Raw genomic sequence first — 287,505 nt, forward strand, 5'->3', positions numbered from 1 at the left:
CTATCAAAAGGAATTCAGTACATTACAAGGAGTGGAAAATGTAAAGGGGAAAAAAAAGGAGTCATAATGGTAGAAAATCATGAGGGATGCAACTTTGACATCAGGTGAAGTGTTGAGTACATCCTGTGCAAGTGTTTATGGGAATGAGGATATTTCTGGGCCTGGGTGTGCTCAGAAGCATCTCTTGGTCTGGGTGAGCTCAGGAAATCACTCTATCCTTCAGGTCTCCAGTGAGCTCTTGGGCTTCCCCTGGCCCTTTCCTAGCAAAGCCTTGGTGCTGCAGAGAATCTGTACTTACAGTGGCTGCTGTGAGACCCAGTGAGGAAGGGCTCAGCAAGGAGAATCACAACACCCTGGGACTGGTTAAAACCTCTCCTGCTGTTTTCTACTTCCCAAAGTAGATTGCAGCAACACAAGTTCAGTGACACTGGTGCACCAAGGGGAGTTTTGTAGTGATGACTCTGCAGTCTCACTAGCTCACAAACACAAAATTGATGAATAGCACTGCTGATCTTTATCCTGAGCACCTCTCCTTCACACTATCCCTGGTGTGGGATGCAACACTAGGACATGTCTGGAATGACAATCAGCAATCTGCACAGTGCTTTAGCTGCTCGGAGTGGGATATACAAACATTTGTTTCTTCTTGGCCACCTTCCAACTAATCAATGCATTAGGGCTTCAGAGGGAAAAAAACGCTTCTGATTTCATTAATGACGTGTTAACCTGGTGGTCTGAAGCAACCAAAGGAAAACTGAATTTCAAAAGTGCAAAACCAAAGTGTGGAAAGTGATGGAACAGGTAAGATTTGTGCCACTTGACTTTCTGTCAAATATGGTAGAAATTATTCCTGCACAGGAAGAACAGCAATGTATTTATTCTTACCTTGTCCTGCCCAAGCAGAGTTACTCTGGCACATTCTGGTATGGACAATCAAATGTTGAAGCAGAATGTCTCTTGCTGGCATCTTTCAGCAGCAACTAAGCAAGTTTAGTGCCAATTCCTCAGGTAAGTTTTATCAGTATAACATGTAGTTGGATCCCAAGAACAAATTCATGACTCTTTCATACTCACATCCAGGCCCATGTCAGTAGGGCTTACCACTTTTAGAATCATAGACCAGGTCAGGAAGGAACCTTGAAAGATCACTTGGAGCAACCTTTTGTGGAAAGGGAAGCCTGGATGAAATTACCATATCCTATCACACTTTGAAAATCTCGATGGATAGGGACTTTGTCACATCCCTGAGGAGGTTGTTTCAGTGACTGACTGTTGTCACAAAAAAATTCTTTCTTATACTAGGATAGAATGATGTCCTATGATACTTGTTGACTTACCCATCAGAAACCCACTCCATTTTTCTATTCATTTTTCCAGTGCACTGCTCCTTCTGGCTTCTAGCACAGTATATCATGACACTTGACACAGATTTGAGTTGTTGAGTGCAGCTGATACTTGCAACTCCTGCAGCAAACAACTGGCTTCTCTCTGCCACCACAGGACACGTGATGAAAAACCTTTACAGTGCTCAACACCAGTGCAAGGTTTCTACAGCCACTTTAGCATGTTTTTTTTTTTTTTTTTCTTTTTTCCCATTTCATTTGCAGACATAAATGCTTTTGTTCATAGAAGGATCCGGATTGTCATTAATCTGCCCAGGGAAAAACAGGAAAAAGCCTGTATATTTACAGGCATTTCACCTCAGTTCCTTCCTAAACCTCTTCCTGCTGTGATGCTTCACCATCTGCATTATGATGTTAATGCTCTGCACAAGGAGGGAGTGGAAGAGCTCCCTTAGGAAGGACAGCACCTGAGGCACCAGGTGCTTGGTCATATCAGTGTTGTGCTTGGGCTCCCTCACTGTGTCACATCCCCTTTGTACAGATGACAATTCCTGCCTTCTGCTATTCCTATTTCAAGCAGAGCAGCTGTGGCTTGTCAGATTGCTCTGCTGCCCCAGCACTGACAAGGGCACAAATCTATTTAGGTTACAGATGTGAATTGTCACCATCACATTAATAAGGCTAATTGATGATTTTTCATCAAGTGAGCAATCAGGTGAGCCATACATTAATTAGTTTCCTTCACCTGTCTCAGTTGTACTAGTGGCTGGTTCCTGGTGCTGAACTGACAAGTTCTGGCAGCCCATGTTTATGAAAAGGCAAAGGCTCTATCCTCCATCCAGGGTAAGCATTTCCAACTTACCCAGAGGGATATAGGGTTCACATCCTTGCCGAGCAAATCAGATCCTAAAGCAGATCATTAGTGGGTTAAGTATTAGTTTTAATTATTTTCAGAGCCTCCTAGAAGGATTCACTGATATGTATTTCCCAATCTGAGCAACTGGATTTATGTTACTAAGCAAACTAATTTCACAGCAAAAGTATACATGAGAAAAGTACCGGTTTGGTGTTTTAAAGTCCATCAATTTTCCTGTGAAAGTCTGACAGAAATAAAATGGAGACATTTCTTAAAGGGAGCCCATATGATTTAAGTCAATAAAATATTTATGCCAGATACACACCTGAAAAAAGAAAACCTAGACTTCTGAAATTTAGCCGAAATCTAATGATAACTGAATCCATTTGAAGAGGGCATCAGTAAAATGCTTTTCTATGTGATTCTAAACATTTAGCCATTCCAAAAGACAAGGACAAGCCCATCCTAACACGGATTTGTGCGGCTGTAATAGCTCATCTCTAGAGAGGTCTCCCTTCCTCCTCTAAATATGGAGATCAGGGGTTTTGATGTGGCTAGACACCACACATCTAATTCTACCCTCAATTTTTAAAAATCTTCCAACAGAAAGGCAAACACTTTTTAGTAACAGTAAAATGAGCTTGAAAAGCATCTTCCTTGAAAAAGCAAAAAGCACTGATCAAAGGTGTTACTGGCCCATTTATTGCTTTGTCTGCCAGTCCTGTAGCTTTGACAAATTTAATAGGTCAGCGTGGCTTCCAGTGTAAAATAGCAGAAATTACAATTGTTCTCAAGTTTTAAATTATAGGCAGTATTACTCTGCTGTCATTACTACTGATGTAATGATGATTCATACCCAAAAGACATTCTGACTCACTACTGTTCACCTCAACCAGCCAGATAACTTTTATTTAACAGGCTAGGGAATTTAAAAGTGAAATTTAAGGAAATAATTTATAACAGACATGGTTCAAGCATTAATTCAGTTGATTAGATCACCAGCAAGGATGGTTTCTACTTATAGAAGTTATGCAGAGTGAACTACCAAAAGCAAAAGGCTAAACCAAAGCAAATGTGACCTTTCAGGATGATAGGCTTAATTGCTTTGACAAGTAAAATGCTGGACATCCAGACTCAGACCTAGAAATTAAAGCTGAAGATAAGATGTTCAAGAGTACTTTGTTTTTTCCCAAGTAACTGCTACCAGCCTAACAAAAATATGCCATGACAATATGTTACGTTAAGATAGAAGAAGAACTTAGTATTTAGAGAAGCTGTCCTGGGAGTCCATCAAGCAAACTTTGCCTTTGAAACATTGAGGTGATTAAATTTAATGTTTGCTGGTAATTTTAATGACATAATAATAAGTCATAATAGAAAAAATTATATTATTTAATCTGAAAGGGTTGGAAAGAGAGATAAATCAGGCAACTTAATAGGAATTCTTATCTGTACAGGCAACCACAGAAAAGCCAGATTACAATGGATTCAATTTATCCTTATTTAGTTTGGAAGTTTCATTTGTGAGATGTTTTTAACCTGCATTTAACCTATAGGCATAAAAATAGTTTTTGCTTTGCTATTTAATGGCCAGTTTAGAACCCATGTGACAAAGCAAGCCAGGGAAACTTATAATGAAATAGAGAAAATTATTCTGGCTATTTGGGATGGGTTTAGGGTATAATGCACTTAGCTCAGAGCTGAAGATTTGAATCAATGAATATAAGGGCATTTAAGGTCACCTTCACCAGAGAGAAAATAAAATTATGAAATTATAGGTCCTTTTGAGAAGGTCTTCCCAAAACAGCCAAGGTCCTACTGGGCAAGAGGCCCCTGAAAAGCTGAGCAATGAGATCCCTAAATCAATGTCCAAGAGCTGTCATGTGGATGTGAGCAATATGCTGAGGAGCTCTGAAAGATGGCTGTTGACAGAGTCATTGGAGAGTCAGTTAAAAAGTACAGACTTAACACTGTTCATTCAGACCATGCCAGAGATAAGTGCACCACCTTATCAGTGTGAGAAAGGCCAATTACCTGTGCTGGTCTCAGCCCAGCTGACAGTGACACAGAGATCCCTGGGGACTTCTGCAGGCACAGGAGTCTTCCCGAATTTATTCAGACTTTTGGTATGGCTTTTTTTAGCAAGCTGGATGGCACCATTAATAGTAGGGTGGGCTTCACTCTGGGAAGCAGAACTAGTAAAGCCAGAAGTCTGTAGTACTACGACTGTATCATACAGAGGGGAAAAGCGAAAAAAGATCAAAAGGGTGCTTTTATTTCCCTGTTCAGTTAAATTATTAAGATAAAATGTTTTGTCTTGTTCTACAAATGATATTTTCTCAGCCAGCAGTGATTTTCCCAAAGAAACCTTTTACGTCTGACCACCTCACCATCTCTCTTCCCACTAGTTCCATGTCCAAGTTTGACAGCTTGCACTCTAATGCCTCTAAATATTGGGAAAGGCAGTACCTTCTACATGAACCACCAGTTCAAACAGCCAGAAACCTGACCTAAGGTTGTGGATTTAAGCAGTTAGAGAACCAATGCCAAGGCTTCTGAGAAAGCAGATACCCATTTTAACCTGTTTTCATTATTTATGTTGTCTTCTACCCAATGTTGTGTGCATAACTGGCCAGTTACCTTCCCCCCTTGCAAGAAAATCCTTGCATTGAGAAAAACAAGCAAATGTTTTTACAATGGATTTTAGGAAATTACATTAAAAGTCAGATGCTCACCTGGCAAAAGGCCAGTGTATGCTTCATATTAATTGCACAATATTTATGCCAGATGAAAATGTAACCCACTCTCTAAGGAAAGCTTTAAAAATTCAGTAACCCTGAAAATAACACATAAAATCCTTTTCCCCACCAAAGGCATAGAGTTTCTCTTTAAAATTCTATAAATCTCATTTGCAAGATAAATAATGTTCAGCCTTTAACAAACACCAGACCTATCTTACAGTCTCTGGAAATGAGAGTTCCTTACTGTTCTGCAGCAATACCTGCATCTGCTGGCAGCAGCCACTGGGCTCACTCTGTCCAGGATGCAAAGAGGAGGGAGCATCATGTGTGTGAGCATGAAGATTGCCCTGGTGTCTTAGCCTTCCCAGGAGGAGAGGATTGAGATATTTTTTCCTCCTCAAATATACTGAACAGCCAGAACAGGGTGGTCCTTCTGCCATCTCAGCTACCAGCACCACTTTGAGACATCCTCTCCAAGCTGCTGGAAACATGCAAACAAGCTGCAATACATTATCATGAAGCCATTGATCAAGAAAAGCCATTGATGTCTCATATGCACCAAATATTTGTTTTACCCTACTAAGCCTGTAGAGAAAGAGCTGCAACAACTGGAGGGTCCTAGCTTTGCAGACTGTAGTATAATTAAAGAAAAAAACCACTTAAGTTAGTGTGGTGTTGCTGGTTTTCAACACTTGTTCAGCAAGCCCTGAATAATTCAGTGGTACCTTTGCCTCTTATGAATAATGTACTCAGTCTTGAATTTGAGCCAGTAAAAACTTGCATTGCATCACTGAATTTTCTGCCAGGCACATCACCAGCAGTGATGCTTACAGATAAATGTCTAATGGGTATAGGGTATAAATTTGTTTCACCTGTACTCCAATACAGCCATACCTTTATGAATAACACCTCCTTACCACTACTTAAACGCTCCCATGATATATTTGACTGGAGTTTTCCATATTCTGAGATGGTTGTTAACTTGATTGCCTGAGATTGCTCAAGAGTCACAGGATTTGCTGCTCTGTCCTCTTCCTACTAATTCCTGGGCACCTTGACTTATTCTTTTGACCACTGTTGAGCAACCAAGACAATGTCTTCACTACACAAGCTATCACAGCCCAGATAAATCACTCCTGAATGGCAATGGTCAGCTCAGAGCCAAATATTTTGCACATGATGTTACGGCTGGTTGTCACCACACATATCCCTGTATAATTATAAATAGTGAAATCTCATGGTTGTCTGCCCAGTCACCATGTCTCCAAAGATCCTTCTTGAATTCTTCACACATAGTCTGATTTTTTTTACTGTTCCCAGAAGCTTTTTATGAATATATTAAACAAGGCACTCAGCTGCCTTGGTCATAAAATCATTCCATCCTTCCTCAGGTTATTCATTCCTGTGCTCCATTCAAGTCAGAAGAACTCAATTTTGGAGAAAGATGAAAGACAGAAATTGCTAAATCAAAGTGTAGAAAAAGTATGAACAGAAAGAAGATTGCATGCAAATAGATACAGCTGTGAAAGGAGGCAGCAGCTTTTGTCCCAGCCTTACACTGTCTACCTGGGACACAACTGGGGCTGGACACATCCCTCATGTAGCCCTTGTGCTGTGGTGGGACAGGACAGGGCCACCTCTCTGCAACCAGTCTCTACACAGGTGTTCACATGTGCCTGCCAAGGGGAGGGCAGCACCTCAGGGTGTGAGAGGTTGGAAGCGTTGCTGGCTCAAAACATCTCAGGCTAGAAATGTTTTGGGGAAGTGGGAGGTCTGGCCTTGGCTCTGGTGAGGTGAAGTCCTGCCCTGCACACCCCAAGCCTGTTTCCCAGCACTGCAGTGGCTGCCAATCCCTGGCACACCAGAGGCAACACTCCACACCCATCTCTAGAGCTCCCAGCCCAGCTCCTGAGCTGCCAAATGACTGAGAGTTCCATGCAGGGGAAGGGCCCAGGAAAGCCAAAGGTTATTTAATCTGAGATATGAGGCAAACACGTGTCTGGACCCTACCTTCTCTTACAATTTCTATCAGCTGAACACTGCTGGAAACAGTAGTGGTAGTTATGTTTGTTCTTTTCTGTATCTTTTCTGTCTTTCTCACTTTCCTCTTCTAATTCCCTCTTCTTGGGATTTTGAGAAACTTAAAATCAAACAGGTTTAGAGTTTGTTAGTTGAATGGGCTAAGTTAATGCTTTGAGAAGTGTTTTATGTTATTGAATGCTGCTGTAAATCTTTTGTTGAAGTTCTTTGATTTTCTAAAATTGTCAGTAAAGTTCTTTTTGTTGAACTCTTGAGAATATGATCAGTATTTCACCCATGTGTCTAACTCAGAGTACATGAACAACTAAGTCCTTTCAAATGTTTCATCGAGTGAGATTTTTGGGCCTTACACAAACCTTGAAGAGGTTTGGTTTACCTTAGTGCTGAGCAGCAGCACCTGGAAAGAGAATTCTCCTGCTTGCCAGCAAGTGAATTAATCTGAATAAATAAACCCACATCCTGACTCCACCCAGGGCCTGGCATCTTTACAAAATAACAGTGTCTCTTCAAACCTAATGGCTTGGGGCTGATTGCAGAATATTGTCCCTTTGACATGTCAGGTCCCACGCACCCAGGCCATGCCTGCTGGTGGTTCAGAGAAATGCTGCCTGGCCTCAGAGCTGGAGGCTGTGGGAAGACAGTCAACCAGCAATGACACCTTCTGCACCACAACTCCATGGCAGGAAGTCTGGGGCCCTCCACTCACCCCCTCTACAACATGGAAAGGAAGAAGGAGGTAGATGGAGCTCTGGGATGTGGGCCAGATTCCTCCTCCATGCCTCAGGAAAGCACCAGTCTCCAAATGCAACACCTTTCTCACCTCTGGCATTCATTCATTCTCTGCCTCTGTGCCCAGGGTTTATCTGACATTAAAGTCTGCCTCTATTCAAGCTCCAACACAATGCATCAAGTGCCAGTTTAAGGGAATAAGATACAGAATTCAGAAAAGAACAGTAAAACAAAATTCCAGGAGTCTATGAGATCAGACTAAGTAATCTCACAACTGCTCCAAATCCTTATTGCTAAAGTCCCTAAGTACATCATACCTTAAGATCAAACATTATCACAGCTGAGGTACACTTTATTTATAATAAATTCTTCTAACAAACATATTAATAATCAGCACAAACACTGCCAGTAGTGCTTTTAACAAGAAACTTCAGTACCTTTCTTACAGAACAAAGTCTGTCTCTGCTCCTTCTGGCACTTTTCATTTGCATCTTTTCCACTCACTCAAGTTTGAATATTGTATTACACCAACGGGAATACAATAAGCTCTTTGCAGACCTAAAGAGGAAAGTTTCCTAAATGAAACCATTAGGCATTTAAATGGAAGAGAAGAAAATCTTCCAGTTAAGGACCCATAAAAATCAGCAGATATCAGGCAAACATTTCCATTTTGATGAAACGATAGTTTTTGCTGGGAAAATATTCCACCTGATGATTGAATTTATTCTAGCTAATGTGAAATACTGCAATCCAAAACATTTCGAATGCCTACATGCAGGTGATGACCATTTAGTTCTGGTCACTCACCTGTGAGGAATGACTGCTTTGCCACACAAATGCAGGAAACACCTGGATCATACCAATGCAACCAGCCCATTATTTTCAAAAACATGGAAGCAACCCTCCACATCAGATGTGCAGGTGCACTGTGGGTGTGTCGCAAGAGCTCAGCTGCTGAGCAGCCCTGGTGCTAATAGCCTTGTACTCCAGGAGAACCTGCTAGTGAGACCCAGGAGACAGCTCTCTCTTCTGAAACCATAATAATGGTTCACAAATTTTCATTTTGCCCTCGTTTACTATTCATTTATTCATGTTTATACCAAAAACTCCAAGGCAATACCCAAGATTTTACAGCAGTCCTTTACAGAGGTTTCAAAAAATAGAAATAAAATTTAATTGCTCACTAAGCTGCATAGTCCTCATCCTGCCTCCAAGTTACCTTTGTTTTCATGTCCATGTTATGTAAAAAGCAAATGATGTCATGGGCATCTCTGCTGCAGGTTTAACTCAGCAGCATGTCTGTGCTTGGTCTTACAGTGCACTAAAGACATTCTCTTTGCCAAAGACAGGCTGCTCTGAAGCAATCTCTGAAAGTCTCCCTTGACCTGGCTCCTTTTCCTCTTCCCAGATTTCAAGCCCAGGCTGTACCCCAGCCCCAGCAGACAAGTACCAGCACACTTCTCTGCCCTGGCTGCCCATCTTCTCTCAAATGGCAATTAAGCCTCACTATTTTCTTTTCTAATTACCACAGAGAGTTAAATACTTTTTCTATCAGCATCCTTATTAGAGAGAGAGAGAGAGGGTCTAAATGCATGAATCCTGCTTGTGGTTTCTCTGTAATGCTGCTGGTCTCATAGGCTCACTTCTGGTGATCTGCTCATTTCTGGTCTTTGCATTTTCTTGGTCTTTAACAGTGTTAGGGTCAGCTTCAACCTGAAAAGCCTCTGTACAAAGGCACAGCAAATTATTACCCCAAACAGGAAAGCCTCATGAAATGGTAGGCACCAACAGCCTGGAGAACTGATTGCAACACAATTCTGGTTCTCTCTAAGCTTAATTACATTTACTTTTACAACCACAAAAATATAACCACAGACAGATTCCTTGCTCCCTATCATCTCTCGTTTGTTTACACATTGTCACAAACACTTGTCAGCAACAACTTTCCTGCATTTAAAAAGCCCAGCCTCATTTCATGCTGAATTTCAAGTGCTCAGAGTCCAAGGCACCCTCAGACACCAAAGGAAAGGAGCACACTCCAGCAGTTCAGCTCCCATAAGACAGGCTCAAAATCACCCAACAGCAAGCACCAGCTCTTGCTGTGGCTGCTGAAGGAGGCAACCACTGATGCAGCTGGCCCCTGGGAAACTCTAAGGATAAACACAAAAGGATTTGTTAGCTGCAGTTCCTTTGAGTTTCAGAATTTCCGAAATCTTCAGTTTTCCTCTAAATTTTAAGCTTAGGTCCTTGCACGTGTCCATAAGCATTCCAGATCCAACCCTTACCCATCCTAAGAGGGCCTTCCACCAGGCCAACTAGGATTCATAGCAATCACTGACTGTCTCACCATCCTCTGTTCTTGTCTAACTTCTGAAAGCCTCCTCCAGTGTCCAGACTTGAGTCCAGAGACAACAACTCTCACCAGCTCTGCACCAGCCTCAATGTTATCTGAGTACTGAGATGGTACCATAGGGCTGAGCATCAGCACAGTTTGAGGAAGCAGTCTGAGGGAAATGAGCCCATCCTGACCTGTTTTCTGTTCCACTGGAAATGCCTCCTCATTACTCACCCCTAGTGCTGGTGGGCAGGGAACAGCCAAGAGCCTGACTCTGCCATGACTGCTGAGAAAGGCAGGGAAAAAGGGTAAAAAAAAAAAGGTCCTACCTAACTTTTGTACATGCAGGAGTAGCAGGATTTCTTTCTTGATGGAGAAATCCAACCCTGCATCCCCAGAGACAGGGATCAGCATAAAGTTTCTATTACTTGCCCAGGAAATCCTGCAGAACAAGCATCACTTTATATACTCCCAAGGTACAGGGTTACTGCAGGATCTCTGTCTGGATGCAGGCTTTGGTAGAGTGAATTCACACAACTTCCAGGTGGGCCCAAAAGTCTTGACTGTAAAAGAAACCTGAGATCCAGGAGTCTAACACAGACACCTGGAAGAAACATGTTTTCATTATGTCAGACTCATGCATTGCCCAAGGTCACCCTCTGGCTCAGGGTACAATAGTTTAACCAGAATTTTTCAGCAAAGCTGTCTGAAGGCCACTGCACAAAAATACAAACCAGAAAAGGAATGAAACAGGGAAAACGAGGGTTGACTAGTTGTTTTTATGCCTTTATGTTTTCCAAGTTTTATTGCAGCAGCTTTTACATCTCATTGTGCACAGACACGTCTCTTATTTAGTATTTGCACAAAGCTGACGATGTGCAACAGTTTTTATTAATAAAAAAAACTCCACCTCCTCTCCACTCTTTTAATTCACAATGATAAATACATAGAGAAGAAAATTCTCTATTCCAGCTGCAGCCCCACAGCTCACTCATGCACTAACTACTAATTACACTGCCAGTAACCAGGATTACTATTCAGCAGATAGTACTTCAGAAGCTCTTGTTGTCAACATCTTTTTCACCTACACTAGAACCAGTCTTTTCCTCATGCCCACCACCAGTCAACTGCAGATTAAATCCCCTCCCCAGCCACGGCTTAAACCACACTAAAATTCTTCAGTTTTGTTCTCTCCCTTACAGACAAAAAGAAATGCCCACTACCACTGCTGCCATCTCCAGTTCAAATAGAGCCCTCAAAACCCACCAAGTTATTCTCTTCCCATGATCAATACTCTCCAGGCTTGATTACAAAATAATGGCTTTCAGGAGGAGAACGGCTCAGGGGGTATGGATAATGCTCAGTGATTGCACAAAGATAAACCTGGCCCACAAGGGAATCACAGAATACCTCGGGTTGGAAGGGACCCACAAGAGCAATTTCATGCCAAGCCTGCAAGCTACTGAAGGTTTAGACTGCATTTCTCACATGTGTTCCAAGAAACTCATTCCAGAGAGATCAGACCCTGCAGCTGTTATACTCCCAGCTTTCTCAGAGCCAATCAGCTTAGAAAGCCAACACCTTCGGGAATAAGCACACAAAAAGGGAGGTGAGCAACAAATCAGATGCATCTAAAAAGCAATAGAGAGATCCTGGTCCTGTTTACTGCTGGCAGGGAGACACAGAAGCCAACAAGCTCTTCTAGGAGCTATCCCCAGCAGTAGTACATCACACACAAAGGTAGCACCATGTACTTGATATGCTGCCTGCAGGAGCTCATCCTGCTAGGAAATTCAAAGTCACTTTTTCCAAGCCAGGCTTCCACCACCAAAACTCTCTTAGTGTATTCAAAATAAGTGCCCTTCATTCTCTTCCAAGGCCAGGCTGGATGAGGTCCTGAGCACCCTGACTTAGTGGGTAGCATCTCCTGCCCATGCTGGCAGGGGTGGAATTAGAGGATTTTTAAAATTTCCTTCCAACCAAAACCATTTCTGATTCTGTGATCCCCTGACAAGAAATGACAATCCTGTAAAAGGTAAAACATTGCTTGAGCACAGCAATGTTTTCAAGTTTTAACCACCAGTGAACTTTTAGCTACACAGTGCTTTTAACTCCTATTTTTTCCTGAAACTGTCTGAACAATTGCAGTCTCATTCCAGTGAAGATTTTTTTTTTCATGTGATAACAAAAGTATATACTACCCACAGAATCATACCATGACTAGGGTGGGAAAAGACCTCTACAAATGGCTTAGTCCAACCTCTTGCTCAAAACAGGTCACCTACAGCATGTTGCTCAGAGCTATGTCCAGGCAAGTTTTCAGTATCTCCAAGAATGGAGACTCCACAACCTCTTTGGACAGCTCAATCCAGTGTCCAATCACTCTAACAATAAAATGTTGGGTGTTTTGTTATGCCTAAATAGAATTTCCTGTCCCAACATTGGGAACTGAGAACTAGATCTGTCTGCTTTACCCTCCCCCCCCCGCCCCCATCAAGTATTCACACATGGGTAAGGTCCCCTTGAACCTTCCCTTCTCCAGACTAAATAATCCCAGCTCTCTGAAGCCTTCTCATATGACATATGCTCCATTCCTTAACCATCTTTGTGGCTCTTTAATGGGTTTGCTACAGTATGTCCATGTCTCTCCTGTAACAAGGAGCCCACCTATATTGACACAGGTCCCATATGTGGGTGGTCACCTCTGCCACAAGGGCAATTGATGGCTTATGGTCATCTTGGGGTCCACCCGGATCCCAAGGGCCTTTCTGGGGTCAGCCCCAGCCTGTAGCAGTGCATGGGGCTGCTCCTGCCCAAGGCCAGCACTTGCCATATCCCTTGGCTAGACATCATGAGGACCCGGTCAGGTTCCTCCAGCCTGTCCAGGCCCCTCTGGATGGCATCACCCCTCCGGTGCATCAGCCACTCCTCCCAGTTCCATATCATCTGCAAATGTGCTGACACAGCAGCACAATCAACCAGGTTCATTAACAATGAGGTTAAACAGTTCTGGCCCCAGTATCAACCCCTGGGCCACCAGCAGTGACTGTACTCTGCTGGACATGGCTCGGTGCCCAGACATTCAGGGAGTTTTCACTGTCCATGCACTAAAGGCAGGACAAGCAACATCCATCCAAGCAACATCCAACTCTCCGCTTGACCACTCTGCCCACCATCCCTGTAGAAGGGCACCTAAATTCAATTAGAACTAGAGAGAAGTGACACACAGGACAAATGACCTTATTTTAAAGTTTAAATAATGATGATCCTTGAATTGTGATTCAGTTTTATGCTTATCTAGAACAATACATATTTCTGTTTTTGTTTAAGAATATCCAATTTATAACATCAGTGTATTACAGTCAGACAGCAAAGTAGCTATTTCTTCCCATATCTGCCCAAGAAAAGCACATTTGCTAGAGCTCCAGCAGAGATGTCATCAAGATAAATGTGTTCTTGAGTGAAAAGAATATGCCACAGCCATTCATATGCTGACTTGTTCTTGTTGCCTCTTGAGTTAAATTCATGATCTATATTAAGATTAATGATAAAAACTAAGTATGTGTTCTGAAATATTTATGGTAATGAAGATGGCTTCGTTTGAAGCCAGTTGAGAGGGAAATATCTTGACTTTTATCTGCCACTAAGCTACACAATTACGCACCTCCCTGTACTCAATTTCTATTTTGAAATGCAAAAAACTGCACATCTCTGCCAAATTGCAACAAAACCTAAATATTTCTAAAACAACCCTGAGATCACAAGGAAAACCACGCGGAGGCCACCCTTCAAGCAGGTTAGTCAGAGCAACAAAATGCAGTCTCTCAAGCTCTTCAACCAAAGCATCTCTGATTTTCAACACCCACTATCTGAGCCCAAAAAATTCTGGCAAGGTGTATTCCTGCTGCCTGCTTTAATATCCCCAACAGTCCACACATCCCCATGAGGTTTTAATATGTTGGTTAATTTGATAACATTTTGAAGCATTTTTTCCTTATTTCTAATAATTTCTTACAAATGAATTATCATCCCTTTCACTTATCTGCCTTCTGTCCTACTGACACATCACTTCCCCCTCCCCATCAGCCCAATTTTTAACACCCAAATACTGTTTTCTCTCACACCTCCCTATGTGATCCATCCATTCTGTGCACTCTAAGTAAAGCTCCACAGCAGCAGGCATCCCTCACATGTATGTCACATGTCAAATAAGCTTATATCCCATTTAAACTACCATGACTTCCGTGCTACTTTTCCTCCTATCTCTCCTTCCTCACTGACTCCACAGTTTTTGTGAGTTTGCCCAGTTATGAGCTTCTAATAATCTTTTAGGCCTCTCTTCCACAGCACCTAGCATTCAGTATTAGCTGGACTTAGCACTGTGCTGCTATGACAGCTGGTTTTGCATCCAATGCCAAATTGTCTTTTAAATGCAACATCTCCCTGTTGCTGGTACAAACCCAATCTCTCCTGGTGCCAGACTTGGCTGGAACCCTTTGCTGTTACTGATGCTGTCTGTCAGCAACTCTTCCTTTAGCAGATTTCTTCATCCACATGACTAGAGGCCAAACATCAGGTCAGCAAGGGGGGCTGAAGCTATGACGGCAGTGTCTCAGGCAAAGACAACAGGGATAGAAAACCTCTCTGAATGTCATGACAAAATCTGCCACACTTGTGACCAAAAAAAAAACCCCAAATTTTCCACATTCTAAGGAGAAATCTTTATTATCACTTGGTCAAAATAATCCTGTGCCCAGTTAGTTCTCATCTTCTAGACTGAAGGGACACTCATACACCTTTCTTGCTGTTGGTGCTGTACCTCAGATGCTATGAACCTTTTACCCAGAACAGTCTGCAGGGAGACACTGATCTGTAACTTTCCACACCTGAGTGACTCCAGCTCCACCAGACTGGATCCTTAATAGTTATATATGTACTTTAGTGTTAAAAGCCCAATTAAATTGATAAATAATACATCTACAGGATTGCAGAGGGCAGGAATGCACCAAATCTATGGCTAGATGCCCTGTACCTACACACAGATCTTATAGGCCCAACTAAACTTTAACTGAAGGGCCCATCACAAGAAGTAAACTGGAGTGGCCTCAGCACAGCACAAGTTTACCCCAGGTCTTGTGCATATGTGCTCATCCTGTAGCAGCTGCTCAAATTTAACTGGAGCTTATGCTCCTGGAAAAGGAGCCTCCCCAGTTTCCCAGACAACCATCATGCACCTTATACAGACAAACAATGCCCACAGTGATCTGTGCATCTCACTTGCTGGAGAACAAGACCAGCAGCCACTGGACAGAGGCCAGTCTGCCTATTCACTGAATTTCACAGAACTCTTTGCACATTTTCCACTTACTATTGTGTTCTGGATACAGCCCTGTCAAATCTGCTTCAAACTGTCTAGAAGACCTGGTATACCACTGCCATAATCTGCTCTGCCAAGTTTCCAGAGCTGAATAGGGAACTAGAGGCTGTGAATGCAGTTTAGCAAAGAATTCGAGCTGCTTTTCTAAAAGTCACTTAAGACATTAAGGCAAGTCTCCAACAGGGATGAGGCACTACATTTCTTTCAGGCCAAGAATGTAACAGCCTCCCTCTTCATCCAGTGAAGGACAGCAGCCCTTTTGTTATCTGCCAACAGAAGTGCCACTCTGCCAATCCCACACCACAACCAAAACCAATGCCTTTACTTTGAATTTAGTAGTGTTTAGTCCTGAGGGTGAAAGACTTCTTTATAGCTTTGAGTTTACTCCAAGTATGGAGGGCAGTCGTTAAGTTCTCATCCACCACTACTATCTTCTCTACACTTACACTGACTGCAAAAGTCACTCACCCTCTAGACCCTACAAGCCATGTATCAAAATCATCATACAGTCAGGAGTCCCAGAAGTCAGGGAAATTAACGTGGAACAGCCTCAGGAGGTTTCCAGCACATCTGCAAATGCCCATTTCACTGGCCTGGGTCACCTCCATGATTCAGATGTGCAGTAGACTTTGCTGATTCATCTTCTCCCAGGATTCAGACTGGGCAGCAAATCTTCCAACTCAGTCCCACAATCTGATATGCCATGAGCACAGGATCTGTTCCTGTACCTGAGCAGCCAGAAACTACACACAGTTCAAAGCCATAAAATGCTGACACTGGATTTACTTCAGCTTACCCACCAAATCTAGAGGGTAACTGGGTATAACTTACAATTAGTCAGCTATTCTTTCTCTTCAAAAGCAAAGGGATGCAACACCCTGCAGAGGGCCCTCTCTGACTCCCTGCATGGCTCAGAGGGATGTGTAACTTCTAGGCAGCCACAGTTAAGTGAGACGAATACTACCCTGCAAAAAGAATGACAAGCTGACATGCTATAGATTCCCCCAGCAGTATTATTAAGTGATAAAACTGCCAGTTTCTATAAATTGATTCATTAAGATCAGCAAAACCAGAGTTTGCTCTTGTAGGCTGAAAATTTAATAGTTCTTCAAAATTGGGAGGAAAAAAAAAGAAAGGAAAAAGAGACACAGATTGTGGAGAAAACCAGCAAAAAGTATCGGTTTTGCATGGTTGGAAGTAATGTTGAGAATAAGCACAGTTTGACACAACTGGCATTTAGAAGACAGGAAGTAAAATATTCATGTTAATAACTAAATACATTTTCCCCTTAACTACTGCTTACACTCTCCTTGTGGCAGGATACTGTCAGAAGGATTCAAAGAGGTTAGGAAAAAATTCAAACATTTTAAATACCAAATAGCAGAAATTGGGAACAAGCAGTGAGTGTTAGGAGTCATCAGGGTTGGAAAGCCAAAGGTGAGTAAAAATGAAGGACATTTCCTCTGTGCACTCATAAAGGCTGACACAGTTTTTACTGCACAGACAAGAGTATTAGGAGGAAGGGAAATTCCAACAGATTTTCCTATTTGTAATAGCTTTCTTGTGACAATCCCTGATGTACTTCATGCTGTGTTTTAAAGCAGTGGAAAATGGAGCTTATTTATTTTCAGAAATAATAGTGCTACAGGGGATTAATGGGATATACAGAAAAGAGTAGTTATGTTCCAACAGTGACTAAGAGTAGTTAAAAGTATGGATATATTTCCAATAGATGAATATTTTTCAATATGCATATACACTTACCATAGGGGGGAATGGCACACTGAGGAGTACTAATTCAAAGCAGCAAACTGAGAACAGTTAAAAATGAAGTTTAAGAGGAAACCCACACAACTGAAAGCAAAATGTATTAAAGCTGTAGACCACGTTTTTTAAAAAAGCTATAGCATCACCATGCCTGCAACATCTGATACATTCCTGCCGGGTGTAGGCAGAACAGTCATTTATGGACAGCAACAGCTATAGATGCTTAATTTTTTTCTAACATTCACACATCTCTGGAGCATCCATGCAAAGAAAAAAACATGTTTAGGAAATGCAGAAACTCCCCCACCTTTTGTTCTAAGCATCTGTGGCACTACCACTCCCTCTGCACTTTCTTACAATGTGGAGGTAATAAAAGAAATCACCACACCACCAACTAGGCCACTACCTGCAAACTTTACCCAGACTAGATAAGGATGTGAGATAAAATCTGCAAAAACCACAGTGCATACTGAGAGTTTATCAGAGGACATCCATGGTATGTTAGAAGACACCTATGACTTGTCCTGCAGCACACTGTTTCTTTCTCAACAGGTGCCCCTGGCAGCAGGAGCTTTCCAGCCACTGAGTTGCTGCCCTTGCCCTCTGGTCTCTGGTTTTACAGGCATAAAGTGTGGGAGCTGCCTCATGTATGCTTGAAGTTCCTTTTCGGTGGACAATCTGTTTAATTTAGTGGACTGTGTTTTTCATGCAAAGTAATTTACAACAGGCATCCCCACTGCTGTGCAACACAGAACACTGGCATCACTTGTCACAGCAGCTGAAATGAAAACCAAAACAAACTCTGTAATTTGCTGCTGACACGGAGTGTCAGAGAGAACAGCCAACAAGAAAAGAGCAGCTCTTCCCTGCTGGAAAGTTTTAACAAAGTTATTTGTTTCCCTGTCATCCCTCTTTGCTACCAAGCTGCTCCACTCACACAGTCAGTTTGCTTTACAACAGTCAGCAGTTTCCACCCAATGAGTCAGTTATTTCATGGGGAAATAAACTCTTCCAATTCACAGAACAAGCTATCTTGCACAATTTGCAATTTCATTGAGCAAAAGCAACATGGCACAGGGCAGGTCAACCAAAATCTGCGCAAACTCTGGGCGAAAGACTGAAGGAGGGATGAAACTCCATTACACTCTAAATATTCACCATGGCCTAGAGAATATTAGAAGATTGTATGAATTAACATCAGCACAGTATTTTTGGTGCAGAGGATGTAAACCAGCACCCTCCTGCCTGCAGCATGTGAGCAATCCTACCCTGGACTGCAACATCTACAACAGACAAAATACACTCTGCAGGACTGGTTCTGCCATATACAAAGGGATCATGATATATACAACACAGACGGAGTAGCCCAGTTACAACATGGAAAACCTACATTTAAGCAGGGAAATCCCATTTCAAGAATCCCCTCAAAACATGAAAACTGACCCTTGAAGCCAGAAAGATATCCACACGTGATGGAGTTCACAAGTACCCAAACCCCTCACAAGTCATCTTGGTGACCTATAGAAATATGACATGCAACTGCCTTTTGGCTTTCCTAGGACTTCATAATCTGCCAAATCCTACAGCCAGGCTATTCATCTACTACAGAGATAAGGAGAGGACTATCCTATGAGATGTTAAGGTTTCTAGTGGAGGAAGAACCTCTTCTTTCTTTAATAATCACATGAAGGACTGCTCTGCTCCTCAGCTTGTCAGCACAATAACCCTTGCCATAAATGAATACAATCCAAAAATATAATTTCTTTTCCCAGAGAAACTGTCCCAGTGCCCGCTTCCCTTTCGAATGCAATGGAGGACTATAAATGAAAATGAGACTGCCTATCACAGCATGGGCTCTTCTTGGGATGTTTTCCTACAAACAGCGGCTCTGTTTGCAGACTCTTCCCCAGTCCTGACATTCCCGAGAGATTGTGGAGCTCTCAGGGAGCAAAGTGTGTAGAAGGAAAATGATACCCTTCAGTGTTCCTACCAAAAAAGAGGCAAGTAACTAATAGCAGAAACCATGCAGAGGAAAAAAAAAAAAAAATCAGTCACAGATCTTCATCAACGCCTACCTGAAACTTCACCAAAAGAGGCTGTTCCCCTTTTCATATCCAACTGGCTTTCGGTGTGGTCTTTGGTAGCTTGGTACTTGTATTGCAAAGGTAAATCACCTCTACATATTCTTCTCTTCCTGTTCAAGGACCCCTGTCCTTTTGTATCCCTTTTCCTTTGATGGGTCCTTCTATGATTCAATAGCTGAGATGTGCAGAAAAGCCAGTCTGGGGGAGGGAAACCTCACCAGCCCCATGGAAACTTCCAATGTTCCGGCCCGTCAAAAGCACTCTCAAGGCACAGAGAAGAGCAGGGAAGTACCATGAATGAAAATCATAGGATTTTTTTCCTCTTTAAATAAGGCCCCTATGCATCCCTATATAGGAAAAATGACTGAAAAGAATCTCATTCTCCTCACTTTCCTTCTTATTACTAGCTGGAAGTAACAGACAAGTCATTTTCAGCAAAACTATAAAGAAACATCACAGGGCAAATAGACCACGCTGCCAAACCCAAGCAGCAGTGCTGTGCAAAGACAAGGTAGCACTCTGTTACTGTTCTACCAATCCATGGTACTGCTCAGTGGAACCCTCTGCTCAACAGGAATGGCAGCAGTAGGTCCCATACGGCAAATCTTACCCTTTGGATCCATGTCTTCTGAACAGTGAATGGTCCCATTCAGGACACTTCCTATTCCATAACAAGATACTCTATTTTCTAACAGATAAATCAATACTGACATGTTTGGAAGTGCTTAAGCTTTCCAGGCAAAAGCATAAAGTCCTTTTCATACCAACAGACAAAACTGAGATACTCTGATAAGCACAGAACACCAAATAGACACAAAATACATTAATTTAAGGTCTCAAATAATTTTGGTATTTCACAGCAGCTTAATCCTTGCACACATACACAGAAGGAGTAACTCATGACTGTGAAGCAGCATCTAGTTGTTTAAGGCATTTGTTCACATACTCTCCATTACAAAGTTGAAGACTGTTAAGTCACAACTGTTTCCTGCCTGCAAAAGGCCTTACCTTGGCATCATCTACTTACAGGAGAAGCATTACATCAGCACTCCAACACACACGTCTTCCAACACAAAATAAAAAAATTCCTTTCGCATTTATCTTGCCTGGCTTCAAAATTTCAAGTTTGCCCAAACCTTTGGCCCACAGCTCCTGCCCTGCTCCAACACTATTTTGAATCAACAATCTGGATGCCAAAGGTCCTGAACACTGAGACAAGAGAAAAGCCCTAACAAATATCTAATAAAGACTTTTAAATGAGAGCTTGAATTTGCATTACGAGGTCTAGCTATTTTCTTAATATTTTAGATCAAAAAATTCCAGAGGCATAAGACTGCCAGAGCAGGGTGATAATTCCTCCATACTTTATTAAGGCCTTCAGTTTATACACTGCTGCTCTGACAGCTTGTCATTACACCATGTAAAACACCAAACCAAGAAAAGGGAAATGTTGAGTAGAAGTGTGACAGACTCTCTGAACAGCATGAATGAAGTTCAACTACACAATGGAACCACAATGGAACAAAACAACAGTCAGCCTGTACAGGTTCTCAAAATTAAATGACACCATCCTTCCAGTACAGATGTTTTACTTGCAGCACTTCTTCTTGCACAGACATCCACAAAAGGGACTGATCAATGAGTTAAAAAAAATAAAATTGAGGAGCTCCAAAGTCCAGGAAAGTTCAAAAAGGTTTAGTTTACATACAAAACCCCTCAATTAATTCCAAAAGTTCAAGTACAAGTGAACTTCTGATTAATAGTAATCACAAACACCACCAGTTTACCATGCAAACATTTTAATTATTTAAATTGCTCTCTTCCGAGCATGAAGAGACAGAAGTACCACTCCATGGTGGTATTTCCTATGACAGTGACAAAGGACCACTTGCTTATAACGTAAATATAATAAATTCCTGTTTTGCATAACTGAGGCTGAATACCCACAGGATATTTTTAGCATTTCTCCTCCAGCATCTGGTCTAATAAAGAAACACAGAACAGCTTTGCTGTAGTACAAAAGTTTACAGAAAGTTCAACAATTTAATTAAAGACAATACAAAATATGTTGTCTGAATTCAAATAATTTATGTAAAAGTACATGCATGAGAAAACACTGGCAAGAAGATTTTGGTAACCCTATTATCAGATGCATGTTCTTTGTTCCTAGAGATAACATACAGTCAAAAATACATTTATAATTTAAGTTACAATAGAAGACAGTATTTCAAACACAATTTTGGGTCTACCAGCCCTTCAAGGCAAAAAAAAAAATTCCTGTTAACACAGGACGAATTGATAGAATAAAAAAAATAGAGCAATACTGGAGTCTCTGAACAAGCCTGCAGTGTTTTGTTTTTCCTTTTATCAAGGAGGGAGAAGATACCAGAAAATAAAGGGACTCTTGTCTTTTCAGTTAAGTTTTTAGTAAGTGTGATCAGAGCATAAGGGATTACTTTCATCCATACACCCCAGAAAACCCACTCTCCTTGTGGAGAGACAGGGCACAGATCAGGCACAGATCTTCCCTTTCACACAGAGCAGTGCCACATCTATATAAGCGTGGATCCCACAGCCAAAGGAAACTACCTGCTTCTCAGGGGGGCAGATTGGCCCCAACAAGCACCTTCTCTGAGCCTCCAGCAGCACCACTAAATCCTCTCACATCACAAGTTATTCTTCACCTTTACCAAATACTGAAATGCCAGAAGTCACCTTCTTCATGATATCAGACTGAAATACCCAATATTTCTTACCATGTGTCACTTGCCCTCCACATTTTTGTGGTCAACTAAATAGTTTAACAAGACAACACATGATTAACTTCTTTCAAGATATTTTAGTTCATTGATTCTCAATAAAAGCACTGGTTGCAGTACAATAGTTTGACATACAGCAACAAAAGGTATTCAATTTACATGCACAAGCTCTTTAACATTAGTACACAGTCTTTCCTATCTCCATTATAAAACAAATACTACTCTGACAGCTGGCACAATCTTCCAATTGTTCTCATGAGTTGTAATGGAGTGATGAAAACAGTGTTCTGATGGTACAATGCCAAAGAACAGAGATTTGGCCACTGCTGGAAGATTCTAATCAGGATGCCAGTAACGGGAAACAGTGTTGAAATAATTGTAAAAACAGTGACAAAAGAAGCTACGCAAAACTGCTTTAACTTGTACTTCAGTTTAAGAAAAACATGGAAAATACATACAGTTTTGTATAGAAATAAAAGTGCATGCAAAGGCAGAAAAGTTGAAAGTTTAAGGCAAGACAAATGTGTGGATGAGTAAAAAAACTTTTGAACACTGAAGTACTGTAAACCAGCAGCAATCTGTTGGTGAAAGAGTGCATCGTGCCTTTCTGGATTGTTTCTGTGGGTTGGGGTTTTTTGCGTATTTTTGGTTGGGGTGGGTTTTTTTTTTGTTTGGTTTGGTTTGGTTTTGTTGGAGTTGTGGGGTTTGTTGCTGTTTGTTGTTTTATTTAAGTTTATTTTAATAAAGCTTCCATATTTGAAGCACAAGCCAAAACTCCTCTCCATTTGTGTTTGATGCTTGGCTGAGGTTTCGTTGAGTTTTACAGCTTGGTCCAGATTTTCATGGTTTAATGTGCAAAGTACAGCACATACTATTAGGACTGCTCACACCAAGCTTTCAACATCTGCTTTTCAAGAAACAGATACAAGTGTCACCTTCATTAAAGTCAGTTTCAGTATTGCTGTTAAAGGGCTTCTAGAAATGAGAACACAGAAGTCAGATTTATTACAATGAGATAAGCAACAAGCTTTGTAAAACACACACGTTACAATAAGACTTTTCCTACAGCAAATAAAAATCATCAGGGGACTTAATTTTTTTTAACATTTCTTTCAAGGTTTCAGAAGTGCTAGCAATTTCAGCAATAAAATTTTCAAACTGCCCTGGCTGTGCCACTTTTCCATGGCTTCTCCAAATGTCATTCAAACAAGTAAGAAATCTTCTCCTATAAGGGACAATTAGCAGTTTAGCATTATGCTAGTGGCAAGTAAGATCCTGATATAGTATGAATATTCAATAGTTGTTATAATTCTATTTATAACCATATAAAAAAGTACAGTTACATGATATTGCACTGTCAGGTCTATAATACGCCATGTAAGACTGCAAAAATAAAAGTAAAAAAAAGTAAAAAGACCTCAATTCTCCTATTTTTGTTACTTGGTTTTTTTAACTAATTGTCTCAAAAAAAAAAAAGTAGCAAAGGCTTTAGTCTTTGATGATGAACACAAAGGTATTATCATCAAATCAGATTATCTAATCCAGACTAATGGTACACTTAACATTTCAACTGAACCACTCATTACAAACTTGCAATGCCACCACTCATTCATACCCTAAACTGTTCCCTGGCCTCATCTACCCAATCAACTATTCACACCTTATTTTAAGCAGAACAATTTAAGAAGTTGTTTGGGGTTTTGCAACAGTTGGTCTGAATTCTTTAATACCACACTCAAACCAGAGGAAGACAAATTTAAGGATATTTCAACTCAATTTTCAAAACACTATTTAGAAAGGAAAAAAGAGGCATGAATATGGAAGTACAGAAGGTGCTCAAACACCACTTTAAAAATGGACTTGGTAGAGAGCCTACACTGGAAACACTTACCTTGTCAAAGCATCAACATGATCATCTCAGAAGACAATTCAGAGACACTTAAGTCAGAATTATGAAAAAAAGGAAACTACACTGTCAAAGATCACTGAAATATCTAATCTAAGGCAGTGAAAAATGATGGCTGGTGAGGGGCAACCAGTCACCTTGCAAAGTGAGGGACTTCAAATTACTCATCACTGATCTTCTTAATAATCTGCACTGAAGGACCTGATGAACACCAGTGATATTTCTGTCATGCAATGACAACTGTTAAGCAACCAATATGCAACTCAAGAGTGACACTGTCATCCATGGTGGATTATTGAAGTAATAATCCATTAAAGAATAAGTTCAAAGGGGAAAGTGGTAAACATCTTGCTATAAGTGAAAACACTCCAAAAATTTACAATTAAATAAAAAGTTAGATGATATTTTATAAAAAGAAGTACTGAACACAACAAGGCCACAATAAATTAGTGTTTCCATAAAATGACATGCTGAAGGTTTTGTTCCCAAGTCTATACATTTTTTTACTGTCTGTTAATTCCTAAATATTGACAGCATAATTGAATAATTGAGGTACAGTAGTTTACATTTGTATATGTCTTGTAAAAAGATTATTATTTTTCTTCCAGTTTTTCTTCCTCCTCGCCAAAGAACAACAAAGGAAACATTCCTAAAATGCAGCCAATGGTCACTCCAATAGCTTTACCCTAAAGAAAGGGGGAAAAAAATTAAGTTTTTCACTGATCAGTTGTTACTCATTTCCCATGCACCACCACAACCAGGAACACACACCCCTTGTTCTAGTTTTCAGCTGGGAGTCACATCTTTCTTAGCATGCAGACTAGAAACACAGTCTATGAGAGAGAGACAGGTATGACAAGGTTAGAAATAGTGTTTGCTACGATAAAAGACAATTCTGATAAAAGAGGAGGGCAATGATCATGAAGAGCTGCACAAGGGGTAAGGGAGGAAATAGGGATTCAAAGAATTCACAGAATGGCTAGAAAGATAGAAAAGGGAAAAAAAAAAACCACAACAGAACAACACCTACACACATTTTAGGTGCAATTATAAATATATCTGCTTGTATCTGGTACTGCAAATCATCAAAGGAATGAGTGGCTCCTTGCAAAAATGATGGGTTTCAAAGGCACAAGGCAAAACCAACAAAAACTGGAAAATATTTCAGATGACCTGAACGTATAAGTCAAAAGGAGAGGAAATACAGTAAGACAAGCAGCCTCCAAACCACATCAATAGCAGTAGGTAGACAGTGTTGAAAAACTTGATACAGCAGGTAAAAAAAAAAAAAAAAAAGCTACCATACAGGCAAAGGTGCACGGAAGTCTTTTCACAGAAAAGGAATATGAACAAACTGAGTACAATGACAGGGTTTTGCCACAGGCTCAGCTTTTACTGAGAAGACTTTTAGACTATGGGGCAGTCCCCTGACAACATTCCAACTCTTCACTGCTCTGCACTTTGATCTATCACTGCTAAAACCTGTCTTTTTCTACCATAACTTTTGCTCAGTAAGTGCCATTTCTGTTCCCTTAAACATGCAAAAGTATTGTTCCTAATGAAGGCTCATTCTGGCAAAGGGAACTATCTGTTTCTTTACTCAGTTTCTGATAACCTTTTTCTTTAATCATTGCTCTGACTGCTGAAGTGGGACCACTTCAAATGTTTAAATGTTAAGTAAGTAATCACCCTGAAAATGCATCTGCAAGATGAGTGTCCTGTAACTGTAAACACAGGCAGTGAATATTACTCAAATGCTAAAAGTCTGGTCAGATAAAAAGCTAATTTCATATCCAAGCTAATTATAGAATATTAGAAATTAGTACAAACCAGCACAGGTCTATGATTAGCAAGCACTTGACAAAGAATGTATAGGAGTAATCTAGTAACGGGTCATAACTTCCAAGTAAATTATCTTATCACCATGGCCAGAGCTCAACCCAGATATCTGCACAGCATACACAGAGTCACTGCAGAGACTATCCACGTCACTTGGGGTTTGCTGCATACAAAAAAAACCACTCAAGCTCAAAAAAATCCGATCTCTTGATTCTTCCTGAAATGGTCTCAAGACTAAACTCTCCGGGGACCATGCACAATGTTGGTGGTCATTAAGGAATAAATGGAAAACGTGACGAAAAGCATTTATCAGCTAGTTTAAACACAAAAAGCTCCACACCAGCAATGCTGTCCACAGGATACTCACCAAGTGTGCACTGAGACGGGTCTGCCACATGTCAGCTTGTTTGGGTGTCAGGTCAGGGATTGACAGACCCAGTCGCGAAGCCAAAGCTTCTACATAACCTGCAAGACTGGAAGGACAAGAAAACAAGAAGAAACAATTTTGAAACTCACAGTATCTTCTAGTGCACGTTTTGAAATACTTGAACATAAAATCAAAAGCTTTTCTTTCAGCATACCAATAAGGTAATTGAGAGAAAGCTGTGAGTAAGAGTTCAGACTTCTAAAGGTCACACTTTGCAATGTAAGTTAATTATCTCACTGATTTACTATAGTATTTCCAAAAAACTGTATGCAGTACAACACAACTGGTGTGAATGTTAATGCATTTTTGCAGAGCTTTTTAAGTAACCTTTACCAGAGGAAAGGTCACAGCCAGACTAGCTAGTGGCAAGCCTTGTAATTTGCAGAAAACAAAACAGAGGAAAAGCGGGAAAAAACAGACATAACAAACAGCTTTACTTTCAGCAGTTATGCAGAAATTTCCTTTTAAAATAATTTTAAATAAGGTGTATCTGTTTTTATCAACAAGAGGTGTGCCTAGACCTGAAGACATTTGCAGCGATACTGTTTTAGCTGAGAAGAAGGAAATCTCTTCAGATCTGGGAATAACAACCTGAGAAGGTACATTAGGCAGAGCCATATTATATTACAAAAAAATATTTTTCCACTTTGCATCTCAATGAATGCACTCAATATTCTTAATACAAGTTCATACATACCCCAGTCCAGCTAAATCTGAAACAAGGTTTCCCAAAGCTGCAGCTGGAGGGATGAAGAGGGAAGAGAAAAAGGTATTATTTTAGCTTTGAACAAAACCAACCAGCTCCCACCCTCCAGTGACCCTCGCTTACTCTCAGTTTATATAGAATTAAAGACTAGACCTAAGCTCCTTATATTTTAGTGTTTTTATTCTGACCTTATTACAGTGTAATAACAGCAGCAGACTAGAATTAGTAAGAGATGCAACTATTTTTCTCAAATTACATGGAGAAATCTTGACAAATACAAAAAGACAGCACTAACACCTGGAAATCAATGTAACTATTGAGGTCAGAGTTAAGAAGAGCTGTGCATGGTTGTCAGCTCCATGAAGCTAATGCTGGACACCAAGCAAGGCCTTCCAATGCCTGAAGAGGCACAGGAGCACTGGAAATAGGAGCTGTCACTCAGCTATGCAGCTTTGATAAACATGTCAACATATCCATGAACTGTGTCAAATTCAGAAGAAATATTGTACACAACTGAACAAAAGTTACACACAAAATACATGATTTCACAGCAGACGTTACTAAGATAAGCTAGCTTGTGACTGTCTCACATTGAACCAAGGCCTGCAAATTTCCAAATCTTTAACTGCTGTAACATATTCAGTTAAGCTCTTCCTCCTCATGCTTTTGAGCAAAGCTGCACCTGCAGCTGGTGGATCCATGGGCACCCTCTGAAACTGCAGAGGCGCCAAAGCTGTTGAGCAGAGCTTATCAGTTTTGGCCAGTGCAGGAGCAGGGTGGCTGCTTGGCCTTACTGTGGTATCTCACCAAGGCAGAGGAGCCACCAAGAACTGCAGTAAAAAAGACACCAACACTGACCTCCACTTAGCACTGCAAGCGAACAGCAACATACAAACACATATATCCACATTCACTGATACTGGGCCCTGTGGAATTTAGAGCAGTTCCATTAGAGAAATGCAAATACACTTTCCCAACTGACCCAGGATTTGAATATTTATGTTGAAATCAACAAGAAGCATTTCAAAAAGCTATTCGAACTGAAATTCCATTTCTGCAAATGGAATATGTCCTTGCTTCACCCAGAGGTTGTTTCTTTATTAGGAAAGGCAGCTGCAAGAGTGAGGAAGAGAGATTTCCAGCCCTGTGTGCTACTTTCAGCCTAAAATATAGGCATGTGCCATACTAGTCTAAATGTGCTGCAATTTTAATACTTGCCTGCCATAGTTGAAATTCCTAAGACAACTCCAATTGACAATTCTATTTGGGTTCCCTGAAAAAGAAACAGTTTTCTCATTATTTGAGGGATTTGGAGTTAAATTATATTGATACAACTGACAGAAGTATTGTTTATTGCTTATCTATGTTAAAAGTGAAAGGATAAACAGACATTTCTCCTGTTAGATCAAAGAGATCCTATCTTCCTGGCATATCTATTTCCCCCTAAGGCAAGAGCCTACTTCTGAAAGTCTTTTATTATTTCATACTCTCATAGCAGGCAGCTGGTGGACAAAATCTGCAACCCTTATCCCTGCATACCACCTTCCCCACTGCAATTCTTAGCTGAATATACAGTTCTGAACAGAAACTACTACAGATACCAAGCAAACAAATAAAACACAGTATCACAGCTCCTTATGTTTTTGGCTGAAGAAACAAAACCACACGGTCTGCATTATGAAACAGCAGTACATGGTCGAGAGATGAGAGACAATATGCATGAACTAAAACAAGACGTGTTCCAGTTGGATAGAGCAAAACATTTTGTAACGTGAGGACAGCTGAGCACTGGAACAGGTTGCTCACACAGGCTGCCCTTGGATTTCTCAAGTCCCTCAGGATACAACCATGAACAGCTTGGTCTCATCTTACAGCTGGCTCTGCTTTGAGCAGGAGGTTAGACCAGAAACCCTGAGAAGGTTCTGAGCAGGGGGACTTTCTAGACTAGACCTCACAGGTCATTCTATTCTGTTCTCTTGGAAAATATGAATCTTGCAGACTTGATCAAGGAATTAAACAGTGAACTTACCGCAGCAATCATAATTGCGTTATCCAAAAATCCAAACCCTACAAAAGGTAATGCGTTGTGGAAGAACACTAAAAGAAATAAGTAACAAAGAAAAAAAGATATTTATAAGGGAATTCACTAATGCACAGGAATAACTGAAAAGTCTAATACTGGTTTTTTAAGAGAAAGACAAAATGCATAAAATTCCTTTCCTACTGGTCACCTTTTTGGTGCTGGCAGGTGTGGTAAAACTCTTTGCCACACAGAAATGTTACTGATGCCTTGTGAAGAGCCAGGTAAACAACCTACTCTGCAAATAGTTGTACAGTTTCAGGTGGAAGTCACTTATGCTGACTACTGCCTAAGAGAAATACTTTAAACTACATGAACTCTGCTATTATTTACAGACTTTAGAGCAATGTTGCAGCATCACTGAAGATCACCAAACTGTCTCACCAGACTCCCTGTCTTCTCTTGCTTGAAATAAAGGCCCTTTCTCTGCAAGTCCCTCAGTATTTCTGTGCAAGAGCTCCATCTTCTTCACACATTTCTAAAATTTCCTATTTTAAAAGCATTGTCTGGAGCTAGACAATTCTTGTCAAAACTCCTTCAGCCAAATCTGCAAATGCTGAGGTGGGTTTCACTAGTGTGTCATACATTAATTATCTCACCGTTTCAACCAAAACTTCTGCATCTTCATTTTGTTTGTGCACTATCCTCAGTGCAAGTCAGATTTGTAGCTGCTCCTTAACACACTGCTTAAGAAACCAAGTTCCACCATTTGATTCATGCATTTTCTTCTTTTTTACTTCTGAAACCCATTATACCCTTTCTGAAAAAATTTTCTGTTGCAGAAGCTTGGAACATGCTGGTCTGAGTAATTTCTAAGAATGAGCACGGTGCTATTGTATCATTCCTTTTTGTCCTGCTTTACTTTCTCTCAGGTTTTAGCCTGTAAACTTTTGATGGGGGTAGGATTGAATTTGCATAGCATTGTCTCCAGCTGAGTTTCAAGGTGCTCACTTCGTAAGACTAAATACAGCATGAGGACAGAAATTTTTCATTTTTTTAACACTTAAAATACAGCAGATATTCAGTCTGGATTTGGTTGGAGTTTGGGTTTGCTTTTTTTTTTTAAATTCATGTTGGACTATAATAACTACGTTTTATTAACTTAAAGAGATGCAAACCTAGGAAGAGCAATGAAAGAAGAGTGTGCAAACCTCACAGTCATGTGGAAAGAAATTGGTACCAGCAACTTTTGGGTTTCCTTTCTGCAGACAGCATGAATCCATGACCACACAAAAAAACAAAGCCACATTCAAGATGTTTCATGCTTATGTACTAGAACATGAATGGACATCTGTAGCTAATTTGTGAGACAACACCTATCTTCTAAACTGCACAGATAAAAGACTACAGCACAAAATGCATGAAACTTGCCAATTATTTTTAAACTATCACAGGACAAACCCACCAAAACAAAAAAAGTAGATCGATATGACCACTATTTTCAAAATGTGTGCACTGAAGCTAAACTGGGACCTCAAGTTCTTAGTGAAAGGGACAGAGTTTTTGAATTCATGAAGCAAACAGAACCCCAGGGACAACGGGGGAGGAGCAAATTAGAAAAAACGGTAGGTAACTGTAGAGAACTAGAAAAGGAAAATGTTTGCCAAAATAAATTTGCTCACTCTAGAGTACAAAACCACAAAAATACACTAATTGGGAAACTAGATCTAAATTTGAATCATGGTATTATAAATACACAATCTGTTTCCAATTTCTCTGCAATTTCATACCACTTCTCAGTCCTTTTAAAATACAAAACCTCCACAAGGTACTGCAGCACCAACACTGCTTGGCTTAGAAAAACAATGTTTGCTGCTGGCTTTGAACAGTGTGCTCTCATTTGGGCTTTCTGTCCTACTTTCACTAAGTGCTGCACATTCTCCAGCCGAGGTGTTATGAAACAAAGGCAGCAGTGTGAGTGTTGGTGCTTGCTTTGGTTTTCTCTTACTCCATACAACAGGGATGAGGACAGACCATCACTTGTGGAACAAAGATGAAGCCAATTCAAAGAGAGACTGCACAAATACTGAACCACATTCAACAAACATTCTTCTTTTACCATGTCTCAGTTGTCCTGGAGATGGTGGTGCAACCTCCAACTTCTCTAGAGAAGTCAAAATGAAATGAGAAAGTTAGCTGCTTCATCACAAATTCGGTTTATTATCAAGTCTTTACCAAATTACTAGCAGGCAAAAAGCAGTTACGTTATTTAACAGCTTTCAAAAGAGAAAGAAAAATACTTCACACCCACATTTTTATTATTTTTACAAAAGATAACAGGGTATTAAAAGCCAAAAAGTCTTAGAATATTACAAGCTTACAGTAGTATAAGTGATTATACTGCAAAGTAGCAGAATACTTCAGAAGCAGTCCAACAGCCATCTTCATTAGAAAATTACAAAACCACACTAAAATTTTAAAAAATCAAATCTTCTAGAGATAATTGTATGGGGTTTTTTAGAGGTCCTCTAAACATGCAGCAGACAACCTTCTTTCCCCCAGAGAGTCTGCAAAACAAACCCTACCATTTATATTCTCACAAAAGGTATTTTTCAGAGCAATATAAGATTAAAAGAAAAATACAGACAACTGATTTCAGTAACAATACATTAAGTTTGGTAATTAGGTGTATGTTTCAGGTATCCTGGACTCAAATCACTAAGAATTAGCAAGGACCAGGACATCACTCCTGAACCTGAGAGAGTACTTTCTCTACAGGAAACTAATGCAGTTGTGATCAGAGATGCTGTGCACAATGCAGCAGCAAGTTACTTGTTTAACAGCAGCAAGGGAAAAAAAAAACCTAGCTACTTCTTTTTGGCGTTTCTTGCGTATTTTTTAATGTAGATATTGAGCATAATACCTCCTTTTTAAAACAGAAAAAAAATTATTCCCCCAATATTTTCCAATATTATGAACCCAGAGGTTTTAACAAGTTGCTTCCATACTTCTCCTAAGGTGTCTTGTATAGACACAGGTTAAAAATGGTAAAACGTGGAACCTACAACACTCCAGTATTCAAACTTTACTTGGCGCAGCCAAATAAATGGAAAGACAATGTTGCAAACTCAGACTGTGATTAATTTTAGCCTATGTCTGAGCACTGCAGACTAGAGTGAGTATTCTTGCATCCAAGTCACTCATATTCAAAGCTATTGTAAAGAGGAAATTAAAATATTCACTTAAAGTACCTTTGAAGAATAAAAGTTAGATCATAATATCAGTATTCAGTCAACCAGGCCACTAACTTCAAAATAATTTCACTAATTGAAGGTCTTTAACAACTTTCAAGCTCTAGCAGTTACAGAAGAGGTGCTTCCTCCCTCTGCCCAATACAAACACTACCTAAGCTCCACCAACCCCATATGTACTCACCATGCAAATGGGACAGCTATAGGCCAAATCCTACAGAAATAAAGATTATTTTGCTCTTCTCTAAAAAGTGCCTTGGAATTCACAGATTCAAAACTCAGGCTGGAAGAAGAACATGGTAAACAGAGGGAGTCCCTGTGAGAGTCAATCTTCTGAAGCCTCGAGTATCGACAGCAAGAAAACCTTACACCAAAATTTTCAGCTTGTGTTCAGGAAGGCTGGGACTGGGGAGGGGACTCATTTTCATATTGTCTCCTTCTGTTCTCACAGGTTAAGCAATTCTTTTACAGAAGTGCAGACAAAGAAAGGACTACCTATATTCACCAGGACTGCTCCTTGGGCAGCTTTTCTCAGGGACAGTAAATTTCCACAGCACTGGGGAAAATCAGAGGCACCTTGAAACAAAGAGATTAGCTGAGCCCACTGTTTCCAAAAGCTCCAGATGCCCTGAGGGGGGCCAGTCAACCTAAGTCAATACCCAACACCATCACATTTCTGATGAAGCTTCCCTAAACTCATTTGCTCCATCCTGCTGAATGCCAGAGAGAGAATAAAAACCACAAACCAAATGCAAGCGCAGGAGGTCACAGAGTGCTGCCCTCCATGGCTTTCTGCTCTGATGGGAAGCCCTTACACCAAACCACTGGGTTCCTGGGCTTCCTGTGGCACTGCCACTGAAACCACCCCTGCTGCAGTGCCCATCTAGTTTTTAGATCTAGGTCTCCATATAAAGGACTTTGTGATAAGAAACTGTAACAACATAAACAAATTTCGAGGAAACACTACTTGTGAGGGAGACATCTTTTCACATTTTTTCCCTGATTATGACAGCCAGTTAGATTAGATAATTTCCATCTACTTTGGGCATCAATACAGAATACAAAAGACTGTTCAGCTTGTCACAAAATACTACAAAGCTGTAGAACATCAGTTCTCTGGATTTAACTACAACTGAGTTTGATAGCACCTGTCAATCTATACAATTACATTCTATTCAGTCTAGCCAGACAGCTACTTAAAAAAGCTAAAAAAAAAACTCCAGTGCATAATTGATTTTAGAAATTTAGTACCAAAAGGAAGAATTAAGGGTGTCTGGTAGAAGGAAAAAGAAATAAAAATGTCTTACATCTAGGAATAACAGGAGTTCCAAGTTACAACAACTAAAAAGAACATCAGCTCCTCCTTCAGAACACCAAGGACTACCTTGGGATGTTTCTAAAAGAAGGGAGACTGAGTGACACTACTTTGAGGTTAGAGGAAAGACAAGTTAGTGTAAGATAGAGGGAAATACCAGAGGATCAGAAATAAACAGAAATTACTTAATCATTGACAATCTGTTTCAGTAGCATGGGATTCCTGCTAAATAGGCATTTTATCAAGCAGTCCTTCACCTCTATCAGGGCAGAAGTTACAGGAAGGTCACTGGGGACAGCATCGTGGCACCACGCTCTGGAGACCAGACTGCTCCTGATCAGCCACAGGGAGCTCCTGCCAGTAATGGCACCTTCCTGCTCCACGTGCAAGAACTTTACTTTATAAATGCAAGTCTTGTAAACTCACATGGAAGCATGCTTACTTTACAAGCATTACAGCTTACCTCATCATCAAGACAAAAATTAATCTGTGAAAAAAAATCTGTAATTACACATATTAATGAGACAGGGATAGGAGAAGTCTGCCAGATGAAGTTCAGATAACTGGTGCTGGTGAACCCCGCATATGCTCTGGACTGGGCAGCTCCCTCTCTGCCTGGGGCAGGACAGAGCCCAAGAGAGTATCTCATCCAAACCCAGCACAAAGCAGGGCCAAGTCAGACCAGGGGGCTCAGGACCTTGTCACACAGGACCTGCAGGACCAGGCTCACGGGAAAAGCTGTCCCCTCTGGAGGACAAAAACAAGGCTCTAAAGCACAAATGCAACTTCCCTGAGAACTGATGCTCTGCCTCTGCCTGGTACAGAGCACTGCCTGCTGCAGGAAAGGGCTGCTCCAGCTCAGGCCTACTTGCAGAGGCCAAAGATTGGTTTAAAGCTGAGACAGGGGGAAGGAAAAAAATTAAAGCAGAAAAAAAACCCCAACCACTGTGCCATGAAAGCCAAAAACAATTTTACAGAATCACTTCCAATACCACCTCTTTTAAGCATAACATACTTTAAAACTCTGCAAGATATGAAAGCACTGAGAGCAAAAAAAATTTTAAAGAGATTTTTTTAAAACTCTAGATAGCAAAATATATTTCAGAATAGGGTATTTATTCACAGGAAGTTGTTCTGACTATTTGAATTTTCAAGACTCAGCTAAAAAACAAGAATAAAAATGTTAAGAGAGTACAGCAAAGGAAATGTGCTCTTTGTTTGTTTTACCAGAGGGAAAACAAAAATCAGAAATGCAAAATCCTATTTAAAGAGCTCAATTTAGTCAGAATCAAACAATTCAGAGTTTAAATGTCTGGGGGGAAAAGAAAACAACTCTAAAGTACTCCAGAACTGGATTTCATGATGGCCATTCACCAGTTCACCCTGCATCACAGCACTCAATAAGACACAGAATTCATCTCATTGCAGAAGGAATAAAATGAAATGGTGGAGTGAGGAATTGCTATTTTCTAACTGACACTCATTACCATAAATTAGGTTATAAACCAAGGTTCAAGTGCAGTACATGTCATGAGCCCTGAATTGGCAAAGTCTGGGAAGCAGAAAAACATTTACTGCTTCTTAAAGCTGTTCTTGATATTTTTTAAATTTATAGTATCATCCTTTTCACTAACTATTAAAAATACATAGAACTTGGGGGGAGCATGGGGGTGAGGAGTGAAATATAAAACCATCAACATAAATAATACCATCATCCACAACTTGGTCCAAACCCAGCAAGCAGCAAATTAAAATCACTATGCCAATTGTAGCCAAGTACTTGCAAATTACTTTTAGAATTATTACTCTTAGCTGACAAACTAAGAGCAGCTGACTAACAGGTAATGCGTGTGCACTTGTTTAAAACAAACCTAATACCCAAAAAACCTCCCCCCAAAAAAACCCCAAAAAACTTCAACCAAAACCCAGCAAGTTGTCATCGCTAGTTCTGAATTATCAATTTTTTAAGAACTTGCATAAAAGAGAACTTGCAAGCCTAGAGGCACGTATTATGTTTTATTCAAATTGCAGCTAACAGTACCATAAAATTTTATAGCTGAATTTGTTGCTGTCACCCAGGGGCAGGAAACAATAAGACTGAATGCAGGTACTACTGCCAGAGCTACCCTAGGAAAATACTTGTTACTGCTGAGTATTGCCATATCTGAGACAAAAATATGAGCAGCATTTTATAGATTTTTATATAGTGACTAAATTGTTCAAATTAATTTTTAAACAAGAATATGAGTATCAGGAAGAGGAATATAAAAGGTATTATTAATCTAGACCTATTTTAACATAATTTTAGGCTTTGAAGGCATCTAACCTAGAAGTTACAGAGGGTTTTGTCTTGAATTCATCAATCTATTCCCTCCAAAAAGCCTGTCCAGATCATTTCAGCCAATCATTCAGATACACATCACTGAAACAGCAAAAAAATTACTTACACGGAACAAGAAATCAAAGCAATTGGCCTGTCTACTAAAAAGAGGTACTCCTTTGCACATGAGTTCATGAGAGGATCTTTACAACCAAAATTCTAGATTAGAGCCTAAAAATGAGATGTGTTATTGCTTTGTTCAGAGGTGGATCCTCAAAAGCAATTTCTGACTCTGATATATGAGTTCATTCATGGAATAAGCTCATAAGACACCTCTGCATCATCCTTTTTTCCTCCCCTGCTCATCCTCAATGTTTTTACCAAACTGCAATCTAACAAAATTGAAAAACCTTGTCCCATTGATCTTCAGTTGGGTTCCCTTAGTATTCCAGATGGGGAAACAACAATCCGTGAGTTGCCATTAAAGAAAAGTTCTGCATCATTTGTTATAACTCACAAGTGGTTTCCTGTTACTACAGCAATTAAGGCACTAAAGGATGCTGACTTGTGCAGTGCTAAATATAAACCTGGCTGTCAGCCCCTTCAGTCACATGCCCAGCAGAGGGAAAGCTGGGAGGAGCTCTGGTACAAATAGATGGAGGAGGTGATAGAAAATTCCTCTACTACACTGGAGAAGGTAACTATGTCCAAATAAATATTCTGCATAAATACAAATAGGATAGTATTTTTTTAATACTCCCTGTTACATTGTAGAGAATTACACAGTGATCATGTTGCACCACTCTCCCTGAAAATCCTTGAAGTAGCGGGAGATTATCATCCTAATTTGAAATTTTTGTTACATCCGCTGGACAAAGAGCTGAACAAGCTTTGCAGGAATGCAGTGTGCTCTCAGGCCAATCAACTCCCTTCAGAACAAGCCCGAGTACTGACTTAAGGCTTAGTTCACTCCTGTGATTCCCTGAAGTGAGTATACAATACACTTAACCTATCATCCCTTCCAAAAATGTGGCACAGCATTCATATCCTCTTAAAGACGCTTGACAAAACAGAGAGACCTAAGGTGGAAACCCCGACTGGAAATGTAGAAAGCAGCATAAAATGCAAACAGGTATCCAGAGGCTCAAATCACTTTCCTCATAATTAAGAGGTTTCTATCCTTGATCTAATCCCAATCTCCATCAGTGCTTTATAAATGTGAAAATCAGTATTTCCACTCAAGCATAATCATGCCAAAATAGTATTTACAGTGGTTTGCTGAAAAAGGTTTCAAACCACAGCTGGAAAAAAAAAAAAAAGAAAAAAAGTTAAGAGTTTAAGATGCTTGCCTCGGGATTCAAGGGGGTTAATCAGCTGAAATGATGACAACACAGAAAGGACTTGCAGCTTGTAATAATGATGCAGCATAAGGACAGAAATAGAGAGTTTGAGCTGTCTCCTTCAGAGAGAAATGAAAAATGTCAGAAAAACAGCTGAAGTGTTTGCATGAAAGTGCCAGCAACATAGATAGGAGAGCAAACAGGAACAAGAATGAGGTATCTGTGTTCCAGAAGTAAATGGTTATATCATCGTTTAAAAATAAAAAAGATAAGACAGCAGCCAAGAAAAAAAACTTAGTTGTTTTAACAAACTGACAAACAAACCAATTGCTATAGCAATTCCCTGACTGGAAAAAAAAATCTTTGGGGTAAAAATTCCCTGCCTCAAAAAACTAAATACTCATCTTCCCAGGAGGAGGCTGGCTCTGCCTTCCCTCCTCACCCTCTCTATTTCAATGCCTGAGGACTGCAAGGAGTTCCTGGGAGACAGAGGAAGGACACTTCCCAGTGGCATAGCAAACTCTTCCATCTTTGAAGGAATGAATCTTTGCCTGAGATTATTAACAACCTCTTCACTAGATCTGGAAAAAGACAGGATGATCCCTTCTGACTAACAGAGTGGAATTAATTTCATCCTAATATATTCATTTAACTGTTTCAGCAAGGTGAGGTTTTGGCATATCTCTGTCAGCATGGTTTTTTCTTGGACCCCTCTTGTTCGAGGCAGGGACTTATCCATCATTTAATGCGTTTGCAGTTGAAAGGAGCAGCAACACAGCAGCAATGCTGAACTGGAAACAAGACCATGGTATCTGTGCATTATCAGAGTGCAATATATTCTTATGAAAAAAAACCAAAAAAACAAGCAAAGCAATTCTGTGGGACACCACAGAAGATTTGTTAACAAAAATTATCAGCATGCTGTGCAAATCAGAGATCTGATCTGTTAGAGGACTTTCATCACCTTTAAATAGAGTTGTGTTAGGCAACACTGATGTCTAAATATGAGAGCTCATGAAATATCTAGGGAGTTATACGTACAATTATAATATCCTTTATTCATTTATGTTCCCTCCCAGGCCCTGTTTTAACAAGAAATCTGAAAAGCTAGTGAGAGAAAAGTTTGTTTGTTCCTGTCCCTCCTCCCCCTTATGCCCTTTCCCCTTTCTTCACAGAAATACACTTGTTTCCCCAGGAAAGAAAGTGAGTGGGAAAATGGTTTTAAGAACAGTGAGCAGCATTGGCCAGGTCTGGTACCTGCAGCCAGCAGCAGAATCCCTTAGAGAAGACAGCTCACTGACAACAACAATGCAGAACACAGGGGAACACAGGGCTCCTCCACTGCCCTGGCACAAAACTGCGAGTGTAACAACAGAGGGGTTTGTGCCTCAGCTACAGCAACAGCTGTGCTTGCCACAGCCCCTGGCACCAGCAGTACCTGCACTCAGAGAGAATAGCCCTTCCCAAAGCCACCACCACAGGCGGCTGCAGCAGCACAGGAGCACCAGGCAAGGGGCTGGCACATTAAATGTGTTTGGTGGGATTGTTCTTTTCCTTTAAGAGAACTTGACTACAATCTTTACAGAAGCTAAAGACAAACTGCCATTAAATCACACACCACTGAGTACCAGCCCTCTTGTAAGCACAAAGTCCCATTCCCTGCCGGAGGATGACCTTGGAAGCAAGTACAACTGCAGAAATAAGCTTCTGTTTATTGCTTTTCATCTGTCTCAGACTTAATAGAGCTACCTAAAATAAGAGAGACAAAGAGGACAGATAAACCGAATGATCATCAAACATTCTGTTACAGACTCATATTAAATGTAGTGACATTCCTCCTAATTTTTCATTGCATTGGGCATTAAAGTCAAAGTATGAACTGCCTTCAAGTCCTTAAGAATCTAATAATTTCTGTCAGTGAAAGGAACACCATAAGAAACCACTAACAATTTAAGTTCCAATCATAAATTACACTTAAGTAATTTGTGCCTCTCTACATAAATGCCTAATGAATACAGAATGCAGCAGCAATGATGTTATTCCTAACTCTTCACCTGCTCCTAGAGGTAGTGCAGTAGATTCATCACTTTGATACCATCTCCCCTTCACCATGTAACTTAGCAAAGCTTCATTTGTGAAACCAGTCTGACTCACCCATCTGACTCCCTGCATAGTCAAATTCAAGCTGCAATGGCTGCTTCCTCTGGCAAACAGCTGAAGGAATGACTCTAATATAAAAACAAATAAAATCACTTCACATGGAACTTGACCTTGAAATAATTTTCTTTTATCTTTTATAAGAGTATGGAATATATACTGGGTTGTTATGGAGCTGCAATATGCAATATTTTACTCTGCACATGAATTTTAAGTTCTAATAAAAAACTCACTCTGTTCACAAAAATTATCCAAAATATTAAGATTGCTGCCTTGTAAATAAAGTCATACAGAAGGAAGAAGCAGAAGTCAAAGGCTACTGAGCTCTACTTTTCCTAGAAGTGAACAGTTCTGACTAAGCTCACTTTTTATTCTTTCAATCAATGGCCTTTATTCTGGGAAACAAAAAAGGAACATCCTGGTCAGTGTTTCTCCAGCCTCTGGCAAGCATGAGGCCTCTCTCAGGAGGATTCAGTTGCAAGTGCATCCCTGCAGCTTCCAGCTGCAGAGCCAACACAAGCTTCAGTTCCCATCACATCCCTGCAAGTGCCAGCTGTGCACACACTCCCTCTAAAGCTGCTTCAGGACCTCTGCTCTATGAAGAGCTGCACAAGTGGTCCATCTATTTAATTACAAGGCTTCTTAACTTTCCCAGAAACTACCCAGTGTCAGTTTATGAAACACACAGTTGTACTACTTAGGACAATTTTTGTTTTCAACTTTATGCAGTTCCCCCTTTTCCACCGACAGGTTTTTTAAACCTGTTATTTTGTCCCAGCTTCACTGTAAGCAGGGAGCAGAACCCTGTGAGTGCTGAACTTACACCCTCACCTCCAGTTCTGCTAATCAGCTTGAGAATTAGTGAAGTACAAACACAAATCCTCAGCTCAGAGTTTTCAGCATGTTTTGTTTTCCACAGGAGAGGAAATATGGAATCTAATGTATTTAACACTCCTCCTCATGGCAATGGGAAGCATGCTGTGGCACTGACCCCATCAGTGACATACTGCAACGCCACTATTTACTGGAGATCTTAATGAGAAATGCACCCCTATAGTTTTCCACGCTGTGCAGTGGAGACTGATCACAGTGTGCCTCCAGCATCCTTCCCTCCCTTATTCTCTCCTCCTTCTGCTTCTGCAAAATCTGTGCAATGTTTACACAGCTCCTTTTTCAGCAGCAAGGAAGGTGATGGATTCAGGCTGAGGTTGCTTTTTGCAGTGCTAAAGCAAAGTACCGTGTGATGTGGGGGGCAGCCACTCAGACTATGATGAATAATCCTGAATAGAGAGTCAGAGGAAGGAAGAGGAGAGACAGCGCCTTTCCTAGTCACAAGACAAACGTTGAAGTAAAAGATAACGTTGCAAGTAGTTGCCAAAACTGCAAAGGTAACCTGGGAGATGAAACTGGTACTGCTCACTAGTGCAAGTCACCACGTGCTGTTAGTGACACAGAGATCCCAGAAGAGACTCCTGCCTGAGGCACAAAAACCCTCCTGGGACTTCCCATGAGAAAACAGAAAGGCAGAACCTTAGGTCAAATACAAAAGTGCACCTTGAAGTGATCTAAAGTCACGTTGTTACTGCAAGGGGTGATTTGATACTTTTCCTCCTGTTTCTAAATTCCCTCCTCATCAGGTATTTGGGACTTCTCCCTTATTCTGGCACTTGTTCTTAGTCAGGCACACAGCCAGGCCCAGAGAAGAACAGAAGTACTAGCATGGAAAGCAGAACTGAGACTCTCATACCCAGAGGTTTTTGGGACAGGGAAAGAACAGAACACTCTTTACAACAACACAGGTGAAGGCAGCAGTAAATCCACACCCATATAGCCAAGTCACATCTACACACAGGATCAGACATGAATCACAGTAAAACTCAGCCATAGTAATGTGCAACTGCAAAAACTGATGTAAGCATGGAAACGAGGTAGATACAATAGGTTCCTAGCACTCAACCCTGAGACGTAATCCCACAGTCAAAACAAATACAAAGCCTCTTTTTTTTTTTTTTTTTGCTTTTGTTTTGGTAAACCAGATACAATAAATGAATAAAAAACTTATAAAAGGTCACATATTCCCAATGAGAACAGTCTTTTTCAGCCTGGGCCATTTGTGATTTATCAGAACTCAGCTGCACATTGGTACATTTCTTCTGTTCAGGGAAAGCGACACTGAATCAGAAGTCTGTCAGATATCTGCAAGATGAAAAGGCCACCAGGCTGATTATTTATAACAAAACTGTCACTTTTGCAGCTACCTATTTACATGATTTATTTTACTCCATAAAATAATATAAACAGTTAATGAAATTGGGGAAGGAGTGGTGGATTTCAAGCTATTCTCCCATCTCTTCTTTATGGCAAAAATCTTTATTAGACAAGATGGCTGTAAATCTAGTTGGAAATTCTTAAATCTCAATCTTGAGCAAACCAGTTAATTTTACATTTGTAACATCACAGCTTTACTTGCACTTTGTGAAAATTAGCCTGTTGCCAGAACTGAAGCATAGAAACAACTGGATTAAGAGGTTATCTATCATCTGAAAATACAAGCTGATGGTATTTCAAAGGGCAGCTGGCTAAAGAAATTGGTTTGTTACACACACATTTTTCTCCAGTCTTCCACAAAATTAAATAAAGCAAATAAAACAGTTTCTACCAATGCAGATTGTTATGAAAGATGGGATAATACCCCCACGGAGACTGACGATTCACACCCTTAGTGTAAGATAAGTCACAGCAAAGCAGCCAGCACTAATGGGTAGATCACTGCACCAAGTCAAATGCTATCAAGTGCAAATAATTTTATAAGTTACTGTAACAGTACAATAACCAGAAACCGATAATGCCTGAAAGAAAAATGTAGCAGGTCAAAGTACAGCAATTACTTGTTTGTTCCCAGTAAGCATTTGGACCCCAGCTTTGTGGCAATACAACTTTCCATAGGACAACACAACCCAAAGCACAGACCGGTGTCCATGACACGGACAAGACTCACATTCCAGGGACTGTCTCCTAACCATCTCTTCTCAAGGCTTCCCACAATGGTTTGAAAGTGCTCATGCCCAGACAACAGGTCTCAGACTATCTCCAATATGTGAGCTTTGGGAACCTAAGGCCAGACCACTGCAGATATTGTATCTGGCATCTCTCAGTTGAAGTTGGTCTCACTGTAGAAACCTTTTTGTCTCAAACTTTTCCATTTTTCTTGAAGTTAGAAAGGTTTTTCAAAGCCGTGTCTTTCCCCCAGGTCATGCAGGAGCCTTTCACCAGGATCACTGCCAAATGGTAAGGCATGTTTTGATTCTGGAAATGCCTAAAACCCCTGAAGCATTTAAGAGCATTGAGGAAAGGTTTTATCCCTACACATAAGCAGTAGGAGATAATAAAACAAACCACCCGCTTCTTATGACTGCTTTAAGCCAATAGAAGAGTAGATACAGAATATGATTAATCTCAAAGAGTCTTAAATATGTTCCTAGTTTCCCTTTTTATTATCTAGAGAAAATAATTGTGATTTTAAAAAAACAATGACCTGGGGGTATTTGCCAAATGTATCTCAGTCTAAATTAAATTTAGACTCAAAAGATACCCAGAAATTTGATGAGCCCACCATATACAAAAGGCAACTGGCAACAGGAAAAAAACACAGCAAGTAGAAAGTATCACTATGTACTATGGCTACAAGAGAAGGTATTTTATTAACAATTAGCACATAAATATCTAAGAATTCTAAGTAAATCCACACTGGAAAAAAAAGCTATGGTTTTATATTCCATAGTTTTGAATGAAACATGCACTCTGCTGGGTTGAAAAAAGTATTTTGAGGGCTTTGCCTTAAAATGCTCCCCATATTTCAGAGGAAGTACGTGTTTCAGGCATGAGTTAGTCACATCCCAAAAAATTCCATGTTCATTCACTGTTAAAGGAAGTTCTCACACACAGCAACAAAACAGAAACAAAAAGGCATGCTTTCAGCATATTTGAAATATCACTGTGCTAATTTAAGGATAAAGTAGGAGGAGGGTACAAGGCAGCACACATATTCATGTCCAGCTTTCCCCAAAACGAGCATTTTTGTAAAAAAATCTAGACAACAGCACAGAATCCCAAGACAGCTTCTTTAAGTACTCTGTTTGCACAATATGCTTATTTTTCCATTTACTTGTTGTTTTTAGAAAGTTTTGGTTTTTTTTTTTTTTCTGGAGACAACAGATGCCTCTGTAGTTTCATATTTGGATCAATTAAATAATAAATAAGGCTGACGAAAGCTAAGAGTTTTCAGTTGAATGAGTCAGCTTTAAATAATTTCTTTCTTAGAGAAACTGGAAGATTTCCTTTTCTTTTAATTGATGTTACACTGAAACCTCTGTTCACAGAATAAACATGATGTATTTCATTCATGCCTGCTGCAGGGAGATCTAAATGTTTTGAATCTATCACTCTCAAATGTTTAAGCTGCAGTCTAAGTAAAAGCTGCATTTCAAGTGATCTTCTGTAAAAAGTCCTCAACCAAAAGCAGCTTTTGTACTGGACAAGATTGGGAGACAGATTTTCCTTTTAGCTCTAAAATGTACTATTTTACAAAAGACCCAGCTGAAGAACAATGGCTAAGATTCAGATATTTTTTTCTGGCTTGTGATTTAAAAGATATTTGTGCATGACACCTATTTTGTATTCATCACATGCTTAAACACATGCAAAAGACAAAACAAATTTTAACTGGAGCAATCTTTTAATTGAAGAAATTAAATTAATTATTTTATGTTTGGCAGGAAAGGGCAAAGGCAGCTAACTAAATAACATTTTTTAATACTAGTATTATTTCTGCATTATATTTGGACCTCATAATTTAATGCACATCACTTTCCAAGAAAAAAAACATAAGGTAGCTGACACTGAGCTGCTTCAAAAAAATGAAGTTGTTTCATCATCTGAAATCTCTGAAGTATTAACTATAAACTATAGCATAGTGCAGCAGTTTCCAAAAGACCTATGCTTGAAACACCTTGGTCAAATTAAACAAAGTAAATGAAGATATCGAATTGCTGAAATTCTTGAGACTGAAGGCTTTATATGAATATAAACAAAAACTGTGTACTTTTATTTCTTGCAGCAATACATGCCAAATGCATCAAAACAAGCATGCAGGAAGTCTGTCAAACCAGCAGCCTGCTGGTCTTATGCAATGCACATGTCAGCAAACACACTTTTCCATTTGGGTTTTTTCTACTGTACCAAATGCACTGGTCGTCTCTGGTGACTCTACCTCCTCTGCTGGCTTCTCAAGTGGTAACAGTGGTTTGGGATACCTGTGTGCTACAACGAGTTTTCAAAAGCAAAACAGCAGTCATTATTTAAAATCTTCCAATCAATACCGGAGCATCTGCCAGCAAGAAAAGATCCTTTATAAATATTAAGACTGGATTTCTGTGGGTTTTAGACCAATTCCACTTGATTGTTTGCAGGGTTTTCTCTTCAAAAAATATGACAGTTTCTGCATTTTAGCAGACTAGAACCTGCTTTAAGTTATGTGAGCAAGTAAAATTTCAGAATATGGAAGCAAACCAAACCACAACAGCAAAAGCACGAACTTCATAAAACATTACCTAGCTGCAGGTGGTACAAAGGCAGACAGTTACAGCTGACATTTTCAGAGAGCAGTTTCAGAATAGTTTTACCATGAGTGACCATGCACCAATTTTCTTTTTTATGACATTAAACCTCAGCCCCTAAATTACCTAATAATCTGTGTTTGAAGAGATTTAATGATCATCTAGTTCCAGCCCCATGAGACACCTTCCACCAGACCCAGCTGCTTCAAGCTCCATCCAGCCTGGACTTGTAGGGAAGGGGCACTCACAGCTCCTCTAGACAACTTATGTCAGTGTCTCACCACCCTCATACTAAAGAATTTCTTCCTAATAGCTAATTTAAACTTACCCTCCTCCACTTCAAAGCTATTCTCTCGTCCTATCACTATTTCTTTGTGAAAAGTCCTCTCCAGGACACTTGTAAACGCCACTTATGTGCTGGAATGTGCTACAAAGTGTCCCCAGAACCTTCTCCAGGCTGAACAGCCTGAACTTACTTAGCCCACAGAAGGAGAGGGGCAGACACTGATCTCTTGCATGTGGCAGACTCAAGAGAAAGGCCTGAAGTTGTCAGGGGAGGTTGAAACTGGATATTAGGAAAAGGTTCCACGTCCAGAAAGTGGCTGTGTCCTGGAAGAGGCTCCCCAGGGAAGTGGTCACAGCACCAAGCCTCACAGAGCTCAAGAAGCATTTGGACAGTGCTCTCAGGCACATGGCGTGACTCTTGACTGTGTCCAGCCAAGGCTAGGACCTGGATTGGTGAGTCTTGTGGGTCCCTTTAAACTCAGGACATTCTATGATTCTGTGATTCCTAAGATTTGGATGTTAATGAAAATGATCAGTAGAGCCTCAATAGCGCTTTTCCTTCTGCACTCCACCTTGTGCAGGAGGTAGGGGGTATATGAAAAAAAGTTTCAAAAGCAAAATGTAGCACATGCTTCCATCTGAGACACAGTACTTCTTTCACCACCTAGTATTTTTGACTCAGCAGTGAGATTAGTAACAGTCCTGATGTAGGCTGCAATGGTCCTATAAAGGAACTCACACAGCAGGCTGGCAAGAGTTTGTCATTATACCAGCTTGACAGGACACTTCAAACTTGTGAATTAGACACTTGCCAGCAGTCTGCCAGAAGACCTTTCCCTAGAATAGCAATCAAACACTAGAGTTAAAAAAAATTATTGACCTAGGTCTCAGCAAGGGAGAGAGAAGTGGATGACATTGCTCCACACACAGCATGGCATTCACCTGCATATGCTGGGTCTGTGAGGGTGTGAGGAAGAACTGTCCCCACCAGGTGCCACGGTACCTGTCAAAGCACAACAGCATCAACTGTTCCTCTTCTCCCAGCTCACTGGGCTCAGAGCAGTCCTCACCACAAACTTCACACTTGCATTGTGAAACCACTCTTCAAACAAGACAAGTACTTCCAAAGGATGGAATTATGCTTTGTTGTGTTAACAGAGATTCAGTTCTAGGAAAAAGAGGCACTGAAATCCAAGTGGTTCTAAACCACCACGGCAGATGAACCAGTTTGTTAATATTAGCAAGAAGCATCTGATACACACAACAGAATCTTTTTCACAGGAGATTTGTTTAAAGTGTCTAAAAACCTCAGTGAAATCCATTTGTCTTTGATGACATTGCATCTCTTCAATTACCTTTTCTTTGTAAAGCTGTGGAAGTAGAGGCACATAGGCTCAAATACTCCCTAAGCTATTCCAGTAAACTGGGGAGCTCATAAATTTACCACCAGAACATAAGCCAGTGAGGTTTCTTCTGACACCAAAGTAAGATTTCACTCAACAAAAGCTAAGACCTTGCAAATTCCCTGAGAGATTCTGCATCAGCTATCAGCCCAACTGAATGCAAGGAGGTGGAGCCCTTAGCACACTATACTTTTTTGGGTTTTTTTAACAAAAAATTGCAATAACTTGAACTTATAAACAGTTTTCTATCAGAATGCACTGTTTTATTCAGATTATTTATGTATCTCAGATTATTGTGTATGGTATGACATCCCAGGGCCCACAGACAGAATCTGGCTAGAAACTGCATTCTCCAAAACCTGCAAACTAAATGACAAAACCAGCCGCCAAGACTGGTTGCTATGGTGTATCTTCATGTTTTCCAGGTAATATACAACCTCAACAGGCAGAGGAAGAAGAAATTCCACTTCAAAAACTCTTTTATTTAGTGATCATATCACAAAAGTCTTCCACTAAAAATATAAAATGCAACTGGGTGCTTTCAAGGAATTGTCCTCAACGTACAAACATTATATACTAAAAACCTCTATTTTATGTATTATATACACACATACGTATTTTTTGTGTATGTACACAAAGACAGGAAAACAGGATTTGTTTTCCCATCTTTGCAACAGAAGATGGACAAATAAAGGATTCTCTCACTGTCAAGACCTGAGATCTCTTAGAGGCCCTAGATAATCACTGTGTTAGTAATATTAATGAAAAGTAGTTAGATCTGGGCTGAAGAATATTGCAAAGCAGCACATAAAAGGCCAACAGTACCCTAGGAGGCAATAAAGACAGTAAAAATGCCAAGTTTAGGATTTCTTACTTGAAAAAGTCAAACCCTTTAGTATTCTCCCTCCTCATTACCAGGCTTGCTGCACTGCTTACAAGTGCATCTTTCATCAATCATCTCATATCATACACTGGAAACTAAAGGTAAAAAGCCTAAATATAAGCTCCTTAAGAAAGAAGTTCCATCTTCTTCCTAACATCGCTTTTGTCAATGGAATATTACTATAGAAGGTCTGAAGTATTAAATAATTCTCCATATTTTCTGAAAGATTTTACACTTTTGTCTCCACCATGCAAGAAAGAAACAACAGAAATCTGACTATCTGAAGCCAACAAAACCAAACCTTGATTACAGGGCACCACTTCTAGAAACAGAAAGCAAGACTATTACATTTGAAATCAATCAGCCTACTTGCTACTTCAGTGCTCCTGTAACTATGAAAATAGAAATATACAAATTACTTGTGTTCAATTCCACATGTATCATCTCCACCTAGTGTAGCTGGGTGTGACCAACATTACAAGAAACACAAGCTAAAATTTAGGAACTTTGTTTCAAAGTTCTTCCTGGGGAAATGGGACACCTTATTCATCTTTCCAAGGTTCAAAAGAGAAAAAAATAAAAATACTTCAATGCAGAAGGAAAACTAAATCTAGATGAGAAAGGATTTGGGATTTGCAGCTGTATTCAGAAACAACAGCTCAGTGATGTTTTGACTAAATTTTAAGATAGTAAGATACAGATTATAGTCTAAACCAGGACAGTTTTCAAAATATTTTCTGAGAACTACTGTATCAAGACTCAGTTTCACAGTCTTCCCCCCAGCTTCTACTATGCAAAACACATCTATGAATTTAAACTCAGGCTTTCAGCTCTCAGCCATCACAAGCTCACAGATAAGAGCTCTGCCTACCGAAGCACTAAAACAAACAGCAAAATTTCAGTCGGTATTTATCCATAAGCTAGACTGCTCAACCAAGCTCTGGTGCCCAGTATCTGGAAGCTCCTTAAACCTCCATGTAATACAGGTGACAAGGTGACGGCAGGAAGGAATGTATTCATAAACCTCTCCCCACCTGCATTTTTTGTGACTACAGCACAAACAGACGTTTTAAGTAACAAAAATGCTTCAGAGACTCATCTAACTTACAGGTAACAGCTACAACTCACCTACCTGAGGACCGTCCTTCAGCGCAGCAGCCGCAGCAAAGGATGGGTTTCCCCGCAGCCTCTGCCATTAGCGGAGGCCACAGATAGTGTGTCCTGTCATATTTCGTGCTAGGGCAATTAGCTGGTGGAACTGCATCCTTCTGGTGGTAGGCCTGGGAATGGGCTGAGGAACTTGCCCCATTTGGTTCTTGATGTGCCCAGGTCTCCCCATATTGCTGACAGCCTCCCCTAGCTGATATGGGGTCTGTTAGGGCACAGAAGAGGTAGTGAAGGAAGAAGGTCAAAACTTCACCCAATAAGGACTGTGTTAAGAAGGGTATGGACTAACACCTCCCTTTCCATAAAGAATTATGGAAAGATCACAGGCACAAAACAAGCTTAAGCACAGTAGCAAAACTGCATAGACATTTCATGATCGAGGAGAAACTGATTTTTCAGACTCAAACAGAATATGGGAATTTACGCAAGCAGTAAAGAAGAGAATTTGAAGGCTGCATTTGGATCACTTTCATTGGAAATCAACACAAAAGTACAAGCAGTGACCTCAGCTAAAGAATCAGTTGCTGGGAGCTACAGCATGCTGCCAGCGAATGAGAAGATTGATAAGAAACCCAGCATCTCTAAAACAATTTTGTCTTGACAGAACTCATGATTTATGAAGATCAAAAGTGACACTAGTCAATCGGAGAAAGTACCTAGAAAGCAAGGCACAAACAGCTCTGCCCTCATCTGCTACTAACAACCTGTGTACCTATTCAGGTCATTGCTACGCAGTCACCATTTCAACAGCAAAGAAAAGAGCAATCATACAGAATATTTTTTAACCATTATAAAGCATTTTAAATACAGAATGCAAACGTCTAAGCTCAGAAAATTAGCTCTCTAATTTTCTTTCAAGTGTAGCCCTTTGAGCCACCTTGTCTTCTTTTGGCACTCTACTGTGCTGAGAGCGATGATACATATCCTACACCTCTCTGCCCTTCTTCCTGCAAAATCTGAATTCTTTCAATATCAATCCTCTAGAAAACAGCTATGGGCAATAAATTCAAGATAGGTTTTTTTCTCCAATTTCTATTTAACAGACTTACTAGAAGCCCTTTTCAGTAATGATTTTTCTTTTTTCGTAACACATGAAGAAACAGAATTTCTCACAGGTAAAAGCTGACAGCTGTTACCATGCTGCAGTCTGCTGCTGGCTAAAGGAAAAGGTTATCTACAAAAAAAAATTTTATCAAGTTAGATGAGCAGATTAAGAATCTGACTCCAAGGATGAGGTCAGATGGCACTACAATCCTTTATGCAGCCCTTACCTATGAGATTACTAAGCCCACAATTGAGATTTTGCTGAAACAATGTCTCCAGCAAGATTAATTATTATAGTTTCAGGCACAAGTGAATTGCAATTCCCACTAGTGCAATAAACTTAAAACCAGCTAATAATCTCCCATGCAGTAAAATGTCTAAATTCAAACTAATGCTTTTGTTACTTTGCTTCTAAATCCTGAATCACCAGAAAATCACAGCATTTTACACAACAGACTTTCATATTATAACTAACAACATCTGAGCAACAAGATATTAAATACGACCATCTGTTGATTTATAGCTGTATAAACACTGAGACGCTATACTGAAATTTTAAAGTCTCATTCCGATATATACCACACGATCCTCCAGGTACACAGTTCCGTTCTCTTTAACCTGAGCAGTAACCGATGACACAGAAACTCACTCAAAAACCTCACGGCAAGAACCCTTCAGAAGCTGAGAAGAATTTATTTGGAAAGACTATTAGTTGTTAGTATTCAAAAGTTAGTGTCAACTTACAGTTCAAAGCATTCTACCCTCTGTGTTGTGAAACAAACAAAACTGATTCACTATCTGCAAAACAGAAGCACTGCTGCTCCCAAAATGAGGCGTCTAAGTGAACTACTCTTACTATGACTAGAAATTAGTGTTTATATGCAAGTGTGCTACAAACAAAACCAAAGAGATACCTGAAAGGGTTCTGTCTCTTCACAAAAGCAACACTTTTACAGCTGGCCCCCAGACCTGTTCTCTGCCCACCCAAAAATTTTTTTCCAGACATCTACAGAGGAGCCACAGGGCACAGAAATGCCCTTTCCAAGGGCACGCTACTATCAAAGTCACAAAGAGGCCTAGATCAAATGCACACTGATCTCTTAAGTACCCACTATCATCTTCGCTGCAATAGGGATTGTAAATTACAGCTGAGGATCAGAACTAGAAGTAAGGAGGTTGTAATTAAGAGGATTTGGTTTTGTCAGGTTTTGATTTGTTTAAGGAACAGTGTCAAGTTGGCAAGAACAGTTGGATCAGACGAGAAAAATCACTGTGAATTATTGTAACTGGCATTGCATAGCCCTGTATTCAGAGACATCTGTAAACTTCCCCAGCACACACACACACCTTCCCGAATGAGAACCGACACTTCCGAGCAGCAGCGCCGGCAGCTCCCCGTGCAGGTGAGTGTAACTCATGAATGAGCTCCCAGAGCAGCAGCAGCAGCCCGGCGTCGCTTAAGAGGTCTGAAATCAATTTACTGCTGCCCTGGTGTCAGGAGGATTTTATGAGACACACTTTCCTATTCCCATTCCGAAAAATGGCCACCCGTGGTTCTCTGAAACACCCGGTGAGTGACATACCCACCGAGGATTTGGCACACTGGACCGATTTAAGTTCCAAAGGGGCTGCGGATGCTTCTGGAAACTAAATTTCAGGTCGTGTGCATCATTTATACCCAATTACGCGAACAGGGGCGAGCGCCTCTCGATGCCTCCTCCTGCTGGAGTTTCCTACTCGCCCGAAGGAGTCTCTTGGGCGAGGGCGGGAGGACCCCCAAACTTGGGAGGCTCAGCCCCTGCTCCGGCCCTGCCCTGCCGCCCCCAGCCGGGCTCGGGGTGGGTCGCGGCTCACCTTGGGCGATGGCGATGGACTCGAAGCGGTGGAGCTCCCGCAGCAGGCAGCTCCGCTCGGTGGAGTGCAGGCTGTAGATGAAGTCGCGGGCCCCCTGCGCCGTGTTCAGCGCTTCCATCGGCTCCTTCTTGGGGTGGGTGCCGAGCGCCCGCGACCCCCGCGGGAAGAGCAGCCCCTCGGCGCCGCCCCGCCAGCTGCCCAGGCGGCGGCGGCAGCGGCACCGCGGGCCCCGCAGCGAGCCCAGGCAGGACGAGGGGACGGCGGCGGGGCCCCCCGGCCGCCCCAGCAGCAGCGCCGCCCGGCCGAGCCACGCCGACATGGAGCCGGGGAAGGGCGCGGCGCTCGGGCCGCCAGAACCGCCCGCGGCCGAGTCGCCCGGGCCGCGCTCCCACGGCCGCTCCGCCGGTGGGGCCGGGCGGTCCGCGCCAGGCACCGCCCCGCCGAGCTCCCGCCAGCAGCGGCGGCAGCGCCGCCCCGCCCCGGCCCCGGCCCCAGCCCCGCTCGGCGAGCCTCGGCCGCAGGCGGGGCGGACGGGCCCGGGGGCGGCCCCGCGCAGGCGCCCGCCCGGCCGCGCTGAGGGGAGCGGGTCGGCAGCGCCCGGCGGGCTCCGGGCTCCGGGCTCCGGGCTCCGGGCTCCGGGCTCCGGGCTCCGGGCTCCGGGCTCCGGGCTCCGGGCTCCGGGCTCCGGGCTCCGGGCTCCGGGCTCCGGGCTCCGGGCTCCGGGCTCCGGGCTCCGGGCTCCGGGCTCCGGGCTCCGGGCTCCGGGCTCCGGGCTCCGGGCTCCGGGCTCCGGGCTCCGGGCTCCGGGCTCCGGGCTCCGGGCTCCGGGCTCCGGGCTCCGGGCTCCGGGCTCCGGCCCTGGGCAGCGCAGCCTCCGCAACCCTGCCCGGCACCGCTGTCAGGGTGCCTGAGAGCCCTCAGGGCTGCTCCAGCGCCGCGCTCCAGCAGCTTAGCAGGGCTACAGAAATGAGGTTTTGCTTGTCTTTCCCGTTTTACAGGCCCTTGCCGTAGAGTATTGTGGAGTTGCATCATCCAGTTCTAGGTTTAGTACGCTTCGCTTGCATATAGCGGTTGTATTGTTTTAAATTAATTGGCAGGTGTTCTGACACACCCGGAACAGTTCATATATATATATATGAAAAAAAACACGAAGCAAAACAAATAAAAACATACACACACACAAAAAAAACCAACAACCCACGCCAGAACCTCACCATCCCATTCAGGACAGAATTTATGTCTTGAGGGAACAGGGGCTGCTTTAAAATCAGGTTTGGTCTCAAACCTCTCTTAGCTTTGCTGCTACAAATGCCATCCATGAGGGTTAATCCACAATTGTTCACTGTTTTGTCAAAGCACTGTATTCAGATTGTATTAGATACTGTAATTAGACTGCAAAGAACCTAAACAACCACCTGGGACTCACATATTTTATGCCTAGCTCGTTTAATACGAAGGTGACTTCAGAAGGCACTTAGCATTTACTGCTATAGCTCTATAACACCAATGGTAGCTGACCTATTCATGTCCATCCAGGTGGTTTCTTCAGCCAGGGCATCTGCTGCCTTCTTGGAGGAAGGCAAACAGAAAGTTGTAATTTTGCATGAAAAAGCAGCATTTTCTTTCCATTTCCATGGCTGCAAAATTAACGTATGGTATAATGACAGAGATCTCGTGATAAACAGAGGTGCCTTACCTAGACTATGCATTCATAACTATGGGTGTTTTACATACCCTATGCATACAGTGCAGAGGGAGCAGAAAGTGAGTGCAGAAATGTAGAAATGTTGAAAAGGCCTGGATATGTAATATTTTAATTCTCACCCTGTTAGTTAAATAGCAGAGATAGTGGAGTATAGGCTACTATTTTCATTTAAATGCAATTTTTCCATGCATCTAATAATGCCTGCCCCTGAGAGGAGAGATTTTTTCAATTCTGTCTCTCTGCATACTCCTGGTACAGAGCCACTAAGCCTTTGATGGTGTTCAGAACTGTGCTTATCTTCCCAATCGTTTCATTCAAAAAGTGGAATCTTATGCTGCTCTTTGGAAATACAGGAATCAGTAACAATTTTCAGTCCCAGAGAACTGTAACAACAATATTCAATTGCAATCTGTGCAAAAATGCTGTTAAAATTTTGGTAACCAGATCGCTTTTACAGTAAAAATACATGCTTCCATATGGAAAGGCAGGACGTGCAATGGGGCTGAAGAAAAATGCCAGGTGAAAAATTAGGAAAACCTAAACTTTCCAGAGGCCAAACCTTTGATACTTCAATTTGATGTATTTCTGGTTGTGTTATATATTATATTTGATTTTACATTCACACAGCTAGATTGCACCAGACTACAGAGACAGAGCAAAGAAGGAGCACTGGTCTCTGACAAGAAAAGAGACTTTCTCTCTTTCCCACCACTGCAGCCTGTGTCACATTGTACATATATTACAAAAAGTGATTGCATCTCGATTATTCTTGGGGTGTTTTGACAGGACTCAAAACATTGCAGGTCTTTTCAGACACTGAAGGACAATGAGCAAGAAGCTTCTAGCGTAGCCTTTAGGTATTTGCTGTATAGGAATATTCACTCTATAGTGAGGTGCAAGGACATTATTTAAGTGGACAATATACAATACTGTTATGAAAATAAAAGTCATTACGTGCATGTCAGGATTGAGATCAGGGTTTAGCAGACAGTAAATCCTTCTCTGGCCATCAGCTGTGGTTTACACCTTTCCAAGTCTTTAAACTGCTTTGAACAAATTGGAATAAAATTACATAAAAATGTCATTGGAGGGACTATTCTGCAAGGACAGGAAATTACCTAAATAACCTGATAGGTTTTTTCCATAATTTTTTGTTGGAGCTTTTATTTTCTGAAAAGGGGAAATTGAAACCACTGGCTGAACTGACACTTTAATTAATCAGACTGTCTACTTAACTCTGTTCAGTGGGTGGTGTACAGTAACTTTCATTAGTCCCTGACACTCCAGCAGAGCTTGAGAACCTGCTGAAATTCATATTTCTCACAATGTTCTGAAAAATGCAGAAGTTTCCCTGTGTTAGAGTTTTTGCTGATAGCCTAATTTTCTCCTAATATGATTCATATCATGAGTGACCAAACTAATAGAGATGGCTTATACACCAACTGACAGACCTAGGAGGAAATTGTTAAAAATGTGACACAGAAACATAGCCTTTAAGTTCAGCCTTAAAAACTGGAAGGCAGTTTATGTAGAAAGCAGCAGAAAAATGCCAACCATAGGATTTCTGCAAGGCCTTCTAGGGACTGCAGAGCTGAGAGAAAAGTCTTCCTGTGGATATTGGCAGGAAATACTTTGCAGACCTCATCCTATATAAATAATGGGTGTACATTTAATAATTATATTCTTATGTGGTCGAGTAATATAATATTAATGAAGGAACTTTCTATTAAGGATGATTTCTCTGCCCAGTGTAAAGGTGAATATTGTTAGCTAAGGTGAGACCAGAGTTTAAAGGCTGATAACCAATAACATAAATTGCAACTACGCACAGTTTATCTTTTACTAGTAAAGTACTATATTTTCATATGAAGTACTATATTTTGACCAATGCAAGTCAAAATTTCTAGGAAACTTACAAATAAATGGCCCCAGAGAGTACAAGCTACTTTTATTTTGCCTCATATTTCTGAAAAACAAGTGGCTCCTCTGGTCCTGCTAGCCCAGCTGGGGGCTGACCCTATAGGCCTTTGTAGCTGGCAGGTGGAGGAATCCACAGACTATGAAACACAAATGCTCACTTAAAAAAGGAGCCCTGAAATATACTGACCATTTGCTAAAATTCAAAATTCTGTCTACAGTCTAAAATATGAATGTAAAACAAGTTTTGGAGGTTAAATTACCATTATTTATTGCAATAGTGCAAAAAAAAAAAAAAAGGAATAAGATCTTATAATTTAGGATTAAAAGAAGAATTTGCAGTAGACTTAGGATAATAATCATAGAATCACAGAATACCTTGGGTTGAAGGGACCCAAAATCTCATTCCAACTCCCATGTCTTGGGCAGGAATGTCATTCACTAGACCAGAAGCTCAAGGCACCATCCAACCTGGCGTTGAACACTTCCAGGGATGGGGTATCCATAATTTCTCTGGGCAGCTTGTTCCAGTGCCCACCACCCTCTGAGTAAAGAGCTCCTTCCAGATATCTAATCTAAATATTTTCTCTTTTAAAAGTTTAAAACCATTGCTCCTTTTCCTATCATGATCTGCCTGTATAAAAAGTTGCTCTCCCAGCTTAAGAACTTATCAGAGATCAAGTGCAGCCAGAGGATCTTTCTCACTATCACTGCTTCTCTACTTGTAGAGCTTTGCACAATCAAATGCAATATAATCTTGATAAACACTTACTAATGATTTGAAGATAATTTTTGGCTTAGACTCTACTGGCTTTGTCAGGGACAGAGTTAAAGTCCCTTACAGTAACTGGTATGGGGCTGTGTTTGGGATTTGTGCTGAAAACTGTTGATGACACAGGGATGTTTTAGTTACTGCTGAACAGTGCTTACACAGTGTCGAGACCTTTTCTGCTCCTCATCTTTCTCATGTAAATTATTCCATGTTTTTAACATTCAGGAAGCAAAAGGCACAATGTAAGGTTTGAACAAACCTGAAGATCATGGTAGACTATCACTGAAGTAAGCTCCCTCTGGAGCCCTGTGCCTAAAAGGGATAGTGAGTTTTTTTGAATTATAAACATGGGGTTATCAAATGCATGATGTAAAGTTGCACATATTCTGTCTAATCTGTCTTTCAGGGTAAATGAATATTGTATTCAGCTACAGTGTCCTCCGTCCAAGATAAATTGCACAGAGTTAAAAAATATATTCGAAAAATTAATAAAGGTTTGGAAAAATGCTGGTTAATAAGAGAATTCAAAGGTCAATTTCTTCACTTTATTAACTGGAAGTTTGTGAGTTTAACATAAACAGAGTCTCTAAGACACTTGCTTTATAAAACAACATTTTCAGCACACAATAAAATTATACAGTACAGTCAAAGCCATCCATGTATATTGATGTATGGCAAATCTTGAAGCCAATACTAGTCAGAGTTTTATTTTAGCAGTGAAAATAATAACTGGAACAACTTTCTGAAGGGTAACTTTCTAACAGAATGAGATCTGCTTCATATAATAATTAAGTGAAGTCTTATATTAGTCAAGCTCTTAGTTCTGCTTAGACAATTTCTTAGTTGCTCTTTCGACTTTGAAGAGCCAAATATAGGTGTCTACTGTAATTCCTCCCACAGTTCTAATACATGGTTTACAACATTTCTTCAAATGAGTCCTGGAGCTTTTCATACTAAACACAATGGAAAATTTTGCCCTTTGTTCTCCAGTATTTGTGTTCTACTTGGAAAAGATAAAGATCAGTACATCCTTTGAAATCAAAAAAAAAATGAGTGTGTTAGTAAATTGGGTAAGGTGAGAGCACTGAACTGTTTCAGTTAGTAAACTGCATTAAAATTTGTCAGAGGGAGTGTATGAAAGAAGAGATATATTCCAAAAGAGGATCGATAATGTCAGAGGAAATATATATAGCAACATATATAGCTTACATTTATTGAGCCAATTAAGCTATTTTCTATTTTATCTCTCCCAAAAAAGGACTAGGTGGTCCAAAATTTTCTCTGGTAATTTCTGCTGTACATAGGGTCTCCAACATCAACAGTGTAAAGCTGTGACTGTCATCAGGGAGTCCTTGGACATACTTCCAGGTGTGTAAGTTTGATTTTTGGGTCTATAAAAATGCTGAGCAGGGTGTGGGATGGCTGATGTGCTGTGAGGAATGAGCAGCTCCTGCCCATCTCTGGAGTCAGCTGAACATGTGGCTGCTGTAAAGCACCTTTGCCCAGCACCTGCATCTGGCTGCTAAGTTCTGGGGTGGTATCACACCAAGGATATTAAACCATTGCCTTGCTTTGAAACATGAAAGAAAGATAAAGGTCTCAAAGGCTTACAACAATCTGGGTTAGGGCCTTGGAGACATCCACCACTTTGTGGTGTAAAATGGATAAGATGACCTATAGTGACCCCATCTTGATAATGTTTTGCTGTGTCCGAGGCTGCTATTCCCTCATGCTTTATAGAACATCACCATCACCATTATCCACGTTGCCCCTTGATCCTGTTTTCTTCTAATGAGCAAAGCTAATTAGTCACAGGAGATGAGAATTAAATACCACCGAAAGGGCAGTCCAAGCTGTTGTTCAGCCTGTTTACACATTTAATGAAAGAGGTCATGAACAAAAGCTTTGTTACATCCCCACAGAGGTTTTCAGGCAGTTTGACATCATAGATTTCTCTGTTTTCCTTGGTTTTCCTTTTCATCAGCCTCTTACTTTCTTTTGCTTTCTCACTTTCTGCTCCAGAAGTCTTCCACTCACACTACCCTGTTAACATACTCAGCCTGGCTGTGCCTGATCCATTACTTTAGAAGGGCCCATGGCTGCTTTTTGGAGGCTTTTCCCAGTCCACTTGCTACTTGCTGGTCCCCTCTTTTTCCCAAAGTAAGCATGACAACTTGTGTTGAAGTCTTCAGTGCAATTTTCAATCTCTGTTCCCTAATTTCTTGATAACCAAGTTGCTGTTTGAAGCTGCCTTGTTATACAAAAGCAAATATGATTTTACACCATGATAATGTAATGGCCCCTGTCACTCTTTTAAGAAAATTCCATTTTAAAAATCAGATTATGAGTTCTATGAATACTAACTATGAAGTTAGGATGCCAATCAATTAACTGATTCTATTAACTAGATGGTTTTTTAAAAGGAAATAAACAGGTGTTAGGTGAAAAAAAAACCCGATGTCTTACTGTAAAATTATTTATATCCTCATTGTCTGGAATCTTGAGGGTCATCTAAACCAGTGAATGAACTCTTTCCTGAATAGGGTCATATGTGCATATCCCCTAAAATTAAAAAAATTACCAATACTCAGAATAGATTAAAATCCACATTTAGGTGTTTCCTGTTGAATAGCTGCTATGCAGATTTAACTGCTGGATTAATTCGTTCTGAGAGTGGCAATGAATATTTAATTAATGTCTGTTTAAATTTCATACTACTTCCACTGTTTCAGTGAGATCATCAAAAGTTCTATTGCCTACAAGATTTATTTAATTGTTTGTAGAGGACATGTAAATCTATTTAAAACAGGAAGAAGTATGATCACAGAAAGATGAGAAAAGGAGCAGAAACAGATGGTAAGATCATTATGATTGTTTGCACTAATATTTCATTCAGCAATGGGAAAAAAAAGCTACAGGCAATTCATAATAACTACAGAGATATAATAATCTCCAAATGTGCAAGTGACTGTCAGATCGTAAATCCACCATTAAATCAAATGGCATTTTTAACATGTTTTATGTCATGGTGGTTTTAATTAGCCACTTAATTTCTGTATGGATTGTTAAAGATCAAAAATTTGAAAGTCTTGATTCCTCTTTCCTTTAGCAAAAAGAAAATAACTTCCTAAGGATAAAAGTTACAAGGTAGAGAACTTTTATAGTAACTGGCCACTCACAGCAAAGAACTGAAATATGCATGTTATGCCTGCGTGACTGACTCCTGTGCAGGTAACTAGTGATGAGTTACTCCAGCCAACTGTTTCTAGTATTGTATCGAACCTAATATCAAATTAGATATGAGAGGAGGCAAAGAATTTGTTCATAAAGAGAAACTTCTTCGTCCCCAGAAAACCAGATGCAAATGTGAAATAAATTAGTAATGACCAAAAGCCACTGCTTTGCAATGTCTCGGGGCAGTACAATACCCTGAGCTCCTTCCTGAACAACAGCATTTTGTGTCAAACTAGAAACAGTCTTAACTGTCAGGGGCAGCTGGCTGGGTACAAGGCACAGCCTGATGTGCTGCTTCACTGTCATTGAGGGTTCACTGCTGGCAACCCCTGAGAGTGCTTGCTGTATCAGGTGGGTGAACAGAGCAGTAGCACATGGAAAGAAGTCTTGCCTTTGAAGAAGAAAGAAGAAATTCCAAATGATTCAGCGAAGCTGATATCCAGCTGTTAGAGGTAAGGAATGACTATTGCATGTATGTTATAATATTAGCATATATTCTGCAAAAGTTAGTATCTGTGATGTTTTAGTGCTTTGTAACAAAATTTAGTATATTTTTAAAGCAAACTAAAGAAAGAACTGATTTCCTTCCTTAATTTTGGATACACAGCCTTATCCAGGAGACCTAGACAAACAGCTGACAGAAGGTATTCTCCTAACCTCACAGGAAGGAACAGAAAACTTGCAATATTCATTGCAACAAAGTATGAGGTTCTGGGCACTGTATCTTGGCTCTATTCCCTGTGTTCTCTTGATATCCTCACCCCTTTTTTCCATGGGCTATTGCTGGGAGAATTGTTATAAAACAAGATGTAAGGTATGAAATTTTCCTGTGCAAGCTCTTAAGAAATTGCTCTAAAGCTAAAGAAGAGTCAGAATAAGATGAGACGTTTAGCAAAATGGTTATCAAAATTAAATGGGAAAAAATTGGAAAAGAGAATGAACATTATGAGTGAGGAGTGAAGCCAAACTCTAGTTATGAGCCACTTTCTATGGAAAGCAGGTTATTTCATATCTACCTGCTGTGAGGTTCTTGCATTCCTGCTAAGGTCAGATAGCAATCACTGTCAGAGGCGAGATTTGTGAACAAGAGGGGCGACAGGCCACATGAACAATGTCAGAACCAATGCTTCTGGATTCTCTCACATCCTTAGCCATTTGTTTGGAAGATGTTAGAGTGAATACACAAGCAAACTGTCCTGTAAATAGAGGAGAATGCTTGCTGCAACTTAATCTCACTTGTGAAATCCAGGGATTTACCTTGCTCATATTTAACTTGAATTTTGTAACACCTTGATAACCCAGAGAGGAATGTAGTGCTGAAATATGCTGACCCATGTCCTCTCAGACAGAGCAGTGCCACTGTTAAGAGTGGCTGAATTGTTCATTGCTCTGATCTTTTTAAATAAAACAAAGGACAGATCAGTCTTGTGTCCATTAATTACCAACACAGTAGGCCACTATTGTACTCTTGTTTATCTATTTTGCTCTCAGTCTACAGCAAAGTGTCCTAGAATTACCATCTTTACATATAGTGGATGAATAAATGTACAAAATTTGCATTTGGACTTAAAAGGTGCTATAACAACTGAAAATATGTTTATTGATTTATTGACCTGTTTTCCTCAGGTGCATTAATGCTATACAGGAATTCTTTTCCAGAAGATTTTTCTTCTAAAAGAAATAACAGATGGGCAAGGAATAAATTGCCTTTATGGGGATTTGTGTAGTACATAGATATTTGTATTTCATAAACAAACAGGATTTGAGCCAAACTTTTAGGTGCCTGGAGGTAAAGGGGCTCAGTGGAGCTATGACACTTCTATCACTCAGTGTAACATTCCATAACCATTCACTTTATAGTCTAGTTTTAACAGCAAAAGGAACTGCAAGTTTATATTTCTATTTTTATTTGTTTATTTTCCTTATTCCATTGTCTTTTTATTTGCATGCAAGCAAATAAAACTACAAGAAATAAAGATCTTTTATTAAAAAACATTTTCTCCATTCTCTCACTCAATATCCAAGACTGCTTGCCCATAGGAAGGACAGAGTCTGTCCTGCCTGGTTTCTTAATCATTGTGGAATCCAAGAAGCTATCGATTTTATTTTATTACTCTGCTTCAGTATTGCCTGACCTCAGTGATCTCTGCCCGGCATCAGCCTCTTGCATTTCAGCTCTGTGCTGCCTCACCTCTTACTCCCTGCAGCCTACGTGATCTGGAGCAGCAACGCAAATTTTTACAGTTTTGACCCTGTGTTGTGCTTGTATATTTTCCATCAGTCTCCTCAGTCTGGCTCATCTGCAGTTTTCCTTCTGGCCTTTACTGTCTGAACCTCAGGTTTCCACAGATTATAAAGAGAGAGTAGAGCAACCAGCTCAGATTTATGCATCTAACTTTGCAGATATCCATGGTAGCATCTGAGTGCAGGTGTCTGTGCATAGGTGTGTGGCCTCCCAGTATGGGTGGGGAGGGATACAGACACCTCTGGAGGGCAATTCACTTGATTTGGCTTAGAGGCTTGTCCAGTGAGGAGCTTAATCACCCTCTACATGGCCTGGGTATCTGCACAGGCTGCAAAGGGAGTGACTATGGCTTAATGCTCCACTTCCAGATGTATAAGCTTTAGCAGGTGGGTTTACTCAAAACCACCTTTAAAGCACAGATACTACTTGTCCTCAGATACTACTTTACTTTCATTTACTCTGCTTTTTCTCTTGAAAACCCTGGGTAGGATTTTAAACCTGCTCAGCAGAGTGCTTGCTCTTCAGGAAATAAACCCAAAGGACAATAGGACATGAGCTCAATGCATGGGCTCTCAGCTGGTTGGCTGATCTGTGCAAAACAAGGGAACCTGCATCTTCTACCAGATGTGTCAGAAGGTAAATCCCACAGTCCAGAATAACTTAATCCATGTTTACCCTATTCTTCTACACTCTTCGCTCTCAAATTAATCTGGAATATAAACTGGTCTTGCCAATATAAATTATTATCTGAAAAACAACTGATATTTTCTCAAAACTATCTATTTTGGAGAGAAAAAGAAACAAATAGTGTTTGCACATGAATTGCAAATGAGGAAGAAACATCTACTTTTCTAGGAGTTTCTAGTCATGATGCACCAGAGGAGCAATTTATTGATACCAAGCAATGTTATTTTCTGTTGTATTGCCACTCACAAATATGATTTTTTAAGTGGTTTGCAAAATTATTGCTGTGGAGGGCTCCAAAGCATATTGTGTTTGACAAATATAGGTGGTAATTAGACACAGCAGGAGGACTGGAGGCAAATGTTCATCTGTAGATGTACTGGGGATATAGTGTCCTCTAGAGAAGCAGCCTTCAAACTGGAGATTGCAATGCCACTTAAAAGTACAAGTGGAATAATGAGCAGAAGTTTTGCTCCTGGTATTGCTACAAGCCAAATAAAGTTACATAGCAGTGGTTATACTAGTCAGTGCAACAAGATTTTTCCTGATTTCTGTCCCTCCCAATGCAAGATAATTGTGTGATTATATGAGAAGAAAGAACAAATGCTTCAAAACGTATGACAAAAAATGCACTATGTCTTCACTTGTGTTCTTTGTGTATATTACCTCTTCCTCTTTGCAGATCTATGAGCTTTTAAGTAAATACCTCCCAAGGCACAGAAACAAATGAACTTGCAATTTGAAACTTTGCAATTTAACATTTTATATAACCCATAAAACCAGCATATGAGATTATTTTTTTAGAATATGCAATCTGGCATCTAGTAATAGAAAAGGTAGTTTTTTGTTAAATTGACAGTGTATATCAGATACCACAAAACACATTTGAAGAGTTTCAGAACAGGAGAATGTTGGTTTCCCAACAGTAGAAATTGCCTTTGGTTTTCCACAGCACAAAAAGTTGAAGTTCTTGCTTCCCTGGTTGTGTATTTTCATTACCAAAATGTGGTTGGCCAGAGAGATCTATAAACACAGATACTTAATTGGGGGGGTAGAATACAAGAAAAACAATTTTTTGACACATCAATAAACTGGGAATTGCTTCAGAGAATTAGCACCAGAATAGTTGTGTGGTTTTTTATTTCAATCATGGTCTTTTCTGCTTACCAATAGCTTTTGCATACATTCACTAAATGGTCACTTTAAAATGAGACTACAGACTGCAGCCAAGTTATAAGTTCCCTTACAAAGTCGTAGTGCTTCATCTTTACAGAACACCATTTAGGTTAGTCTCCTGCTTTTATAATTTTTGGGGAGTTTAGGGCTTTTAAAGAACATTTTATCCATGTTCTAAAGGTTTTTTATAATAGTCACAATGACAAGAAATTTACATGAAGCAACAACTATAAAAAAAAAATCTATTGTGTAAACTTTAGACTTGAGCTCTCAAAAGCCACACTTGTTATCATGAGAATCATTAAAACTATTAATGATTTCCCAGATCAGAGTTTTACTCCATGGAAGGGTGATTGAAACTGCTTGCATATAGCTTTTAGGTTTGCTTACCTCATCAAATTAAATGACATTAGGGGGATTCTCAGCACATCTAAGATGAGACAGCTAGTGAGACACTAGAAATCTAGGGCTCTGTGTACTCTAATTTGAAGGTCAGAGGTACTTAGAGAGTAGCCTGGTGCCATGTGCCAATTTTGACTTTACATTTCTATTTGTAAATATTGCTTATAGTCAAATGAATAAATTAAGATTTCTAGGAGTGTTTTGAGCAAACTGTGCCAGATTTCCAAACTGTCTGTATAATGAAACTTTCCATGTTAGTGGATTTCTGGGTGCATTTAATCTAAAATACAGATCTAAGACATATCTAATGTAGTCTCCATGAGCTCTTACAAGAGCTCTCTGCAACTGAAGCACAACCAGCCAAGATTATCTAGAAATTTGCATTTATCATATAGAATAAGAAATTATGCCTAAGGTATGTTACAGAACTTGTTTCAAATTCTGCTTGTGCATGCACTTTACCTCTGGGTGTGTTCTGTCTTGTTTTGGAAGATCTGACTGAAACTTCTCTTTTTCCATCATGTTCTCAGCAAATAATCAGGAAGGGAATTGCTCAATAGCAGACTTAACAATCAAAAAAAAATTACAGCCTGTGTAGGAATCCTTTATAGTCATAAAATGAAAGAGGAAAACCTTGGCTCAGTATGTAGAAAGATGTTCTATAAGGATCCAATTACACAGAGGTATAGAGTTAATGCCAAATAGGTAAAATTCTGTAGGCTGAAGTATGGGAGAACATACACATATTCATGGATATTTAATACAAAATCATCTGTGTGGATTAAATTACAAGCAGTGGTTTCTTGTTTGTTTTACTAGTTCAAAGTCTCCACAAAAGTCTCCTTGCTGCAGCTGCTGCAAATATTGTGAGGAAATGGGAGAATAGGGCCCTGACTTGGAGAGCTTTGTGCCAAAGGAGTCTGGCAATGACCATCCCATCGATAACCTTGATACCCAAATCATTATGACATGGTAGTGACAAGAATACACAGCAATCAAGGAGTCACAGGGAAATTTTCTTCCTGCCATTCTGGCAATATATTTGTATAGCACTTTATACTTCTGAAGAGGCAGATAAACACCAGTAAATCAATTCACTCTGGAAGAAGGTACTCCCACTTCATTTTACAAGCAGTGAAAACACATCATAGTGAATCAGTAATTTAAAACCTGCCCAGTTGCATCCACTGCATGTGAGATTTGACTCATTTGATTCCCTTTCATCATCCTCTGCTGTGGCTCTCCCAAGTCAGGAGCTTGCTGTGCAGCCCCATTGCTGACTCCTGCTCTCCATGCTGGGTGCTGTGGTCTGTTTGCCAGCAGCATCCCGTGGCCCTTTCCCAGCTGCAGCTGCTGTGAGGGCAGGTGAGCTGCTCTCTGCAGCTGAGGGCTGTACCCAGCAGTGCCCAATGCCATCCAGCCCTTCCAGAAGCCAAAGCCCTCAGCTGTAGATTTGCACTGTGATGCAGGTTTACCTTGCTGTGTGATCTGACATACTGGCATACAGCCCAGACTGGGACAAGTTAATCCTGCTTTCAAAGCCATTGAAGTCCCACTGTAGGTCATGTGCCAAGCAGCCTGAATTGGCTTTAAAATGTTCAAAAAATGGCTGTTAAAAATTCAGTAAAAAGAGTCCAAGGCATTAAAGCTTTGTCCATCCAATAGCCTCAACTGAGTTTAAAATTGATAAAGCACTTCCCCAGTGTGAAATATGTTTTTAAAAGTTAGTTGTAGCAATTATATCTACCCTGAATCTTCAGCTTTACTGTAGTCCTACACAGAGTTCACTAGAGACCATCATCTCTCTGTAATAGCAAATAAAGGTGTTGAGCACAAACATACAGTATCTTGTTTTGGGTAGATTTCAAAATATTTTTATTATTTAAGTGTGCTTGAAACTATGTATCAATATAAATTATGTTTTTTATATATACAAATTAAACTATTTTCCTAAGACAATGATCAACCCACACCAAGTCTTTTTTTACCACCCTTAGAGAGAGTTAAATTGTTCTGGTCATGCAGACATTCTCTGTGCATGCTGAGAGTGGTCTGAGCAATGTGGTCTCTACCTCTTTGCTCAAATCACCCCTCTCAGCTGGTTACTCAGAATCCTGTAGCAAATTTCGTTCTAAAGCTCATCTTCATACAGCCACCAACTACAACCCCGTGGGGCTTTCCTTATAAATGTGGCAGGTTACAGCACAGCTCCTTCTGGAGGCGATAAAGGGCAGCTCTCATGCAGAGCCCAGCAGGGGAAAGAAGAGTTTAGGGGAAAGGGTGACAGAGAAGAATGTGTTTTACTGATTTCATTCATGTGGAGTGCACAAAATGAATCCCCTGTGAGACAGATACAGGCAAAGTAGGAGCACCTTCTATGGTTTTCAGCACAGAAAAATCATGATCTTAAAACTGTCAGCCCTGTCCAAAGAAAACGTGTATTCACAAACAAACAAAAAGAGTGCAGTGTGCCTAACAGTGACATGCACAGCCAAGCCTTTTGATGAAAATTTGAAAAATCCCCTCTTCTTTTCCTCATTTACTTTAAATATCTTTTCTTTATCTGTCATATGTTATGCCCGTGATAATAATGAGGGAGATTTTGGGACAAAGAACATGTGTTCTTAACTCTTAATAGCTATTTTTCACTAGGTTATTATTCTGTAGTCATGTGATATTATTTGTATGAAATTATATCCTCAAAAAATGAGGGAGAAATCTGTATCGTTTTACAAGGAGCATATGCTTCTACATGCTGATGCTGGCCTTTCACTACAGCTAAAAAAGCACAAGCAGAACTGTTTGCCAAATTTTTTTTCCAAATAGCTTGTCTCTGTATTCCTCTTTAATTTCAAATTAAAGCAACATTTGACCATTAAACACCTAGACCATTATGCAATCATTCAAAACAGCCAACTTGAAAGTTTTCATTACTTAATAAAATTGCAAAAATAGAAGTCATTTCAATGAAAAATCAGTTACATAAATTTAAAAAGTTTCTTCTAGATCCCAAGAGAATTATCATACCAAACTAGTCTATACCAGTCAGATACTTGATTATCTTGTCCAGCAAAAAAATATATTGATATCATATCAAATACTATAATTGCAGTGGGATGGAAATTAACAAGTCCAAATGCAAGTTTCTGCACCTAGGATGGAATAACACCAGGCACAAGTATAGACTGGGAGATCAGCCCTGAAGAAAGGGATTCAGGGTTACTGGTCAGCAGCAGCTCAAAAGGAGCCAGCAGTGTGCTGGCTGCCAGGAGGGCAAACCCCATCCTGACCCAAACACAGCATGATCAGCCAGGAAGAAGAGGTGATTATTCTGCTGTGTTCAGCCTTGGCGCAGCCTTAGCTGGAGCTCTGTGTGCAGGGCTGGGACCCACCAGTGAAGAAAGATGTGAAGGTCCTTGAATGCATCCAGGGGAGGGTAACAAAGTTGGTGGGAGGGCTGGAGAGTGTGTCCTGTGATGAGTTGCTGAGGGCTCTGGACTTGTCTGGTTTGGAGAAGTGGAAGGTGAGGGGCAACCTCATTGCTCCCTAACAGCTTCCTGAGGAGAGGAAGGTGCTGAGCTCCTCTCCCTGGGATACAGTGGTAGAGTGCATGGGAACAGTTCAAAGCCACCTGTCGGTAGGAATAGACTGGGTATTAGAAAGCATTTCTATACCAAGAAAGTCATCAAACACTGAAACAGGCTTCCTGGGGAGGTAGCCAATGCCCCAGGCCTGTCAGTTTTAAAGAGGTATCTGGACAAAGCCCTTAACAAGAGGCCTTAACTCTTGGTCAGCCCTGAAGTGGTCAGGAAGTTGGACTAGACGAACATTGTAGGTCCCTTCCAACCCAAACTGTCTATTCTACCCTATTTTACTCTGCTCAATTCTACTTTATTCTTCAATACAATATAATGTAATTTTTTACTGATACTCACTTTTCTGTGACCTTCTCTCAGATTCATCTGTTCCTGCCATATAACTCCATCTTGCATGTGTAATCAATAGGGAAAATTTTCCCCAAAACCTCTGAAGTTTATGAATGAAGACAGTTCTCTCTCCTTGACATTCAAGAAGATCCTTTCACTGACTGGTTTTTACATAGCTGCATAGTCGCAGTGCAGTAGTGTTTGAACTCAGCATCTTTCTTAACATTCCTGTCCCCTCACTTCTCTTATCTGTGACTAATGGCATCACTATTCTTCCTGCCACCCACACTTTCTAAACTGGATGTCATTTGTTTCTTTCTTTTTTGAACACTTCCTTTTCACCATCAACTTAATTAATATAACATTTCTCATTCTCAGCTTCACAACCTTGCAGGAAGCCCCATTAGCTTCCTTTTTCCCTTCTTCCTGCATTCATTAGCCAATTATTTTGTGTCTTTTCATTCTCACAATTCAAGCCTCAGTACGGAATCTTAACGAAGCAACTCGACCAGCACACCAGGGCCTTTCTCTGATGACCCCCTCCACTCACACTTCTGGCCAGCAGCATCAAGATAAACAGCTGGATTTAGGAATATGCTTTGCCTTGCATTCACAGTCAGCCAGACACATGAGCAGGCACTAATATGTAAATTGATGCTTTATGTGGCTACAAATATTTTAGGAGCAGCAAATCACCCTTGAATTATTTTGATGTTGTGCTTGGCATTTCATGTTATTTCTGCCAGTTCTGGAGGAGGGAAAAGGGTGAGGGGGAGTGAAACCTACTGTCAATATTCTTCCTGTGAAGATACATGGTATCTTTACCATTAACTGTCTTAAAAGATTCTTAATTTTTAAATAATCACTTTACTGTGAATAGTGAGCTGAAAGGAATCATATACCTTTATGCATATTTAACTAATTATTATGAATCTCTGAAGTTTTTGTACTGTGTGGTGGATTCAGACTTGCTGCTTTCTAAATTTTCTTGTCCTGGAATATATTCTAACCTTGGACTGACACTGCAGATTTTTTGGGTTTTTTTTTTTTTTTCTTTTGTGTGTGTGTGTGTGTGTTCTCTCATTAGAGTCAGAAAGAGTCCACTAAAATGCAGTTTTCCAGACTTTATTTTTGATGTTATGGAGGAATTTGTTAGTGCCTCAGCTGAATTCAATCCCAGAAGAGGAATTTTGGTTATACATAAAAATGAGATTGTTACTTTTTATCATAGTTTTTAGGACACCCTTATGGGGAAAGAAGAAAGCAATTTTCTCAGCCTTTGCTGTAGACATTCAGTTTTACAAATTATAAATTGATGGAATATTCTCCTGCTTGTTTACTGAGAGAAATATCGCATACTAAATTAGTTCACAACAAATTTCTATTATCAAGAATGAAGTTCGTGTCCAAGTCATGTCTATATCATATTAGCAACTCAGATGGTTTAAAAGCAATCTGAAAATGTGGGATTTTATACAGATTTATTCTTACTGCTTTAAAGTGATTTCCACTTGTTTCTGGGAAGCAACTTTCAGAGGAACTGAAATATGCTACATAAAAGATATCTGTGGCACAGATGAAGCTGTCAGATGATTTTCTGTAATAATTTTATCCATGGTGTTAAGGTCAGCCATGTGTTACAGGGTAGAAAGACCAACCTGCTCTGTTCAGTCATCTCAGGAGGCTGAGGCTGTTGTGCACAATTACTTCAGTTCTGATCCTGGATGGACACTGGAGAAACAGGAGCAAGGAGCATTCCAGCTGGAGGCCTTTCAGGTCCCAGTCCAAGCCTGCAGTAGCTGAGACAAAGAGGCTGGGCAAGGACTAAGATGATGCAGAAGCTTGTGTGGGACATATCTAAAGATGATCAGTGCAGGCAGGTGACTCTGCCCTTCAGAATCCATCCAACAGACCAGTGAGGACACAGCTCATGACACAACTCTCATCTGTGCTTCTCTCCCCAGCCTCCAAAGCCCACACAGTGCAGAGCACTGCCTGTAGCTGCACCCATTAACAGCAGGACACAGCACTTTGCAGTCTCAGTACCCCCACTTGGGAGCCACTCAGCATGTTCTCATGCCTTTGTTTTACTTCAAAACAAGTAAAGCTTCAGCAGGAGCTTGGTTTTCCTTCATGTCAACAATCCTCAGCCATCACAGTTTTTACAACACCTGGCAAGTTAACAAAGACAGTGGATGAGAGGCATTGGAGTAATAGATTATCCTGGGTTGGAAAGGACCCACAAGGACCACTGTGTCCAGCTCCTGGCCCTGTACAGGACAACCTGAGGAGTCCCACCACGTGCCCAAGGGTATTGTCCAAAGGCTCCTTGAACTCAAACAAGATTGATGTTTTGATCAACAGGAGCGTGTTCCAGTGCCCAACCACCATCTGGGACAAGAGCCTTTTCCTTTTCCAACCTAAACCTCCCCTGACACAGATCTGTGTGCAGCCATTATTCTGTGGAGAAGAGGAGCAGGGCTCTGAAGGCTCACATCCATCAAGTGACATGGAACCACACTGCACCAGCAAGAGCCAGAGCTGCAGGAGAACCACCTTCCCAGAAAATAGATGCCTGGAACTGCCTCCAGCAAGCAAAACAAGTGGTAGGAATGGAGGCATTAACACAAGATCCTGCCCCAGTGAATTCAGTTGCAAAATTCTCATTACTTCAAGGGACCAAGATGTCATACACTGCACTTGCATATGGGACCATATCTTCTTAAAGTGATTAGGAGAGGCTCAGCATTTGCTTTGAATAGCCCATTGTGAGATAAATTAATCCTAAAAATCTGCTGGCTCCCATGTTTTGCTGTAACTGCTTGCTTAAGATAATCATCCAGCTTTACATGTGAAGATTGAAGAAGATGGTAAAAAGCCACTAGTAGGAAAGGAGGGAGGCTTTCTTTCTCTTCCTGGTTACAGTTCAGCTTATTTCATTCCTTATTTGCCACCTCCATTGATGTCTAAGCACATATGGAAGTGGGGAACATTTAGAAAACTGGTCCTTGCTCCAACCACCTCTCTGTGTTCATGGCAGGAGAGATGATAATGTGTCCCAGAATGGGGACTTAATGGGTTTGTCTGGTGGAATATTACATTTTGGGGACAAAGAAGTGAGAACAAGAGGTTTCATATGGTTAATTGCTTAAGTAATGTGAAAACTAGATGAGTTTGAAAACAGCCTGAATGAGAAAATGTCCAGCCAAGGAAAGTAAATTACTCACTTTGCTGCTCTCACATCATAGTAAAAAGCTGCCAGGTACTTGGTGCTAGCAAAAGTAACAGTATATTAAACAGTATATTAAACACTTTGTCACAGTGTTTGATTAGAGCTAAATCCAGGTCTGTGTAACACAGCATTTACTGTTGTATTCTGAATTCTTGCAAACAAAGTGTTTGGCTGAGTAGAGAACAAATTCATACTTATCTTGTATTTATCATATAAAGCAGATATCTTTCTGGGAAATGAAGGGTGAAGTATGTCTACACATAAATCACTGGAAATTTTTCATTCAACTTCGGTTGAATGAAATCCAAAGACACTAGGGGATGAAGAAAATTAGCATAATCAGCTCATGTTGTTTAATCCTCCTAGTCCAACCCAGGAATGTTCTCTATGTGCTACTGGTTAACACTTTTATCCCAGCCAGGTTTAGATGACCTGTAATCCCCCACTCTGCTGCCTTTTGTAACTGTCAGAGAGCTCACAATGTGCATCTTGGATCTTCACAGAAAGACATGCTGCACACAACATATTTTAAAAGTGTAGTTATATTAAGTATAATGAGAAAGAGTACAGGGAAATATGGCATCTGCAAAAGAAAATGCTTTCAAATCTGATTATATTATATTATATTATACAATACACATATATTTTTGATTCCTTCCTTTAAAGGAGCTGTTAAGATTTGCTAGTGACTGGAGTGAGGAATTCAACAAGAGAAGGAGGGCTTGTGGTATGAGATTTTTCAGAAAATGGAGAAATTGGTTGAAAGCTGTGGAGTTTCCACTGGACAGCACAAGCATTGAGGCTCAGAACTGCCACAGGTAAGAAAAACAGCTTCTGTTATGCACATATTTGTATCTTGCTTAAGTAATGCTTGTCACCTGTGTCTATAATGTTTATATTAGAAACATAAAGTCCTGTCAGGCTTCATTTCAACTAAAAGACCTTTAAATCCTGTCCCTCAGATCAGTCAATTTTCATCCACTAAGGTGAAATCGCCCCCAGGTACCTTACATCTGAAATGGACTGAATATGCACTGATTGCAGACCTTGCAGTGCATGCCACAGTATTGCTGGAATTTATACGAATCACAGTTATTAATGCAATGCCTGCTGTTACAGTAGAAGAAACAAGGTAAATGGCTGTAGTTCTAATCATTTTCTCTTGAGAGTTGACAGAAAACATTTAGATTTAGACACCTCTGCTTGATTTTTGTGTCATTAAACAGAAATAATGCCAATTCTGTGGAAACTGTCTGTATTTGTTATAGACTCAGCTGGTTTCCTGCATTCCACTGAGCTCAACAATCTGAGAATAGCTGACAATTTGTCCTTATGGCTAAATGTTATTCCATTATATAAATCCTGGATATTGTTCCAATACACAAAATCTAAAAGAAGAAAAGGTAAAACCAGTGTATTAGGCTCGTTGCTGAGACAAAAATCTTGGCAGAAATGAAATATGGATTAAATCTGGCAACATAACTTGGTGGGAACAGGAATGGGTGATTCAAAATGTCTCTAAGAACATTTAACAAAGATGGAACAATACCAATGCTACAGGTGGTCTCTGTATAACAGACTTTGGCCAACAGCCACAATTATTTTGTATTTTCTAGAGATTAATTTGCTTTGAAAAATGCAAAATTCATAAACACACCTATGACACACATATACCTATGCATCATTTTCCACTGGCACATTTGTAATTTGTTTTCTTCCAACACAAGAAGAAAAGCATTCCAGTTATAACAGTTTCTATTTTTAAAATGGCTTATGGGAAAAAAACCACAACAAAAAAACCCAAAACAAAGTGCTACAAAAATCTGGTGGAAGAGAGAGAATAATAATGGGATGGGCCACTCAGCCCTGGATAGTCAGAAGCATTACTCTGAGGTCTAATGTACTAAGCTCTTTCCATGGCTTTCTCCTCTCTCCCACAATTACCATAGGCCTATTTGGTTAGGAGTTTGAGCCAGTCTGACCGTATGACAATTGTTTTTTTTCTGTGAAGAGCCTCAACAAAAGAGATTACTGGGAGTTTTCAAGGTTGGTTTTTTTGTTTGTTTGGGTTTGGTTTTGTTGTTGTTGTTTTGGTTTTGATTTTTTTAAATTTTATTTTGATATTTTCTATTTTTAAAAGGCCAATATCTCCCAAGAGATATTCCTTCCAGTCAAAGAAAGGTAATGGAAAAGCTACTAAAGCTCTTCGTTCCTATAGTTACAACCTTTACCATATGTGAACTGCAAGGTTTTGGGCCACTGATAATGACAAGGATTATAAACAGTTTTTCAAAGGATGTTCACCCATATTCAGTGAGGTGGATCTGGCACAGGTGGATCTGTCCTTGTCCCTGCTTTTTGTGTGGGATCCCATCTGCTTCCTCAGGCAAGAATTGCAATTGCATGTTCATGGGATAATGCAAATCAGGGAACTAATCTGGGGAAAAAAGGATGCTCAGTCCATAGTCTGGTTCATTGTGAAGCCACATAAAGCTCCATGCTGGGATGAAGGGAGGACAAGGATTAAACCAGGGACCATCCATTTTACCAATGACACAGAAGTCTATTGGTTCAAACAGATCAAGAAAGTTTAGCCAGATGGCCTGATCCAAATCCTGCTAAAGCCACTGTGAGCCCTCCACATTATCTCCTCTTGGAAGGATTTCAGAGATGGGTGAGCAGAGAGAGAGAGAGAGCCTCATAGTAGTAGCACTGTGAACACCCTGGCCAAAACATCTAGGAATCATCCACTGAAACTTTGCAAAGGTTTCTCACAGCAGTGAGCTGTATGGAGTGAATCCTGTTTCATAAGATCCTGTGTAGGGACCAAGAATTTGGCTCTCAGAAAGGAGAACACGCCATATTTTTTTTGCTGACAGTGCAAATAAATCCTTTTGTAAGAATTGTCATGCCAGACTGGGAAAAACTAGAGGTGCAATTCCAGGAACATTTCTTCAAAAGCAGTCCTGGCACATGGCTTGTGTGGAAACACTGAGCTGGACAGAGGAGCTGCCAAGCCAGTAGAAGAAACGTATTTTTTCCTTCTAGATTTTTTTTCCCAGCAGGATGCCTTTTAAAGTTCAATGCACCTTGAAGAGATTGTGCAGCTAAATAGAATAGAACAGAACAGAACAGAGCACATCACAGTGGCACAATACACATGTTACAAACACTCCATCATTTACTATATATAAATTAAATAATATATAAATTAAATATAAATATAAATATATATTTATATTATATATTTATATATATATTTATATAAATATATATTATATATAAATTATTTATATAAATATATTTTTATATATATATTATATAAATATAAATATAAATTAAATTATATAAATTATGAATGTTCTGTAAATCAATACACTAATAGGAGGCATAAAAATAAATCTTCATAGCTACTTCCCTGCCCTCCTGTTATAAAATCTATCAATAGTAGAATTTCCACAGCTCACTAGAAAGCTCATCATTGTGCTGAGGGGCCTTTAGAGATGGAAAGCTTTCTGTAATACTTAATTGAATAATCTTTTCATGCATATTATGCCATCCACCTTTTTCCTGCACTCAGAAGTAATGGAGAGAATGTGATCACCACTGGTCATTTCGTCCTTAAAAAAATCAACTGGCATATGAATATGTTTTTGTTGAAGGCTGCAATGCTTTTAACTAGAAGAAATACATCTTATCTTAAATGAAAAAATGGAGATGAGAGGGTAATTCCTTCTTTGTCAACCTCATATATAACATTATCCTTGTCAGGAATATTTGTCATTTCTGGCAAAGCTACAGTATTTTCAAATAAGCAGAAGAAATCTGTCCTTCCTGTATCATTTCCACGCACTTTTAAAACTCCTGAAACACCTAAATTTTCAGTTTCATTCCCTGTTCATGATATTCCTAGCTGCACACAATGTGCATATGAAAATCAGGTTAGCAAAAGTCAATCATAATGGAAAAAAGCCTTCTCCTCTTTTTGGTATGTTCTATTTTTTTTGCATCAGCCTTCTTTCCCAAAAAACTCTTTTCCACTCCTCAGCTCCACTGCAAGCAAAGTCATAAAATCATAGAATTGTAAAGGTTGAATCATTGTGTCCAAAGTGACTGGAGTGTTTGGACACCATTAGTGTTTGAGCTCACTGTGTGCAATAACAGAAAATGGAACATTTTACGGAGGATCCTTTTTCTCTCTGGTTCATAAATGAATGCAGCCCCTCATGACCTGGTCTGAGGAATCCAATTCAAGCTTATCAATACTCAAACCCCGCCCATCTGAGCCCTCATGTTAAGCCACTTCTGTGGACTAAAATGTTGTCTGAGGCCCCCAACAGCTCCCCTAAAACAGTCTGCAGCAGTGGGAAACATTTTGTGCCTTTGAATCAGCTGGATCACAGCTGTACAACATGTCTGGCCTAAAACCTTTGACAGATATCTATGTAATATTGCCCTATCTCTTCACAGCCCAGTTCTTTGCTCCCTATGACAGTTCATATTACAAAGTGTAATTAAGTTCAAGACCTCTGTTCTGATCCTTAGGGGAACCAGTGACCTGTACCCAGGATATCTGATAGGTCAGCTAAAGGCTACAAATCAGTGTCAGCAATTCAGCTCTCTACTAGAGCAGAGTATCTTACAACTACACTAAAGCTCCCTGATCTAGAAAGTCACATTTCTTGCAGTCCTGGTCCAAAACTATGACACTATCTCCAGTAAGTTTAGAGGTATTATGAGCATCGTGAAATTTTGCCCTAAATGTATCCCTTCAATTTAGTTTTCCCTACAGAGACTGTTTCCACAGTGGGGAATGCCAGGTCAGTGAACAGGAGCCTTATATAATCTGAATGTTCAGCCCCTACTGAGAAGAAGGTATTCTGCTTTCTCCAATCTGCACTTCCAACCAACTCAAAAATTAATTGATAAACAAAGAGTGGTTATCCAGTTATCAGTGGCTGCAACACTAGACTTCTAAGGAATTAAAAAACTGCGTCCCATCCTGAAAAGGATTCAGGAACTGCCAGTCTTTGATAGCTGAGAGAGAGAAGTGCCAGATTGTAAAGCAGTATCCAAATGCACTGCATGCCTCTCCCTGCCCCTCCCCATGTCAAAGGCATGGAAGGTAAGAACGAAATAACAGAACAAAGCAAATAATTAACTGAAGATTGTAATTCACTGTCACTTCATAAAGCAAGAAAAGACATCTCCTGCCCATTGTGAGGGCAGATGCTGGGTTAGAAAGCCCAGAGCTGGGAGGAGATGCTGGGTACTATTTGTAACCTGTGTGGGATTCTTCTGTGGCTAATTCAGAACTGCTCTTACAGAGACAGACACTAAATGTGAGGCAGCAGAGGTGCAAGGCTGGCATCTGCTGCATCCCTTGGGAGAACATCCCATGTAACTGGGGTCAGAGGGATTTGCCTCCCTGAGCGCTTCCTCCCTCCCCCTGTGCATATGCAGCTGTAAATAATCACAGGTTTTGTCTCTTCTCTTGTCTCACACTTCAAGCATTATAAAGATCATGTAAATAATGTTAACATTTTTAGTCCTGACTGTAAATTATTTGATTCTTACACCACCAGAACACCTGTCTGCCTGGCACAGTTCTCTTCTCCCACAAAGCACGCTTGCCATCTTCTGGCCAGGCCACCAAGCATCACAAGGCTGGCTGGAAATACACTCTCAAGTGTCTATACCACACGGGCTTTCCCAGCTTTTAACACAATCACCCAAGCAAGCAGTTTGAAGTGAAATTTTCCTCTGGGAAGTTCCCCTATCAAGAAGAATTTATCTTTCATGCTGTGCAAAATTTGTCTATCTTGATTCATAGATTTGCATGTTTTTGCTACTATCTTCACACCTGCAAATACCCTGAGTTTCATTTATTCAAAGCCTAAAGGAAACATTTGGTCTGAAGTCTGTATTATTATGCTGCTTTTACATTTAAAGCACAAGTTTCAGTGGCTTTTATAGGAAACTAATGTTGATCAAAACTGGAATTACAGTTTTCATTAATAGTTATTAAACACTAACCTTGCAGTGGAAGGTGAGGCTGAACAAAGTTCATATGGCATCAGGTTCCAACACAAATATTTGATGTGGCTGCAATTAAAGCCAGTGCCAGAGTTTGATATTCACCTTGATATCCTCTTCAGCCAGGGAGGATCTTTCAGAAAGATCACATCTTCTGCCATGGCAGATCTAGTTTCCTGTATAATTCTGCCTTATCTCTACTTTTGTCTCTCTCATGTTGTCTATGAATACATATCTCCCAGATCAACTCTTCTGAAGACTGAAATCATCCTAAGAGGTGTATCATTTCAGTCAAAAGTATAAAAATTATTCTTTCACTTATGTAATAACAATAACAACAATAATAGTTATTATTGTTATTATTACTGTTACTATTATTCTAATGCTACTATAGAGACCAGCTGACACAGCCAGTCGTTTTCACCTAGCTTTATATCAGCTAGCTGCTGTTATCTGGCTACAGGTGCTGGTGAGCAGCAGTACAATCTGGTCTGTGAGCTGCTTTCAGCAATCAGGAACCAGCTAAATTTAGCAGCCCACAGATTAGCAAACAGTTCCTGTTTGGGACTGCGTAGGCAGAGGACAGGGGAGCCAGGGGCAGAGTTGGCCTGTATGTGACTTCAGAAAGTTGAGGTTTTCCACTTGGAATTTTTCCACCAAGGTTTTGTACTGACAGTGGAGTTCGGTGAGACTGGGAATTGCGGCGTGAGCTTGAAGCAGAGGCAAGCCCTGGCAGGCAAGGCTCAGCTCAGGGGTGTCAGGGAGGCTGGTGTTTCACAGACCACATTTCCTCTTTAAGGCAGAGTTTTTCAGGAAGACCACATTTTCTGCTGTGGCATGGCCAGTTTCCAGTAAAAATTCTGATTCTGTCCACTTCTGTCTTTCACAAAACAAGTAGCACAAATGGTAAAAGGAATGTCAAGTCCCAAGCTAAAGGAACTTGCCTTGCCCTCTGTTATTTCACTTTGTAAATCAGGAGTTCTATAACTGCATTCCAGATGTTACTAAATATCTGAGGAAATATTGAATTAGAATAGGCAGATCTTGCCTTTCAGTGATACAAACTCCCCACATGCAGCCACACATCACCTTGAAATGGGAAAAAATGTTGAATGTAATGCATAATTAATTTCCTTACCTACAATATACAACATATAATGCAAGGTTCTATGTGTACAGCTGTTACTTTATTTGTAGTTTCAAAGGGAAATTTTTCATTAATGAGTTTAAAAATTAACACTAGGTCTGCATTTTATTTTCCATTACAGCTGCCTAACACAAAGCATGGCTGAGGTCAGAAAAACTGCTGTGATGGCAGGATGAGCTTTTCCATGTGCTCCACACAAAATATCACAATCATTTCCATTTCTCCCTCTCAGGCACACCATTTCTGAGCTGCTGTCTGGCAACTGAAAAAATGTGCTGCACCAGCTGTCAGAGTGTTCCAGCTTCCCGCCTCTTTTAGCAGACACATTTTTCTTTGAACAAATAGATACTGAACTTTTATTACAAGAAGTAATAGCCAGGAACAGCTACAGAACAGAAACTAATATTAAAATATAGAAATATTAGAAATATAATGAATATTAATTCCTAGCACAAATTTCTAACATCTGGTCTGAGCTACTTTTACTATATTTTACTACTTTAACATTCTAGACCTGTTTTTACTGAGTATGCAATTTTTAGGAAAGCAAGCTGTCTTTTCTCCTATGGATTAATAACAGGATTAGGGGGCTGGGAAAACTATAAGAAAGGGGATGATATGCAACAGGCAAGATCATAAAACTGCCTGTCTCAAGCAAGATGAACTCAAACACCCAAAAATAATGGCAGGAGATAAAGGAATACAGGCAATAATGGAGAAAAAAAAAAATCTTTATTCATTCTTTTGGTTTCTCCTTGCTTAATTATGACTTCAAATCAGGCCTGAAGCACAGAGTCAGCAGCTCTGGGAAAGAAGGCAAATCTCTTCAGCAGGAGCTGTACTGTGTATGGAGACTTAGGAAAGACAGACATTTCTCCGTGTAGTGCTTGGAAAACAAAAGAACAACAAGGATCAGGAGGGATCTGGGAGGAGCGATCTTAAGTGGTGCATATCCCGGAGGCCCAGTAGAGAGGGGATGTCCAGCCGAGGAAGCCAGAGGGGAGCGCTGCCCTGAGCATGGTGCCTGGGGCAGGAGCTGGGCAGGGCCCTGGCCGGCAGCCACATAGAGCTGTCCACCAGTACATCCCTTCTGGAGCAGGAGAGATGTGGGAAGGGGGCTGCAGTCCTGAGACATATTCCTTGTCTCTCTCATCCTTGCTGAATATGCTGGTCAGAGTTAGGAAATGAGACAGATGTGCCAACGAGCAACTGTTAAGATACTTTGTTAATAGACTTTTTTTGTTAATATACTTTGTTCTCTTAGTTCCTTTTTATTTTCACAGAAGGCAAAGACCAAAGCCATTTTATCTGCTCAGTTTTGTTCAGTAAAAACTTGTAAAGCCATAACCAGCAAGGTCTAACACATCTCTTAGCAATCATTTACTTTAAAGAGAATGAAAAATTTGTCATTAAAGGACTATGGGAAAATTACAGAATTAAGAGGTTCTCCTCATGCAGATGATGTATTTGTAGGTTATTCTTTTCTCCTGCCAGTGATGACCCAAGGCTTGTCCATGTGCTTTGACTCTCCAGCACCTGCCTTGCTTTATCAAGGCAAAAAAATCTTTGGGTGCTTCAAACTTTCCAAGTGAGCATTCTCTTCAAATAATAATGCATAATAACACCATGCTCCACTAGGGGGAACAGAGTCATAGAACCATGAAATCATAGAATGGCCTGAGTTGGAAAGAACCTTAAAGCTCATGCAAGTTCCAACCCCCTGCTGCAGACAGGGATACCTTTCACTAGACCTGGGTGCTCAGACTCCCAGCCAACATGGCCTTAATCACTTCGAGGAATGGGGCATCCACAGCTTCTCTGGGCAACCTTTGGCAGTGCCTCACCACCTTCACAGTAGAGAATTTCTTCCTACTATCTAATCTAAACTACCCTCTTTCAAATTGAAGCCATTCCCTTTTGTCCTGTCACTGGATGCCCTTTCAAGAAGTCCCTCTCCACTTTTCTGTGATTCCCTTTAGGTACTGGAAAGACACAATCAGGCCACCTTAAAGCCTTCACTTTTCCAGACTGAACAAACTCCCTCAAGATTTCCTCATAGGAGAGGTGCTCCATCCCTTGGATCATCTTGGTGGCCTCCTCTGGCCTCACTCCAACAGGTCCACGTCATTCCTGTGTTGCAAACCCCAGAGCCTGATACAGTGCTCATATGTTGCAGACATTGTCATGTCATGTAGATGAGAAATCAAAATCAATCCTTCACACAAAAAAGTTATTACAATTTGGTTGGCTACATTTTAACTATAAGTAAATATCTTTCTGCTTAGGTAGCATTTTTTAAGACATGCTATCTAAGCCAATGGCATTTAGCTGTAGAGAAGGAGTAAAACCAAAACTTAATAACTAATTTTAACCACATTAATTTTTGTAGGGAAAATTTTAATATATTCAGAAGATCCTTAGGTCAATAACCATATTTATAGGTTTTACTTTAGCTTTTAAAATGTTACTTTGATTTGCTTTTTTTCTCCTCAGAAGACACAGATATAAACTGCTCTTGGGTAAACTGCTCACTGGTGTCTTTAATGGTAATATTAAAAAAACTCACATGAGTGTAAATCATTTCCACTGAACTTTAGGCAGCAATCTGTTGGCTCATCTTTAAATATTTTGCCATTACTGCATTGGCAGCATATGCAAGTCTGTCTCCACTGCACACAGGAGATGTGTGAGAGCCTGTGCACCTTTGTGCCTGGGCGGGCCCTTTGCTGCGGCAGCAGTGCTCACAGCGCCGGGCAGAGCTGGGGGCACAGAGCTGCTCCACCAGGGCACAGCTGCCTGCTCAACCCACCAAAGCCCACGTTAATAAAACACTGACATCTGGCTTTTTAAAAATGGAGAGCAGTCTAATTAATGCAAGAATGTCATCCTAGAAGAAGAAAAGCCACACTGGGTTCCTTTAATGAGTCTTTGGTCTTTGTTTCAGTCCAAAATATAGATATCCTTAGTGATCATAATGAACAACTGTTACAACAAAAAGATACATTGTACAGAGCTTTATTGTTATACAAGGAATGCAACACGGTATCTGGGAATCCACTGCAAAGGAGAAATGGAAAGGAGAAATGAAATTTGGGAACAGTTAATGGATTGCTTCATACATTGCAAACTAAAACACAGTTTTGACATGCACATTTGCATTGTTTCTCTTAGGAGACAATTGTTTGCATTCTTACAAAAATTATTGTTACTGAATCAGGCTAAATTTACACAGGGTGTTTCAAGGCAAAGGTATCACGTGCATTTAGTTTTTCAGGACCTTGTATCTAGGGAAAAAAAAAAAAAAAAAAAAAAAAAAAAAAAAAAAAAAAAAAAAAAGAAAAAAAAAAAGAAAAGCTGATCCTCTTAAAACCTTCCCTGCATTTTATTCTTTTTAAATTATAATAATGTGATTTTGTGAGACCATGTGATTTTTCACTATCTGATGTGAGCACTTGCATTAATCCAATAAAGAGTTTGGCTCAAAGGGATCATGAGACCATTTAAACAAATGGGGGAGTTTCAAGAAGTCTAAAGTTGTTTTGCTAAAAAGTGGGTTTCGATTTGGTCATAATATATGGGCACAGCCCCTAAGCATGGTCTCAGCAGATTGACATAGAAAATAGGCGGTTCTACCATTCCAGAAGATAATAAAAATTCCCTTATGTCCAGTTAATTCAAGGCATGTGACTTATAGAGCTGATAATCTGTATTTATGCAATTCCTCTTGTTCCAAAGATCTCAGATGAAAAAATGCTAACAGCTTTTGAAAAAAACCATATGTATCTCCAAACTATCAAAAATCATTTTTTATGTGACAGAGTAAAACCCAACCTTCTGCCACATACTGTAAAGAACATCAAAGAATTCCAGTGACTTGTTATTAAAACAGACTGATCTGCATCTGTCTGACTCAGCCTCATGCAGGAGGTATATTAAGTTATTCCAAAAATATTTCTGAATATTACGTTCTTATTTATTATGAAACAGCTCCCCAGGGCTTGTTGTTTTGTGCTGCCGTGTCCTGGGTGTGGGCCTGACACCTGACACCAAGTCAGGGCAGATCACCCAGTCTCAGTGACACGAGGGAGAACAACCTTCACCTGGAGCCAGGACTATTTCCCCTTAACAATTTATCTAGAGAGACAAATAAAGCAGCTGTATTCTTAATTTGTATGTTAGTTATCAATGAGAAATTGAAGAATTCCTTAACCAAGGAAACTTTTTTTCTCTATATTAATAGACATGATCTGGGAATAGTATTTAACCCCCAAATAGACAAAGAAGTTGAGACTGCATTTAATTCTCAAAATTATAAGCCAAATTTTCCTGCACTTATGGCTATGGCTGAAGTGAATTCAGCAGAGGTTTGCTTGTGTAACAACACTCAATTTGGTTTATTATTCCACATTTGAAGCTAGGTAGTGCAAATTGCAAAATTAAATATATCCAGTAGATGTCATCATCTTGCATCCCATGTGCCTGATAATCCAGTTTAGATTTACTTTTTTTTTAAATTGAACTGAAATCAAAAGTAGGAGTCCTAACAAAAATAAGTTTTCTGAAAAACTTGTGTAAAACCTGCTCATCTGATGTGATACACCTTACTAACGCTAGGATTTCTGGAATGTTTGCAACCTCGAAGTATTCATGCACAAAGTAATTTGCAGATATCCATGACTGCACTCACATGTCCAAATAACATCAGTAAAATATGCCAGCAAATGCATGTATTTAAACCTGAAAATCCATTTAATGGGTTCCATTTAATCCACATGTCTTTAAAGCAATATAAATATGTACTACAGAATTGCTCTGATCCAGAAGCCTGTACTGCAAAAATAGATCTAAGATCCTCTTTATAGATGAGAACATTAAATGAAGTTGAAAGGGCCTTGGGAGGTCAGGGAATTCTGTTTCCATAAATAATGCTTTGAGTTGTTAATTTCTTGGAATTACACCTCATATAAATTAATATTTTCATTACTGGATTACTGGGAGTTATCAAGTACTCTGATGTGCTTGATTTATATTGTTTTTCATTTCAAATCAAATACTGTTATTTACATTCAGCAGTTTTATGCTGAGGAGTAAAATTATTAAGGCAAGTCCAAATCACTGTGATACAGCAATCTTCAAATGTTTTCACATTTTAAACCCTGACCTCTATTATTTGGTGTGGGGAGACTTACTAGGTCAGAGTTATGCCTTTCAGCATGTAATTAAAACACGCACTTTGTCCATGGATTTTGTAATACAATCCTTTAGCAATCTGGCAACATTTCTGGCTTTGTTTGCTGGGGCATCGCTTAGGAAAATTCCTGTGCAATACTGTTGTGGTCTAATCCAAACCCCTTTGGAACCAATAGAAAGGCTTCCAGGGGCTTAAGCTATGGACAAATGAGGTTCATGCAAAGGCTGAGCCCCAGCAGGTGAAGCAGGAAGCAGACACTGGTGGGAAATTGCAGCGTGGCAGATGCCAACAGGCTCACAAGCTCATCTCGGTTGTGTCCTGGAACCTGCTTTTAATTCCCACAAGGGATGGGGTGGGAAATGTCCCAGTTTCAGATGGGCTAACATTGTTACATATTGCTTTCAATTTAGTAATCATTCCTTTATTAGTAAAAATCGTACAATCACAGAATGTTAAGGGGTTGGAATGGACCTTAAAGATCATCTAGTCCCAAGCTGCCCTGCCATGGGCAGGGTCACCTTTCACCAGACCAGGCTGCTCAAAGCCCCACCCAATCTGACTTTGAACACTGACAGGATTGGGGCAGCCACAGCCTTCCTGGGGAACGTGTTCCAGTGCCTCACCACCCTCACAGTGAAAAATTTCTTCTTAATGTCTGCCCTAAATTTTTCCTCTTTTAATTTGTACCCATTACTCCTTGTACTATCACTACAGCTCTTGATGAAAACTCAAGGCAGCTTGAAGTTTCCATTTGTCCTTGTATTGAGATATTAATTTTAAAGAATTAAGGACTTTAGTTAAAGTAGACGTGGACTTGCTGACGTAGACTTCCCTTTACATTGCTGACGTAGACTCCCCTTTTACTAACTAGACATTGCTGAGGTAAACTTCCTTTTTTTTAACATAAGCCGGATTTAAGGAACCGATAAATCAGGAGACCTGTCAACCTAATCAATAGACTCCAAGAACACAATGTGATCATAAATCAGATAGTCTTGAGAATCAACAGGATTCAGGTGTCACCAACACTAAAAGGTTAAAAAGGCAAAGCGAGGAAGACGCATCTTACTTCATCATTTTGAGACCCCACCCCATAAAAAGGACCACCGACCCATTTCAAAGAACAAACTACGCATGCTTAATTTCTTTTTGGCTAATTACCATACGAAGCGGGGAATGGGATGGACCAGAGTCATGAATATGCATTTGTGTTTTGGGTATTCAACACTTTTGTACATAAAAAGACCCTGTGATCATCTGTAAATTGCGTGTGTGTATTTGGGAGCTATCCCTCACGCTGCCCGGCGTCGTAATAAACATACACTTTCTAACTTCAAACTGTTAGAGAGTCTTTGTCCGTCATAGTTGGATATTGGTATTAGATCAATATCCATATTTTTTTAACAAATCAGTATCTGTGGCTTCTGTGATAATGCATAGGGAAGGAGAAAGGATTTGAAAGGGGAATACATTTTTTCCTCTGACCCTTTTCTATGGTTATGCATTGGCTAAGACAGGTCTTGTGCATCCCACTGAAGAGAACTGGGGAATCTGATTAAAGCCCTTTAGTCCTTCAGGCTGCACAACTCCCTGACAGCCCGGGATGGTACCGAGCACTCCAACGTCCCCAGACAGCACAGAGCAAAGCTGCAGCCGTGAGAAGCACTGCGGGATGGGGGACACGGGGCTGACCCCACCAGAGGGGCTGCAGCACCAACGCACCTCTTTATGGCTGGCAGAGGATTCCTGTCATGAGGCTGGGCTTTAGGGGCACTTCAGGGACACAAGGGGCCAAAGCGCTCAGGCCTTCTGCCATCCTGCCACTTGTGCCACCGTTTGCCCAGGTGGCCAAGTAGGCCAATGGCATCCTGGACTGTATCAGCAACAGTGTGACCAGCAGGACTAGGGCATTGACTGTCCTTTGGTGCTCAGTGGTGTGGTCACAAACCTCACCACTGTGTCCAGTGCTGTGTCCAGTTCTGGGCCCCTCAGTTCCAGAGGGACACTGAGGAGCTGGAGTGCATCCAGAGAAGGATGCAACAGAGAAGGGCAACAGAGCTCAGGAAGCGTCTGGAGCAACAGGAGCAGCTGAGGTGGCTGGGGGTGCTCAGCCTCGAGAAAAGGCGATCCAAGCGGGATCTTACAGCTTTCTCCAACTCCCTGAAAGAAGGTTGTAGCCACGTGCGGGTCGATCTTTTCTCCCAGGAAACCAGCGTTAGGATGAGAGCAAACGGCAAGGGGAGGTTTAGGTTAGACATCAGGAGGTTTTTCAGAGAAAGGGTGATTATACATTGTAATGAGCTGCCCCGGGAGTGCTGGGGTCACGGTCCCTGGAGGTGTTTGGGCAAAGCCCGCACGCGTTCCCCAGCGCCGCGCTGTGTCTCTGAGGGCGCGGCCCAGCCCCCGCGGCCCCGCGCTTTCCCGCGGCCCCGGCAGGCCCAGGGGCGGCGCTGCGCATGCGCCCCCTCGGCGCGGCCCCGCCCCCGGCCCGGCGGGCGGCGCTGCCGCGGGCGCGCGCAGGAACATGGAGGCGGCGGCGCGGGAGAGCCGGGCGCGCCGGCCGGCGGGCGCGGGGCGGTAGCGGCTCCCGGCCGCCCTCCCTCCCTTCGGCCCTCCCTTCCTTCGCTCCCGCCCCCTCCGCTCCTCCAGCGGCGGGAGAGGCGGCCCGCCTGCCCCCCCCTCGCAGGGCATGGCGGCCCCGGGCCCTCCGCGGCTGCCCCAGCTGCGGCTGGGCCCGCGGCTGCGGGCCGGGCTGGAGGTCGCGCTGCGAGTGCCGAGCCTGTTCCTCATCGACGCCATCTTCAACTCGGCCCCGCTGCCGGGCGGCTCCGTGAGCGCTGCGCTGCTGGGCGCGCTGCTGCGGCTGCTGGGTGAGACACCTTCCCCTCCTCCCCCTCCCGAGAGACACGGACCGTGCCCCGCCGGCCCGGCTCACAGCCGCGGGCACGGCGCGGCCGCCGCTGCTCCCCGGCCCTCGCCCGCCGCCTGGCCGCTGCTTTACTGTCTTACTGTCGCGGCCCGTCTCTCCCCTTCCCCCGCCCCTGACTACCGTCCCCAGCGGCTCCTTTCTGCCACCCCCGAGCCCCTGCTCGGCCGCCCGGGCTCGGCCATCGCCTCTCCCCATCTTGTCCCTCTCCGGGCCCGGTTCATCCCCCCACACCCCCCGATCTGTCCCCGGCTCCTTCCGCCTCCTCCTGTCCCCGTAGCGGTGCAAGGACCCGGCGAGGGCTCGGGACTGTGACCCCCCCTCTTACTCTGGGGGCTTCCAAGGCGGAAGACATGTGACTTAGTGGGTATAAGGTTTTCATGAGGTTTTTTAAAAACCCTTTGGATAGTGTGGTGTCTTTCTGAAATACGCTCTTAAAGGCTTGTTTCAGCAACAGCAGTTCCAAAATGCTGGGAATTTGGTTCCCAGGGGAAAGAGAAGCCTCTTGAAACTTGCCAATGGTTATTTTCAAGTTTGGGGGCTTTTTTTCTTCCCCTGCATGAAGGATGAAAGTCACTGGTGTAAGTAGGTGATGCTGTTTTCAATACCGTTAACTTGGGTTCTTACATAGCCTCAGCTTGGTGAAGTCCCGTTCAGTGAACTGCTGTACAGGTGATACTATGCTGTGTATCACATTTTGGAGCTGGTGATCCTGAGGCAGGAGGAACATTAAACAAATCAACTTCTTGTTTGGGCTTTTTTGCAGAGAGATGGATTTTAAGTTCGACGTTTATAGTAGAAGAAAAACAGGAAGGAAATAAGCAGTACAGCTTTTGGGACAGGAAGCAGAGAAGAGAGAGTTAAAGGAAATGTTCACAGTGAGAAGTGTGGTGTGAGTCGAGGAGCAGAGAGGGAAAAAGTAACAACCTATAGCAAGACAGCAGGTGAGAGGAGAGCAAAGGGAGGAGGCAACAAAATGCAGCAGGTGTTTTGTTTTTTTACATTTACTACATTTTTTATGTTTATTATTATTGCTTTGATTAAGGGTGCTAGGGGAAGTTTCTGCTCTTATGAGAAGCGATGCTGAGGAGGCCCTGAGTTGCCTCCTTTGCCTGCTGTGCCACGGGTATCTGCAGCTCTGGGATGGGGAGCAGGGGTTCTTCCTCCCCGCTTCCCATTTTCCTGACCTTTTGTTCAACACTTTACAAAATTGCTAAGAGTGATTTTTTTTTTTAATGACATTGCAGTGCCTCACCAACTTACTTTTAGGAGTCCTTCATCATATGATCCAGATGCTGTAAGAAGAGCTTTGAAATTAAATCCACCTTTGTAAATCAGAGTGGTGGATGTGTTGTTCAATCATGTCCCTTAAGTGTGTGGTACTGGGATTAACAGATTAAGCCACTTTTGAGGTTTGCATCAATATGAACAGTTTTCTGGAATGGGTTGGGGGAAGAAGTGGGTAATTTGTGACTTCTGCAAAAATAGCTTTGGGAATGTTTTATGTCAAGAAACTTATCTTGAACATTTAGAGAAGTGGTCTGTGGTTCTTGGCTTTCCAGAATTGAAGATTAAAATGTAGGCACCTAAAGATGATCCTAAATAGCTTCCATGTGGTTCAGACAACAAAGTGCTTTTGCATCTGTTTCCTTCTCATCTGAATTTAGGGATGGCAGGGTTGGGTTTTTGCTGTTGTTATTTGTCACTGGAAAGTGATGTAGTTATTTTAGATCATTCTGTATTTAAATAGTGGAAAAATGTCCTTTTACTTACCATTTGCAGGCTTTGAAGTACTGATCCAAACTTTTCCTGTAGCACAATAGCACAGGATAAGCGGACAACCTGTCCACCAGATACAAAGATTGAAGCTCTTTGAGAGATTGATGATTTTGGGGGATGATATTAGGCAGTTCTGAAATATTCTGGGAGTACAGCTCTTCAGGAATGCTAATAGAGATCTGTGTGGGTGTTACAAAGTTTTACAGCAGGATTCCTTGGTCTGATTCTTCCATTATTTTCTACACAAGTAAATAGAGTTATACACAGCACAGAAGCAACTTCAACAGCTGGAGCACGTTTTCTCTTTCATGTTTTTGATTAACCTTGCTTTGCCCCTAACACAATGTTTACCTTTCATATCTTTGCACTGGGTTTAGGTATCTCAATTCCAGCAGAACCACCACCCCCAGGAGTGTGTGACTGTCACCTCAGACAGCAGTCCCTCCTCAGTGAGGACACTGAGTTTTGAGAAGGGTACTATAAATACTTGAGTCTGCAGAAAGATGTGGAAGTAAATAGAATGATTGGAGCTAGGGAAAAGTAGTTTGGCAGTTCCACATGAATGAAATGCTGATGTGTAAAAGTGACTGTGCCCTGTGCATGACTGAAAGTCGAATCCTAAGTAGTGGGCTGCTGTAAAGATGCTGACAAATTTCAGGATTTAAAGGAAAAGAAATGAGATGGAGACATTCATTGTAACACAAGAAATTATTTTAAAAGTAAGTGCAGTGTGGTTTGGTTCAGTGCTGGGGGGGGGCATAGTGGGACAGTTGGCAATGGGGTGGCACAGGTAGAAACAGCAAGGATGAGTAGAGAGAGAAACCTTATCAAAGGAGGACTGCAGCATTTCCTAGCAGAGGGAAAATGGAAGAAGACTTACTGTTTTGGAGGGCAAAGGGGGATGGGCACAGGGCAGGGCAAAGTCTTCTCATGTTGAGATAGACTAAGTGACATAAATGGAGATGGAGGAAAGAAGTGCTCACTGCCTCTTCTGAGATGTGTTACCTCTTAAGGTCTTTAGAGACTCTTTCAGTGAGTCTTGACATTTTCCCATAAGTGTTAACAGAGATATGCTGTATTTTTTGTTAGTCCCTTTTCAGAGGAACCAATAGGACAAGCTCTATTGACTCACTGTTGTACTGTTTTTAGAGATGTGTCTTGCATGTGAAACGTCAGTGTTTTAAGATGACCTGCAGTATCTAAATACAGGCCCGTTACTGCCACTGCAAGGCACAAAAATAGGTTTTGTTAAGGCGTGTTTCAGAGCAGCCTGCTTACTGCAAAATGCATCTCCTTTGGCTCAAATGATCAGAATTACATAAATAGCGACCTTGTACAGGCATGTGAGCCTTTTCTGTGACTTCTGAGAAAAGACAAAGGCTACTAACTCGTCAGCAGTGTTGGCTTTCGAACACTAAAGATGCTAGTGGTGGCTAAAATGACAAGGCAACTGTCAAGCTTATTTTGTAAAAAGTGCTGCATGTAACCAATATTTATCTTTTTCTGGAAAAACTGCGCTACCAATGCAAGGTGCTATCTGAAAACTGACAGAGGCTTTTCCTCAGTCCACTTCACAAGGTTACCAGGTGAATGATTAGTTAAGGAGAATGTGTTTATATCCGCCAGTGCTACTGGCAAGGAATATTGTTCAGGCATATTAATGACTTTATTTGTAGCCTGCCTTTTGCAGTGGATTCATGTTGATCCTCTCCCTTCTCAGTCCTACAGGCTTTGGAGGTTTTTTGCTTTTGGTTTGGTTATTATTGTTTTTCTTTATACAAGCAGTGGCCACACTACTGCTAGAACCAAATGCTATTTCAAAGATTTTATTCTTATGATCAAGAGACTGTGGGTTACCTTTTTTTAAAACTCTTGTTTATGGCAGATTTATAACAACCTGAACTACAATTGTCAGAAAAGACTGATGCTGTCCTCCAGCAGAAAGAGGATTACTGGTGATTTCATTAGTTTTAGTGCAGATTGAAAGCAAGTTAGAATCAAATATAAGTTGTAGAGATAGAAATCTCTCCAAACCGGTTTGGAGGAGAAAGCAGTTGCGTAGAGTGGGAGCTGATTGAGAAGTCCAAAACAAGGCAGTGTGTTTCCTGAAAAAGAAACTGTTTAAGGAAATTAACCTAGTGCTAAGTGCTATTCAATTTAACACCTCTTAGGGCAAAGCCCTTACCTATGATGGAATTAATAAATTACACTACAGAAGTTTACTGCAGGGACATATAATCCCAAACTTGCAATACTGCAGTTGCTCTGATAGGATTTCTCACAGGAAGGAAGACTTCCCAGGCATGGTGAAGATGTGGTCATGGTCAGTATGAGGGAGAGGTTAGCAAACAGGAATTGCAAGGCCTAAATCTGACTTCTAGCAAGACAGACAAGTTTGCACTGGCATTGGCAAAGAGGCAATTGGTGCAGTTTTGGATTCACGCACAAAAGTTGTATACTGTGGAAAGTCTTCCTCCCATGACCTTTTGTCACCACTGTCACCATAAATAAAAGCAAACTGAGGGGAAATAGGAGTACCTTTCCTACAGCAAGGTACAGCAATTTTTCACTATTTTCCCATTCAAGAGTTTAACTAAAGTGTTTTGGTTACTTATCTTTAGTACTCCGGTTTGGACAAATGTAGTTGAGTGCCTTGTTCAAGTGAATTGGAGGACTTACTAAATTTTACTCATTTATTCTTTATTAGCTTTGGTTATAAAGGTGATGCTCTGTCTATCTCCATCTGTTGGGATTTTGTTTATTTTTAGAACTACTAAGGCTGAAAGGCTGCGAGTTGTCACTGTTCTAGTCTAAAACTGCAATGAACTTCATTGTAGTTGTGATTTAGGGTTTGCAGTGGCTTTGCATCACAGCTGTAGTGCACAGATGTTAAATGCAGAGATTAACTTGTCCTCTTGCCTGTTCTCTGAAAAGGGCAACATTGGTAATGCAAAGTTAAAAGTGACTAATGGTGAAGTGATACATTAAAGAAATGTAGCTCTAAAGCTAATGGGTTGAAACCTGTCCTTGAACTTCTGTTGAGAACTAAATTATTTCAATCTGGTTTTAGGTGTCTTTGTATCCAGCGTTGTTCTGGTCTTACAACAGCGAGCACTTTTCAAGTTCTACATGATCACCTCAGCGTTTCTGCTGGCTGCAACTTCGGTGTTGGTGAATTACTATGCTGCTTTGCACATAAACTTCCACAGTGCCTACTACACAGCTGCATTTGGAATTCAGATCTTCCCACATAAAGGACCTTCGCTATGGATGGCACTTTCCATCCTTCAGCTTACCTTTGGAATTGGATATGTTACATTGCTAAACATGCAGTCCATATACTCTCAACTCATCATCCTGGATATACTGATTCCTGTAATTGGCTTGGTTGTTGAATTACCTTTAAATGTCCGGCAAGTACTTGTTTTTATTTCGGGCCTAGTTCTGACATTAAATACCACGGCCATTTTAGTTACAAAAATTAAGTGGTTCTATTATTCGGTACGATACGTCTACCTGCTGGTGAGGCACATGTATCGTATTTATGGATTACAGCTATTGATGGAAGATACATGGAAAAGGATTCGCTTTCCAGCTGTACTGCGTGTCTTTTGGCTAACAAGACTTACAGCACAAGCTGTGGTATTAACATATGTTGTAAAGATGGCTGAAAACAACACGGAAGAAAAATTTTTCTTGATATCATGGGATAACTGTTGGGAACTGATTTGCAGCCTGATCATAAGTGGGTGTGACTCGACTTTAACAGTATTGGGCATGAGTGCCGTCATTTCCTCAATAGCGCATTATCTGGGACTCGGTATCCTGGCCTTCATTGGATCAACTGATGAGGATGACAAAAGGCTTGGGTTTGTAGCACCCGTCTTGTTTTTCATTTTGGCTCTGCAGACTGGTTTAAGTGGACTGAAACCAGAGGAACGATTAGTTCGCCTGAGTCGAAACATGTGCCTTTTGTTGACCGCAGTCCTGCATTTTATTCATGGAATGACAGACCCTGTGCTGATGTCTCTCAGTGCCTCCCATGTGTCATCATTCCGCAGACACTTTCCTGTACTGTTTGTCTCTGCTTGCCTTTTCATTCTTCCAGTTCTGCTCAGTTACATCCTCTGGCACCACTATGCACTAAATACTTGGCTTTTTGCAGTCACAGCGTTCTGTGTAGAGCTTTGCCTAAAAGTAATAGTTTCTATCACTGTTTATATATTGTTTATGATTGATGGCTACTATAATGTGCTATGGGAAAAACTTGATGATTATGTCTATTATGTTCGCTCAACTGGCAATATTATTGAGTTTATATTTGGAGTAATCATGTTTGGAAATGGAGCTTACACAATGGTTTTTGAATCGGGAAGCAAGATTCGCGCTTGCATGATGTGTCTGCATGCATATTTCAACATCTACCTGCAAGCCAAGAATGGCTGGAAGACTTTTATAAACCGCCGAACTGCTGTGAAGAAAATCAACTCGCTTCCAGAGGTGAAAGGAGCTCGGCTACATGAAATTGATGACGTCTGTGCAATTTGCTACCACGAGTTCACCACCTCTGCACGCATTACTCCATGCAACCATTATTTTCACGCACTTTGTCTTCGGAAGTGGCTGTACATTCAAGACACATGCCCGATGTGCCATCAGAAAGTGTATATTGAGGACAAAGAAAATGCCAATATCTCTAACAATAACGGGTTTGTAGCACCAAATGAAAATCCTGTACGGGTTGCAGAAGAAGCTGCTGATGCTGAAAATGAATTAAATGAAGATAATGACAGTTCTGATAGCGATGAGGAAGATGGCGACTGTGTGGCACAGCACTTGAATGAGACTCTTAATGTTGACTCTAACTCCCTTGGTGATTAGGATGTCCTTTACTAAGCCGTGAGGTATTTGTTCAAGATTGACTTCAACAGAATAAAAGTATCACTTTGTAGTTATTGTACTTAAGCACAACAGCAGTATCTCAATGTTGAGTCTGTGAATGGTGGTTGTTTACTGTGGTGTGTGCTACTGTAAATATACCTCTAATTTTTGCTGGTCTCTTTCATGACCACCTTAAAATTATGTACATTATTGTACATGGAATAAAATGTTTTCACGTTTTTAAGATGGTTGGAAAAACACTCTTTAATTGATGTAGTGATAATGCTGTGCCAAAGACTGTATACCAGTAATCCCCAATCAATGTCTTCTGGATGCAAATGAAAAATACTGGTGAAAACAGACTGTTCTGCAGGTCAACTTGGAAATGAAAGCCTGAGCCAAAGCAGCTTTACTTACAAATTCAGTATTAGCAGAGCTTTATTGCAAAAAACTAGTGAGTTGTGTTTTAAAAAAATCCGTAAAAAACTTAGGTTGGTAGACTTAATGCTCTAGCATTTGCGTATGTGGAACAAAAGGCGACACTGCTCAGCTTTCTGATGAAGCAGCAAAGTGCATGCCATGGATGTGTCCAACCCTCCTGAACTGCCAGCAGTAGCTTGAAGTGCTTTACATGTGAATGCAGCAGCCTGGTGCTCATCCTGTGCCTCCACTGCCAGCTGGAGGTACAGGCATGGGCTGGCCTTGAAGTCGATCCTGAATTTTGATGGAAGGGGAACAGGGCCGAGAAACTGCACAAAGGCAGACCACCTTTTTAAAAGCAGCTTTAATCTTGTACCATAAAAAAACCCCAAACCCACTACATATTGGCTTCCATTGATTAGAACTTGCAGGTATGATGATTTTAAAGTTTTTGCAATATATTTACTGAAGTTACACTGAATAAATGTAAGAAAAACAACTTTACATATTTGGAAAGAAGACTTTAATGGTGTTGTTATATAGAGTATTGGCCAACTCAAGGGGGTCATCTTCTCTTACTGCCGCCATTATTTCCAGTATTTGACTAAAAAGGAAAGATTTATATTAGAAGACCTTAACCCAGTAATTCAGAATGTACTTCAGATTGCTGCATATGTATGTACAAGTCACTGAGATTAAGCTGGAATAAAAACCTACACTAAGAGCAATAGGGCAGGGTACTCAGATATGCAAATAGCTTCACTTTTAAGTTACTAACTGCCATTTCCTTTACACTGAACACTGGTTTGCTCACTGGTACAGATTCATCTTTGGTCTTTTGACTCTTGTTTGGAGGTAATTAAACAGCTTTCTGTTTTGAAGGAAGTGTCATTTTGTGGGTGTCTTTATCAATGATCTTCATTTTTCAAACAAAAACTCAGCCTGTCAAGGCTAAAGGTGCACTATGAATAGACTGGTCTATGGTAAAGCCTGAATTCCAGATACAGCTTTATCAGAACACAGTGCTGCCAAAGTAACTTACTCCTACTTCCTTGTTCTTTAGCTTAATCGTGATTAATGTGGTCAGGTATTTGCAGTAAATATTAAATAATCAATTTCAAAAGGCCCAGGGCCTTGATACAAGCCAGGAAGAGGAGGTTGTAAATGGGATGGACATGATTAAAACTAAGCCACAACATTTTCTCTGCAATTGCTTCCTTGATTTTTTAACAGTCATTCTTAAAGTAATATTCTGTACCCTTCCTCAGACGTGTCATACTTTGGTTTTTCCAGTAGCAGTAAAAAACTTCAAACTTCACTCTTTCACTCTTTCGAGTAAGAAGCTTAAGCTTGGTAGTAGGGTTTGGTGGGCTTTGGATTTTGCCTCTAAACTGAGGCAATAGCTAAACTTCTCTTGGTGAAAGGACAGAGTAGAAAAAGTTGCTTTAATCATTACTTTATTGAAAATATTTTCCTAGATGCAGAATTGGCCAAACAACTTGTTGATTTAAGAGGATATTCCAGATGAGATGGAGTGAGATCAGGCCTACTAGTAAGTAACAAATACCAAAGAATTTCACCCAAGGCTTAGGGATTACTCATCTCTTCTCACTTGGATGCACTAGAAGGCTGTATGTTACTGTAACACTGTGTATGCAAAACTGCTGAGGTGGAAAGAGAAGTCTTGTGGCCGAATTTTTTAAAAAATAGCTTCCAAGGGGAGTAGTTCTAAATATATATCTATGAAGCAAAAATATCACTATCAAAGCTGAAAGATGTCCAGCATCACTGAAAACAGAGAAATGGAAAATTCTTTCTGCCAACTGAGATGTATTAAACTGGATATATACTCTAAACATTAAAAATACTTTGTGGACTGAGTAACATTCCCTCACACCAGATTTTGCTACTTGAAAAGTCGCAAAATACCAATTATCAGTTACCATTCTTCATTTTTCTTAAGGTTTAAGGGATTCTTGAAATTCCACTGGTTATAATGGACATTATTGGGATGACAATTTCAAAATAAGGTTGAGCCAAACAAGATTTATTTCATAAACGAAGGGAAAAGCCAAAGCACAGCATTTGTGTAATGATCTTGAGTGCATTTGTGCACTCTGCATCTACATTTTGAGTTTGGGGGTTTCTGAAACGCTTCTGTAAGGCAGCAGACGTGTGGGGTGTTGTTGACATACAGGCTGGTTGAAATAGTAACAGTAGGCCCTTCACTTACGATCAAAAGAGTGTTTTCAACTGATCTCCTCTCCCATTCCAAAATCATTGGCTGACCCTAGAAAGTCTTAAAATACTGCAGGAAAACCCTTCCCTGTGCTAATGTGTCCTCTTCACATTTAAAATGCCAAGAAAAAAAAATTCAATGAGTGTTATAATTCACAATGGTTATATGCAATTTGTTATAATTGCATTTAATATATCTTAATACTAGGAGTTGTCACCATGTAAGCTTAAACTGTGCTTTTACATTATCAGTGGTTTTCCAAGCTCCTTCATGTCTCAAAAAGCAACAGAATTCCCTTCACTTCTCAAATAAGCTCTTGTTTAGACACCTTGCTGCATACCTCGATCTTTAGTATGATCCTGAGCAGTATTTCAAAATCTAGACAGGGAATTCTGAAAATTCAGCATTTCATCTCTTAATGGTATTTAATGCAGGTATTTAAAACAATTACACATTTCCCTGCTTTTCACACTTCTGTGAGGAGCTGTGTGGAAGGAGGCAGAAAACAGTGTCTGTGCTTAGTAGTTCTGTCCATAAGCCCCTGGAGTTTTCTTTCACTACTCTGTATCTTGGCTGCTGTCAGCCATATCTAAATTTCACAGGATCAGATTTTTTGAAGCATAACAGCAGAAAAAAGAAACATCCCTGACAAAATGCATGTTGTGGCAGTTCATGTCACAGGCACTGCTGGTGTCTTGGCACTGTCCCACCTGTAGGACTGGCCTGATCCCCAAGGCTGGATCAGTTTTAAAAATTACTTGAACAACAAGTGAGTGAAATGAATATTCAAGTCACGTTACTTTAGAGGGTTTAACCTTCTACACTTATCAAGTGAAAAAAATAAAAACGGTACTGGTTTCACTTTCAGGGAGCACTGTACACCCAGAATTGCTGTAGAAGTAAAATTAAGACTTCTAATTTTTTCCACAGCCTATAAAGCAAAACCTTGCACAAGTTCCAGTACATTTTGAATTAATTTCTATTTTCTACATTACTAGTGAACCAGGATTTTTCTATTTTTTTTATGTCACAGTTGAAGTATTTAAAATAGGAGTACAGTGGTACACTTACATTATATGGCAGGGTTCATTTCTGTCCTTCAAGCAGTGCCCTTTTTCCCATTTCTTTTTTGTAGGAAATGTAGTTTTAATGTATTTTGATCCAGCGTGAGTATTTTTCACTCCACACCAAGGTGCATCTAGTTTAATTTGAAAGAAAGAATTAGGAGTGCAGTTGTTTAAGAGTAGCATGAGATAGTTTAATCAACTACTTCTACAGACAAAAGTTCCTGCCATCTCTTTCTAGCAGCAACCTCCAACTCAAAAGGAAATTTAAGAGATCTGGGCACTTTAATACCTTGGATTATTACACCATTATCTTCTGGATTTTACACTTGAAAAAATCAACAATAATAATATGTAACACTAATTTCCTCTGACATGATAAAGACAGCCAGATACACTGCGTGCATTCCACAGAAACTTCCTGTACAACAGGTCTGTACTTCATGTGCAAATACATTTAAGGATTTAGCAGTTTGTGATTTTCCTTTCTCAGAGTCAGAAATTAAAATAATTACTGTATGTGTAACTTGTCAATTATTGATAACTGCACATGGAAAAATAAAACACAACATCTCCAGTCAGTCCATTAAAATGACTGCTCAGTGGGGTAAGAGGGGAATTTAAGCATTCTTCCAACTATTCCATTTAAAGAGCAGTTGTTTCCAAATGGCACTGCTGCTGCCAGTGGCTAATTCAGAGCCATTGCCCTGTGCCTGGCACATCTCCAGCAAGCTACATTTTAAAATATACTCTAACAGGATTCGGGTACATTTAAAAATCCGAGTTGTCAATTTGTCCTTTTCATCCTTCCCTGCAATGTCAGGGACTGACACAGCAGCTTATTCCTTCCAGCAGAAGGCTGGAAAGGAGAACTTTTGTAAACTGCTTTCTCAAGTAGAGAAAACATCCACTGTTCTGAATTCTTTAGGTCTTGATTCTGCTTTATGATTGCTACACCTATACAATCTAGTATATCTCATTGCCCATTGTCACAAACTGACCAAGATATAAAATCTTACCAGTCTCTATCATTAACCGTTCACTAGGAATTGATTTCAGTGTTTCCAAGTTGGCTTCTGTTTTCAGTGAACTAGAAAAATTTAAATTTTGGTTAAAAAACCTATAAAAAGTATATAAAAATAATTACTGTGGCTGTTAAAGTGTTTTGTAGCAAAGGCAGCTTCCTAAATAATTTTGTTCATAAATAAAATCGGCTTCCTTTTTTAACCATTCTGCCCATAAATTAAAACTCTGCAGAAAATAGCAAATTTAGTTAGTGGGAGAAGCCATCTCACCCCAGTAAATTGTAGAACCCCTCTGGCTGCCCTTGCTTGCCTGGTGACAGCCTCTGTGCCTTACAAAGTGGTGCTGGCTGGCATTTGGCCAGGTGACTGCTGAGAATCCAAACTGCATAACCAGGAGATGAGGCACTCAGGTTACATTTGCATTGCTCTACCATTTGACAGGCAGCTTGAAGTCAGGCTGTTTTTTAAATGCTCCTCAGAAGGAATCTTTCCATGCTCAACAACCTTATTTAAATACAAACAAGGGTTGTCCTGAGGGTAGTAGAGTGGACGTGGATTAGCTCACTGAGCTGCATTGCAAGAGCTTTGATGGCTAACAGACTAATGAGAGCAATTCTAAATCTGTCAGATGATTAAGGGTCTAGTGAGCTTTGAAAACTTGACCTCATTGTTTAAAGAAAGCAATGAATTTGCTACAGCTGCCATTTTAAAGCAGTTATATATATTTCCTGTAAAGAACTTACCAGCCATTTATTCCAATATAAAGATCCAAATCTATTAGAGCTGCTGCTTGTTCCTTTGTGCCATCAAAAGAATGTACCTAGAACACATATAGATGCAGACATAAAAATACATATGTACTTTTAATAAAACTCCAATGATTCAAGTATTTATTGCCTTTTATTAGCATCAAATACCTTCAACAGTATGCATTACACATCATTACAAACATCAAGATGGAACATGGCTCAGTTGATTATGAATTTGAGCAAAGTTCAGGCTGAAGTCACTAGAAGTGGTTACCACATTTTAACAGTGATAAATATGTGTAGAAAAGGCCTATTCAGTAATACTCTTGGCCCTGGAACTCCCTCTAACTGGGAGAACTGGTAACTGGGAGATCATACTCAGGAAGTAATCCTGTGCATGCTGAATTTTTAGATTCTTTCCTCAGTATTCCCTTCAGGGCACTGTCAGGGCCACCATAAGAGCAGCATTCTGATCTCCACAGATGTTAGTCCACTGGAACCAGCGAGACACTCTGGTCATTCCAGAGACTTGGTGATTCCAGAGAGGAAAGTGGAGGATCACAAGTTACACGGTGTAATGCAGCTGGGAACTGCATCTTCTCAGCCTGAGTGCAGTAAAGAGACTGTCTGCTCTGCCTGTGCTGTGACAGGGACAGGCAGTTGCAGATGCCTGCTCGTTTTTCCCCCCTTTCCTGGCTGTGCAGGAAAAGAAAGGGGGGAAGGAAGGAGAGCCTTCACAGCATTACATAGGAGCAGAACATGCAAAGCACTGAGAGTGGGGAAGGGTTCTGTTGTAACAAAGGACAAACCTGGGGACTGTGATATTCTTGTCATGAGCATTCATTACTTTTGAAAAATCCAGTCATAATGAAAACCTGAAAAAGCACTGCTGGACTTCCCTGACCGTTTCACCCAAAGCTTTTCCTGTTAGACTTTTGAATTAAAAAACATGTTCTGAATATCTAAAGACAAAGTAATCATGAGTTCCATCTGGATCTAATTTGAAAATTATGTCTAACGTCAGAAGCAAATGTCTGAGGTTATAGTTTCCACTCAGAACACACATCTAAATTATCTGTGGTCTGCATGAATTGCAGCTACAGACACTGAGGGGGAACTGGGGAAAAGCCAATGTCAATTATAAGGTGCTTAAACTGTCCTTCTGGCAGGCCAAGAAAAACTGTTCACATCAGCTGCAGACCTTTTTCTCAGCCTATATTCTTACCTTGCAAAAATCCTGTCGAATAAGCAATGAACATAAAAATAGTAAAAGGGACTGGAAAATTTACCATTTAATAACAGCTTAAATCATGTAACAGGAAGCTTACCTAGATTCTATGACAAGCAAGAAATTGCATATTAAGCAATAATATTCACACACATGCATGGAAAAATGAATGCTACACTGAAGTCCATACTTACCACCCCTCCTACAATTCTATCTCGGTTTCTTCTCATTATGTCTATGAAACAAAATAAAAATGTAAGACAGCTTTATAACAAATGAATATAGAAGATTTTCATATTCAGAATTTGCTCTAAATAGGAAATTCTCAAACAAAACCCACCTAAAAAATCAGCATGTGAGTTTCTACAGTGCAGAAACATGGGCAGCTGTGTCTGTTCTGCCAAGTCAAACTGTTTTTCAAAATACCTGTAAAATAAAATTCACTTTTAAAGAGAAACTCAGTGTAAGAACAAATAAAGACAGTAAAAGACTTTTTTTCCCAAGCTTCTGTCCTTCAGAGCTAAAGACAGAATTAATCGATTTGCCAAGCAAAAGTTCTTATTTGTGCAAGAACTTAACCTCTTTCCCACATGTACTGCCACAGCTGTGATCTATGCGTGAAGACAGGCAAGAGCCTCAGTACTGCAGAATTTATATGTGTATATGCTGAGCATGTACTTCTGTATAGCGTGGGTGCTGGAGTTAATTTTAAAAATTTACTTATTTTTTAATGAAAGAGGAACTATGATCTGAATGATCTGAATGTCAGGAATGGGAGAGTGTGAATGACACAGAGGCCACTATTTCAAGAAGCACTCATAAACACAATGAGGGTGAGCAGGGGAGCACTGTGAAGGCTTTTACAGCCTCCAGTGGCCAAACTGCATCAGAGCTGCTGAGCTGTGAGTAACAAGCCATGGAGGTGAGTCCTTCCTCTCTTAGGGTGGAACGAACATCAGATTAGACATCATACTTCTGCCCCATTCTGTCTTTACCTGTTTTCCCTCCCCTCCTCTGTGTTCCTGCATCCTTTCACTCTTTTTTGTCCCCCTCCAACTTTGTACTCCTCGAGTTGCCCTTGATGGGGCAGTAACAGCAAGGCCCCAGCCTGTGAAGAGGCACTGGAATGTGGGCAGAAGGAAGGTAAGGAGGTATAGCCAGGTTCCCCGATGCAACTGCCAAAGGAACATACCTAGCACTGGACTAACCTGTGCTGCTCATTAGCAGCAAGCTCTGCAATTACCATTCCACATCCCTGCTGCCCACTCCACCCAGGCAGGGAAATCAGCCATGCTCAGGGAACACAGCATTGGAACTGAAGCATGGCAGAAGGCCAGCAGTGCATGGGTGACTCAGTGTCCACATGCCTTGGAAAGACGATGTTATTTGGGCAAAGCAGAACAACACTGCCCCTCCCAGCAGGCTGAGGCTCTGTGCACGTACTGGATTTTTTGAGGTGTTGCTGTTAAAACACAGTCCAGGGCACAGGGAAATTCCCACCATCAGTTATCATACCCATTTCAAAGGGAAACTCCAGGGATCACACACTACTCTTTATGAGTCACTTATCAATCTGGGAAAGTAGCAGCAAACCATTAGCTTGATTTACATTTTCCTAAAAAAACCAAACAAACAAAAGACCCTAAACAAATATGCAACTAGTCATTTAATTTTATGTCATTTTCACCATTTTCTGTATATTACAAGTTGATATTTCTCAGATCAAAGTTACCTCCCTGTTAATCAGTGCAACTCCTTGAGATAAAACAGGTTAAACAAATCAGCTGTAACCTTGAAAACTGACATGAAAATTCATGAGAATGCATTACACCTACTTTGAATCCTCTTTGTCTAGATATCATGCTTAATTTAGCTTGTTTGACTAAATATAAATTAATTGCAACTCATGATTGCTCTTGTGGCTGAATAGCTACATTTTGGTGTGGGTTTTCTTTTAACAGAATACTGGTTTCATATGGGAAAGTGGTTTTAGAGACAGAATTGCAAATAAGCTCCCTAAATAACCTACTGGCCATTTTCAATATAATTTTGAGAAGGGTAGAGCCATTGAAAATACAAAGCTTAGTGCCCACACAAATGGAAATGAAACTCAAACTTCTTCCTAGCAACAACAAAGCCCAACGTATGTTATTCCTTGGCCTGTCAAAGAGAAAGAGAAGGTGGATGGGGAGGTGACTGAAGAGACAAAAATAATAATTAAAAAATTCAAAAACCCAAAGCCTGGAAAAGCATGAAGAAAACACACATACATTGATTGGAATGATAACAAAATTACTCAGTAAAAAACTAACCCTGATGAGGAGTTCCAGTGCTTAAGGAACAACCTGTTCCTTTGAGCAAACTTAGTTTTGATCATCATGTTCAAATGCTACAGGATCAAGACACTGAAGGAGCTAAAGCAAACTGGCCTTGCTGAAGTAGATCTCCAGACAAACACTTCTGAATTAATTTGAGAAATGGTGCATGTGATATTGTTCACTTCCCCCAGTTTGGCTGGGAAAACTCCTGGTTTTGTGTTGCTACACACCACAGACCCCTCCCAGTGTACAGCAGATGTGAAACTTCTATATGCTTACCAGTCCATTTATAATATGACTTTCACAATAACATGAAGGCAGTACCTTCACCTTACTACAGTTCAAATCACTGCTTTCTGTTGGAAAAGTTCTGAGAATGGGGAAGTTTTTGAAATAAAATGTTCTTAGGAACACTACAACAAAGAAATTTCATCTTCATTAGATTCTTAATAACTTTTAAACTGAAAAAAGAAGGTCAAAAATAATGTTCTTTTTTTACAGGTGAAAATTATCCAAAAGAAAACACAGCATAACTAATCAGGAAAATGTTGATTAAGTACTAAATGAAACAGAGGTCATGCTCTGATACTTCCTGGGAAACAAACATACTGCTCTTCTGCGGGAAAATTGTGCAGCTGTGTGCCAGCCCTCCCCGTGGCTGCTGCACCTGAACTCTGGAGCAGATGAAACCCAGTGAACTGTCTCCGTGTATTTCACACTCTGCCTCCCCCTGTTCAGTTCACTGATCAGGCCTGTCTTCTCTTTCTTTACAACTCAATTTCAGTGCACCCAATTAGAAGTCACTATGCCTCTTCAGCTGCAGTCCACTGGACAAGGAAATGAGACATGTATTTTTTCTCTCTATAACATCAAAGCACTTAAGGATCTCAAAATCTGATACTCCATCAGTACTTTAGAACTGCATCAGCCACAGAAAGGAAACAGGTTACGCTCTAAGGTGTGTTTTGCTGACCTTCATGTACACTGAATTCTACCAGGAAAACCAGTCCTGTCCCCTTTGCTGAGCATTATGAAGAAATTTAACTCCTCCTGCTGCTAACCTGCAGCAATTAGAAAAAACACAACCAACCACTGCCCCCCAGTGACTAATTTACTCAGAACAGTAACACGCAAATGTAATTCATTAATCACTCAACCTACTTGAATTTATCACCTGTATCTTTCAATCAGTTCCCTCTGCAGAGAGTTGTTCTCAATAGAAGAATGCAGGCTGATTTTAGGGGCTGTGGTAGCTTCTTTCCATGCAACATCTACGCTGCAGGTGTTACTTCTCCACCTCCTGAGATTACCTTTACCATCAGCTTTCCATTGTCTGCTCCTAACTAACACTTCCGTACTAAAAACTTTTCTTCCCCACTGCTGACTAATGCTTTTGATAGTTCTGTTCCCTTCCTCATGCCTTTCACTCAACAAACCAATTCTTTCACACACTACATTTTTGTTATTTTTTCCATGAGTCTCTTAGAGCTCTTAACTATTAGCAAGAATGAAATCTGTCACACCCATGAATCCACAATTTCTGACCAGTTTTACAGAAAAAGACATGCTGACATAAGACATGTTGACATAAGTCAACACCAGGCAGGTAGCAAAATTTAGCACATTGCACTACTTGAATGTAGGCAATTTCTTTAAATTCCCATTTCTGCAAAAAAAAACTCTGGGCTCAACCCTTTAACTTTTAGAGCTAGATGTGACAGTATGTTATGTGGCAGAGTCAACTCACAATCATCAAAAGTTTCTTACTTGAGTTGGATGTCCTTTGGGCAAAATTCTAATCTATCGAAATCTACAAACAGAAAGAATAAAGAACCCATTTAGTATTTTAGGAAATTTTTTTTAGTTATGTCTAGAAAAAATAAATATTGAAGTAGTAAGATAACACTTACCTAAGCCACATTCTCCAACTGCTATTACCTTTGTCCTATTTTTTTCAATCAGATTTTTTAGTTCAGATAAATACTGTTCAGGGCTACTCTGCTCAAATTCTCCACAACGGGTAGGATGACAGCCAACTGTACTGAAAAACATGTCTAAAGCAAGAGAGTATTAGGAGGCTTTAAGGAAAAAGAAAAAAAGAAAATTTATTTAAGGTCTAGAAAATATCTGCCTCTGGAGGGCTTTTTTATTGGTCACAATTTTAAAAGAAAACTCTATTTGACCATATTTATCTTAGTGATAATTTCATTAGACAGACATTTTCTGCCTTTAAAATGTCACACAGTATCTCCAGTTGGGGTGTGTGCATGTGCCTTTTTTTAGTATACATTATTTGGTGTACTCCAAAACTGCAGCTTAGAGCTGAACTGTTCTGGTGGAGCAGCCCTCAATAAATCATACAATTGTTGAGGCTGGATGAGACCTCTTGAGATCATTTAGAAATATATCTTGCTCAAAGTGCATCAGGTTATCCCAGCTGTAAGAACTGTCCCTCACATGCTCCTGTGTAAGATTTTAGAGAATTTCAGAGGTCACATCTGCCTGAATTAACAAGTTTCTGATCTAGATTAACTTACCAAAACAAACATTTCTGCTACGTGTAAAAACACTGGGGAAGGAAAAAAACAGATAAGGCCCCAAGCAACTTATCCTAATGTTCAGTCCTGCCTTCCTAAAGGGAAGTGGGGAGGTGGACTGGGTTGGACCAAATTATCTCCTTAAGTTCATTCCAAGCAAAATTATTTGATGTTTCTGTGAGCACTTCATAATATGTTTTAGTTCAAATACATATTAAAGTAATTAGTGGAATGAAATTTGCCTAAAGAAAAGAGAAGAGCCATTCTCCTTTCACAGAAAGAAAGGAAAAGCCAGGGGAACAACCAAAAGAAAGACACCTCTCATCATCAAGCTGGTCATAACAGACTGGTGAGTAAAAACAAAAAAAAAGGCAACAAACCACATATATTTCACAACATGTAATCATTTTACCTTATTTCTAAGACAGGAACTTGTATCAATATTTTTATTCCAGAAAATTCCTATATTTTCTATTTTTATTCAGAAATAGAGCATGCAGGAAAAGAGTGATTCCTTCCAACATCAGGGATCTAAAGAGCAACACACGAACTCATACACAATGCATTCATCCCACTCTGAAATGTAATTTCTCATTTTAATCTGAGATTCTGTAAACACCTCTGGGGCAAGTCCTTTTGAACTCAATTCTGAGAGCATAGGAGGTTTTATTTTTGACTGACAATGTAAATTTAAAGCGAAAATACCATTTGTCTGTGCCAGCTGCAATGCATCTTTACTATCTTCTAAACTCCCACCTGTAATCAAAAACTTGAAACAAGAAAAGCACTGTCAGTGTGGATATTCTTTGAACATCAAACAGAATGTTTAAGAAAACAGATACAAGGAAGGATCTTGACAGAGAACATCAGAATACTATTACTAATATATATATATAACAAGATTTCATAAATCAGCAATAAACATCAGTGGTCCTCAGGAGCTAGCAAATACATTAGGCAGCAAAATATGATTTTTCCCCCTTCATCCAGTGTTTTGTATACAAAGTATTTAAATCATTAAAGGAATAAAATACTTCAATGTGCAGCAGTATTAACTTCCTGACACAATGACTGAAGACTGTATTTGCACTCAAGAAATGATACTTAGAAATATTCTCCCTGTCTTACAGCTGGGGAAAGTATACACTCCCAAAGACCCAAAACAAGACATGAGTAAGCAGTTAAACCAAAAAATGAGTCTGTATCAGAGCTGGGATTATAAATTTAAGAATTTCCATCTCTGACCTTTTATTTTTACCTTAAAGTTATCCCATAAGAATTGTTGCCTGCAGTGTACTTTTTTAACCATCATTTGCAGAATATTTCACCCTAGGCTGTAACAATCATGTCTACAATGCTTTTGGACAACTCTTCTCCCTGCCTGTGCTATCCAGCAGGCTCTGGCATTCTTGCAGTGTGCTCATGACAGACAGACACATCCCAATGACACCACCAAGAAATGTTAAGATGAAAATGGCTTAGTGCATACATGACACAGAGCAAAACTTCACAGAAAATTACCATCAAGCAGCAGCTACATAGAAAAATAAAGGTATTTTCTAATCAGCACATTAAGATTCTAGGCAAGCAGGAACAATCTGTGATGGAATAGGCTTCTGACACTGTACAGGCCAGTAGCAAGACTGAGAACAGCTAAGGGCAGGAACTACTGAATAACATTTCTCAATCCACTATGCATCTTGAAAAAGTAATGCAGGTAATCTATTTTTGATGATTTAAAAAAAAGCCACTTATTTTCAGGGGGTGGTATAAAAATTAAATAGCACTTATACAGCATGTATAAATGTGACCTCACCCCTGTATTTGCTACAGTGAGGGAACTTCTCCATCACCAGTTTTCTTTTTTGCAATCCCAGTGCATTTCCCACTCTTTTCAGAGAAGAGTTTTTCAACAAACTCCCCAGATGCCCATTCCTCTGCTACAGGAGCATTTACTTCTTTATTTCTAATCCAGTAGCCTTATTAGTGCAGTAGAATAGTTTGTGACTGTAGGCATTGTATTCTCTGGTAATTCATTTTGTCAAAAATTTATTCAGTTTAGAGAAAGAGAGGCAGGCTAAACTATGGAATGTGATGCACTCTGAAAACATCAGTTTCAAGTTCAGAGTTACAAATTCTCTCCTGATGATGCTGTTTTAATACATGTAAGCCAGTATTTACCAGCAAACATGCAGATGTCTCAACTGTAAGATTTTGTGGGCACTCCCAGCTCTTCTGCAGTTACCAATTTCCTTTATATATAGAAATATCTGAAAACCTCAATCTGAAGAGTTTGATCTTCTGCAGCAATTGTTGATTAAGAATCACGGAATCATTAATGTTGGAAAAGACGTCCAAGACGACTGAGTCTCACCCCTGACTGATCACCACCACCTTGTCAACTAAACTACAGCCCTGAGTGCCACATGCAGTCCTTGCTTGAACACTTCCATGGGACAATCACCACCACTTCCCTGAGCAGCCTGTTCCAGTGCCTGACCACCTTTTCCATGAAGAAATTCCTCCTTGATGTCCAACCTGAATCTCCCCTGGCAGAGCCTGAGGTCATTTCCTCTTGTCCTGTCACTTCTTGCCTGGAAAAGAGACTGATCCCCACGTGGCTAGAGCCTCCTTTCAGGAATTGTAAGCAATAAGGTCTCCTCTGAGCCTCCTTTTCTCCAACTGAACAACTCCCAGCTCCCATAGCTGCTCCTGATAAGCATTTACTCTCTAAGAGTCACACAGGTCATGTTTTTGAACACAAAAGGAATGGCTGCCTATAGTACATCATGGAAAATGATGTACCATTTCATTACAGCAGGTCAGAGGAGAACATCTTTCTGTTGAAACTGTACAAAACAACTTCTACATCCACATTACCTACAATATCACTGAACTTCTATAGTCAGCTTCAATAATGATCCGTGCAATGCTCTGCACAGAACACTTTTTTGTGCTATTGAAGGAAGTTACTGCACTTTCCATTCGAGTCCCAGAAACATTGTATTAGTGGAAGAGCACTAAAAAAAACAAATATTAGAAAGCAGCTTAAAATTATGAAGCCATTTCATTGTAAGAAATTACCTTTTTAATGCCAACTTTGACTGCTCTCTCTATTACATCCAGAAAATCATCTGCAAAAGTTCATAAAAATGTCATTAATTTAACTTGAGGTTTTACAGCATAATTTAACTACTTTTCAATTTTCATGCAGTAAAAAATCTTATCATTAAATCTTTGAACCATACTTCCTTAATCTTTATAAGACAATAACGAAGTGTAATAACTGGAGATCAAATTTAAATCCAAGAAGTCAGTGGAAGTTTTCCCACATACTTTAGAAGGCTCTCCACTTTTACATCTGTATCACAAGGCCACAAGAGCAAAAAGCCTCACATTATAGTTAGTAACTGTGATTCAGCAATGCAATACTTTGACAGACCACTGTCCATAATTCTCAAATTATCAGTTTTTCAATGCAATCCCAAGTAGATTAGCCATTGTCCATTTCACTCCAGAAGCAGAGTTACTTGCATGTAAACAATGTGCTTTGGTTAGGGTAGCCAACTTATTTAGTCAGGCTTTCTTCTTTAAGCCCAAGTACATAAGGAGGATAAGAAAGAAACCCTAACATCATGTTCTGACATGCAAGAAAGAAATATTTACCTTGATGTTTCTGTGTTCCCCTGTAGATTCCTCTGAACATAGGATCTGTCAGGTTAATACCAATATCTATGGAAAACCAAAGATAGAAATCAGAAGTTATAGCTGCTCTACATTTTACTCTGAGCATTAATTAGTTAGGGAAGACAATAGAAACCCTATCTAAACCCTGGACCAGAACATTGGAAGTAATAAAATGCTTAAGCATAATCTTGCTTGCATAACTTGAAAACTTACTCCTTGCTAGAAGTGACAGAAAAAACAAATTTTTGCCTCTGTGCAACTTCAGACTTTCTGTGAGTGTATTATGCACACCCTCATAACCACGAAAGTGAATACACATATGCTTTTTATTGCAAACAAAGCTGCTTCTCACATGAAAACACAAATTTATGCAAACAAGCACAAAGGAAGGGAAAATGCAGCATCTCCCACACAGCCTTCCAAGGGTGGGAACAGCAGAAAGCCTCCTAAGAGCCGCCTGTTGTCCCTCGGAGTGCCATCCCTGGGCCATCCCCGCCGCCCGGCAGCACTGACGGGGCACCTGCAATGCAGGTACCGCCTGGAGCCGCCCGGCCCGGCCCGGCCCGGCCCGGCCCGGCCCGGCACAGCACAGCCCAGCCCGGCACAGCCCGGCCCGGCACAGCCCGGCACAGCCCGGCCCGGCACAGCCCGGCACAGCCCGGCCCGGCACAGCCCGGCACAGCCCGGCCCGGCACAGCCCGGCCCGGCACAGCCCGGCCCGGCCCGGCACAGCCCGGCCCGGCACAGCCCGGCCCGGCACAGCCCGGCCCGGCCCGGCCCGGCCCGGCCCAGCCCGGCCCGGCACAGCCCGGCACGGCCCAGCCCGGCACGGCACAGCCCGGCACGGCCCGGCACAGCCCGGCCCGGCACGGCACAGCCCGGCACGGCACAGCCCGGCACGGCCCGGCCCGGCACGGCCCGGCCCGGCACGGCCCGGCACGGCACAGCCCGGCACAGCCCGGCACGGCACGGCCCGGCCCGGCACAGCCCGGCACGGCCCGGCACGGCCCAGCCCGGCACGGCCCGGCACGGCCCGGCCCGGCACAGCCCGGCCCGGCCCAGCCCGGCCCGGCCCAGCACAGCCCGGCACAGCCCGGCCCGGCCCGGCACAGCCCAGCCCGGCACGGCCCGGCCCGGCACGGCACGGCCCGGCACAGCCCGGCACGGCACGGCCCGGCCCGGCACGGCACGGCCCGGCACAGCCCGGCACGGCACGGCCCGGCACAGCCCGGCACGGCACGGCCCGGCACAGCCCGGCCCAGCCCGCTGCACTGGGCTCCACGGCTCTCCCTGCGCTGCAGCCGGGCACGGCCTGACACACTCGCTCCAGGAACCTCCGCAGCTGCCAGCGCTTCCAGCGGGGATCCTAGCGGGAACGGAAAATTTCCGAGGAAACATTAAGCTGCTCTGCAACACGAAGGGTTTCCACATGAACCGGCCTTTTAAAGTTATTTACACGCTTTACGTCTAATTTCCTAAAAATACTAACGTTTTCACCCAAGCCAGTTCCATACAATCAGAAACAACCACGACTAATTTGCCAATGCAGGACAGGGAAGGAAGGGCGGCCGAAGCCCCAGGGCTGGGGGGTAACCGAGGAGCAGCAGCCCCAGAGCCCGGACACAGCACAAACATTCCCAAACGATTCCTGGGGGCTCCAAGGCCGCCGAACCTCGGGACACCAAGAGGGACCGCAGGAGGCGACAAGCCCTGGAAGAGGGGCCTGGACAAGCCTACGAGACCGTAACAAGCCTGAGCGACTGGGACAAACCCTGGATAAGGGGCTGGAGCAGGAGGCGACCAGCACTGGATGAAGGGCTGGGACAAGCCCTGCCATCACAGCCCCAACGCCCGTCCGCTGTGCGCGGCCCCTCACGGAGTGGGGTAGCGGCGGCCGCCTGGGGCCGGCACCGGGCGAGGAGTGGGGTTCTCTGGATCGAAGACACGGGGACAGAAACCCGCCGCCCTCCCCGGCGCCCCCTCACCGACGAACTTGGCGCGGCTCATGGCGGCTCCGGGCGCGCTCCCGCGGCAGAGCGGGCGGGGCCGCGCCGCCCTCCCGGCATCCCGCGCGCGGGGGGACGGCGCCGGGGGGCCGCAGCCATGGCCGCCTTCTTGACGCACCAGCAGAAGGTGCTGCGGCTGTACAAGAAATCCCTGCGGCACCTCGAGTCCTGGTGCATCCACCGGTGAGGGCGAGGGGAGCTGGGAGTAGGGAGCGCCGGCCGCCCTCACATCGGGGCGCCCAGCCCCGCGCTTGGCTGGGCCCGGGGTGGGGTGGTGGTTGTTTTCCTGCTCACTGTGGGTGACCTCTGTCCGTAGAGACAAGTACCGCTACTTCGCCTGCCTTCTGAGGGACCGGTTCGATAGGAACAAGGGCATAAAGGACATGGTAAAAGCCACCGAGCTGCTGAAGGCCGGCGAGGCGGAGTTCTGGGCCAGCCAGCACCCGCAGCCCTACATCTTCCCCGACTCCCCCGGGGGCACGTCCTACGAGAGATACGAGTTATACAAGGTAAGGTGCCGCTAACGCTGCGAATTGCTGCACTTGCTTTGAGCTTCTTTTATCTAAGTTGACTTGGACAGGGCCGCAGCTTGGCTCAGCAGTATCACTTCACTGCTCGCTGAACATCTTGCTGCTTGTGTGGGAGGAGCTGCTCGGGTCCTTGAAAATTGAATTTCTTGATGAGTTTGGACACCGCTTCTTGCTCTTTTGGGATTTTTTTTTTTTTTTTCCCGGGGATAATCATCTGCTCTTTGGCCAAGCGCAGTCCGCCCCGGGGGTCAGGCTGGCGCAGGAAAGGGCTGGAGCTGAGCTGGGGAAGTGAACACGCCGGGAGAGCTCTGCTGCCTCCCCGGCACAGCCTTGGCTCCTCTGCTGAGCTCCGGTGTCACCTTGGCTGTCGGGGACTTCGCTTCACTCGTTCCTGTGGTTCTTGCAGCGTTTTGAGTAATGTTACCAGTTACCATTTCCCTTCATATGCTGCAGGTGCCAGATTGTGCAGTTTGTGTGTGAGAGGAGCACTGCCTGGAAATAGAAGCCTTATTTTTAGACTCTTCAAGGCACTTCTACAGGCATTGGCCGTCAAGATTGTTTTATTTAGGAGCAAAAGTTTCATAGAAAAACACAGGAACTTTGCTTTATTGGTATCATCTTTTTAATGTGTTAGAAGTTAACACTGACCTAGAGACTGCAGGCAGCCATTTCCTCATGAATTTGAAAAAGGTGCTGGCGCAAGACTGGATCTGATCAGATCTCTTTGCATATTAAGCCACGTAAAAAATAAAAATATGACATAGATTTATCAGGGGCAGACTAAAGAATATATGAGTGAAAAAAGAAGGACTTGCTTAAGCTTATGCCAAGGTCAAGTACCTGAGAAGTAGTAGAGATAATAGTGACAGGGAATATGGACAGAAAAAAGGGCAGCTGAGCAATAAGTGGTCAATATTAGTCTTCATACAGAAACACAAACTGGGTGATGTGCTCTTTTCCCAGTTTGATGGGCTAAAAATTGTCTTAACAAAATGGCTGTCACAAGGCTTTGGCTGGTTTGTGTATCAGTGACTGCTCATTGTGGATGCTGCTTCAAAGTGTAATTTTTAAAACTGAGGCTGATTGGTGGTTTTAACTGGAGTTTGCTGTGTGTGGATACTTACTTCAGCAGCTGTGCTATTTCCATTCAGTGAAAGGTTTGTTCTTTGATGAGAATCACAGCAGGAAATGAAAAGTGTGAATATGACTGAATATATATGGTGGTACTGGAGCAACTTCTTCATTTTTTTTTAATTAGGATTCTTTAATCAGCGTTTCTCTCTTTAAAATGTAAACAATTGGGTTTTTTTTAAATCACTGCAAAAATTTAAATTTTGTTTTTTTTCCCTTGTCAGGTCTTAGAAGTCAGACCATTCTCCAGATCTTAATGGTCTAGGAAACGGCTCCTTTCTTAGTAGTTGTAGATAAGCAGAAATTAGCTGTAATGTTCTGTCTCTGTCAAATAAAATAAATCAGTAGTTGGAATGAAGTATTCCTCTGACCTGCTGCCTTTGAGAGAAGGAAGAAAAGAAGTCAGATCTTCTCCTTTACCAGATGGAATTGTTTTGAGAAGTTTACAGTAAACTGAGATGACCTGGGACTTGTTTTGGAATGCTGTGATTTAAGCAAGTCACTGTGATGGGTTCCTGTGGGTTAGGATAATGTGTGAAAAGTTCTGACCTCTGCCACGTGCCTTGAGATAGTCAGGCAGCTCTTAAATGTGTAGAGCTTTGGCGTTTTTATGTTATGCTTCAAAATGGAAAAAAAAACCACCCTAGGGACTAAGACTGGCTTCAGCCTTTTTTCATTCTTCTGCATGTGTGTACAAATGTGATTTCATATATAAAAATAGTATTTTAAATCATATTTTTCCTCAACAGATTCCTGAATGGTGCTTGGATTTCTGGCACCCTTCTGAGAAGGCAATGTATCCTGATTACTTTGCCAAACGAGAGCAGTGGAAGAAGCTGCAGCAGGAAAGCTGGGAGAGAGAGGTCAGTACTTGCCCTATGCAAAGGAAAGTCCCTTTAGCACACAAGAATCCTGTGTGGCACAGATGTGTTCTTGGAAAAATTACTGCATGTCTGCTGCAGTCTCATTTAGACTCTTCAGTGCTGGAGGCCTTGTCAGTGTCAAACAACCTAAAATGCCTACACATTTGTTACAGCTTCTGAAGGGTTATGGAGGGAATTTGAAGTTAAGGCTGAACCTGCAGCCTTGTGTCAGTTAGTGAGAGCTGTTGTAGCAGTTTTGTGGGGGGAAAAAGTGTCCAAAGTGGGATGAAAGGAGAGTAACAGCCAGAGAATTCATCTGCTGCTGCTGTGGAGCTCTGACACTTCCTGGTTACACCTTTGAAAGTGATTTGCTGCAGTGGTCATCAGTTGTGCACTGAGACTAATTTCTGGCCATCCTAAACTGAGAATTGATTGGAAGAAGTTGGGTGTTCCTAGAACAGTTCTTTGATTCAGTTGGATTGTATGGAACATGGCACTCTGAGCAGGATTGACACAGGGACAGCCAGCACTCGTGCTGCTTCAAGAAATGGGTATTGGAAGCATGTGAGGGGCTGTTGGTGAGGTGCAGGAACAGAAGTCTCCTACTGATTGCAAGGAAACTTGGTCCGGGCTTGGAATTCCCTGTCAGCTTGCAAAGCAGCATAATTCAGCCTGTTTGATAGAGTAATGGTAGACATGAATTACATGGAAATAATTCACCTTTGAAGTGAAGTTTCTCTTGTAAATCACCTCTTGCTTCTAGAAATTCCTTCTTAATTAGGTAGTATGAGCCTACAATGATGACTGAATTGGAGATAATGTTGGGAAACATGAAACCTGTGAGCTGAAGGTGTTACCACTGGTTCTTCTCAATGGAAATAGGGGCTCGTTTTGCTTACTTCCTGGGCACTGGAAATGGGAATGTGTGTTAATGTGCTAAAGCAGTTCTGTGTCTTGTCTTCTAGGTTAAGCAGTTACAAGAAGAGACTCCAGCTGATGGTCCAAAAACTGAAGCTTTGCCTCCAGCTCGTAAGGAAGGGCATCTGCCTCCCATGTGGTGGCATCATGTCACTCGACCTCGTGAACAGCCCATGTGAGACCACCCTGGGTGTGACTGGCAGCAGTCTGTGCTGCAGGCAGGTGGCACCTCGGTGACCAGCTCCTCTGTAGAATAAAGGCAAATAAAGTAACAGAAAAGGTGTTTTTCTGGCACACTGCTCTTCTCTAGCACACTGGCACTTCACTGCCAGCCTGTATCAGCCCTATAACTTGGAATGTGGTACTAAATACAGGCAAGGTGTTAAAGCTTGAATTAAAGATACAGACAGCAACAGACACGGGCTTTGGGTGCTCTTGTACTGAGGGTATTTCTGACCATGCTGCAGCATAAAGTCATCTTTCCTTCTCTTCCCTCATTAGGCCCTTTGCTGCATTTTTCACTTCTGTGTCAGATCTCACAAGACATAAACTTTCCTTACAACATGGTGCTTTCCTCATGGCATGGATACCAGGGCTGTAGAGCACCAGAGGAAAGTTGATCCCTATATAAACTGAATCCCAGGTAACCACTGAACTGGATCAGTTAATACACAGGGGCTGCTGAGGATTGTGGCTCTTGTGTGCCCACTCAGGGGTCACAAGTGGTTCTGGCAGTGTGACACACTGAACTGGGGACAAAAAGCTGTTTGCTTCTGGCCACGTTCCCAGAGCATTGGTACAAGACGTGGGAAGTTCTGCTAACACTTTCACTCGCTGCCCTATGAGAGAACAGATGGGATTCAGCCACTGAGCAAAAGCTCTGGAAAACGTGGCCCTTCAGCTGCTTCCCTGTTTTTAGGGCTAAAAGGTTTTTAGGTTACCTAATTTGACTTCCATTCTACAGAAGTTACTTGACTGTGCCCATGTTTAAGCCTAAAGCTTAATATTTCTGTCAACCCCAACTGAACAAAAGATGGCAAAGCATGAACTTCAGCTCTTCTAAGAACCAAACATATGTAGCTCAGGAATAAGGCTTTTATGTGGTTGGTTTTTAGAAACTCTTAATCTGCCCCTTTCCAGTAAGTCTGCATGCTAAAATAGTTATGAATTTTGAAAATAAAACTTCAGAAAAACATCTTTATGTATTCCTCAGCTGAAATTTTCATTCCTGCCATGAAGCAGGATCTGTTTTCTGTGCTGAGTTAGTCCAAAAGTAGTGATGGAATTGAGGTGTGCCCTCTTCCAGCACAGCTGTCCACCACATGCCACACACCTCAGGCTGGAGCTGTGACTTGGAACAAGTGCCTTCAATACTGAAACAGCTGAGCAAAGCACTGACACCTGAGTGAGACAAGATGCTCAGCAGTACTGCAAATACAGCCACAGAGAGAGGGGGGAATGAAACCATGATCCTTTCGGAGACATTTGCAGCCAAAGCACATTGGCTTTTCCTAATCTTCCTGACTGTATTGGGATGGGATGGGTTAACTATACAGAGCAGCCCTCATAGTCCCAGGAAGGTGCTAAGAGCACACCCAGTGCTCTGGCTACCGCTAAGCAGTGCTTCACAGCATCCAAGGTGTCCGCTTGGCATCCCCCTCACCAGTGGACTGGGAGTGGGAAAGATCTTGAGAGGGGACAGCTAGGACTCAGGATAGCTGACCCAAACTGACCTAAGGGCATGGGCTTCTCTCTGCAGGGCTCCAGAGGTTCTGCCAGGAGCCTACTCCAGCACAGCATTCTATGGGCTCTCAGCCTCCTTTGAGCAGCCACCTGCTCCAGCATGGGCTGCAGGTGGATCTCTGCTCCCCCATGGAACTCCATGGGCTTCAGGGGCACAGCTGCATCACCTGCAGGGGAATCTCTGCTCTAGCACCTCCTCCCCTCCTTCCTCAGTGACCTGGGTGTATGCTGTTTCCCTCACATATTCTCACTCCTCCTGCTATTGCTGTCCCACAGAAACCTTTTCCCCTTCTTAAATCTTTTATCCCAGAGGGGTTACCACTGTCAGTGTTGGGCTTGGCCGTGGCCATTGGTGGGTCCATCCTGGAGCTGGCTGGCACTGGCTCTTTCAGACATGGGGAAGGCTTCTGCCAGCTTTTTACAGAAGCCACTCCTGTAGCCCCCTGCTACCTAAGCCTGGCCTCATAAGCCAAATGCAGTGGGAAAATTGATACCTTTAGATAAAAAATCACTGCAGTGGCAAAGAAATAAACTGGGCTATCATGTGGCAGCTCCAAGAGGGAGCAAGGTCCTCCTCCATATGCCTTCAATGCTGAGAAAGCTGAACAAAAGAAACTCTTCAGTCCCTCGGGGAGCTGTGGGAGATGGTGCTGGTGTTGTGCCTGATAAATTCTGGCTGTGGCAGGGGCAGTATTGACAGCAGCAATTTTCTTGCCTAAAGAACTGTGATCCAGCACTGAGGTGGATGCACAAAAATGCAGAGTCATCTGTGCTTTCTGGCCAGGTAACAACAGCAAGGTGCAGGGAAATGTCATCTGCTCTTTAATGGGAATTTCCATCAATAGCACTGCACCTCTGCTCCACTGCTACCCTGCTGGTGCCCATCAGTAAAACACAGCTATATGCAAATTTATTTACTCGGTTTTAAATTCTCCCTTGGTTCTATTACACACAGGGGGAACCTGCATGATCTTGAAATGCCTGAGGAAGGCCACCATTGATATCCAATGCTCTGGAAGCAGAAAGTCTTTAAGAAGCAAAATACGGGAGTTTTCAGCAGTTCTTTATTTATAATGTAGGCTTAAGCAATCGTTACAATGTAGAAGGGAGACACACTTACAGCAATTATTTATACCAGTTTAGAACAAAAAACTGCACAGGGAGAGGTCAACTCTCAGTACAAACTAGCAACTAAACCACAATAATTTACCATTAGAAACAATTTATTTTTCAGCTGTGACACTGCTTTTACAATATGCAAAAACACAAACAATAGAACTATCCAAAGTGTTTTGTCACATTCTTTCTACATTGAATTTGGCAACATTTTATATTAAATTTTACTGATTATACTAACGTTTAAGAACTAAACAAGTGAAAAGCTGTACTTGGGTACAGTTACATCCATTTATTTCAAAGGTTTAAATAACACTTTTAACTATTGAGATTATCTCCTAACAGTTTTTGTTATGCAAAAACCATCTCAAAGCCTCATTTGCACAATGCATCAGCTACTGTATCAAGATTGGTGGGCTACACCACAGGCACTACTGTTTATTATATTCTGTAATAAGGAGCTTGTTTTTCAAAGAAAGGAAGGTTTAATATTTTCTAAGAATCATGCTTTTTTTTTTTCTTTTTTGCTTTTAAGCCATAACAAAAAAAAAAAGTTTAGCAAGCACAGCAGTGTAAAATGTCATATAGAACACAGTGACTACACAGTTACTAGAAGTTTCACATCCAATGCAGTTATGTATTAAAGCATAAGAGGTCATGTAGGCAAGTCTAGAGCCAACAGAAATCTGCAGTGTGTGGTGGAAACCAGCCCCTTACGTGTGTAATTTGGTGCATTTTTAAACAATCCCGGATCCGCAAGTCTGGTGTCCCTCCACATGTGGGTCTGCTGTGGGTGGGCAGACAGCATCCTTCTGGATTGTCTGACTGGAACACGTGCCACGCCAAGGGGTCTGCACATTTCTGTCAGCTTTAGGAGACGGGTACTGCAGCAATAACTTACTTTTACTTTAAGGAAAAAATCCAACTCTTAATGATTCTATCAATAAGCGTTCCAAAAAACATTACTTAAAAGTACAAAAAAAGAGACTATAGTGGTCAGACTCCCGGTATTATCAAAAAAACCAGTATCACCCCCCACCCTCCACCCCGTTTCTTTTCGGTATTTAAGAAAAGCCAATCAACTGCTATTTAAAAGAAGTTAAGAAAAACAAGCCCCTGTATTGGAAGGAAACATTCGCAGTTTATTAGATCACAAGCTGGTTTCACCTGTCAAATTTTTAAGTGTTTTCTCAAAATAGTTGGGCTTTCTAAGGTGCCCAGCCTGCTGGGCACAGTCAGAAAAAGGCATTTTGATAACGTCTAAGAACTCCCTGCTTGCATTTTAAAAATGTTTTCACATTTATAACTGCCTTAAGCCTGTTGTCCTTGTTTGTATTCAGCGGAAGGATGAGTAGAACAAAACGTGAAGGTGGAAGAACCAAGCCTACACAGTTAAGGCTGCATGCATGTGACTGAGAGTTGCTGCTGTGCAGTCAAAAAAGAAATGTGGAAAAACCCAGTTTTTAAAACACCCTACAGAAACAAAACACTGCAATCCAATATGGCTTATTCTGATGCATTTACCATGAAGCTACTAGTAATTCATTCTACTAGGCTACTTTTGTGCAACAGCATCTGCTATTTTGATGGCATCTCCCTCCCCCCACTACCCCCCAATAACTCTACCAACTGCAGGTTTCTTCCTTGCATTATATATTGCTTTATTGTCAATTTTTATTCCTGCTTTTCAAACTTTTTTAAATACGTAAATGAGGATTCGTTCCATATAGCTTGACTTAAACTGTAGTAAGTCCCACTGTTCTATTTTTAAACCTCACTATTACAAGGCGCTCTACAAAAGCTTGCAAAAAAGCCAAATTTTCATTAAATCCCTTTGCTGAAGTTTACTACTCGACAATTTTTTTTTCTTCTATGATTTAAAACTTTACAAAGAGTTATAAAAAAGGTAAATGGGATTTGGCACCTTCAGAAAAAATTAAAAGTGTAACTTAGATCAAAAAAATGCAGAAACAAAATCATTGATATTTACAAATTAAAACACCACTGAAGATTATGTCTTACTATGCTCTTTCATTTGTTTTCTCGTTTAGAGTACTTTCAGACTGTCTGTTACCGAGTATCTTAAAAAAATCATTGATTACAGATTGGAATGGATAGAGACAAATTAGTTTTCTCACAGTTCCTTCTCGGCGTTCAGTAGTCTGGCAGCTTCTCCTCCCCTAGGAAATACGAGGCGCTGAGCGATCATTCGTGGTCGTCTTCTTCAGCTTGACCCCGCGCCGAATGGCGTTGAGCATATCCTCGCCCTGGGGGACATCGCCGGGGCTCAGCTCACCGGGATCCGCCTCGGCCTGCCCCGCGGGGGCCAGGCTGCCGCCCCCGTCCCGCTCGCTCTCCTCGCCCGCGCTCTCGGGGACCGCCTGCCTCTGCTCCTCGGCAGCGCCCGGCTTCTGGCCTGGCGCCGGGGGGTTGACGGACGCCTGCCCGCTCCACGAGGGCACGCTGGTGACGGCTTGCCCACCATCTCCTGCTGCGGGAGACTCCAGACTTTGCTCGGGGCTCTCTTCTGTGCCGGCGAGGGCACCGGGCAGCCCTCCCGGGATATCGGGGACAGTCGGTGTTTTGACGGGAATCACCGGCGTCTTGATGGGGATGGGGCCTCCGCCGATGGTGCCGCGCCTGACCGAAGGCTTGGTGGAAGGCGTCCGTCGGATGGTGGCGACGCCGGGGGTGACGATGACCGGTCCCAGCGTGGTTGGCAGACCTGCGGTGGAAGCAGGACGCTTGGTTTGAAACATTCTGCGATAGGACTGGCTAATGTCACTGTTTCTTGGGATGGTGGAAGATTTGTCAAACTCCTGTTGTTCTGCCTCCTGGTCACCACTCACAGAGAAATAATCATAATCTGAAACTGATGCCAAAAGACAGAGTTAGGATCAAGCTGGAGCAGACAGCTGAGTCATGTCAGTAAGTCTGAAGCATGTGTAGATAACCAAAAAAGCCTGGAGTCAGTAACAATAAAGGGAGTTTCCACCTTTAGAAAGAAGGAAGAAAGTCCAAGGTTCTGTGACCAAGATTTGATGCCTGAAGGCATCACAGCAGACCTATCCTACAGCTGCAGAGGGCCCATGGCTCTTGTGAAAGAGAACAAGCTCCGTATTTGTCACCAACATGAAGATACCAAAACCAGCATCCTACAAGCCACATGCCACCACTTGCAGATAGAAATACTTGAAAAATGTACTTTAGATCGGGCAAGTGGGTTCAGGGGACCGTGTACCAGTGATTTCAGCAGCAAATTCTTTTACTTTGCAAACAAAGTAAATCCCAGCTGTCAGTTCTGAAAACTCAGCCTCAGCTTTAATAATTGCACTGGGTTCCTTCCTCTCCACATAAGTGCTGAGCCAAGCTTGGCCCTCCACAAGGCCTGCTGCCTCCAGTGACTGCACAGCACAACCACCCCAGCTGAGCAAAAAAGGCTTGAACTGCAAACACCAAGCTTGGTCTCTCTCAGCTTGCTGCTGGCTCTGAAACAAGGTACAAAACCCAACACCTTACTGCAGCTTCCTAGCTGTGCCTAAGTTAAAGTGTCCAATGGATTCTTTTTCCAATTACAACATTTCTGCTTAGGCAGGAAAACAAAAGGTCACCAAAGGAAACCAAGAGCAGATTGAGAGTACTGATGGAACACAGCAAAGCTCATGAGAGAGCTGAGACAATAGCTCAGAAAGGACCCAAGAGCTACTGAATGCAGTACCAGTGTCATTTATAATTCCAGGGTCCTCTTTAAAATGGCAGCATCCTTAGCCTGAAACTCACCAAAGTAGGGCACAAAAAAATACAATTGTTCAGTACACTATGCAGCAATGCGGGTTTCTGTCTTGTTAATAAATCTAGGCTGCATTCCAAGCTGGAAAAATCTTCCAAACAGCAATGCCAGCCTTCCTCCCCAGCTGACTACAAAGCTAGCAAGTGATATCTGCTTCTTGGTGCCATGGGGTGAGTGTGTGATGGCCAGGGTGGGAATATTCTTAAAAGGAACATCTGAATGGGTACCTTGAGATGGGATTGTGTCCTCTGAGCAGCACGGAGTTGTTGTCTGCGTGCTGTAGCCACTGGAGCACTGCAAGGAATCCCGACTGCTCCTCTGGGTGTCCAACTGCAGCCCTCTGGAGAGAGCGAGTGCCAGCTCCTCACAGGCCTCCATCTCCTCACCCTGCTGCTTACACACAGAAGAGAGACTCGTTACACCTGGAAGGGTCAGTCACCTTCACCCACTTTTAGCTATCTCTTCTCCCCACCAGAGCTTGTCACCATCATAATCCAACAGGACTGTGTCCAGCCACTTGCTTGGGCTTAGAAACAGATGCTTCTTTGGAGTACATTGCTCTATAAAAGTCAATACCCAATGGTGCATTCCCTCCTGCCCCCATGATTCCCACCGACCACACCAGCACCACTTCCCAGACAAACACAACATAAAGTGCATCCCTAGTACTGGCAGGAGCCAGCACCTTGGTGTAAAGGCCATTTCCTTTTCAGCAAACAGCACATTTGAAATGAGAGCCTCACCCTTGTGGCAGCTGACACCGTCATGCTCCGAGGTCTCTGTGCCTCCTCGGGGGGCGCGGGGGCTCCGCTCTGAGCTGCCCCATTGGCGTCGGGCTCTCGCTTCTCCTTGCGGCGCTGCAGCGTGTTCACCACGGGCTGGTCGTACGGGCCGGGCTTGGCCCAGTCCTGGGGAAACGAGCTCGTTAGGGACAGCTTTCATCAGGAACTGTGCTTTAATCACAGGCAAAAAATATGCAAAAGGGCAATTTTAATGCAACAAGATTGTGTATCAAACTGGATATGCCTTTCTGAATAACGTGAGAAATAAATTCTGAGGGTATTAAAAATCTTCCTTTATTAAACCTATTTCCTTTATTAAAAGGAATCTAAATTTCCCATTCTACCTAAACGTTCTTATATTTAACATTTTGATACTATGGTTTTATCTAAATGAAATTCCATGGTGTTAAAGCCTATATTTTCAGAATTTCAAGCACAAAAATGGCTGTCACATGCAGAAGATACAGATAAATGTCCAATCAGTGATGTAACTGTTCCAGATGTACACAGGTTCTAGTATTACATGCTGTTACAGACGTCTTCAGTTCTGAAAAACTAGGCTTGAACATTTTTCATACACATTAGTGGAGCAAGTTACTCTGAATAATCTCTCCATTTACTTACTAACTCAAATCTAGTTTATAATGACAATTTGTACTGAAGAAAGACTAAGCTCACTCACTCTGAATTACTAGTACTAAATTTGGAACAGAAATTCCTCAGGCCATGAGGGCTGTATTCACTTGGGGACCTATTAAGCAAATAGGGTGTCCAGAACTCACACACTGCACACAAAGAGCTTGACTGATCCAGGACCTGTGCTGGCATGCAGAACCAGTGCTAAGCAGCAGCTCCCCCAACACAAGCTGCTCCAGGGGCAATCCCAATCCTAAAAATTTTCCTTCACTGAGACAAAGGCCGCTTTAAAAATGGAACAACTTGTGCATGAGAATGGGCCCCACACCCTCACAGCTGCCTGCTGGGCAGCCTCCCACAGCCTTCTGATAGACAATTAAGGATGGACTAAGATCACACTGTGGGTTTCTTGAGGTGTCTCAGTCCAAGCAATGAGAAGTGCAGGGCAGCTGAACTGACACACTCCCTTTACAGACAGGTATTTTGGTCTTGTTTAACTCATATGGAACTCTGCTTTGCGTTGACAGCTGCATCTCTGCTCCAGGTGTTTTGTTGTGAAATATATTGGCAAAGTGCTTTTAGCAGAGACACAACAAATGACCCTGAAGCCCCAGGACCACTGTGGCCACCCAGTATGTATCCCAACAGTCTCCAGCTGCTGAAGAGAGAGTAGGGGCATCTGTAGTAAGTTATCTCAATTTAGATGTATATACACAGGTCCCGTGGTGCATATGCAAGTATTTTATAACCATCCTCAGGCACTTAAAATCTGCACAGCTACTGCTGACTGAACATTAGCCTTGCTGAGGATCCAGAGCAACAGACAAGAGACCTTTTCCCTTTACTCTAGGGCGGAGTCTCCCAGGGGAACCACCTGGCAGGGATGGACTTTCAGGCACAGCAGACATGTTTTGATGCTAAGTAAGATAGATCCCTGCAGATCCAGCTAGAGCAATGGAGAGAAGTTACTGCAGTCTTTTTTGTGGTCTCCCCAAGAGAGCAAAATGAGCTGGGTGAGCACTTCCAGTCTCTGGCAGTAAAGCTTCAGTTACCACTTGAGTTTACTGGGTGCTCAGCACCGTCTTAAACCACTCCAGCTGGATCTAGGAGACTGTGCCTGCCTGTGGGCCCAGCCACAGGGAGAACATCATGACGTCCAACTTATGGTCCCACTAAGACAGCTGGATGTCCTTCCCTGCTCAAGTGAGCGTTCTGACAGTGCTACATAAGCTCCTTTCCCCCTGAACAGAGCCTAGAGTGTTTTCACCAATGCTTCAGAGCTGAACTATTCCTTCCTACCTACTGTTGTCAACTTTGGTATGTTTCAGTTGGTGCCAGAACACACAAGGTCATTCAGAAATACCCACAACCAGATTTCAGGTCTGATTTTCACCATGCAGTGCCCATTCAGAGTGATACCAAACAGAGCAAATCAACCAGTAATTACACGGACCGAAAGGGAGCAACAACTGCCATGTGCATGCTGTTGGTATGAGGAGGTGAGGACTGCCACAACAAAAGGAACACAAACCTTCCAGCTAGGGATCTTAGATGATGGTAACATGCCTGGCCCAATGGTGTAATAATGAACGTAGTCTGGAAGGAGGGCTGAGGGAGCCCGAGTCCACGCGCGGGAGACAGGCGGGAAATGAGGGAAAGGACCTGCACCAACTGAAGCTACGGATGGGTCACTTGATAAACTACAGTGATAAAACCCATTAGACAACTGGAAATGAAACAAATAAAAAAAACAAAACAGAGAAATTAATATAAACAGAATGAATACGAAAATAACACTGTGACTGATGTTCTAGGGAGAAAATTCTCTGTATCTTAAAACAAAAGAAAGGAAATTCTTCAATTCGCTGCAAATAAAAAACAGAAAATTGATAGGATGCTTGTTTCACAACTGAGATCACCTGAAAATTGTTATCTATAACAGATTTCAGGCATCAATCTAGCAGTCATTGTCTCCAGGCTGAGCAGCTTTGCCTTCTGTCCATAAAAGCAGCACACTGTGAAAAAGCCTTTGCAATTTAGGTACCCTGCAGACTGTGGACATAGAACTTTCCCAATCCTGAAGGTATTTGCATTAGTGACATTTAGTCTGTGTAGCTGGACAGAGAGGAAAAGCATAAAGCCTTCAAACATGACGTATTCTGGCTGTGTGATGATATGGAAGAAATAAACAACAAAAACCAACAGCAAGGATTTACCAGATGAGAAAGGAGACTGCTAGCACTTCCTTCCCGATTTGGAGTGTATCCCACATAATTTCTTCCAACCATGTGTATTCTGCTTTCCTCTTTGGTCAGAAAAACAACCCCCATTACTCAGTGTAATGTATGCTACCTTATGGGAGAGATGGGAGAAGCCACAAACATCACAACATGGGCAAGGTGCTTTTTGTCAGGCAACCAGCTGGGTCTGGGCAGCATTCCACAATCTCTTTGAGTAGAAAAGCTGGAAAATGACCTTTTCTTAGAAAATGATCTCTGTAAAATGCCCAGCTTGTAGCTTCTCCTAGTAGCTAGTTTAAAGGCAATTGTGGGTTTTATTCAAACATATTGATTTCTAAGGGAGCGTGCAGCAGTTTCTAATCTCATTCTCACAAAGAGGAATCCTGGCTGCATCCCATGCATGGGGGTTTTGTCCAGACGTTGCAGGATTTGGATAACGAACTAGTAGGTTTGTATGTCTTGGAGATGAAGTTTTTCACCTTATCTGTGGAGGCCCAAGCCCCCATGGTGGAGCCTGAGCTGACTGAGGTGGGGGAACTGCACTCGCTCACTGACTGGCAGGTTTCAGAGGCTTCTGAAGAGGCAGAGCTGGACGAATTCTGCAGCATAAAACAGCACCGCAAGGCAGGGAAAGGATACACAAGCCACCAGAAAAGAAAAAAAAAACCACAAACAAAAAGACAAAAAGCACATACACAGAGACACACAGGAGAGAGGGAAGGATGAGAGAAGCAAAAGGTTAGGATTTTAAAAATCAATTAATGCTCAAAACTATTACTAATGTTCAGGAAATCTATGGAAAAAAATAAGCCACTTGCTTAATGCGAGAACTTGCCACACTGCTTAAGAATGAGGGAATTGAGGAAGCAATCTCAACTCCTCATTGCAATTTCAGCGTCTCAATTCTGCTGCTGTCTCAGAGCAAGAAGCTGAAGGAGCTGAGGGCACCTGTAGTCCAAACATGCAATATACTGAGACAACTGATTTATACAGAAAAGCAGATCATCGGTACTTTAAAGACACAAAGTTTAGATTTAAAACATGGAGTAGCAAACATCACTTACATCCACACATTCTTGTACATTCTGATCTGCAAAAGTGCTTGTGAAAAGCCCATCTGAGTTCAAGTATGATGGAACAGAGAAAGAAATGATACTTACCAAAACTGGAGGTTTCCAAAATGCATGACCTGTATGCATGTGCCTCTGCAGGTAGGATGCATACACCAAAAGCACCCTGACTCAAACCCTCCTGCCAGCAGCCAGGAAGGTACATGCACACTACTGTGTGCAGAAGTGGTGGCACGTGCATGCCATCTGCCTTCTCCTAACAGCAGAAGCAGAAAATACCAGGGGCTTGGATGGAGAGTAAAGGAAAATGCAGGACACAAAATGTCCACCGAACACATCAAACATTTTGCTCCTACGTAGGAACTTCTCCAATTTCAGTACACACCTTTATGTACCTTTGCTGCTGTCAGACCTCTACAACAGCATCTAATTCCACAACACAAAGGCCAAGGGGAATAACCACGTGAACCATTTTACCAACTACAATGCTCTTCCACACTTCTCCCTTGGAAGTGGCACCCTGCTCTGTACGGATGTGTGTCCAGGTCCAACTGAGAGCATGGACATGGTCACGAATACTGGCAGAGTTGTCAGGGCAGTACTGAGCTCTAGTCACTCTCAGAAATTCAACACTAGCAAGACAATTTACCCTTTAGTAGCCAAGGATTTGTGAGACAAGTCTATCTAAGGTGTTTCATGACAGCAGAGTGAATGTGCTCTTGGATCAAGCTTGTGTAGCAACGACAGATTTCAAGGAATGACATGTTGAAGAAGAAGGGAAATCTGACCTGAAACTGAATTTCACCAGTAAACCTTAGGTAAGATCTGGGGTGAGTTTGCAATAGAAGGACAGCTGGATATGAGACAGTGTAGAGGAGCAATTACTCCTAAAACCCATGAGTCGTCTCACTGCTCACCAGGAGCTGCAGAAGGGTAGTGTGCAGACAGCTGCCTGGGTGGAAGATTTGTCAGTAGGTTTGTCACTGTCAACAGAACGATTTTGGTGAAGACTGCTGGGGCAGCTGAGGAAAACAACACAGTATCAGCATCTTGAGCTTACTGGTGAACCGTGATTTAAGTGAAATTTTGCAAAGGCTGTTAAAATTTTAAAAAGCATGTAGAGCGATGGAGCATTTTATAGAAGTAACTCTCATCCCACCCTATGCTAACATGAGGTGATCTGCAGGTGACCTGTCAAATGTGCTCTGGGGTACAAGTGGCTCAGCTAACAAGGCTTGTATTGAGGAAAGTAAGAATTAAGATGAAGGTACAATCAGAGGGAACAGCAACAAATGACACAGCTGTTAAGTGAAAGTGCAGTACCTGATGATGCAGTGGCATGATATTTAGTGGAACTTGTCACATTCTTGATTTAATGCAACTCCTTTTACAGGAGAAAAGCCTCTAAATACAAGAATACTGATAAAGATGAGCTGCAGTTGACTTCCCCATCAGTCATAATTATGGTGCACTAAATGGAGATGAGACTATTGCCTCTATCCCTACAGAAAAATACATTATAGAAAACTGGTTTTTACACTAAACTCCAAAGTTCTTCCTGGTATTCCCGTTACCTCTGCAAAAGAAGCCCCATGAGAATACTCACACTACTGTTATGGTTTAGTCAGGAGAAAAACAAGAAGGAAAAATGCAATTACAGAAAATACTTTCTGAAACCTCCTACTTTTGTGGCCTGAATGACCCTCCTGGGTCTGCATACTCTGCACATGCACGAGAGACAGTGCAGTCTGAGTTCCAAGCATGGCATCTTCCATGCTGCCTTGTTTTCTACAGATGCTCCAAGGATGACAAGTAAGATCTTGGAGTTTACATCTAATACACTGTTTATTTCTACAAGACAGGAATTTCACAAAGTTATGTCCAGTAAGGTAGAGAGAGCTCACAGATGAGATTTATTACCATAAAGATGCATTAAAAAAGGTCAAAAATGCAGATTCTGAAGATGCCAAATATGGGGGGAAAAAAGACTGGAATTGGTGAACTTGTTTTTGCAATAAAATGACTCCTCCAAAGTGAAAAAAAGATGACAAAAAGGACTCTCTCACTAATTCAGTGTGTCCATTCTCAGGAAGAAAAGCTAGACAGAGCTAAACCAAAATGCCATGGGGAAAACATCCAGGAAGCTGATGGAAATGCAAGAGGTGGTGGTACAGAAACAGGGTCTCCTCGTCTTCAGAAACTTGCAAGCCTGTACAAAGAAAGGGAAACTCTTTCCAACAGTGGAGAGGGAGGCAGAAGTATACTGATTTCCTGAGGCAAAACATAAGGAAAATATGGCTGGCAGCAGGTGAAAGGATGCTTGGATCAGACTGGAGAGGCAGTCCTGAATGGCTGCACCCAGGTGTGGGAAGCACAGACTTCTCTTCCTAGCATTAAGTACACAAGGGATTGAAAACAGAAACTGCACAGCTACTGCTTGGGCACACAGGGTCCAGAATTTGAAGTGCTTGGTCTAGATGCACAAGCCTTGGCACATCCTTTGCTGGGAGCACACATACAGGGCAGAGCAATTCCTACTCACCATCCCAGGGTGTGAGAAATTTGACTATCAGATTTTTTCACCTTGTTTGAGTAGATTCCTTTTTTAAAATTACTGTTTTGTTTGAATAATTTTTAAAATCTGTTCTCCTGTTTTAGCTGTTTTTCCCACAGCTGCGATAATGGCAGTTCTGCTCTGTTCTAAAACCATCTCTTCTGAGAAAAAGCTTAAAATTAACAATATAAAGCTAGAACCATGCTCTGCAGTGGCAAGCAGTGTCCCAAATGTACATTTGTACAAGTGTAGCGTGGTCTCTGGTCTCTCAGATGAGTCATGGCTTGTTCTTGGATAGTGTCCCACTGCTTGGTGTGGTATGTATGAGTTCCAGCAGGGATTAAAAACAAAACAAAAAAAAAATTTTTAGCTACTGGACTGTACATTTACATTTTCCATCTGCTGTCCTACTAACCTATAAAAGGACCATGGTTATCTTGGATTACTTGCATCCTTTGTTTGCTATGTTTCTATTCAAACATAGCATTGCTTTCTTAACCTTCTTCCTTTCTCAAGTAAGAGACAGAGCTTCCTGGACAAGGGTTTCCCAGGAGACCAAATCCTAATGATGAGCGTGGTCCAGTGTCCCTTTAGAGTCAGTGGAAGATGGTATCAGCTACTTTTGGAAAAGCTCTGGATACTGACTCAAGGTCACCTCCTCAATTCGTCTAATTTCCAGGAATCTGCCTCTACTGACTCTTCTTTCTAGTCAGGGACAAACTATCATGAACAACTTAGAAAAGGAGTTTTACGAGAAACAACTATCTGGTGATAAATAAACAGATGTGTTTCAGTTTGGACTTGATTTTTGGGTTTTATTTTGTTTGTTTGCTTTTGGTGGGTTTTTTTGTTCTGTTTTGGGTTTTTTTTTTTTTTAAGGTCTGATTTGGAAGCATTTCTTAATTTAAATGCAAAACTGAACAGTTGTAACAATATATTTCCCCTATTCCAACTCACAGCTATTTGAAGCAATGGAATCTACTAAAAAGCAGACTCATTCCAGGTTTATAACCTGTACATGCAGAAGCAACTTCACATTCAGTTTTCCCTCTACTTCACTGTTTAGGGAAAGTGCTTTCCAGAGCATTCTAACATGAAAGACTTATCTCTCTACTGTCTGACAGCACATCACCATTCTTATCTTCATCTACTTCTTTCTCTCCCTTTGCTTTCATCTCCATGAAGTCACAGGCAGCCTATAAAATCCAACTGTGTAAGTGCTTCGCTCCACATGTTGAATTCCAATCCAGTGGATCCCACTATTATCATCCCCTAAATCAAACATCACTGTACTACTACCCCATAATGTGATCACAGATACTCCCAGGCCTCAGTTTGTCTACCACATAGGGCAGTGTGTGGGTTCAACAGCACCAGCCACATCTCATGTCCTTCCAAGAGCCACTCTGTGCTTCCAGGTCTGTCAGAAGGGCTTTGTGTGAGGTCACTGTGTGTCATGGGCAGTGCTGGCCATGTCTGACCTTACACCTGGTATTTAAAAAAACTGTTCCACTCCAGAAAGAGACCTGTGATGCTTTTCCAGCTGTTCACCCACACCCAAATGTACCCCTTTAATTATGATTAAAGCCTTTTACAGTGACCTTCCCACATGTACAGCCATGTACTACAGGCTAACACTTTTACTCCCAGCAATGCTGCAGAAAGGTGATCCTCACACACCAGTGAAAGAGAAGCCTGTTTTTACAACTGCTGTTTTTTCTATCTTCTATGCAAAGTGTCATAATAGTAAAGACTACTCTTACTAATAACTACATGCTGGAAAGCAGTCTTCATTTTGTCAGACATCTCTCCTCTGGTATAGTCTGTATCCTGTTTCAGTCTCCAGTTACTCTTTGTTTGAGATTCCCACCAACTTCCCAGCCCCTGTCTGTGATTTTGAGGAAATTCAGTTTAGTTTTCAGTGGCACTTGCTCAGCTGAAATATAGATGAGCTTATATACATAATAGCTTCACATAACTCACAGATTTACATTCCTATAATATGGGAATTTTACATGGCCCCTTACTACTTTTTTTTCCTAAACTCATTATTAAAAGAAAAAGGGCTTTGTTGATCCAACATATGCCAAAGTGTGTAGCTAGCAAACATCATCAAAGCGTCCACCTGCACAAGATATACAGCTTTTAATTTCCTTTTTTGGTTCCAGAGCTTGCTTTTCTGCCTTCTCAGTGTCACTACTAGAAACAATGTCATCAGTGTTTGAGACAGAGCAGCAGCCTCCTCCCACCCAGCAGGATGCTCCAAGCACAGCCCCACAGGGAGATCTGTCAGTTGGTTAGAGACACACAACACGGGGTAAGGCTGCCCACTGAACAGCTTCTGCTCAGCTCACAGTCACAGTTACCTGTCAGCACAACACACACAATTTACTTAGTGCTGAACATACAAAGCAAGACACTTAAGCAAAGATGAAGCAGCCAGGCAATGATCTGTTACCTTTTCCTCTGAGTAAAGGTAAACAGAGCCAGAGACATACAGAGCACATACCTATTTGTTATACCAACACACTACACTTGTCACACTGCTGCAGCCTTCCACAGCTCATGAAAAGCTCAAGTGATGCTTGGATCAGTTTGCAACCTTACGGACAGTTTCTAAAATGAAGTGAAAGCATATGAACTTAGCTGGTGTAAATCAGCGTGACTCCCATCGACTTTCAGGATGTTCTGTCACCTGACACCAGTCTAAGTTCTCTCCTCTGCTTAACAGGGGAATTTGCGAAGAGAGGTGTTGGTTTTTTTCATGCTAAGAGCAATTGCAAAGTTACATCCTTGTCTGCAAACACAGCATCATCATGTGGCTTACTGCCCTTTTATGCAGGTGCAGTGGATACTGTGAAAACCAAAGATGATGCTAGCATGTGTAACTGATGTATGTATCTTAAAAGTCAACTTCCTTACCTTGTTACTATTCCAGTTTACTTTATTATTGCTCATTTACTTTTTTGCATTTCACTTAGGTTAGCCATAGCAAATCTAAACAAAACATTCATTTTATTAGTGTGCACAAAGTTCTTCAGGACTTCATCTATAAAAAAAAGCTGATGTGTCCAGACTGGGGACAGATGAGGTATTGTTTGAAAAGAAAGCATTTCTATTAAAATGAAAGAAGAAAATATATTTAAAAACCACTGAGCTTCTCTTGAGAACTTGTTCCAAGCCCAAATGAACCAGTGTTGTTTTGGATGATACTTCAAAATTTTCACTAAGGGTACTACTTACTAAATGTTCTGCAAAAGGCAAGGGTCTGTGTGCTATCAAAGGTGGTGTAGCGTAGTTTATATGGGCAGGTGACACTTGATAACCACTAACACTTGCTGACTGAGGATTAACACTCCTCAACCATGCCTACAAAATTACCTACTCCCCGACACATAAAAAAGAGTGCAGCTACATTTTTTAAGTAAAAGACAATTTTCTTCAGTGACCTCAGGGTGTATTAAAATAAGTAATACTCAACAATGGGATATTAGGCCCTTTTCAGTTTGTAGCTAAGATTTTCAATGGGATTTATAATGTGAGAAGGCAGTTCAGCCTTGTTTAAAAACATTACAGTTGCTGTGGGATTTCTTTAAAAAAAAAAAAAAAAAGCAGCAAAGAGAATTCAGGTGCTGAAATATACAGGCCTCGGAGCATTGCAAACTTCTGCCTCCCAGATGGCCAGTGAGTTTTTAGAGGAATGATGCCACAAACAAATACAGTAGTAGTCTCCTTCTGCAGACCCAAAAATGCTCAGGGAAAGTTTGCTTAAATTTGTAGTGAAATCCTCTTAATCTGACTGGCTTCAGGATGTTATTACATATGATTACACAAACACTCATTTCTTGTGAGCTCCATAAAGAATTAATAATACCTAACATTTTCATGCAGAAACTATTTCTGCAAGGTGCTCAACTGAGAGTCCAAAATTCAAGTCTATCCACAGAAATGGGTGTGATAAAAAATGGCAAAACCAATTACGTATGGTAATGCTGGCAGCATTTAGAGTATCCAAGACCCTTTGCAGAGAAGGAATAAAAGGAGTCTCTCTAATGTCAAAGCCACCAGTATTAGTACTATGGCTGTCAACAAGGATGTTCTGGCATCAATATTTGCCCATTAAACAGCAAAGAGCCACCAGGTATTAACCACCTGCAACCTATGCAGGATATTAACTGGTAACCTGAGTGAGTTAAGTGAGTATTATTCAGTATAAAGGTGGGACTTCTCTGTTGTCTGTATTTATCTCAAAGTCAGGCATCTAGGCTCCCTCCAGGACCAGAGGGAAAACTGTATTGCCCAAGAGCGACTCATCCCTTTTACACAAAACAGCATAAATCACTCCAGCCAGAGGCCAAACTTTTGGATAAATGAAATGCACTAAGACAACCCTTACCCTCAGTGTTTAAACTGACTCCAAGGTACCCCAAAACCAAATCAGATCCTTTTTCTGAAAGGTGAGCCAAGCTACAGAGTCCAGCTCACACTCAGGTTTTTGTTCTCATGCTTGCACGTACCTGGTTAGGTGCTTCTGGTGGCATGGGGGATGGCGATTTGGACTGGAAAGCATCCTGGGACATGAATCCAGAATCATGGGAGGACACACTGGACAGCCTCATGGGTGCCTGCTGAGGCAGATTGGAGCTGCGATAGCGATAGTGTGAACTAGGTGAGTGCGAGTGCGAGCCACTGGACCGGGAATCACTACTGTTAACGCTGTTCAGACTGCTGTGAGAGACAAAAGGAACAGAGAAAGGAAAGGGGAGAGGAAAAGACACAAGGGCGGGGTGGGGAGAGACCCATACACAGTACAATTAACATTCCACGTCTCTAGCAACAGGCAGCATAAACCGGAAAAGAAAAAATGTTGACAAATTAAATATATATATATATATATATGCACATATACCTCAGTAAAGAACCATAAGCAGCTGCAGTATCCCTGGTGACCAGAGAGAAAATGGCATTTTATCCTGAGTGTCATTTAAATGATCAAATCTTAACCACTCAGACTTCAAACTCAGGTTAGGGATGAAGGAATTGCTACATGCTCTCCCATGAATTTGCACACAAGCTCAGAAAGTGTCTGCTGATGGTTCTCTCCTATTTTTGACTTACACTTGGCCCAGATTTTCAAGGGGATTTCTAGCAGGGGGACCAAAGACATTGGAGTTCATCTAAAAGTCTGCCTCTAGACAGCCAGCAGGACAGTGTGTGAGGCTTCCAAAAGCATCACCAAACCCCACACTTCAGAGTACCTGGGACACTTTTTGCTCACTTGAAGGCTTCCTACCAGATAAAAACACATGACAGCACATGGAGTGAAGCCAAGCCACTGGGTATGGAGCTTCAGTTAGTAACAAGGACAACCAGAGAATTAACCCCCCAAATTAATATCCATGAAAACAAACCAAAGTGATTTTTAAAAGAAAGAGATTAATTTTTAATCCTCAGAACCCATGGATGACAGCACGGACATGCCAGCCACAATGTGGGAGCTACCGGAATTTCCTGCTGGGGTGGCTGAGCAGGACAAGCAGGATGCCCCAATCTGGTGGCAGCTTCTGCTCCATTGCCAGGAGCCTGGCCTAAGGGATGGCTCCAAAGGGTGAGGCCTGCACCTCCTGTGCACCAATGCCATGTACAGAGATGTGCAAGTCAGTGTGGAGTGGAGGAAGAGGAGCTCTGCTTCATTTTACCCACACACATCAGTCTGTGCCATACAGGTTTTACGGTACAAGAAGAGGAAATTGATTAGGAAGAGATGATGAACTTTTGGGGTTTGCCATTTTCTTTTATACCTTCAGGATATTGCATCTTTAAGCCTGTGCTCATTGCTCTAAATATGCACGTTTTCACATATATATATATATAAAAGTACTGACTTTTTTTTATATATATCTGCATGCAGAGACAAGTAGGTACATAGAAGTTGTGTTCACTTGCTCTGACATGCTGTAGGTAACTTTGCTCATACACAGGGAACCTGTAGTACATTATTCATAAAGCAAACTGAAAGGTAATCATTTGAGGTGTTGAGCAGAATACACAACAGGGTATCTTCCTTTTCAGTGAAAGGAAAGAGTAAATGTAGACACCAGGATATGGGGGCAACATGCTAATAAACTGTTTTATGAGAGAAAACAGTTTTTACAGAGAAAGCATAGACAGAATCCAGTGTTTCAACATATTTTAGGACAGCATTAGACAGCATTGAACAGTCAAAAAAATTTGTATCAAAAAAGCATTTCCATCTACCAGACTCATAGGGCAATTGTCAAGGATGTTTTTCCCTTTTCAAACAGTTTAACTTACTGATTAGTAACAGCTACTTAGAATAATCTAAAAAGTCACCACATGAAAAACAGAAAAGGAAATTATGAATGGACAATCTCAGAGTTTAGATCAGTACAGTCTGCTCTTTGATCCAAAATGGATTCAAGAGAACTGAATCAAAAGCATCTTCCAGTTGTGTTGAGTCCAAAAGTTTTTCAGGCATGCCCATCCTTTTTAATATTCCCAGCACACACTTAAATGAGTAAAGACCATGAGAGACTGTTTCAGTAAGACTTGTTATTTAAGATTTAAGAATGTATACAAATCCATTTCACAGTCTGAACTTGTGTCCCTTTGCCCCCAAACAGGTTAAAACAAGTATTACCCGCTGACTTACCTGCAAACACTAGATTTTCTGGACATGGTAGTACTGGGAGAGGATGGAGGAGTCTGGTAAGACCAGCTGTAATCAGAACCTTTCAAATCTAAAATTACCTGATGAAAGATAATCAATAGCATCAAGGATGTGGAAAAATTTTTGCCCTATTAATAGAAAGCATCTGCTTGTCATATAACATTCATCCCTGCTACAATCTTTCAATGCCACTTGGGTTTCAGTTCTCTTCCAAAATTATGCTGTATCACATAGAAGAGTCAGTTTCATCCTTGGCTTTCCCAGTACTATCATACTTCAACACTAAGGCTGTCACTACAGAAAGAAAGTTCAGAATTGAATGGAAAAGAACTTTTAAAAAGTAAATTGGAGATTTATTTTTGCATTAAGAAAGCTTTTGCAGGTTTTGTTTCCTTTGTTTTGTTTGTTTTGACTTAAAAAATTATTACAGCTTTTGAGTTGAAGTACTGTAACATTTTAAACAATTACCTAAGATTTAGTATTCAACCACGACAGAGCTTTACACTTCTATGTCAATGATAAGGTGATTATAAAGTATGAGAAAAAAATTGAGTTCACACAGCAGGGTTGCAGAAAAATGTCCTATTTAGATTCATTTCATGACACACATTTTCCCATGCATTTTAATGACAGCATGGAAAAATGCTCAAATGTTAGACTCCATCAAGCTACACAACCCCAGCAATTGTGTGACTACAACTGACAGGGATGTTCAGCAACAAGTGACAGGGATGCTCAAACACAGGGCAAACAGATGACACTCATTTCTCAAACACTCCCCGCAGAAATTGGGCATCTTCACACCCTTCAAAGTGTTACTGCTACCAGTTCACTCTGGTCTCCCCAAATATTTTAGGGGCACTCAGCCCCTGAAAACAAATTTTCACAAGAAAACAGGCTTTTTTTTGAAATTGCTCATGTTAAAAATGACCTTGCTGCCATAAAACTTCTACAAAACAGCACATTAAGCCAGTAACACTAGTAGTCAATATTCCTCACAACACAAAAGAGAAAATGGTGCAAACCACAAATAAAATGTTTTCCAGGTAACAAGAGCTAACCTGTTCACTCGAGGATGGCAATTTGTGTGGATCCATGGTGAGACTTTTCAGGTCATCTGATATGGTTTGTAAATGGGTTATTTCTCCTAGCATTGATATTTCTTCTTCCTGAAAACACAAACAAGCCAGTCTAACCTTGGTTTTAAAAATCAGAGCTTTGGTTTTAAAAATCAGACCCGTCACACAATATATGACCTTTATCATTTTGCTAATGACTGTGGGGATGCCCAGTGGAGCTGCATTTTTCCACACTAAGTAGTTATGCAAGGTTGAAAATATTAATTTTGAATTTTGTAACTGCTTTAGGATTGCTATAAATTCTAAGGCCCAGAAATCTTTTCTCCCATCAACAAGATAAATAAGTCTCAACGTTGTTTTTGTGACATCTTCAGAAAAAGAGTGTCAGTTCTGCTACACTTGACAAATACCTAACTGTTTTATGTACACTCACTAATGCGCCCTAACAATTTTAAGCTTGAGTGTAAATGGGTTAAATTCACAGTTTTTGATAGTTGAGTTAAAGGCATTATACAGATACAGAGCATTAATACATCTATGATTGATTCTGGCTCAAATTACATTGATAGCTAATTCAGACGATGATTCCTGCACTGTAAACTACCACAGTAATTCCTTAGCTACCATTTCTTCCAGGTCCTCTGAGTCTGGAATTCACCTCCTCCTGCTCAGCCATGACTTTTCTAACATTCTCTAACTGTGGTTTTCTGTTGAGACTGATGCTCTTTGTAAACAAGCATTGGGAACATTTTCCCAGTATGTAGGTGACCCTTCAGAAATGCACCTCACTTGCACAAAGTCATGAAGAATTCCTTGTCAGGCTTCAGACTACCTGAGATGATAAAAATTTACTCAAACCTTTCCAATGAACTGAAAAACTGTCATGCAGAAGGAAAGGAGCTATTAGAAAACTGCATGGAAGCAGCCTGCAATTTGTCAGATAATGTCATTATATACACACGGGAGGTCTTGAAACATTTATCAGTCCTAGCACTGGAGTAGAAGTAAGGAGGATTTATATTAAAATGTGATGTTAAGAAGGAAAGCAGAGGAAAAAACCTGCATTTCCAATGTCTCAGGCTGGAATGGATAAAGAATACAAACTGACTTCAGTCTTTGTGCTCATTGTTTACCCATCAGTCAACTTGAAGGTATTCAGTGTTTTTCATTGCTGAATTACTCCAAATGCCTACAAAAAGGTCCAAACTCTCCTCACTTGCTAGACAGAGATACAGGCTGGATTTTGGCTCTAAAAATTAATTCCTAAGACATAACGAGACACTCTCTTCAGAGGCTTCTGGCCACTTATCTAATCTGTGAATTGTGCTGACTGAAAACGAAGAGCTCTTACGATCACAGGGCGCAGCATCGAGATGAAAGCACAGAACCGACCGCGCTCCTCGATCAGAGCCTTTCTGACAGCTTGCTTCTCTGTTTCTTCAAGCAGCAGGTACTTATCATTGACATCTTGTAAAGCACTATCCAGCTGGGGCTGAATGTCACCCCGTCCTGTATGCAGAAAACAATCGAGAGCACGTATAGTCAAAACTGTGCCTCTCCAGAGAAGACAACATTATTTTCAGCCAGTACTGCTGCTGGATTGTGCTTTTGCCATTCAGGTCTAAACCAGCATTTTCCCTTAATTAAAAATAATTAGGATGTTTCCCCCCTCAATTAAATCAAGCATTTCAAAGCATTTATTTTTTCCTCTTTTGCATAGAATAGAAATCCAGCTCAATTCAAAAGGTTTCAACAAGCCAAAGACGGCATTTTAAATAAGGGCTTTATCAGAGCATAAGCTGTAGAAACTCTTCACATCATCCTTGCTGGAAACCAACATCCTACTAACTAGGAGAGTATAAATCACTAGGCATGGTGTACTCCTCCTCCTTCCTGCATTTATGCTCAACAAGATCCTAGTGACAATTTTGTGGAGCCACTAAATAAATTAATCAATCTCCTATACAAAATGCTACTACGGACATGTTATTGATCATTGGACTGCTGGGTTCAAGTACTATGCACAAACCAATTGCTGCAAATTTCCTCATTCCAGAGTCCAAACTAAACCAAACCTCTCAACATAGGTTTTCTATATATATATATATATATATGACAAATACCTGTATATATGTATACATATATGTCCAATATATGGCAATGGATATACAGAAATCTAATGTTTTGCAATTAAAAAGCTTCACTGTGTTAATTACAGTCAACTCATAATACCAAAACTTTCTGTGACAGCTAAATATCTTATTCTGCACTGACTGTTTACCCTGCATCATGCAAAAAAAATTCCTCTAGGAATTAAGAGCTGCTGCTAAGGTATACTATAACCAATAGGATTGCAGTTGCAAGATGTTTTCAGGCAGCTTACACCCCTAAATATTTTAAATTACCTCAGTTGTATAAATTTGTTGCAAATCTCCTAGAAATGCCATCACACGCAATTTAACTACCAAGAAGGTAACACTGAAAAAATGGGGGATGAATTACAAGCAGCCACCCAAAATCAATTTTTTGGATGATAACCTTTCTGCACAGAGGATTTAAAGCTACGAGCAAGAGGAAAAAGTTTCTATGTGTGTAGTAGACAATGCAGATGACTCAATGCCAGGCTTACAAAGGAAAAACCTTTGCCTTACTATCATATGTATTTCCTTAATACTCCAGAGCAAGGCAAAGCCATCAGCCTCCCTGCACTGATACAGAGCCAGAGCTGCAGGAAAAGAGAGCAGTGGTGGAAGCAAAGAGAATCACACTGGATTAGGAGAATTACAGGCTGGATATATCCAAATCTGCTCTGTACAGAGTTAGACATAGTCCAGATGAAATGCACTGACATCCACATGCAGAGCTCTGCAATGGATCCTGGAAGAAATCACATGCAGTGCAACATGGACACGGTCACCACCAAGGCCAGCTGGTACCAAACTTCCAGCAGTGTCTGATCCTGCACATCAGTCTGGCTGCTCTAATATGGTCATAAAACTGTTTTGGAAGTAAATAAACTTTAAGAACAGAGTCTGAAGGTCATCTGCTTCCTCCATCAAAATTAGCATCTACTAGAAACAAGTTATAGCAGAGCTTTGGGCACCTCCCTGAAGGTCTTGTGCCTTTTTGTTTGTGACCCTCGGGAGACAAACTGGGCCTTCGTGCTTCAAGACCATTCTGTACATTTCAGGCCCTCCCCATACTCTGCCATCAGATGCAGTGGTTAAACATTTCATACTTCTCTGGAATTGTTCTTTCAAATTCTTCAGGAAACAGAAACTTGCATCATTGCTCAGGACTTTTTCGAGTGCTCTCTGGAATTACAATCCACCTGTTGTTCAAGTCTAGATACTGGCTCACTACCATGGATGTACCAAATGCAAAATATAGTCGCTGCAAATTATATCAAACACTCATTAGTTCAGCTTTGGTGAACTGCTATAAACATTCATCTGCTCCACCATAATCATGCACATAATGCAGTAAATCCTTGTTAAATGCATTTGCCTATGCAGTGAGAACACACACCCTTAAAAAGCAACTGGACACCATTGACAAAGTGGGTTCAATTATAGTGAATTTTGGAACTTTCTGTGGACCTCAGAGCATGACATCTTGGACCAGAGAAACAAGAGCAGCCAAAACCTGGGGCAAGAATAAACCTCATTTCTACCTGTGCAATTTCACTCAATTCAACAAAGTTATGAGGATAATGTTCAGGATGGTATCTCAACCCTTTGGTCAAAGAAAGTGTAAAACTGCACCACTCTCCAACTTCCCCTGTACCTCTACAAAATTCCCATTTTATTTCTCCCAGTGAGTCAGTACAGTAACAGACACACTGCTTCTCACCAGTATTTGCACAGACCCATTTTTATGCTCAGGGGCATTTGAGCAGCCGGTGAAAACACAGAAGCTGTCTCAGGTATAATTCAGAGCAGGAAACAAGCTTAGGTGAATCATTTAGATGAGGCTCTGAAGCCAGAAGCTTACAGATAAATACAGCACTCTCCTGGTGACTTCTCGTAACTCATCTTTCAGGAGGAGGAAAGCTTTATCAACATCCTTTGAAAGCTCCACAATGCAGACATCAATCTAGAAAGTCTTTTGAAAGCAGGCATAGCTCTTCCTACTCTCTGAATCGCCAACTGTACTCAGCACTGGATATTTGAGGGATGAGATCTCTGCCTAATTGAACCAGTTTCCTTTGCTAAGCAGAGCAGAGCATGTCCCCTCAGCAGAGCTCCTACACCCAGAGAACAACAAAGGTGTGAAGGCCACTGCTGACCACCCCTGCTCCTCAGACACCTTGGGTCTCCGCTGATTTGAATCTGCTACTTATCTCAGAAGGGAATATCGACCCCTGGAGAGCAATCCAGTTCTTTTCTCTCTTGAAACAACAAGGAGAAAGGGTAATTGGCCAAGGCAGTATTTTTGATGGCAGTTTTTTTGCTGTGGTCACAAGGCACACTTTCATAGGGAACATTACCAAGTGATTATTTCCTCCAGCCCACATTCTCTGGCCTTTAGGTTATGCATTCCAAAACACTTCCAAACCAACACAACTACCACAATGACACAAGACAGTTCCAGAACAGTCTTATCATGCAGCAACTGTAGAAGTACACCTGGGAAGGATGCTCCTACCCCAGATGCAGGCAGGTTTGAGTGACCCACAAAAGCAATCAGCAACAGCAATGGTCAAAAGCATCCAATGCAGTCACAGGTCACTGGTCTGCAACCAGCCTGACATGAACAGGTTGTAGGGATGGTTCTGCAGAGCATGTCCAGCTGCACCCTGAAGTACAAGTCAACAACCTAAACACCGAGGAGGAATTCAAATCCAGCCTTTCTCAAAGTGGAGGCCTGATGATGCAGAAAGGAGCAGAAATGCAAGACCAGAAGTTGAGCACTGAATTCTCCAACAGTATCATGCTCCAACAGCCTGGTGACCTGTGGCTGGACACAGGCAAGTGACAGCGAATCGTGCAGAGAGCCAAACTGCTTCTCATCAACAGTCACACGGATCAGCTGCTACTTCAAGGACAGTCTCAATATGTTACCCTCACAGCAGGTGCTTTACATCATTACCATGACAGACAAGGGCTTTAAAGGATCAACATGCAATAGAACTTGCATTTTACAGTGTTTTGTGTGAATCCCAGCTGAAAGCCTCATGCAGTTTTTTAAATAACTACTGTTCAAAAAGAACTTTAGTAAAGGAAAAATATTAGGGAAAAAAGAAAAGACAAATCTAATTTTCAACCCAATTTCATGCCTATATAAGACAACTTACACCGGCAAAACTCTCAGCAACACCAAAATAGAACAGTAATTTTTAAATTCTCTCTATGCAAATCAGACTGCTAAAGTTAATGATATTATTGACAATGCAAAGCATTGTCAATATGCTATTTTCCATGTCCTCACATAAAGACTGTTCCCTTCCACCTTTTTAAGCATCTGCACGGAACTTGAATATTCAATATTGGACACTTGACAGAGTGGCAGAATTTACACGGTATGAGACAATGCTGAGTACACCTCTACCTGTACAAACCAAAGCAGGCTCTAAGTCAGTCATTCCCAAATCATCTTCTTTAGAAGAGCACACCTGCTCCAGCTGCCAGAATGAACACCTCCTTTAAGTTCTGCACAGTAAAGCCAACAAACGAACTGAGACCAGAAGAATTCTGCAACCATTTTTAGAAAGGTGAAAAACCTCATAACTGGGATTAACCTCAGACTCCTTCAGAAAACAAATCTAAGTCTTTCTGTTGGCTACTGGAGATCTGAGGCAGCTGCTCATGTTCAAAAGTGCTAAGTTTTGCCTTAACAGAAAAGCCACAAGTTGCCAAATGATATTTCTAGATTGCATTACAAACCAGGAAAACCACAATATGTGGTTTCAAAAAAACGGAGACAAGCAGCAGGCTCAGCAAGGCCCAGCTCCAGGAACCTGGTGGAGGCACCTCATTTGAGAGCTTGCTGATTTAATCAATCCAGGCTTCTCCCAAAGGCAACACCTACATCACTCACAAGTGCAGGTATGAGTGTTTTGCTCAGATTCAGAAACACCATGCTTCATTCACAATGGGATTTCAAGGCAGCTACTTTAAATTTGCAAAACAGCTGGAACACCACCCCAATTTAAACATATTTGAGATGTGATCAGGCAACAGGAGACAACCGTGATGCTGAATTCCAACCCTTTCCCCAGCATGAAGTAAATATAGTGATTTCTTATCTATCAGGTAAGAAAGATGCATGCGATTTTCAGAAAAAAGGGAATGTGGATCACAGGTTACGAAGACCAACATTAAGGACTTTAGGCTCTAGACTTTAAAAGTCATATTAACAATAAGATACTCAATTATTTAAACACCACCATGATGACATGTCTATTCCATTTAACTTCTCTCCCAGCTGTGACAAGACTTATCTGTCCATGTTAATCCCTTTCTAAAATAAACCAGAGGTTTATCCACAAAAAATGGTTTTCTTCTTTTACAGTGTTCCAATTAGATGCCAAAAGAAAATAAATCAAAAGATGGTTTGTTCATTAAGATTAGGCAATATTTTAGTTGCATTAGAAATTAAAGTCTAGGCAGTTAGTGGAGACCAGACACCATAAAGAGGCCACAGCAAGGGCTACAATAAACCAGCCACCAGGGTCACAGCATGGCACAGACTTACCCAGAGCCTCAGCTGTCAGGCAGGTGCGCATGGTGAGAAATTGCAGGACACAAAATTGACACAGAAAGGAAAATAAAAAAAGTCAAACTAGTATTCCAGCATTCCTAGAATTTAGACATTATCATCAGTGCCAAGACAAGAGAGTGAGCAGTTTGGATCAGACTATTTTGACTTCTTCCGTTGCTGGTAAAGACAAATGCATTAGTTTTGCATCCTGGTGAGCTGTTGCAAATTAAACCCTTGGTTATTTACCACACAGTTTTACTTTATGACACTTAAACCAGTTTAGACTCCTCAGTGAGAACATGTAAACCTGCGCTTCAGAGAAAGCGCAGAGATAACCAGACCCTGGTCAAGTGGCAGAGGGCTCATCCCCTCGCAGGGAAGAGGGAACTCAAATCTGCAGAACTCTAGGCGGGGGCTGTGTGAGTAACCACAGCACTTTTGATGTTTTCTACTGCAATTACATTAACAGATTGTTAATTAAATGAAAACCTAATTGCTGATGCGATGTGGAAGAACATAAAAAAGATTAACTATGATACGTGTATTTTAATTAAAAAACTTTATATAATAAAATTTTGTAATGAAACTGGCTTGCTGTCAAAAAGAGGGGAACTATCAAGAGACCTTCAAAACTCAAGGAATGAGAGTAAATCAAAAATATCTTCAGTCACTGATTTAGCAACATGTCTTCACTGCATTTTTGTAAAGGAGAGTTAAATTATAAGCTTGCAGAGAAAAAAAAAAAAAACCAAAAACAACAAAACACACCAAAAAGCCCTCTAGGCACCAGGGCCTCATGCACACAGGATTTTTTTCCTGCCACAGATAAGGATAATTTGCTCATTAGCTTCCCTCCTTCTGAGCGGCATCTTATTGACTCCACAGAGTTTTGGCTCTCACTTCAGTCATGGTGCCACACGTAACCAATTTAGAAGAATGAGGCTCCCTCCTGGGGGAGGAAGGCTCTGGCCAGGGATTCTACCTCCCAAGCCTGCCACTCCAGATGGAGCAAGTGCCACGTACAGAAAGAATGCAAAGTGCTTGAATGAGAAGGTCAGCATTTGCTTTAAGAACTGAGACATTCTTCAGTTATAATTGCATTGAAGAGCTTTATGCGTTTTAGTTTAGTCACAGGCTTTGCACAACCATCCTTGAGAGAAGTATAACAATATTACTAAGACCAGAGGATAACAAAAAAACCAGGTTAAAAGGCTCTAAAACACAAAGAGGTCATCTTTGCTAACCAGAAAGAGGAAGAAAAAGCACTTTTGGCAGTATTATAGCAAATTAATAATCATGTTCTACAGTAAATTAAAAATAATGTTCTATTCTCCAAATTTCATTAGAATCACAGAATACTTTCCAAAACTGCTGCATACTCAAAAGGAGAGACTGTCAGTCTGGATACTCAGCATTGATGGGACACAAGAAGAAATGTTGTACTGAATGTTAAGGGAATTCTGCAGAAACTTCTACATGTCTTACAGATAAAACAGCTATCTTATTAACATGTTTTATATTATTGGGAGTGTTACATCCAACAGCTTCTTACATATCCACTTGGATTTAAACATTTTCCTCAAAGCTCACACAGTGTGACATGAAGAACCTGAAAATGAAACCTACCAGTGATGTCATATGCAGAAGGCAAACCTGTCTATTTATTGATTAATAGCCAAGCTGAAATACAGAAAATACACCCAACATGCACTCCACATTTTACACATACATTCAGATATATTTTAATTTAATAATTTGATTATCTTTTCTGCAAGAATCGTGCATTTTGTTAACTTACTCAAATGGTTACATGTAGAGCCACAGCTGCTGACTCCCCCCTGATTCAATATAACATCAACAGCTTCTAGCAGCTATGGATCCACTTACAAGTCCCTGAATCAGCAGAAGCCTAAACATGGAATTTATTTTAAGTATATGCATAATTACTCTGCTGACTCAGGTTGGCTGGGCTGACTTCTGATGGATGGCCAATGTTTGTCTGAAGAAAAAGGGCAATTCAGAAGATGTCTGCAATTCCATGCACTACACAACTTCATTTGTTCTGACATGAGTTAAGTGTCAATGCTGGGGTGGGCAACAAGTCCTAGGGGCCTGTTCCCCATGGGAACAAGGCTGTGAGGAAAACTATGAAACTTGAAGATCACCATGACACCCTCAGGGACTGCATGGGTCTGGGAGGTACACCAAGATCCTGTTTAAGAATACACAGATTTAGCTTCAGGTGAATTTTTTTTTTTTAATAGTTAGATATAAGAACTAGAGCAAAAATTTTGTCTGTGAGGTAATTTGAAATGCAAGATTTTCATTTTGCAGTCATGCCACTTTACTAAGAATACCCTAGCAAACTTCCAGAAAAGACCCTGGACTTCCTTTTGTTCTGTTTGGAAAGCATAGTGTTTTCCCCATCACTTCTATCTTTGGAAACACCCTTATGGCAATTAACACACTTACTCTGCAAACATAATCTCTAATACGTGACCTTAAATGCCCGGCCTGAACTTTCAACTCGGCCACATGGAACGGGAACAAACAGACCACACACAAGCCATGGAACAGGCAAACTCCCATGGATTCGGCCCCTCAGAGCTAAGGCAGGGAGCCCAACCTGCAGGACAAGCCACACAGCCCAAGATCCTCCAGCCTAAATGTCCTTGGGATGAGTCAAGGAGCAAGGAGCTGCTGTGCATGCTGCAGCTGTGAGAGAGAGCCTCTGGAGCCCACCAGAGCCAGGGCCAGGGGACACCACTGCCATGACATGAACAAGGAAAGGAGGGGGTTATATTTGAGACCTCCATCTGGAGCTGCCCAAAGCAGAAGAAAAACACTTTCCCATAAGGTCAGATAGGAAATAGCAGAATAAGCTTAAAGGACCATTTTAGTAGCATGCACAGTGTTGGAGCAAATCCAGAATTCAGCAAAAATCCCACCTGCCCACAGGTGATCATAAAGTTAATTCAAAAGTATTCTTACAAGCGCTAAGAATGGAATGAATTGGTTGTTTTAGAGTTCCCACAGGTGAGTCAGTAACTTTACAGAAAAATCAAAGAGACAGGTCCTGCCTGAGGAAGAACAGAACAAAAAAAAATAATCTGAAAAACAGAGAAACAGGAGAGTTGAAGACACAGGAAGACATTCGTGCACTCAGCCACATGCCTGCCAGCATAGTTTTCCCACAGTTCAAACCTCATTTGTGTCCGAAAGCAGAATCACTTCTGCACCTTTATCATGTTACAAAATAAACTCCTTTGTGATTTTTTTTATCCCTCAGTAGCAGCAGGAGCAACACACTTCATCACACAGGACACTGAACAGATTTGTCAAGATGGGTACATACAAAAACATTTTCACAACAACATTTGACACTGCAGTCAGACCAAAGCTTTATTTCCTCAAGATAGGGATCCAAACAAAAAAGAGGGAAGAAAGAATCTGCTTCTGTTTCTTTCTTCTACATTTAAGCATTATAGGTAACTTGCAAGAAGGCAGAAAGAACTTCCTTCCATCCCCTGTCTTTCATGCTGGGGCCAACAGCCTTGGGCGTTCATACTCACAGCCTTATGAGCCAAGGCCTCCACACAGTTCTCCTCCCCAGGGGCCATGACAAAATTCTCAGCTCCTCAAAAATACTGCAGCTCCTCCTTCTCCCTGTACTTGCTACCGGCGAGCCCTCAGCTCTTCCATCTGCCCCATACACTCAAACCCCCAATGACTCCCTTTGGTTTTATGCAAACCAAACAGCAAACACCAAACAGCAATTGCAAGGGGGATAGGACAGAAATACAGCACCTTCACTGCAACTCCAAAAGAACATCATAACAGCCAAATTAAGCAAGGAAATTAGATAAAAAAACAAAACCCCAAAACTACAGTAACATCATGGCTGCTATAAAAACAATGGCAAAATGAGTTCTACTCCTTGCTCAAAGATGTTTAATCCTGGAGGACAAAATACCACTTTCCTGACTCTGATCATGAGAGTTGGCTCACATTTGAAGAGGGGGAATATAAAAGCAGAAAATCCAAGGACCAAGTCTGCTTGCTTTAACCACTGCTGACAGATGCAGGTGGCATCTGCAGTATAAGCACAGTGGGGTTTTTTTCCCAGCAGCTTTTAAGTACTTCTCCTTCCTTTTCACACTACAGAAAATGATGTCTCCTCCTTCAATACTGCAGACTGATTTACTGAACACTCAGAGGCAGGATGAAGAGGAGATGGAGCCAGACAGCTGTCAATCCATAGAAACAGGCTCAAAAAATGGCTCCTTCTTCACAGATCCCAGACGTTTACCCAAACCATCCCATGCTTTTATGTTTTTCTCAGTGCATACCTACCATCCACTGATGGGTTGTTTGTACCACACAAGGACAAGAAGAAATAAGAGTAGAAAAGGTGTGGGGGAGACAGGATGAGACATGGAAGAAAAATCATGAACTCTATAAAGCTGTTGGTCTGAAGTCAGACATTTCATCACACAAAATCAGAAACATGTTTTTGCATCACCCAAAAATAAAATCTCATCGCAAAAAGTCATGTTCCCCTAATGGTCACCATTCTGATTTAGAACACTAAACTGACAGACACACAGAACCTACTGAGCTAAGCTTCCTCTTGCTGGCTTTCATCTCTCCTTTCCTCATCTCTTATCTAAAGTCAGCTAACATTCAAGAGCAGAGTTCCAGTCATCTGGCTTTCCACCAATGTAATTATTGACTCACCTATATGGAAGGACAGTTAGAGACAGCTCACCTATTCTGGGTAACACTTACACATTTTCAAAATTTCAAGAAACTCCCCACCCCAGCATTTATTTCTGTCCCTGGGTTCACAGTTTTTAGGCAGGAGGGTAAGGACAAGTTTCAGCCTGCAGACTGAGAGCTGCTCAAAGCAGACTTCAGACCCAGCTGGAAAGAGCCTCCAGTGCAAGAAAGGCAACCAGGAAGTCTTCTGCACAAGCTCCCTCTCATTGCTCCAAAGCCTGGTGGGGTTTGCACTCGGCCAAGTAAAACCCTTAGTGATGGCAATGCTGCAGCTAGCAGTGCTGCATGTGTCCATCAAAACAGCGATGAAACCCCTGTGACAAGGTGGAGTTGGTGGAGCACCAGGGACACGAGATAGAGCTTCTAAAAAAGACAAATTGCCTTTCAGGAGAATTCCCTTTTTCTTCTCACTCATCTTTAGTTTTCTATGATTGCCAAGTGCCCTTCCCCCCAAAAAACAACCCATGCCACTGTCTCACAGTCTGATTGATAAAGTAAGGTTTAGGAGATCACAGGCTGTTAAAAAAAAAAGAAAAAAAGAGAAGAGCAGCAGAAAGAAAGAACAGTGAGAAATGTTAATAGTTATGGAACATTTACATAATGGCTTTTTTTAATATTTTTCCAAAAGATTCTAGAAAATTTTACGGGTATCTGCTCAAGTCATGTTAAGAATGTCAGTGTTCCTAAAAAGAAAAAGTTAGCAGTAAGGGCTCTATTTTAAAACATGATTGACTTTGCACAAACAGTTTTAAGGCTTTTGTATATGAACATTAGACAGCAGCTTCAGAACATGATTTAAATGACACATAGTAATTGTATCCTGGTTCCCAAGTATCAGGAATACATTAGAGGGGCAGGATTATTACAGTAGAAAGTTCTATAGCTGTTCAGTCTTTGTCAATGAGCACAGCTCAGATGCTATTAACAGTACAGTAGGAAGCAAGTTACCTTTCTTAGCTTTTTTCTGTAGCTTCAGTGTATCAGATGATTTCTTTTTTATCTCTTGGCGAGCTTTTTTGTATTCTAAAAAATACACAGAATCTTTATTATCAATATAATCAATGTCAAAATTAATGTTTTTCACAGAAAAGGCTACATTTAAAGACGTTAGACTACAAACTTTCAGAGAACAGCTACTGTTAAACAAAGCAACTCAGAAGTCACATTTTTGTAAAGCCTATACATTTGGCTTAATATAACATTTTAGGGCATGAGCACATTCACATACCAAAATCTTTCCCAAATAAACAAAGCCTTTACAGAAATAACAACTGAGAACACAGTACAAAATTAGAGCGCTTTTTATTTCATCCACTCTCAGGAATGGAAAACAGAGATGACAGGTTTCTCAAAACATCTGTGTTTAAAAAACAGCTATCCAGATATGGCAAGCAGAGAATATCCTGTGATCCCTCTCCAGCATGAGAGTCAGGCAGAGGAAGAGGGTGCTAAAACTCTGGCCAAAGAAGGGTCACATTGCCAGCTCCTTCTGATGAAGTGGAGCACACTGCACTTGTCCTCATTTTCAGATGAGCTGCACATCCCAGGAGAATTAAAATCCCAGGAGAATTAGAATCCCAAATTCAACCTCTAGTGCAGGAACACTAAAGGTACCAGATATGAAAACTGTTACTTAAAAAAAAAAAAAAAAAAAAGAGAAAAGGCATGTATGCATGTATATACATGTACACATACACTTTAACAAAGGAGACCATTATTACTACTCTTCTGTAGATCGAAAAACAGAAGCAGATTGATGGCAGGCACAGGAACTGCACTCCCAACACCCAAGTCTACCCAATAAACTCTAAATCTCACAGCCACTTTGGCCTGGGTTACCCCTACTGGCATGACCCCATGTGATTCCTCTCTCCTGCTCACTACATGCTTAACACTCTGGGCAGCACAAGGCAGGAAGTTTTTCAAGAGCTGCTGATTCAACTGCTTCTATCTGACCACAGTAATAACAGGGCAAGAAGGAAATCCTCCTTTGGAGGTCAAGCCCACTCCTTCCCATCAGTTCCCATGGTGCTGCTGCTTCTTCCAGATGTAACAAAAGTCTTATTTCCAAGGGCCAGTCAGTGGTGAACTGCAACCTGCTTTCAGCACATGTGCTAAAAAGGGCCACCATTTCCAGTAGAAGTTTTGGAAAGCCAAAGGCATCTACCAATGTCTTCCTTGCTGTGCAAGAATTGGCTGCCTGCTGCTCATTCCTCCAGGAAAACCTCTGGAGCCATCATCACCACTGCAGCCCTGGGCATCCCATGTCCCATAGCAGAGCTTTCCTGTTCCCCAGGTGCACTTTCTGTATGGCATCAGGTATAAAATAAGAATGCTCAGTGTTTTACAGAGCTCTGCATTCTCTGGAGGACACTCTGGCTGAGGCATAACATGATTTTAAAAGCTGCTTTTAACAACACCCTAGGGCTTTGCAGGGATAGATGTGGCATCTCCAATCCTCAGCTCACACAGGGAGAGTGGCCTAACAGAGTTAAACCCAGCCACTGCTTACCAGTCTAGAAAAAAACCCCATCCCTGGGGGTCCAGCAAACTTAAACCTTCAAAATGCACATGGCAAGAGTTAAAATTTTGTTAGGCACTTTGGGAGAGAAGTATTTTAGAAGACAAAAACCGCTATACATATTTAAGCATGCCATTCAGTTCCCCAGTACAAACAAGAAAAGAGGAAGCAAAACTGATATTTTAATTTCATTCCTATTAAAGAATCCTTCCTCTGTAACTACCTTTTGCATGGTCTTTATCCAGCTGATTGGCCACTTTCTTCCACTCTTCCATCTGTTCTTGAAGTGGGTTTATCAGACAGTCAATTAAAGCACTAATTTTGTTGAAAAAACACAAAGAGCAATCAAATCCTGCAGATGCCCCTATTCTTACAGAGAGAGCCAAGGTCAATATTGGAGTATTTTTACTTTTTGCTGTGACAGCTACCAGTGTCACAATGTAAATATCAGAACATAAAAATGTTTACACTAGAGAAAGCAAAAGAAAAAAACAGATAAAAAAGAATAATCAAAAATCCACATCACAAGATAACCAGAATTACAAAAGCTCCAGACAGTGAGGAACAGAGTGTAAAGCAGAGAAGTGACCTGAAACAGTTCAGTGTAAACAGATCCTACTCAACTGTCACACAATTTAAATGGAAGCTCTAGAGACCAGAAAGGTTCATGCAGCCATGGAGATTATAAACTTAAACAGCACATGTATATACACAAGACAGAGCAGTTGTACAAGAGAACAATATCCTGCTCACTGATGTGCCTCACCTTACACTGGTGGAGTCCACGATTCAGCACCAGTAATGCTCCACTACTTAATGAGACTGGGATCAAACCAATTCAACAGCTAACTCTGTGGTAGCTGGAGACTAAAATTGTCTCCTCATGGCCAATTTCATAAATAATTTTATTTTAAAGTAATCACAGAATAATCATAGAATGTCTTGGATTGGAATGGACCTTAAAGGTCATCTGGTTCCAACCACCCTGCTGGGGTCAGGGACACCTTCCACTAGACCAGGCTGTTTATACCATCCAACCTGGCTTTGAACGCTTTCAAGGATGGAGGGAAAAGGGGAAAAAATATAGAAGGTCATCAGGCAAATGGTGAAGCATCATTATTGTCCACCTAATGTCAAGTACAAATTTTAAGTCCGGTTAAAAAAGGCACACGTGCAAACTACTACTGAATACAGAAGTAGGTTGTTTTTGTACAGCCCAGGCTGTGTATGAGTTAATCCTCTCTCATCACCTCTACAATCTAACTTCAACAGCAAAAACAGGATGAGAGAATTTGCATTTCTTATACTGCTCTGATGAAGGTTTTTCTCTTGGCTGCAAGCTATCTGGGCTCTGCAGTACACTGAGGAAGCAGCACAACACTTGCTGCTGCTGCTGCTTGTTTAAAACCTAGTGACAAAGCTAAAAGTCCTGAAACAAAGACAGGTCAGTTGGTCACAGCAGCAGCCGCCTGCTCAGCACTGAGCAACAGGGACTGACAGTGGGAATTTGCAGCATTTAAAGGGGATTTGAGGTGAACTGGCCCAGCCCCATAAATGTGCAGTGAAACCCTGCATGTTCACAGCACCTAATGTGCTGCAGGGAGAAAACAACTGCTGCTCTCAGTGACATGGGCAGAGGTCAGCTGAGAAGCCAGTGCTGATGAACAGCTTTAGATGTTTCCCAGCAGCACATGAAAGAAGAACCTCCAGTGCTGGGCCAGCTATGGAGCCACTCACCTTGAGAACTGCCGGAGTTTGGACTCTATACTTCTGTGCCTCATACACATCCTGGTGAGAGCAGACCCAATCTCTCTGGTACCACCTGAAAAACAAAAACCGAAAGGCAGGTGAGACCCCTGATGATATTTCTGCCTGTGGTGTAGAGACATAACAACTAGGAGGGGGGTGCTAAGTCTTCCAGAATGACTGCAAAACAGATTAATAGTAAGTGTAGAATTAACTAGGTCATTAATGGGGCAGATCTCAGTGGTATCCGCCACGCCAGGAAGAGATTAATTCCTGTTCACCTAGAGACCAGAACTGAGCAACCAAACACCATTAAAACGCAGTTCTTCCAGGCAGCTTTCTGCGCCATGAGGCTCAACCCTGCAGCAGAAGGCTCAATCCTTCCAGCAGAAGACTTGAAAGGAAAGCGTTTGAGATGTCAAAAGCCAAGCAGCACAGATGCCAAGGGAGTGGGCATCTGTGAACAAATTATTCCCACATTCTAGCAACAGACCCAGGGGATTCGATGCAATTTCCCACCCCCAGACTCTTCAGACCCGATGCCCCAAAGGCGGCTCCGGAGCGCGGCCCCGGCACACAGCACACGGCACACACGGCCCCGGCACACACGGGCCCCGGTACACACGGGCCCCGGCACACGGCACACACGGCCCCGGCACACACGGGCCCCGGCACACACGGGCCCCGGCACACACGGCCCCCGGCACACGCGGCCCCCGGCACACGCGGGACCCGGCACACACGGGCCCCGGTACACACGGGCCCCGGCACACGGCACACACGGCCCCGGCACACACGGGCCCCGGTACACACGGGCCCCGGCACACGGCACACACGGCCCCGGCACACACGGGCCCCGGCACACACGGGCCCCGGCACACACGGGCCCCGGCACACACGGGCCCCGGCACACACGGGCCCCGGCACACACGGGCCCCGGCACACGGCACACACGGCCCCGGCACACACGGGCCCCGGCACACACAGGGCCCGGCACACACGGGCCCGGCACAGCCGGCAGGTGGCGCCGTCGGCCGCGGCCCCGCCCGTCCCGCGGGCGGCACAAAAGCGGCGGCGCTGCCCGAGCCCTTCCCGAGCCCGCCCGGCCCTCAGCGCGCCGCGACCTCCGCCTGCCTCCGTCTGCCTTCCTCCCGCCTCTGTCTGCTTCCCTCTGCCTTCCTCCTGCCTCCCTTTGCCTTCCTCCTGCCTCCCTCTGCTTCCCTCCTGCCTCCCTCTGCCTCCCTTTGCCTCCCTCCTGCCTCCCTCCTGCCGCTGCCAGCGGCCACACCTGCTCCCAGCAGCCTGCCCCATCTCGGCATAACTCTGCTGCTGTTACTGTTAGTTTTGCTGCTTGCTTAGCTCCCATTTGCAAGTCCAATCTACTATTTCAGGATACAAACATCAACCTTCTTACAAACTGTTTCCAAACTCTGGTGCTCTCTGGAACAGCGAATATATCAGTACCTATTTAGAAGTCTGATTTGATTATTAGAATTACCTTAGACTTGTATCAGAGAGTAAAATCTTCCCTAAGCTTTAAAAATAGTATTGTTCAAGTTTAAAAAAAATCTCCCTAAGAAACGTGAACATTTTTGATAATTTTGGGTTTTTTAAACATGAAATCAAATCACCATCTTCTTGCATTCTTGCAGAATTAAATCCTGTGTCCACGAAATGGCTCTGGAACAAAGACACTAAATAATTGGAACAAATTGTGGCTGTTTGGTATTGTTCAAAAAGATAAACAAAGTCCTTTGTCTCTTGCCTGATTGCTCATGTTTTTATAAGGAGCTTCTGAAATACTATTATTTGGCAACATCAAAGATCTATAGCCTCATTGCATACAGGTGGGAAAAGCACACAGACTCCACGCTGGTCTGTACCCATCTCTCCCAGTGATGCTGCACTTGCACAAGCTGAGACAGACCCCAGTAGCTCAAAAAGCAATACAACAGATGGGCAGAGGTAGAATGCAAGTGGAGAAAGAGGACAGCATCCCCAACAAAGTGTTGATCTCTGTACCATGGGCATTTTTCTTTGGATCCACTGCCAAATAAAAGTAATTTTATTTCAGAGACTAATGTGGTATACAACTGCAATGGCAGAGAAGAACAAATGAACCAGAAACTTCCCTGGCTACCAGCACCGAGTTCAAATAAAAGGTTGGTTTTTAAGACTGAAAACTCACTGAAATACTGGAATATTAAGGACCATCAATGGTTAAGTGACACTGCTTTCCTAAGTCTGTTATATGAAAGAAAGAAGGGTCGTATCAGAACAATAAAAAGGAAATAAGGCACCATGTGTTTCGGGAGACTAGGAAACAAGGGTCAGTTACTATTAATATTAAATTCCAAGGTAACAGAAGTTTAACTGAAACACAATCAATCAAAGTATAAATATATCCCCTCAACACATAGTACAGATGGATGGCCAAGGTCAGCAGAACAGCCAAACGAAGTTCAGAGTTAAAAAACCAAAACCAAGCCGCAACAAAATAAATTAAGACTGGAATAAAGAGTTTTTTTCCATGGAAAAAACCCAACGCAACTGGTTGGTGATGAGTGGGCTACTGGTTCTTCTCACCTTTTGAAACTTCATGTTATCCATAAGCGTTTACAAGAACATCAAAGGATGAGGTGTTAATTTTATTCTGTGAATGAAGGCTAATCTAATGAAGGGAAGGTAAAAGGTAAAGAAATGGTTTTGAGAAATCTTTGATGTCCCTTCTGGAAACAAGGTGTTGCTGAAGATGGGTCAAGGATTCTGCTTGGGAAGAAGAATGAGAGGTGCTGCTGAAAAGTTGGGGAGAGCTGAGCCAGCACCTCTACTTGGTCAGCATGGACCCAGGGAAGGGTGCAAGGTGTGGATTTGGGCTGGCAAGGGTCACCAGACTGAGCAAAGGACAGTACCTGCCCATCTTGTCCCACACCTGAATCCCACTGCTTCTCAACGTAGGAACGACTCCCAACAGCACTGGAGTTAAACACAGGGAGCTTTACTTCCCTGTTCCCAATTATATTAACTGTCAAGGATACAAATGCTTCCTGAGAAATTAAAAACAAAATAAAAAAATACAAGCCTCTCACCACCCCTTGATTTATTGAGCTGGAAGACCGTGGCCATCACCAACGCATTCAGCTGTTCTCCCAGGAACACCCACAGTGCAAAGGGTTTGTCTCAGCTTTCAGCAGGTTATTGTGAGGGCTGGTTCCCACCAGAAGAACTGCACTGATGCTCCTGTTTCCAAAGGTCTGGGATCAGCTGGCTATACAAACTGGCAGAAAGGACCCATTTTGTACCACTGCAGTGGTTTGAAAATATCCAAGTGTAACAAGGGACGGTAATTTGGATTTGTTTCTTTCATCCAGTATCAGCTGCAGCAAACAGGACTCACATATGCTTTACATAAACTACAGTTTGATGAGTAGGTTACTCATAGCCGGAGTGGGTGGCCAACGTGTGCACTCTGCACACAGAGATGGACCTTACAAGCAGCACTGATGTGTGTGCAAGTCCTGGTACTGGCTCTGCACCCAAACAATCAAAATCAAGTAACGAGTTTATTGCAGTGGGCAATGCTACAGTCACACAAAACCTGCTTCAGCTTCCAAATTAGTTTATGGTTTCTCTTTTCAAAACCTTCTCTGTAAGTGACAATTGCCTCCTGACACCAGGATGGAACCATGAGCCAGGCAGACAAAGACCAGTCGAGAGAAGTTCTTTTTCAGTGCTATCAACCCACAGTTGTGGTGGCAAAAAGAGCATCTGACAGAGAAGTGTGTCAGAAATACACTGAATTCACTGTCCATCTCCACTCATAAGCAGGTCTCTGGAACAAAGTCATGACATCCTCCAGCAGCTGTAATTTCCCAAAATGTAGAGGCCACACTAGCAAACTTTCCACCAGACCAAGAGTATGTTGGGTGGGTGACCTGAGCTCCATTCACTGCCCTGCAGCTCTGTGAGTCAAACTGCTGTGCCTGGGCTCTCAGTTTATAAAATGAGGCTGTGAATTATCTGCTTCTCTGACATCCTATAATAATTCATCCAGTAAGGCAAACAATGCCTGGGAACAGCGTAAAGTAATACTTCGAAACCGGAGATGAGAGCTGTATTCATCAGAATTCCCACTCAGAGAAAGTGGCTTAACAAAACGCTCCTGTCAGATTTGATTAGAAAGTGGGTGATAACATCAGCCTTATTTCTCATAAGTAAAAGGCAATTCTGCAAGGCAAAATGTGCCTTCACTCTCACCTTCCCTGCTTTTCCCTTTCCTGCCTAAGCCTGTAAAAGACCACAAACTTTTTTCATGTGAGATAATGAAATAGAAGTCTGTGGACCACAACACTACAATGAGTCCACTATAAAGGCATAAATGATTTCTTTCGATGCTTGTTTGTCATTCAGCATCACAGAGAGACAACAGGGAGAGATTGTAGGAAAGAGACTCAATTGTTTTATGGGAGTCATTATGTTTGTATTTAATGATTATCATATATCAACAAAATGATTATTTGATGAAACGTGCAGCTGTACAACTGTGGCCTCTATGTACTCCAAACAACTTGCTACAATCAACCTCTTATCTTCCTCTTCTCACTTCACTGTTGAGCAACTCCAGCAGGCTCAGATGATGCTGCCTTTCAGGAAGTGCTTTTACGGTTCCAACTTACTAATGAGCTCACCTTTATCTTCAAGACCACAGTCCAAAGGCGCCAGCCACTTTCCCTCTTTCCCAAAAGGGAGAGAATGATGAAAAATGGGTGTAACATTTTTGTAATTTCAAAGTTATCAGAAGAGGTTTCCATTTTTGAGTAAAGCAGGAGCAGAATGGAGGCTGGATTATTAAATGCAGTTCTGAACATAAAGGCTATGACAAATGAATAACAGCAGGACATTTTAAGCTAATGGCCATTTACTCAACCCTTATCCCAACGCATGCTGCTAGAAGAGCAAGCAGTTTCCCTCACTGATTACATGGGGCATGGACCTTGATCTTGCCAAACTTTTTATGTGGATGCCTCCATGAAACTCAAGGATGATGAGATCAGTTCCATGGTGTTACAGCAAAGAGAGAAAAAGGGACAGCTTTTGCTTAAAACTGACTAGCACAGGTACTACTACTGGGACAGAAACCTGGAAGTGGAGCTATGGCAGCTCTCTATGTTCATGATGTCAATAGTCTCTAGGTAAGGCTTGTAAGTCTTATGTAAGTCTATGGAAAAACACATAAAAAATTGCAGACAACAGACAGATGTTTTGAGCATGAACCAGGCAGGAAAAGAAAACAGGATGCCCTTATCCCTACAGCTGTTAGCCTTTCTGAGCAGCACTTGGTAAAGTCTCTGAAAGCTGCTGCTCAAAATCAGAAAAAAAATCCTGAGGCTTTTTTTTTTTTTTTTAAGAATTTAATTTAGACATCTCTCAGTGAAGACTGGATCAACAAATGCAGATTCAAGGTCAAACTCACCTATGAATTTTAGATTAACCGAATTTAATAAAACAGCTCTGGCAGGCCATTGTCACATACCACACCTCTGCAGTTGTCATTGCAAAGGAACAGATTGCTTTGCAATATTTGGTCAAATGCCCTTTTGGGCAAATTACTTACAAAACATATTTACAGAGGCCTGCTAGGAAGTTCTGTGTCACATTTGCCAGAGCCTCACACAGTCCAGCTGAGAGGAAAATGCAGTGGGTGGCTTATTTTCTCATCTGCAGAAGAAACTAGCATTTGTTCATGGATGGGACCAGCAGGATCTCGAATTGCACTGTCATTGATCTTAGATGACAAAGGAGTTGAGAAGAGTGGCAGTGGCAGTTAGTTAATGCAGCAAAGAAGCCAAAGGACAGGAAACCTGAACTACCCCTAGCCCAGAGCCTGCCCTGGTAACCACCAGCATTCCAAAGTCCCTGGAACAGACTACGACCATGTTCCAGTCATTTTGTAAAAGAATATGCAAGAAAGCTCTTGTGACTTCTTCTGATCTTGCTTGTTCCTTCAGTGAGCAGCATTTTTGCTCACTTTAGCTCTTCTAGGTTAGCACGGGGCAAAATCCTCACCCCACTGGAGTCAACACAAGCACTGCCATTAAAGAAGCAGGGCCAGAATTTTACCCCCCCGCCCCACACCCAGGTCACTACACAGTCCATCCAACAGATAAACATGGTCGTGAGCTGGCCCTGCTATGATCTCTGGACAGTTTGGGGTTAGTCAGCCTTCAGTGAGTGTATGAATGCATAGCTCACCCAAGGTCCTCTGCTTGGAAAGAGGATGTCACACATGCAGGTGGATAAAAGCGCTTTGGGAAGGTTTAAGTTATCTGAGGATGCATCAGTTCAATTTCTGAGCAACTAAGTCTGTCATTGATTCACCAACTTGGAAAGAGACACAAAATGCATCACTGAACCGTGACATCCTGTCAGAGAGCAGCAGAAGTCCAGGCAGAAGTGTTTCCCAGGAACAAAATGCACAAGTTTGAGGTGTTTGTGTCAGGAGTGCAAGCTGGCTTGCTACCTCCTCCTGTCCCTTTTCACAAATGCTGTTGCCAGCAGACAGAATTTTGCTTCTGGTGATTTCTTGCAAGAATTAATATCCATTCCTCCTCACAGGTGCCTATTGTTCATTTTTTATGAACCTAGAATTCTGGATCAAGTATTTAATGCCACAAAACCAAAGCATGATTAAAACCAGGTTTAGAAGAGCCACGACAGTGTTTTCCATTATTTACATTTTATTCTTTAGATTACAAATAGTTTCAGTACTGAAAACATACAGAGTCTGCTAAGTATCTGTAATTACAATCAAGCTGTCCGCTAACACTGTCCATACCTTTTCCCCATTTCTTTTTAGATTTATTGCAAAATGTATTTCCAGAAACAGTCTATGCATAGCTCAGTAAACCTAACAGTCTTAATCTGAGCAGATCCAACTGCTTTGCTCCAGCTGCTACACCCATCAATGGCTCAAGGAAAGCAGGTGACATGAGTCACCAAGCTTGTGCTCTCAATAAAAACCAGAAGGCACTAATAAAAAGAACTCTGTAAGGAAAACAATTCCTGAAGCAGAAGAACAGCAGGCCAAGCGTGTGTGCTGATCTGGAGTAGCCCCTCACCTGTGCAGAATCTCAGAGCTGAGCTGGCAGCCAAAGAGCATGTAAAGGTCATCTCCACCAGCCAGGGACACTCTGCACTGAGGACCAACTCCACTGCACGCTCCAGACGGCGGAGAGATGGAGATCTGGTTCAGGCCTACTGAGATAGCCAGACTCATTGATCTCCATACCTCCACGAATCTGGCTCTAAATGAACACTTAATGTCAGCTCGATGTGTGAAGAAGGCCGTAACTCAAGATACTTATGGTCTTTTGAAGTACAGCTCTTTATTTTGCCTGCGATGAACTGCGATGTAATGAGATTAGATTACAGCAATATTCAATGAGGGGAAGGGATAATACACTTACAGCAAATGGCTTGGAACACCAACTGCAATTCCACTGCACGCTTGGCAAAACACATACTGCTTATTTTGAACTGACAAGTTCCACAGAGGCTCTAAAAAGCCTGCAAGGTTTTCCTCCTCTTTATGTTTACTTACTGGCCTCACAAACATCTCTGGTCCCAAAAGCCCCTTAACTCAGGTCTCCCAAACACCTGTGCTGTGGATCCCAATCCAGCAAGGATTTCAGCTACCACCAAATGGCTGCGGCCTCTGAAGCACAAAATCAAGCACTGCCAGGACAAGCAGGTGCAAAAAGCAGAAGAAAAGTTTATTTTTAAATCCAAGTCAGCAGATCTAACTGAAACCCCACAGCAAGCAGATCTGCAAAATAAGGCAGTGCTATTTTTATAGGCTGTCACTTCTTCCAGCAGAGCACACTTCCTTAGTGAACTGAGGGAAAGATCATGAGGGTACAAAGGGAGGTAAAAATCATTCAAACCACCTTAAGAAATTATCAGTTCAAGACATTTTGCAGTATGTCTGTAATTTTTCAGTTAGCTGTACAAAAATACGTCATCATCAACCCATCACAAGGCTCAATGCACACCTAAGCATTGAGTGTAACATCTCAGGCTCTGGGTGCAAGGGAAAGCTCTGTCCCTTCCCCAGGCATTTAGGGACATGGTTTCCTCTCCTGGGGCAATCTCATGCTTTTGCTCAGGGTTAATAATCTCTAACTGCAACTCATCCATCCACACAGGGGGATGCTGGTGGTGCTTCAAAAGGCCATGCATTCTCAAGGCAGCTGCTGTGTGTGCAGCAAAGGCCATTTAAAAATAATCTCAAATATGTATTGAAATACCCATTATTCAACTTCATCCCCACTGATTTATTTACTGTGACTCCCAGCTCATTTCAACATGGCTTGGTAGAGGTGTTCTTGGTATGAGAGACTAAAACCACACCGACTTTGCAGACTTCTGCACTAAACCACAGAAGACTCAGCAGCAGGCACATGGAAAACCTGTACACATCTTTAATCAAGTGGCAGATAGCAAAAGGGTAGCAGGAATCCAGGGCACCAGTGTTTAGTTATCCAGACTGCCTCAAAGCTCATATTTGCTGGTATAAGACAGCTGAGCTGTTTATCAGGTCAGCTCTCAAACAGTTAACCAGTTTTGTCCTCACTGATGGGCTGCTTTCATTTTATATTTGGCTGCATCCCACTAATTTTCAACTTCAGCTTCCTCAACCTTACTAAAATATAATGAATTTTCACAAAGGCAAAGGAGAATGTCACTGCATGGGTTTGACACCAGCTGGCTGTTTGAGCCTGCAGTACAAAGGAATTTGATACACAACAGTGAACCCAGCTTTAAAAAAAAGATATATTCCACCTGTTACAGAAAGTGAAATGAGGACAGCCATCTCCAAGCGGAGGAACCAGAGGTCTTTGTGCTTTTGGCCTGAAACGCAATAAACATATGTTCTTAAAAGCACAGCAAACTCTGAACTTTCAAATTCAGAAAAAGTACATTTTCTCCTTGTAAGCAGCAAATGAAGTTCACAGAAGACTGTATGCAGAGGTGAGACATCTTACAAGCACAGGGCTGGGCTCACCAGATCTTTGGCTGCTTTGAATGCACAGATTCACATGCTCTGCAGGCAAACTCCTGTTTATCCCGTGAATCCTTCCAAACAATCTATGCTGTCAGGCTGCATTTGAAGTGTGCCTGCTTAAACCAAGAAGAGTGCAGCAGGAGAAAAGCTTTGATTGTCTGAGTCACAAAAAGAATAAGGCACATTTGCTGAAAAGCTCAAGTGAAGCTGCCTTGGTGTACAGCATGACAAGCACAGCGTACAGCAGGACACAGCAGCGCTGACTGGCACGCGAACACCAAGGGCATGCTGATCTCTTTCTGCAAGGGCAGAGTAACTGCATTTCCTCTTGCAAACAAGCTCTGTGGAACTGTAGTGAACACACCTTGACCCCTGAAATAGCAGATGCACCTAATCTGGCTGGACTTGCCTGCTGTGACCCACACACACACACACCAGGTTTGTAAGATCTGGGAAAGAAGGCCAAGCTTTCTAATACCACTCCATCACCCTTTGTAGTGAGAACAACTGCAAAAAGCTTCAGAAAGCCAGGATCTGAATCAATGAGAAAAGACTAGAAATCAAAAGGCAGAAGAAAAGCAAAGATTAATTAAGAACAGGATTTTACAAATCCTGAAATTTAAACCTTGAAAGAGGAGCAGAAATTATCCTTCTCAATTGCTTTATCCATTCTCTCACTGCAGTGCAGAACACACTTAGAACATCCTCTCACTGAACAGCACCCAGGAAGAGGAGCAAGAAGGTGTTGACACCTTACACTCCACACAGGACAAACCTTCAGAGCACTATTACTATTCTAACCAAATCCTGTTCATCTTACAGCCCTTGATGACTAGACCAACTAGGGCTGGGCAGCTTTAAACAAGACTACAATCCACATACAGAGTGCTCCTAAGGCTTCAGCCGAAGCATGTAAACATGTTAACACTCATCCTAGGGGATGCCCTTCCTTCCAGAGGAGGGAAGTTCCTGCTCCCCTCCAAACACTGATGTAACACCTTTGGTGATTAGTCCTTTCCAGCATCTCACTCAGCAAAAACCAGAGAAAAAAGACTGGGAGCGACCGTGGGAGGCTGTCTGGTCTACTCACTGCCCACTAAAGGCAAGGCCAATTTCATGAGGTTCCTGGGGGTCTGTCCAGTTCAGCTTTTGAGTGGCTCTAGGGGTGGAGATTCCTGGGCTTCTTTTCCATTTGCTGTTTAGTGCCACTGTGAAAATTATTTTCCTTACCTAAAATCCAAAGTCCACTGTCCAGCAGTTCAAACATAGTTTCCCAAGCACCCCTAGCACTGCTTGGTCAATGTAACACAGCAAATATATGTGGAAAGTGTTTATTTGTTTTATGCAAGTAAAAGCTTTGATATCAAAGGAATGTGAACACCCACCATAAGTACACAGAGCACGATTGTCACAACCCAGTCTATGAAAAAATGAAGTCTGTGGCATTTTGAAAATTACACAAAACTGATTTAAGTTTACCTACAAAAAGCAGCCAGCCCAATTACTAACTTGCTTCATTTCTTCAGGTTTCTCCAAAAGTAATGAACAGTGCCTTACAATTAAGTTGATTTTAGCAGAGAAACATTCATCTGGTCATTTGACATCTCTGGTAATGCAGGAAATCCATCTAAACCTCACAACTCCTTACACGCTCTGATGCTTTCTTGCTCTTCTAACAGACCTCATCAACCTGCACCTACAAAACAGCTGGCTGTGACCTACTGCTATTAATTTAGCCATTAAAGACAAGAGTAGGTGCCAAATTTGGATGGAGGATTTCTGACCTAGGCTTTAAGCACTGTAATGCACAGGACTAGCATATAAACTACAGGCGTAGAGAAAGTGCTCAGAAAGGGTCACTTCCTATTTAGAATTTATTAACTATGTTGCTCCAGAGATTACCCTGACTTAGCACCATGTAACCCACATTCCAATTTTTCACAGTGATATTGCTACATGAAAGGTTTCCCCTTACTTGCATCCTGCTCAGCCATGTGAAGCAGGATCAATTCCACCAGCTCTACACCCAAAGACAGTCAGCCTGAGGACAGGTCACTCAGAAATTACACACACAAACGTGCACACAGTAACTGTGTGTCTGAGGAAACCCACATTTGTATTAGTGTGCTGGACATGCTGAGAAGAGTCTTGGATCACTCAACTCTTGCCATGTGGTCTCAAATGCAGTTTGTAAAACGAAGAGCCAACAGAGATGATGACATTTTAGTCTGCTAACTGAAGTGAGAACCTCCAGGTTTTGGAAGCTTTCAGTCTTGGGCTCTAGTCCCAAATCACCAAGTGTCAGCTTGACTCAAGTCCACCTGCTGCTACCAGCGTGGTCAGCTTGGTCCTAGACTGAAAGGTTGAAATCTTGTATGACAATGAAAAATACAGGCTGCAGAATAAGGATGCAGCTGCTCTGAAAAGGTGTGCAAGAAAGAGGGAGTTACTGAACTGCCTACCTTCCCATCACAGGTATGCATAATGCTTTAGGCACTGACTCAGGTGCAGTGTTTTTCAAGACAATGGTGTGTACCCTACCACAAGTCCATAGGCCGTGCAAAGCCCAGGCTGCAACGCGACTGTGTTGAAATCGTTGCAAGCAAATGCTGTACAGTCATTTCACCTTGTACCCAGCAACCTCCATGAGAGCTGCTCAACAACACTCCTGTGCCTGTATTTAGCATCTGCACTGAGAAGTAATTTATGGTTTTATTTAAGGAGAGCTTCTTGAAGAGGGCAGAGGTGCCTCAAATTGTTTTCCCCAGAGTAAAGTGCATCAGCAGACAGTTCCTGAGGAGCAGCTAACACCCGTGTGTTTAATAACACAATGCTGTTCTGGTTTCGTGACAGTCTCCCGGGCATTGCAGGGTCAACACAGGCCAAAACTTTTGCAAATTTAAAGTTGCAGTTAAAAAGAAAAACACATATACTTTTCACATCATTTATAGACGACTCAACTTGTTCCAGAAAGAATCCATCTGTTTCTTCTACTCGTAAAAATACCCACCATGCTGGACAGCCAAACACTTGTACTGGTAACTGGTTTTGTTACCACAACATGCCAAAGTGAAAAGGAACCTTAATAATGTGACAGAAGCAAGATTTAAAAAATACATTTTTTTTAATGTGCTCATTTTTCATGTGTTCAACTTCCGCAGTTATGCTCTGCTAAGCGTGTCGTATCATCAGTCTTAATAGACTTCCAATGCAACAGCAGTTTCTGATTTATTCCTCCCCATCCCACATCCTCTTTCAGAGTCCATTTCAAGCATCAGTACCCGATGCCTGCAACACCTGCAGGTTGCCAGGCCAGTTTAGCTATGGAAAAATGGATACCAGCTACTTGCCAAGAGAAGAAAATACACTCTGCACTGCAAACTGGCTAGCTTGTGCTTTTTCCATCTATCTATAAATAGGGCAATGCCAACTGCTAATTAAAACAGACAGGTTCAAATGGTGCAATGCTGTAATCACAGTATGACATGTGTAAGTCTCTAAACATATATTAAAAAATGAGGCTAAAAAGCCCTCCAACACAAATGCTGTAAATGGATAAGCACTCACAGCTTTTTACACTGCATTAAGGAGAACAGAGGGCTGCTGATGGAGGCTTCCCCGCACAGAAGGCACAAGACATGCACCAAGAAGCACAGAGAACACAGACCATGAGATCTGTTGTTCCATGGTACTGAAGCCATGCTCCCTCAGGCTCCCGGGGCTGCCGGAGTATCTGCTCGTGACGTAAGCTGACAGAAACTGCAATGCAGCACGCACAGCACGGGCCACCAGCATCTCTGAATTCCTCTCCTGCAGCAGCAGCACTGCCACTCATCCTGAGTGAACTCAAGGGCATGCCTTCCATGGAAATAATTGCCACATTTAATCTGTCCAGCTGCAATCCATTTCAGATACAACTGCATGCAATAGGCGTTAGCCTAGATTTTTTGAACGGTTTGTTTAAAGTAGGTAAAATAAATGATTCAATTAAAAAGACAGCCCCCAAAGAACTGGTTTTTGAAATGGGAGTTAAGGATGGTATAATTGGGTCTTGATGTAAGGAGTATTTCTCTGCATAGGAAAAAAAATCTGTCCAAAGAAAGCAGTTAGTCTCATTAATCTGGCATTCCCAACAGGATCAAAAGGCTATGAAAGGCATGGCTTGCAGGTCAGATGATAATAAAAGAAGAAAAAGGTACCTCAGCTGTCAACCCAGGATGAACCACCAGTACTCATAGGGCAGGCATTATTTTCCTCTATGGAAGATATGGCAAAACCCTATGGCAGCAGAGGTGGGAAACACTAAAAAATCCTGTGGCAGACTCCTGAATTGTAAACATTAATAAGAACAGAATCACACTGAAGGAGCTCCAGTTTATCTATTAACAAAGCTTTCTATCAGGACTGCTAAAATGCAGGTGAGCTAAGAGCAAATTTAGGCGTGAAGCAATTAAAAAATGTATTGAGCTCCAAAGAGAAACATGGCCAGTTATCTTCTATGAAAACAAAAGTAAACCCAATACTATTTTAAAGCACTTAAGAATGTGACTTAAGAGAAAACAGGTATAAATCAGCATCAGCGATTACCCATCCAATGACTGCCCCTTAACAGAGACAGCTCTTGCAAGTCAAATGAGCAGTCATAATGGGCAGGAAGAGGGAGACGATGCCCATGGACACTTTTTTCTACCTCTAACCAAATGTGTGAAGACTCCACGTTAAACCTGAAGTGCATGGAGAACATGGTATGATACAGCTTCCTTTCAAGTTTGACTGCCTTTTGCAAAAGGAAGAATAAACAACATCAAAACAAACCAACTTGCAAAAAAATGGTGAAGAGACATTTCAGCAGAAGCTATTTTCCAAGAGGGCTATTTCCCCTTCCTTCAGCCTGCTCCCTCTGGAGTCAGAGACTAACATGGACAGGTGCTCCTTAGCCAAATGTAGCTGTTGACTCTTAAAAATGCACCTTTGCTTTAGGGTGTTGTTAACACAGTTGCACTGGGCACATTTCAAGAAACTTTAATGCTGTCGGGCTTTGTCAGTGTGAAACACTGACCTGTTTCTAAATTGGGGGTACCTCAAATGCTTGAGACAGGATAAGCACCCACCCTCGGTAATCTCTCTGCCAAGGCACACCTCAAGAAAAAATATTCTGACAAGCAGGCAAAGACCCAAAGTACAATCTGCTCATTTAAAAATACATCCACCATCAATTTATTCTGCCATCTGTTAGTGAGGTCAAAGGTCAATCCAAAATCTGCACACGCCAGCAGCCCTCACAAGTGAGGGGCCCTTTTCCCTACAGCCAGCAGCACGCGTTTGATGGGCTCAGGATCTTAGCCAGCTCTTTGGCTCTTTGGCCAAAGTGACGTGGTGCACTTGGAGCAGGGCTGGCCAGGGACAGCCTCAGGCAGACTGCAAACCCAGGCACAAATGGGGATCTCTGGATGTACAGTAGGAGCTATTATCCACCCTATTCCTTTAGAAGTTTTGGGTCCTTCTGTCTCTATGTTACTTACATCAATGTCTCCCAACAGCAGTTCTGCAACCCTGGAAAAGCCCACTAGGGCATCGAAGGATCCCTCCTAAAAATAAGAACCACTACAGACGAGGAGACCCAGTAGAAAGATGGGCATAAAGACAGAACCTAACACAGGGCATCTCCCAACACCTCACCACACATCAGACCAGGGTCCATCTTCCCACACTTCACAAGATTGCTTCACATGGTTGTTGGACACCAAGGTATCACCGAATCTTAGGTTGGAAAAGACTTCCAAGATCATCGAGTCCAATCCTTGATAAAACACCTACTTGTCAACTAAACAAGCACTAAATGACACGTCCAGTCATTTTTTTAACATTTCCAGGGATGTTAACTCCTCCATCTTCCTGGGCAGTCTGTACCAATGCTTAATCAACCTTTCAGTGAAGAAATTCTTCCTGATGTCCAACCTGAACCTCCGCTGTTCTGGTTTGAGGTCATTTCCTCTTGTCCTTTCACTTGTTTGCTGGGAGAAGAAACCAAATCCCACTTGGCGACAGCCACCTTTCAGTGAGTTGTAGAGAGCTATAAAGGCCCCCAAGCCTCCTTTTCTCCAGACTAAACACCCCCAGCTCCCTCAGCTGCTCCACTTATGACTTGTGCTCCAGCCCCTTCCCCAGCTCTGCTGCCCTTCTCTGGACATGTTCCAGCACCTCAATGTTCTTCTTGTAGTGAGGAGCCCAAAACTGAATACAAGACTTGAGGTGTGGCCTGGCAAGTGCTGAGTACAAGGAGACACTCACTGCCCTGGTCCATAATCCCCAGGTCTGTTTCTGCTAGGCAGCTTTCCAGTCACTCTTCCCCAAGCCTGCAGGATTGCAGGGGGTTGTTGTGACCAAAGTACAAGATCCAGCACTTTACCTTGTTGAACCTCTCTGCTGGTTTTGCACTACACACTAGCCCCACTACAACATCATACCACTGGTCTTGGCCCATTGATTCTGCTTTTCCAGATCATTCTACAAGAACAAAAACTTGGCAGCCGAAGGGAAACATGTTGTTCTGACACCATACTCTATCCTGCCCAGTCCAAAGTAAGGCAATGGTCAAGCTTAAAACATGCCATTGCTCTATCTGTTTAGCACAGCCAACACTTCTGAAAGGAAAAACTTCCAGGCTTAGGTCACACAGAGTCTCTAATGCGGCCTCTCAAACAGAGTAATTTATAGCAGGATATGCTTCCTGCAATAAAACATACATATGCAGAAAATATTATATACTTCCTTCAAAATCTATATTTAAATTGGTGTGCTGACACTGCTGATATTGCTGGTGATATCCACTGCACTTACTGACTTTTGAAGTGACCTCGAGGTTTAGATGCTTTAGCATGGCTTGTTGTTATTTTATCTGCAAGTTCTCCACCACCACCATCTGAATGCTTCTCCAGGAGAGCCACCAAGGCAGACACCACCTGTCCTGGTGACTCACAGCAGTGAACTGGATGTAAGAAGCATGAATCACTTAGAAGAACCAGACCAGCATTTTGATAGAAAAGCATATCACCTTCATCAACCTGGAAGGCTCTTTTACAGCAGAGTATGGGAAGATTCACCAGGCCAAGAGCCACGTCCTCTCTCTACAGAACCCTCCTGACACAAGGGCTGCTGCAACTGGGGACAACTGCAGGGACAGTAATGATGGTTCTGTCAAAGTGACACAGTTCCTCTGCTCACCCACACAGACAAGTTAATGCCAGAAACAGTCTGTTCTTTTCCCAGCCAACCAGAGAGATCTACAGTCCCTTTAGGTAGAATCAAGAGAACTCTGTCTCCTTTAAGATGCTCTTAGCCCACTGAACAACAAAGCACTATTAATTTGAAAATACCGAACTTGCCTGGCTGTGGGAATAGGGACCTGAGCTCCAGTTTCACTCCTGGAATTCCCTGCAATGAACAGAATGAACCCCCAATAATCTATGACTTAAAATTTGACTCTGCACAGAACACCAACATCATACTGGTGATGTTTTGGGGAAATTTGTGCAGAGCCAATGCAATGTTTTTCAGCATGGTCTCTCTCATAAATGAACATGTAGAGGTCTGCAGTGTGAGCCCAAAAGATAAATGTGCTGAGTCTCACCTTCAGAACACAGACCTCCAGAGTATCTGCTCGATTTCCCCATGTAACTTCAGGCATAACAGGGTTAGAGGAAGAAAGGAGGAAAGCAACACTAATACAACTAAGATTATGACCTTTAAATGTTTAACTAGCAATCTATTCTTTGCAGTCAAGACAAAGCAGCAGGTGATTAGCTCCACTATGAGTCACTAAGCTCCTGTAGCACCATAATTCAATGAGACATTTTAACAGCCTTCAATTTTGTTTGGGATCTGCTTACTAGAGCCGTCATCCCCTAGCTACAATTTTGTTTTGCCTCACAAGTTATACAGGGTCAGTCCAGGTCAGTGCTGGACTGAAGGAGATGCCTTGCAGAAATTCCCAGATGCTCCAAGAAATGGGCCTGTTTCCGGAGCAGGCACTCTCAATCTGGGAGAAGGTCTGGAGGAGCTTGTGCCTGGATACAAGCTACAAACTTTCATCAGGCTACAATAGAGAGCCTGGCCTCTCTTTCTCACTGATCTCAGGATGCATGTACTTCACTTGCTCAGGCTACCCACTGTCCTTCAGATACACTGGACACACCATTCTTCACTTTCTGTTGTAGCTGCTGCAAATACACTCTTAAGGAATGCTCTCACATCTCCAGAAATGGCTTCAGAGTGGCAGTGTATGAACACCCACCCACCCTCACCATCTGCCTGATCCACTCCTCAGCTGTTGTTATAGTATCAGGAAATTGCTGGAGAAACTGAATAAAAGTTTCCCATGTCATATGTAACACATAACTTCATTGTCTTTCAACCACACCTGGATTTCAGAAGTTATACAGGAAAGGATCTGCAAGCTCAAACTGCCTTCTTGACAGACAAAGCTTTTCCCACTTCTCCAGAGTAGTATCTTTTTCCCCAACAGCTTGATAAGCAATTTTGAAAACGAAAAACATACGTCCCTCCTCCCCATAGCTGAGTCAGCAACAGCAAACTCCTGAAGCATGCATGTACCCTGCTGGCCTCTGGACCCCCAGAATCGTTTCACTTTCCCTCAGCACTTGAGTTCACCAAGCCCAGGCATAGCACAGTGTACTCAAATTGCACTCATGCTTGCAGGACCAGCCCCTTTTTCTGCTCACAGTCCAGAGGGTTACCAAAACACAAATATAAATTAGTGGGAAGAGTACATGTTTCTTTCATCAACCCATTGTAGAATATGCTTACTGAGAATTGAAATACACACAGTATTTCCTGTTCCAAGCCTGCATCACTGGGCACACAGATCAAGTTTTTACTTAAAAATTACCTTTGGTCACCTGTTACTGACCATTTCAAAACGCTTAGGAATTTCTTACTGGCTGCAAGCTAAAAGATAAGTGCTTAAACTTACAAAACATCTGCTCATGGGTTTTGATCCAGAAATCCTGGGTTCAAACTCCAGTGCTATGGTCCGTTCATTTGGGTTGTACAGTTGTAACAATTAGGAAGAACAAATTACAAGCTTTCCCAGAGAGCAATGAAACATTTTGTTCCATTTTGTTCAATCAAAGCATACTATTAAATATTCCTCCACTTCTTAAACCAAGTGTTCTGCATTATGGAAAGGCTTATTTTTACCTCATACCCTTCCTGGTTGATTTTAAAGCCATATTGAATATGGTATATTTTTTTAATCCAGATCAGACTTACCAAGAGTCTTATCAGCATATCACTCAGGGGTTTGCAAAGAAAATATCTGTACTGTAACCTCCAGCATGTATGAACATAGCTTCATTAACATAAACACATCCCAGTAAAACTTCTTTTCGTTAGGCATTGCACTGCTATTCACAGAGGTGTCAAAGCAGGGTTACTGCTTATTGGGCATAATATTACTGTGACACAGGAAAGCCCTAATGGGAATTTTGCAACACACTATTGCAAAAGGGCTCCAGAACCAGTTATGGCAGGAAGATTTATGTCTGAGATATCGATACCTATTTGAATGGGAGATATTTTGTTTCACAGGGGTAAAACACAAACACTTTGTCCTTGTAACGGAAAGTGAATCAAGAGAAAAAAAATTCATCTTCCACAGCAAGAAGGTAACTGGCTAAAAAAAGCAGGTGAAGAGTGAAATCATGTATCAACCTTATGACTAGAAAGTAAGAAAGATGCAATCTGTTTGGTTTATACTTAAATCCAAAATCTCATCTTTCTTCGAAGAAGGCCTTGAACTGTGTCTCTTGTGTGCTGCTATAATCTTGTACTTTGGTTTGCAAAGTAACTGTAAAGTTGCAGCATGTAGGCACCACGATCTTTGCTTTCAAGTAAAATCATTTTCAGTGCTTCAATCCCTCCAGCACTCCGACAAGAAAAACCTAGTGAGTCACCACACACAACCAAAATGCCCAAATACCTGTGACCTGTACAGAGCTGTGAAACTCTTCTACCTATGAGATTTCATCTCCCCCCAGACAATGGCCAATTCTGAGATGGTATAAATGCCTTCAAAACTTCATTTGGTGACTTAGAGAGCTTTCTGCTGAAACGAGGCATGCCACAGGCATCACAAGTGGATGTTTATGGGGGAAAAATCTGAATAAAGTGTATGTTTGACAGCTAGGCTAGGAGAAGCCTTAAACCTTTCAGTTTTAAAAGCAGTGCAATTTCTACAGCATATCCCATGTCCCAGGAGCATGGGAGCAGATATATCCTTGGCCTGGCAGTTTGGGCTCTGCACTCTGTAACTTCAGCAGTTCCTGTCTCTTGTGGATAAAAACATAAAAATCACCATCAGCCTGAGAACAGACACGGGCTGTGCTCATGTCTGCTCAGCACAGGGGAGATGGTCCTTCCCTTCAAGGAGCACAAATGATTGACATTTGGTCAATTAGTTCTCTATTAACATGCAGCAAGGGACCTGGTAACAAGGTCCCTTTTTTTTTCTTCCTGATTTGATAGAAAAGACATTGAAACATATTTTAATCTGCAACACAGACTGATAAAACCAGCTGCCCAACAGACAGGCTTAATTCTCCTTGGAGGGCTCGAGAGCAGCTTTACTCCTGCCGGATAAGTCATGTTTACAGCAGATCCTCCGAGCTGCTCAGCCTCCTGGATGAATTTAGAAATCAGACCAGAGGGCAGATTTGCAGAGCAGTAATTAGCACAGGAGACGGTGGAGATGCGATTGAGAAGAATAATTTAGTCTGTGTCAATATGGGGGGCTTGTCCAAACTTCTGGGCAGCTCTTGGAAGAAAGGCAGAGAAGGATGAAACAAGGGGGATCTGCACTCCAAAACTACTTCCCACAGACCACCTTAAGAAGCCTTAATCAGCTTTTCAACATTTCTCCCTTCTCATTTCAGGGCTTTTTAATTTTTTTTTTTTATGTTAAAAAAAACAAACAGGGCAGGCCTTGGGTATCCCTGACAGGCAGCACCACCGTGTTGCCACAGTGACTGTAACAGTACACGGTCAGTTGGCAGCCAGAGGATTTCCTCACCACTGTATTTTTGCTAATGAGTCAGCAAGTGCCTTAACTTCAACACGCCACCAGCTTGATCAGGCTTGTTACTGTGCAACTGCACACCAGAGCAGAGCAGATGGAGGAGCTCCTGTTGTACCAGCTGGATTTAATCCTGCTACCTTCTAAACCACTTCCACAAAAAGCCAGAATAGGGAACTTTAATCACCATTTTCACAGAACTCAGCATCACTGTTTCCATCTTGGATGGATTGCAGCAGCATCAAAACAAAATAGAGAGATCATCAGAAGAAATTAAAAGGACAGAACTATGAGCTCAAAAACAAAACTCAGGTCAGAGGAGGGCCAGAAATTACCAGGCAGTGCAGCTCCCTCTGGGTTCTCCTGATACAAAACTGAGCCATGGCAGTGAAACTCATATGTTGCCTCTCATGTGAAAAGAGAATAGAGAACACGTCAAACTAGTTTCTGTAAGAAGGGTTGGTTTATTTGTGCTTCTCTCCATTCTCAGGAGCTATGCATCTTTTTTTCAAGAAGAAAGAACCTGTTACTGACATTTCAGTGACAGACAAAAAGCAGTACCAACAGTGTCAATCCCAACACACACTCCTCCAGTTGCTCCTAATATGTTCCTTCTCCTGGATTTAAATCTGTGAACACAGGTCCCAGAGTACGCACAACCACTGCAAACTCAAAAACATAGAAACTAAGAAAAACATTAATTTACCTTATGTAAATGGTTTAAGTACTCATATTCCTTAGACTTCAATATGTAAAACAACACAAGTAGGTTCATACAAGAGTTAAATATAGAGTTATGGATAGATTAAGTAGGAGATGGACAGGTCTTCTTGCCAGGGGTATTTACTAATTTTCTGAAAATGGCAAATGGGCATTAACTCAGAAAGTAAAAAGTGGTTCAAGAAGAGAAAGAAAAAACACAAGTAAAAGGAGATCAGATCCAGCCCTTTCCAACTTCCCAACTGACTCTGACCTATCTCTCATTTTCCAAGGCATTTCCCATCTCTATCTGGGCCTAGTTGAGACAAGTGAGTCTGACACATCAGACAGTCTGCTCCCGTTTGATGAAGGAACAGCAATTCCTGAAGAAAAAGCAGAGCTAAGAATAAATCCCAGTGGTCAGATTAAGTACATGAACCAAGTACAAGGCATACATAAGATTTATTAGGTCTCACGCTGTAACAGCACCACGAATCCTAATGTGCCCTATTTGCTATCCGTGTGTGCCTTTAAGGCAATGATAAAAGATCACTTGGCACAGTAAGATATCATGAAGATTTTCACCTGCAGTGGTTTTACTTCTTGCCCTTCCTAATTCACTTGTGTTAAGCCAAAAACTGGTGGAAAAAAACTGAGAAATCCTGCAGTGTCTACAAGTGAGCAGGTAGGGTTCCACGCAATTCACCAGGCTGGGAGTGCTGTACTACGACCAGTAAGCTCAGAATGCACATTAGACATGTGAGTTAGTGATCATGGGAACACTAACAGCAGGTAATTTTATCTCCAAGGACAGACTCTTTTTTATTTCTAAACTGTGATCTGAACCCTGAAAAATCAAGGCATTACAGAAATGGATGCTGGTGTTGCTGTTAGAGCCAGCCTGCAAATGCTGCTGGACAAGGTGGCTTGGAGGGGAACATGGGCTGTTCCAGGCAGCATGAAGGCCCAAAAGGGCCATCAAAGAAGCCCACAGAGATGATGCCATGAAGGGCAAGACTCTTATTACTGGTGGTATATGACAAAAGGAAACAACGTGGAGCAAAAGGAGAAGTGAAAGAGGGGGATGAAGAGCTTTCAGAGCACAAAGACACCAATGGCTGGTTTGTTCCTCCTGTTTTCCACATAAAATAACTACACATCTGCCATCACAACCAGACTCCTCTGCGTGGCAGGATCACCACCTCTGAAGGCTATAGAAGGTTTTCGTATCTTACAGAGCACATACAAGCCTCTGGTGCTCCATATATTCAGCACAGGGGACAGTGACCTTCTAAGGAGGTCCCATAACATCTACCCCACATCCTTTCGTATAACCTGGCTTTCAAGGCTAAATACAGACAGTAGCACAAGCTTGTTTGCTGCGGTTCACAAGCCACTGTACTACTCATTTGAATCAATACCATCACATTATGTGACATTAAATGGTATCAACACCTTCAGTTCACAAGCAGACACTTCCATCTAACACTAACTTTGATGCTGGCTTCTCTGCTGGGAGCATGTCTCCACTGCAAAAAGGATAGTAAACAGATTTATTTGCACAAGCCTTTGGAGACCTTTGAAGGTGAAGCAATACTCAGTCACAAGCAGTGTGCTCCTTGTTAAACAGCTAAATGGCCCTGCAGCCACACATCATCTCTTAAATCACTATTTTCCTGATACATCATTAATGTGAATTAAACAAAAGAAAATATATGAAGTCATAATAATCCTGCCCTTTTGAACACACCTGGTACTGCTGGTCCTGCATCCCAATTGCAGGAACCTGCCTGGGATCACTGGGGAAACAAATAGATGGAAATATTAGTTCCAAGGTCTACATATTTTTTCCATGATGAAAAGGGTCCTTCCAGGGCTGGTTCAGACACAAACTACAGGAGATGAGGAATGTCCTGGCTAATGCCCAGGGGTCTGTTCACATTCACTGCATGTTCTTTAGTTCGGCTGCCTGCAGTGTCTCTTATTTCACAACAGGTTGTTCTACTTGTACAAACCTCACTCAACCTTCATTTGTTGAGGACAAACAAAACTTAATGGAACCCCAGAGTCTTCCCAACAAGCTACGGCACAGCTCTTCCTTTATTTCTCTCATTCTACAAGAGAGTTAAGGTGACCAGATCACATGAGCTGTCTGGGAAAACAGTGATCTCTTCTGGCATGCAGGCTGAAGGTCTTGGAGAGACCATTTTTGCTAAAAATCTCACGATGCTCAGCAGGGAGAGAGGCCTCATAGCAAGGGGCTGGAAGGCAGACGGGATTTTGCAGCAGCTCTGAGCCCTCACCACCAACAGTGGCTCTGCTGTGCATTCAGGATTATTGATTATCCTCTCCTAATCCCACGATAGAATGCCCAGGGCAAAAGAAAAAAAAATGTATTATATACAGATAGATAGCTATTTAAAATCATTAACAGAGATTTATATCTCTGAGCAAGTCTTCTGTTCTCTGGGGAAACCAGACAGCTACATAGTAAGAGACTGAAAGCTACAATAGAATGAAAACATGAGCTTCAATAAATCATTAACCTAAAACTTATAATGTTTATCTGCAATGTCATGTCCTCGCAATCTACAAAAGCAGATGCATAACTTTTTGTTTTTCTTTTATTAACTGTTAAACTGTCATGTAACTATTGCAAAAGATTGAAGCTTTTTTTTTACAGCGTTGAGCATCAGAACTGCAGTTTCTTGTAACGGAAGGGATGGATACTTGAATGCCAATTTGTATTTTGGAAAAGTAACTGGAGATAAAATATATGCAAATGAAGTTTTGAGGGTGAGGCTACTCACCTTCTGCTGATGATCTGGCACCTACATGTGCTCAAAACTTCATTTACAAGGCAGGTCTATGAGTTTATTTTTACCAATTCTGCTCCATTTTCCCTCATTTACTCTTCTTCTGGTCCTCCCTACATTTCCAAGTGTATGATACATACAACAAGGTAAAGGCAGCAGCAGAGCCAGTTTGAGGCCCCTCAGCAATGAAGGAAAGTCCCATGAGCCATGGCACTCCTGCCATGAGGGGAGGACAGGCAGAAAGCCTGGAAAAAGGCAGACTCATTTCAAAAGCAGAAGGAGCTTTTCAGGGTCAGCAGTGGCTTTCCTACCCCCTCCTCCCTTGCACACAGCACTGGTCATCCTCCAGCCAGCTGTGCTCTCCCTCCCCAGCCCCAGATAGCTGGGAAGATGGAAAGCCAAGGGCTGGCCACTGCAGAAGGGTACAGGAGGACAAGGATGGCCCCACAGACATCCCTCTGGGACACCAGCTGATGGCAGATGCAGACAGCTGTGCCCCAATGTCCTCCCCAACAGGCTGGGGCAGGTGCACAGAGAGGGGCAGCTGCAGCCCGAGGGGACATGTGGCCATGTCCCCAAGACTCAGCAGTGACCAAAACAAGGGGCAGCCAGTCTTGCATCAAGAGCAGTGTCTGCATGATTTCTCTGTAAAAGCTCAGCTCTTCCCACTCTGGGCAGTTCCATGAACACTGCTGACATTTCTCAGCCTTGCACTCTAACGATCTACAGGCACAGACCCTTCACCTCTCCCTCTGAAGTTCTACTACAGCCACCAGCAAATAGGAAGTAAAAATTAGCCCCAGGTATTTTAGGGATCCAAATAATTATATGAAACCTTGTTTCTATTTTTTTCAAGACTAGAGCAGTAAAGCTCTTTGCTCCCTCAGGCTTGACATCCAAAAATTAGCAATTGTTTGTTTTACAGAACAAGACTTGCTCTATTCAATTTAAACCAAATCTGTTAATCTAGAAACAAACGCATAAAAAACCCCTGAAATTATGACTAAGGGGGATTTCAAGAAGCCTGCATTACTCTGTTTTTCTGAGATATTAAGAAAAGACTCTTACATAGACTCTTACATTTATTCTACCGTATTTCCTGCTGGCAGAAATGCAATTTTCAAAAATTCAAAGCTGCTGTGCTGCTTTTGTCTGCTGCTACTGATGTGCAGTGTAACTATGTGTTCAATCCAGCCTGGGAGGGCTGCTCTTTAAAAGCTAAGTTAAAGCATGATTTCCAAAATCTTGGTCATACGAATCTGTGAGCAAATCTCTCAACTGCTCTATGCAAACCCTCAAATTATTGCTATGCTCAAGTCCTTGAAGACCACCAAATTACCAAGCTGTAGCCCACATGACTAAGGTTCACAGAAGTTCAACCCCAGCTTATGTAAGAGACAGAACTGGTATGTTTGCCTTTAAAAAACCCCACCAAGATAAATCTTAGGGTCAGCAAACATGCTGTGCAATATTTAACAAGAAAAAGCTGTGACCTTAACAGGATTTGCAGCCTGAAACTGCTCCTGAAGGCAACAAACATGACATGATCATTCTGACAGCTGTGACAAATTAGGTTTCATTTGCCTGAGAGCCAGCCATGTTCATTTAACTGCAATTATGGGCACATCATGATCCCCATGCTGGGGAAGGCACCCAGCCATCAAGCCAGACAGTGGAACAAAGCATCTTCTACAGATCAAACCCTTCAAATGCTTCTTCTGTAACAACACCAAGTTTTCAAAAACAAACACTTGTTAACATGCACCAGTAGCTTCCCCAGGTGTTTATCATGGTTCCTCAGCTCTTTTTCAACCAGGGGAACAACAAAACCTTTTTCAGATGCTTTCAATTCTGCATCCCTTCCCTGCACGCCTGGTTGTAAAATGCAATGCTTGCAGGGGAACATGCCATTTATGGGTCCAATGCAGGAGATTTGAAAATTGTTTCCTTCAGCCTGACACACTATTTTGAGAGACTAAACACATCAATTAATTAGCTTGGGGTTTTTTATAACTTATCTTTATGCCTGAGAACATATCTAGACCTTCTGATCTTTGTACCAAAATTCTGCATACTTACCTATAATTTCATGAAAACCTTTTGCTTATCTGCTTATACTTCAGCCCCATCAAACAAGAAAGCTTTGATCAATTAAATATTCACCATTTCAACGTACTGGTGACTTAATTTAAAGAAAAAAAAAACACCTCTGGGATGTGTCCATCAGCTTCCTTGAAAATTCCTAGATAACAGATCCATAGTGAGTCTAATCCATTTAGACTCAAAAACACCACTCTTTTTTTTCTTTAAGACATCATTTCTTTATTCCCAAGCAGGACTTTCCAAGCCTATACATTTGGTAGGCAGCAATGCAGGAATCCTCTGGTCTCTCTGTCTGTTTGCTGTTGAGACACCAGCTGCCAACAGTAACAGGTGTTTTCTGGTTTTCTTCTCAAGAGAAAGTCCTAGGCACTATCTCCAGTGGAATGCAAACCAGCAGTGTGGCACGCAGGGCCCGGCACGGAGCCGCATTCCTCTCGGAGCACGCCGGCAACACAACCTCCACCGCAGCTACACCACCTCGGATGCTTAATGGGGAGTGAGCTGGGCTCGGGTACATGCACTCAAAACATTCAGCCAAATCACCACCTCAGGAGCACCTTTCTTTTTTATTTTTTTTTTTTTTCAAGGAAAAGCTTGTTTATCAACAGCTGTGGAGCACTGTACATTTGCACAGTACAACATTAATTAACGGGACACAGTCAGCTGTTGGTTCACTGAGGCTGAAGGCCCTGTACTGGCAGTACCTAGCTTTTATTCAATGTTTCTGGGCAGGGAAAATATTCAGAATTGATTTTCAGTAAGAATTTTTTTTTCTTTTCTGTGTCTTCAGTGAGCCAACTGAGCTAAAATTTCTGAGAATAACACGGGCAGGAGAAAAATGGAAACAGCAGAATTAAGAAAAACAGGTGGTGAAGATGAGGCAAAATGAATAAATAGATTTGTGATAAAAAACTGCAAAATAACCCATGACCAGAGCAAACAGCCATGTAACATACCATCAGCATCTTCTGAGAAATAGTTAGCAGTGAGGCATCACGCAGTGTAACGCAAATTTGAAATTAAATCAAGTTTCCTTCTGATCTTCAAAGCCTCATAAATGCATTAACCTTTACTCACTCTGTCTAGTCCTACAGATCTACAGTGAATTAAGCTTAAATAACTGTAAGATTCCATCATAAGACTCCCTGTAGGAGTGATTTTTCTCATCCTGTTGTACACTGGGAATTTTTAGACAGTAGTTTTCTCATGGTGGAGACAACACGACAGCACCTAACATACTCCAAATGGGAACGTGATACAAGCAACAAAGCAGCCACCCAAAACCTAGTCATGCTGTTCATGTTTACAATGTAAAAAGTTATGTTTATACTGATAAACACAGCTTTTGAAAAGGTTATTTCCCTCCTCCTCTGCAAACAGAAAAGGTTAACTTCATCATCTGCTGCACACACGTCAGCTTATCATGCAAAGGAAGGAGCTGCAGAGAGCAGCCCTGTATTCCTCTGCATCAAAGGACCTCTTGGAGGATCCCAGCAAAATGCCCAGAAAACCAGCGTTATCCTAACCTGCCTCAAATTCCCCTGCCACAGCCTGCTGCTTTAGTAGACTCAATCTCAACAGCAAGCCTCCAAGTTATAGTTTATGGATAAGTCCTCAGACCAGTTAATTCAGAGGTAAAACACAGCCTGCCTTTTGGTTTAGTGTAGTCATTAACAGTGTAGTGACAGGAGAGTTCCTTTGCCTGCTTTCAGACTAACCCCACTGACATAGCTAAACCACAAAAATGTACTTATTCACTCATAAATGAGTGCTGTTCTGAGAGCTGTATCTAGCTCAGCTTTACCCTAATTCCTTGAATTAGATAGATAGATAGATAGATAGATAGATAGGGCAGGGACATTAGTACTGTAACAGTAAATAGAGCAGTACTCAAGCTCAACTGCTGCCTGTGAGGTGTATCAGCAAAGTTCAGAACAATCATTTCCTCCACGGGCAGGCAAGATGCTCAGAATATAAGAGGTCATTTCAGCAAAGCCCAGAGATGCAGGAGCCAGAGCTCCTTTGACAGTTGCCTGGCAACACTCTGTTATCTTTTATTCATTTATATTATTTTTAACACACTTACACTTATCCCCAGGTCTCACCCAGGGTTCACTCCAAAGAGAGTTCAGCATTTTCAGTCATTTGGGGGTGTCTCTTTACTACAGATTTTCCGAAACAACTGAGTTCTGCCAAGAAGAGCACAAAACACAAGGGCTTTCCAAGGACAGGTTCTGGAATGGGCTGTTTGCTCCTTCCAGCCTCAGTTTTGCGTCACACTGTGCACTTTGTCAGGATGTTTCTCAACAAGTACCTCTTATGATTGCTACCTTTCGTCAGCATCCAGCCAGCCATTCAGTGCATGCCACGAAGACATGAGCTGCATAGATTCTCTGAGCTAAAAATACCAGTTAATGGGAAGCTACTGCAACATTAAACACATTTTTATTCTTAAAAAATTCAAGTTTATTCCCTTGTCAATAAAAACAAGGCAAACTTCAAATTCAAGAGGACCTTGATTTGCCACTAGGTTTTCCAAATGAAAGAAAAAAAAATACTCAATTATTTATTTCTGGAGAGAGAAGTCTCCCCTTGTCCCATTTCCTCACTTAAAGCAAAAGAAAACATAACCAATGCCCACACAGAAAACACCCTAAAGCCCTTGGGGCATGTTTTGAAGAAGCTATTTAGAGTAAGGAACATGGGCATTCTCTGTCCTTCTATTTATAATGAGGCTCCACCATCCCCAGGAGCTAAAGCAGAATGAAAATGGGTCACATATCTAATTAGCACTATTGAAGCATGAAGCCCAAACATCCCTGAAATGTAATAGATTTCATTTTTTTTAATAACTTCAGCTTCATTAGAATATCCCACAGTCACCTATGTCAGAACCCAGAAGCTTAGAAAAAGGGTACCATAAAGCAGGCACATATCCAGCATCATGCTGCTTTACTGCTGGGGGAGACAGTGCTTCAGACAAAATCCAATCTATTAACTAAAAAAATGAAACAGTAAGTCAGTCTAGCACAGCCTGTTCTTTAATCACTTTTTATTGTAAAAAAAACCAAACAAAAACCCCTCAAACAAAACAATATAACAAAAATAACACAATCCTTTTGACTACAAAAACTAAGCAGATCCACTGGCATGGACATGGATGAAGCATATTCAAGGAGAGCAGTTTCTAAAGCAGACAAATGGACAGACACTGGTGGTTTCCCGCTTTCTCTCACCAAGTAAGCCACACTGCCCCATGCTTTTCCCCCTCCTACATGTTTATTAGGGAGCTGCTGAGGGCTCTGCAGCAAGTCCCCCTCAACAACAGAGCCTCCTGGCTCTGCTCCTCACCCACACCTCTCTCCCACGCAGCACCCGAGTGTCAGTCAGCACCAGGCACATGGGGCTGTCAAGCCACCGTGTTTGAATTACAGGTGTGCACTGGCAAAGAGCACTGGGGAGCTGCTCCTCCTGCTCACCCAGAGCAGGCAAAGGGGACTGCAGGGGTGGGTGGAGGGGAGGAGAGGCAGCTGCCAGCTTTACTCGGTGTGTTCACAGCACACATGGCTCAAACACGCACATCGTGCTGCCCATACTCAGCTTTCCCCTCTGCTTCCACAGCCAGCTTCTTGCTGTCGCCTCCCAGGGCTCGCTTTAACTCCGGGCAGGTTCAGCCTCCTGTGCCCACCACCCAAAATTTCATTTGCTGTGGGCAAGATGGATGCCAGTGAAGCTGTGTGTACCCACCAGCTCAGGCCATCCACTCGAAAAGACATCCAGTGAAGACTTTCACATGCAAACTCAGTCTGCTTGTGAACAGCACTCTGCACTTCAATCAAAGTCAACAAGCCATAAACGCCACTCATCCGTGAGGGCTGGAAGTCACTACAGCCTCCTGGGAAAAAAAAAATACTATGAAAAAAATCAGAGGGGTGAATTAATTGAGCCTGCAGCTGTCTGCTCTACATATGAGATGTCACAAAGTTCATGTTGCTGCACAGGATTTTTTTTTTACAAGGGATGAGCAGGCGAAAGCAGTGCAAAAACCAGAACAAAGTGTTTACTCTGCTCATCCACGACTATGCTTTCACCCCACAGGCGACTATGTCTTTTGCAAGACTTGTCACATGAACACTGTGATTCATCTTCTGCAAGGAATTCTGCAATTCTGTTTATTACAATGAAAAATTTTTCCTTTTATTCTTTTTGTTTAACTTCTTTTTTCACAGTGGAGAACAAGGGATGCCACTGCAAAGGAGTGAAACACAACAGTGCATTAACTTGGTTTATCTAGTAACTTCTTGATCAGCAAATGGAAACAAAATAGACTCTCAGATATAGAAACATATATACAAATGCATTTATTTTTTAATTGAATGATGTGGTCATTCATGAACCACCAAGCTCTCCAAAAGTGCTCAGGTACAACACAAGTTATAGGCACAACGCAGAGCAAAGAGTGATGGATGACCAATATCCATGGTGGAGATCAGCAAACGCTGGAGATCACTGGTCCAGTGCCAAGACCAGATCTTTACAGAGTCCACATTATCACATCTGGGGTAATAATCACCATTTTTATCACTTATTATTGTGAGAATTTCAATTACATTAGTAAAAATACAGCTTATACCAGAAGTTATTCTTCACAATTTATTCTGTAACCAGAACTTGCTCTGGCTGCAAGGATACTCAGCCACTAGAAATCTCAGTGGTTCAAATGGTATAATGCTTGCTGCACCTACTTTTTTCCCCCTCAAGCAAATTGTTCAGCAATTTCTTAAAGTGGCTTCAGAAGTCCTGACACCATCTCCCGAGAAACTCTGCTTCCACTGAGGCCCTCCCTCACCAGCCTCAGCAGCTCACTTCACACACACTTCTCAGAATGGGGCTTCTGCTTAAACATCCAGCTGGAAGATGACTGCGATGTGCCTCCCACCATGTGTGATACTGGGACCCCTCCAGGCTGCTGGAAGAGCCTCTCAGGGGATCAAGCCCATGCACCAAACCAGCCTCCCTGCTCCCTGAACTGCACATTTGAGGTTTCCCACACACAGCAATGGACACAGCCTGTGGGAGCCAGGAACAGCATCCAGAGCCTCCACCACCAGAAAGCCCCATTTACTATGGAACTAGAAATAGCAGAGGGGAGGCTTTCAGTGGAAAATGTGATGAGAATAGAAAGCAAGAGAGTAAAAGCCCTGTCAGCACATTTCATAGACAGTCTTTTTAATGAGGAGATAAACAGATAAAGCTTTCAATCCATGTATGGAGGGTTGGTTTTTTGTTGTTTTTTTGTTGTTGTTGTTGTTGTGGTTTTTTTGGTTTTTTTTTTTTTTAATTTGAAAAGAAGCTAACCAAGCACAGAGGATTCAATATAAAACAAAGGCAGAACAAAACATTTTTTAACAAGGCCTAAATAATTTGAAAATTGTCAATTTTAGTGCCACAGAAAAACCAAAGGTCTCCTCCACAGCCTACCCACCCTGTTTATTTTCTTTAATTATCTTTTCCTTTCAAACAGGTGACTGTGTAGTGCAGTTAACAAATCCACACAAAAACCATCCCCCAGTCCTGTGTGGCCCCCCTGGCTTTGCTGCAGCAGCACTACAAGTCAGGGCAAAGATTAGGAGGAAGTTAAGCTTCCCTGCTGGAGTCAGCTCCATACCACACAGTGTGGATCCAGACCTCCCCAGATGTCAGAGCTCAGTGTGACAAGACTTTGTTCCTATTACACAGTTCCCAGCTACAGCATCTGCCACCCTCTACAACCATTTGATGTGCAAAGAGGCTGCCCCACCAATACCATGCTGTTTCTTAATCTGATGCAACACATTTAAATCTGGTGTAAGTAAAAATTCAATGTTCAAAAACCAGCCTGAAGCTATTAAAGGAACAAGAGAGATTTCTTCACATGAAGATGATTTTAAACACTGAATTTAGAAAAACACGAGATGGAACCCAGAAAAGCAACTCTGCAAAGGGAAGTCCTCCCTTCACATGCCACGCAGCAAAAGCAGCATTCTCTCTCACCGTGGTTTCTTCCATCATAACCTGGAATCATAACCTCAGACTGGGAAAGGATGGGGGTGGTGGGGTGGGGAGTGGTGGCAGGCTCTTCTCCAGTGGCACCTTTAATGTCTCCTCCCCTTGCTGCTGACACTCATCCTTTGGGTGGAGTCTTTAAATGAGTTCTCCCCCAGTCACAAAGACATTAAAAGCCAGTAGCCACCAGTGAAAGGCTTTATATCCTCTTTTTATCTTATGTGCTGTGCTCTCCTGGGTAGCTTCCAACACCTTCACATTTCATATGTGGTACCTTCAAAGATAAATGATTTACAGGGGCTTTCTGCACAACCTGCAAAATACCACCACAACTTTATCCCTGATCTTCTAAGAAACTCCATGCAAACATGCAGCTAAGAACTTTTCCCTAGACAAGGTTATATAGTCCTAAACAAACCTCAAATTTAAAAACGGAAACAAACCACTGTAATATACAAAATCCAACTAACAGTCATACTTGACATAAGATAAATATTGTTTAGGGGGAGTTATGTTTCAGACGCTGTATTTCAGGTTACCAGAAGGTGACTGCATCCTAAAGAGTCAACCACAGAAACCCACTGCAAACACACATACATTTAAATATGAGACACTGCTCCCAGATATTTTCAACAAACTGCAAATCTACTGTATATTCAGCCATCCTGAATAGTCCCCAGGAACTATTTTCTGTATTAACTTTCAGGATTTGGAAGTGTCACTCTGTAGGAAGCTGCACAGTCCTATAACCTGTTACCCAGGTTGTGCACAACATACAATTTAAAGTATGTAGGTTTTTATTTCGAAGCAGTAAAGTAGGGTTAAAAACTGCCTCCTGCAGATAGTTACTAATATAGAAAAGTAAAATTTAATCACTGACTGCATGACAGATGAAATAAAGTCTAATGTGGTTTCTAATTTATTTAACAGCTGGGCCAAAATTATCTCCAGACATTACGGGTCATGATCAGAGCACTGGCTACATGACCACAGCCCTCCAGAGGGGTATTTCATTTCAGACTTGTGCACTGCAGGGCTGGCAGTCCCTGTCTCCCTGTACAGGAGAGCCTGTTTTCTGAGCTGCTGCAGGTACAACAGCCCAATGCAGGGGCTGTGCTGTGCCTGCAGCCCAGGCTGCTCCTGGTTCTCCCCAGTGACGGTGCCGTGGTACGTGACTTGTGTGTCCTCATCACTGTGCACTGCAGTCTGAAGGCATCCACCCCAACTCTCCCCCTCTCGTCTGAGTTTATTCAAATAGCTTGTTAGAAGAGTGTTCTTCCCAAACGACAGTGTAAACAAATATCAGAGTTTGTTTTACAAATTCTTGCTTTCTCGATTCTATTTAGCAGAAGCAAGCTTGGTCAGATTAACCAGTGTACCAAAGAAAGCAATAAACTCATCTCCACTCAGGCTTCCAAATCTGAGATTTGAACAGCCTGCCCAAATGTTCTGGGCACAAAATCTTCCTAGTCAAGTCAGGGAGATCTCATTACAGAAATTTCTATGTGGTCTGAATTGAGTAAGAGATCAGGTAAGATAAAGAGACTGTGTTTTCAAAAACCTCCTCAAAATACACATGCTTTCTGAACAGATGCAAAAGTTAATTTATCTACTTAGGACTATGGATGGATACATCTAGTGATTGCTCTTGAGATCACGGAGTAAGCCCAGATGAAGTCAAAATTGGAAAATGAAATACTAATACTCACAGCAAGGTCAACCATCCTTATTTATTATATTAGTAGGACAATCCAACATGAAGTATGATTGCTCTTTTTCTTGCATCTGAACCATAACTTTTAAAATACATCCTTTACTGCCTTCCTCCAACACCTTTTTTTTTATTTGTCCACTCACTTTGGTATTGAAAAATCTGCATATGCTACTTAATTTTTAGGAAAGGAATTAATCAGTTAAGCACTTTTTTTTAAACTGGCTATTTCAACTGGTCCAATGCATTTGCCTCTTACTCCCATAAAAAGAGGAATTTTTAAATGGACTTTACTTCAGCCCCACTCACTTTCATGGTATACATCCATGCCAAAGAAGTTACTCCACAGATGGCAAATTTCCAGCATTTGCTTTCAGGCTGCTTATCACGAAAAATACAGATATATTCCTTAAATATTATATGAATCAGAGCCAGAACTCAATGCCAGAAATAATTACCTTCTCTGGACAACATTCAGCAACCCATTCCTTTCTGCCCCAGCCTGCCAGCTGTCTTCAGCACAAGCAGGATCCTCCTTTTAATGGCCCATTCATTTGTTTCTTGTGCTTTAGTCTTCACCCATTTTTCTCCTCTTCCTGCTCCAGCTGTTTCCAGGAGTCATACGTGGCTCCATCCCCCAGGCTTTTTGCTCTCTGCACTCTGCTCAGCTTCCTCCTGGGGGTCCAAACTCCCACTGAAATACTTTCGTTGTGATCAGCTGGAGTGAAGCATCCTCAACCACTGCATAAAGTATCTGTGTTTTCAGTATTCTCAAATGTAAACATAAAACAAACAACTTCATGTGGATGACTCAAATTAGCTCTTCAGTCTTGTTCCCTGTCTTTAACATCTTGGATCGCTTCCATCTTTTAATGAGGTTCAGGCATTACTTTAAGTGAACCACTGCTGAAAAAAGGTCACAAAGTCCCCTCTAGCCCCATTTCCTGATCGCTGGAGACACAGCCACCCATCTGACAGACCCAGCCTTGAGGGGCTGCCTTCTGCTTCTCAACTCTTTCTCCAGATCCCTACTTTCCTTCTGAAAGCAGCAAAGAGGGCTCTTCCCATCCCTCTGAGCACTGACGCTCATAACTAAGTTCGGGTTTTGGTAACGCTAATACCTCCTTGTTTGACACATGTGTCCTGTTGCTTTGTTCAGACTTGGCTTTCCTTCCACTAGTCTAATCTTACCAAAAACTCTTAAAATCATTGCTCCATTCTCATTTTCAACTTCTTCTTCCCTTTCATCAAGGTTATGCTATTTCAGCCTTCACAGACTGACCACACTGAGCTACTGAAATGTCAGCTACAGTCTCAGGTTGGCCACCCTGTCCAGCTGTCACAGCTAACCTGGTCAGCCACAACATACACCATTCATGATTTTTCTCTAATGAACTCACTGTTCATCTGTCATGTACAAACATGTGTCTGTCTGTCCTCATAGCTTTTGCCCTGCTCAAGTCAGCTGTAACCTATCATATCCATGCTGTTATCATGATTATATATATGGACTATTTCCATCATAGTCTGTGGGGGTAAAAAATTTCACTGGGTTCAGCTCTGTACAATCTTGACTCAATACCAGCCACAAAGTAACCCTACATTTATTAAAAACCAGCCACAAAATAGCTCAAAAATATTCCTAAATATTATTATAACTGAGAATACTCCCAACTATTTCATAAAAAACATTCCCTGTCTAATTGCTGCTTTTTTCTTTGGAAGGCAGTCACTAATAGCAACACTGATACTAGCATATGGAGCAGACTGCAGCATTTCAAAGTTGCCAACAAGTTTAAACAAACAAATTGCAGAAATTAAACTTTAAGCAAAACTTTCTTCCCAGAAACAAATACTGACACTGGATACAAAATATGAAAATGCCAAGCCAATACAAACACCGAAGGAGACAAAACAAAACCAGGCAGGAATTCAATTTTGGCATAAATGACAGCAGTTTTGTGCCTGGATCATAAAGGAGCGGTTTCACTTCTTAAAAATTAAGTGTCTGTACCCTCAGGTAGGCAATGAAGCACCTGGCAAGGCTGGGGAGGATGATGCAGAGCCCTGCACTCCCTCTGCCCATGACTCACCAGGGAGACACTCGCCAGATCTTTTCAGTTTTTTAATTGTTTCACACTGGGCAGGCTGGCAGTTCCTGGAGGTAGCTTTTCCTAGTAAGTATTATGCCAGGAGATCACAGACTCCAGGAGTGGACAAGCCTTGGAGGCAAAAACCTGGGGATGCAACTTCAATGACAGAGATTTCTTTTGATGTGACCTACAGGATTAACCATAATCCTGGTGTGACTAAATATGTTATATGCCATCTTTATTGCCCATGAAGGAAAATTTAAGGACACCCCTATTTCTTTCACTGTTCCAGGCCAGCGAAAGACTGGACTGGTGATAATATGCAATACATTTAGGCCCTATTGCACAACAGCCACTTACTTTTTTCCCTTGTTTGGACAGATGCTGAAGTAAATAACTGTCAAGACATTAATAAAAAGAGTAATCCCACTACCAAAAAATTAATAAAAAGCAAACCAGGCATCCTTAATATTTTCCTCCCAACAAAAGGCATTCTGTAGTCCTCAGCTCCAAATGAACTTTTGCCATGCACTTAAAAATACATCTCCATCTACTGATGTAGGCATAGGCAGAAGTGAGCCCTCTTTGCAGGGGGTCCTTTGAGTTACCAAACATGAGCAAATAGATTTAAAGCATCCATAACAAAAGCACCTCAATCTTGAAGCATTGTTATTAAAGTTCAAAAGACCCATGCAAAACAGCAAGCTCAGGCTGAAGGAAACCATTGCTAGACAGGGCTGCTTTAAGAGCATGCTGAATATAGCAGTCAATTTTTTGAAGTTATTTTGCTACAGGACACAATCACTTCAGACTAACATTAAATCTGACTATTAAATCTGCAAGCAATAATGCAGATCACAAATAACCAAATCTTATTCCGTGACCTTTTCCATCAGATACTACATAGCAACTTATCTCTATCACAGATCATTGGTCTCATCAGAGTTGCTCTATCAGATACTTCCTACAGTCCACTCTAATATTACATCAGCAAGTCAAGTGAGGACACAGACATCTGACTTTCTCCTTTAATTGAGACTTCGCAAAAGAAGAGCAATTCCTTAGGGCTTTTTTTTCCCTGCTCAGAGGAGGCCATCATATTCACACCTGACTATCTGAAGCACTTAGAGCCCTAAGTGGTCCAGGACCAGGCTGTCTCAAAGACATCCCCTATGGGCAGTTCTACACTACCTGGGCAGAGCAGAGTCTGGGTATTCAGTGTGGAACCAGCAGCACCTCACCCAGATGTTTTCATTCTAACAGTCAGTACACAACAGACTGGCTTCAGTTCCCTCTGGCCATATTTTCTAGAAGTAACTTTCAGAACTTTATACCTACCCTGGCTTTGCCTCAGCCCGAATGCTACCAGCTGAGAGCTCTGGTTGCACACAGCTAAGTGGTGGATGTGAAGCTGATCACTTCAGGCAACACTGCCCCATCACTGAGAAGCCATCCAGGGAGCAGTGAAAGCCAAGGCTGTAAGAACACACAGGCTCCTGAGCTCAGGCAGATCCTTTTCAACTTAATTGCCTTCCCTGTTCTTCAGATTGCCCCAAAGCCATCTGTCCCAGCCTGCATTCCTTCAACTGCTTGCTCATGTTAAGTACCTGCTTACTTAGCTGTCCTCAGTCACGTACACAGCTGCAGAGCTCCCTGCCCACGCTCCGCCTCGCCTGGAAAGCAAGCAGCTCCTTCCCGAGCTGAGTCTCAGGAACACTGCTGGAAACAAACTCACACAGGTCTGACAGGCCACGAGACAGTTTAGTGGAGGGGAAAAGAGCACCCAGAGTGAAAAGGCTAACCCGCCCTATAAAACCACTTTGCAAACTCGTAGTAGCAAACTTCTGTTAAGTATGACAGGATTTAAGCAATGAGAAGTCACATGCCTAAATAACCCTGTGGAGTTTTACCCTCATGCCGAGGCTTGATGGTTTCAGCCTTACATTGCAGCGTAGCAGTCTTCTTGCACAACTGCAGGCTGAACCTGGGAAGGAAAATCTGCTGTGCTCTACCCAAACCTAAAAGGAGGAGGTGCTGTGTTTACTCACTCCGGTCCAAACAGCCTCACAGAAGTCCACTGGTAGCTCCTATCAGAAGCCACAGGATTCCTTCAGTGTAACTTGCTCTATTATCTGTTATAATTGATAACATGAAATGGGGCACTGGGCTTACAGGACAGACACCGGCTGTACAGCAGGCTGCTCTCCAGTGTTCCCAGCAGTCTGAGCAAGGTATAAAATAACAACTGCTACCTATTTCTGTCCCTGATAAAGCTCCCAAGATAAGAAATCACAGCATCCATAACTTTGCACTTGAGGATGGTGGAAGAATGAATCATTCAAATGCATGCAACAACTTTTTTTTTTTTTTTTTTTTTTTTTTTTTTTTTTTTTTTTTTATTATTAGTCTCACATGGCCATTTCTGCCAGAGAGACTGGAACAACCCAGATGCAGGAATTAAATTCAGTTTCACTTCTCCCTTGCTGTTACTCAACATTTAAGTCCTGCTATTACTGCTGTGTAGAAACTTCATTTTTCATAGAAATGCCTGGATCTTCATTCCCATTCTTAGCACTCCAGTGGCCACAGCAGCTAAACAAAGGACCACCAAAGCAGAGGGAACATAAAACTTTGGTACTGCTAATATAGAGCACATCAGGCATTTTAACAACACTAAACAACAATAGCTACAGCAAAACCTAATCTCGTGCCCATTTATCACTGCCTGCATTTAAGTCTGTTGCAGCCTGTCAAGTATCTGGAAGCTCTTCCTGCCATCTGTTTCCTTCCTCCAAGGCTGCTGCAGTTTTCCATGATTGCTCTCTCTCTCTCTCACACACACACTCACAAAAGACTTTATTTCTGTGAATCTTAAGAATTATTTTTGAAGAGGGCTATGAATTTTGAACCTGCCTGTGCAGTGTGTCATTTGCTTGGATTGATACAATTCACAGCTGCCTGTCTCCACCTTCTCAGAGTAACACCAAAATCTATTTTCCACAGTCCACCCTTTCTTTGTGGACTGGTAATATTAAAGCCAGCCAGTTAAAATGACAAGAACTTACCAAGCTGTTTTCAGAATGCAGTGGCTTGCTGCTTCCACAGAAAACTGTCACAACAATTACCAAACCAATTAACAACGACTAAGCAAAGGGACAGATTTGTAGAAAGACTTGCTTGAGTTTCAGTGCTGAGGGGGAGTCTTATTGCTGCCCTTTGAAAACCAGAGTTTACAACAGACTGTAAATGGTACCTTTCCTGTAGTGCTGAGATTCCAGCAGATGAGCATCTGCCTCCTTTCTGTATGTAAATATTGCCCTTTTCCTCACTTCCTACGGAAGGCAAGTATGGATTTTACTGTCTCAGGAAAAAGGCTGCCCTAAATATTTACAGATCCTTTCAGAGTTTTACAGCAAATAGCCCTAAATGTTCAAAAACATCTATCTGTACTTTTAACAAAGTCTATTACAATGTGTCTATTATTTCCCATAATACAGAAGTTATAGTGCATAGTTATCTGTCCTTACACCAACAAAAAATCTCAGGAAATTAAATTGTAAGCAATACTTTAGCAGAATTAAAAATCTTTTAAGCAGTTTACTTTCCACTATTAGCTTTGATAACCAAATGAACAGGGGTGGGTTGGCTACCTAGCATTCAGTTTACTTTTTGTTTCATACTGCAGCTCTCCTGCAGAAGGAGGATGGGACTTCGCACAGAAAAACATTTTCATTTTGAACCTGAGCCGAAATTTGTAGTGGAATATTTACATTAAGAATACCATTGCAAAAGACTTAGCAGAAATACCTTGGTGTTAATATTAAGTTTGGAAGTAAAGACAAAAAAAATCTCCTTACAGTATACTCTGCAATACAACTTCAAGAAGGCAAAGAGAAGCACACACAAAAAACGTCCTGCGCCAGGTGAGAGTTCTGATAGTAACAATAATGTGTTTACATAATCTCACTGGAAAACACCAGACAAATCCGACCTACATGTTTTAAATAACCTGTTGCTTCTACCTTATGGAGAAGCTAGTATTAATCCATTAAGCTAATAGTCAGAGCTGGCTACTGTTTGGGTTTTAATAAGATCTGGTGCAGCTGATAAAACAAGTGAGAAAGTGTTTTGCAAATGGAAGCTTTGCATGAAAGCCTGGTCATGGTAACACTAACTCAATTTCCCCTCTCAAAAGAACAGCCATCAAGCCAGCACACTAAGCTGACTTGCTCCATCTGTAAAAAGATATCAATATCCACCCATATTCTAACAGGTTGTGGGAGCAAAGGCATTTACAGAATGAAGATGTTTCTCAGAAGGGTGTATGCTTTGCTGTTCATGTAAAAAGAGCTAAGCCTTATCCCAATACCCCATGCTTTGAATACTGAAGACCTATTCAGCATGAAGGACCATGGGCCGCGTTAAAGCAAAAAACCAGCAACAGCATTCAGCACATCTGCCTCCAGAAACTACAGAAGTGCATACAGAAGCCAGTGCTGAAACATTTTTAATTGTGAAATTGTGTGGGAAAACTGGGAGGAGGCTGTGTTGTCAGACAAAAGAGAAAACAAAATCCAAGCATTCTTTGAATTAACTCCCAACTGCCAAGCACTGCTTGCCTCCCTTTTTCCACCCTGACAAGCTCCCCACTATGAAAGAGTAGCCCCCATGCAGCCATCCTTCTGTGCCTCCCCTCATAGCAGTACCAAGAGTGTTTGTATCTTCCAGGTCATCAGTCCAGCATCACTTCTTTCCCAAGAACAGAAAAAACAGCAATTCACAGGATCACTATATAGAACGCTGGGATATGTTGGACAAATGAGCCCTGTGAGAGTGGGAGTGCTACAGAGTTCAAGATGACCCTCACAATTTCATCTGTGACCATGGATCTGGCTGAAGTTGTTGCCTCTGATTATTAGAGGAAAGGCCTCTGTCTGCTCTGTTCTCAAATTCCCTTCCATCTTCTAGCTGGTCTTTCTCCAAAGCAAACACGATTCTTTCTGGAAAGCAATGCCTGAGACGTTTCCTAAGGGATTTATTCCATGGCAATTCCTGCATGCTGTATCTGCCCAAAGAGAGAGCACTGAGCTGAAGGCCCAACCCTGCTTAATCCATCATTTTTACAGCAAGGCCTTACCTGTGTACCACGACAACAGCACAGCCAACATCAATAGTAAAAATGTACTACAGGTAAAGAAATTGAGCCATCTTCTAGCTTTTCAGTGTTTACAGCACGTTCAGTTCATGTTTTCATGTTCCCCTGTAATGGAATTCCTTCAATCAAGTACTTAGTAAGATTCACAAAAATATTGAAAAAATAGGGAAAACATGATTCGAATCAAGCCCGATAACACACCATATTTGCTCCATCCTACAAAGGCCACCTTAAAAAAAAAAAAAGGGATTTCTAAAATAGAAAGCAAGTAGCATAGCACTCTTAACTCCTAAAAGGTACATTTGCTTTGGGTTCAGATGTTTGGTGTGAGCTATGCTGTCTGCACAACCCTAACCATCGCCTGCTGTCTTGCATTTCCCTTGAGGAATGTAATTAACATCAAGTAAAAACCCCACCTCCAGCATCAGGGAGATAATTGAAATCTCGGCAGTCCCAAGACTCCTCTCAATTTGAGAAGTTGCTAAACTAAAATGTAAAGCTGCAGCAAGATGCTTATATTAATTATACTAACCAACCACCAAGGGGCTCCTATCTAAGGGCTGTTTTCCGTGGATAATTCCTGGCAGCTTTTGAATGATGGTCCATTCCTCAGCAACACACAAGCTGTAACAGCTACTTCAGGCTTCCAGTATGAAAGTGCAGGGGCTGCTGAACTCCCCAAAGGAGCTATTATTTAAAATACTATCTTTCAGTGGCTCCTTTGTCAAAACAGAGGGGCATTTCATGGGTTAGTTTCCAGCAAAGTACTGCCTTGAAACACCCTCAAACTTTCACCATTCAGTGAAGATACCTGTGAGTTGACAGTCTGAAATTTCAGGCAAAAAGACACTTGGCTATAAAAGACAGTTCAGTGTTTAACTGCTTTTTGCAATGCCTTCCCTATCAGGTTTTGGGTTTTCCCCTTGAGGTTCTGCCCATCAAAGCTTTTCTTCACAACTCCTCTACACAAAACTACATAATGAGTTACACCAATACAGTGGGTAAATATGGCCCCATATATACCCATATATGAGTAAATCAATTTAATTGACTACCTACAAAGGTAATCAATTGGATTAACGGTTGACCTACTTAAAGATAGGGAAAAGTATTTGATAGTTATTTTCTGGAAAACAGAATGCAACAGAGCATCACCATATAAACACACTCAGGCAGTCCAGATAAAGCACACTGAAGGTGAAGGACATGCACAATATGGGAAGAACACTGGGCTCAGTGGGAGGCAAAGGACTCCATTTTATATTGATGCATTTACTCGATGTTTGCAGTCTTGGGAGAGAAACAGCAGGACAAAAGTTCTCTGTGATATACGAAAAGCGATCTGCTCAACACACTGAGATTTTCCCAACAGGGGCAGCTCAATGATCAAGACATCCCCTTTTGGATTTTTTGAGCCCTCTTCAAAGTTTGTGGCTTAACGAGTAGAGGAGACAGGAAGAAATTGCTACAACTCCCTTTTCCATGGTACCCTCTCTCAAACAACCACATGAACTCCTTGCAAGCCCACATTCTACACTGTTGCATCTATGCCCTAATAAGCCATTTAACCTGCAGCCAGCTACTGCAAGAGAGCATATTTACCTGCATTCACCCTCAACTGCAGTCAGCAGTTATCTCGCTGCATGTGCTCCTAAGAGCTCCTGTTTCTGTCTAGAGATCAATTCATTGGACATCTGATTCTCTAACCCACTTTTTCCTGTTCAAAGGACATTTGGGGATATACTTTACAAACAGCTAATTCATACCACTACTATAAACTGTTTGTTACTGTGGGGGAAAGGTGTTGGGCTTTCATTGTTGCCTTTTTTGGGTTTGGAAGAAGAAGTTTCACTGGAACAGTGTTCAGATGAAGGTTACAAGTTCATGCTCCAACAGCAGCTTAACAGCACCAGCCTCCTGACAACACTGCAGCTCCTCAGTCTGCAGCATGGTTTCACACCTGCATCACTGGATTAAGGCAGTGACTACAGAGCAGAAAGCCCATTCAAATCATTTGATGAAAGGCTCCTGTGGCAGTGCTATGCTGCTCAAAAAGACCTATTTGTACTGAATGCTGGAGCCAGAGCAATCCTAATAAGTCATTCCTTCAGATATTTGTCAATCAACAGATGAGTACACTGATGAAGGCTGCACTGTCTTCTAGTGAAATGTGCTTTCTTTTTGTGCAGTCAATCTGAAAGTTGTAATTCTAGCTCATATCAGACTATGTGTAACGTCACTTATAATTAACAAACCTGAAAAGCAGCAAATAATTCTGAAAGACAACTGAACAAATGATGTCAGGTTTTATGACAAGACAGTTGCACCAGAGGCAATGCATCAAACAGCTACATGACATTAAACTTTCTTCTGAAGAAACATTCACCTGCTCTCTATTAATTCACTTACTTGATATTTAAGGACTGACAGCACTGAAAAATCTGTCATTCCATTAGACAGATAGCTGCCCTGCCTCAGGGGAAATGCCGACAGTGTAATGGAAAGAGTTCCACGGCTGGTGTGTCGTCAGCCTGGGTCTGCCCCGAGCAGCTGTTCAGAAACCCAACACAACCATTCCTCAGGAAACCACAGACAAAACAGCACAGCCAGAAGTTTCCAAAAAATGAAAAGCATCTCTCATCCCTCAAGAGAACCTGGGTAAGTGGAGAGTAGAACAAACAAGGAGGAGAAGCGGAGGGAATAGTTGGGAGTCAAGGCCTGCTTCTGCTGAATGTCCCTTGAATGAGGCAATTCCAGGAGGAGGATATAGGGAAAACAGTATTTCTCTGCTTTGCAAGGTAAATTAGAACAATTCATTAATGGTTCTTGCTTTGAAGGTAGTCCAACGTATTTCATTCAATACCTAATACACACAGAAAAAATAATTTTTTTTATTTGTATTCTTATTTGCTCCCAAGAATATCCTTTCCTTCCAGTTATGCTGTGCTTTGCACTGGTAGCTAGAAAGGTGTTGATAACACACCACTGTGTTATTTTGGTGACTTATTTTATTAATTTCTTCTCCACTTTTCCCAGGGGCTTTTCCTGAGAGACAGTCTTAGATGGCATCAGCAGCATACTTTCCGCTCAGTCCTGATCTCCTTAGAGAGTTTTAGGGTCTCTTCATGAGACGTTGCCACACAATTAAGTCCCCAGAAACCTGAACAGCAGCATTGTGTAAGGACAGCAGCAGTCCTTGAGATGGATTAATTTCACCCTCCACCAACAGCAACTTTAATAGTCACAATGCAAGATGAAAGGTAAGAAGCAGAAAAACAAACACTTGGGGGAACCTGATTACAGCAGAATCCAGCAGTAAAGGAGTCTCCTGCCATTTCCCTTTGTCAATATATTCAGTGATGGCAGATCCCCTCCCCTCCACAGCGAGGGTACTGCTACTCCTGCTGAATGGGAAGTATGCAAGATAAGAGATCCTGATGACTATTGGGTTGCAGGCTGTACATGACTCCCTAATCCTCTCAGACACACTGACCAGGTCACTGTTTTTCTGATGCCTGGATTTGTTTTCTGGCACATCCCTATTTCCTAGCTTAGAGGTGTGAAGAAAGCTGGGTATGGTATCTTGAAAGCAGCATGCCAGTACTTCTCAGCCCTTCCCAACCCCTCTATCTCAAAAGCAGAGCACTGCTGGTGGAGTGCCATCCCGAGCAGCTGGCCCTCTCAGCACTCTTTACAACTGTCTATTATCTTTGTGTGACCTTCACAGCACTAACCAAGTGCAGAGAGGACCAGACAAACAACTCAAGGAAGAACACTAAAAATATCCCTAACTTGCGTTTGTCACAGGACTGTGGCCCTGCTGAGAGCACCAGTCACTGCTCAGTTGAGCCGCAGCCCTGATTTTCCGGCTCAAAGGGATCTGCACATCAAGTAAGCTCAAACTCTTTCATTTGGGTTATTTTAAAATGGCAGTGAAGAAACACAGATCTCTACTGCTGAGTTTTGTCCCATGACCAAACCAGAGTGTTAAGAGGCAGCTCACTGATCCCAATCAGCAGTGGCACAATTTAATGTTCAATAGCTTCCTTGTGCCAGTGCACCACCACATCAAAGCTCTGCCACTGTGGGTCATTCTCCTGCCGTTTAGTGAAACCAGGCTTCCTCTCACCAGTTTGTCAGAAGACTCTGCAGAGGAAAGTATTTGTTCAGTGTTTAATATGGAAAGAAACTCCCTGCAGACACAGGAATTAAGCCATACTTGAACCAAGACACAGGAACCAAGCCTCAACACTGAGCTAGGGAATACCAGGAGCTATTTGGAACAGCCTTCATCAACTGGATCAGCTCCTTAATTCTCAGGTGGTTAAAATAAAAATGCAGTGTTTAGGATGGATGGGGACTAAAAGGAACTTAAAAAATAATTTTATGTTCCTGGGCCAGGTCAGCTCCAGGGATTAAAGGGCAAGCAAAGCATCTAAGACACGGAGAATGTGACAAATGGGTATGAAACACAGAGAGAAAACCAACTTTTCTGCTAATGTGAATGGTCACCTGCAAATGAAACCCTTTCACTCACAGAAAAGCTGACTATAATAAATAAAGCATGTGTGTTTTTCCCTCAAGTTTAAAGCAACCACTCACAGAAACATCAGTGCATTTCTCAGGCACAACAGACTTAGGTGCTCTTTTAATAACCTGCAACAAAGACTGCCAGCCAGCCAGCAACCCACAGGCAGTTCAGAGGAACAGGAATGTGTGGGTGCAGAGGCTTTTCTCTGTGGCTTCCCAACCAGCTGGTTCTGTGGAAGGGAGGGCCGAGGGCAGCTGCTGCAGGACAAAAATAGGCAACAGCTGTTTGGCCATATGGTCCATGGGTTCCAAAGGGTTAAACTCTGTCTCCATGCAGGAGCACACAGCCCCAAAGCAATACCCCTGCCTCTGTCTGCAGGATAACTGCTTCCATCCTTTGGGGTATGGGCGGGGCATTGAGAAGGAAAAAACCTGTCTCTCAAATTCTTAATATTTTATTTTGTAGACAAAGGGAAACCTCTGAGGGAAGTGAAAAGTATTAGCCATTGCTCCATGCCATTTGTCACGTGAAGACACTGATGCAATGCTGCTAACATCAGTACTATTTCAGACCAACAAATTCAAGTGCATTTCTGTGCATGGTGACAGTCATCTTCAAATACAAGAGACACTTCTTGCTGCCTATCACTGCACAGCTGGAAGCAGCTCCAAACCCCAGAGCAGCTTGCTGCTCCACTGCACGTTTACAGCACACAACTGCGCCTTGCAGGCTCAGCTACCAGCTCCCTACAGAGGTTTGAGTTTTGCTTGGCACCCTTCTCCTTTCAGGGGGCTGGCAATGACCTTCCTCTGCCTCCCACCACCATCCACAACATTCCAGTTTTGGTGGAAACAGTCTCCTGACTGGGGCACACAAAGGCAGGAGCTCTTTTTTGAAACAAGCTGCTCAAGAGGAGCTGAGAGCAACCACAAACTGCAGCTTTACAACTAAATCTAAAACACAGTCTCAGCCTGGCCTTCCTGTCAGCCACAAGCACAAGGAAAGAAGCATTTTGGGGGAATCCTCTCAGACTGGGATGAGACAGACTGACCCATTGGGTACACAATTATAGCACTCTATGGAGTGTTAAACAGGGGCAGAATGGAGCCTGAAGTGGTTTCTAAACTGTGAACTTCAGTAATTCTCAAATCCTTTCAGCCCTGTTGCAAGGGTGGCTTATGTGCTGTTGCATGTTGAAGGAACTTCCTGACCTTTGCTGTTCCCAGGGGCTGGAATGGGGCAGACAGAGCTGCTACCACAGCACCCCACATCCAGCTGTGGTCACTTACCATCTCGAATACTTTGCCTTCTGCCTCTAAATGCCAGGAGCTCATTTCTCTCATCACAGCACTCATGCAAGATTTAATGAACACATACACCCCACCAGAAAAGAAGTGACTGAAAGAAAGGGATGAATTATTTAAACTCTCAGTGTCTCTCTTTTCCCCATCAAATGCAATCATACAAATGCCCTGCTCTGATGCAAACCCTTACCAGTTAACCAAGTAGCACCTTCCTGGAGCATAGAGGAGTGAACTCTGCTTCTTCCAAAACCAGTTCTGATACAAACATTAGAATAAAAAGCAACACAACCAGCTGCCTCCCAGAGCATTGGAGCAAGACACACAGACAACACAAACCACTGCACATTAACAAGAGCTGCTATTTCTGGTACAAGCTTGGGCCCCTTGTTTCCTTTGGCCAATTATGATAATAGTGTTTGGCAACAGTACCAGGACTAGTACAAAAACAAGACCAAAATGTTTATATAGAGAATATGCAGCACATTTGTAACCTCTGCAGATACTCATCTCACCAGGCCAGCAGCATCCTCACCAGGACTGAGAATCAGAGAGCACAGAAGAAACCCAGGGAAGCAGAGTTAGGGACTTGCAGGGGCAATGGGCACCACACCATAGAGTTACAATCAAGTAAAGCAACTCCATCCTGACATTCCCTTACATGCCAACTTCAGCTGCAGTGAAAATCTTAAGGATAAAACACCACGCAAAGAAGCACCCTGAATGACAGGTGGAAAATCTGTTTTCCCTGTTTATCACCCCACCTTAACATAAACTCTGGCACATGGGCCAAAACTTCTACTAAAAAAAACGGATGGTAAATAGTACTGCAATGGACTGTGAAAGAGGCCACGGGAAAACAGCACATGTGATAGTTCGGATTTGGCTAGGATTTTACCATTTATTCCAATAATTTCACCTCTGTGAAGAGATCCTATTTATTTCTTTGGACTGTATCAGGAACATCATATCTTGTCACTTCTTATGACAAGCTTTAGTAGTCATAATGTTGAAGACCTCAGAAGCCAAACTGGTAATTCCCCAGGAAGAAGATAAGAAAGCTCCTGTTTTTCAGGTACTGTATGGGAGATTTTAAAGTCACTGGTACAGAGAAGTCATTTGCTAAATCTGGTCAGGAGAAACTACATAATTCGTAAGTGTGACTACAACACAACTTTAAGTCCCAAAATGAATGCCAGAATGCAAGCAAGCAAATAAATAAATAAATAAATGCACATGATGTACCATGAAGTGAGGCTCTCAGGCAGCAAGTGCAGTAGCTGAAGAAGAACAAAGATAGTATTGTACAAATCACCTAATTACATAAATACTCACTTCCCTGTCACTACTATTTCACACAACTTGCTGTGTTAGCACAACAAACAGAACACAAAGTTCTGCAATAAACACTGGTGCGATTTATTCTGGTGCTTTCTCTATTTTGGATGTAAATACACCCATGATAATATAATCACATGAGAACTATCCAGCTTTCTAAGCCTTTTCCCTGTCCCTCTGAGGTTACGGGCGCCTAGCACAAATCATTTTGACATTGGATTGTCAATAAAGTCATGGCACCATATCTGTTTTTCTATAATCAGGCACTCCACAGGTATTTTTCCTAAAGCCACGGCCTTAATCAAGTGCAGCTTCTTTTTATATATTTTTGAAAGTTAAAGGTAATGAAATTAACTGCTGTTAAGTGCATGTACCAGACACACTCACCACCCCCTACAGAGCAGACAATTATCTTCAGCAAGCAAATTAGGCAGTGCAAGAAAGAACACTGGGATACATTAATATGTGTAAATCAAACACTGCCAGTCTGTAGGAAGCAAATAAGATGGTTAGATACCAAAGCTTTACTTTTGCTAAACACGGTGAGTTCATACTCTCTCCAGTTTCACTACTCATGGTGTTGCTATATTTAAAGGAACTGGGAACTGTTTCACCAGCTAAGAGCCTCCCAGGAGGGGACAAGTCAGGCTGCAGACAGCTGGCATCGGCCACTTGGCAACCACACTCATGCATTTGAGGGAACCGAAGCTGAGCTACTTGGAGAGGGGCAAGGATTTTCTCTGGATACTTCTGACTGAAGTGGTCAGTCTCAGCAAGTCAAGGATGATACACTTTCATGGAAGCCATACAGCTTATTTTAATCCTATTTTAAGAATCCAACAGTATTTCCTTACAGTTGGTTGACATCAACAGGATGCAGCTTTCTGCTAGCAAGAGCAGGTTACCTCTATCCAAGGGATATCTTCCAGAACACGTTTTATGCCATTTATGCACTCACATTTAGATTAATGTATTCCGTGTGTCCCATTGTTTCTCCACAGTTTCCTTCCCAGGAGTTCATTTTCCTCTTGGAAATAGTCACAGGAAAATAAATTGCTCTTTCAGAACTGAAGGGATCTTCAGCAATTAATTCATAAAACAGGAGACCTATTTGAACCCTCCTTTTTCAGTTACTGAAGACAGTTACTTTCCTTTCACAAATTAACTAACTGGGCAGTAAAAAAAAAAAAGGGGAGGGGTGAGCTTTTTTCCAGTAAACTACTACTGGAGTAGTTACAACTGTATCAATGGTTATCAAGTGTACCTTTTTATGGCAGTGAAAAAATAGTTCCAAATTCCAGAATTAATGCTGTTAGTAGACACTTGTTTGGCTTGAGAATTAAATAAGAAAATGTAAGCTTCCAAGTGGCTTTCTGTTTGAGGCTTGGGTGACTAATTAAGTCTGAATAAATACTCAGATGTTGCTTGTTTTACTATCTATTTGATTCTCATTCTTTTTCTGTGGGAAAGAGATTCAAAGTACTTTGGAAGAAAGTTTTCCTGACAGTGAAACAGAACTTTCTGATGCAGTATTTTAAAACGGAAAATTTAATTCCACAATTGGAGCAACATAAACTAATCTGCTTCTTGGCAGAGAAAGCAGAAACATTTCTGATTGCAACATGTGAAAATGGATAATGACAGCAAAATCTCAACTGCACCCTAATCCCCCCCCTGCCCCCTTCTTAATACTAACTGTGCCACCTCAGCATTACCTTAGTTCTGGTAAAATGTTTATGAAGAACAGAAACTGAAAATCAGCTAACTCAAATGCCAAAGTCCCTCTTCATTGAAATATCAAGGATTTCAGAACTAACAGAATACTGAGGTGAAGGTTGGGAATAGACCAAGTTTCATGGGAACTTGTAAATTAATTAGAGTTTACATCCAAGTAGAAGGATTGAACATTCCTTTTACATGTCTGGGGAGCCTCCAAAGTAATCCCCCAAATTTTTGTTGTCACACAGTAGGTTAACAAATACATCACTGTGCATGACTGATGTGAACCTTGGCCTCCCCTTCAAGCTCTGGTTTTCAGATGTGTCACAGACTCCAGAAACCTATTTTTGGTTGTTCAACAAGTACTCAAAACTAAAAACAGACACCTATTATATCTGTGTGGGTGTGCAAATATAGCAAATACACTTTTCTGCAGGGACTTGTCTCTGGAAAAAATGTAACCTAAACATGTCTGTTACTGGTTATTTCACTGCAAATAAGAAGTTTAATACACTGCTGTAATTAAATGAGTAAGGCAGAACAAACAAGCCATTTAATTCTTAAAAAAAACCTGTTACCACAAAATTCACATATCTGTTTAACTCTTACTTCTTCCATCCCCACATGAGGTTACATGAAACTTTTCAATCCATCTTTTCCTCCTGTTTAAAATGTTGATAGTTTTGAGTTTTTACTGTTGGGAGGATGCAGGGAATGAGAAGCCAAAAAAATTTATGTAGTTTTAATTATACAATTACAGATTTATTTTTTACTTCCACAAAGACTAAATTACAGCATTTCCTCCAAAGACTAAAGATACGATGTTATACTAGGCACTCATGCTGCTTTATGGATTGTCATTTATTGCTAAAAATGGCACCAGCAGACACAGGTGCAGAACCAAGGCATGCTCTCAAAGGGGAGTTAAAAGCCACATCTCATGACCACTGAACTACATCCATTGGCAACAGCTTGTGCTTAACCCAGGAAAAGGCACACCGAGGCTTGAATTTTAAATCTTTACTTACAAACTTTTTAAGAACACATGTGAACCAATTGAGCCAGACTTGATTTTCAGAGAATCATCAAAGTTGGAGAGACCTCCAAGATGAGGTGTTCCAACCATCAACCAGCACCACCACAATCACCCCCTAAACTAATCCCAAGTGTCATACCCAGATGGCTCTTGAGCACTTCCAGAGACGATGACTCCACATCCTCCCTGGGTAATTTATTCCATTGTCTGATCACTCTTAGAAAGAAAAAAACTTTTCCTAATATGGAATCTGAACCTTTCCTGGCACAATTTAAGGCCATTTTCCCATATCCTTTCACCTGAGAGACATGGCAGAAGAGACCGACCCCCTCTCCTTTCAGCTGTAGAGACAGTGAGGTCTCCTGAGCCTCCTTTTGTCCAGAATAAACACTGCCAGCTCCCTCAGCCACTTCTCATAAGAACTGCTCTCCAGACCCTCCACCAGCTCCACCGCCCTTCTCTGGGCTTTCTGCAGCACCTTCACACCTGAACTGAGGGGCCCAGAACTGCACACAGCACTCCAGGTGTGGCCTCCCCACTGCCGAGTACAGGAGATGATCCCTGCCCTGGTCCTGCTGGTGACACCATTCCTGATCCAGGCCACGATGCCCTTGGCCACCTGAGCACACACTGCTTCGTGCTCAGCTGCTGACAACCTGCACCCCAAATCCTGTCCTGCTGAGCAGCTCTCAAGCCACCCTTCCCCAAGCCTGTAATGATGCATATGAATTTCCATGAATTTGAGGCTATGAATTTACTATAAAACTTGCCTGTTTTCAGTACTGATGGGACTGTGTGATGTTAAAATACCTCACACTATTATAAGCATTGCCTATTCCAGTGTTTCCTCTCTGGCAGTTAAAAACAAACGAACCCCAACCCCACAACTGCAGAAGTGAAAAAGATTCAAATCCAAGTAGAATTTTTTCGTCTTCTTTCAGGCACCCAGGACAAACTTCACACTCAAGGCAAGTCAGTGTTGAGACCTGCAGTGAGGTTGCTGTCACCTCGACTTCTTTCAACTTTCATTTGAAAGTCCACTTGAATCTTGTTTCCTGTTCTGTTGAAACACTGGAAATCCTGAGGCCTCCTCCCAGGCTCACCCTACCCCCTCAGACACTGCAAAGACCACAGCAGCGTTCGCCTGAATCCGAGACGCTCGTGTCATCTCTTGGCACACGTTCCCAGGTCAGCTGTGCGATGCTGCTTCCTCTCAGAAGAATGAGGAAACGCTGCCAATCTCTTTTCCTCCTCTCGTTTTTAGACACTTTCACAACAAAGCACAACCCTCATGACATTTAAAAATAAAAAATGTCCAACCATCAATTTTCTCTTCCTCTCACCCGAAATGTGTGTGATATGTTTACTCAAATATTTAAATTATGAGGTTTTCCTGTGCCTGATGTAGTCATATTTAAGGTATTGCTGGTATTTTTCAAGATGCAGGTGTAGTCAAAGTAATTAGCAATTAAAAACAGATTGATCTTTTACCAGTTATTAAGAAACACTGAACAGTGCTATTTAAATAGATAACATCCTGCTTCCAAGAAAATATGATTAAAAATGTATGCTAGTGAAAAGGACCTAGTATGTTATTACAAAAAAGGAAACAATGGAAACAATAAGCTCTGCAAAATGCCCCTTTTTAAAATAGAGAATGTACTAAATACAATGTAGATTATCTGGGAGAGTATGCAGATAACACAAAAGAATGATGAGAGAGGAATTTTCACTGTGACAGAGAGGATTTATTGAGAAGTTAAAAATAAATTCTTTGTCAATTGAGAGAAAATTGCTTGTACAACTCTGGCATCTGATACCAGTTCAATGCTATTTGGATGCTCTGGATTCCCCTTTTTGTCTTAACTTGGTCTGTTTTAGAGACCACACAAACATTCTTCTGCTAGAAGCATTTGTTTCTTGAAGTTATTATTAGCCATGAAGATCTAAAGCAGATCTGTTCTCAGCTACATTCATAGCCCAGATGTGGATATTGTGAAGACTCTGCATGAAGAATCAAAGCCAAGATTCCAGAGTCCTGTACAAGAGACCCACAGGAGATGAAAAGAAGGCAGTCTTCAGCATTTTCATCCTACAAGCTATTTATGGGAGTATGACTTCATGCTTTTTTGTTCTCAAGTATCACAGATGTGCTGTATCAATTCATAGATCTGGAAAAAGACGTGTAGAATGAGGGTAAAAAAACCACCCTTTTTGCACTTGAAGTTGCAGCAGTACGAACATGGAACTGATAGGATGTGCTGTATTATTACTGGGGCAGATTGTTTATTCACTGAAATACTTACATTACATTTTGTCTGACCATCATTTGTCTGAAGAGACTCTGAAGCCAACAGCAGTAAAAACTTATTTTTCTTAAACAAGCTGAAAAACAAGGTATTTTGTCCCTGTCTGAATTAGCAGAGTGCCTTGCTATTGACTTGAATGTTATATACCTGGTAGCCATTTTGTTGAAGGTTTGTTTTATTTTTAAATCAAGCCGTATCACTTTGAAACAACACATCCTGTCTTCAGAACTCAAGAGAGATAAAAATTTAAACAAAACCTGAACATTATAGTTAGACTTGATTATCAAAGGTTCTTTTCTGCTTAAATGATTGTATGATTCTGTCCTCCATACGAGTGAAGATATTAGTAGGTCCAGGAATTGACTTGCTGTGCCATAAACAACTTCCAAGTATGCTAAAGAGGGGGTAGTAAAATTTCTTATTGTAGCTGTAAGTCTGCAATACCTTCTGCCAATAATGTTTATGGGGAAAATACTTTATAAAGCAACCAGTGAAGTTTCCCTTCCTATAATTTTTCATTTACATATCATTTTACTATTTCCTCTGCATACATGAAAATTCTATTTACCATCAACTGAGAAATACATAACATCCAAAGACAAAGATCAAAACGTGTGATGAATTCAAGAATTTGCATTGGAATGTCCCTGAACACCAGGATGCTGCCCCAGAAACCCTCCTGATTCACTTGAGTCTTCTATAGAATATCACAGAGCATCACAGAGTCACAAACAGATCTGCAAAATTTTAAGGAATACATTTTCAGTGCACAGCCCATATTCCACTCAGTGGTACAAATTAGCAAGGGAGGTTCCTTAATTAGGAAGCGCTAAATTTAGGATTGCAATATTCATCTCAAAGGGTCATAGCCATCTGTGTTTATTCCAGCAAGTAGAAAAATTCACCTTATATATGTGAATTATAGTGTATAATTTGCAGCACATAACTTTAAGGGTTTTGTAAAATATTTGCCCAACAAATGTGAATGTCCTCCCAGTTATTTTTCCTCCCCCAGTCTCCCGCTTCCACTCAAATGAGGTTAGCTAAGAAAAATTCTATTCACAGGAATTAAGAGCTAAATATCCAGTCCACTCTCACAATTAACAAGTAGCCTCAGTCAGTGTCTGTGCCATAAACCTGGCACTGGAGGTTATAAACAGGCCCCTGTATATTTTAATTTGAATGACAAATGTCTGAGCTATTAGAGGTGCTTGTACCAGAAAGAAATACTTGAAAACTGCAAGACACATGTTTTGCAGTGCATTAACAGAAACAAAACAGTGATGCTTTAAAAGTCATGGATTAAAGGAAATCATGCTCTGGACTAAATTTGTAAGCTTTTGATTACTTCTGTGGTGTAGATGTCTCAGGAATTAGAGGAGTGAAGGGTTCTCAAGCTGTTATTCTGATGGTACCAGGCACATAAAGTTTTCCTTCCTCCAAGACAACCCCAGCCACACACAGTGCTGAGGATGCAATCGCAATGTTTCACAGGTCTTGCAATCAGAAAGTTAATTAAACATACTGTTAACTATTAACCTGCAGCTACTGACCTGCATTGCATTGTCACTCAGCTTCCATGCCCCTCATCCAGTTCTGAGTACAGTCTAAGCCTCATCTTGTTTTCAGGACATTTAGCAATAGACAAGATCAGTGCCTTGACAAAGCTCAGAGCAGGGCAGATGTAAGGGTCTAGCATTAACACTTTCTGCAAAGCATGCCATTTAAAGTAAAACCCTGAGCCTCAGTCCTGAGACTTAAATCTCTCTAGACCTGTGCAATTCCATCTTTGACCAACCAGCTCTTCTAATCACTAAGATGATCACAGTTTACTGCCAGAGATGTCCTTGCATGCCAGAAGCAGCTTATTATGGATGAGGATCATACCTCCTAATTGTCTCCTCAAACCTTGAACACAGAGAAAAACAATAGCTGGATAATGGGTATGTTGCAATCCTCCCCATTTTACATACTGTCTTGGTCCACCATTTTTTCCAGCTTATTACAGTAATTAATCCAGCAGATCCATGAAGGCACCACACTAGTAATCCCATCAGCTAACTTGCAGGAGCTATGCATCCTTTCAAAGAAGCCTTGGAACAGCTCATTTTCAGTCCCTTTACAGCAGATGCCAGGTCACATCACCTGTAGGTTTATGACCCATTGGAAATGTATGATGGAAGACACTTGAAGGCTGCAGCCTGTGGTACAGACTAACTGCCCAGGACACAGGAATTGGATGCAAACCAGAGATCTACCATTGAAGGTGTTAATGCTTTAACACCAAAAATATGATGCTGACCATTTAAAGACAGGCTCTAAAGAGAAAAACTATGAGACTGGTTTGCAGGAGACACAAATAACCTTAAGATATTATTGCAAATGTGATATAAGAAAAGTATTCCCTGCCAGTGTGGCAGCTGCATAGAAGCACTAGCAAGTCTGCAAAGGCTAAGACTGTTTACTTCAGATATAGTGGACACATCCAATTGAAGTAGTCTAGAGTGCAAACCAAAATTCCAAGTAGCAAGCTGCTGGATAGCTGTTGCAAGATCATCTGTTAATTCTTTCAAGTCTTGTCAAATAGAAGATCTCTCAGGCTCTACCAAAAGAAAGATCATCTAGCAGTAGTTGATATAATTAAATTTAATGCAATAAAAAAATTACCCAAACTCTAAGACCAGCTCATAAATATGTAAATTTCATTGTTATGAAAAGATGAGTCAATCAACTCTCTGAAGAGATAGTGAGATATTAACTTCTTTATATTGTTAAATGCCCATCACTTTTGCCCAGATAGTTGAAATTGCAATTTGCACATACACAAAGCTAGCTGAATAAAGACCAGCATCTCATTTCTCTCCAGCTAAAAAAAGAAATGAATGTAATCAGCACATTTTCTCTCTAGATGAGAATGACAAATACAGTCGCTAACGCATTGTGCTGCATTTCTGGTCTTACAGCTGCTTAAAGCCTCTACTTCCAGAAAGAAAAAAAAGTCTCAAAAGTAGACAGCTGTGAACGTAACTTGCCCTATGCAAATGTTTTCAACTTTAAAAGAAAACAACTTTCTTCACTGCCTAACTCCTTCTTGTAGTGCAAATCAGGAGGAAAAGGGAGGAGAGACAGCATGCTTAGATTCCTTCTCTCTGTCATTCCAGGAAGCTGTTTGGGAAAATAACTACTCAGGCTCTGCATTTCAGAATAGCATCAGCTCCCCCAGCCACCAGCAAAGGGCTTCCCCTCAGCCAAAGATCATGCTGCACCCACGCACTCTTCAAAGCTCCTCCTGCTGATCCTCATGACCATTCCTGGAAACTGCTATGTGTGCAATCCAAAGCACAGCTCCAAGTACATCTCCCTGGTCAGAACAACACATGCCTAAGTGTTATAAACCACTCTGCACGCAGTGAGAGGGAATCCATGCAGCTCTAAGGCATTTTGTAAACAAGCAGACATGCTGCATAACAGACAAAAAAGTTTAACAGCATAGAGGGACTAATTTAAAATGCATACAGGACATCACAGACTTAATTACAGCAAACATCACATTTTATTTTTCTTTTTTATAAGTGCTTAAGGTTACTTACTGTACTTACCTAGCTTTAGAATGTCAGAGCACAGGCACAAAAATGAGTATTAACCACATAAGCAAGCAATGCAATATGCTGCTACTTCTCTTCTCTTTATATATTTTATGCAAATAACACCTGCAACTTTTCTTCTCTTTTTCCACATCTTCTAGACAGCAGAGCACAAACCTGCTTAAAGCAACATGGGAAGAAAGTACCTAAAAGATTGAACATGCTGGCAGGGAACCACCTAGATTCATCCCTTGTGCCTGATGCAATTTCAACTCTTACATTTTTACAGACTTCTGGCAAACCAGCAAGGTGGCAGAAACTAGAGGAAAACTATCTTCAGTTACTTCTGTTATTTTGTATTCTTGCTCTCATTTCTAGGCAAATAGCCTGCAAAAAAAATCTCCACAAAGCCTCACCACAGATGGCAGTTTGGCATTCTCCAGCCAAGCTCACACCTGCAGCTTCCATGACCGCTGCTGCAGCTGGGCTTTTTGTCTCTTCTCACTGACAAAAACCGCAAAAATCACAAGTGCTAAGTGACCCACTACCACCATCCGTTCCATTAATGAACTAAGTCCATAAGAAATCAAGATGCAAGCCTCTACTCTTGGCTCTGCTCCCACCGACACAGCTCTGCTTATTTCACAGGGGTAACCTTCGGGCAGTTTGGGCAAAGAATCATTTGCCATGGGGAAATTCCAATCCACAAGAGGAAAAAAAAAAAAAAGCATACAAAACTGACAGTTCTGAAGAGGACTGCAGTCACCAATACCAGTGTGAGCCATGGGAGCTCTGTGCTGAACAGGTCATGAGCCCTGCGAGGGCAAAGGCAGATCCCTTCATGGCAGCTTCACTGGAACTCTGGCAGCTAACCACCCCGAAATGGGAGCCACCAGTCTCTCCACACCACCTCACTCTCTCCTGGCCACGACATTTCACTCCAGGCTGTGGCTTGACAGAGTTCATGAGCACCAGGACAGTCATGTTATAGAAGGTGATTATATTTTCTTACACACTCTGAGTTGTGGCAAGACAGTCTCTCTCCCTGTCTGTGAATTTTATGCAAAACCCACAGATGACAGACAAACCCAAACCCAAAGTCTGTACTTCCTTCAGAAATCCAAACAAGACTTCTTATAGGCATTAGTTTGATTACACTTTTTTCTACATATATATTTATACAAAGAAGATGCACCTAGAGCATTTTCCAGCACACCTGCCCTCCAGAAGCACTGCCTGTTCCCACGCCTCTCCGTGCTGGAGGGCCCCAGCCATGGCTGTGTCCAGCACAAGCCTTGCAGCAGACTAAGCCCTGACCAGCCCTCCAGAGATAATCAGGTTAGATGATCTAATGGTCCTCCTGGTCCTTAAAAAGAAAATTAGCTGTGAATCACTTTGATGCTTTGAAGCCCTGGTCCAGTTTCTCCCACAGACAGAGACCAGCCACTGCAAGATGAAACTCAAATCAAAGCCAAGTTTTACTTCTGTGGTCAGCAGCACAGACATATTTCAAAACCAAGGTGAAGCAGATGACCAGAGAAGAGAGGTGAAGCCAGACAGGCTTCTCTCTGTCTGTGCGACACAGAGGCATTCAGTTGGCTAAGAAACAAAAGGGTAGCATGACAAAGTGCCTGAGAGGCTTTCTGGCCTGATGCTTTCCCTAACTATTTCCTAAAATGACAGCCACTGGTCCCCACTATTCATTCACTCAGTCATTCCCATCAAAGAACAGTTCTCACATCAGGTGGGCAAAACTTTGCCTCTTGCATAGGTAACTGAATAATCCCCTAATCTTGCTTCACCCTAATACTTTATAAAAGATTTAAAAAAAAACAAAACAAAACAAAAAACCTGAATTATGCACTAGATGGCTGTTAACAAGGATAACCCAAGAGACTTTTTTCTAAGTTTAGAGGCTACTTTTTTTCCAAGACTGACCTGTCCAGTTGTCCATACTAAAGTGGCTCACAGGTATTTAAATCATGCAAGGTCATCACTGTTTAGTGCTTTCACAGAAAGCTTTCCAAACAGAATTAATTAGCTGATAAATTATATTGAGAATATATCCATCAAACCTAGGGATGTCTGTGTTCCTTGTGTTTGTGCCAAAGCAACTCTACTCCTACTCTTCCATCAGCATAAATGAGTTTAAAAATAGCCTTATAAGAATATTAAAATGGGTTTCATTATAGCTTAAACTAGTGAGAAGACTTTGACAACTATTCCCACAAAGCAAACTCCCTGTAGACCCTTTTTAAATATCCTAAAATGAGCTGCAGGTCTACCTACAGAATTGAAATGAAAAACAAGTTAACAGAAAACAAAAGGGAAGGTAAATTATTACAAATAAAGAGTTCATTGTTGCATGGAGAGGTCTTTGTTCAAATATATTGCATGTAAGAAATCTTATTATTGTGTAATTAAACCCTGAACTAATATGGCCAGGGAAGTGAAGCCTAAAAAACAAGGCTTTCAGGATTGTCTAGTTTGACACCTTCTTTACATGGCAGAAACGAGTTTGTCTGCTTTAATCCTTCCTCTATAACCACTGAGAAAGGTTTGTATGTGCTGCAAGGAGAGTACTTGAAATCTTCAGGGATCAAGAAAAGAGTAGCATAACTTCAGCTAGTCCTAATCCCATTCAACCAGTCAAAACTGCATCTTGCTTATCTCTTGTTATTACCAATCCTCTTGCAAAATGAGGCTGTTCTACATACATATTTCTGAATCATCCACCTCAATGCAAACATGCTGAAAATGCTGCAGGAAATATGCAGGGCAACAGTCAGATATGAAAAAGCGCAGAAACCCGCAGAAGATGAAAACAAAAAAAAACACAGGTAAGCCCCTTTCCAATCAAAACAAACAATGCCCTCTGCAAAGCAGAACTGAGTCATCCAGAGAGGGAAATCCAGACAGAGCCACAAAACACCAGGAAACAAGTTACCCTAGACTTCTTTCAAGAAAAGGAAAAGAAAAAGAAAGTGGGGAAGAGTGTGAAACTCTAGCTGCCCACTGGATCCTGCCAACAGTTATCCACTTGTCCAGTCCCAGTAATGCTTTGGGATAGTTCTGGGCATGCAAAGTAGCATAGCTAGGATCCTAAATAACACCACTGAAGGAATTAGGTACCAGGAAATACAGACTGTCCATTTTTAATATAGTAGCTTTGCAGAAATTTCATGGCATCTCACACTGATCTCCAAAGCAGCATCACACCCTGGATCTCCAAGTGACTTCAACAAACTTTGCAGACCTTAGGACCAAAAGAAATTCTTATTGCTACAAATAGGTCATACAAAATAGATGTGCCTGGAATCCAAGTCTTGGGGTCAAACTACCACTTCATACCTCCATCCTGAGGGATGTCAAAACCTCTACAATCCATGATTATTCTTTGAAGTCTTTATTTTATTTTCCCAATAAACAGAACTAGATCTCCCTTTAACTACAAATCATTGCAGTTATGTAGATTGCTGTTTTCGCATTGCTTGCTTTAAAGAAACAAAAAAATTTCTAAATTTTAAAAATTATGAATTTTATGCATCTAGTTACTGAAAATATTGTTTGAGGCAAAATATGTCATTACAAGAAAAAGCTAAAGGAATAGACTCCTGTTTGCCTTGTGTCCCTTCAACCTTTCCTAACGGCTGGAAGCAGTGAATCAAAGGTAAAATGAACTGACTTGCCCCAGTTTGTTTCCATGCAACTTAAAGCTGCATCATCAATGTTTAATGTTTACTCCCACTGGTCACAAGAAGCTTTTTCTATGCTGAATATGTTTCATCTAAGAGATTTTTTCTCTTAAAGAAAGCTATTCATACATCTTCATCTTCTACATTCATACCCACTTACATCTACGGGTACACCTAGAGGGCACAAATTTTGAGTCCACCTTCCTTTTTTGACACCCCTCCCCCCCCCCAAAAAATCACATCAGAAAATAAGTTGAAACCAAAGTGTGACTAACTTGAAGTAAGCAAAAGTTAAGCATTAACAAGAAAACATACATTGCTTTATCCATGATGATCACGACCTCAAAAACTGAACTCAAGAGAGACTGAAATTCAGACCAATTTAAACAGATTAGGCAACCGTTAAAACACTGGAGACAAGAAGCTTTGGAAAGGATATTGAATAGATGAGTTTTTTAAACTGACCAAGCTTTAGTCTTCAGTAACCAACCTGAGGACAGGACAGGCTTCTTGCCACTTAGGCTCAAAAAACCCTTAGCAACATTCATGATGGGCAGATGAGTGGTTGTATGCTCTTCTGAAGGCATTAGCTTTTTTCCTGTGAGAGACCCCTTTAACCCTAACATAAAGCCTTAACAAGAAAGCTTCATTCTAACAAGTACATTTGCTTTAAAATACTTAGATCTAAACTTTAAGCTTAATTACACTGTGCATAAAGTCACCCTAAAGTAACATCTCAACCAGCTTCTTCATTGTCTCAAGAGATGCACACCACAAGTTTAGCACTTTCACCCTAGCTGGGAACATACATGAACAAGGCATTTTCTCCCACTCCTAATTTTGAAAGCCATGTTAAATTAGTAAAGTTGCCAACAAAGAAAACACGTTGTGAAGATCAAAGAGTCTCTGAAAACAGGCAGCCACTTCAGAGAGCACAGCTAAAAGACTTGTGAAAGTGCAGGTTGAGAAAAATGGAGTTTATAGCTCTGAATGAAGCCGGCCTCAAGCTTACAATGAAAGATTAAAATCTGTTCGTCTAAATCAATTATCCGTCCTGAGCACACACTGAGCACTTGAACCCAACAGTCTGGGGAGGGCTTTGCATCACGGCACACACTCAGTGACAACACTCATTTCCCCAGCAGCAAGCTACATTTCAGCTTAATAGCTAAAACATTCCCTTGACTATATTCATAACCAAGGCTCCTGCCTCTGCAGCAGCTACATGAACTCTTTACCTTTGAACCAAAGTGACTAACACTCACACAGAGCTGCTATTCTCCATGCAAGACAACCTAGATTTAAAATGGATACACAGTCACAACAGCATCCAACAGAAATGTGCTCTACTGGACTCCAGTGATTTTTGCAAACTAGCAGAAAATGAACAAGCATTAAAAACAGGGATAATCCATCACAATATGCACTTTAAGTATTTACTAAATGTACTCTGGATTTCATTTATTTATAACAACTCAATGTTCTGGACTTCCATCACTATATTATGTAAATATAGCAAAGTCTTCTGAGATTCTCCTTTTAGCACCCTGCTTAGTACCTGCTTGAAAGAAAGGAAGATTTTTTACTTCTACTCAAGGACAAAGGTGAAGACAATTTCTCAGCAATGTGAGTCATTATATTCTTCAATTACAGTTTCCAATCCCACTTCTCAAACTGTTAATCTGGCCATATCTCGGTGCCAATTTATCTCAGATTATTTAAATGCATCATTACTCTCTTGACGCAAATAGTTTAATCCAGTAATTTACTGGGTTTTTTAAAATCACTGTAATACTTTTACTATGGACTTGCATACGTAAACAGTGAATATAAAAAATGACCTGTCTGAACAGATTTTTTTTAAAATAAAACCCCTCCCGTCTTCATGGATATGTACCAGATGTCCCCTAAATCACCCAGCTCCTCTTATTCCACTATATATTTCTTCCTCTCTACACTCACTTTCCTCAGCCTGCTCCAGCATCCCTAAATACCAAATGAGGTAAGAGACTGCTCTGAGGGTGGCCAAGTCAAGGCTCCCCTTGAACTGGCTGGGCAAATGGCATTCCTTGTGTGTACACACATGTCCATACCTACAGGTACACAAGATATACAACTTTGCCCTCTCCTCAGAGACGCTTGGCTTCTGGGGGAAGAGGGCTTGGAAGACAAGCACATCTGACTAATATCTCCTTTCCCAGCACAGACAGGAAAAACAACCTTCAGTCATACAAAATGACATCTTCACACTTTAGATTATTTAATCAATGCCCCAAGCTTACTTTAGAGATCAGTCTTGGCCTCATCACAATTTGGGAAACAATTGGAGTGGGGAAAAAAGAGACCAAACCATTGCTGCCTGCCGAAGTCCAGTTTCTGTACTTAGAGGACTTGCCTGGACAGCGAGCATTGTTCTGCAATCCTTTCTCACCTCCATCACATGCTTTAAGTTTTTTAAGTCAGCCTAAACAGAAGATTCAGTTTCATTTTCACGCACCTTACCCCACTATGCCTTTCTGGACTAATTGCAAATGGTGCAAACCAGGTTAGCATATTGCCCGGCACACTGAAAGCCTACGGCCTCTACAAGCCAGGCTTCAACACTCCAACCCCTGCTTAACCCTGCAAAGCCAAATACATTAAGCAGGTGTGTCTGGGCGTAAGTAAGGGCAGAAGCTGGTCCTGCAGATGAAAACCCATTAACAGTGCTATTTATCATGCTCAACAGAACAAACACCAGCTCTGCTTCAAAACAGAAAAAAAGGCAATACCAATGGATGTTACTCTTGGGAGAAAATGGACCCAGTTCCCAGGCATATCTTTCACTTTGGGGTGGGCTGAAGTGACTCCAGGACAAACACTCACTGATGTATATTCTTCAGTGTTTCCGTTTGGCAGCTCTGCCAAGGCAGGGGAGTGGTGTTAGAGAAAAAGACATCCCTCCTCCTCACTCTAACTCCATTTTGCAAAATGTCTATTTTTAGCTTTCAGCGTACATGCCGAGGTGCACAGCACTACTACTGTAGTAATGGCAGCCACAACCTGACTGCTTGTTTGTCATCCATCAAGTACTCACACAGGGCTGCATCAAACTGCAAAACAGGCTCAAATACCGCTCCAAACTGAAGTCCCAGCCAGCGCCTTGATATTAGTTACTATAGAAACCAGTCCCTCGGCACAGGCGCTCACAGCAGGAAATCATGCAGATTTCAATTTTACATAGTAATAAATGCTGCGGGAGAGGAGAATTTCACAACAATTGCAGGGGCTGATTGTACAAACCCAGACCTCCTCTACCCCACGACACTGCGGATGAACGTGCCCACACACACACAATTGCCACTGCTCCTAGTTTTGAAGTGGTTTTCACAAAGCTTGAGTTGGGATGGCTGCTGGAAAGGTGGTAGCATTTTGCAATGGCTTCATTAGACTAGAAAGTGTACTTGCTTTTACATGCAAGAAGCCCACGTGAAAGCAAAACAAGCACAAACTGCAAGGCAGTAGGAAGATTTAAGCATGTACATAAGTACAGAGAGTCCCAGCATTTTACAGGAAGTACTGTCAGGTCACAACCCAGGGCTCCTTTCGAAACAGCCCATCTCCCTTTCCTTCTCCACCCTGTCCAAAAAAACAATCTGAATGGAGGGCAGGTCACAGATTAATTTCTAGAAAATAAATGTTGTAGAAAGCACAAAGACAAGAGGGAGGACTCTGAGCCCTGAAATGAAACAGTGAAGTAATTATATTATTTCAACTTTTCAGAAGTAGTTCTACAGGTTGGACTCCATCATACGTGGAAGAGAAAGACACACAGCACAATGCACTTCTTGTCCCAGGCAGACCTTATTTTTCTACTAGAAATTCAAGAACCAGTGGGGACTCTTCCCCATCTCTCTAAGTGAGCCCGTAAGCATCAACAGGGCAGGTTTTACTACATCAGCCAGGGAAGAAAAGAGCAGGGAACTGCTTCACTGAAGTAAACTAACGTGAAAGGAGGAGGGAAGGGGTGAACAGCTTGCACAGCAACAGGGACAAACATTTGTGCTGGCAACACCCAACAAATCATCAAGCAAACAGAAGGACAAGAAAATGAAGGAAGCTGGTCTATTTTTAAGCAAGACCTCATTATTACTGTGAGCATGCACTGCTCCCCGAGAAGCAGCAGGTATGCAAACATGAGATGAATCATATCGCCAAGTAAATCACCTGGCAGTAGAACACTAGTTTGCATGGACACACACAGAGTGAACATATACAATCTATGGCCTTGACACCTACGAAAATGTGTGGAAGAACATCCTTCTGGGAGGCAGCCTGAATTACGGAGGAAAAAAAAAAAAAAAAAACCAAAACAAAAAAACCAACCCCTGTTAGACAATGCAAATGTCACTGCTGCTTCTGAAAATTACTTTTGTTACTGCTTTTGTTAATGAATAGATGGAGTCCATTGTTATGGACACTCCACTTGAAATTAGTCTGCTGCAGCTTGTAATTTCACTTTTTGTATAGCTCTCTTATGTCATTAGAAACAAACACAGTTTTTGTCCAGCCAGGGTAGGAACAGACGGAGGGAATTGGAGAAGACACTCCAAATGAAAGCACACATTCTATATCACAGCCTTTGCACAAACTGCCTTGCTGACACAAAGGAACTTCACAAGTATTTCAAGGACACATGGACTGGGGTGCAGTGAGGTTGAGTTAACTGCAGGACTCTAGTCAGGTCCACACTCACCCCTAGAGGTCTGGCAAGTTTGCAAAAACCCAGCTGACAGCACCAAATCTGATACTTCACCAGCACATCTTCTTGGAAGCCACCACTGAGGTGATAACAAACGGACAACCCCCAAACCTGCATTTCCAGGCAGCAGTGAGGCACAAAGCAAGAGGCCACAGAAGCTGCTCTGCAGCCTCCACAGGTTGTTACAGGCAAGGTCCATGAGGCAAGAAGCACTACCCTACTACACAGAATGCTTAGACTGAACTGATTTTCTAATTCTCTTCCCACACCACAAAGAACTTCCCTTTCTCTGGTATGGCAAATAAAAAAGATACTAAATAAAACTCAATGTGAACAGATCTTCAGCTACCTTTGTTACCCAACTGGCGACAGATTCAAAATAAATAAGAGCTGCAACAACTCCCTTGTTGTGATTACTACAGGATTGTAACTATGTACCAACCAGTAATTTATCACATCAAAAGGCTGCCTGAATTAGCCTGAAAGGGGATCTCCCACCACAGAAGCATGTGCTACACTGGGAAAACCAACCACCAACCAAAACCTCAGCCTCCACTTTCAAATCCACATCCCATCATCAAAAGGATGCTTTTGCATCTTTGATTCTAAACTAATAAATTATCTGAAGGAAATCCTAGAGTGAGCCACTTATGATTTATCCTCATTACTTCCCAAACTGGATGTTTAAGACATTAAAAGTTTGGTTCTGTTGCCAAGACTGAGAAAATCCTTTACAACTACAAAACCAGTATTTGGTTACTGAAGCATAAGTGCTCTGTGTGAAGATGCCCACAGAGATATAAATTCATCATGTAGCTGGAAACAACAATCAATCCATCCATCCCCAGCCTGCAGAAAAACCAGGATCTGATACTCTACCCTCCTAAAAGCAACACAGATGTGTAAGTAAGGAAAGAAAAAGAACCACAACCAAGTGTATGAAAAAATTAATTCTGAGCTGTTCCCCCTCCCCACACTCCCAAAGATTGCCAATTCAGATGATAGTGAGCAGACTTACATTCAGTCATGTAAAAAAAGTCCAGCCACTCCTATCTTAACACACCTGCCCACTCCTTGGACAAAGTACTAAAGAAGCTTGTTTGCTTCTTCCTCCCTCATCCTTTTTTTTTTTTCCTCCCCCACAGAAGCTGGTCTTGCATTCAAATTTTTTATTTAGCACAGATGATCACCTGGTGGCTTTACTCCCTTTCTTAACAACATTTCAGTCTCTTAGTAAGCACCTTAGCAAGCTCAAAAAAACACTGTTGTAGGGCAAATGCAAACTCCACTCCTGCGTCACTCTCAGCACTGTACCAAGTGCCATCTGACTATGTAAGTTATTACAGCGATTATTTTTGTCTATTGCCCTGAATATTTCTCCTTAGTAGGAACAAATCAGCACAAATGTTGTCAATGACCCTGAGCTAGATTTTGTCTTGAACTCAAGGAAAAAAATAAGGTATAAATAAATAATATTTTTTTATGCTGCAATGCCTGCACTCACACAAAGAAAAGACAATGGCCATGTTTTACCTGCAGCACAGCCCTTTCAAGCCCCTAACTATAAAATTTAGTCATTAATAACCAAACCACTTCTCTTGTGCTTGAGTATTTTAGATGTTCACCCCATTTTGACTGTTCCAGCCAAAGGGGCTCACATCAGAAGCAAGAGTTCTCAGGGCGACACACTCATTGACAGACATGGACTGAGATTTGCTGCTGATCTAGAGAAAGAAGGGAACAGGGAAACAGCAAATAACACAGCATTTAATCAACTTTGTGATTTCTAGTTTTAGCTGCTGTAAAGCAGAATATCCAAGTCCCACTTCTCCAGACTCAACAGGTATGTAATATGCATCTAGCTTCAAAATTATCTGTCAATGATTCTGATTTTGGTCCTGTGTTTTGCATCATCTTCATGAAAACATAATTGAAGACTGAATTGTTCGTTTAAATACTTTTCTTCCCAATTTTCACAAAGAAAAAGTCTGGACTGTATTATTCTTCTTCAAACACTCCACAGGAGTAATAAGTACTTATTACAAAGTCATCTTAACTGAGAGGAAGCTCAAACAAAAGTTTTGCTCTTTGAGTACGAGCATCTGAAATTAAAGAGGAGTCAGGAAGACAAAGGAATTGGAAAATGAGAATGTATTTCCCCTTGTGACCAGCTTTGTTTTCACTCTGAAATTAGGCACAGACCAGCATCACATCTCCCCAGTCCACAGCCAGGAGCAAAGCAGTCTTTTTCAAAAATGTTATACAGCTTTTAAGTCTACTGCTGTAGATTGTCTGTCTTTCTCCTCCCCAGGCTTCAATTCTGTCTCATCTTTTTTTTATTTTCCCTCCCTCCATGAAAATAAATAAATCAATAAAAAAAAAAAAAAAACACCTTTCAGTACTGTTCATTACATTTTGCTGTAGTACCAAGACTTTACCTTACCTTGGGTCACACTCTGGCATATTTACAGCGAGCAAGATACTGGTTCAGGAAGCCTAAGCACACTTACTTGGGACATCACAGGTAATTCCAGCCCTGCAACAGTTTGTGCAGCTTGTCACCTTGGAAAACCACTTCAGTACATACAATATAGATTCCGGCCAAAATAAAAATGGATCACCCAGACTAAGGACTATCTGAAGGAGTATTGACACACCACCTGGTGCAACAGGGATGCAGAGTCTGCCCAGGAACACCAATCGGCAGCAACGGTACTATATTAAGCAGCCTTATTAAACATGAAGAGCAGTCACTGAGTAGGTGCCACAGAAGAGCTACCTGACGTAGATACTCACAAATATTAATCAAATTTAACTTTGTAAGTAAAAGTGTTAAACCATATTTACATTTTTGTGTGCTGCTGCTGAAATTCAATGGGGCCTGAAAAAAGAGCAGGAGCTTTAATGTAGCACTTCTTGCATACTAATATATTCTGCCCCTCAAAAGGGTAACAATAAAATTGCGTGGTGATTTTGGTACCCTGCTGCTGCGGCATGCCATACAGACACAGGCTGAGTTTTGCTTCCCAATCTACTCAGTGCCCATTGGTAACTGGCTGACTAGCCACAGTATCCTCCCCAATCTCAAACCTCACAGTCCAGCAGAGACAATCTCCCACTCAAGTGGAATTTCCTGCAACTCTGCATTGCCTTAAAATCCTCTCAGACATTTGTAAAATGAAATAGAAGGAAAGCATACTAGATGTCAGAATTACCAAAGGCAGGGAAAACATACCTCTAGTAGCACTTGCCAAGAGGGAACTTCAAACAACATTACAATCCATGGAATCCAGCTGGCCAAAGAAAGCTGTGTGATACACTGACATCCTCTTGAAGCGATTTAACTAATCTGCTAATATCAAACACACCTATGTATATGCAAAACCTCTCAATATGAATTAAAAACAAAAAACCACAAGACTTGAGTATCAGCTGCCTCATTAAATCTCACTTTGAAGATCAATTTTAAGCTTGGGTAAATCAAAGCTTTTAGATCATCTTTCCATAAATTTTAATTTACACCTGTGCAGATGCAGGTAGGCAAGATTGGGACAGGGTTTTATCCACGGAAGCTGCTGATGGTATATTAAGTGGATAGAGAAGAAGTGTGCTTATCTTCATATTTATCTCCCTCATAACACCAGGAGCACAGTTACTTTTCACACCTACTTTCTCAAGTTCCTGAGCTCTAGTACTTATCTACAAAGGACATTCAAATGCAGCAGAGGCAGAAGAAGACTAAAAAAGCAAAGCAATTTACACACATCCTTTAACATACTGTTGAAAGCCAACTTATAAACATATATCACATATAAACACACATTTGGGATGCGTAGTTCTTGTCTTCATAAGAGAATATATTTTTATTGCACAAATAATCAGGTAAACAGAAATTAAATTAGATTTAAATTTCTTCCATGCTTCAGTTAGAACTGATGCAGGTAAAAGCATTCAGAATCTCAAATATCAAAAGAAATAAGCCGTGTAAGAAAAGCCTGAACTAAAACTCATGAGCACACATCTCTCCAAAAGGAGACTTCATTTTTAAGGTATTCAAGAGTTATATTTACATTATTTCAGGTATATTCAGGATTTAAAGGTATTCTGAAATACCTCATTCATTTAATATTTTGTAAGTATTCTCTTTAATAATCATAGTAAGAGATAATACAGATTCCACTACAGACTACCGGGTTCTGCTGGGCTGTATGCCAAACAGATGCAGCTTGAATAACAAAAACTGCTACATAAATTTCTCTATTTTGTCAGAGCTCAAAAAATCACAACATCTGAAGGAATTTTATTTTCAAAAATCTCTGATACCAGCAAGAACAGCACACACTGCTATACAGCTAGCATTACTTTAAACCAGACAAGAGGTTAAACTTGACAATCTGTCCCATTCAAACGATGATTCTCAGATGACCAGACCCACAGAAATCTAACATTTTGGTGATACATGCATCAGAACTACTTTCCCTGTGTTTCCCCTTGTCAGGCTAAAATCAAAGCACTGAACTGAGGGAACTGAGCTAAGGAAAAAAGAGACAACTTTGGGTTGATGTACATCTAAATGGAGAGACAGCAAAGGAGGAAGCAAAAGCTGAAATGAGCCAGTTGAGAAATTAATTTGTGTATTGAGTCACCACAAAACATCAGGTACTTCACATTCAGGGCTTTTCTTACTTTAGAAGCTACAAAGAGAAGAAAACACAGCAAAGTACAGGTTATCTGACTCATTCAATCATAGGTTTTACCACAGGCAGAGCTCCAATTCTGCCTTCAATCTGAGCTCCAGATGGGAACACGAAGATTAACATCGCTACCACTGCAGGATTAGAAAGAAGTAAATGGCATGGAGAGAACAATGCACCAAAAGAACAAAAACAGTGCTTGGGAACAGCAGCAATGGCACACAAGGTAAGGACACCAGTTGGAACGCACACTGGCAGTGATGGAAATAAGCTCTCATTCTTGAACACTTGGTGACTGAAAGGAGATTGTCTCCCCTTGCACGTGGACCTGTATATCCATACAAACACTTGCCTCTTTCAAAGCTAATGCTGATGCAAACAGATTAAAGAGTAGCCAGAGTTGTTCTGCCGACTGATAAAACACTTTCATCAGCTAGATCACTGAGTCTTAAAATAACAGGCCACTTTCTGTAAAACTACAAGCAATTACAAATTAAAGGCAGCACACAGCTTCACAACACTTCAGTCATCCTACAAGGAACTAATGCTGTCCCTCCAGAGCAGGCACCTGCTTCAGCATTCTCATATACAGTTAGTCCCCAGAAGAAGCATTTGGCTCATGCAGTGATAAACCAACTTCCTGATGTAAAATATACCAACCTCCCTCCCTCTGTCATGGGAAATGCTACACAAATCTCATATATCCCCAGCAACTGAACATGAACTTGTCTGACTTTGGTTAATCTGTAAACTGTAAACTTTGGTTTACCTGTTAACCCTCTAAACAGTACGAAACACAGCCAGATGTTTGATTGGACATCAGATATAAAATGCCATAAAGTGGGTAAGTAACAGGCAAAATTTAAGAAAGAAATTTTCACTTTAGGTAACCCATCAATAGGAAAACTGAGAGCCTGTTAAATATCCCACATCAGAGAAGAAAAACACTAAGTTTGTTCTGTTTCAGTTTTGGAATAGAATTCCTTATAGTGATGGCAAAATATATTTTTACCGAATTGTGCCCTCATAAGTCATAGCAATTTTTGCTATCATCCTCTCTGAGGACAGGTGTTTATCCCTGCCCACAGCAAGGCAGAATGATCTGTATTTGTTAAAGGACCAAGGTGCAACCTCAGAGGTAAACTTGAACGGGCACAAACAGAAGTTGGGTTGGGAGGCAGATCAGAACCACTAGCTAACTTGGAGTTTTGATTCATTGCCTGGAACATCACTTTCTAAAAATAAAACCAAAATTCCCTTCTGTACTTTCAGTCAGGGAAGGCAGAAGACGGAACAGAGGAGCTATACAAATTTGGCATGCCTGGATTCACAGAGCTCTTTTTGTAAAGGATGTGTTCTAAGAGATAAGAGACAAGACACGACACAGCAGAGTGTAAAATGCCCTTCAAAAACCCACATAAGCAATTTTTATTTAAGAGTGGGAAAGTTTCAGTCATTCTGGTATCTCAATGCAAGTCCTATAAGCCTGCCAACACAGCTAGAAGACAAGTCTCAAGGATTTTGGTAGTTTACTCTGTTTCCCCCTGGGGAAGGCAGAAGAAAGAGAAGAGAACATGCTTGAAAGAAGGAGATGTTAGAAATCCAAGTTAATTTCTGCCTTGGGTCTCATCCTTAGTTTATGCCACTTTCTGTCATGTTTATTATTTTATTTGAGTAATTACCTATAATTTACAGTAGGTATGCATATAATGAGGAACTTCTCATCAGAATGTAAATATGGGCTTTAGACAGGAAAAGAAGTATTCTTCCCCCTTGTCATTCTGTGACGTGGTACTCACTCCAGCAGCTGCTACTACTCCTGTTAGCCAGAGGTAAGAGAAGTCTGACTGAGCCTGCACTCTGTTAATGGGAATGAACTCCCTTCACGTCAGCAATATTACTTTCTTACTCTCCAAGTCAAATGTCAACAGCACATTAGGACTTTAAAAAATGCTACAAAACCTTCAGGGTTAGAGGTGACCGAGAGCTGCTCCCTCAGCAGTGATTTATCTGCACTCTGGATTTACTCTTCAGCAGCAGTCCAAGGACAGTGACCATGGGGAATGCCCTACACCACTGCAGGGACATCTGCACACGAGGCTTTGGTCACTGGGCATCCAGCATCAGAGAGAAGCAGCCTTTTGTCTCCTTCCAGCTCAGCAGTCCGGAAAGAATGCCAGCTGCACTATTTTGGCTCTCCATACTCACCAATAAGCTGAGACTGCTACCCAGAGAAGCCCACAGCCCAGGAAAATTCAGTTTGACCAAGAACATCAAACTTTAGGTGGAAGGAGAAGCAAAGTCTTTGCTCAAAGATGTAACTACACGTCACTGTCATCATTATGGGCAGACCCCAAAGGCCACAGCATCAAGCAGTATCTGCTCTGCCTCCAGCAGCCCTATGGTTATTTATTCCAGCTGAGTATCAAGCCTTTTACATTTACACAAGGTACAGAAGCGTCAGTGAATACAGATTTCTGTAAATCTTGCTTTCTAAAATATTATTCATCAACGTATAATTCAAATGGTAATTAAGAAGTGTTCACATGATTGATGACACATTTAAATTACAGGTTTCCAGCATTCTTTTTTCAGTAAAGACAACTTCCTTTTTCACGTGCCACTTTTTCAAAGTGCAAGTCCATCTAACAGATGTCTCACAGATCTGCTTGTCAATGTAACAAGTTAAGACTTCTTTTTATTACGACAAATGGTATAAACCACACAGCATTCTGTTAAACTCAATATTGACACATCTGCTTACCACGTGTATTAGTAGCCATGTCAGCCACTTTCTGAAAGGCATCCAAAAAGGCAGCAGCTGCTACTACTGTAGTCCTGAAATGCATACAGATAACAAAACATTAGCAGTGTCTCATTGATGCCTATTTAATTACTGCCAAAAACATTTAGGCTTATAAAGAATAACACTGTGAACTTGCAGAGGCCACAAAAAGTGTTCCCTTTTATATCTGAACTTAGCCTTCTCCCTCCTTCATTTCTTAATCCCTTTCTCGCTTTGTGCTAGCACTATGGACTTGGAGGCAGCCACACTAATTCCATGCTGAGAGTTGCACAGGACAGGTGCTGTTTCAAAAGAGCACAGCCACCCTCCTTCTAGCTGATTTCCTCTGATGAAGTAATATTAAGCAGTCAAACATGAAAAACAAATCTAACACACATTATAGTTCACCCATTAGCGAACAAATTACAGCAACTGCTATTTTCAGGGAACATGTGTATTTTAAGAATAAATATGCAGGAACTTCCTTTTATCTAGGATCTTGGCCAAACGATTTTGTGCATTTTTCATGTGGGGAGCATGAGCATCCCTTGAAACAGAAAATTTCTTGGAAATCAGACTGGTCTGGAGTTCCTGGACAAATGGAAAAGTGGGAAAAAAAAAAAAACAAACCTCAATTTTTCAAGGAAAAAACCAAAATCAACTCAAACCCACAAGAACCACCAATCCACAAACCCCCAAAATAACCAAAACCCCCTTCTGATCTAGTGCTCCTCCCAAGCAGGACCCTTCCTGAGAGGTACCCCAGCAACCTCAGACTTCACAATCCAAAGTGTCAACCTCACTGGCCCAATCTCCCTCCACGTTTGGAAAGCACTCACACGTCTGTTCAAGTGGACAGCAAACGTGAGTTACAATTTTCCAGACACGTTTGTTCTAGATAAGCACACCCCAGAGCCCCAAACACCTCAGGTCAGTCCTGATTTCTGAAGGTTTATACTCTGGTTGACCCAATTAAAGAGAAAGTAGGCCAGGGCTCTATAGGTAAAGCACAATTGTGCCCTTTCCACAGTTACTTCATGGTTCTGTTTCTGCACATCTTTTCTAACAGCAACTCTGATTTTCTCTCCTGATGGTGTCAGTCAGCCTTTTCAAGCAAAATTCAGAACAAGGACTATCATATTCACTTTGTTTCAAGAGCTCCTTGCTAGCCTCAAAAAACCCGGCAGACTTGCAGGGAAGCTGATCCTCAGCCAGAAAGACCACAGGACTGCTTAATTAGGTCAGATTTTATGCAAGTCTCACTCCAAATATGCTCAAGATACAGAGGGCATAACTGGCAGTGTAGTAAATGGCCTACTGACAGCACAAAAGATCTGAACACACACAGAAAAAAAACACCCCAGGCGTGAGAGGACCAAGCAAATGCATAAGGACTCTCCACATGCCCAGGAGATTAAAGGGAGGGCAAACCCCCCACCCTGACAGCTAGCTAGCAATACTGGGCTCTGGAACCAGAAAATCTTTTCTAAAATTTTCCTTAACACTGTTTGTGATGTTCATCTTCCAAACTCGTGGGTCACAGTGTTATTCATTTCCTGTGTTGTTAATTATTAATTATATTGCTAATAACAAAGTTCCATTTCCCCAGTAACAAGATCCAGAAAGACCTGGCTCCAGCTCAAATGACATCTGCTGTCCTTTATCAGAGCACATAGAAATGAAACAGCAGCAAAAGGCTCACATTTGCTAGAAACAAACAGCAAATCCTCGAACACAGGCTTTCAAGCTGCCTGCTTGCATGTTCCTGTAGCACTGCACTGATTGAATGCCACACCACAGGATTGGGAAATAAACAAAACTATGCATCATGCCATCCCAGAAGGCCTGTGTTTGAAGAGTACAAAAGGCTAGGAAAGTTCTCCATTTCTCTTCTTTCTCTACTTCCTCTGCATCTTCCATACTCACTGCGACATGATTGCTGGAAAAGGAAAAAACCACATGCAAGTGTAGCATGCTAGGCAAGGTGTAGCAGAACAGCATATTTCAGCTGTTTAGAGCAAATGAAGCTAACCCCCAGCTTTTTTGGGAATGGTTCATAATGCAACACAGAACCACAAACCAGACTGCCGATAACCTGTTACTGCTACAGCTGCTCGGGAAAAAAGCTGGTGCTTTGTAGAACAGAAGGGAGAATGTTGTTAGGGGAGAGTTGTGAGGAAATGGAGCTTGTATTTGTATCAGCAGAAACAAAATTTTACAAATGAACAAATTCTAGAGTAAAACTTGTCTTAATGTGATATTTCTGCCGAATCTTAAAAAATCCAGAATACCATTTTCCAAGTATACCCCAAGCCCCTAAATTTTAATAATCACCAATGTATGATCCAACAAGGCAATTCCCTTCATTTTTAAATCTGAAGAAAATGCTATTAAGGTTACCAAAGATTTTTTACCATTTTGAGCCATATTCCAACATAACCTACTCTGTATTCTACACCAATTAAAAAAAAAGGGCAACATACACCTAACTCCAAATGTGTGCTCACTAAACAACAATAAACTACCTTTCCAATTTTTCATCAAAATCCATGCTTAATTTAGCTCATTTTATATTTACTACATATAGCTGGTGGCACATTGTGAATTTTCCTAAATACATTAAAAATTCCAGTAGTAGTATTCAAAAAATGACATGCAGGTGTTGACTAAAAAATACGCACAATTTTACTAGGAACTGTTTAGAAAATTATCCTTGCAGAAGCTGCATTTAATCTTAATGTTTGCACAACCAAAGAACTGTAGAGGATCTTGACTGTGTAACATAAAAACTTACCGAAGCTGAGACTGCAGTTTCCCGGCTTTATTTATAAAATCTTCCCACACTGGGTAGCTTCCCTGCAAGAAAAACAAAATGCAACAATGAACACTTCATTTGAGCATTCTGATTTTAATACTATAGATCAAATTAAACTCGATGTAAAACAATAACTAAAACTGCACTAAATCCTAATCGGAACACCAAAATCGACTGCTTCTGAATGCAGATAAAACAGTAGTCCTTGATGAGGCTTTACAGTTTTTCTGAATAAAAAAGGCAAGCGGGATTTCAACTGAAGCAGCAAAAAGAAATGCCTTCCTTTGGATGGATACAGCAAAAAGCAAGCCCATTCAAAGCAGGGTACTAGTATACTGCAACAGCATGCACAAAGAAGCTCCCAAAACCAAAGGTAGCAGTACAGTTGTTCTTTACTAATTGATCATCTGTGCTTTTTCCAGGTTCAGAGCCTGTACAATGAAAGTGTGACTTGACCAAAAGGCCACCTCAAGCACTGCCTCAAGATAACTCTGTAATCAGACACAGAAAAGCACAGTGACAGCTCAAGACAACCAAATTTCCCAATGACTGCCTTGTCACTGCAGGACCTATTTCCAAAACAGTAAAAAGCCTTGGAGACAATTTATGAATTGAAGCTGATAAAACAGCATGGCACTGAGTGTATACAAAGTGCTTAAGAAGGTTTAATTCTTCCTGACCTCAAGCGTCCTGTAGAATTTTCCCTACTATTTAAAATTGGATTAGAAACCAAGGTTTTACTTAGAATATGGACACAAAGTATTCTTCCAAGTCCTGATCTGCCAAAGTTAAAACAAACAAAAAGACAATTTTTTAGACTGAAATTGCTCTCTGCAGAGCAAGTACAAATTTTCTGCTAACAGCAAAAATGTGGTAAAAAGAAACCTTAAAACTTCCCTTTGATTGGAGTCAAGAGAGTAAAATAGAATATCCCTGCTTCCTTTAATAAAGGTATAAGACTTGCTGTTACCAGAGCAACAACACAATAAAACCCAGATAAGGCAGATCCTCAAGGCTAACATTACCCCAGCTCTAACTGGAAGAGGTTGCAAGTGCAGTTGCTTGTAGCAAACTCAATCCACCCTTATAAACTGGTCTGCTTTTTTGTAAGTAAACCAAAATCCACAACCCACAGTGATGTAAGAGACAGTGTTTTGTTTTCAGAGCAAAAGACAGGCCCTTCCTCAAAATCTGTCAGACAAATTCCACCTCCCCAGTACACCCTGGCAAGGCAGCTCCCAGACACCTGCTCAGAAGCCTATTAGTTCTCTACTCCCTGTGTTTTTCAGCAAGGTTTGTGGGGATTTTGCTAGAAGGAGAAAAAAAAAAAAAACCACACAAAAAACAGGGAAAAGACCCCAAACAGTGCAAAGCAGGTGTTCATAAAACCTTATTATACCTATACATGACAAAGCCAGTGGTAAATACAGAATGGGAAAGAGAGAATACAGTTATCTGGGTGGCAAGACCTAGAATATAAAGTGCTTTGTGCTAAGCAAAAACCTGACATTTTACAAATGAAAGATTTTTTAATAAGGAAAAAAAAAAAAAAAGCTATTTCCTTAAACCTATTAGTCTTACTGCAATCCCTACTCTGAACCCCCGTCTCCCATTGTCACCTGCCCGCCGTGCATGCATAATGCATGTGTGTGCCAGGAGCCCTGAAAGCCCTGACAATCACCAGCAGGGCCCAAGGCTTTACGGCATTCTCCAGCAAAATGCAAGCCGGCAAGCAGAGGATACCGAAGCAGCCTGATTATGTTTCCATCTCACTGGTGTATTATCCAGCTAAACACACCTGATGGCATGCAGGAGATTGACACCAGCCCTGTGCTTAGCCGCTTCCCAGGGAAGCTTAAGACGCTCCTATCAAAACACAGCTCAGGAAACGCCCCCCCTTTTTTTATTATGTTGTGGTCAGCCTGGAAAGCAAAATTGGAAAAGTCAAACACTTCCACAACTGTTTAGTTGTTGTCTATAATAATGATGTTTTCCTCAAACCAAGCCTGCTCAAGTAAGCTGCAACAGCTCACTTGATTTAATAGTTCGCTATACTTGTTTGGTTGAAATCAATGCAGTTTGTTTACCTGGGATCCCTATAAAGTAACCAAGAGGATCTGATCTCATTTCAGACGGTAGAAAAATTGAGCTTTTGGGGATTTTTAATGTCACCTTTGCTGGTGGATTTTGTTGGAGCTCTTTTTTGGCTTGTTTCTGCATTTTTAAGGAAAACCTTCCAGCAATTTTACATTACTGATATGAAATCCTGCATTATCTGCTCAGCTTGCCGTATCTTCATCTCACTTAAAAACTCAGCTGAAAAAAAGAGGCACGTACTTCATCTGGGTTCCAGAATAATTTGCTCTCACTTTTCCCTGCTGAAGCCACATCCACAAGCTCATCTCTCCTTCAGATCACGAAGTCACGCACTAAATTGTATCACTCCTTTCAGCTTTTCCAAAGAACATTTCTACCACCACGTCCCTGCTGAAACCAAAACACCCTTCATTCCTACCTAGAGCTCAACACCCACCGCTTCATAAGACCAAATAACTAGTTTATCCCAACACCAATACCTAGGAAGCAATGGAGCCATTTAAGTGATGCCCGTGGGGACAAACCAAGGAGATGGCAGGAATCAAAGTGCTGCTGTGAACCTGCCCTGGGCAGCAACTCCTTCTCCAGGACCTCCTCCTGGGCACCTGGAGCACGGCAGCCCCGCTGTGTCTCACCTCCAGCAACTGCTCTCGCTGTTGTCAAAGCAGTGCCAAGAGAAACGTCAACTCTGGTGGAAAACACGCACATCCTTGGTTCGACATGTATTACTTTCTCAATTTAAACACAAAGAAACAGCAGGGGGAATGCAATGTCTTTGTCCAAGACATGCTTTTACGACATAAAGGCTCTTCTGAAGAGTAATAACACTGTATTTTTAATGCTGCCTCTCCCAGAGTTTCCTCCGCTCCCCCTGCAATTTTCAATTTAAGCTGGTTGATAAAGAAAATAATTTTTTCCCCTTTTAAATGTCAAGCCTGGTGTTATCTGTGAAAGCAGGAGGCCTCCCCCAGGTCCAACCATGCTTAGAGAAGAGCTAGGGCAGGATTCTGGGTCACAAATTCCCATTTAGCTCCTCACGGATTAAGCCAAGGATCGATTACAGTGAGGGTTTGTTTAAATAATTTTCTTAAAAATTGTTGAAGTATTAATCCAAGGACTATTTTCCCCAAAATAACTTTGTGTCCAATTATTTCTTCATCACCAAAGGAAGAAATTTGACCTGTCCTCCACGGAATGGGTGTTTCCCACTTCCATATGACACTCCATGGCATCAGGGCCCTGGAGCTCCTCAGTGGGGCTCAGCTGCCTGCCCAGCGTGTCACCAGTAAGCTGTAGCATGCCATTATCCTGCCCCACTGCTTAATTAGTGGGCTTATAGGTGATTAGTCACCTGATCCCACAGCCCAGCTCCAGCTAATCTATGCCAAACACAGGCAGGGAAAACACAGGAAACACCTTTGAGCCTCAGGGCTGAGAAACAAACTGGTGCCTCGTGCCTGTCACTCAGGTAGCCAGTCCACAATTAGAGACATGGAACAACTTCCCCTCGGGGACAGCAAGTGTGTCTGGAAGTGCCAGACACCAACAGCCAGGGCTGGGCGGAGTCCTCCAAAGCCACAGCTCCTGGACTGCCACTGGGAAAAGGGTGGACCATCATCACTCAGTGAGATCCCATCCAACACCCAGCCCCACGGGCATGGGCAGATGTCTTAATTTTTGTCCTCCTTCCTCATCATTCGCATCTATTTTAATTAGCAATAAATTTCACCTTCTCCACTCAGGTCTGGTTTACTCGTGACAATAACTAATAAAGTGATTTTCTCTGTACCCTTGTCTCAATCATTGAGCTTTTTCTCTCCCATCCCACTGAGGAAGAGGAGATAAAAAGCAGCTGACCAAGGTCAGCCCACCACACCAGGGAAGAGCAGGAAATTATCACCAAGATGCAGCTTTGGAAAAAGAATTTAAGCCTTGCGTGGATTTGGTTGGTTGGTTGTTGTTTTGGGGGGTTTTTTGGGGGTTTTTTGGGGGGGGGGTTATTTGTGAACCAGTACAATTACCCTACATAAACACAACTCTAGAAAAGATTCATAGAAGACAGTTTTTCCCTTCCTTTCAGGCCAGTAGATCCCACACCAGGAATGAGAAGAGACACATAAGAAACTGAGAAACTCAATGATTTCTCAAAAAAGGAAAGGTAGACTTGCAGCAAAGGAAGGATCCTATTTACTGAAATTGTTATTGATGACATCTAACAGCAAGAATAGAAACCCAGATTCTTGTATCTAAGATTACAACTTGAGTATCAGCAGCTTGACACTTTTAAAATGTTCTATCACTCTTCTTGCCAAGAAGTTATAATTTTTCTTTTCCCATTAAACAAAAAGATGCTTACTTTATTAATTTATCTCCATGCGCTCCAATTCCCACAGATAAGACTCATTCCATCTTCAAAAACCCTTCAGAGTGTTGTTTTAAGTGCTTTCATTTATCAGAAAGGCTTTGCAGCCCTATTACCAGCTCTTGCTGGGACATCAAGTACAAAGGCAGGATTAACAGTTTGGAATCTTGTTCACAGCAACAACCCATCTAAATTTCTGGGGCAGGGAGAAAGAGACAGAGAGGTGCTCTTCAGTAAAGCAAATCCAGAATCTAATTTTGGCTGTTTCAGCTAGAGAGGTAACAGAGAGAGGAGCCAGGCAAGAGCAATGCCTCAGTTTTTCTTAAGAGTTATCAAACTGAGAGCTGTACGCCTTCCAGGAAAGTACAAACAATGACTAACTGCAAGACTTCAATGAAACAGAAAAAAAAAACCTATACAGGGTCCAGGAGTTAGAACTTCTCCACCTCAGTGTTGCTGTTCCGCTATGATAAGCTAAAAAGTTGAGTCTCGAACACAAAACAGTGTTACTGAGCTCCACACCCTAGTAACACATCCAAATGCCATACATCTATTTTTGGAATAAAAATTGTAACTTGGCTTGTGCATGTGTCCTCCTACCCCTCCAAAGTAAGTTATGCTGGAAACAATAGATTGCTTTTTATATTTTTACCAGATAACAAAATCACAAGGATTAATATGAATGCCTCATTTCTGTGGCATTCACTACACTACCTCCAAGTAGCAAAGAGACTTTATTGTGCTAAACACCACACAAGGTCACAGATGTTACAAATGGCAATCAAGAGTACAGTTTGCACATAGAGACTACCTCTTTCCCAGAGTCCTTTAACAGACAAAACCAGGAAAGAGTGGAGGGAAAGAAGAGGACAGTAAAATACTAACAGCCTGAAAAAAAAAGAAGGAGAGGCAGAAAAAAAAAAAAAAAGACAAAAAGAAAAAAAAAATTTCCAGCCACAGATGTCTCAACACATTGGAAGACACAATCGTTGACAGTCAGTTTCCCTTGTCAGGTAACATTTGGCACTGGAAGTTCCTCCTTTTTTCTAGAAGAATCAATAGTCAACTGGGTGAAAGGGCACTTGGCCAGCCATAACTGCAAGAGTTACAAAGTGCTACCAAACATTAATACATCCTTGGTACAATCCACTCATTTAACCAAGTCCATGACTCATGGATAGGACTGCCTAGACCCTTAACAAATCACAAAAGGTCTTTCAACATACAGGTGAGCACAAAATCAGTATCATCCTGCCTGAAGTTCGTAATTGCTCTTCTTCATCCAAAGAACTCTGCTTGTTGGTTTTGCCTCTTTCTAGTCTGAAAAGCATCAAGAGCCTATCTCATGAATATTTCTAAGCTGCATCTAAAGTCTCAAACCTTTCAACACACTGAAACAGGAATTTTTCTGGCAAGTCTTTATAATGACAAGGAGGTACACAAAACCTATTCCATTAGTCCTTCGGTTTTACCCACCTCATTTCAAATACACAGAATGGCTTAAGTTAGAAAGGACATTTAACAACCATCTAGTCCAAGCCCCCCACCATGACCAGGACTACCTTTTACTAAATCAGGTTGTTCTCAGCCCCATCCAAACTGAACATGAACACTTCAAGTGACGGAGAAACCACAACTTTTCTGTGCAACCTTTTTCACTTTAAAATAGTGTCGATTTAGATAGATCAATTTGTGTCCAATCTATTTACTATTTCTTATATTCAGAATGAGAACTCAGTTAGCCAGGTCCTAATACTGATTTCAAGAGCATCCCATAGCCTGATGCTGTCCATCATCTCTTTTCCAGTGATGCAGGACAAGAAACAATCAGTTTGGCTTCAACAGAGAAATTTCAGATTGCACAACCCATTCAACTATGAGAGCAGGTAACAGGCAACTCTAAAAGGTCAGGCAGCTTCCTTTCACTGGAACTCTTTCAGGAAGAGTAACACATTTGTATAGAGGTCTTGCAGAAATACTCCCACAAGACAAGGAAAGGGATGACCTGACATCTAAGTCCCATCTTCCTTTCTAAGCTAAAGGTATAGGGGAAGTTTGAGCTTGGCTGCATCAGCAAGAGGGACTCAACTTGTGCTGGGTCAGGAGTGAAAAGGCATCAACAGCAAAAGTCATGAACTTCATGGGATTTCACAGCAAGAGCTGAACACAAACATTACTGAACCGAGGAGCAGACAGGTACAGACACAGGGTCTGAGAGATTACAGTGCATGCAGGTGAAAGTAAAAGCACTTCAAAGATCAGCATAAGATGTCATTTAACCAGTAACTACCCTTCAGGAAAGAAAGCAGGGGTAATTAAAATCATAATCTTGTATCCATACATTTACTTCCATTATTTCTGCCTCTTGTTTAGGGAATGGCAGGATTAGAAACTAGTTTCCCTCAGCATGCATAGTATAAACAGTCATGCCAAGTTTTGCTTTTCAAGGTGATACATTATCACAACACTGAAAATTATACAACAAAACACTACCAAAGACACCTCATGCTATTAAAAAAACCTGTCAACTGGGTATCTCTTCTGTGTATTTAGTACATTCAGTATTTTCAAAACTGTTTAGTTCTTAGTTTCAGAAGTACATTAAGACAATGATAAAAACAGATAATGACATGAAAAAAAGCAAGACCAAAATCCAGTCAGAAACGTCCAGAAAAGGGTATTCACACCACTGAGGTAAAAAACCCAAACAACAACACAGATACCCATTTTTTCTACATTCTCAAACCACCTGAAGAACTCTAAAGAACGCCCACTTCCCTTAGCAGCACTGAAATGCAGCACTACCTTGCAAGAACATACATATTTATTAGATCTCACTAACCATTTAAGGGGCGAGGAAGCCTAAGTCTGGTACCATTCTCCTGTCAGAGCTCCAGAGTCTTTAATTTGTATTATAATAACACCTGCACTGCATTAGCCCATGCTTAAACATCCCCAGTGGAGGATACCAGTTGCTCCACGGTTGTGACTCCAATCTGTAGTACAGCAAGGACCCATTAAAACTCATCCTGGCTTACAAATCTAACCCATGACCCTCCTTCTATGTCAATAGGAACCACGTCAAATCTGTACTGTCCACAGCTCAGTTTCATGGTTTAGAAGATGAAGAAACTCAGCTCCAAAGCAGCCACTTCATGGTTTAAATCCAAGATTGGGTAATTAGCAAACAAAAGCCAGACTCATACTGTGAGAAAATACATCATGCATAGACATACAGTCTCTCCTTCTCTAAACATAGGAAGTTATTCACAAGACATGGGGGGCGGTGGGAAACAACTGGCCACAGCTTCTAGAGACCTTTTATCCCATGCCACATTAAAAAAGCTGGACATTAACTAGTCTTCCAGAGGAAGCATTTAGTTACACATTCTTCACTGCAGGTCTGAACAAGTCTGCAAGCCTGAATAGCAGATTTTTCCTCAGAGACTCATCAATACCGCCTTTCATCCACTCAATCATTAAGTGGCCACTGTGCATACTCAGCAGCTATTTTCTAAACCCACAATATTTCAGCTGGATCAAAACGAAGATAATTAAAATATCAGGCGGCAGTCAGTCAAGTTAATACCTACACAGGACAGCCTCAAGCCAATAGCCCTGCTTTGGTAATGTCACCAACACCACTGGGGTCTCATCACTTTTTTCCAAGCAAGCAGAAACCATAAATTCTTACCATCCATTCAACACAATTTCCATCCCACAAGCAGTCATAACAATCTCCAGGACCCAAACTACAAACAAGCGCTTGAGCTGACCAGAAAAGTATTTACTGGGAGAAAGGAGCAGCCACGTACTCAAGTTTTTAATGCTTATTGAACTTTGCCTCATGGCATTCAGTGAAGTGCAAGTATGCTTATCGAGGCTACTTTCTTTCCATTTTACCCATGAAAATACAAATAATTCTTTTCAGGCTCCAAATTAGACCCTTGATTTGCTCATGGGCAATGAGAACCTATGTGGTTTGCTCAGGGATAGTATTGTTAGGAGATATCACAAATACAGCTTTATTAACAACAAAATCCAAATTATGCCTCTACACAGAGGGCTTAAGAGGTATTACAGAGCATACATGTGACTTTTGTGGGGAAAAGAAAAAAAGATACATCTCATGCTCGGGTGAGAAGCATGGTGGCAGTTTCTGTGGAAGACAAAACGAGAACAAATGTGAACCTTTCTGTACCATGAACCAAGCGTCTCTAGTTCCACACTCATCAGTAGCATTTTAACACCAACACAAGCTCATTCCTGCAAGAATGGTTTGTTACAGGATGACTGTACTCCAGCTGGCATCCTAGAATTCAAATCAATGACATATCACTTGTGGTTGTTGACCATAAGAGCAACAAGTACAGAGCTCACACAAAACCCCACAAGACACAAATTCCTTATGATCAACCAGCTTATGGTAAAGATGCTCCAGTCAGGCTTCTCCACTAAAAACTGAGAGAGGTCCTGCAGTTTCAGGAGAGGAGTTCAGGACACTTCTGTTGAGAATTTATCAGTCATTTTTAGATGTCATCTCTTCTGCCTGCAAACACCTGGTTATCACAGAGGTGAACAGCAACACATCTTAATCAGTAAAAACAAAGTATGTGAAAATAGAAACCTATTATACTGGGAGCATAAACAGCATCCCCTCATTAACTCCATGTTGTAGATGCACCCAATTTCTTCTTGTCCTAGGGGGAGGGAGTAGAAGTCACTAAACCTGCAGCCATAGCTTGCCTTTCTGTAAAATGGGAGCCATTCTTTGGAGCCAAGTCACATAGAGAGCACTTTGAAGATGAAAGCTGCTATGGTCTTAGCCACAAAGCTACCAGACATTTTGTCTCCAAACCTTCCAACCATCTTGGCATTCAAGCTATCTCAGCCCAGCAGGAAGAAGTCAACCAATGTCCTTAAAGGTCAGCAGTGCTTGGCACCTTACAGTATCAAGGTAGATGTAATTTTCAAACTGAAAACATACCATTGAAAAGGAAAATGCATTTCTATATATGTAGCCTAAAGAGACTACGTTATTCTGAAGAGTAGCCTCTTTATGATATTAACTCAAACTTTTCTGTACTCATCTTTGCACACTCTGAAGTACACCAAAAAGCCTCTTCAGATGTAGCTCCTATTTTGTTCTCTGCTTATCTTCAAGACCACACTGTCTTTGGGTAGACCACAAACCTTAAAAATGTTCCTTAGAAGCTGAAAACACATAGACTGCTGTGCAGAAGATGCTATTCACAGTTTCACAAGAATACTCCATCAAGTCTTGCAACTTCTATACTTAAAAAAAAAAAAAAAAAAAAAAAAAAAAAAAAAAAGAAGAAGAGCAAAAAATTGAGCTTTTCAGGTATTTTACAACAAAGATTTGGGTTCAGTTCATGCAAACTCATGAAGGAAGCAGCAATCTTCACTGAATATCATTCTCTGTTAGGTATTAACCAGCACTAAGCCCATAATTACACAGACTTCTTGTTCTCCAACATTTGTTCAGTCAATTGTGTTTCATGCAGCACTGCACAACTCCTTCCACACTTAGAACCCCACAAACCTTATTGTGCAGCTCTTGGGATCCTGCCAGGTCCAAAAGGAGTACTCTTAACAGATACTAAAAATCCTTGCTCTGGGTATGTCACAAGATAAGGCAGCTCCATACACACGTAACAAATGTTCAGCAGTTATAATAAATTAACACTCACACAAGAGTATTTGCATCAAGAAAGCATGTGTCCCTAAAATATAAACTATTTGTGACTAAGTATGTTCCCAGCTATGCCTTGAACTCCCTTGTTGCTTGAACTCCAGTGTCTAGGCAGGCATGCAGTGGCTCTCTTCCTGCATCATCTTTCAGCCTTTGCTGCATGTCAATCCCTCTCCCTCCAAGATGTTTACAGAAAGATACTGCAGTGGCTTGGAAAAGGCAAGAATTTCAGTGTATACAAACCAACTGCCTGAGCAAGCAGGTTGTTGGGAGGCAGAGCAATAAGAAACCAGGGCAGCCAGCTATGATCCAAATGCCTTGGTGGTAAAACCTTCGAGGAACAAAGTAAGTAGGAAGAAAAGCTCCAAATTAACTAATTTCAGACTTTTTTGTGAAGGGGAAGAAAAGACCAGTTTCCTAGGTATGAAATAGATAGTTATCCTAGACCGTCGTGTAAGGGACATGCCAGTGCAACATGGCAGATGTGCTTCCTCTCCAGGCCTGTACCTACCTACCTGTCTGTTGCAAAGAAAATCACAGAATGCATTGGAAGGGGCTTTACAGATCATCAGCTCTAACCCCCCTGCCATGGGCAGGGCCACCTTCAACTAGATCAGGTTGCTCAGGGCTCCATCCAACCCGCCCTTGGAACTCTTCTAGAGAGAGGAAAACACAGCTTCTCCGGAAAATCTGTTCTCAACATGCTGTAGAAAAAAAAAAAATTTACTTATATCTAATCTAACCCTGTCCTCTTTATTGAAGCCATTCTCCCTCATCCTGTCACTACATGCCCTTGTCAAAAGTCCTTCTGCAACTCTCCTGCAGACCCCTTTTGGTACTCAAGGTGCAAGAAGGTGTCCCTGATTCATACATTCCTGCCTCTCAAATCTGTCAAAGCCCCTCTGGATGGAACTGCTCCCCTCCAGTACAGTGACTGCACCTCCCAGATGGGTGACATCATCAAACCTGTTGAGGAAACACTCAATCCCACTGTCAATGTCACCAACAAAGATGTTAAACAGTGCCAGTCCCAGTATATGACACCTTTTTATTTTCCTTACAGTAGTTATCTTTAACAGCTGGTCTGAAACTAGCCCTCAAAATGATCCAACTGAACATTCCTAATCTCCACAGAGATCTCAAGCTTCAAATAAAGCACAGCGGGAGAGGAGCTGTTGCACTACGACATGTCACAGTAAAATAAATTTGCCCAGGTTCTCTGGTACATGTGTGCTGCTCCTTGGATTAACATAAACGCTGAGGACTTGCTGTAGTAACCATCTCAGCAGTTTGTTCCATCAAACACTTTTCCTCAGTTTATATTATTTATGTGAATATCACAAGGCCATCCCATGTAAGCAAACAGGGCTACTTAACAAGCAACTCTCAATCCTGGATGTGGCCACCTCTGGTCCCAACTTGACAAAAGCAAGATTAAAATGCTGCCTCTCACAGAACACTTTCTAAAAGCAGGTTAGAGGCTACAAAAACATAAATGATTCTCAGGCCTATATGTTTATGTCTCTCTCTCTTCTGCTTTCGAGCTTTGCACGGCTGAAAGAAAAAGTGCACCACTGCCTAGTCCAGGAGTCCCCATACCTCCTCTACAGTGTTAAAGTAGAGGCTATTGCCAGAATCAAAAAGTTGACTTTGTTGAGCTTTCAGCTAAACAAATATAAATAAGGCACATACACATATAATAAAAGAATTTCTAAATTTTTCCAAAAACTCAAGACATCCATTGGGACCCTTGTTTTAGGACAATACTTGCTCATCCTGCACATGCAGGGAGATGAATTAGACCAATTGGTAATACACACCCGATCCATAAAAATTTAGTAAATTCTCTGATTCGGTATAAATGAAGTCACAGACAACCTGTGTTCATCAACTGCTCATTACTCATCTTCCTCCCATGCCCACCCCACTGGTGACAGGTGCTATACATACACAGCAAGCCCCTGCTCTGTCAAAATGCGTGCTGGCAGAAGAGGCAAGACAAATAAAGGGAATCCTAAAAGCCAAAGAAACACCATCAAGCAAATGATGAACTACAAACACAACCAATTTCAATGTCTTTAGAGGTGTTTTTTTTTTCTCTTTAGGATAGCGGAGAACAATGTGATTAAAAGGAATGTAAAATCAACTCAGAAGGAAAAGAAGCATTAAAGAAAATCTGCTCTGCATGAGAAGACAAGTTCTTTTGAAACCCATCTGCAACAGGCCCTCCCAAAAATTAACTGCAATCATTTGCTTTGCACTAGAAGAGATATTGAAATTAACAGCACATTGCAGCATCTCATTTCTCAATTGCAAGAAATGAGTTACAAACCATTCAGATCAAATACTCCCTTCCCACGGGGAGCTACAGAAAATTTGCCACATTCAAAAACGAGTCGCACAGCATCTGCACGTAGCACACAGGACTATTCCTCTGAGGGGACATGCACATTTTATTTTTATTTTTATAAACTTTGATTGCTTTGGGAAAGATCTCGCATAAGGGTGTAACAAATTTTAAGTGCCACATGCTCAGTGATGTATCATAGGAAACATCAGGGTCGTGACAATGGATCAAAATAAGGATGGGATGGGCACACATGCTCCCACCTTTATGATTCTTTAATCAGATCCTGAAATCTCAAAGCACAGAAATCCAATTCTAGAGCACAATGGCCAAGTACAGTTCCCATTGAGGACTTTACACAAACAAACCTGTCATCATGTACATCACCATATTACTCAACAAATCTGACCCTTGTTTGGAATGGAAAAAATGGATTTCCCTTGTCAGAGGACTGAAGTTACAGATACTCTGTTCAGCCTGGAGGGGCAACCTCACTGCAGTCTACAGCTTCCTCAGGAGGGGAAGTGGAGGGGCAGGCACCGATCTCTTCTCTGTGGTGACCAGTGACAGGACCCGAGGGAACAGCATGAAGCTGTGTCACGGGAGGTTTAGGCTGGATGTTACCAAAAGGTTCTTCACCCAGGGGATGTCTGGGTACTGGAACAGGTTCCCCAGGGAAGTGGTCACAGCGCCAAGCCTGACAGATTTTAAGCATCTGGGTGAAGCATTCCGGCACATGGTGGATTGTTGGGGTGTCCTCTGCAGTGCTAAGAGCTGGATTCAATGATCCTTGTGAGTCCCTTACAACTCAAGAATATTCCGTGACTCTGTAACATACAATAATGTGCAGTACAAAGGGGATGTCTATTAACTGTTCTTATGTTTACTCAGTAACATCACTTCTTCAAATCACTTAGCTTTACACCGAGTTGTTTTGGAGCAGGTTTTCCTGAGTATTAGCCACAAAAATATTTTTTGTAGAGGGTGTAGAGAAATTTGGGGTATATGGAGGAAACATTAAATGTCATTCAAGAGACCTCAGCCAGCAAGACAGAGTCTTGCTGTCAAAAAATGTGATGTGTTGGTCACACTGACATAGATTGCCCAAATGAAGTTTCAAATCTAACACAGTATATGGAGACAAATGGAAGCAATCACATTGCTCAGAATTGTAATTCCAGTTTCTGTAACCTTGTCAAGATCAGGCAGAACTCAAAATTGACAACAGGTACACCTGAGCCAGTTCTGTGTTACTGTGAACAAAGAGAGAAATCAGTCCACATGTACTGTATCTTCATCACCTCAGCTGCAGCACCCATCTGCATCCACTGGCAAGACTTCAGAGCAATTAAGCTGTTGATTAACCCTAACATCTTTATAACAAAGCTTAAGGTAGAGTAATGCATATGATAAAAGAACCTGTGAACCATTTTGTTTAAAAAAAGGCAGATGCTGCATCAAATCCCTCAGCACTGCAGGGCATGCGGGGCCTTGATCCCAGCCTGTGATGAGAAACAGGCACGGATAGTGCACTTGGGTATGCGTGGGCAGACCCCTACGCAGTATCTCCAAGATCCTGCCAGAAGCCTGCCCACACAGATCTGACTACATGAAACAGCACTTAACATGCTAATTTTCACTTTACTACTGAAGGTATGATTAGCTGAAAGGTTCTGGTTAACTATCAAAAATAGCTACTTTTCCTTAGAAATTGTTGTGCTCCTTTGTGCACAATTCACAAAGAATCCTAGTGCATCTCATCAGCAGTATAGCATCAGCTGCATCAAATTTAACTACAGGTAAAAATTCTTTGTTCTACTCATGCTAAATAATGAGTAGTATCTTTAAACCGTAACAACTACCATGCCGCTAAAGATCTGCAGTGATTCCTTCCAGACCTCCCCCTTCAGTAACAGCCAGTTCACAAAACAGGTTCCACTACTATGGAGCATTAAAAAAATATTCACACCTGTGCCCATCTCCATACGCTCATGTCAACATGTTTTCTGATGAGCAGCATTCCCATGCAAGTAGCAATGTGTAGAAGAAAAAAAAAAAAGAATCCACACAGAGGCCTACTGGCTTAAGAGCAAGAAAAACCAAATGCATCGCTTCTGAAAAGAAGGAAAGAATAAACATACTTGGTGTCCTTCTGTGAGGAAACCCAAAACCACACTTCATCTGGAACAGAACATCTCCTGCCTGTTCCCTGCACTGACCACTAAAATGATTCCAGGATTTGTGATAGTTTCCTGCTTCTTGAGGGGGGGGGTATCTTTTATTTTAAAGTGCAGTTATTAAAAATCCAAGGGGGTTGAGAGCTTGAGGACCACCACAGCCAGGTCTGCAGCATTGTCTTGACAGATACACACAGACTCCCCACTCCTCTCTGCAATCTGCCTGCTCTTGACAAGCCACGCTTTTAATTAAATGTATCCTAAGCTCTGTTGAGAGGAAAGTGCATATGAACACTTGCCAAAAAATAACTTCTAGCGCAAACAGCTTCTCTACCCTCCCAAAAAATACACTAGAAGCCATTCACCACTGCCAGGCTCCGTCTTAGAGCAGATCCTGTCCTCTGATACTACCTGGCAGCTCTTTCTCCTGCAGTCCTCGCTGCCCACCAGCCCTGCATGGATTAAAACACCCAGAGAAATCCCGTGCCCTGGCTGGGAAAAGCACAGCGTGCACGGTTGCCGCCTTTAAATTACGGCAATCCCCCATTATCTGACACGTCCCTCAACATCTCCCGACAACTGCATCCTTCCCAGCCGGCCCTGGCAGGCAGACAAGCTGCCCTTGTCCGGGGAACACTGCAGTATTCTGCAGTACGGCCGTGTGCCGGAGGCTGGGCGCCTCCAGCCCTGGGGTTTGGGGGAGACACGACGGGCGGAACACAGCAACGCTTTTACGCTATTTACTTCCACGAGAGAAGGGTGGGAGGCACCCGCTCACCCAAAGAAAACCCTGCAGAAGTGCCCTTGGCTGCCAAGGATAGAGTGGGAGCGCCTCTCTCAAAGGGACCCTTTGGCAGAGACGGGATCAGCACAGTCAGGTTTCTGGAGGCTGGTGGAGACACTTGAAACCTTTGCATCCATTCACAGAAAGAAGGAAATGCCACCTCCACGAGCATATACAGCGTGAAAATAATGCCATACAACCGACTGAGCCGCGATTTTAATTCAGGCGCACATCAACTTTTGAGCATCTCCAGGCGGAGATTTTTTCCATCGCGCCCATCAGCTTGGCACCGAAATGCTCCCGCTGCCCTTCCCAGCCCCACCCCACGGCTGACATGCTCCGTGCCCGGCTCCTCCGCACCACGCTCCCGCGCCGCTGCATTCATTCCGCGACCGACCTGACAGCCCGCACCCGGGGAGAAAAAAGGAGAATGAAAATATCTGCCAAATAAAGAGGCAGGCTTGGAAAGCGCTGACCCTGGTGCAAGGTAACAGCTCGCATGTTTGAGCAGGACAAATAGAGAAAAGGGGAAAGGAGGAGGGAAGAAGAGGTGGTGTCCTGCAGCCAACTCGCAAGCCCCAAACCGCGGGTGTGGAGCCCGGGAGCCCTCTGCCAGGCTGGTGCCGCCGCGGGGAAGCGGAGCCGGCCCCGGGGCAGCGCTCCCCCGGCGCCGCGGGGAGGTCGCGCCGCCGGCAGCCCCCGATGCGGCTGCACCGCCCGGGGCCAAGTTTCTCCGGACCAGGTGGGAAGACGCTTCCCCTCCCCTGTGCTCCCCCACACGCCTCAGGCTCTTACCTTCATGTCGCTTATGATGGTCTGGAAGAGCCCTCCGAGAGCACTACATTCCTTCTCTATCACAGCCTCCATTTTCCTGGCTCGAGCTCACAGGAGGAGCAGGATTTCACCGCTACCACTGCAGTTGCACTGTTCAGCTGGAGGAAAATCAGACACCCCGGGCTCCCACCTCACCCAAAAAAAAAAAAAAAAACCAAACCCAAAAAAAAAAAAACCCGGAGGGGGTAAGGGGCAAACAAGCTGATGTAGGAAACGAGAGGAAAAAAATAACCAAAACACACCACACCCCAACACACCTGAACCCTTGTCTGCCTGCACCTCTACAACGGGATAAAATCCAGCGCTACTAGCGCCTCTCTCCTACACGCACCTCCCCGGCACCCGGGCACTCAGCGCCGAGCGGGCACTACGACCCCATGCGGGAGCAGCCACAGGCCCCATCTCCGCGCATCGCGGCCCCGGCCCCCCGCGCCTCCCGGCACGGCAGCGCTCAGGGCAGCGGGCGCCCGCGGCGCTGGGCGAAGCGCTCCCCGGAAAAAACAAGGGGGGGAAAGATCGGTCTCTGTAAAAAGGGATCGAGCGTCAAGCAGGTCCTCGTGGAGCAGCCCGGAGGGGTCTCTGGCAACCCCAGCGGACCAGACTACCGCCAAAGCACCCGAGCCGCCGCCTGCCCTCTCCGGGAACAGCCCGCTCCGCCCGCCCGTGCCGCTCCCGCGGCGGCAGCGCCCGCCCCTGCCCGGCCCCGCGCCGAGCGCCCCGCCCGCCCCGCCGCGTCACCAGCGCGGCCGCCGATTGGCCCCGCGCGGCCGGTGGCCCGGGGGCCGCGGGTTCGAGCCCCGCTGCCGGCGCTGCGGCCCCGAGGGTTTCGCCGGTTCTGGTCGCGTTCTTCAGGGCGGACGCTAAATTGTATGTTTCGCATTCTGTGAAGAAAACTGCTTTATTCTGGTGACATTCGCCGAAGTGGCCGAAGTTCGGCTGTTTGTGGTGACAAGCGTCTGCCTGAGCCGCCCGATACCGAGCTGAGAGCCGTCAGCAAACCTGCAGCCTGAGGAGTGCAGCCGGCAGCAGCTGCGAGGCTGCTCATTCATCCTCTCCCACAAATGCCAGACGATAGGCAAGACTGTGAGAGTGGGCTGTATAAAACGTGGGGGTTTAAAGTAATTCAGTTTGCACGTTAGCTCTGCCAAATTTTACGAAACATCGTGGTCAAAATGCTCTGTTTCCGCGCGCAGACGGGCGGTGGCTCACACCCGGCACGTGTGTGACCCCGGCGCATGGCAGCACACGCCGAACACACCGAGGCTCCGACACCCCCCGTGTGTGGAAATGGAGCGCTGCCCGGGTGGGCTGGGTCCGAGACCCCCCGTGTGTGGAAATGGAGCGCTGCCCGGGTGGGTTCCCCGTGTGTGGAAATGGAGCGCTGCCCGGGCGGGCTGGGTCCGAGACCCCCCGTGTGTGGAAATGGAGCGCTGCCCGGGTGGGTTGGGGTGCAGAGCTGCTGCTCACCCCAGGGAAGTTGCACCGAGGGAGGCGGGCTGTGCTGCTACGTGCTTTTAGTAAGAAACTGCTGTAAAACCAGGAACATGGATGTACGGAAGAATAAGCCTTAGACCTTGAGACAGGTGCAAGGGGTCTGTCTTTCCCTTCATACACAAAGTGGTGCATGAACAACAATGGCTGAGACAGAAATATAGGAATTCAAGTGGTTAAAATATATCCTACAAACTCTGCCCAAGAAGAGACAGTGTCTGTGTATTTTTGAGACAGTGCATTTTGCTTCATTTCAGCCAGTACCCAGATAGGCTCAGATGAGGGATTGCATCCTCTGTGTTAATTTATCTCCGAGGGAAAAGGCTGGACAGGTGCCCTGTCTCCAGCAGGGCCATGGCAGCACAGGCTGCGGCAGCAATTTCCCTTTGCTTTGACCCGCATGGGTCTGACCAGGCGATTCATTTGGAGCTCTGCATGCCCCTCGCTCCCAAAGACGAGCCCAGCAAATGTCCCCAGCAGCTCCTGATAATGACACCTGCTCATCTCATGGCAAGCTCCAGGTGCCATCGCATAACCAGCGTGACAGCGTTCCTGTGGGACAGGCACAGCCAGCAATCCGGCAGGGAAAGTTGGTGGCCTACTTTGCTTTCTTCAGCCACCCCATTTCTGGGATCATCCTTGTTTTAGTGCAAACAGTGCCTTGGCTAACCTCATTTCTGGAAAGGTTTCAGAGTGCAACGATGCGCATGGGAGAGGAGGGTGAAAAATCTCCTCCTGTAAGTAAAGCTGTTGTTTAAGGACTGCATTGATGCTTTAGTAAATAAATCAGGGCTTCCTGCTCTATGACATGCAAGAAGTCTTCATATAGTGATGAAAGAATGTGCAGGTATAAACAGAAAAATGAATTAATGATTTTAAATCTCAGTTATAAAAAGTAAGTTAGATGTACAATGTAAGATAGTGGGTTTTACCTTGCAAATAAGAAAGTGCACCTCGCTGATTAGGATGTGTAATTTTTAAACCACTGTAACTCCAGTGTACCTGGTCACAACCTAGAGAGACTTAATTAAAACTGTTCAGGTGGAGTATTTTTTCCTTCAGAAGGTGCTAGGGCGTGAAAAATGGAGAAATGATGATTTCAACCAACTTTTATATTCGTCGGACAAAAAATCAAAATGCAAACAGGGCTGTGTTTGTTCTTTCCAGAATTTTCTTTTTCAAGTCTATTTTGTTAAATTTTTTTTGTATATATCACTTAGAACAAAGATTGTGTTCATTTTATATTTAATTTTTTTTTTGTTTGTAGCCTAACATAGCTAAAAATAAAGAAAGGGCATATAGCCTGAAGGCATAAAAATAGAGTCTTGATAACGGAATTTTTTTTCTTTTGCATTGATGGACATTCCAGACTTTTAATTTTATTCTGCCTTTTACTGACTTCTAAGGATAGAATTTTCTATGGGATGACAATTCAGCTTCAGCCAGCTGTAGGGTGAGAGTGAACATTTTTCTTTAAAGACCTGTGTCCAAATGGTTGTTTAAAGTGTGAGTAAGAAGTAGTTTGGTGATGTTGCAGTAATGTCGGGTTACCATCTGCCGCATTATTTCTGGGATCTGCTTGATTGATTCGTAGCAAATCACTTCCTGCAAGCATTATTTGCAAAACTTTATTATGGGCAAAGGCTATTTCTGTGTTTGTGAGCCATCGTTACTGGGGAGCATTTCATTACCAAGTGATGACATTCTGTAAAATATCCTGGTGCATGGACAAATGCCAGCACCACTTCTTGACAATGGGTCAGCTGAGTGCATCTTGCTCAGCAGCCCCCAACAGATGTCAACCCTAAATTTGTCAATGGTGCAATAGTAGCCCATGTTCTGATATTCATCAACACATTGGGTGCTCTGCTGACAAAAAATTCCACTGAAACCCCAAGAATACATAAGTGGGCAGGCTGAGCAATGACTTGGTCACTTTGCCTGGCCTGGATGGTTCCTGCTGCTCCTCCCATGCTTAGCACCAAAGCACAAAGTACAGCTGGAGTGAAGCTGGACATAAATGCATGAGGGTCAGGAGTCCACAGTGTGTTCCCAGATGTTCCAGCAGACTTGCCTTATGACCAGAATGTATCCATTCACATTCCTGTTTCTTGCTTTCTCCTTCTGTAAACTGAAATTCCCAATTTTAAAAAGCATTCCTACTGTTTATGCACCAAGCACAAGTGTGAAATGTCATTGCAATCAGAACAAATACATGCTCTGTCAATGTGCCATAAAAGGTTTAACAGTGGTACTTATTTAGGTCCTGATCTTATGAGGATTTAAACCCACTTATGAATGAGAGTAGCCCTGTGGAAGACTAGATTACACATGCACTTAAGTGTTATCAGATTGAAGTCGCAGAACAATAATCACAAAAGGTACTTAATCACCTTTAAATTACAGTGTTCCTAATTTAGCTAATGTTATTCCCCAAGGAAAAATTGCCTCATCTAGCTTACAATCAAGAAAGAATCAAGGGCTGTTCCTTCAAGTGGTTGACAGTTCAAAAAGAGATACGATTTTAAAAGAATAGGTTGCTAAAGGCTGAACTATTTAATTGAATTATCTCTTTAAGAAATTGATGCAAATTAATATTATAATACTCCATTATATTGCCTCAGAATCTTTCCTCCTCGAGCCTTCATAAAATATATCAATAAACTTGAGAAGCAAATGAATACTTCCTTTTTTTCTGAAACCAGTGTATTCTGTCCTCATTTGAGGCTTTCTAATAGCGATTTATATTTTGAAGGATGATTGTGTTTTCCTATTTATAGATAAAGAAAAAAGAGCCCAAGAGCTTCCAAGAAATGGAGTCTCTCACACCCCTCCAGTCCTCAAGGTGCTCACAGGGTACAATCCTGCTCTGTCCATGGAAGCAGATGAGCTCACTTTACAGTGCCTTGTTGGCTGGAGAGGTAGGACAGCAGGCAACACAGCCAGGAGGGTGACAAAAGGAATTGATGAAAAATGGAGCAAACCAAACAGAATCCATTTCACACAGCTGTCCCAACAGCATTATAAATATTATATGATTCACTGGCCATACACAGAGGTGAAGGATAATTCCCCTTTTTTTCATGAGTGCGTGTTTACAGTCTGCATTTTCAGAACAGGAGAAATAACAATGCTGGGCTTCCCCAGCCTTATCGGGGTTATTTTATGTCACGCATTGTTTTTAAATTACCAAGTAGCATTGCTGTAGTGGGGCTACCTCTGCAATTGTTTCTGCTTGCTCTGTGCTGGCAAAATAACAGCTGTTATTGCTTTAGCAGGATTGATTTCCATAGAACAGCTCCATCTAAAGCCTACCTACAGGCAACAACTCTGCAGCAAAATATCAATGCGGTCTCATTTTTGGCTTTTCTCAGAAGGAAAAAAAAGCATTTTCAGCGAAGTTCAACACGGGATGCCATTTATTCAGGGCACATAGAGGACAAGATGCTTATTTTTAAGGGACTAAACTTGTCTTCCATTTCTCCCTCACCAAAAAATAGGGAAAAAAAGTCCTGCCCCCAGCTATCTCCATGCAAGGCCCAAAATCTGAAAATTTGGGGTTGTATTTCCACAGTCACTTCCCATCCATGGCATCCTTCCTGCACCATCCCGTGCCACCAGCACCAGCTCAGGCACCCATGGGATGGATCACACATGATTTGGTTGAAAACTAAGCCTACAAGGAAAGATAATTTTGGCCCAGAGGGGGATCCTGCCTCTTTGTGTTTTACAAAGAAGGGGCAGCTTGTATAACCCTTCCCGTGCTCATTCCCCAGTAGATACCTTCTTGTTTCTCATCTGCAGCCAACACAGGTTTAGAAACAGAACTGTTGATCTGAACCCATGTTCAAACTGGATTCATTACCTTATATCAGGTTCTGGTGTGGATACATTCACTCAACAAAACCAGGCCTCCCGTTTCCATTTTAAAGCTGTTCAGCTGATGCATCTTGAAGTCATGCCCTAAATTAACTTGGATACAATTTCCTGAGCGCATCTATGTAGTCAAGCAGTAAGTTTAAAAAAAAAAATCAGGTTATTCTTGCAGTTACACACATGCTTAAATGCTCTGAAGAAATAAAGCCTATAATAGGTGTCACTTTTGCAAATATCTCATGTCCTCATCTTCAGAGCAACATCAACTTTGACTTCAGTATAATTACACCTATGTATCAAAGTTGTGTGTTGGGTTCTATCACCAGCACATATATTAGTCCAAGACTTTTTTGTCCTTTTCTCCTTTGAGATATTATATAAATGGATCTGAGCTCTTCTGTACTTCCCATCAAGCAATAATTTTTAGTAAATCACTACTCCTAAAATCTCAAACATCTGTATTTATTGGTATGCATGCAACTCAGTATGTTGAACCACCTTAGGACATGATCATCTGAAACACAATGCAACACTTTCTCTTACAAAAGGAAATATTATTTTTTGCCAGTTCATAAATCCATCTTTTAAAACAGGCATTACATTCATAAAGAAATGGCTTAGGAAAAAAAAAATTATTTCAATGGGCAGACTCCCAACTCTGTGTAACTGGGGAATAGTCAGGCTTTTTTCCCCCTGTCTGTGTAGTTCTGTTTAGTTTGTGGAATTCTGAGGAAAAGAGCACTAATCCTCTTTTCCAGACCTAGACACCTGGGATGTCAGTAAGGGGAAATTGTTAGGCAGAAGTCTCTGCTGTGAGACCAAGTTAAAGTTCTGCTGCAAACTCTGTGGCCAGAAAGCATTTTGGGGACATCAGATCATGCTGAGAGCCTGCTAGTGTACACTTTCTTAAAAGAAGAAAAAAAGAAACAGAGGGATTAGAAACATAAGGAGCTCTTCCGATGAATCAAAGAAGATGGACAAAAAAAAAAAATCTAGTCTACTGATCCAGATAATACAGGCAGACTAGCACGTACTGGAATTCAAGACTAAAACCAATGAGAGCTGACAAGAGGACATACTGCAGGGAAGGACAAGCACAGCCATGAATGGTGCCATTGTGTGACTATTTTAATTAATTTTTGTAATGAAGCCAAAGCTCTAATTTACCACATCCCAAAAGTAAATAGAAAAGGTTATGGCCTTAATTGCAGAGGTGGGGAAGGAAAACCTAATTGTTGAGTAGTGAGCTATCACTCGCTACTGCAATTGGATAGATACAGTTAGTGTGTTACTATGAATAGTCCAGATTCAACAGTCAAAATAGTGGGCAATCACAGCTTCATTCCCTCTTCCCTTCATCTTCTTTCCTTTCAAGACTTTCATGTCTTTGATTAGCAACATTTTTTACCAGTTTTACCATGTGGATTGCAACACTCCTGATTCCACAAGATTCTGAGTTAACGTGTCTGGGAATATAAAAACCTTTATTTTCTTAGTAAGCAGATGTGTGAAGCCTCAGCAGGATGCAGAGATTACAGGAGGTCCTTCCTGCCTTATTTTATGCTAACCCCTCACAGGATTATGCAGGAGCATAGCCCTACCTATACAGGAGCTAGTGATGGACACTTAGTTTTTCAATGTAACATGTCTACAGTGTGAAAAAAGTACAAAAGTCACATCTCTGTAACCGTGGCCACTAAATAAATACAATTAAATGTGCTTTATGTACTGTTCAGAACACGTCTCTGTATCACTCAGACTGTGAACAACCATCCCTGCATTTAATTTATGAGGTTATCGCTATGGACCAAGGCAAAAGTGCATGGAGAATTCTGAGGTTGGTGTGAATCTTTATGCCTTGTCAAATGCTGCACCTCTGTGTGCCCACACAAAAGGAGTCCAATACTATTTTCTCACTAAATTAAGTGTTTTCTTCTCCAGATCTTTTTGTCTTTTTCCCTGTATTATCAGTTTGAAGGTGAAATTATCCAGCATCAGAACATGAAGGATTTAAGCAGAAATGTTCATAATAAAAAATGCTGTTCTAGCAAGTTCTGCTATGGCAGAAACAAAGGAGTGATCTGCATTAGGCTGACTAGTTCAGACAAAGCATACCAGAATTAGGGTGAATATTATTAGATAAACACCTATAATGTGGCAGCTGTCATCCAAAATTCCAGTAGTAAATAGCTACTTACTCAAAATCCTTGTGTTAATATCCACCCTCCTTTAAAGCATATGCAGAAGCAGCTGCCTTTATCCTAGAAACACAAACATTTCTTCTGGCCCTGACCTTTCCTCAATATTACTGCTGAAATTCAGGCACTTCTTCTATACTGTGTCCTTAACATTGAGTGGCAAGGCACTTAGCTGGTTGGCATCACATTTCACCAGTTTAGGTCCTGAGCACAAAACTTGTTGTATTCGGCCATGAATCAAGATCATCAGAAAAAATCTCCTGGTGCTTTAAACATCTGAGAAAAAAAAAAAAAACCCTCATGAATGACTTTCTAAACTTTGGTTAGTACAGGGAAATAAAAGATCATCCCTCTTCTGTGGCTGTCAAATTAAGAGTGGACTATGCTTTTTTGAAGGACATATATTAACAAAACACAAATCAGCACAAATCCTGATGGCCTGTGCTCCCCGACAGGATGATCTAGCAGGGCCATTTGACTTTGAAGGCTGTGGCTGTGTGAATCACCCTCTAACAAAGGGTTTAGCACAAATCTTGAGAGACAGCTGCCAGTCTTACTGATGATCAGGGATGATATATAAGGAGAGCACTGATCCTTTCATGCTCCTGTCCCAGTGGGTTGAGGCATAGAAGCAGAAAGGAGAAAGATCCCATGATACATGATCTGTGTATGCTCAGTGGGCAATGTGTTGGTCTCCAAGGCTGTATCTCTTCTGAGGGCACTACGGCTGTCAGCAAAAGTAATGTCTCTCATTAGGCCAAACAGGATATTTGGAAAAAGTAGCAAAATGTTTGAATCGATGAATGAGCTTTTCCTAAAACCTGCCTGAAACACAAAGATCTTCAAAGCTAAGTGAGGACATTTAAAATACAAAAATGTTGTTTCTTAGAGAAGAGCTTCCACATCAGGTTTAGTTTCAGAGCAAAAAATACCCTCCCTGTATATCGGGGTACTTGGTTGACATCCACGTCTTTTGGCCTTTTGTAGCCGAATCCCATGGCAACGCTGATTTCCCAGCCCGTGCTCTGCTGAGCAGGGATGGGTGAGCGGAGCCGACGGGTGTTAGTTCCAGCTGACGGGGGCTGCAGCGTGGGGTTCCCTCCTGCAAATGCTGCTTGAAAGGGGGAGCAGATTTTACATCCCTTCAGTTACAAAAGGAGCCCTTGGCTCTACTGCCAGGGCTGGCCTTCGGCTCTGTAGATCTCAGTCATCTGCCAAGAATTGCTGCACACTGACCCAGATACTCCAGCAGCTCTGCTGCAGCGCTGGCTCAGCGACGGGGCTGCCATTTCCCTGGTCTCTGTTCTGCCCTATATCCTGCCTCAGAAATTAAATCTAAAAAAAAAAAAAAAAAAAAAAAAAAAAAAAAAAAAAAAAAGAGACAAATTAATGTTAATCAGAATAGCATTTTCCTCCAATGATTCTTCTGCAAAACAGAGTTTCCCATGGAAATCTGTTGCCTTAATTTTCCCCTTCTGTTTGCCTTCCCTGACATCTCATTATGCTGCTTTAACTCAGGAATCCTGACACATTTCTAACATACGCTGTCCTTAAGAGAAGAGAAATGTGCCATCTCCATTCTCTGCTTTCCTTGCATCTCCTCCATGTGTGCCAGTATGTCAACAGAGAGCAGGGGGAACAATTTATGAGCTAAAGAAGGGAGTTTGGAGCTCGGGCTAGCCTGGGCCCCTGACAGCAGCCACCTGAGATGTTCACGTTGCACTCCAGGAGTGTATTGTTAACAGGGCACTCAGTGCAGCGTGTGAGGATGCACCTTGAGTCCGTGTCCAGGTCTGGGCTCCTCACTTCAAGACGTTGAGGTGCTGGAGTGTGTCCAGAGAAGGGCAACAGAGCTGGTGAGGGTTCTGGAGAGTGAGTCACACCAGAATCAGCTGAGGGAAATGGGGGTATTTAGCCGGGATCAAAGGATGCTCAGGGGAGGCCTTATTGCCACAACTGCTTGTAGGAGTGGCCAGGTGAGGGTTGGGCTCTTCTCCCAGGCAATGAGTGACAGCAAAAGAGGTTAGTCTCAAGCTATGCCAGGGGAGATTCAGGTTGGACAGCAGGAGAACTTCATGGAAAGGGTTGTTAAGCATTGGAATGCTCTGCCAAGGGAAGTGGTGGATGTACCTCTGCTGGAAGTGTTCAACAAATGATTGGATGTGGCACTTAGTGCTGTGGTTTACTTGACAAGGTGGTGATTGGTCAAAGGTTTGACTCAATGACCTTGGACATCTTTTCCAGCCTTAATGCTTCTGACATTTTAAGAAGTATAGTGGGTAATATGAAAGTGTCTTTATAGCTGCTAGTCTCTACTATGGAGGAATTGAGAAAAAAAAAAAAAAAAAAAAAAAAAAAAAAAGCCAGAAAGCAAACCTTTAATTGCCTTTGAAATTTCACTAGATTCAAATTACATTGTCAAATCTAATTTTTTTCTCTAAAAAATAATTAACAGGTATAAAGGTGTAGCTGGGAACACCAGTAAAGGGGAATGTTCAGCTTTGTAGTCTTCCTGTAGAGGACTACAGGGCAACACCAGCAGAAGACCCCAGAAGCCAAACTTCCTCCTTCTGGTTTGCTTCATGTAACAGCACAAGACCTTGAGAAGACACAGCATCCTGCAGCAGGATGAAGCACAGTGTTGTATTTCCTTGCCACTTTGGTAGTACAAGGAGCAAAGCTGCCTAGGCCTGGAGACTCTTTGGTTGAACCTGGTGCACTATTGACTGCTCCAAATAAAACCCCTGCACTCCTTTCTGCTCTGAGCCATGTGGGGCCACAGGCTTGGTTCCCTGCTCCTTCATGCCACTTCTGTGTGTCCTGAAATGAATCATTCGGACCAGAGTGCTCAAACTCCATCCCTTGCTTTCCTATCTTCATTAGAATGCTGCTGCAGCCTCAGAGGTTCCTCAGAGCTGCACCAGAGCTGTTGTAGTGTCTGTCCAGCAGGATGGACAATGTGGTTTTGGCATCATGTTTTGTAGCATGAAGCGATGGACTGGTTGTTCACACATATGACAGAAGAAACCACTATTGACAGGTTTTCTTGCAGACAAGATTTTTCAGATAAATGGGAAGAAAATACTTCAAGGCAGAGCAATAAACATTGTAATCCACTCAGCAGGATTTGCAGGGCAAAGTGAGTAATGCAGAAGCCAGGGGAAACAATGCAGCCTTATTCCAAGATATATAAAAATACAACTTTGGAGCCTGACAATTTCTTAAAATGTAAAAAACCCCAATGCTGTAAAGATAAGCATCTCAAGAGAAGTGAGGAATTCCCTAACTTTAGGAGACATCTTTTCCTAAAGAAAGGGGAAGCCAAAACTATATGAGCTCTGAGAACCCTGGTATACAATCTTTGTCTGCTGCTTTTCTTCTTGAGATAATAAAAAAGCAGTGTTTCCTGAAGTTCTCTTGCCAATGGAGGGACTGTGACAAGGACTGGTCAGCCTCATTTTTACCTCAAGCCACTTCATTTTCCTCCCTCACTAACCTCTGATTAACCTCTGATCTTTCTTCTACATTCACCGTCTTGCCAGGACCAAATCCTCAAATGCAGAGTGAAGTCAGAGTAACAAAGCTGGGTGGCAGGAGAGAGTGATGGAGAAGCTGTGTGGCAACAGGATTGGGTTTTGAAAATAAATCCCCAAGGAACAAGTGTTTACAGGATATTTTCTCATTCCTTGAAGACTTCAGAGCACTTGTGTGGTTAGGGACTGAGGCTGGACTTCATCAAAGGAAGACTGACAGCCTTGAAAGCCAGTGCCCAGCTGACTTTTGTGGAGATTGTCAGGTAACAGAGAACAATGCCCTAAAAGTTTGGTGCTCCACTGCTCTGGGGAAAGGCTTCATGTTGCCCAGTGCCCACACAGCTTTATTTCAGCTGAGCAGAACCAAACTGAGGTGAAGCTTGTCCCAGGACAAATGAGTTGAATCTTTTGTTTCCATCTTCCTCACAAAGGGCTCCTGAAGCTGGGAATTGACTTGCCTTTCCCACCTCTCAGGGCATGTTGCAAGGCCCATCTTCCCCAGGCTGCAAAGGCAGACGTGTGATGTGATCAGAGATGGAGATCTGGAGGCTGTTTTAAGCAGATATATATGATTTAATAGTATAGACTGTATTTGGGGGGGCTGTTGTTGTTAGTTTGTTGGGGGTTTTTTTTGAGGGATGGGATGTTATTAGAAGCTGTTCTATTCAAATTATTGAATTGATTACCTCATTGAAAAGTGTAGATGGTTTATTTCTGCATTCAAAATCCACTGCATAGCATTGCAGAGGCATCAGTGGATTAAAAATAAGGTAATATGAGAAGTCAGTGAGCTGATTTGTCTGTCACCTGCCACGAGTTTAACTTTCAGTTGAATTCAGCAACTTTACTCTTAAAGGTACTGAGCTTTCCAAGTAATAAAGTAAATGCAAAGATGGCAAGCATTGCATTTAAAGTATTTATCAGGGCTAGCACAATAGATATATTCCATTTTCTCATTTTTATTTATGAATTTACTTTAATGGAGCTACATGAAGTAATTTTAAAAGGAGCACAATAATATTCCCTTGCATTAATCACTCATTGATTGCCAATGCAATCTGAGATAGTGGTACCAAACAGGAAATATGCTTCCAGGCTTTGTTATTTCTCTCCCACTGTGATCACTCATTGGGCTTGCTTTCCTTCTCTATCCCGTGCCTCCATCCCAGGCAAGAAGCTGAGTGTGCCAAGAGGGAACAATGGTTTGTGTCTGTGTTGAGAAACCTGGGCCTCCTGCTCCCACACGGACCAAACACAGAGGGCACAGTACGTGCACAGCTGCTGCAGCATAAGCTCTTTGAAACACTGTGTCAGCTTGTCTCTCTGATATCCCACTAAAACAGAGCTTTTGGAGCATTAATTTTTCAAGATGCAGGTGTTTATTTATACCATTGCAGTCTATGTAATGCCTGAGCCCTATTTTGCCAGGTTGCTATTTTATTTCTTCAGTATTCAATACACTTTCTATTGGTGCTAATGGCAAGTCTCCCACTTACAAATGCTGGGAGGAGAAACTGTCTATTATGATAAAAGCATATTGTATGTGAATTCTGATAATGAGGATTTTGTTGATATAGCACTGCATTATTTAATTGATATAATGGCCAAGCCCTGATCTGCATTAAGACTCTGAACTTAACATAGTCCTTGAAACTAAAGCAGGCTTTTATAAAATTGTTTTCTGCAATGGCAAAATAGAGAAAGAAAAAAGAAAAAGGGATGGTTTGTATGCCAGGGGCTCCTGCATTTCACAAGTGATAGGAGAATTTCTGTCTCAAGAGACACTGAGGGTTTTATCTCCAGGTGGGAGCTGGGGGGCAGGAGCAGGTGTCTCTCACATTGGCAGGCCCTGTGAAAGGCTGCATCCACCTCTGAGCAGAGCTCAGCAGGCGTTCCTGTTGTCCACAAATCGTTGCCAGCTGTCAAAGTGAAATGGTTCAGCAGTGAGTCTCCCGGGCTGCGTTCTGGCCAAAATTCAATTGGATTACAAACCAATTCCTCCAGCCTGTCCCAGAAGCAGGAAATCACCACCAACTGGCTGGTGGGATCTGCTCACAGGGACAGACAGTGCTGCTGCTCATCTGCTGCGATGTGTTTGCAGGAACTTGCTGGGAGCAGTGACTCTCTTTGCTGGTCTTATGAATGCAGCACTCCCTCCTTCCCCCGGCTGGGGGAATGATGGCTTCCTGCAAAAAAAATAGATTAAAAAATATAAAAAGGGAGGAGAGGCAAGGTGTATTGCTGCAAGCAGCTTTCTTTGATGGATGATTTCTTGGCAAAATATCCTCTGAAACTCCAGCCACTAGATTCTCTCAAAGCGCTATCACTCATGTGACTGAAATAGCAAATAGCTTTCACCAAAATAAGGGAATTGCTTTTATTTCACATAGAGTTTGGCTGTGGACAGCTTGACTGTAGGTTGACTCTGGAATCAAATCAGAAAGTTTGCCAATTCTATAGGTAGCAAGCCTATCTAATCACAGTTTGTAATCAATAACATTTTGAAAAGAAGAAAGAAGTTTCCTCTTTGGGGACTAAGTCAGGGTCTGATAATTTGTAATTAAAAGTAAGACATTAATGAGAAACAGACTGTCATAGATACAGCTTGTCATGTTTCTTCCCTCTTCAGCACTGACACCCTACAACACACTAAGGGATTTGGTGATGAGTCTAAAGTACCTCAGCTAAAGCCCTACTTCAGCCCATTTGTAAGCTGGACCATTATCAGGACTCACTAAAAGAAGTCATGGTCTTTTCTTCACTTGTGGGTGCAGTGAAGCCATAACATTTCTGTCTTGTCAACCTTTTATGACTACGTATAAAGGTGAACAAGAAGGCAGGATGCTGTTAAGCTGTTGGCTGATCTCATAGATCAGCAGTGGAGCATTACCAGGCTCAGGCTGCCCATGGGCTCCTTTGCTTTGAACAGATGAGACCTGTAGGAGCAAAAAGAAGAGGAGAGCAGAGAGATGTGGACTTCCGAGGGTAATGAGGAGCATCTTCCCATGAAAGAGGTGGGGGAAGGAAGCTTTGATTCTTCTTTCTCTCACATGCCTTCACTTCCTTTTTTTCCCTCTCTATTTCTAGTTCCATGGGGAAAACATTGCTATTAAAGTAAAGCCCCAGGAACTTAAAATATTCATAAGGATTCTTTTGAGGAAATCTTGGCTCTGGTGAAGTCAACAAGAGTTTTGGAATCAACTTCAATGGTGTCTGAATTTCACCTTGTTGAAATACTGTCCTAAAACATTTCCAGGGCTGTACAAAAAGCACTGCCTGCTCAACGCTGACCTTTCTATCACAGCTGAACAGAGCCTGGTACCCTCCTGTGAAATTCACCATTCTTTTGTGATAAATCACATCCTCCTCTCAAGGGGTAACAACAAACAAATACCCCCTACTCATCCTGAAAATGGCATCAACAGTGTCATATATCACTGGACACCATGAACAGACCTTTGTAGCTTCAGTGGGAAACTGTTGGAAATCACATATTACTACAGAGGTTGTTTATTTGAGGGACAACTGGAATATTCCAGTGATCCAGATTTAGTTATTTTTGGTGTCCCTTTCCACAGGGAGCTGGCAACCTATTTAAATCCAGAGGATCATGACTAGTTATTCAAGTTTTGCTCTGCTAGATTTGTGCTGTGTATATTTTGGAAACACTGTTTGCTCTGAGCAGCAGATAGCATGATGCCACAGCCCACATCAGTGCAAAGTTCTTGTGCTTATTATTTTTTTCGTCTTCCACGTTCAGTGAGGGCTGTGCTCTTTTCTCCCTGTCTCTGTATTTTATTGCCAATGTGAAATGCTTTAAAAATATCATTAAGGAATGTGTTACCCAGTGGGATCTATGCTATATTTCACTTTCTATGCTCTTTCCAAACACAGTGTAGCTCTGAATCTACAATATAATTCTGATGATTGAAAAAGCACAAGCATTTTCTTTTTGGTAAGTGTAAGTCTGGGTCTGTTGACAACAGGCTTCTAATGTAATGTGCAGAGCCCAAGTTTCCATAAATGCGCAGCGATTTTGATGCGATTGGCCTGATTTTCCAAAGTATTCAAATATCTGAGGATCTTAAGCTGGTGGTCTTCAATTTCTCAGCAAATGAGACCAGACACTGGTGATTCAAAAGCTAGATCCAAAGAAGGAACCACCCAAATTTGTGAAGTCCAATGGCTTTATCTTTTTCCTCACCCTGATCTTTGCCTTTCCCATTCCGAGAAGGCATTCAGACTGATTTCTTCACTTCCACTCTACCTTTCAAAAGCATTTCTGGAACATTTGTTTCACCATCCTCAAAGGGGCCTGGGATTGGGGAGTGTATCAGCAGCAAGGGGTGACTCAGCAGTGAGAAATGATTTCCAGCCAAGCCTCCCACAGTGACTCTGAGAGGGAGTAACCAGCCCGTGTGTGCAAACACGTCGGCTCGGTGAGAGGGGATGGCAGGCGCTCCTCACACAACATCTGCCTCCACTGTCAGTCTCTCGTGTGTGCCCACGTAGCACCATCCTCAGCAGCCAGGCACCCAGAGTGGATCTCCCCTTGCAATCCTTTCCCAGCCTGCAGCAGAGGATCCCTTGCCTGCCTCTTTCCCATCTCACAGCTTGCCTGGCACCTGTGTCTCTCTGCAGACCTCAGCTCTAGTAGGGGACAGCAGCATTTTGGGAAGCCCCTGAGAGAAGATGGGACTGTAGCTTTTACACATTTTATACACAAAGATGATGTGATGAAGCGAGGCTGCTCTCTGCACTGCTTTGTCACCCCCAAACCCAGCTTCAGGTTGGTTTGGCTGTGTGCTATGGGACTGGGAACTGTGTCCCATAGCTCCAGGCTGGCTGTGCAGGAGCAGGATGCTCAGAGACATCACCACCTCTGCTGTGGACTCACTGCATGAGGCTATAAGGGCAGGTATCTTCTCTGTTCTCTTTATTTAAAGGCTAAAAAAGCAACTCTGACCTACCGAGATTAAAATAACTCAAGAGCCTGGTCTGTGTCTTATGAACTGATCATTGCCAGAAGGAAAGAGAAAAAATAAACTATGAAAAAACTCTTTCACTTGTTTCATCCCACTGCTGTCTAATCCCCACAATCTCTCCCTGCCTCCCTGGCGCTTGTATATCTCTTAGCACAAGCAACAAACTTGGTTTCCCACTGAGGTGCAGAATCCTGGTGCAATGTACAGGGAACCCTATCATGTAGCTGATAGTTAAGTGCAAATTTCATTAAAAATACTTTTGAAAGACAGAGAAGGTGGATGATGAACCAAAGGCTTCTACTGACATAACTAAACCTGCTTTGGTGTCTTCAACAGGAGTCACACTGGCTGTGGAGTCTGGGACATTTTGTAGACCTCAGCCCTCCACTGTGAGCAATGCTGGAGGAGGATGGGTTTGGAGTCCCTTTCAGACAGTTTTTGGCCAGAGAAATGTATGCATCCCAGATGCCAGAGATTATTTTTGCTAGCACAGTTCATTGAAAAATGTCCTTGGTGATACAGTTACTCAGTTCTTTGTTCTGTGAGTTACAAATGCGGATAAACATTTCCCTGCATAGGGAAAGGGTGATTAGTCTCTACTAAATTCACAGTGAGTAGCACCAAAATTGTGGCCTTGAAGAGCTACAAAACTTTTGTCAAATAGGGGTAAAATGGTTCAAAGCCTAAAGCCCAGCCCCAGCTTCCACTCCTGGGAGAGGCACCAGTAGCATGGTGTATGCCCCAGGATTCTACTGTGTTCCTTCCAGGTGCTGGCTTGTTCCAGTTGATCTCCAGCAGATGATGTCCTGAGTTTAGTATCTGGAGTCTGCAGAGTTGGCAAGGTAAGCAGAGCACTCACAAATCGTTGGGGAGGGAAGAGATCCTTCAGTAGACCCTCTTCCCCTGATTTCCATCACAGCCACTCACTTCTCACATGCTGCCCCTGCTTGGCCACACTGGCCCATTGTTGCAAAGACAGTGTCTAGTGGTGAAACATTTTTTTAGCTGTGAGAAACAGAATCCCTTGCCACTTGCATCAAGAAATTCCTACAGCATAACTCTATGTGCTTGTGTTTTTCCTCTGTTTACATAACTTATAACTATTTTTAGCTAGGCAAGGACTTTCCATTGTTATCTCTGCTTATTTTCAAAAACCTTAACATGTAGTATCATATTAGTCCCGATTATTTTTTTGTTGCTTTTTGTTCACTATTCCCTTCAGTCCTTGCCCCCTCTCCTTGGTGGATCCTAGCCCATACTCTCCTTCCCAATAGGCATAGGCTGGTTTCAGCATGTCTGCTCTCCTCTGATTTAGCCTAGCCCCTTCCCCCAGCACAAAATTAAGAAACCCTTCTCACAATACCCAGTCACAATTGCTGGTGGCTTATTTCCAGCTCTTAAACTTAAAAACCTATTTATAGTTTAAAACGCTTGAAAAGAAATCATTAAGGGAATACATTTGTGAATGTAGAACAAAGATGTAATTCTGGGATTTCCTTTGTGCAATTACTTAGTGTAAATAACAATGTTTGACACCTGCTTTCCTCTCTCATTGAAATCTCAAAGCAGTTTACATCTATGAATCCATTGAGCCTGAGTGCTGCAGAGAGAGGAACCGTTCATAAGGATCTTAGACTAAACCCATGTTCTGATTTACTGATACTATTTTTCTTTTAAACTCACTGACTTGCTCCCACTCTGTCTGTGACCCTACTCATGCTCCTCTTCACTTCAGGGGCTGAAGCATGGGTGAATTAGACCTTCACAGATTTGAATTATATCAAAAATACAGGACTATAGCCCTAAATGGTGACATTCAATGGAGACCCTGAGCTCCTTGCTTCATTCTAAGCCATTAAGCATCATCATTCATCTATAAAATACAGCACAGTTACACACTGATGCAAAGATTATTTTTTCCCTATTTCACTTCCCTTCACTACTAATGTAATGTGAATATCATTCACATTGTGAGTGTGGAGCTAAGGAACTCCATTCTAGTGTACTCTGCTGTGACAGCCTTAATACATTTTTTCTGCAAATTATGTTTTGCCTTTTTCCTTTGGTTCTGATGAAAAACTGCAAACTTGCAGTTAGTGTTTGAAAACCAGTGCTAAGATAAAAAGTTCATGCATTACTCATGGGACTAAACTTCAAAACCAGAATTTCTCTTCTGGATCGTATTTCTACACAGAGAAATCAGGACTCAAGTTAACAATGACAATCCCCAAACAGGACTCAGACTAAGAATACAGCCACATGAGCTTACCAGTACTTTTTTATCCTCAAATTCATTTTTTTTCCATTTCCCTGTCCCCCTCTTCAGACCTCAGTGTCACTTTGCTGCAGTTCATGATACTTGGCTCTGTTGTGGGCCTGTTCACACTTTCCATGGAGGCCAGTGTTACAAAGACAATCAAGTTGATTTAACCAAGAAAAACCATCACCTGCAGCTGATACAGCCCAACTGTTGGTGAAAGTACAGCAAGGCCAGATATTTCAAGCACTAAATGTGTTCGTTCATAACTGTTTTAACAAGGTATTTTGTTTAAACTTCAATCCCATGTTGCCAAAAAATGTCTTTTGGTGGAAGGGGTGATTTGCTTGGGAAAATTTATTCTTGCTGTGAATCATCCTTTCCCTTGAATCTTTACTGTGAGCCTTGGCAAATGTTTCAAAGTCCATTCAGTTTTCTCTGGATAATCATCAACATGCAGATCAGAGGCCTCATTCTGAAGACTTCTGGCCATGCTCAAGCAGAGCTGTGAGTTCAGAACTCCTCTGTTACACAGATTATTACATAGATCCCTTGTACCCAGAGGTGTGCCTAAAAGATACGCCTCAGTGATATGTCCACTGGAAAATAAGGCAAAAATTATCTCTCTTTATGAAGGACATTTTAATCTAAGACAAAATATTAGGCCTCTTCTATGAGAATCCAAGGGTATTGCTGTTTTTAGGTACCTTCTGGGTGAGGGATGTTACATAGTGATAAAGGGGTACACAGGGACTGAGGTAAAGGGTGGGGAGAGGACCTAGAACCACAATCCTTTCCTGCATCACGAGGTGTGACTTGGGGTGAGACCAAAAATGCCTCTGCAGGCATCAAACATGTCTAAACCTCACCAGATTCCACAGAGGTTTTCTTCTTCTTGTGTGCAAAGCTAGCTTGACCTGGTTGGTCATCTCACAGCTCATGTAATGAGATGGATTAAAAACTCTCTTATCTTTTACTCCTCCAGTCTGTGCAGGGCACAGTCACTTTGAAACCATGATGGACTTGGCAAAAAGGCTTACTGGGATTCTTTAATATTCTTCCTTGTTATGTTCACTGGGCTATGTTTACATGTTTTTGCCCACAGCTTGTGCACCATCATTTTTTATTCACCTGAAATATGCCTATACTCAGACTGAGCATTCAGAGCTTTGTGATATCCTTCTGTGTCTTATCCTCCATCCTTGGCCCAGATACATCTCCTTTACACCTTAACAGATACTCGGTGGAGCAGAAACCTGTTGGCTCTGTGGAGGTGCCAGCTGCTCTTTAGGGCATAAAAAAATTACAGCCCAGAAGAAGGCCAAATAGCTGATGAACAGCAGTGGCGAGTGCCAAGTTGCTGATGTGGGGCCTGTTGGCCTCTCCTGGCTACACCTGTGCTGAGGAACTGATGCCAGTGCCCACCCTTGGGTCCTGGGGCCAGCTGGCATCATCTGGCCTTCTCCCTACTTTTAGCTTTGCTTCCCAAACAAGTTTGCAAACTTCCTACTACTACTATTAGTCCCTGGTCCAGGCTAAATCCTTTGCTGAGGAGACTGCTGGTTACCCTGGGCTATAGTCATGGCCAGGACCACTCCAGAGCTTTTGCAGTGTTGATGTTCCAGTATTTGACCCTGCTCCCCAGCTAATGAGTGCTGATTTGCTTTGTGGTGTAGCAATATCTTATTTCCAGACATGATGGATTTTTTTCCCTGTTTGGCTGGTGCTAATTTCTGTGAATCCCCTCACTGTATCCCAGTTTTCAGTGCATGTGTCCCTTGGCATATCTGCAGCAACACTATGTGTGTATCTACAATTAAAAAATGGCAGCAGTATTATAGAGATACAACAGAAATCTCTGGTTTAAGTAAAAAAAAAAAAAAAAAAATTGTCCACAATTTCCCTTATTTATTTGCAGCAAGAGAAATCAACCCCTGCTGAATCCCAGGCTGCACATCCAGCTGATATTTCTGCAAGATAGATACATCCTATCCCCCAGGCCTTCCAAAGTTTTAAGAGTCTGTAGGATCAGGTCCTAAATAGCCCACTAAAGGTCATGAGGGAAGTCTGAACAGGATGTGGAAACAGCCCTTCCAACAGACAAGCCAGCACAGCAGCCCCTGGAGCACATTTTTCTCAAATTTAATAGGTGATAGGACCTCATGAGGTGATGGCCTCATGAGATCCCACCTGATATACTGCATCCAGCTCCGGGTCTCTCAGCACAAGAAAGACATGCACCTGTTCCAATGACTTCAGATGAGAGTCATAAAGATGATCGGGGGCTTGAGCTCCTCTCATATGAAGACAAGCTGAGAGAGTTTGGGATGTACAGCCTGGAGAAGTGAAGGCTCCAGGGAGACTTTAGAGCTCCTTCCAGTGTGTAAAGGGGCTACAAAAGGTCTGGAGAGGGACTTTTTAACAAAGGCATAGGACAAGAGGGAATGGCTTTAAATTGCAAGAGGGCAGATCCAGATTAGATATTAGTAAGAAATTGTTTACTGTGTGAGTGGTGAGGCACTGGTCCAGGTTGCCCAGAGAAGCTGTTGATACTCAGTCCCTGGAAGTGTTCAAGGCCAGGTTGGATGGGGCTCAGAGCAACCTACCCCTGTAGAAGGTGTCTCTGCCCATGTTTGGGGGAGTTGGAATTAGATGATCTTTGAGATCCCTTCCAACCCAAACTATTCCATATTTATGTCTCTTATTTTTTTTCCCTCTGTAAAAAAATCCTGGCAGATGCTTATCACATTCAGGAGCTGGTGGTTCAATCTGCCTGTATTAAAACTGGGGAAAAATTAGGGTAAGGTAATGGTAATGCAATCACCTTCTTAATAACAGAGGGTTCACCCCCCACTTCCCCACTTACTAAAATAATTTAAAATTACTTTTTTTATTTTCTACCATGCTTGGATCCTGGAATTTTTTAAATATTTTAAAATAACCTTTTCATTTTCCACCTTGCTTGGATCCTGGGGTCTTATTCCTGCTGTCACATCCAGTCTGCTAAGAGAGTTAGGTTCTCTATCTTAGTCTGAGGTATGATTTTCTGTTTGTTCTTTTGAATGACTTTGCCCAAAGGGCTGATAATAAAAAATATGAAAGCTGGTGTCAAAATAATTTTTCTGAGCCTGGAACACACTTCTTTTTTTCATTATTCTTGACATTCTCTTTTATTTGTATTTTTCCCTTCTTCACTTACATTCAGTATTAAAGCAAAGTAAAATACATAGCGCAGATAATTCACCTTTCATATTTCTTTGCTAGCATTGGCTCATTCTCGTGTGAATATGTGGGAGCTCTGAATATCACATTTGGTCTTTATATCCAAATTTATGAAGACACATGATTTTCCATTCACAAGTGCACAAGAGCATGGTCATATGACTCCTGCTATTGGGAGCTCTCCTGCTATTTAGCCAGAGCCAAAAGCTACAGAAGCATCCCAGAAGCAATCTCATCCACCAAAATGAAAAAGAAAAAGAAAAAATAAATGCTTAATATTGTAACATAGATCATCCAGAATAGATCTTATTGTGTACTCCCACTCTGCTGGCCAAGTGGGATGATGCTTCCAAGAGGAGAGGGCCTAACCCAGTGCTTCATGCTTGTTATTTATTTTGTTGGAAAGCTGGGATCTGGAAATGCTTTAGGAACAGACCCTCCCTCCATGCTATTTAGAAGGGTGTCAGAGATGTCTGGTGTTTTCTTGGTACGTGGTGGTGAAGAACTGAGAGGAGGAGGCCCATGTTACTCTAGGCCCTGAGTGCCCCTAGAGCATGGTCTGTAAAGAGGTGCCAGTGTAAGTGATCCCACTCCATCTGTGTGGCTCCCAGCTGCCCTCAGCATGGGGAGAGCAGGAGCCAAATGGCAGCTAAGCCAGGTTGGAAAGGATCAAATCAGATGCTGTTCCAGAGCTAATCCTCAAATAAGGCTGCTTTAGGAAGAGAGTTCATCTCATGGTGATACCACATTGACACACAGTCACTGGCACAGCTGGAAGGGCCCTTCTCCCTGTCTCAGGCCTCTTCACCTCTTTCTAAATAGTTTCCCTCCTAGCCCAGATTTTCTGTTTTACAGCCTGCTGTAAGGGACCTGGCCTGTTTCTAAACACATTCACAGCTATTTCATACAATTAACAAAGGCAGGGGGCTGATTTTTGAACCAGTGCCCCCCTTTTCACATTTGCATTTGGGAAATAGCATCTGCAAACCTGTATGTCAGGAGTGACATCTCAGGATCAGCAGAGGTTTGGGTGGCACCACAGCTTTGGTCCTTGGCATGGCCACTTCTCCCAAAGGCAGTGCAGGGTAAACATTCATGCTCTCAGTCTAAATAAAACATAAGCTGACATGTTTTCACCCTTTATAGATATTTCAGCAACCCTTTAAACAATGTATTAGAAGATGTAGTGACATGAAGGGCACAGTGGTGCAGCTCCCCCATCAAAGACAATGAAAAAGGTGGGAAAATGACAGATGCTCCACATGCAGTTATTTCCATTCACCTATGTCTTTAATATCCACAGATGGAAAATGCTTCAAATGAAAATTATTGTTCACCCTGGATTCCTTGGCAAACCATAGTGCCACAAAGCTTGTAAAAATGAATTGGATGCTGCAGTCAATAGGTATTAGTGAGCTACTGATGTCACTGCAAAAATAGGATTTGCCTCATGGCTGAAACAAGGGACTAGGAATCTCCTGGCATTTGTTAGTTTCTACCAGTGATTTGAAATGGTAGCTTAGGGCAAGGCTTTGTTTTTCTTGCTGTTCACTTTCCTACACCAAAGAGTGTTTCCTGCCTTGCAGAAATGCTGGTGCTGGAAAATTAGCAAGGTGTACCAAGAGCCTGGCATGATGTGGCCACTGCTGGAAATTCCAGGGACTGTTCTCTGCAAGGACATAGGTTAAGTAGAAGTGCTATTTTTGTTTCATTGTGGTTGTTGCTGTCTGTCAGCACTAGAACACAGCAGTGAGCACATCATCACTGTCCTGTGGTGTAATGGAGGAGTTGGGCTACAGGCTGAGCATGGGGAAGTTTATGAAGGTAGGGTGCACAGTTGGTTTTTACATGGAGACACATATTTTCCTGGCCTGGGTGATGCCCACAGTGTGAACAGTTCAGAGCATTGCTTTGGGCAGACACACTTTGCAAATAATGTTTGTTTTGTTTCACAACAAATAGGGAGTGATTGAAAAGCACAAAGGTATTGGCAGTGCCACAATGAGAAAATTATAAAGGCAGTCACACGTGATGTGTTGACTGAGTTCACATACCGGGACACCTCTGAAGCTCGAATTTGTGAAAGAACATAAGAGAGCTGGGTCTTCAGATCCTACAGTTTTTCAGTGGGTTTTGAGTGCCCAGCACCTTTCAGCATTTAAAATAACAAACAATTAATACTTGAATTTAATATGAATATGGGCAACAATATTCTTTCCTCAGTTCAGACCAGTGATTGCTGGCTTGGGCTGCAGCAACAAGAAGATGCTGTCACTGAGAGTCAAAGGTTGATGTTGGTAGACGCAAGATGGCAGTGGCCTGTCTGTCTCCCTGATGGTGGGGCTGGCAGGAGTGGCCAGGGATGGATTACACCAGAGCAAGGGACCAAGAGTGCTCCAGGGGAGAATAAATCAGCCACTGTAATTAGCCACAGGCAATCAAGTAAGGACAGAGACTGTTTCCCCATTGCACAGCACATCTTTTTTACAGAGTTTGTGTTGGTTAGATTCTTTCTCAACATGCAGAATTTCCTTCTTTTTTGTTCAGTCCTATAGTTCACCAGACAATTCCTCCCAGCAGGTATTTCTGAGTAATACAAAGTGCTGTCAGGTCTCTTCAGGATACAAGGATGACTAACCCTGCAGCAAGTATCTCCAGCATAGATCAAGCAATGAGATGCAACCAAAGGACCTAGAAGCAGGTTCTAACCTCCTTTATACCAGCTGGATTCTCAAGTAACTCCAGGAGCATCAAAGGCTTTATGTATCTTCTTTTAATATAAATAATCCAAAATCTGAGCTGACCTCCCTGCTGTCAGCAGCAGCAATGATTTCATATGGGCAAGGGTGGATCCTACCCCAGCTGGTTTTGGAATGATCTCTGTTTTTTACACCACTCTGGCAAGCAAGGTCTAATTTGCGGTAACCTGACCCACTTTGAGTCGTGCCTTACTATAAGATTAGCTGCTTGAGCATGCAAAGTAGGAGGTTCTCCATGGGGGGCTGCCACCTCTCCCTCAGTATGGTGAGTCAGAAATAAGACCTGGTCTGTGCCTTGCTGGCACACAGGTGGAGGGACCAGTAACTTAGATAATTGGACAACTTGAATGACTGTAAGACTGTCTTGAATGACGTGAATTCTGCCCTTCATTGCCTCTTCACCAAAACAGAGGCTTGGATAAAGGAGGAAGAGGAGGAGAGCAAGTGGGGGGAAGATTTAAGGAAAAGATTTTAGGAAATTGCAATATGTAAGTTAGAGTTCTATGTTATATATATTTTGGATTGGAGACATCCTACTTGGATCCCTCAGTACTACAGTCTAGAAATGTGGGGAGCTATCCTGGCACTTTAGAGATGGACATCATGATTTTTTTGCATTATTTTTTGAACAAACACAACCTTTTTCTTTTCCTCCAGAACTGCCTGCAGAAGACTTTGGCCATCCATAGGTTTTATATTGCCTGCAAAATGAGACTTCTTTTCCACCCCAAGCCTTACATGTGATTGTCAGACACTGTTCTGCTTGCTCCATGCACGTGCTCTGAGAGCACTGACATGTTTATTATGATTAATAAACATTATTATTCATAGCACAGTGGCAGCTAGAGATTTTAATGATACATTAGGGGCCTGTTACTCTAAGCCTAGTAGAAACTCATAGGAAGAACAAGTAATTTAAATAGACAAAGAATGTTATTACTGTTTTACAGGTGTGATCCAGAGAGATTTGAAAATTCATCCTTATGCCTCACAGGAAGCTGTGGAGAATCAAAAGCTGAGCTCACATTCCCCACACTCCAACCTCTAATTTTACTGAGATGAAAATGCAGGAGGAAAACCACTTGCATAAAGCCAAGTGCATCACAAGATACACACTCATTCCCTCAGCCCCATAGAGCTGAAGAACTTCTGGGTTTTTTTGCTTTTGTTTTTGTGTTTCCCTTCCCTTGTGATTAATTTTTCTTTTCTTCTTGACTTGCGGCTTGTGAGTCATTGTTGTAGAGACAAAATCTTCTTTCAAAACAGAGCTCAGTTTTAATCAGGAAATCAAACACTATTTCTTTTTCTTTCTTTCTCTCTTTACCTCCCTTTTTTATATTAAGCAGTATGAGATCAGGCCCTACAAAAAGAAACCCAAGTTCCATTTGGATTAATATTTGATTGCATTTTACTGCACCAAATACCAGTTCACTTCCACAGAGGCTGGTGGGGAGAATTTTAACACCTCTTTTCTGCTGGGTTTCCTCATCCTGCTGGCAGTGGGGGTGTTCTCATAATGTCCAGGACATTTGGCATGATCACATACAAACAACTCAGTTCTCTTTAGTTCACCTGGAGCATGAAATGATGTCTCCATGATCTCTGCCACAAAATCTTGGCTGAGATTCAAATCCATCTTGAAATCTTTGCCTTGTCCTCTTGTTCCTGAGAATTGATTGACCACCATGTCCCTCCTGGGCAGCAGCTTGAGAGACACCTCTATATGCTGGCCTATATGTAACTATGACTGTGCCATCCGGGTTTTCCCCATTGCCCCCCTGCTTCAATTTATATTTTCAGCACACTCACTGCAGGTGGTTTTCTACCAGAAATCCCCTTGATGCTGTAATTTGGGTGAGGAAAGAGGTGGTGAAGGGTTATTTCCACATTGGCATTTGCTTTTCTCTTTCTCCTGCTTCCATGCCTCATTTCATGTCATCCTCAGCCAAACAGTGTCGTTATAACTTGTGGTTAAAACATGGTGTGGGGGTCTGTCCCAAATACCACTAAACTCCAGCCTCTTCAAAACCTTCAGCAGACCTGTGGGCCAGATGGGGACATCGAGGCATTCAGTACATAACCTAGGACTGTTCTTGGTGGAGAAAAGTCATCCCTTCTTCCTCTTTAGGAAGGGGCAGAAGCTTGGGGACACCACATGCAAGTACAGGCAATGGCTTGAGATATAACACTGTGCAGTTATTAATGTTCCCACACTACAAGCTGCCCAGTACCAGCTCTCTGAAGAGAAATCACCCTTCAGCACAGAGAGGTGACTTTCTGGCACTGCTGCTCCAGCCCACTAATCACTTGGTGTGGATATTTTTTAGAGGTAATAAATACATTCATGCCAAGATATTGCAAATTTGGTCAAGGATATGGACTTAGGGGTCATTTTGTTTCCTTCGGTGTACTGCAAGTACAGCAAAGTGCATTCTTCATTATGATGTTAATTTTTAAGGGAGGTAAAATTCAGCAGATTTTCCTTGAGGAAACAGAGCAGATAGCAAGATCTTAAAGCATGCTGCATTTTGAGTAAAAAGAAGGCATCATGAATGGTTAGATTTCAAGGTGAAGGCAAAGACCAGATATGATTTGGTCTGTTCTCTCCTATTCCTTCTATATAAAGACAACAGCTGACTGCCTTTCCCCTGTGTTTTCAAAGGACTGCCTCAAATGGTGTGTTTCAAGTCCAGGCATCTGCTTCCTCCCAAACACTGAACCACCATGGTGCTTCATAGCACTTTTTATAGCTGTGAAGTTAATGCCCCTGCATTAAGCACCTGACCAAAAAAACCTTCAGAGTTGATATTCAAGTAGGTTGGCACTGGAAACTATGCAATGCCTTGAAGATAAGAGACATTTTGTTTTCTTTGGAAAAATGAGACTGTATGACCCTTGCTGATCAATTCTGAGCATATCAAACATCCAGATCTAACCATGGATGCCAGGGGCAGGAGGGCACAGTGGCTGTGAGGAAGCTTGTTCATTAAGACTGCTAAAAGACTTCAAGCCTGCTCACCTGTCCTCTGAAGACCAGCTTGACAGAGAGCTTGACATTGTTCCTGCACCTTCCATCTCTCTTGGGCATGATAGACTCATCTCCTGCTGAGAGCAAGAGACACAGCCTTGGTGGCCCATTCACTGGGTACACACAAGGAAGGGAATTCTTTTGCCATTTCCCCTCCGGCACCCTCATGAATATGTGTTGTGATAGACTGTAAGGAAAAACTGAGCTTGCAAACCCCATGCTTTTGATTTACCTTGACAACAGTTCTGTTGCAGTTCCCCTATCTTTGTGGGTTTGCTTTCCCTGTGCTTTGGCATTTGAAACCAATGGCTGATGTCAAAACAGAGCTGGGTTTCCCCAAACTTTCCACTTTTGATGGCAGAATTGTCAGACCTCTCAAACCACAAAGACGTATGGGAGGTGAGGGAGTTCTCTGAATGGCCAGACACCACCGGGAGCGGCGCTGACTGTTCACTGCGTGTCACTCTGAGTCACCACTGAACCCATCACAGAGATGGGAAAACACAGTGCTTGTCAAGGTACATGCTCTGAATGAAACAGAAAAAAAACACCTTGAATTGTGGGTACTAAGACTTCTGTGGAGCAAACATTGCTCTTTGAAATAAAAAATAATAAAGAGCAAGCTCAATAGGATCAAGGAGTCCTCTGGGGAGTAAGGCTGAAACATTGCATGGTGCCAGATCCCTTAAAACACTAAATGAGGAGTTCACCAATTAGCAGTGTATGTAAGCAGCTCTCTGACCTAAGTTCACTTTACTCAATACACATTATCTGATGGCTTGGAAGTGAGAGGGAAGTTGTTCCCAGGAGGCAGAGGGTCACTGTGATCTAATGTCTGCATTTGCAAAGCCAGGACTTGTTACTCATCCTTTAAATATCTATTTTCAATAGTATTATTTTTAAAAGTAGCCACAAGGAAGACTTGTTAAGAAATTCCTTGTACAAAACTACTGGTTCAAAGACCAGTACTCAAGTAGCCTTTTTGCATTGTAAATATGTTCTGTGCATTTCAGATTCTCCCTCCAGTAAATAATGGATTAAGTAATGAAAATCCTATTATAATGAGAATGACATGAGGCTTAAATGAGACCAGAGCTAGGAAAACTAAGCCAATTTTCTGTTTTCCTCAGAAATCAGGCTGAGATTTATCATTAACATATCATGACTGGCTTTAATTAGGTAATTAATGACAATGACAGGAGCAACATAATAACAAGGTGCTTGGCAGTGGTATTCTAGCTGATTTATAGATGCATCACAAAAAATCTGAGTTTTGTCTAGAAAAATTTACAACTGAGGAGTGAAGACTATAATGGAAAATCCGAAGCTGCCAACTTTGGGAGCACCCCAACAACAGGGCAGATTTTACTTCCTTACCCTCTCTGTTGGAGCTGAAACCTTCATGAAGAAAGACCAAGATAGACAATAGACCAGATACAACTGGAGAAGTGGATGTACAGAACATTTCCTTATCTCATTGACTTTCAGGAAACTTTTGAGGATGCTCAAATGGAAAGGGATGCAGAAGCACTGAAATCTCTCAGGCTGAGAGTGAAACCCAGGTCTTGCCATTTCTGGGCAAGTGCTTGAATTAGCAGGTTTTTATACAAAAAGAAGGAAATACCTGTTTCAGGTATATTCAGGAAGAAAAAAAGAGACACCTGGTTATCTCCAGCCAAGGGGAGGATTATGGTGATGTATGGGAGTGCTCTGCAAATCCCTGGCCTGGATGATTACCCTTGTCACATCCTGACTGTGTCATGGGGACACCAAGGTATGTAGTAACCTTCCACTGTCTTCCACTCTTTGGATTTCATGGGAAGAAGACGTGGGAGTGTGTGTTGGAAGTCATGGCCTGCCCCAGCCAGTTCCTGGCTTGTCTGTACAGAGGTCTATGAACAGTGGATCATCAGAGTTCTGCATCCACACAGCTGCATGTGCCAAACTGACACCTGATCTGAGCTTTCAGATAAATACCGAAGTCAAAGACAGCATTTTCAAGATTGACTTCTTCACATTTCAGTCTCTCTTAGCAACGTCTACTCAGAGCCCTCGATGCTGTGGGCCCCATTCTGGGCTGCCAGCCCCCTCCTTGTGGCAGTGCTGTAGGTGCCTTAGCCCATGTCATCCTCAGGGCCTTCAGGCTGCCATTCCACAGCCTGCCTTTCACCTGCAGCTTTGTACCCTTCCTCCTAGCATGCTGCAGGAATGTTTCCCAGCACTTCTGGGGTGGATTTTCCCTCTGTTGTCAGTTGTTCTCATTACTGTTGTTCCCATGCTGCTACTCTTATGGCCTTGAACCTACCAACCTTATACTTTTCTTTAGGTGTTCTCCAAAGGGGAGAAAGTACCACTGGGGTGAGACTCATGCCCATCCTTTCTCTTCCTCTTGGGGGTATCTTGCAATGATACCCAAAATTAATCAGATTAACAACCAGCAGGCCTGCAATACCCACCCTGGTCAAAAGGTTCTCCCAACAGCATGGGGAGCAGGAATAAAGCACAAAGTCCCCCAAAACAGTTCCTGATTAAAACTGTTTGGTTATTATGGGACATTATGATGGGGGGGACCCTCCCGGGGGGGGGACCCTCCCACACAGAGAGAACAACCAGCTACGGGTACCCATTATTTGTCTTTCCAGCTGGCTGCTCAGAGAATTTTCCTTTATCTTTCTCTCTTCTTCAACACTTGTGCCTTGCTGTCACTGATAGAGTGATAACAGCAAGGGCTGCTTGATAAGATGACTGCAAACATGGTGTCTTAACTCAGGATGTGGTTATGGCAGTATCTGAAAAAATTCATACATCCAGACCCCTGTCTTCATAGTACATCTTTCTTTCAACCAGCTGATTCAGAAATGTACTGAGCTCTTTCCAGGAAAGAACTCATGAGATGTTCAGGTCAACTTAAGATCAGGTCTTTAAAATAATTCTTGTTCTCTATTTATTATAAGAAAGACCATCAACATCACTAGTTCTACAGTGATGGCTTGTGTTAAGGTTTCATGATGTTACAGAAATTTGGATCTACTCCTTTGATGTCAGTTCATGACTGATGAATTTTTTTAATCGCCTTTATCTTTAGATCCACCTAGTCATTAAGATTCAGAAAGGGACTGTACAAATATGTTTACATGCAAAAGATGGTGCTCTGTGTGGAATAACTGATTATACTAGCAGCTACGATAGTGACTGAAGAGTTCCTTAGTCCTGCCAAAACTCAGGAGTCACTCCAGCTAAGAAATATATGATTCCTTTGTATCTTTTCCAAATGCTGTAGGAGATTCACTTCAGAGTCCTAACCAGCACAAATACAGACAAAGCACAGGGAACACACAAAGATGGTGAAGGCTCAAATGGAGAGAGCCTAACTTCCCATCATCCTGAATGGCAGCTGTGAGAGGTTTATTACCATGATGATACAAGAGATAGAAAGAAAGATGACTAACAAGCCTTTCGCTTGAAGTCGTGGCTGAGTCTCTCAAAACCAGTAACACTCAACTGCCTCTAGGCAAAACTCTCCATCAGTCCCAAGGAGTAGACTGTGCACTGAATGAGTAATCTGAAGCTGGGACACAGTGATTTCTCAAATCACTTGCCACTGCTGATTTCCACCCCTGGTGCTTTGAGCTCTAGTACACAGCTTGCAATGCCCTGGCTCCAGATCACTATTGGCTCGACAATGTCTAACATAACTCACCCATTACACATTGTCTAGGGTTCAGCTGTCATGGCTATAAACAGCAAAGTAAGAAGAGATAAGAGATTACCCAGATTACTGGCAGCAGTAGAAGCTGTAGAGCAACCTTGGCAAAGCTGCTTTTGCTATCTGGAAGAAAGCTGAGTAGAGAGGAAAACAAGGCTCTACCCGTACTGGGGCACAGTCCTTGGCATCCTGCTAGGAGAGTGTGACACAGGCTGCCATCACCCTGTCAGCTCAAAAAGGCTCTGTACAGCCTTAGGACATCCCCCCAAGAGCAACATTTGTCAACAGCATGGCCCTGCTCAAACATGGAAGAGAGTCCCCACATGGTATCAAGGACTATTTCTCCATCATATGCTCACTCTGAGCAGGCAGCAGAAAGGGTTTATGCTCCCCAGCCTATATTTGCAGCCGGCCAAGCCTCATTAGAAAGGGGTTGGAGTAATTTCTGAATGGGAACCAAGGATGCTCAGTGCAGTGTTGGGTGCCCACGTTAGCTGAACTGCAGGAACAGCTCATGGTCACACTCTCACTCCTTTACAAGAATCAAGGAGAGCACGTTCATCCAACCCTCTTCACTGAGGCTTAACATAATGTGTTTCACCTCACAGCTGCCGTTGGCCAAGTGTATGAATCAGTCAGCTCTTGCAGCAGAGTTGACATGCAGGAACTCAGCCATGTGTCTCAGCCCTCCGGGCTAACTATTGTCACAGTGTCCTTCCTCCTGTATTTATTTCAGCTTGTTTATGACCCTGTGTGGTTGGGTCACAACAGATTTACTTTGTGCCTTCCCTTGGCACAGGACAGGTTCCCATTTCATTTTTGCCATGCAGTTTTCCCTTTTCTGGGCTGCTGTGGTTTAGGCTCTTTTCCCTCTATGCAGGGGGGTGGGTTGCTCAGCTTCAGAAGTATTTTTTATGATGCTACTTAAGACCATCATTTTTGACCCTCTCTATTCATATTCAGACATGTTCCTCTATTGCTCTCCATGCAAGTAATAAAGCTCTCTTCATAAGAAACAAGCAAACAAACAAAAAGCTTAGCACTAAAAGCTGTTTAAAACAGATAGAGTTTAAAGCCTTACATAAAAAGTAGGGCTGATTTTTGCAGTTTCCATTGTCCTCAACAGAGCATTTTGTCATTATAACTTCGGACTACAGAAAAAGAACCTTGCAATAAAAGGCTGCCATAAATTGACCTTTTGTTGCAAATTCTGCCATTCAAGCATAAAGCAGCAAGAAAGGCTACATAAGCTGTGTTAAAAGTAGGTCACTGTACATCCGCTGTTACCACGGCTGGGCCTGGCTGTGTGTTGCTAACGGGGTTTCTTGGTTTGAGCAGCAATACACACACAGGAGAGATGTGAACCCACAGCACTTCATACAGCACAGAAAGGCCAGAGTGGTTTTAGAAGGGATTGAAAGCCTTGTTCCTAGTAGGGCAGGACTCTTCTGGACCATCTATACAGCTGCTTTCTGAGAAGCAGGGCATCCTGGTATTAGGGATGGTGTTCCTGCAAAGAGCCTGGTGGCTGGCACTGCCACCCCTTGGGCAGGTTCTAGGCCTCTAATCTAGGGTATTCCCTTTCCTCAGAATAGACCTTACTCTGTTATGCTCTGGCAGCTACCAGCTAGAGGGAAACATGGGGGAAGCAATTACTGTTCTGGGGGGTCACATCTCTTCCAGTCTCATTGGTTTAGTCTCCACAGTCACATAAAGTCACCCACACCACTGTAATATAAGCTCTCTCTTAGAAGGCAGAGAGAAAGAGAGCCTCCACAAGTGTCTGAACTGTCACTGAATCTTCACTGTTGGTCCCCTGAAACATTCAGATAGTCTGTCTCATCCCTGCAGCTCCAGGACAGTCCAAGTTAAGAAAAGAGCAGTTGGTTAACTCAACCTGTCCCTTTCTAGGGCTATATACTAAGGATGATCCCTGGGTTTTTCAGCATTGTCAACATCACTAAAGAGAAAGTTGATTCCAAGAGTCAATAATATCTTTCTCCATTAGCTCCACTGGGATGGGTACAGACATTACCTCAGAAAACCACCACACTCCAGAAAAATGTTTAAGTACACAAAGCTCCAAAATGCCCTTCTGAATTTGAGTGACCAAAGCTCAGGGTCATATGTTTTCTTGACTCAGACCCTAACTAGCATACTACACATAATAGGAACTCCTCAAGAGAACAATTATAACATCCATGTTTCCCCTGACTGACCAAGCTTATCTGGCTCAGCTGCACTAACTGGTTCAAAACAAGACTGGATTCAAGATCCAAGTTCCTCCTGGAGATTGACAGCAGACTCCAGCAGGTGATGGAGAAAAAGAGCACCTTCCCAGAACTGTTCTGCCTTGTCTTCAGCTTAAAGATTCCTGTTAAATCTTTTACTCAGCATGAGAGAAGAGCCTTCATATACTATCCTTGACATACATGATAGACTGAAGAGGAGAAATTGTTTTCCTTTGTATCTCCATTATAGACTTACACTGTAAGCAAAACATGCAGCCTTTGATCTTGCTTTGTTTGTGTTCTGCAACATCTTTGCAACTGATTGAAAAACAATATATAGAATGTGTTGATTTAAAGACATTCAAAGTAAGGGGCTAGCTAGACTTTATGATTTGTGCTGACTTATTTATTGCACAGTAAATAACTTACCTGTTTTAGTAGACCATCTGCTCACCCATTGCCTTCTATGGGCTGCTGTTCAAAAGGGCTTAAACACTGTCAGAGGAGAGAAGTGATGGAAACAAGATGCTAGTGCCTTATCACCTGAGGAAGGAAGAAAATGTGGAAATTTGGGTGGTTTTAGTTATAGCACAAGATAGATATTAAGCAGGAAGGTCCTTCTCAATATTTCTGTGGCAGCTGTGGGTGGTCCCAAATTGATGTGTGGTTCCCTATACTGAATAAACACAGGATAGGCAGACTGGGCAGCCCAAGACCCCACAGAGCTAGAACACCATGACTTGGTGAGGGACATTGTAAGGCAACCAAAACCTGGTCCAACGTGCTTAGCTGACACACAAGGTGTTGCATTTAGTATGCATTTTACACTAGTTTTGAAGGATTTGCATCAAAATACATTAAATACATTTCTGGACATTATATGCTAAAAAGTCTGTGGCCTGTATTGCACAAAAGACCCAAACCTAAACACAGACTGATTAAAATGGTACTCTGCATATGAGGACCAAACTTTTTAACACCCCCTGAAACAAACCTCAGAGGATTTCTGTTATCTTTGTAAGCCTCATTTTCTGAAGAGTTTTTGCAGTCATACTGTGTGTTCACACATGTGTAAATGTACAGATGTGCCCATCCCACAGAATTACAAAGCAGTTCAGCATTTTTGGGGACCATGTGGTCTGATACCTGGTCAAAGCAGGGAAAATTAAAACAGCTTGCTCAAGGCTGCATCCAGTCAGGCTTTTAAGATCTCCAAGGATGGAGTCTCCACAACCTCTCTGGGCAACCTACTCCAGTGTTTGACCAATGACAGTGAAAAAGTTATTTCTTTGGTTCACACAGAATTTCCTGTATTTCTCTATGCACATTGCCTCTCTGGTGGTGTCACTGGGCACCTCCATGGGAAGCGTCTGGCTCATCTTCCTTACTCCCCTCTCTCCTCCAGTCAGATATTTAAAAACATTGATGAAGTCCCCTGCAGCCTTTTCTTCCACAGGCTGAATAATCAAAAAACCTACCTCAATCTCTGCTTATATGGCCCTGAACCATCTTTGTGACCTTTATCTTGGACTCTTCCCAGCAGGTCCATGTCTGTCTTGCACTGGGAAGCCCAGAGTTGAGCACAGCACTCCAGAGGTGTTTCACCATGGCTGAATAGAGGGACAGAGTCACCTGCCCTGACCTGCTGGCAACACTCAGCCTGATGCAGCCTGGGAGGCTGCTGGCCACCTTCGCCACAAGGACACATTGTGGCTCTTACATCACTCCTCCTAGTTCTTTATCATCTGCAAACATGCTGAGAGTGCATTTGGCCCCATTTTCCAGGTGACTAATGAAGAGAATTAACAGTACTTGGCCCAGTAGCAACCCCTGGGGTACTTCAGTGGTAACTGGCCTCCAGCTGGACTTCGAGCTGCTGATCTTCACTCTCTGAACCCAGCAGTTCAGCCAGTCTCCAGTCCATCTCATTGTCCACTTATCTAGTCTGTACTTCAACATTTTATCTTGAGGGTGTTACAGGAGACAATGTCAAGAGCCTTGCAAAATAAACAGCATCCACTGCTCTCTCTTCATCCACTGAGGCAGACATCTCATTGTGAAAAGTTGTTTGGTTAGTGAAGTATGATTTCATTTTCATAAATTTGTGCAATTGGGATTATTTCCTGCATTTCCGAGGGATTGAGGTGAGGCTAATCAGCCTGTAGTTCTTCAAATTCTCCTTGCCTGTGTTGAAGACAGAAATAATATTTACTTTCTACCAGGCCTCAGGAACTTCTTCAAGTTACCACAATCTTTCAAGGATACCTGAGAGTGACCTTGTAATGACATTGACCAGGTCACTTGGTACTAATTGGTGCATCCCATCAGATTCCAGGGACTTGTATATGTCTAGTCTGGGTAAATGTTCCCTAAATTAATCCTTATACATTGAAAGCAAGTCTTCCTTGCTTCAGACCTTCCCACTGGTTTCAGGCACCTGGGATGCCCGTAGGCAAATCTTACCTGATGAAACAAGGCAAAGAAGGCCCTAAGAATGACCTTTTCCATGTCCTTTGTCACCAATTTCCCTGCCCCATTCTCATCTCATCATCACTGCAACCAAGGCTACCCCTGGCTTTCCTACTGCTGACCAGTTTTTCCACATTGTTAAGTATCAGGCAGAGCAGATTCTTTTTGCTGACTTCTTTGTCACCTCTGTCTCAAGAGTTATCTCCAATGTACTCCAGAAACAGCTTTGGTTGCTTGTGCCCTGCTGTGTTATTCTCCCAGCAGCTACCAGGGTGGTTCAAGAACCAGACCTGCAAACATGACACTTCTCCCAGCTGCCTGCTGCTTCTTCCCAATCAGATGATCTGACACCCACCACAGTTGCTCACACTGGTCTGCCCTTTAATCTCCACCCATAAGCTCCCAGCTTGCTCATCACCCCTCCCTAGGCAAAGCTACAGGCTCTGCCACTGCTCTTTCAGATGAAGCTCTCTTCTGAGAGCTCTATCACAAGCCTGCAAGGCTCCTACTACATTTTTCAAGGAAAAATGTCTCCATGAGGTCAGCAGAGTGAATGGACAGACACATGGCAGGAACTACTCAACCACTCTTAAACCATGGAAATCCAGTTGTAGGACTCAAATAAAGGGGAAAATCAGACTACCTTATTTCTACTGTGTATGAGCAATTCTGTATTTTTATAGAGGCATTGCAAGGTTTTGGACCTTCTAAAATAGAAAAAAAAAATCTTAATGTCATTCTCAGAGAAAAGGAACAGCTACATCATAGGACATCCTATGTGAGATCATCCTTACACAGTAGGAGTCCAGATCACAAAGTCATTATCCAGTCCTATCATTGCCTGTACTTTCCTCAAGAATTTTAACTTAGCTCTTAAAAATAATGTATGAACTTAAGAATTTTGTACTACCAGGGAAAATATGAAATATTATTCCTTGAATCATTGGGGCTCACATTTCTAGGCATCTCACAAACACTGGAAGCTCCCACTAATGTCAGTTCTTTTATAGTTTTGGCACCACACAAGCTATTGCTGCTTATTTGTTCTTTACTGAAGGCCAGTGACAGGCTTATACAAAGCTCATAGAGAAGAATGAAATTAAAATCCCTAAGACTTCAAATGCAGACACAGGTCTCATTTGCTGTTTCAGAGTCCTTTGTTTCTCAGATTTACACAGAAGGGAGAGGGAATGAAGCCAGTCACTCAATGAACAAACTGCCCTTCAAATCCTAAAGGATTAATCTGATGGCTCTTGTTGACACTGTGTTTATTAGTTTCCTGGTGTAAAAAGACGTATGTTCTTTGGAGAAACAAAAAATTGGATTTAAATCAGAGTTCTCACAGCTTGTTGGCAATTACAAACTTCTTGGAATTGTTTTAAAGCTTATCACTATTTGCCTGCTTTCTAAATAAGCAGGAATGAGGAACAAAAACATCAGTTGTTACCTCAGGCAGGTATATCCTTCAACAGGGCTACTCTAGTGCCAAAGTCCAACCTTAATTCAGCATCCTGCTGAATGGAGCTTGGTGCTGCTCCCAGCCAAGCAAGAGCAGCCCTCACCCCAGGGAATGATGGCACAGCTGGCCTTGTGCTATGGAATTAGAAGCTTCTCTTTTGAAAGGGTTCTTTGTTTCCATAAATAATGGGGAAAATTCTTAAAAGTGCAAATCTTCCTCTCAGAAGTGATAGGAAGCCCTTGAGCTCGAGTCTCTGAGGCAGCTGCAGCTGAGTTACCTGATCATAGGAATCCGTAGGATTCAACATGCCCAAATACTTTTGGGACTCTGAGCCAAGAGCTTGAGTTTCATAAACAAGAAATGGAACAAAGACTCCAAAGTGCTGGGTTTTTGGAGTCCTTAGCTGTCCTTGTGAAACATATCAGCAGGACCAAATAACTCTTTTTTTGTCTGGCTTTTGCTGCTTTTGAAAAGTTTACCCAGACCCCAAAGCTCCTTGCCCATCTGTCTGAAAGCCCAACCATTCTTGAGAAAGGTCTGCTGTCAGTTCCACCCTGCAGATGATCTGGACATCACTGAGGTGTCTGGATGCCTCCCTCAGGCCAGAAGGGCATGGGATGAAGTGAGGTTGTAGAGGGGAAGTCCTGCCGAACCGTGTGGGCTCACCCCTCTCCGTTACTGTGTGACCAGCACTAAATATCATTGCAGGCAGAAATAAGAGTATGTCAGATGGATGATGGAAACCAGCCTTCTAGGTTTTGTAAATCTGTCTTGTAGGTGCAAGACAGGTGTCCCACAGGACTTTTATATTACCTGCAGGGGAATCACTCCAGCATCACTGTCAGGAGATTTTGGTCATCACAGACTGTCCTACTTAGGTGATTTTCCGCAGCTCTCAATTGTTTGTAATGAATTATTGCCACCACAGTCACAGGATGTCTGAAGCACAAATGTTCTTTCTCTTCTTACTGTCGACATTCAGGATGTCAGTTTATTTTGTGTTTCTATAAAACTGATTTTCTCTCACATGCAAACAAACATTTCAGGTAATAACCTTGTCTCCAGTCAAATATTGCATTTTTTCCTTCAAAGAGTTCTTTTGATATGAAATCCCAGAACCATGCAAAAGGCATTGACTGTAAGACCGGAAGTCCTTGAATTAATTATAAATACAAACGGCAGGCGATATTAAAAAGATAAATTGGGAAAACCCCCTGGAGCTGTTATTTCATTCACTTGCACCTGCCCATGCTGCTTTCAGATGACAAGACTGCAGAATTAAATACAGAAGTGAAATAAAAAAATGTCATTATATTGGACCATTTTTAGTAGATGCAAAGCTGACCTGGCCTTTGTGGTTTCTTGTGCTAAATCAGTGGTGTTATTTTTATTGCTGCTGTGTCCATAGAAACTTACGGTGTCTGCATTCCATCCCTCCACAGTGACATGCTGGAGACCGTTCTGTGGGAATGCCTTATGCTAGCATTACTGCAAATGACATGATGTGCTAGTACAGATGTCAGGTGAGAATTTCACAGCTACGATAAAAATCACTACAAAGCCTGGCCAGCATACCAGGAAACCTCTGCAGACTTATGCAATCCTGTTTGTTCCAGTTACATCAATCAAAGCTGCCCTGGCTCAGGAAAAATAAAGCAACTACAAACAATTATTTTCAAATAATAAAACTCCCAAAATGTAATTGAAGAAACTCTGAACTCTTCTCTATTTTCACGTTAAAAAAACATTCCATACATATCAGGGATTTGTCAGAATTCCCCTTCCTCTGTCTTCCCTTCTTGTAAAATTTACTTTTAATAACTGACAGCTTCCTGAACCACAAAGCTCTCTCTTCTGTTTTGCTGTTATTCACTAGGGCAAAATAAAATGCTAAGGCAAGAAGAGGACACAGGTGTGTTTATCCTGGGTCAGGGCAAAAGGTATTTGCACTCTAGCACTAGCAAGAGGCTAATGGGTTGTTTCCAGCCTTTGCCTGCTGCAGTGGGAGGTCTCCTAGAGGGACTAGCTAAAGGACACCAGCCAAAACTACACCTCCTACTCCTACGTGCTGCCCAGTGTGATGCTTGACCTTGGAGGGAATGTGATCATCGTCTTCCTACTGTAGGAAGTCCCAAACTTGCAGAGAGCAGAGGGGTTTGGAGGCATCTTAAGCACAGCAGTTTCCCCCTGTGGAACCATCCCACTTGCCTCGAAATCTGAAACCTTATCATTACAATCAGGGAGTGAGCGCCAGGAAGAGCCTTCAGTGCCTTTCATCCCACCAGTGCCTCCTAACTGGGAGCTTGGAAATTACATAATCCAGTGCAGCTCCCTCTTACTGCAGTGCTTTTCTGAGAAACCTGCCCTGTGTCCAAACTGAAATACCCTTACAGAAGAATACAATGGCCCTGAAGCAAAGGTGACTGGCCAAGTTTACAAAGCATTGAGCTCACTGCATACGTAGTAGGTAGGCAGATCTTGGGGAGAGATTTTATAGTTGGTTAAATCCCACAAATTTCCATGGCAATGCCATGTTAGTCACCTTTCAAAAATCCTACTAAGCACCACTGCCCCATACCCTGGCTCTTAGTTACTGAAGAACAGTGCCTATAAAACCATGTTTCCTGTCAGTGGGGGAAGAGTGCTGAGGCAATTAATTTGCTGAGACAGTACAGGGAGAAATGAAGCTTAAGGAACTGAAGCAAAACCGATTACACTTTGAACCTACCATATAAAATTCTATATAAAACATATGAAAATACTGTGAATACAGTTAAAATTATTAGTGCCCTTTTTTTTTTTTTTTGCTATACTTTAAAGACCTTGCTATAAAATTCTAAAATTCTAGTACAATTTCATTTAACATCCAACAGAAATATTTCCTAGACTCAGTTCTCTCTTTCTTCAACAGACACAGCATGTTAGCGCAGTAACAGCAATTCCTCCTGCAGGATGATGAGAAAATACATCACTGCTACATACCTAGTGTTGTATTGACTTGGAGTATTGATTACAGCCCCACATCCTATCATGCCAGAGTGGAAAGAACTGCAACTTACATGCTAAGGATATTCTTGCTCATGGATTTGTTTGTCAGGAACACGCACAAAAAGTTTCCTGCATATATTGCAGAGCACTACAAAACCAAAAGCCAGCATCCTGCCAAAGCAGACACCAGAAAACATTGTTCTCTGCATTTACATGGGGATAGTTAAGATACTTTCTGAGGAAGTTGAAACAGCAGTCTCATGCCCTCTCAGGTTGCCATTAGGCTAAAGAGAAGAATCTTCCTCCTCTCTCTAGATTTCACTGTTGCCCAGGTTCATGAGGCATAGATTTGAATGTATTTGACTTCCTATTAATAACTCTGGGAACTGAACAGGAGCACTGACCTGAGCTCCCAGGCAACTTAATGCCTCTATTTTCAACCACCAATTGATTTTAAGGTTTGCTTAAACTTCTTAGGCTGCATGATCAGCCTTAATAAAGAGTCAAATTAAGTGTCTCAAGTCATGACTAGGTGAAATTTAAATCTCATGTATCTCTATATATTCAATAGGAACAGCTCATATGTTAGCTGCTACATGTTTGTGGTCAATCTTTCACAAACACCAAGGAAAGAATTGGCAGAAAATACACAAACCAAAATATTAAAAAACCCCAACAAAACAACCCCAACCCCCAAAACACAACCAATAAACAAAGTGCATAAAAATGTAGTCTACTCATGAACAATTTACAAGAAGTGAAGTTGCTCTGTAAAATCTTTAACAGGATCCATAGCTTGCATTATGCCAAATATGCCCTGAAATGTTTGATTTTTTATCCCAGCTACAGCAAAGCCCTCCCTGGTCATTTAATGCAAAGAGACATGAGGGTGCTCACTATGTAGAAGTGACCTGTACCACCCAAAAAAATTAGAGACTGCAGGAGAGGCAGAGAATTCAAAGTTTTGGTTCATTTCCTCCCTGTCCATCTGCAAGCTGCTGGGCTCAAAGGGACATGGAGTAGCCACTGAACTGGAGCCCCATGAGCTGCCCTCCCCTGAAAGCCAGGATGCAGAGGGCTTCTGCCTGCTGGAGAAGGTCTAGGCACTTCTTCCTCCTCCTCCCATGTTACCAGGAAGTCCATGCAATCTTTTTTTCCTGTCCCCTTTGTGAGGCAGGAAAGGCCTGAAGAAACCCAAGCCTCAACCTCCTGACTCTAAAATAGGGACCAAGGCATCCAGCACACCTGAGTGAGTGTACATGTGACAGGAGAAGGCAGCTCAGAGACAGGGAAGGGGAGGACTGGAACAAAGGCCAGGGGAGCAGCTGGAGCAGCAAGAGAGAACAGGCCTCACTGCAGTAGGGGTGGGAAGTTCAAATAGGGTGATGAACAGAGAGATGCAGGTTCTGGTCTCCTATACACACTGTGTGGTGGCACCAGGGAAAAGCGAGGCCTTTTGAGATACAGCAGAGGGAGACGAACCAAATCAAACGAGAGCAAATACATTGTAAAAGTTTGTGCTTTGACAAGAGGGGTGTGATCTGGCAGCTGTGGTGGTTGATGGGGTGCAAAGTAGACTCTTATTTTATATCAGTATCAGCAGTTAAACTATAGACCATGTCTCAGATGCCTTTTCCCAGGCATTATCATTTATAGACATTAAAAGACACCCCTCAAGTTCCATCACATTATCTCTTAGACTATAAGGAAGCACAGAGAGGGATCTGTCATTTCTCTGCCTACACAAGGCTTGCCTGGAAGCAGAAGTATTAACTCAATCTGTCTAAATAATCCCAGAGTCTCTAAAGAATATTTCTCCCTCCAATAAAAGAGTTAGGTAGTCAAATGGCAAACCCCTGAAATCCATTAATATAGAAGCAAGCTTTTCAGGGAGTGCCTTGGCCCTCAGCTGTTTAGCTAAATTAGACATTAATATGAGAGAGAAACCTGCAAAACTAAAACTGCCCAGACAATGGTAACACGGCTGTGTCCTTCTCTGCCTCACACCTGTGCTGGCCAGCAGCAGCAGCCCCCTGCCACCAGGACAGCACAGCCCCTCCTGTGACCCCTGCAGTCTGCACCTGCCAACGTGCTGCATTCCGCTTCCAGCTCCCGAGCAGTGAGACCACGGGGAGGCCGTTCCTGCTTCATACCCCATGCAACAAGACAACTGCTGGCTCATGCTGTTTTCCCTATTTCCTGCATTTTCAGCAGTCTGCAAAGTTAAAACATACTCATTTGCTTAACCAGGGCCATCACCTGGAACACAATCAAGATTACGAAATTTGCATTTTGAGTCTTTCTGAACAAAGTGCCTCTAGGTGAGATATAACACACTCATTTCCCGCTCTGTGTCAGCAACAATTTTGTCTCACTTCTTTATTTAATTTTTTGTTGTTTTAATATGAAATTAGTTCAAACAGAACCCAAATCTTCCAAAGCTAACAAGGAAAGAATTTCTTCCTCTGACTGAAGGTGAGTTAGTAAGAGTGTCATGAAGCACAGCGTGCTGGGACCTGTACAGTGTCGGCAATGAACACCTATTGAGATGAGAGGAGTCATTGTAAAACTCTGGGCAAAAAGGCTTGGCCCATTTGTGTACAGGCCATTGTCTACCTCATTGTTTCAACAGCAGGCAAACAGCAAGACCAGATTGTTTACAGGAGTATAGAGGTCAATCTTGACAGTATTTTGTTTTTTTCTGTAGTTAGTGAGGACAGAAAGGTGATTATGAAAAGCAATTGAAGTACTTTTCCCAGATTGGATGATTCATAATTACTTGTTGAAGCTGTTGTCAACCAAAGGTTGAGGATGGTGAGAGGAGGAAAGACACAAAAAAGTAATCCAGTGCCCTTAGAGCAATCTCTGCAATCCTCAGCCACCCCTCTGTGCATTACTTAAGTTGCACACACAAATGAGCACACAGTCCAACACACATGCAGGAACAGCAGTAAAACATTAAACAATGTACAAAAGCAGTGCCTACATGGAAGGCAGAAGATTAAGTGCCAGCAATAGTCTAGACACTGGGTCATGCACTTAAATCCCATTCATAATTTTTAACATTAAACCATCACTCAGACTACCCAAAAATGAATAAGCCTGGGTAAAGCTCAGAAAAATCTTTGTCAGAGCACCAGGAATAAGAAGGGCATGGTTAACATGTGCTACATCCCCACCTGCCTTAGTCAGGATAACTAGAACAAAGCCAGTGCAGCTGTGCCAGTTTACACCAGCTTAAGCTATGACCTGTTTAAACATTTTTGGATGGAGTCCAGCAACAGTGTCTAGACATTGTTATTCAGAAATAACTTGATCTTCATCTTTTGCTTTTGTACAGAAAGGAAGAGGAAATGTATGTCACAAAGCAACATTTCACGCAGAACAGCAGGAAAAGACGGGATGGTAACCCAATTAAAGGCAGATCAGAAATCTTTCAAAGCTGTTTATAAAGAAACATACTATCTTCAACCTCCGGTGACTGAATGAAAAGAGATTGCATGGAGCAAGGAATCAGGTGATCTTCCTTGCAAAATTTTCTTTGCCTCAGAGGACAAAAATCCAAGAGCCTATTTCATCAGCCTTGCCCCTTTGGTCACTGTTGAAATCTTCTGCTTTTATATTCCTCAGTTCCTGATCTGGCAGACAAGCACCCAGGAAAAAAGCCTTGCTATGTCATGTTAACAAGGAAAAATCTAAGGAGCTTGCAAGGTCTTCTGTGTTTAGAGGCTATGTCAAACAGCATTACTTTGTTTGTCTGCAGTTGCTTACTAGAAAGAGTGTCGGAAGCAAATTACCTTCTTTAATTCTAATATTTTGTATCTTTCTGTTCTTAATCTGTTCTTAATTGCCTCTAGGTCTCCTGGTCAAAAAATGTTATTTTTAGATTACTGCTTTTTATGTAATTTCCATGGAAGAATTCAGCATGCTCCTTCCACATGAATATCTGGACTAAGAGCAGGCAGATGAGGGATAATTTGAAAGGAACTTCTGTGGAGTCCTTGTGATACAGCTCCCCGAAGGCTCTGACTTTCTGTCTTCTCCTTTGCTTCTACATCAGCATCTTGTCTCCTCATATGCAGCTTTTAAGTATATTTTTAGACAGTTGAACAATTCAAACAGTTTGCCTGGAGGCAGCATTTAAACTTAGACCTGTATTTTCAGAAAAAATAGATTAAAAGTTATAAGGGCTATTTAGAAGTTTCAAAAAGGTCAATCTCCTGCTGACATTTTTACATACCTTATTTTTGTAGCTGCCTATATTTCAGATGAAAAAACCTGTACATTATAGAGAAACATATGTTTCAAGAGAAAGAAAAAGAGGTCACTAAATTCTGTCATAAAATGTAGGCTTTTATTTATTTACCTTTACTTCTCAGGTTAGATCAGTGAGACTGCTCTAGTACAACCCAGACAACAATTTGATGAGATGCCAAAGTCTGTATTCTAGGCCCTTGTACTGCACCTCACACATCATGGACATAAGGACTGGCTCAATTAATACATTGTAGATTTGCTAGTTCTTTTTTACCAAAACCATTTTTATAGATTAGGCAGGGTAACCAGTACTGTATAGCTGTGTTGTATGCTGTCTGTTCTCCTGTAGCTGGCAAAAACCAGCAAAAACCTCTTCTCAGGAGCCTTTGTGAGCTGAACAAAAGCACACTCGCAGCCCACACACTA

The 287,505-nt window shown here is 42.0% G+C and overlaps 5 protein-coding genes across 27 annotated transcripts; 2 read left to right on the plus strand and 3 right to left on the minus strand.

Annotated features, from left to right (window-relative positions):
* Window positions 1-20,613: 20,613 nt before the first annotated feature.
* TMEM65 (transmembrane protein 65) lies at window positions 20,614-51,952 on the minus strand. 2 transcript variants are annotated; one of them, XM_066335652.1, is made up of 8 exons: window positions 51,564-51,952; window positions 44,551-44,631; window positions 31,049-31,093; window positions 28,939-29,006; window positions 28,128-28,182; window positions 26,901-26,943; window positions 26,144-26,249; window positions 20,614-24,623 (listed from the first exon to the last, which is right to left on the minus strand). In XM_066335652.1, the coding sequence occupies exons 1-8, from the start codon at window positions 51,880-51,882 to the stop codon at window positions 24,531-24,533; spliced, it is 810 nt and encodes a 269-aa protein (XP_066191749.1). In that variant the 5' UTR covers window positions 51,883-51,952; the 3' UTR covers window positions 20,614-24,530. The 2 variants fall into 2 exon arrangements, with proteins under 2 accessions (XP_066191749.1, XP_066191757.1); XM_066335660.1 differs by lacking the exon at window positions 44,551-44,631 and having other exon boundaries at window positions 51,564-51,947.
* Window positions 51,953-85,745: 33,793 nt separating this feature from the next.
* Window positions 85,746-93,060, plus strand: RNF139 (ring finger protein 139). Of its 2 annotated transcripts, XM_066335943.1 has the most exons (3): window positions 86,053-86,100; window positions 87,426-87,568; window positions 91,006-93,060. In XM_066335943.1, exon 3 carries the CDS (start codon window positions 91,065-91,067, stop codon window positions 92,814-92,816), a length of 1,752 nt encoding a protein of 583 aa, XP_066192040.1. In that variant the 5' UTR covers window positions 86,053-86,100; window positions 87,426-87,568; window positions 91,006-91,064; the 3' UTR covers window positions 92,817-93,060. The 2 variants fall into 2 exon arrangements, with proteins under 2 accessions (XP_066192031.1, XP_066192040.1); XM_066335934.1 differs by lacking the exon at window positions 87,426-87,568 and having other exon boundaries at window positions 85,746-86,100.
* Window positions 93,061-93,736: 676 nt separating this feature from the next.
* Window positions 93,737-110,180, minus strand: TATDN1 (TatD DNase domain containing 1). 4 transcript variants are annotated; one of them, XM_066335987.1, is made up of 12 exons: window positions 110,069-110,180; window positions 108,063-108,128; window positions 107,481-107,530; window positions 105,102-105,165; window positions 103,770-103,913; window positions 103,627-103,669; window positions 99,882-99,967; window positions 99,736-99,776; window positions 98,308-98,384; window positions 97,559-97,629; window positions 96,547-96,673; window positions 93,737-93,840 (listed from the first exon to the last, which is right to left on the minus strand). In XM_066335987.1, exons 1-12 carry the CDS (start codon window positions 110,088-110,090, stop codon window positions 93,738-93,740), a joined length of 894 nt encoding a protein of 297 aa, XP_066192084.1. In that variant the 5' UTR covers window positions 110,091-110,180; the 3' UTR covers window position 93,737. The 4 variants fall into 4 exon arrangements, with proteins under 4 accessions (XP_066192084.1, XP_066192092.1, XP_066192109.1 ...); XM_066335995.1 differs by having other exon boundaries at window positions 110,077-110,134; XM_066336003.1 differs by lacking the exon at window positions 93,737-93,840 and adding an exon at window positions 95,660-96,064.
* On the plus strand, window positions 110,089-113,814 carry NDUFB9 (NADH:ubiquinone oxidoreductase subunit B9). Its single transcript, XM_066336019.1, is given in 5 exon segments — window positions 110,089-110,158; window positions 110,161-110,272; window positions 110,406-110,598; window positions 112,500-112,613; window positions 113,579-113,814. Coding segments are annotated over 5 exon segments (621 nt in total). The 3' UTR covers window positions 113,711-113,814.
* A 2,502-nt stretch (window positions 113,815-116,316) lies between these two features.
* On the minus strand, window positions 116,317-243,263 carry MTSS1 (MTSS I-BAR domain containing 1). Of its 18 annotated transcripts, none has more exons than XM_066335788.1 (17): window positions 242,952-243,263; window positions 242,582-242,718; window positions 226,286-226,347; window positions 223,471-223,544; window positions 150,972-151,056; window positions 149,458-149,549; window positions 147,662-147,736; window positions 141,929-141,940; window positions 136,584-136,741; window positions 135,215-135,322; window positions 134,136-134,233; window positions 131,980-132,190; window positions 124,318-124,437; window positions 123,130-123,324; window positions 120,924-121,088; window positions 120,408-120,570; window positions 116,317-119,262 (listed from the first exon to the last, which is right to left on the minus strand). In XM_066335788.1, exons 2-17 carry the CDS (start codon window positions 242,651-242,653, stop codon window positions 118,571-118,573), a joined length of 2,382 nt encoding a protein of 793 aa, XP_066191885.1. In that variant the 5' UTR covers window positions 242,654-242,718; window positions 242,952-243,263; the 3' UTR covers window positions 116,317-118,570. The 18 variants fall into 18 exon arrangements, with proteins under 18 accessions (XP_066191885.1, XP_066191878.1, XP_066191910.1 ...); XM_066335781.1 differs by having other exon boundaries at window positions 242,878-243,263; XM_066335813.1 differs by lacking the exon at window positions 242,952-243,263 and having other exon boundaries at window positions 131,980-132,106; window positions 242,582-242,854.
* Window positions 243,264-287,505: the final 44,242 nt, after the last annotated feature.

Source organism: Sylvia atricapilla, chromosome 1, assembly GCF_009819655.1.
Source record: "Sylvia atricapilla isolate bSylAtr1 chromosome 1, bSylAtr1.pri, whole genome shotgun sequence".
In the NCBI taxonomy this organism is placed as follows: domain Eukaryota; kingdom Metazoa; phylum Chordata; class Aves; order Passeriformes; family Sylviidae; genus Sylvia; species Sylvia atricapilla.

Coding starts and splice junctions, on each gene's coding strand:
- TMEM65 (XM_066335652.1), bottom strand. CDS start 51,882: ATGTCGGCGTGGCTCGGCCGGGCGGCGCTGCTGCTGGGGCGGCCGGGG. Junction 44,632..51,563: donor GTCCATCGCCATCGCCCAAG/GTGAGCCGCGAC, acceptor AACTCGTTGTAG/CACACAGGTATCCCAAACCA. Junction 28,183..28,938: donor ACGCAATTATGATTGCTGCG/GTAAGTTCACTG, acceptor TTTCTTTTTCAG/GGAACCCAAATAGAATTGTC.
- RNF139 (XM_066335934.1), top strand. CDS start 85,920: ATGGCGGCCCCGGGCCCTCCGCGGCTGCCCCAGCTGCGGCTGGGCCCG. Junction 86,101..91,005: donor CGCGCTGCTGCGGCTGCTGG/GTGAGACACCTT, acceptor ATCTGGTTTTAG/GTGTCTTTGTATCCAGCGTT.
- TATDN1 (XM_066335987.1), bottom strand. CDS start 110,090: ATGAGCCGCGCCAAGTTCGTCG. Junction 107,531..108,062: donor GGGAACACAGAAACATCAAG/GTAAATATTTCT, acceptor GAACTTTTGCAG/ATGATTTTCTGGATGTAATA. Junction 103,670..103,769: donor AGTTGGAGAATGTGGCTTAG/GTAAGTGTTATC, acceptor TTCTGTTTGTAG/ATTTCGATAGATTAGAATTT.
- MTSS1 (XM_066335788.1), bottom strand. CDS start 242,653: ATGGAGGCTGTGATAGAGAAGGAATGTAGTGCTCTCGGAGGGCTCTTC. Junction 226,348..242,581: donor CCATCATAAGCGACATGAAG/GTAAGAGCCTGA, acceptor TTTTTCTTGCAG/GGAAGCTACCCAGTGTGGGA. Junction 223,545..226,285: donor AAACTGCAGTCTCAGCTTCG/GTAAGTTTTTAT, acceptor TATGCATTTCAG/GACTACAGTAGTAGCAGCTG.